Consider the following 288,358-nt stretch of genomic DNA (forward strand, 5'->3'; position numbering starts at 1 on the left):
TACAAACAAAAATAAATGAGGTCTGGAACAGGGGCCATTATAATCTCCAAAATACATCCAGGTTCTTGTTTGGCCCAGTCACAGTCGCATTCATATTTTTCTCTCCTCGCTATCCATCATTTTCTCTGACTTCCTCTCCCACTAAGTCTTGCTGTCTATTCCTCACATTTACCTCTTTTTCATTCCGTTTTGTTTTTTTTTCCTATTCCTCAATGAGCCACACACACGCACACACAATCCTAATACCATTTCCAGACAGGCATTGTTAAAATCCAGCTAGGCTGAATGAATACACAGCTCACTTCTGCTGGCTGAGAGCTCAGACTAAGGAACTGATTGTTTGTATTATTTTCATGTTGAGGCGTCCAATAAAATGAATTCCTCAGTTTGCAGAATACTGAATGACATAGGTGTCATTTTTTGAGATTGCCTGGCCTCATATGGGTTTTTTGTGTGGAACTGCTTTTGAAAGGACTCAGGTGAAAGTACTTGATTACAGCGTGCCATTTTGCAACGGTAATTCCATAAGACGAGTTTCTTCCTAAGAAATTCTGCGATCCGTGTATATGTTCTGCTAAAACCCACCTCGAATCACCTGATTTACAAAAACACTAATCAGTTTTTGGATTTAAAACGAGGCCTCTTCTTTACGTTGCCAGTCCCACAGTCACCCCTGATACCTGCTCCGCTGCTGTTGACTGCTTTTTCCACTTCTTGTCAGCACTGCACAGATCAACTCTGTTTCATTGTTTTCATCTACAGAAACTGCTGTTTGTGGTTCCTTCATCTCTGTCTTCTTTTCAAGGAAGAGTTATTCTGGGTAATTTGGCAAATGAAAAACCTGCTGTAACAACTGTCATCTGACAAATAGAAGCTCCCCACTGCTGTGTGTATACAATGATCTGTCAAAGCAAAGACGCCCAGGCCCAACCCTTCTGGGTCACCCTCTAAGAGCAAGACTCAAAACTTTTATATGACTCCAACCCTGAGAGGCTTTTATAACGTGCTCATGTGCTCAGGCTGTGCAGACAGTTTCTTTCCACTGCCCTGCTGCATTTCCAGGACCTTTTGTCACAAAGCTTATATTTAGCTTTCTCGCTCTTACATCTGTGCCATGCACTGATGTCATGTAAGCATTAAGAAGGCTGGAGTCTAAATGTAGCGCTTCCACCTTTCACAGAATATTAACCTTTAGCATTAGTGCTGTTCTTACCATATTGCAAATAGATTTTTACCCAAGTGCACTTTTGACTCAATATAAATTATTAATAGATTTTCCTATTTTAAATTCAAAATACTTCTGCAATGTGTCTCAGTGTCCATTTTTGGCATTTTAGTGGATTTCCTGACAAGCCACTTGTTGTCACCTTAAAGAAAACCATTTGCATTAAGCCTGCAGAATACTAATAATACCTGTTTAAGGTATTTTGCTTCAGAGGCGTGTGTGTGTGTGTGTGTGTGTGTGTGTGTGTGTGTGTGTGTGTGTGTGTGTGTGTGTGTGTGTGTGTGCATCCTTTTCTCACTCAAGGTCAAAAAAACGGGATTTAAGAATTAACGGCCCCTACTGTGCACTGGTTTTTAGCTTTCCCAGTGTGCTGGTCACATATGCCGAGTCCCAACCACTTTATATGTCAGTTAGATTAATCCCCATTTATGACTCATGAAGTTTATGTGTAGTAGTCTCTTCATGTCTGCTTATAGAAAACACTTTATAGTGAGATACTCTAACGCGGTGTCCACTGTAACTGATGTGTTTGTATGTAGTCTGAACATGGAACATTCGTCTGGCTGAAACGTCTTGACATCTGATGGTTTTTCCATAATATTAATATTCAAAGTTCTAGAAGACGAAAGGCCATAATGTCTTTGGTGCTCATCTAGACTACCTAGTACCATCAACAACTCAATCTTCCAATGCAAAAGAAACAGAAACATCTCATTGATTAACTGGAACAAACTTTGGCTGAGACATTCTTGGTTCCAGATGACATATTCATGGGATTCCCCGAGTTTCACTCCACCACCAGCATCAGACTGACATTTTTGGCCCAATGTGAGGCATCGCAGCTATTGTATGAATTGCTTTAGAATCAAGTGCACACATTCTGTTCATCCGAGGATGAAATGGAATACATTTGGTGATCGTCTAGCCTGTAATTACATCCTGTAGCACCACTATTGGATTACCTTTTAAAACGAATAATATTCCCACCAGATAGATAAATACAGGAAACATCTCAAACTGACCTGCAGTGCCCTAAAAAAAGGTAAAATGTTCCCCAAATCCGTAATAATATGATGCATAATTAGGAATCTCGAGGTGAATGCCTGCACTGAGTCTGTACTGCTTTGTTCTAATCCAGAGGAGTGGGACCTGTGCAGTGATGCATGTCAGACAATCTGGAAGATGCAGGCTGCTGAAAATGCTGATATTGGATCTTAGCATTTTATTATGTTTGCAGTACTGTAACCGGTGACATGTCTTCATTTAAATTGTCCAGTGTGTATCCCTTCACTTACTTTATCGTAGTCAGCTGAGCACCCCTCAGTTCTTTATACTTTGTCTTTGATATGAACATTTATTCAGAGATGCAAACATCCACATCTTCTCAGACTCGCCTCTCTAACGTTGTTTCCAAACTCCTCAACCTGAGCTGTTTCTCTGATGTACTCATTTCTAATCTTGTCCACTCTGTCTCAGTCTTAACATCTTCAGCTCTGTCTCCCGTCTTTTTCTTAGTGTCACCGCCTGAAAAACCACTGCCCTGCTGTCTTTGTGTCCTGCACCACCATGTCAAACATCCCTGCCAGGGCTGCATTCCTCATAAAGTACCACAGTTCCTCTGTTGACACCTTCTCATATGCTTTCTCTAGATGCACAAAGACAAAGGGCAACTCTTTCAGACCTTCATCTGTATTTCTCCACTACATCTACTACATCTCTGCACATCACCTGTACAAGTACACTTCCTCTCTATTCTTCAGGCATCATCTAATTCTCCAGAACTCCAGGCTAAACAATCTGGTTAATCTGCCCTCTTAGCCAAACATCTCCACAGTGATGTCATCAGGACCAGCTGCCTTGCCATCACTGCCTACATCCATCCTTATTTCTCTCTGAGTTTCTTCAATAATCAGTTCGTTAACACAGTCTCTCATGTCAACTGTTTTTCTCCTTCCTTAGTGCACACCCTCACATATAACCCTTACCATTTCCCTCTGCCCTCTCACTCTTTGTTCTACACCTAGCCTCCCAGTACTCCCGTCTAGTTTGGCTATCCCACATTACTTCCGTTCTTTGAATAACTCTCTTTCTCCTCGTTCCTCTGTCCAGAGGGCACACCAAACACTTTCTAGGGAGTTTCTCTCAACACCACAGTTCTACTTTCCAAGTTATCAGCCATCTCTTCTCTACCACCCAGAGCCTGTCTCAGCTTGTACCTGAACTCTGAGGAACATACTTCCTTCTTCAACTTCCACCATCCTTGGCTTTACCTTCACTGGCTTCCTGGTTTTGCAAGTTAAATAAGAAAAAAAGAAAGTAAAAAAGGTCAAACATCAAGAAAACGCAACCCCAAAATGCTCCTACTGAGCTCAGCAGAGGAGAGCAAGTTCAAACTGATGATTCACTGAAACAAGGTGGATGATTTCAATTTTCAGCACCCCATTCACCTCTGGTTGGGATAATGTTGCTTACTGCTTTTTGTTAACTCGCTCCTCTTGTCCTGTTTAATTCCTTATCTGTCAGCATCTACCATGTTTCTATAGACCTGACTCTTGAAATGATGCATTTTTCATAGCTCTGTGATTAATTTCTGCTGCTCCCACTCTGTATATCTCCAGGGGTTTGATTGCTCTCCCTGCTGCTTGAACACAGCATATACAAAAAACAACTGGATAACGATTAGGCCAGCAATTATTTCATCATGAGAGAGCATTTCTGACAAAAGTATTGCAAAAAAAAAATACACCCTAGAGGACACATATATAGTGCTAACCTCATTTAATGACTTATTCAAAAACACTGCCTATGGAAAAGTGCATTTTCTAAGAAGCTTTTATTGATTTATTTCATACATTGCAGCGTTATCCTTTTTCAAATTATCCTTGTTAGGGCCCGAGCACTAAAAGTGCGAAGCCCTATTGTATCTGCTCCGTTTATTAGGGCCCGAGCACTGAGAGTGCGAAGGCCCTATTGTATCTGCTCTGTTTGCAGCCTCAAATTTCTCCAGGAAAGCCTTAAGGAGTTGGTCTTGGGTTACAGTGAAAACTGTGACTTTTCGCGAAAGGGTGTTACCCCAGCAGCATGGCGAACTTTCATGTCTCGCCATGAAGACACAAATTAGTATAACTCAATGAAATCCAGACTGATCAGTACCAGACTTTACAGGCATGATGTCAGACCCGCCCTGAACAGATTGATGTGCCCATTGTTGGGAATACGCACAGCGCCACCTAGTGGCAACAGGAAATATCATGGCTTTAATTTCGTTGTACTGATTTTCACAGGTTCATCGTGGCCACCTCAAAAGCGGTGAATATCACCATCAGTCCTTCATGATGCTTTAGTGTGAAAATTGTGATTTTAAACTGAATGGCGCACCCTGATGGCAACGCGGTTCATCATGAACAATGGCGTTGCTTTTCAGGGGCTTGGAAAGTTTAAAAAGTCTTGAAATTTGGTGCATACCTCCAAAGTGATGAGGGCTTTGTTGTTATGTGATCATTTTCATTGAATAGGGCTTTGGAGCGTGATGTCACGGGGGGTGGGCGTGGAAAGGATTTTGGCCCGATCCGCCATTTTGGGGGTCTAGCGCAAGTGAAAAGGGAGCGAAGTCACACACAACAGCCATGGTTCATATTTGCTGTGTGGTCGGCTGCAATGTTCAATCACACGACCGGCAAGAGAATAAGGTTGAAAATGGTTTATCTTTTCATTCTTTCCCAACCTGGAAGCAACATGAGCAGTGTATTGATGTTACCAAACGAAGGCGTCTAGCCTGGATAGCAGCTGTGAGACGAGCTGACGTGCAGTTCTCTTCCATCTCCAAATATCTGTTGGTGCTCCAGACATTTTCATTCCGGTAAGTTCTAAATATGTTCATATCACTCTTTATAGCCTATTAGTTTTATTTTCTATGCGCTCTGAGGTCATAGCAAATTTGAACAAACATCCTACTGAGTGATTTTGCAGAACTACCTTCTATCTATATGCGCTCTGAGCTCATAGCAAATTTGAACAAACATCCTACTGAGTGATTTTGCAGAACTACCTTCTATCTATAGAGATGCTAATTATTTGGCATTATTGCCGCAAACCAGCCTATGAAATGGATGAAACATCGTGACTGGGTTCCAGCGCTACACAAGGGACCTGCTGCAAACATACCACCATGCCAATCAGATTATTTCTTCCATGTGTGGGTGAAGAGTTGACCCTTGTGGATAAGATGGTGAAGGTTTGCTGCGTTTTGGTGAACAGTGTGATAATAAAACCAGGGAAGAATGAAACCTGCTCCTGTTAAATATTCTTAAGTCTTGTGCTGTTAAAATTGCTGTATTTTTTCAAAAGATACAGTAAATAAAGTAATGTTAGTAGTGGGTGATGTCATGTAAACACTCATGATTTTGTGTAAACATTTTGTCATTTGTAAACTATAAATGACATGGATTCTACATTGTAACTGGTGTGATGTTCTATAAGGTGGTTTCAATAAAAAAAAAAAGAGGCAAAAATTAGTTTGTTTCTTTATTCAACTTTTGAACAGTGGTACTCAGTCAGTACATATCCAGTAAATGCAAATTATTTACACGGCAGTGCACTACAGTCATAAATGTAGACCCCTAGATAAAACATTATGGGTCATTCCCACAACCCACAGCTTTACTGTGTTCCAGCAAAGTATCCAATAGCAGTGACAACTCCTCCAAAGTAGCAGGTGGGATTTTTCTGTTTTGAGGATGGCTCCTTTTACCTGTCACTACAGATGGTCTGTTTAGGTTTTGATCAAGAGCCTTTTTTTGGGCAGCTGAAGAGGAGAAGTCTATCTTATGGCCAACCTCTGGCTGTATCTTGGTCATATTACCCAGCAAAACCCAGTATGCAGGTTCATCTGTAACAGTCCTTGTGCCACGGATCAACACTGTTGCTTCTACATTAAACAGAAGAGCAGCGACATGGCTGCAGGTCTCTGCGACTCCGGCCTTACAGGTGCAGTGGGCGGCTTCAACCTTCCCTGCGATGCTCACGGTGACCCATGGCTGCAATGCTGGTTCATTCAGTCTTTGAGAGTGCAGGACCTGAAACACACACAGACAAAGTTCATTTAAAGACAAGAACTATGAGCCAAGGCCGACGTAAATGTTCAAATTCAAATTTTATTTGTCACGTACACAGTCATACACAGTACGATATGTAGTGAAATGCTTGGTGAAATGTGTTTTATCTACTTTATCATAAATGTAACAAAGTGTTTAGAAAGTTAGCACATACATGTAATTTTTCATTTCTTTATGTGTCCATCTATAGAACGCTGCATGTTATAGTGTTAATCTGCCTGCAGAAAATGAACCTAAAGTATGTACCGGTAATCACTTTAGAGATGGAGAAAGCATAAAGTGACAATTATGAATCCCTTAATATGATAAGGAGATTCTGCAGGTCATTGATCAATATATAAAATTAAAATAAATTGTATTTTTAGTGACACAAGATACAAACATGGAAGCAAGATGTTTAACACTTACACCCCCGGAGAGCAGTCATTTCGGGGTAGTACCTTAGACCCCCGCGGAGTCATCATTTTGCGTTTCTACCTTTAAAAGCCGGAGAGCAGTCAAATGCTGGAAGTGGAAGCTAAATTGGCTAGTCATTCATATGTATATTGGGTCGTTACCTAGGAATTCTGGAGGGAGGGGATTGGGGGAGAAATCAACACACATGAGTCTAGGTCCTTTGTTGCTGACATTTATTGATAAAAACAGTAGTTTCATTTCATGTTATTTCCTTTTTCATTTCAAGCAAGGAAGTGGATGTAGTTAGTAAGTAAGATATTTCAGACATTATTCTGACACAGAGGAGGAGATACTGGAATTATAATTAGTATCTATGCATGCATTTGTGATTTTGTTTGACCTTCCCATTGCTCACAATTTGAATTTGTTCACACTGCAGATGAGTGTCTCAGTCCCCAAACAAGCTCTCTTTTTCGGTGGAGAAGCAGTCTCCTCATCCGCAGTGAGTGTGGAGAAATCAACACACATGAGTCTAGGTCCTTTGTTGCTGACATTTATTGATAAAAACAGTAGTTTCATTTCATGTTATTTCCTTTTTCATTTCAAGCAAGGAAGTGGATGTAGTTAGTAAGTAAGATATTTCAGACATTATTCTGACACAGAGGAGGAGATACTGGAATTATAATTAGTATCTATGCATGCATTTGTGATTTTGTTTGACCTTCCCATTGCTTACAGTACAAAAAACCAACCATTTGTACACATATGTACTAATAATAATAAAAAGTGAGTGCAACACTGCAACCCGTCACCCCGTCGTTCAGTGGTCGTTGATCAGTGGTCCATTGTGGCACCATTCAGAGCACTGGTACAATAGTACCAGCAAGATATGGGAAGACATTGCAAATGTACTTGGATTTTAGGTTGCAAGCCACCCAAAACTTGATCCCAAACTTGTCAGGTTTACTTGCAAACACTTGGAGTGTTTCAGTATGCCATCTTAGGGAGAACTCAACACACATGTAGGTCCTTTGTTGCTGACATTTATTGATGAAAATAGAAAAAAAACCAACCGTTTGTACACATGTTTACAAATAATAACAAAAATTGAGTGAGTACATTACAACATTTTCAGCAATCACTCACAATCCTGGCACTGCCACGGTATCTGTCGCCTGCATTTACCACATGTGTACCTGTAGCAGTGAACACATCGCACAGTGGCCTGATTTTTTTTGCATCTGTGTTTGACCTGACACGTGGCCCTTTTTCCAGGGCTCGGTGTGGAGGGTTGTGTCCGAAGCAACTGTTCTTTTCTTTCCTTCTTCGCAGCTACATGAGAGTGAGCCAATTCGGTTGCAAGGGCTACCAGGAAGTCCACCCGTCTTTCCTTCGTCCCGGTGCATTCTTGATACAGCACATGTGCATTCAGTGCTGCCATGTCAATCATGTTATAAAACACGGCAACTGGCCAGCGCCGTGTTCCTTTGCGGACAGTGTACTCCCGAACCATCTGGTCCATCACATCCACGCCACACTTTGTCTTGTTGTAAAGGGTGACAGTGTTTGGCTTCCTTTTGGTAGTGTTTTCGGTCTGAACCACGCTGTGCATGCTGCTAAGAATATATACTGTCTTCTTCCGTTTGGCCGCATACGCCGTCAGCGTGGCAGCAGAGGTTGAAAACACCTAAGAAATAAGATAAATTGTTAATTCCATAGCCCTTTTACACACAATGAAACACATAAACATAGAACCACAAAAGACCTGCAACATACCTGAGTGGTGAATTCATTGCGATCTGTCTGTCTAGTGGATTGAGGAATTTCCCTGCGAATCTTGTTGACTGTGCCGAGGATGGTGGTTTTCCGTCTAAGAAGTTTTTGCGCAAGTGAAAGCGATGTGAAAAAATTGTCAGTGGTAACATTTCTGCCCTTGTCCAGGAATGGTTCCATCAGCCTCATAACTACATTTTCGGAAAGTCTCTCCCCAGTGGGACGATTGGGGTCCTTGCCAAGATATGGGAAGACATTGCAAATGTACTTGGATTTTAGGTCGCAAGCCACCCAAAACTTGATCCCAAACTTGTCCGGTTTACTGGCAATATACTGCAGGAAACTGCACCGAGTTTTTGATGGGAAAAGCTGTTCATTGATGGTGATATGTAGACCAGGGTTGTAGCACGTGATGCAGTTGGTGACAAATGATCCCCACACACTGGAAATTGCTGCGAACTTATCAGTCTTTGCTCGATCACAGCGGGTGGACTTGTCATCAAAGCGTAGGTGTTGCATGATGTCTTGGAAGCGGTTTCGTGCCATAGTTCCAATTATCTGTGGGTTTCCCAGGTTTGCTGACCAGCAGTCATTTACAGATGGAACCCTGTAAACCCCCCGCAAGATGACAATAGCAATAAATGCCATTAGTTCAGGGAGGTCCATGAACCAACAAACATGCTCCGTTTGCTGTGCATGTTGAATAGTCCATTCTTGAATGCTACGAAGCATGTCAAGAGTGATGAAACACAGGAAGCTCTGAAGGCGACTCAAGATACTTCTCCTGGCCTTAGCCGTTGGCTCTCCATCTGCAGCGTACGGTTCTATAGGGGTGAAAGGGAGACGGGTCCCCACATGTTCTTCACGCCACACTGTGCCATCTTTCGCTGTCTCAGTCCCCAAACAAGCTCTCTTTTTCGGTGGAGAAGCAGTCTCCTCATCTGCAGTGTGAACAAATTCAAATTGTGAGCAATGGGAAGGTCAAACAAAATCACAAATGCATGCATAGATACTAATTATAATTCCAGTATCTCCTCCTCTGTGTCAGAATAATGTCTGAAATATCTTACTTACTAACTACATCCACTTCCTTGCTTGAAATGAAAAAGGAAATAACATGAAATGAAACTAACCGGAAGACTGATCAGACAGCTCTGAGTCCGAATCCGGCTGAACTTCTAGGTCTTCTCCATCCGAGTCACAAGGGTCGACTTCCGCCAGGATCATTTCCAACGCCTGCTGGGTGGTGAGTCTTCTCTGCATTTTCTTTCCTTGGAGAGGAGGTCCGTACACCACAGGATTCTTCAGGGCAATGAAGGGTTAGGCTAAGTGCAGTGAGATTGTATCATATATATACCCTTGATCACAATTGATCAGTGGGGTCAGGTCACACTGATCAGCGGGGTCACACCCCCGTCGTTCAGTGGTCGTTGATCAGTGGTGCCACAATGGACCACAGAACGACGGGGTGACGGGTTTCCTGCAGTATATTGCAAGTAAACCTGACAAGTTTGGGATCAAGTTTTGGGTGGCTTGCAACCTAAAATCCAAGTACATTTGCAATGTCTTCCCATATCTTGCTGGTACTATTGTACCAGTGCTCTGAATGGTGCCACAATGGACCACTGATCAACGACGGGGGTGTGACCACATAACAATGCAACCCGTCACCCCGTCGTTCAGTGGTCGTTGATCAGTGGTGCCACAATGGACCACAGAACGACGGGGTGACGGGTTTCCTGCAGTATATTGCAAGTAAACCTGACAAGTTTGGGATCAAGTTTTGGGTGGCTTGCAACCTAAAATCCAAGTACATTTGCAATGTCTTCCCATATCTTGCTGGTACTATTGTACCAGTGCTCTGAATGGTGCCACAATGGACCACTGATCAACGACCACTGAACGACGGGGTGATGGGTTGCAGTGTTGCACTCACTTTTTATTATTATTAGTACATATGTGTACAAATGGTTGGTTTTTTGTACTGTAAGCAATGGGAAGGTCAAACAAAATCACAAATGCATGCATAGATACTAATTATAATTCCAGTATCTCCTCCTCTGTGTCAGAATAATGTCTGAAATATCTTACTTACTAACTACATCCACTTCCTTGCTTGAAATGAAAAAGGAAATAACATGAAATGAAACTACTGTTTTTATCAATAAATGTCAGCAACAAAGGACCTAGACTCATGTGTGTTGATTTCTCCACACTCACTGCGGATGAGGAGACTGCTTCTCCACCGAAAAAGAGAGCTTGTTTGGGGACTGAGACACTCATCTGCAGTGTGAACAAATTCAAATTGTGAGCAATGGGAAGGTCAAACAAAATCACAAATGCATGCATAGATACTAATTATAATTCCAGTATCTCCTCCTCTGTGTCAGAATAATGTCTGAAATATCTTACTTACTAACTACATCCACTTCCTTGCTTGAAATGAAAAAGGAAATAACATGAAATGAAACTACTGTTTTTATCAATAAATGTCAGCAACAAAGGACCTAGACTCATGTGTGTTGATTTCTCCCCCAATCCCCTCCCTCCAGAATTCCTAGGTAACGACCCAATATACATATGAATGACTAGCCAATTTAGCTTCCACTTCCAGCATTTGACTGCTCTCCGGCTTTTAAAGGTAGAAACGCAAAATGATGACTCCGCGGGGGTCTCAGGTAGAAGCCTTCTTGACTTGACTGCTCTCCGGCTTTTAAAGGTAGAACGGTAGAAGCTGGGAATTCCAGTGTTAATTAGGATTATTTATAATAAATATGAATAAAGTGCAATTTCTTTAACCATAAAGAATAACAATCCTTCAGGACAATGTCACATCAATGCACTGAACTCGCTATGTTATCCACCTAACAGCCTCCACATGTTCTCACTGTAATTTCCCCTCATGAATGAATTTATGCTGCACTAATCTGAATGTTTGCAAGGAAATTAAACGCATTTCACTCGCAGTACTCGAGCTGACTTACCTTTGCTTGAATGACGACTTGTACGCGCTGATTCCACAGATAAGGTACGAAAATATGTCAGGCTACGTCAGTAGCGGTTGGTCTTCAGGGTTTCTACTCCACGGCCCTATTTCATACTGGTCCACATTTCCATTGCACGCTATTTTCTGCAAGTACCGCTGCTTTGCCTCTGAATGAAATCGGTCTCTATACAGTTCATTCTCTTTTGAGCTGCTTTTAAGCATCTTTCTTGTAGTTGTCGTTCCAACACAGTGTGTTTGGTTTGATTCGTAGACCCCGAAAATGGCGCTGCGCTCCCATAATGCATTGCGGCGTGATGTCAACTCCAAAGCCCTATATCGCAAAATGGCTCCACAGCGCCCCCTACAAAATTTCAAAACATCAGCCCCTGCTCTGTGTTTTATGTATGAGTCTGAAACCTGGTAAGCTTATAGGAGATATCAAGATGTACAAAAAAGTCTCTTGGAGCAATATCCCAAATCCAACAGGAAGTCAGCCATTTTAAAATTAATGTGCAATTTTGGCGACATTTTCCCCTCTTTTCAGGCACCGTTCTTTGACTAACTCCTCCAAGGGATTTCGTCAGATTGGACCGATCTGCAGTGCGTGGCATCTAAAGACCTTTGTGATGTTAAATTGCGAAGCTTTTTACATTCAGGGAAACGGGGTGGTCATGGCGGCTCGTAGAGTTTCAATCACTCGCCAAAAAGCAGTAATCTGCTGTCACTCAAAAAAACAATGTTCAATCTCTCCCAAAGGTCATAGGCGTGACGAGACTCGAGCTCGGAAATGTTTGTTATGCCATTTGTCAGTAATGGTTAGAGCGCCACCTAGTGGGACGACTATAATCATGATTGAATGAGATGAAATGTTAGCTGGTGGTTAAATGCATAAATTCCATCAATGTGACATCAGATTGGACGTGCTGGTTGTAGGTGTTGGGCGTGGCTCGATGCGCGGGGGGTGTGAGGGCCCTCATAAAATTAAAGCTGCTTGCAGCTTTAATTTGTTGTTGTAATCCTTAGTTCCCGGTTTGATTACGTCTCCTGTGTCTCTTCCTTTTTCAAGTTTCTGCTCTTGATTGATGACATTGAAGAGTTTCAGTGTTTTCAGCTTGTTTCAATGTCTCAGGTGACTCTTAATGGTATAGTTCCTCTGGTTGGAGTCAACCTGTCTCCAAACAGCCGGGATTTTACTTAGATCAACTGCAATCACTCTCAGATAGATTGGCAAAGGGCTGCAAATAATTTTTATATAATTGGTTTAATATTTTGCAATCATTCTAAGTCAGCCCGTTCCTCTTCTGTAAAGTGTCTCTTTGCAATCAGGGCATTGACTCATCTGGTTCCCAACTATCCTATTCTAGTTATATTCATATGAAAAAGCAATGCTGCAGAGTTCCTATTTTATTTTTCCTCTCACCATTCTGCAGCAATTATGTCACAATTTCTGGAGGAGTTTCTATTATCGCAACTAGTTTACATGCAACTGCCAACTTTATCCCATTTAATTAAACTAACAGCAGACTGACTTCAACAGTTTTACTGCCGTCACTAAAGCTGCTGGTTGAAGTTACCTGGTCCCCATCTTTAAAGCAAGCTTTTGAAAGGTGAAGACACTCTAAGTTCACTGAACACAGCTGCAGTGATTTTGTTTGTGCTACAGTCCCCAACCACTGTGTAACCAAATGTAACTGTAGCACTGTGAAGCTTTCCCATTTAATGGATGTTCTATCCACTTCCAGATATGAGTTTTGAGTGATTATTTTGGGCTGTGTCCATTAAACAATGAAACACATTTTCTGGAAATGTTGTACAAAACTTTGTGCACATGTTTAAAAAGTCATTTCTAATTCAATCATGAGAAACTGATGTTATATCGGATGAATTCCAAAGTGTTACTGTAAACTGAAACTGAAACAAAAGGTGTTATCACAAATTTGATAGACAGCATGTTGACATAACCATCTGAAGTTCTTGTTTCAGAAAGGTGCGAGCATGTTAAAGCATGTGCTCCCAACCACTCCTTACCTTTCAGGGGCAAAATCCTTCTAGGATTCCCAACCTGCACTGCAACTGTTTGCCATCCGCTGATCAGCCGCCCACTACTGTTAGGGAGAACCTTCAGTCTTCACCTGAGTGTTTAAGTAACCACGTTAGTGAGACCAGCTCCAATCAGCCTGTGGCCTGCCTCACTGATCACTTACCTGTTCTTCTCTTCTTTACAGAACATGCTGGTCCTGTTCATGTGATTTGAGCGCTGAGCTCATTAATGGACTTTCCCCTTCTATGGACCTTGTAAATAAAGACTATGGATTTGTCCCTTGACAAAGATCTGATCTCTTGAGTTCTGTGTAAGCACGGCCCGCCTCACTGATTATGACACTTAGAGGGAATTTTAGAGTTAATAAAATTTCAGATAAAATTAAAACCATGAATCTGAACAACGGAAGGGGAAACGCATGATGAGGATGAGGATAAGTGTAGTCAGATAACTTTATAGCTCTCATAAAACCTAATGAAATGCACAATATAAAGTGTGCTCCTCCTCACGGGAGCAAGTCATTCAGTGAATTTGAGAAATAATCTGTTGAGTGGATTTGGATATTTCAATGAAATGAAATGAAGGAGGATCATCAAAATCACAAGCGAAGCGCATACGTGCAGCAAAAGAAATGTGAAGACTACAAGATCAGCAGACTCATTTCAGTCACTGTCTCTCAAATTCAAACATAAAAAGAGGTGATTCTCAGCTACAGTTGAGGGATTGGTAGAAAAAACCCTCGTGGATTAGTCATCGTCTGCTGAGAAACATGAACACCTGCTGGCAGTTTTTAAAATAGCAGTGAAATTGATTTTAGTGTAACTGAACCCTGCAAACCACAAATGCACATGCTGAAGTTCAACAGGCTCATTTGCAGCTTTCACTTCCTTTACTCCCATCTCCCCTAATTCTGTTAAGGTCAGAGACATTTTAGTGACCCACAAGCAGGAATTTAGCCCAGGCTGGCACTGACTTCAAATAGCTGCTGGAGTGGAGATGGAGTGGATGGTTGAAGGCCTGGCGTTGCAGATAGCCGAGCAGGTAGAGGACTGTAGATTGGGAGTGTGGTGCGATTGGCTGAGGTCCGGCAGGCAGACTAGAAGGCCAAAGGTGAGTGAGGTAGGCTGGAGAATGCAGTCATAGATGAGCTGATGTAATAACATAACAAACTTAGCACTGACCCTGTATCTACTACACAGCAGTAAGTCGGGAGGTGGCGGGACATTTAGTGCTAGTGATGATCGTATGAAGCAGGTATGGATGCTGACTGAAGGAGACCAGTAAGGCATCGACATGCTGACATTTATACATTTCTGCACAGTGACCCCAAAAACCACCCTGGACCCAGCTGTTCAAATATGCGCAACAGAGCTAATCGCCACCACTCAAGAAAATGCTTGTGATTCCCCCAGACAGAATGTTTTAGACACTTCCCAGAAGCAGCGCTCCGGTCCATGTTGCTAAAAATAGAGTCGGGTCTATTTTTTTTCACAGGAGCCGTGTTAAGCAGCGCAGAGCAGGAAGTCAGAGGCAGGAATGGCATAGTGGGATTCATCCCATCTTCATGTCAGTTTCACTGGCAGCAGCTTTAAGTTTTTGACAAAGAGGCATGAAAGTGAAGTAAAACTCAACCAACTTGTGGTATTTTTTTGCCCCAAAGCATCAGCCCATGAAACTAATTTGGTAACAGTGCCAAAAGCCAAATGTTCAAAACCTCAAATATATATACACACACACACACACACACACACACACACACACACACACACACACACACACACACATACATACATACATACATACATACATATATATATATATATATATATATATATATATATATCCCTGCACGTAACTAACACATATATTGCATTATATTAACAAATATTTTGGTATGTCACATTGGTTTGCCCCAGGAACTCTCACATAGATGACTGGCCTCTCCTTCCCACTGCTATATTAAATCCCAAAATATCAACTCAGCTCAATTAAGAATCATCCCAAAACATAACCGCAAGCTAAATGAGCATTTACACACAATCAGTCATGAACTAATAAACCTATATGATAACATCTACTGGTCTCCCATTATATTTCATAATGAAGCTCAGCACCAATGCTGCTCTTCTGAAAAGCTCCCAGTGGGATTTGAAGCCTCGCCTGAGATTTGTGCTCACAGACACACACCCAGTGTGTTTCCAGGAAACATAGCAAACAAAACACAAAAGACACGAGGAGAATGAAAACGGGTCGTGGTCAAGTCACATTCATAAGCTCTTGATGGTTAACAGTCTGTGTAAATCATAACCCATTCATAATACATACATTTCCCTTATGGCCTTGACCATCTTTATGCAGCTACTCGGTATCCATTCAGTGATGTCTAAACTTTCTTAAAATGCACCTCAAGTTTTCCCCTCAGGTGACAAAGTCACTGATTTGTTGGGAGTTTGGAAGTGTTTAGATTGTATGTAAGTAGTGTTTGCTGATTTTAGCAGGTATCATGGTTAAAATGCTCCTCATATGGAAAGAAAGTGCTTGGCTGAGTGTTTTCATGATCAGCACAAAATGTGATTGAGGCAGCTTTTTCTTCGCCTGGTGTTGGGGGTAAAAGAAAAAAAAAGTTGTGGACATGCCCTGGAGAGACCCAACTCCCAAATATCTAAAATAAGAGATTACAAATTTGAGACTTGAGATGAAGCTTGGATGTGGCCACAGCAGCCCCCTTCCCTTCTGGATGTTCTCCCATCACTAGGAAGCTTTGCAGCACTATAGCTGCTCTATCTCGCCTGTGACAGCAGCAGGAGCGCCCACGCTAATCCAGTTAGAGAAAACTTGCTCACTCACTCTAAATACCAGCTGCAGAGATTATTCCTTTGGGTGAAATGGCACTGTGTATATTTGTGTGTGTGGGTCCGTGTGTTATGGCATGTGTGTGTAGGTCCTTGTGGAACACACAGTGTAATCACAGGAGGCGATTACTTGGTAGCCGTCAGGTGTGTGTGCATGCAAGTCCTGGGAGAGCAACACACTTTAATCACAGGAGACTGTTACTCAGTGGCAGTCAGGTGTGTGCATTAAATGGTTGTAGTGATAAGGACGTATGCACTAAGATAAAATGATTGCTCTGTAGATAGGGCAGGCAGCTACAGCACTGCATACAGACACACACACACAGTCCCTATTTATCTGCATCAGCACTTTGGATCTGAAAGTGCACTTCAGTTTGCAGTGAGAAACATCTCCACTGAACATCAACAGACTTTACGCTGAAATGGCCCTAAATGGTTATCAGAATCCTAATCATACACTGATGAAGATCAAGTGATGTAATCCTGTCTTATGGCTGAGTCACACTTGAGTAAAAATATGGTGGCAACCTTCTTTGTTTGACTCGAAACATTTGCTTTTGCATTTTTTTGTTGTTAATATTGAAAGGTTACCTGGTGGGAAGCAACCTGTTACCAACTTCATCAAAGGAAGATTGTCAAAATCAAGGTTGTCAAAGTTTCCAAATAACTGTTTCTAATTCAAATGCAGTATCACGGTACAGCGTGTAATAGACGTGGTGTGTCTCCAAAGTATGAAATGAACACGCTTGCAGAAGTTGCAATAAGTTTCAATAAGTTGCAGTACCAGCAGAGCAGACCAGCATTTTAGTTTAAGGCAACAGACATTATTAACACATTTACATGTATATACATATTAGTGGTCTAGTTTAACTGTTTGTGGTATAGAAGAATGCTTCATACCTTCCTAAGAGTCTTTAACTCTTGTCTTTACCCTGCTGGTACTGCAACTCCTTCATTATCAGTGATGAAGGAGTTTAGCTGTGACGATAACTTCTCATCTGACTAAAAATCAAAAAGATGAGCCTAGTCCTCTCTCAAATGTAACTGTGGAATTAAAAGTCTATGATTTGGGGACAGTTTATAAGAGAGAATCCGTTGCTCAGCCTGTGGTTTCACCTGAAAAGAAGCAAAGAAAATAGTTTAAATCTACCAACCAAGAAAATCTTCCTGTGAACTACAGACTCAGAATCCACTGTGACATAAACACAGAACATAAAAATAAATTATAAAGAATCAATGGAAGTTTGGTTTACTAATTAAGTGATTTTTTTAAATACATATTAAGCTTCTCCTTATTACCTACACCTTATCCCTATGAGACAACAGCTCAGTATTCAGACCTCCTCTAAATACTTTGTTTTGGTGTTTTTCCATCTCTGGATCTGTATGATGTCAGTGATGTCAGCTAATAATAATATGGCTATCTGCAGCACACAGCTTTAACTGTGAGCACCTACTCAGGTGGACTCAAGTAGTAAAGCGCTATATAAATACAGACCATTTACCATGAACATCAGTAGAAGCCCGTCCACCAACTAGATACAACTTCAACATTCATATCTGTTTGTGACTCTTTCAACCACTTTTTTACCTCTTTAGCAGTTTTCTTCCTATCTGTCTTAGTTTCATTTCCCTTGAGTGCACACACAAACGTTGGTTATTTTCAGTTTGCATAATTCAAAGCCATAACATGTGACTTCATAAAGCATGGTTTCCAGTCATGTTGTCTCCAGTGTATTACTACTTTGGCTCCTTTCTCACAGCAAATCCAAAGTGCTATTTTTGATACCAACTCATGAATCTCTCCCAGCTGTGGCAGTGATAGACATGTGAAAACCTTTTTTCTTACTTCCAGTTGTCAGCTTTCACATTCTTTAACATCTGACTTTCCTCTTGTATCTGGGCACCTCATTTAATTTTTACCTTGTCTAATTTTCATAATGCTGATTAAAGGAACGAGCAAGTGTACATATTTGTTCCTTTATCATTAAAAAAAATTTAACTTCTCTTATTAAAAAAAATGACACTAGCACGATTGTTTTTCCTCTCCTCACATCCACTGACTAAGAACCTAGCTTAAAGCCAAGGACATCCATTGACTCTGCTTTTAGATGAGATGTAATAAAAGTCACAAATAAACCTTTTGCCTCCGTGAAAAATAAGAAGATAGCACAACTTAAAAGGATGTGCTGCAGGCACAAGTGCAGAAAAACAAAGCAGCAGCTGTATTATGGCATTTTAAAGGACAGCCTTGGAAATTCCAGCTTTATACTATTAGAGTTTCCAGGCAATCATCCTTCACCTCACTGGGCTGGCTTTTTCTAACCATAAACACCACAACAGCAGCATCTCACAAGTCTTGTATTACTGAATATTTTAGCATTTATTCCTCACTTTTTTTTCTTAAAGAATTAACTTACATTGAGGTAAGAGACAAATTCTTCTAGAGCTTTAACAAGGCTCCTGCACTCCTTATTCACTGAAAGTGTACTTAACACCGAGGTCTACGTCATCATTACTGACGATCTTAACCCTAACCTCAAGTTTAAAATATGTCAATTGTAGTGCTGTCAGCGTTAATTTTGTTAAAATGACGATAACATCATAATCGCATTAACGCAGCAAGTCTGCGTTAGCGAGTTAACGCAGATCGCCCTGTGCATGGGGCGATCCACGTCATTTTAACAAGATTAACACTCACAGCACTAGTAAATTTTCTTTTTAAAAATAATAATAATACCAATTCAACATTGTAACATATTTGCAGAGGTATTCTCCAGTATGTAACTTGTATATGTAATTTAAGCAGTGTAATATCAGCAAAGCTAACATGATAGCTAATTTGGAGAGAACAAAAGTAGCTGATAAGTAGTTAAGTATAACTGCTAGTTGAAAGTAGCAGTTACTAATCATGTTTTAACCAGGAACAAGATGGCAACAACTACATGAAGTTAAAGGATGGTATGCTCACACAGGTCCTTGATACAGACTCACATAAAGTCAACAGAAAGCTGGTGGTTGTAAATTCAGAAGTGTGCAAATGTCGCACTTGCGTACAATGGAAAGTGATGTTTTGCATTTTTAAACACTATATGGACAAAAGACATTAGAATTGCTCAGCGATTGAAACCCATAGATGGCACAGTGTTTATCTAGGAGGGAAGGAGCTTGACAAACTGATTTGTTACAATGGTGGCATCCTATTACAGTCCCAAGTCTCAAATCAGTGAGCTTCTTAGAATGACTTATTATTTTACAAATGTTTGTAAAGACTGCATTACTGTGTGGTTGATTTTTATACACCAGCAGCAATAAAACTTAAAAACATCTGTTATCTTAGAGAACTACTGTGCAAGTTGTTCCGTCTTCCAGCTGACCCGTTGTGTTGCCGACATGCTGTGTGAGCATTAAACACATTCTTTGGCTGTAGTGATTTGAGAAAAGACCGAGAAACAGTGAATTCTGCACATCAAACCTGACAGATGTAATTTGCCTGGTTGCGGAAAATCTTTCTCAAGATGTTTTCACACAGGATCATTAATCACTTGTCAGTTCTGTTTTCCACACCTTTCTTGTTTAACACTTGATGAGGTTGTTGTGTGTAAAGTCAAAGATTTTGGAAGGCTTTGCAGCCAGCTTGCTAAGCACCACTGAAGGCACCAAAGACTGTTATTCAGCTAATTCCAAAGGCCACTTCAGTCTGTATTGATGTTAGACACATATTCCATGTGGCATCCTAAGCATAGGTGATTTTTGTGAGTACTGCAGTCACATTGCACTTCTATTGAGCCATGTTCCCAGACATCATTTTTAACCTTTTGCCCTGAACATTTACAGGAATGTTCATGCATTGATTTGTTAGATCTGCATACATGAACGTTGAAAAGGGTGACATATATCACTCAAGTTCCACTCTCAATGCTTTTTACACTTTCTTTGGTATTTCTTTTATATTTAAGCTATATTTTCTTCCCTGTTTAATGTTGTTTTCAGTCAGTTAGCTGATACCTTAGCTGGTGCCTTTTTCAAAGCTCAATTTTCTTGCTTACTTTGTTCAAGACAAACATTCATTCAGTTGAAATACTTTCAAAATCATGGTGACTGTAACAAAGAAACCTGTGTCCCTGTACATGAACAAACAGATTGCATTTTCACAAGTATTTCCAAACTTGCCAAGAGACCAGGCCTAAATGTTGAGTATGGTCACCATGGGTGTCTATGTGGTATTAAAGAAAACTCTTCCAGATTGATTGAAAGTTGATGTTGTTCAACTCATCTCAGAAATGTAGTGATTTTCAAAAGTAATCGTTTGGGGAAAACAGTAACAACTAAAAGAAAAAAGACAGAAAAAGAAGATCCAATTAATCCAATTTATACCGTCAACACACTTAACCCTGATTAGTGTGTTTAGAATGATTGATGAGATTATAGATTACTGCTTTATTTACTAAATATACTTGCAGACACCAAACTTGGTCTACCTTTTGTCTCTCAAATGAAATGTGGAAACATTTCTGTAATGCAGTGTCATGTACTGGATGCACTTCATTACATTCCTGTAAACAGACAGATTCTGCTGGTTGGCTGCAAACATATTTGATCAGATCTGATGTATCGATTTTAAACAGACACTGAAACGCAGAGAAGTGGTCGATTTTCTGTTCCTGGGTTTTTCATCAAAACTGCACAGGTTAATTTCCTCTGTGAGCTTTGTTAACCTGGCACAGAATTAAAGAGATCAGAGTGATAAGAACCAGAACTTCCAATGTTTCTCTGCCTATTTGTAGAGACTGTATGTTGTCTTGGTTGATTTTATCAGAATCTAAATCAATATATGCACTTGTAGGTTCAGCATATTTTTTTAAAGATCGGCACATAAGAATTGCCAACTGTTTGTTATTTAAAACTGTCATCTGACCACCAAAAACACAGGAAACACACCAAATACATCAAAAGGAAGACCGTTTTTAGAACAGGTCTAAGCGTACTAATTGACAGTAATATGCAGAAAATATAGTAAATTACACATTTGATGTTTTTGGTTTTACTGAAGAGATGATGAAATGTGGCAGAAAGAAAACAATATATCTGTGGAACATCTATACACTGTGTAGCAGCCTTGTGTTTAAATAGTTGCCTTGTGAAGTTATTCTCTAAGCTAAGTTGTACACAAGTACAGGATGTCATTTGAGAGTTGTTGTTTTTTTAAGTGTCAAGTGTCAGTTGCTGCAACAGGATTTAGAAAGAAGCAGCAGTTAAAATGGGTTTTGCAGGTAGGAGAAGATCTGGTGTAGAAGGGCAGTGAACTTCATTGATACACTTGTTCAACTGCCCATTGACACATAGAAAACTCATATCATGTGCCGCCAACAAATCTGCAAGAACTGCATGGCATTATCACGTCAACATCTCTCTGGAATGTTTCCAGCACCTTCTTGAATCTACGCCATGGAGAATTAAGACATCTGAAGCCAAATTGGGGCCCAACCTGGGACTAGCAAGGTGTTAGTAATTAAATGGTTGGATGTGAAACAGAGAATGTTAGAACTCAATGGCAGGAATGTGTAATTTGTATTTTATCTGCAACTTTAAATGTGTCATCTATTTTTGTAAGGGTGTAATGGCCTCAAAATCCACTTTGATGTGTTCATTGGCTGTTATTCAATTTTGTTTGGGAAACTTGGCAAGAGACGTCTTTGTTTTCATGCTTTCAGTACACGGTAATGTCATAGTGACATTGTGTGGTGAGATCTAATCTATGAGTCGCGTGTAAATGCTTTACTTAGCAATTTAGACTTGTTAATAAAAATTTTATTGCCAGCAAATTGTCATTTCTTATCGGTAATTTTAAAGTCACTGTCAGTGCTCTGCCTGAGAAAATTTCAAACTATCTGCTCGTCAAAAGGAAAAGCTTTTTCATGGTAGTAAAAATCCTCATCTGAAACACAGTGAAGGACAAAAATAAAGATTACTGGAACAAAAAGGCTTCCACATGACCTGTGTCTCTTGGCCCATACAAAAATCAAGCCTCAGCACTCCAAGAAACCAGTACAGCATCAAAGATGGATTGTTCTGGAAAGATATTTAGTTTATTTCAAAGCAATTCCCTCCCAATTCACAGGTCTCAAGTGAAAAAGTCACACTGACCATCACGTGGAAAGCTGTGAAATTCCCAACGGAGCAAGAAAACCACACTCACACATTCACTCTTGATTGCCCTTAGTCATCGATGCGAGAGCAAACACGCTGTTCTTGTTCATTTCGGTCCACAGTATACCCCTGAAGGTATTCCGGAAACACACACACACTGCATCCACCCACCATACACCATCTCCAATAGTTTCAGACTGTGGGGGAGAGACTGTCTGACAAGGTGCCAAGCTGAGTTCACTTGTCTCACAACTGACTGGGTGTTGGGGATTGGCAAGGGATCTGCAGTGATTGGTCAGTTCTCTTGAGAGCTGCACATATCTGCTAACAATCTAAGCTGCACTTTGGGCCTCACCGAGAATAAAGTTAAAGCTATAAATGAAGCTGTATACATCTAAGTCTGCAAGTAAGTCTACAGCCTTTAGCTGCGTTTTGTTGAGATTTTCATTTAATACAGTTGTAATTGAAAAGAGTTGCACTCTATGACAATGTCAGCCATTGTTGATTAAAATAAAACTGGTTATTAACAAGGAAAGGTCAGGATACTGCCAAAATATTAGCAATATAATTGTTTTTAGCAATCCAGGTCACATTTAAATATTTCACTGAAAGCCACAAATGTCACTTATGTTGGTGTGCTATGAAAAGTCAAATACAGCACCAAAATGATTACGATCGATCGTCTGGGAACCATGAATGTATGTAGCAGATATTAAACTCCATATTAACCAACAGAACACTGCATGGGAAAATGACAAACATTGCCGGGGCTCGAACTGGCAACCTTCCGATTACATGGTGAACTCCCAAATCTTGAGCCACGATCCTTTAACTACATACATCCTTGGAAACAGATGAATGTTTGTCCCAAATTCTGTCCAATTGTTGCTATGACACAATAACATACAATAAATAATTGTTTTTTTACTCTCTTTTGCAAAATTGGTGCCTGTTTAAAAAGAAGAGTTTCTCCTCGTAGTTAGGGAACCAGACTGTGCTGTGACACTCGAGCTTATTTCATAGCTGATGTTAGACACAGCATGTTAGAGTTCAGTTATATCGGCTCAGTTGCTTTAATATTAATTGTTCGACAGCCATGAGCGCTGGCCTCGTGCCAACATTTCCAGGCCAAATGATGATTATCACACTTGCTGCGTGAGACCTGCTATGTCTGGCGCCACTGTGTGAACCACTAACTGTCCACTAGATTAGTCAGTGTCACTTTCACTTCCTGCACACATTCAGGGAGATGTTATGTCACTGCTGGTGGGTTGAAGCAGACCCGTTCAGGACAATATTGTTCTGTTCTGGTTCACTTGCCTTTTCCTTTGCCTTTATCTCTCTTTGCTGTGTGCCTGTCCTCACAGTACTCCCCGACTACCCAATGTTTCTTTGATGCTCTTCTTCTTTGAATATTTTCTACTTCCTCATTACACCACCAAGTCTCCTTGTCCTCTTCTTTGGATTCACCAAAACCTTCTTGGCAGTTTCTTTCAGCACTATAGCTGTACTTTCCCAGACAGCTGGTAACTCTTCTCTACCACTCACTTTCCCCAATTTAAGCTTTGGCTCTGCTTTAATGTGCTTCCTCTTCTTCATTTCCAAAATCATCCTAAAGACGACCATCTAATGCTGCTTTGCTACATTCGCCCCCTCCAGAACAACACCTTACAGGATCTTATCTCTTCCTGATTGCACCTTCTGCAAAATGTAGTCCACCTGTGTCCTCCTCTTTTATACATCAGCTTAAAAAAACTGAATAAAAAACTTTAGCATATTGTTACAAGTATGTTCAGGTTATGGTACACATTAAAAGTGTTTGTGTATCGACTGTATTTGAGTTACTGAAACAACAATAAACATTACAATTATAAGGCATAGGGGAAAACACACTCTGCTTGTCTGGTACTATTACATAATTAATTTAGAACATGTTTGATGCATACATACAGCCATACTTCCTATTTCTGGTTCTTTGTTGTTTAGTTATTAGAACAGTGGCTGTTTCAAAGTGTTACAGAAACTTGACAAAGAGGGATTTGACAAATCTCCATTCCAATGCAGGCGATATGAGCCACATCTTTACATCAGTCTTAGTTTATTCTAGAAATCCTTGCCCTTGTCTGCTGTCTTCTTCTCGGCTAGATCTGTTTAAATATTCCTCCCACTGTTCAATTTGACTGTGTCAGAAAACTCACTGCCAATTCTCACAAATACCATCAGAAAGTAACACGGGAGGCTTTGCAGAAAATGAGCAGTGAAAATTTTCACTGATATGGGATGGGTCCGTATTGATCAAGACAATTATCTGCGACAGGGAAGGAAGGCACTGAAACAGCATTAGTCAGGGTTTAAGTACAGTAAATATTATGGCTGACATAACTACTATGAACAGGAGAGGAAGGGGTGAGGACAAGGGGGTGATGGAGTGTTTGCGTGGGTTCTCTCCGGGTACTCTGCCCTCCTCCCACAATCCAAAGACATGCAGTTAATGGGGTTAGGTTAATTGGAAATTCTAAGTTACCCATAGGTGTGAACACCTTACATAAAAGGGAGAACAAATGCTAGAGACACAGTCACGGCTGGTTGGAGGTGTCACATCCACACACTGCCCACTCAGCCAGGGAACAGCACTGTCATGTATTCTCAAACAGCGGAGGGAAGTAGTGATACTTTATGGGCGTGCATGGATGTGACTGAGACACTTTGGTGTCAGAAACACTGGAGCATAGCATTATGTGTTCAATCTGTGTCCAGCTGCGCTGCTGGTAGCATAATGCCGTGCTGCCTTTGTCACTGTCCATGTTTTTCTTCATCTGTTGCACCGCTTCATGAACTCCCATTTTGCCTGCATCTCCTTTTCTTCTTCTAGTTTTCTCAGAGCCGGTTCTTTCTTCTCATTATTATCTCTGTATTTGACAGAAAATGCCAATGCTCTAGGTGTTAGCTGTGACAGTGACAATTGTGCTTAAAAAAATAAACATATATTTTTCACCCATTTTTTATTCCTCAGCAAATCAAGACCAAAACAAACAAATAATAATAAATTCAACATCTTTAAAGTGCTTGTTTTGGGGGAAATTGGTTATTCACCCAAAAATTCAAACATTGATTAAACTGCTGGATGCAATAATACGTGGTATTTTCTATTTCAATTGCTTTATGAGAATGAAAACAGTAAATGCCAATGAACAGCACAGAGCTGCGCTGCTTCTCAGTTCATCCCCTGCATGAAGGAAGCTGTTTTAACTGATGTCTTTTTTTTCTAAGCTTTCTTGTGATTGGCTACCCGTGTGTCTATGCTCTGCCCACGTTGGCATATTTGCTCTCAGTGACATCATACAGGACTGTTACGGCTCTTAGCAGGCCCGTGTGATTTGTGTGGGTGTGTCCTGTTTCTCTTTCCTCGGCTGCCCTGTGTATCCATGAGGAGTCAGTGTGCAGCTGGCTCCACTCAGCAATCAGCCACCCAACAGTTTAAAAGCTGGAGGAGAGCTGCTCGGTCAGTGTGTGAGCCAGCCCTGAGAGTAGCGAGCTGTAGCGGTGTGTCTTGTTTAAGTGGTTTGACTGTGAGATTAGTGTTGTTTTGGGAGCTACTGATCAGCTAGTGTCTACTGGCAGCACAGGGATTTTCCTTTGATTTGTATAATCACCTCTGCTTCTTCTTAGGATGTCTGCGCCGTCCTTTATAGTGGTGTAGCCGTCTTTTTGAGGCGAGTCCTTTTCAGCAGAACTGTATTTTTACAGTTTTACCCTTCAGCTGTTACTCCCCTCATCCCCTAGCCCTTATTCAGAGACATAATGAGGGTCATGTGTGAAGTCTAAGCTTTTAACTTCTCTACCAGGAAAAGTTGGGAAAAAGCAGAACAGACCCCCTTTAACAGTAACTACAACACAAAACATGGGCCAACAATAACAATGTCAGAAAACCCATTCAGATTGGCAGTTCAGGCTGTTATATTTGCTGAAATGCATGTTTTAGTCTGCAAGAGAAATGTGTACACTGAAATCTTTCACCAAGCGTGGGATTTAATCTGGGACCTGGATGGATTCCTACTTTGATGACTGTATATCTCATTCAAATAAATCATTAAAAACTAACTTCACTTGTAACATATTTACGCTCTCTTTGTGCTGCACATTCAAATATGTGTGACTTGTGTTTCCTGCTGTCTATGAAATAAGTCATTAGTTACTGCAGTGTTCTTGCATTTGTTCACCGAGGTTTGAAAGTTATAACTAAAAGTGCCAGAAAACACACAACAGGGTGCAAGAGGCACAAACTTGATATCAGAGCTCAATCAACGCAACGCCATATATCGGCGTTTAGTCCCCCACTGTAATTCAATTATTTTCTGTTCAAGAAACAAAGTAAAAAGTGCACGAAATAAAACTCCCAGACCCATTCACCACTGTGATCTGCAGCAGGAAGCTGCTCAATTAGAAGAAGCACTTTACTCTTGCAACTTTGATGTTATCCCACTTCACCTCTAAGTATACAGGCTGACAGGAGGGGAGGACTTTATTATTTATTTATTTAGTTATTGCTGTTACAAAAATCATATCTACCATCTTACCTTCTTCAGAAATGATCCATTTGGTCTTGAAAAAATCCAACGTGCTCATGGACCAAAAGTTAAAGGAAAGGCTTAAAAATGTGGCAAAAGCAAAAGGGTGACACAGTCGTTGCATTATACAGTCCACGGTCACAGCATAGTGTGCTTGGAGCTTTTTGGATTCTTACCCATTTCCTGGGAAAGATAAAACCGATAACAAATAATAACTACATTGGAGAACAGCATTAGCACTCCAGAGGCATTTCAGCTATAGCGTTCTGGCCATGAGCCCAGGGTCATAGCACGCTCACTGCAAAATAAGCCAAGAAAAGAACTCTCAGCTTGTCTCAGCTTGGCTCCTGCAACACTGCACTGTACCCACACAATCTTCATACATGCGAGCCACAGATTTACTTTAAGATTACAATAAAAGTATCTGGTGATGCTTTTTTCAGTTGTAATAAGCATTTTTGGTGTCAAACAAAGGGTTGCCTTTTCATTAGTCTTCATTTTTCTCTGCACTCTTTGATTTGATCATATGTAAGGAGACTGCTTTTAAAAATAATGATATATATATTGTGATTGATGGTAAATATGCACACTCCATTGCTAATTACTCCTTATCTGTGGCTCTCTGTAACCATGTAATGTGTTGAATTTGACAGAGTGCCAACACTGATGCATTTTGTAAGCCAACATCAATGATGGAAAGTATCGATGATAGCTAGGTGAAGCTAAAGTGAAGAGAAAAAACAGTATCTGTGATTTTATTCTCAGTGATACAAAAACAGCAGCAAAAAGAAAAGCAACTAAAAGTCTGTTATTTTTGGAGATACTATGGATTTGTACCCCTCTTAAAATACTTTTATCATATTGTTATGATAGGATGTTAGGTCAACGGTATGTACCATAGACCAGTGGTCCCCAACCACCGGGCTACGGACTGGTACCGGTCCATGAGTCGGTTGGTACTGGGCTGCGAGAGTTGAGGTTCAGGTGTGAAATTTATGGTTTTCAGGGTTTTTAGCGTTATTTGTTTTATCGTTTTTATTGTTAACTTGGTTTCCCTGGGTCTTTTCCCGTGTGTTATGAATAATACTGGTTTTATTTAGTTGTATTTATCCGTGACACCTTATTTATCTGTGAAAATATGCTCGGACATAAACCGGTCCGTGGCACAAAAAAGGTTGGGGACCTCTGCCATAGATCAACTACAGAATGGCTGCTGACATTTTCTTGTCATATTCAAATTAAGACTAAGGCCATGTTGACCCTTTAGCAGTGAAGGATCATATTTGATCAGCCATTTGTGAAAACTGTATTTATTCTATTCTAGAGACAGTGACGTCGAGTATCAGACCCTAATTAAAATAGAAAAGTAACCTTTTCATAAAGTTCAGCATATCTCGTATCATTACTGTTTCACTTAAATATGTGTTCAGTTATTTTTATTTTTTTTTTATATTGTTTCAACTTTGTTTTATTAATTTCAACAATGACATACAAAGTTAGCAACAGCTAAGTCAATCTTGATTTCAGAACAGTGGTATGTCCATTATACCCTCCAACCCCCCAACCCAAATTCTCCCCCTACCAGGTCTACAATAGACAAAACACTGCAGAAAACCAGTTTCTGCCCACACACACACACACACACACACACACACACACACACACACACACACACACAAAAACCCAAAAAAAAAAAAAAAAAAAAAAACAACAACAACAACAACAACAACACCTCAGGACCCATACACATAACAAGCATAACCCCCAAAAAACAACAGCAACCACAACTCCCCCCCTCTCCCCCCCGCCCCGTAACCAAACAGACAAACAAAAACAAACAAAACAAAAGCAGAGAAAACAATAGCAGAGTTCAGTTCTTATTCATCGTCACTCATGTACTGTCATTCGTCTTGTTGTTTGGATATTTGGGTATTTTTTCCTATGCACTAAATGAGACTCTTGTGGAAACAAACATAATAAATAAAATATAGTTCAGTTTTAACTCTCAGCATTAAAATAATTCCAGACATTGGCATTTTAGACTGGGAAATGACTGTCTTGTCCTTGATTGCTGGACTCCCTATGGAGTCCATATTTAGCTGCTTGTACTCAGTAGTCTGGCACCCTTGTGCCAGCGACTGAAATAGTGCCGGTCGATAATTTCTGTGGGAAATAGTGGTTTGTTTGTTTTTTATTAGATAACACGCTGCGTTTCTGGGTTGGAATTAGCAAAAAGCAGAATAAATATTTTGTGCCAGTATAGAGACTTCAGGGAGACCATTTCTAAATAAGGCTTTGCTGTTATCTGATAGTATTCAGCTTTTAAAATAGCTAGCATTATGGGTAGTGGCTGGGTCTCACTAGCACTCAAACTTAAAACAGATGACTGAAACGCTGAAACACAGAGCGTTAAAAAGTCACTCCTTCTGGAAAGGTCCCAAAGGGTTAAGCCTCGGGACTGTGCTCTGCAACAGCGAGAGTGGATTCTGTTGGTGGCCGCAAAGCCTGTTACTGGCATCTGTCTGCAGGTTATGAAGACTCTTACTGGAATAAAGAGATGAACACAATATTTGTATATATTTACATCTATACAGCCTGTATAGATTTGTGGCTGACCTGGTTCTTGATACTAAGTTTACAGCAGATACTTGTTAAGCTCACATCTGGATCTAAGTGTTCCATGTGAGGAAACTGGAACTCATCACAGTTTATGAAACAGCAAGTTACTGCTGCTGATTAAAGCTGGGTATATTCACTATATGTAAAATATGACATTTGTTCTGTTTTTACCTTGCAGGTCTTCTTTTGGCATATTTGTGGACTAACATATACACAGGAACAATAAACCGTTGGAACACATGTGAGTGCAGCAGCATCGACGGTCGAACGGATTAAAAAAGATTTGTCTTCGTGTCAAATAAGCTCCCATTTATTTAAATTGGAATCTTTTGTGTTTGACTTTGCTCTCGTTTGCCAGTCGTATCACTAACATTGCTCTGAGCTGCCTTAGTCTGTCATGTCTGGGACCAGCCAGCAGCACCAAGGTGGGTGGCCATGTTTGTGGGCCTTTCAAAAAGAAGGATGCTTGATTGCCAGCTGTTAAAAGTCTATATCCAGTAAATTACACAATTATTACATTTTCTATTAATAGTATTTATATGGTGTAATATTTAAAAAGTGACTTTACCAAAAATGCCTAATCTTGTGGTTATTCAGTAAACTGTTGACCGGGGTAAATGTAAGCAATCACACTGATAAAATCTGTCCACATTATTAAACTCAACCCAAAATAGTCAAAACTGGCTCTGTGGTACTTCCCACTTACATTCTCATAACACTGAAACAATACAGGGAGCACACTTGTGGCTGATAAAAACATAATTGGCTTCTGTTATTCAGCACAAGTCAACATCTTGTGTAATCAAATTAATTCACAGACTTCTGTCTAGAAAAACATTTGTTGGACTGAAAGGACATAAAAATATTTACTACCTCAGAGCATCAGTGCAGGGCAGGAGCGTGCTGTTCTCAACGCAACAGAATTGATGTCAGTGACACCTGTGTTACATTAACAGTGCTCACCCCACCCACTTCCCTTTGCTCCTTCCACTTAAAGCCCTCTTATGTAATGTTCTGCTACACTGGCTAATATATCACAGCTACATAATCTATCGGTGCACTGCTATGAGTTTGTCACATGTATGTTTTCTTGTCTTACAGCCAAACATAAATTCTACATGTTCTTAACAAACTCTGGTCCCTCAAGTCTGGAGCTTGTTACATTGTAGACCACTGTTGTACCACTGAGATACAGTATTCACAAGAATTACAAACGCAATGCAGTTACACAGTTACTCATGCACTACTGCTCATGGCAACACGAGAGTGCTTAAATGTTGCATTGGAACCGGTACTGTTAGATAAATATGTCATGTGATGGTGAATAGTTTAGTATATTTTAAAAGCACATAATAAATAAATGTACACAGATACAGTGGTAGTTGCTATAAATATGAAATGCAACCTGGCTTTGTCAAAATGCGTTGGGTTAAACATGTTTCACATCCTTATCAGCTATGAAATCATTTATAGATATTAAGTTTATGAAATCTTTATATTTATATTAGACAAAACTGTAAAAAATAAAATTAGGATATATCTGTGTTAAGTTCAAATATTAAATGTTTGTCATTTTTATGTTTACCATTTGTACATAGTTTTAAAAAATTATTTCTGTCCTCCCCTCCCCAGATCCTTAAGATTCTGGGAGGGGAGGCGGTAGTGTTTTTATCACAGGAACACCCTTGTTTGATGTTGGCAAACTTCCTCCCCTTTGTATGGCTTCACTGTATTATCTAGGGTGAACCATCTAGGGTGTGGGGGAGACCCTCTTTATGACCAAGGATGTTCCTCTTGTGCTTTTATGTTATATGACCCTTTGATCAACAGGATCACACACACACACTCTAACATAACACACACACACACACACACACTCTCACATAACACACACACACACATACACACACACACACATACACACACACTCTCGCATAACACACACACACACACACATTCTCACATAACACATTCTTACAGAAGTTCACACATATACATACAAATGCCTTGTCTTAGGACCATGTGGGCGTGGTTCTGGCGTGTTTTGTGTGAACTGTGTCTCAATAAAAAGGGCAGCAAGGGAGGTCGTGGTTGAGGTCATTTTCGTGGTGGACACAGGCCTCCCTTGCGCAAGTGTTTGATCGATCGACTGTCTTGTTTTCTTCATGATGAATAAGTCTCTAGAATTAGCGGGGCTTGTCGAAACACAGACCCAACAATCTGATAATTAGTAAACATTTCATGGTAAAAGTAAAACAACTTGTTGAACATTATTAAGAAATTTAAGATATTAGAGAAAAGCCAAACATCCCAAAATATGGACATTTCAACATTTCTCTTGATGTATAATTTTTTGGGGTTTTCAATCATATCTGGTCCACCAAAAATGTGCAAATATTTACATAAATAAATGGAGCAATAGGATTTTTACACTTTCAGAGTTTGGACCTAAATAGTAATGAGACAGCATTGTATGGAAATAGGCTAATCTAAATTTTATTTGACCAATTTTATAAAAGCTTGCATTGTATATTTGCTTTATTTAGATGCATTTGTGCAAGTAGAAGTAAAAAAAAAACCCGAGCGCTGTCTGACATGGATCTGATGTCTGATGTAGAAAAACTGTAAACAAAAAACAAATCCCATTAATGCAAACTAAAAACATAGTTATGTAAAAGTTATGAAACCATAATATACCTTAATAATAATATACCTTCTGAGAAATAGAGATAAATGCCAAACAAGGATGAATCCAAATAAAACTGAATGGGTTACATTGGCCAACCTTCATAAATGACTCATCGTGTGGCATTGCTTGAGTAATACCATTAGCAACATTATGCAAAGAGCAACAAAGCTAAAAAGTAAACACTGTAATGGCTTTCTTGAACACAGTTTTCAGTCTTAACATTTGTGAAGCACAGATTTCCACCATCAAGGTTAATCATTTTGCTTTCACATTATGGGAGAAGTGATGACAAATTATTGATGTGCATTAGTGTTTTCTAAAACACAAGCTGATTATTATAAATATAGCTAATGGGAAGCAATATAATCTATTGTGTGTGTATGCAAACCTGGTGTCTGTCTTTAGTGGAAGAAATCAAAGAATAATCTGAAACTGTAACAAATGCCAGTCGTAAAAATGAATTGATAAACTCAAGAGTGAAGCCAGAGGCTGTCTGGTCCGGTTAAAGTTTACTTGCGCTTCAAATCTGATCAACTAAATAAGAACAAGTGTAAAACTCAAATGAACCTGTTTGCCTTTTGCTGGAGGAAAAAGCAGTTAGCAGTTATCTGACTTTGTCTATTTGTCGGTACTTTAGAAGATGCTTGCCTTCTCTCCTTGTCTACATTTTTATACGCTGCATCCACCTCATTAACCTGCTTTCATATGTTACGGCTTGATCTCTGTTACCCCGAGGCCTTTTAGACTACTGCACAGTTAGCCTTCAGACTTATGTCGGATTCATCAGATGCATTTATAGCATGCAGTTTCTATTTCGTGTACTAAGTCATAAAAAAGTGGAATGTGAAGCAGTAAACGGGAACTTAGACATAAATATGGAATGTAGGAAATTATACAGCAAATTATAGCTGTGCTTTAACAATACTAATATATGTTTTCTCCAAAAGATAAAATGTGGTAGGGTTGTTTTCCATTGCAGATGCCACACCTGTTTTATTACAAAGTTAATGCAGTTTTTTAAATGTGTTTGTACTTTTATTTTTAGTTGAATTCTTCTTGAATTTCTTTGCAATCCTTTCTTACCGTAGCATTTTAAAAGACTGAGACAGTAATAATTATCAAGCTGACTTATAATGTTTAAAGTTAATCATGCAAACTGTGGTTAAAGCTGTTTCTGTAACATTTCTTATCACTGATCATTTTCCACTTTAGTTTTCCTGTTAGTAGCTTTAAGGTTTGTCAAATGTTGACAGAAATGTTGGACAGCTGTTTGGTCTTCAGAATCAACTTTTATGACACGTGTGTGTGTGTGTGTGTGTGTGTGCGTGCGTGCGTGCGTGCGCGTGTGTGTGTGTAAAAGATCATGAAACAAGAGATTTTGGGGGTTAGGTACGGGCTTTGTTTGGGTCATTAAAGAATAGTCTTCGCTCCATCTCTCAGCTCACTGACATGCTCAGAGGGACGGTGCCCAGTATCCGGCCAACTGCACTGTGAATCACGTTCTTGTATTTGATGGCATTCTTTCTTCTGTCAGTTCAAACCAGCCTTCCTACACCAGAGAAGTGATGCCACAGTGTGATGCTGCTTCCCCCATGCTTCACCACAGGGATGATATCAGGAGTATTGTTTGGTATTTGCCTGACTAAGTGCTTGGGGATCTCTCCAAACAGTTGTGTTTTTGTCTAATCTGAGGAGAAAATCTTTGTTTTTCTTGGTGCTGTCAGGATCATTTAAGTGCCTTTAGCTAAAGATCAAGTGGGCAGTGTCTTTTACTCAAATTCTGTCTGGCATAAAAACCTGAGTGATAAAGTGTTTCTAAGTCCATGACATGTTGATGTTTGAGTACCAGTCAGGATCCTGGATCCTGACAAAGGCTTTTCTTGTTTTATCGCTCAGTTTAACTCCTTAAGGTAGTCCTGCTTGTTCTGCAGCATTTCCACCAGCCATCTTGTAGCTGCTCCTGATGCCTGAGACTGAAATACCTTATCGTCTTGTCAAGATGAAAAGGATCTGGGTCTAAACTGGAATCTGTCAGAATCATGTATTCTGCCTCTTCCTTTCACTCCCTCTATTCCTCCTCTGAACTCCTCTCTTACTCCTGTCATACTTTTTATGCGTTGAGTCTCCTAGGACCAAGTGCAGGAACAAAATGACTGCACTAATCTGTCACCTTCATTCTTTTCTGTTTTTTACACATAAAGAACATCACTCGCAGCACAGCGTAAGACATCTACTCACATCATCTTAGTACGTGGATGAGGAGAAAGCCCTCTAGCAGATAGCCCACTACAATATCTGTATAACAGCCTGTTGGAGCAGAACTTACACAGGATTGGTTTAGGCTTCAAAATGGCAAAAACACTAGTGAATGTCAGTGTTGAACCAATTAAAATTTCCCCAAGTTCTTGAAAAAGGGTTTCTAACAAGTAGCGAGTGAATGCCTTAAAGTGACTCACACCTCATTTGAATAACAACAATGTGTATGCGTTTTTTTTTTCCCACTGTCAAGTGGGCTGTCAGGGTAGTTTTGTAATTTCAGTATCACCAAGGGAATACCTTGAATCAGTGAGAGACACAGCAGTGTATTAGTATGGAAATGAAGGGTCTACAGAAGAGGTGTGAATTCTATTAGTGTCAGTGTCAGGATCAGGGGAATACAGCAAGTCAATCAACGAGAAATCATGTATTGTTAAAATAAAAATGCTGTGCAGTACCATAACAGCTTGTTCATTTACAAAATCAATCAATCAATCAATAATAATAATACTAATAATAATACTAATACTAATAATAATAATAAGGCGTTTATCAATAATCTGTTTGTTGAAGGCTTCAGCATGAGTTTATTAGTTACTCGGCAGATTGCAGCTCTACACAGAGTCACAAAAAACCTAAACAATTTCTGTTGGCACATTTTGACTGATTTGAAATGTTTAATGTGTTTTTTTTAAATGTACTGAGTGATACAATAATTTCATGAATTAACTTACATTTAGGGTTTAAACCTGCTGTAGGTACCCAAACTGGCACTGGTACAGTTTGCATGCTGATTTAGTCCCTTGATGACGTACACGTTTTAAAAACATGATGAGATTTGAAACATTGATAAATCATAAAAGGAAATGTTAGAAGCTGGTTGTGATGGCTGAAGCTTTCAGAAGGATACTGTCAGGAATTCTCCTCTGCAGCTCGCTTCATGGCTGAAATAAAAATAGTGGATTTCATGAAGCGGTTCATCCTGAATACTTACAGAAATGCATTTTACAACAATTCAACCCAGCAGAAAATATACGTTACATAATGTCTGAACCCTTTCTGTCAAAGGGATGATGAATCATTTTGAAAAAAGAAAAAAAAAAACACTTCAAAGTGTGGCTTAATAGAGCCCCATTCATTCATCCTTCCGCTGAGGATCTCTTGCAAAATCAAAAATACAAAGAGTGGGAGTTCTTCCTTATATTGGAAATGATCTAAAAACATCTACAAATAAGCCAAATAAATTGTTAACAACCACAAAGTGCTCCTCAAATTGTGTGTAGACTACTCTTTCAGAGCCCTATGCCTCACATATACACAATCACTAATGAAACAGTCATAAACTGTCACTTCCTGCTGTTTCAAAACACAGAACATCAGTGAAATGTCTCACCAAATCCAAGAAAAACAAATGAGTCATGATAGGAAGTCACCATCAACCAGAAAATTACCTTATAATATATCTGAAAATACAAAAAAAGCAGCTTGCATTAGGTTTAGACATTAACAGTCGTTTTGATAAGGCAACAAAAAGGACTTTCTTTAATTTATGTTTTTCAGCTGCTGTAAGCATGCAACATCACACGAGCAATACCATCAAAATAACTACAAAGTTCAACAGTCAAGCCTGAACGTTCATTATAATAATAATCAGGACTCTGTAGAAAGTGAAGATAAGCCATGACCACAGCTGATTGACTCATTTCAAGGCTGCACCACATCAGCTCATGGCTGGTAATTGGCACATCTCAGAAAGGATGCACTATTTAAGCTGCTTAAGCCTGCCCACAGTTGTTCCAGCGAGCCGCTCTGCAAACTCCATCCACCCTGCTCCTACTTTCAAGCTTTGTTTGACTTTAACGAATGTTAAATCTGTTGTCACTGATCTGTTATGGACTGCTTTTTATAGCACTTCTCTACTCTGAGCCCTCAAAGTACGTTTTGTAGAAGCTGTATTCACCCCTTTATACACACATTCATACAGCACTTTATTCCACGCCTTTAAGCAGTTTCTGTCACACACAGACTCTCACAATGATGGATGCATTGAGAGCAACTTAGAGGGAGCCATGGATCAAATCGCAGACCTTCCAGTTGGTGGACAACCGGCTTAATCTCCTGAGCCACAGGCCCTCACAGCTGCCTGTTCTGTGCTGGAGTTTTGGCCACCAGACCTAAAATACTGAAGACGGAAACAATCTTTTTAAAACGGTGGTCCTAACTGAACCCAATATTGGCCTTTTGCTGGGAGTTGTAGAAGTGAGGAGAGAGGTGATAAACGTGTGAAGCCAGAGAAAATATTCTGGGCGTTAATCGCTCAGACTGTCCTGTAATTATAAATTTAGATTCTAAACTTTGCATTACTTCACAGAAAATGTGCATGTGGTGTATGGATAGAAAAGATGTTAAACGTATATAAAAAACAGTTAAAAGTTCCTTTTTTTTTTTTTTTTTTTTTGCCTGTCCTCTTTGGCTCTTTTGCCATCAGAATTGTTGTCTAAAGGCAAAGAAAGATGCCCAACGGATTTACTTTACCAAATTGACCATCCCAGCCTTGCCGTAATGGTCCATTTGATTCACCTTTTATTGTTTATTTTATTTTCACTTACTGAGTACGGGACAGACTTGACTGGGGGAAAGAAGGGGAGAAAGAAAGAGGGAAAGAGAAACAGCTGAGAAGAGGGACGGGGGAGAAGGGCAAAAGACAAAAACCAACAGAATGAGCAGAAATTTTTTTTTTTTTAAAAATGCATATATCAATCACCTGGATCACCTGCTGAGAAAGAAAAAAGAAAACAAGCAGAAGAGAACAAGAGTAATAGAATAAACAACATCACAATGATATATGGGAATATGACAGTAAATACTAAATATTAAACATTATTGTGCAGCACATAAGATCAACAGAACACAGTGTGCTTTGAGGTAGGAGCCAAAAAGGGTGTAGTTTGTGGGTGTGATCACCCGTGTGTACACCTGTGAGCATGGACGCGCTTGTTTTTTTTAAAAGGTTCCTTCATGTAATGATCTGCTAGAGGGTGTGGGGGCATGAAGCAGGTATGGAGGAGATCAAACCTCCAGACATCCAGAGGCCCCCAGAACACAAGAGACCAAGGAAGACCAACAGAGGGGCAGCCGCGCCACTGTCCCAGAAAGAGCTGAGGAGAGTCCCAGATGAGGGCTCACTCAGCAGCCGCGGAGCAGAAGCCAGGGGGAGTTGCAGTGACGCGCCCGTGAGCTCCGCCGGCAGCCAGCCGTGCCTGAGTGACCGAGCCCCAGGCTCCAGGCCCCGATAAGCGGCCGCCAAGGAGTGAGCCAGTGTGTACCTGGACGCCCATCCCCGGACACAAAGAACCACCAACGCACCGATGTCTGAGGGAGTCCGCCACTGGCAGGGGAAGTGGTGGTAGGGGGAGATAGGCCTCCAAACCTTGGAGGGCCTGAGATGTTCCCAGAGAGGTGGCGCCTGACACCCAACCTGACATATAGACACAGACATACAGGCACACACATATACAAACATCCATTCCCACCCTCATGCTCTCATATACACTTACTCCACACTCAACCAACGTGGAGACAGACATAAAGAGATGCTGTACACACGATCACACTCCCCAAGCGTACTCTACAAACCGGGTCTAGGTACCCTTGCCCCTGGAGGGGGGAACTGCACCCAGACTCAGGTGGTGTTACCCTTTTCCCTGCGGTGGGGGGAGGCAGACCGCCCCGACTCCGCAGCAGCAGGGAGGCCCCACACTCCAGACCGCAGTCGGACGGCCAACTCCTCCTCCTAGCCCCCCCGCTCCAGCAGGTCGCAGAGAATGGGGGTGAGAGAAGACTCCAAACCTCCCTCCACCCGCTTATTGTAGTGTTGATGCATGTGTGTTCTAAGGTGCATTTAAAACCCAGGAGGGCATGGAGCTACCTGCCAGAGAGCAGCAGGTAAGCGCATGGTCCCTCCTGCTAGCCCTCAATGTCTACGTGTATTTAACATTGAGAGGTGGGCAACGACGCCAGGGGTGAGGTGTACACCCTGATGTTACTTTGGATTCCGTGTATCGTGCCCACCCCCAAGATCCTATATGTATGTGTAATGAGAGTGTGAGTAATGTGAATGTCTAAGTTGTGGGATAAAATTGAGGCAGAGGCAGCCAGAAGGGGACGGGGACGGGGACGGGGGGGTAGCCTCCTCTGCACCCTGGTGACATACCCCTACTCCAAGGTCCTGCATGTGTGGGTGGTTGTGGTGAAGCGGGAAGAGGGAGGCAGCTGGAGATGGGGAGGGAAGGAAGGGAGGGGCAACAGTTAAAAGTTCCAAATCGAAGCGTTCCTCCAAGTTTTCTAAAGATATTGGAGTTAGAGATCTGCCACACAGCCATACTGAGGGGAGGAGACGGAGATCGAATGTGACCCTGGGGACCTAACATATGTGCCACTCTGATGCGATTACAGGAGCTTCAGACCTGCTGGCTGACAGTAATGAATGAGACCATACTGCTGTAACTCACCAACAATGCACAGGTGAAAACTCCATAATAAAGAAAATTCCATTATACATCAGAATCAATTTATCATATGGCAAAGCTCCATAATAGCATTCACAAAATTCACTTATCCCATCAGAGCCAAAAGGTAATTATTGGACTATGGACTTCTAAATGTGTCAATACACACAGCTGCAGTAACATTGTCATATGTATGTCACAGAGCAGTATAGGCTTAAGAGATGACCAGCAAAGAACATGCAGTGAGCAGCTGTGGTATCGGTGTCATCATTAAGCCGTTTAGACTTTCAGTTATGTGTCTCATTGACACCAAAGAACCAAAGAACAGCTGCAGATATTAAAAGGAACTCCAGGGGACCAGGCCAAAATCCCTGGATGTGGACACAGAAGGAAAACAGATACTAGATGAACCAGAAGGATGCTTTAAATAGTGGAAAGATAACAATACTGATATCAACAGTGTCTGGTTACCACCATGAACTGTGTCCTGATTAATGACCCATTACATGTAGCCAGCATTTCTAACAATGACCTAAAATCTAAATAAATATTGGTTTTTTTTGTTTGTTTTTTAGGAAATTGTGACAAACTATCACCTGAGAATTTATATCTTTGATTATGATTCCACATCCACACATGGGGCAACATGATCCATACTCTCACCTCAATAACTATTTGCTCTGAAAGTGTATTATTAACATGTTCAGATTCAGAACTCTTTATTAATCCCTGAGGAAACCGTGTGGTTACAGTTGCTCCAAAAAACAATAAGACAGTATCAGACTGAACTAAATGAAATAATAGAAAGAAATACATAGTTACAAAATAAAAGAAATGGCTCTAATATATGCAAATAGCTCAATTATAAATATCCAGAATATTACGGAGATTACATATCTATGATTGACATTTTACTCTAACATTTTACTCATTTAACTCTCCTGTAAAACTTTGTTATTTTACTGTAGAGCATGTGCACAGCAGTGTGTACTGTGCATTATGTGGAGGAGCTGTACAGGAAGATGGCCACAGGCAGGAATGATTTCCTGTGTCGTTCAGTGATGCATTATGGGTAATCTCAGTCTCTTGCTGTGAAAATCCCGAGCATTGACTGACAGATGTTGAAAGACCCCTCTCTCCCTCAGAGTCATCAGAAAACTTGATGGCAGATCTCTGTGCAGTGGCTGAAGTCTGTGGTGTAGAGGTGAACAGGAAAGCGGATAAGTCTTTCTTGAAGTGGGAAATCAGTGTCACGGGTCTGTAATCCTGAAGGTCGCTGGGATGTGGAATCTCTGCAGACATTTAGGATCATCATGAACAGTTTATGAAAGACCCCACAAAGCTCAATGGTATCAACACCAACACTGGTATCAGTATTGGATCAATACTAGCAATATATAGAAATTTAATTTTTGTTTTGGCTTATTTTCTATTGATTTACTTGGTGCCATATCGATAGTATCAATTGAGCAAGGGTTGGTATCATCAACCCAACAAATGATGATGGAGAGTTTCGTTTGTGTTATTTTTAGTTAAAAGGACTGCCCACATGTAATGTTATCAACATCATTTATGTTTTATAAAAACAGGAGAGGGGCATGTGCCCTCTGTTCCTCTACATCAGTGAATGCAGTTATTATATTTAAAACATTTACCCACTGATTTAAATTACCCTGGTTACAGGGAGGTCCCACTGGAATAAAAGACGTGACTAAAATAATCCTTATTATTTCAGACAGCAGCATATCTGCTGTCTGAAATAAGCCATTTTAATTCTGCTAAATAAATAGCATTCCTTCTGTCTGGCCAGTAGGTGTGCTCACAGTAAGAGTTGTATGCCTCGGATGACCATGTTAGAATTAGGAATTATTCATACATACACTGACCTCGATACCTGAAACTCAGGCCACTATGACTAACATTATTTTGTGTGTGTGTTTGATTTTCTAAAGGTACCAATACATTTGGCCACATCTCTGTCTCTCTGCTGGCAAAATGGAGAACCTGGCAAACTCGCTGTGACAACAAGACACTGGGAATCTGTGCACAGTGACTGTGCCCAGCTGTTACCACCAAAATGTATTTCCAGTGCATATCTCCTGAACCACAAATTGCTGTAGAGGGGTGGGTTGGCATGTTTGCGAACACTAGGCAGCTGTTTTCATCCTGTTGCAGTCACTGTGTTACATTCGAGTAGCCACATTCAAGCAGCAGCATATTGCCACTAAACATAAGACCTGCAGAATAAGAAAAACTATGAAGAACGTGTGCCACAGGTGTCTTGGAACAAAAGGTTGTGTCCCTACTTCAGCACATCTTTCTTTGCCTTCCTGCAGATTTAAGACCTGAACAACCCTCTCGAGAATGAACAGACTACAGCCATCGCAGAGATTCACAAGTGAAGTATCTGCAGATCAGTTTTCTCCTTTTCTTCCGAGCCTCTTTTAAGACCCACGTGCTAAGATTTAAATCTTATCTTTTCACCTTGTAATTGCCACCGACCCCCTCCTGCTCACGTAAAGTGCCAAACACATGATTGACTTGCTGTCTTCTGTGTCACCTGGGTGAAATAAACTTAATCTAAGTTGGCAATGTAAATGTAGCGTGTCACACAGGAGACCGGGGGAGATGGCGAGATGGAAAGAGCTTATTTGAGCTGACAGGCACTCGTGTCATATACTTTTTTCATCAAGTGAACGATCATCTTCCAACCCTGCTCTCCGTCTGTCTGTCTCTCTCTCTCGTACAGGCACACACGGTCAGCTGTGTTATTGCCTAAGTCCTTATGGTTTAAAGCCCCAACCAACATCAATATCCATGTAAGTCTCCATAAGCCTGCGGTAATGAAAGAACAACATAGATATGGAACATCTCTCAAGATTCCTGTGATATGATGTGGCATAGACAACCGAGAGAGAGAAAAAAAACAAAACACAAACGAACAAATTTAGTCATTAATGTTCAAATCAGCAGTTTGCAATATAATGGCAATGCAGTTAAGGTCATAGAGTACCTATAGTTTTATTTACCATCACATACCTGCTGATTATTCCTACTTTAGTCAGAACAAACTACAGTGATCTTATACTGGCTGAGACCTCTGACTCATTTTTAATTGCCAGACATAAGACTGAGAACATCTGTCTTTCTTATTCAATAAAGGCACAAACATGGAAAATTCTGTTGGATTTCTTCTTCTCTTAAAAATATTTTTCCAGGTGATTGTTTTTTTGTTGTATAATTTGTGTATTATTCATTATGTTCTCTTAACTGTTTATCCAGTTTAAGGTGGGAAGAATGGAGCCTATTCCAGGTGATGTAGGCAAAGAAGTGGACTACACCTGGACTACACCCTGGACATGTGTTTTATCATTTTGCATTGTTCATGACTGTTTTTTTTCCCTTTCACACAGATGTACAGCACTGTGCTCTCTTTTGGTCACGTTAACATTGTGACCAATATGATACAGTTGTCACGGGAGGCTGGTGTGAGAAGAGCAACATGAAAAATAATAATATGTTTTAAGTGTTTTATTTTATAACAGGCACGGGGAAGTTGGTTAGTACACAAGGGAAGGTTTTCTTGGTGGCTACACAAAGGTGGTTTTTCCTGACTGTGGGCAGAGGAAGAGGGAAAGGTGATTTGCAGAGGTAACTGGATGGATGATGTGAGGACTGAGATGAGGAGATCTTACTTGGTGGATGAGGTGAGACTGCTCCGGGGAGGTAGATGGCCAGGTGAGCTCCTGAGTCAGAAATAAGAGAACTGTTTCCAACCTTATCCTTTCAGTGATCCGCGGGAGAAGGTGGCAGGTGGAGAAGGCGAGAAGCGTTTGCCTGAAGAAGCGTGAAGTGATGGCACTCCCTGTTCGATTGCCTGAGAGAGGTCAAAGATTGGCTGTCAGATAATTCCCTAATTTTAAATGAGAAAAACTGAAGTTATGGTGTTCGATAGCCATATACCTCGAGACCAGCTTGTTGTCCTGCTGGGGCCCCTTGCTAACTCTCTCTCTCTGATTCTGTACGTAACCTGGGTGTCTATTTGGACAGCTCATTTATGCTCGATAAGCAAGTGTCATCTGTAGTTAAATATGGCTTCTTTCAAATGCGCCAGATTTCAAAAGCTAAGCATTATATACCACGCAGGGACCTGTAAAAACTTATCCACGCTTTTGTGACCTCCAGGTTAGACTATTGCAATTCTCTCTGCTGTGGTCTCCAAGCCTTCTCTCTTTGAAGGCTGCAACTCGTTCAGAATGCTGCGGCTCGCCTTCTTACTAGGAAAGCTGGGAAATTTGACCCTCTAACTCCGGCTCTTGTTGATCTACACTGGTTACCTATCAAATATCGCATTGAGTTTAAAATCTTGCTGCTCACTTGACCTCCTCAATCTGTACACTCCTTGTCGTGCATTAAGATCATCAGGTCAGTTACTCCTGGCCCAACCTAAGTTTAGACTGAAGACCAGAGGCGACCCTTTGCTTCAGCTGCACACAACCTTTGGAACAGCCTCCATGCTTCTATTCGTGCCTTGGACTCTATCCAATCCTTTAAATCAAGACTGAAATCATACTTATTTGACCTGGCTTTCCTGACCAGTTAATACCCTTTTTATTACATTTATTATGTTATTATTAATTTTACTGCTGTTTTTATCTTCTTAGTAGATATTTTATATTCACGATCTGACCTTCCTTCTGTATTGAGGTTTGATGCCTATTTTATTTAACTCTTCTGGTCTATTAGTGCCTCCATTCTGTCTGTGTTAATGCCCGATCTGTACCCTGTTATTGACTTATGTTGTTTCTCTGTATTACTGTGAACCACTTTGGTGTGCCTACGGGTTTTTAAATGTGCTAAATAAATAAAACTGTATCGTATTGTGATGGCTACGCAGAAACTAGCGTCCAGAATCCTGAGCTGATGAGGTATTATGGGAAACAATGCAACTAGAAGCACAGAGAACAACAGGTAAGTACAGGTCTTTAAACAACAAACATGAGGCTAGGTAGTCGGTTTCCATGTGGTTAGAGGACAAACTGGCGAAAGAGAGATGACGACGCAAATCTTAAATACCATCTGTTGATTAGTTGCGGATCAGAAACAGGTAGGTAGTGCAGGTGATGAGAAGTGGCGGATACCTTGCAATCAGCAAATATAATGCAGTTTGCAAAGATAAAATTAAAAAATGAAATAGTGTTTGTATGGCAGCCCCAACCATACTCATGTGAAACTTGACTCACATTTAAACAAAAACCAATCAGAGCAGCCCAGTGTTTCAAAAGCTGTCAAAAAGTGCGCTTGGGTCGAATCACTGCTCTGCTATCAGGCTTTGATTGACTGACACAACTGGCATTTATTCATGGGAAAATGTCAAGGATTATTAACTCAGGTTTAAGCTGTGATTGTGATTTTGTGCACGCTGCACAAGCCCATTTCAATCAACAAACTTTGCTGCATGCATGAATATATGGAGGGAAGGCGCAGAGCTGGGTCACTGACTGTCTGAGTAGAAGGGATTCATTTGTGTGAATAAGTGAGTTAATGAGTCCTTGAAATCCCCAGTAGCATTTATGTTGTGATTTCACAGGTTTTGACTTCCATCAGTATGAATCTGTAAGCTACCTGTGTTGCTATCTCTGTAGATTGGCCTGATAGTGTGGCACTCACCCATTGATTAGGTCTATTTCAGGTCTTATCAACACACATCGCTGCTGTGCCTTCATTGAGCGAATATTGTACTTGACAGTGTGTCTGAAAACATCATCATCAGCTTAGGTCAGCTGGATTAACAGAAATGCTTTGAAGTGACGAATGCTTTTGGCTTTTTATATGCATTTTCTGTTTTTTTGTATCCAAGGCAGGTAAGGACTCGGCGAGACAATGCATGCATGTGTTAGTTATGCATGCAATGCAAGTCAATCATGGGTGTATTGTAGGAACGATTGTTGGCTGAGTGAAACACAGACACATCTATAGTCACTTTAACGAGTATTCAAATGCTTTCACGCGTCACACATCATTGCGGTTCTCATTATGGAGTATTTCTCATGGTTGTTTTCACTAAATTTCACCAGGTTTCCAGTGGGTTTTCTGAGAAAGCACAGCAGAACCTGATGAATTAATCTCATACATGCATTTTGGACTTACATTTCTTTTTTCGTAAGCTTTTCCGTTTGGTCTAGTAGTTGAGTTCTCGGTCAGCACCCTGACCAAGGTCCTTCTTGCTCTGTCGGTTTGGAAAGACATCCAATTCTTGAAAGGGTCTTAATGGGTCCAACCTTCTTCCATTTCACGAGTCTTTGTGTCAATGTGCTTCTGGGTAAACTCAAAGCTTTGGTAATAATTTTGCACCTTCACCCAGATCTATGTTTCATTATAATCAGAGGTTGAGAGAGATTCCAGTCACTGACCCCACTAACCTGCTTGTTGTTTCTCAGAGAGTTCCTTAAACTTCATTTCATGGTTTTTGACTTCACATGCTGTGAGAATTACTCATGCTGTTCCCGAGGCATGAAATGCTGCTATTTTGTCAGACGCCAGTGGGATCACAGACATGCAGACAGGGTGGCGTGTTGTATTGTGTCTCAGGACTCTTGGAAACCAAGCGATAACAGCCTGTTTTTAAATATATACAAAGTCTGCATTATGATGTTGGTGGTCTGGTGGTGAAGTAACCCAGCAAGCACAGCGAGGTTTATATCAGACCTGGCACCTTTGGGTATTGTACTCACTGGCTTAGGCATAAGGTTCAGGAAAGGTAATAGTCCCAGAATAAATCCTGCATGTTGAAAAGTGGTGCTGACACAGTCTATTTAAAGGTGACGTTGAGAGTTCCTTAACAAGTGTTCATATATAGTAGTTCGAGATTGCGTCCCTCTGCTGCCGTAATGCAGTGATATACCTTTGTGAGTATCCCATCTGAAATGTCTGACAGGTTTTCACAAAACACCCCGGGAATGAAAACCACCCCTTAAATTCTTCAAATGGGAGATTTTAGTTTTTTCCTTGTGAATAAATTTGGCAAAATGGGCTTTCATTCAGAATATTTTCATAACTAACTATATATCACCCAGATTTGTGCATGCACACAATTTCAGTGATTATAACTTCATCTGAATATGTATGTAGACATTAACACAGACGTTGTCAACATGACCTTTATCAGAATTATGAGATATGGGGAATTCGTTAAGCACTGTTGAAGCTGACTTGTTCTCTGACTTAATCATACAAAAGAAATTGAGATACGGGTTTATCAGCATCAAATTATCAATTTTAATACTTATCAATCTGATATTTCACTGAGTTCACAATTCGTCATTCTCTTTGTCAGATAGAAATCCTGTCAGTTATACCATTTTTTAAAGTTTGTCAAAGGAATAACAGAATGTATTTGGAGAACAGAAATAAAGACTTTAGCCAATAAGCCCACAATAAGCGTGTGGGCTGGTGCACATGGACAGCTAATTTTGGCATGAGTACATAGACACAATATAAACAGACTTGTACCTTTATCTGTTCTTCAGCAGCCAAAGAAAGGTCGTGTTTTAAGCAGTGATAGTGGACAATAAAGACAGCCTGGAATAATTTAGTCTCTAAAAACACAAACTACACAATAAAGCTCAAGGACATTATTATTTATTAGTGTAAGACCACCCAACCTGTCATCTAACTGAGCTTAAACCACTCACTGTTCTTATTTGTCTTCTTCCTAATACATCAGCCAATTGATTGGATGATCATCGGCAACAAGACCAAGCAAAGACATGAAGAGAAGAAGAAACTAAAGTCAGCAGCCAATAGGCAGGAATTCTGAAGGACTGTATTTCTACTTCCCACCTTTGCTCTTGTTTCCTCTCCTTGTTTTGATTAAATTAGACAATTAGTACCCGTCTGCCTGCTGACTCCCTATCTGTGCTGTGTCTGTATACTGGGTCCTTAAACCAAACTATAGGGACATAAATTCTGGAAAGAGGAGAACAATGGAACTGGGGAGATTTGGGAGAAGTGGATCCAGATGTAGAAGCCAATGGTTTGTTAGACAGTAGGTGGCTGGAATTCAGATGTAAAGAATCCTAAAGGAAGAAAAAGCATCCTGTCTCCCCCCATCTTCCTCTGTTCACCATTCTAATTCACCAATCCCACAACCATCTGTCCATCCTTTACCCATCCTAGAAAGATGTGACTCTTCTCTCATATTTTGTACATTTTCTTCTCTGCCCTCTCTTTTGCTTTCTCCTGCAGAGCTGCATGTGTCTGACATCCAGTCACTGACCCCACTAACCTGCTTGTTGTTTCTCAGATGCTCATCTTTACTCTCCTCTCACCCCAAAAGATCAGGCCAGATAGCTGCCTGGTTCTGCTGGAAGATTTTATGTGTGGATCAAATGAGCTAATAACAAACCTTCATTTATGGTAATTATAAACCCCCAAAAATGGGTAGGGTTATCTGGGACACACTATAGCTCATCTCATCATGCAGGCAACCCCTATGCAGAAGGTTAGGAGCCTGGGTTTGAATAAAATTGAATTGAATTGAAAGGTGTCTCATTGACGGCCGTAGAATCTAACAGGAACACCAAAACTATGTAAAAGTTGCTGGATCATCCAGGTCTGAAACATGAAACAAGCCAGTGAGGAAGTGGCTTCAACCTGCATTCTTTCCAAAGGCAGGCAGTAGGAGAATCCCTTGGCTACAAATAAAGTCTAGTTGATGCATGCTCAGTAATTCAGGTAAAGACCAGAACGTTGGTTCAGTTCATCAGGACGTAGCATTTTCAGTGGGAGAAGTGTTTCATCACTCATCCAAATGATTTCTTCAGTCTCAGCTGACTGAAGCTTTCCCCAGCCTTATAAACAAAGCAGCTGCATAATGATCAAAACTACACAGCAAATCCAGCATGTCCAAATTAACACTGTTGGATTTGATTTCAACACCATTAAAGTGTCTATAGAGGTCCACACCAGAGAGTGTTAATTTAACTCTTTTTGGAGAGTTGGTACGTTAACTCTGATTTAGTGTTAAACACCAAATCTGTCTGGAGTTGATAATTTAACACTTGGTGTTAAGAGTTTATATATTAACTCTCAAAGAGGATTTTAGTTTAACTACGTAAGAGTTATCTTCTAATTCATTCTAAAAAGCGGGAATTTTACTGTTCTGAACTTCTAGAAATTTCTTTTGGAAATAAACATTTACTAAAAAGACGCAATGGTTTTTGAAAAACATTTATTCTGAACTGTGCACCACAATTTCAAAACATTTTCTGAAAGATGTAACAGTATACATGTTCTCACTTTCATTAGAATTTTGTTTATCAAAAGGTCTGACATGGTAAATGCAAATAACAGCATTCTCAACACTTATTTCTTCAATACAATATGCATGTCCTTCATTCATCCCTTTGTGGAACTTCAACGCACTTCTGCTCTCCCCCATATTCCATCTTCACAAGCATATCCTGTGCGGAGATTGAATAAAAATTAGTTGACACTAATTAATGGCACAAATAATCCAGTAAACAATTGCAGCACAGTAAAAAAAAAAAGAAAAAGGAATCCTTTTTGAGCCATTACTTGTGTAAAGTATTTTCCCAAAAGACAAGGACACGGGCAACAGGTAATACTGAACTAAATGTAAAACCTCAACCTTTTTCATTTTTACCTAAACCGTGTGCACAAAACTCTGGAGGGATCTATGCTAACGTAGAATCCAGTCAGGACGTCTGCTACTGCTGTTTGCTCGTTTTTGTTTTTTTTTTATGGGCGATCGTTTTCAGGCTTCAAGTAGCACCATTATACCAACATTTCACATTCTAGACATTGTTTTAGGTGTATTTGACCAAAGGTTTGACTGAAAATTCACATGCAAGCTTTTTTCCAAGGCTGTGGTATTTGCCCGCAAACAATACCTTTCAGCTAGCTAAAACAGAATATTATGCTATCACCGAGCAACATGGCTAATGCCTTTCACACAGCTTTGTCTCAACTCCAAAGAGCCACAGAAGTAAAAGCTCATAATAATAATTGAAACAATCTTTGAAAAAATGACTTACCAAGCATGGCAAACAACTCAAATATGTAGAGCAAAATGTTCTGAAAAGGCTTCACTTCAGCTTCGATTGGAGCCGTGCTGGGGGCGGAGTCTGTGAATTTACTCTATTGGTGTCATAGCCCCTGTCGGAGTTCAGAGTTAAGAGGTCAAGAGTTAATGTTTCCATTGTAACACCTCCAGATTTGACATAGAAACATTCATTTTTAACACTCGATTTTAACTACTATCATTTTACACCTCAGAGTTACATTAAAAGAATGTGACTCTGCTTAGAGTAAAATTAACTCTACTTTTGCAAGAAGACTATTAACACCAAAACATTTAACACTTTTGAATTTGCTGTGTAGCACCGCTGCATAGCAATGAGCCGTGAGGTCAGTTTCATGATCGCAGATATAATTGCCATGACCATTTATTCTCACAGAGAATTAGAGAATGGCTGCAATCACAGCATTGTAAGATGGTGAAAGATGTACTCTTAGGCCCCTCCACCATTCAGCGATGGTCATTTCATTTTTACATAAATGGCTTTGATGTTCCACCACTCAAACCAGTCGGCCCAGGATGGGCTTAACTACACCATATCTATTTATGCAAGGGATCCTGGGGACTGAACAATTTCTGGTTGTTACAGACGTCTGCAGAGATGCGGCTCAGCAATCACCTTCTTGACAAGTCTCGATTCCCAGTATTCAAGTGTCTCTGATCAAGAGAACACTGTGATATCCCATTAATTTCCACAATGATCATAAAACATGGTTTGGTTTAGAGTAAGCCAACTTTGTGACCTTATGACGAACCTTATTATTATATTTGATAGTGAGAAATACCCCTCTAAATCATTTAATTATTAAAAACAAGTACTGGCAATACAAATAAACACTGAATAATGAAAAACTAGATATCATATTTTTTTGAATATTAATTGCAGAACTTTGTGGGTGCATGTATACCATGTCAACAAAGGTGGTATCAGTTCTAAAAACTTCGCACATTGTCAGGGCTTCTCCTTGCGACGCACAAACAGCTGTGCTTATCTTTGTCCTTGTGTGTTCGGCTGTGATTAAAAGGGCTCTTCAGTCTAAAACTCATTATATCCTCAAAAATTCGAGCCGCTGGGTTTTAGATTATTAGTGGTGATTTTCTCTCACTCCACATGTTTGCAAGAGTGCTTTTGTGCTAATGTTTGTGTGTGTGTGTGTGTGTGTGGACAGGGAGGAACAGATCTCAGTAGACGTTATTACACTGATAAACTGAGTGAGTATGTGTGTTCTTCATTATGTTTTCATCTGTGCCTACACTCATAAAGGTCCTTCAGCTGAAGTGAGCGGGTATTTTGCATTTATGAATGTGGCTGTATGCGTGGGTTGTGCTGAATTTATGCTGTCATTTATAACAGGATGCATTAAGTACAATGTGAAAACTCAGCTGCATTTGCATGGCAGACGTGCACGTGTTCCCATGTAAACTAGTGAGCATGTACGGTGCATTTGCATTTCTGTGTGCTTCTCTGCAGTTATTTCCGCATTTCCTGTAAAGTAAATTGTCAGTACCCAAAGAGAACAGACTGCTTGAGCAGATGTGCAGGAAACACCACCATTTCCATAATTACCTACAGAGAAAACATTCTCTGCAAAAATCTATTTAGTCCTCAAACGAATGTGCTCATAAAGTGACTGAGACAAACACAGTGAGCTGCAGGGCGAGGCTGTTCTTGAACCGAGTTAAATGGCAGCATGCTCCACTAAAAACTACTGTTTTAATCAATTTAATCTAAAGTAGTTCTAAAGTAACAATGTATGGGATTTTCATGTAATAAGAGCAGTTTTTCCATTTCATAACAATCTTACAAATGACCTAACATTTGTTCTTCTGAACTCCTTTGAGGCAGGGATTTGCATTTTTAGCCGAGTTTGGCCAGTTTAGACAAAATCCTCAAAATATAAAGTTTACTTTCTTCAACTGTAAAACTACTAAAACACTTACATGCTTTTACAACAACTGAGCATGTAAAAGTTGGTCAGAACTGAAGAGATTGGAATACCAGGAAGCAAGATTGCAGACATAGAGGACAGCTACAAGTACCTGAGAACCCAAAAGGCAAATGGGAACCATGAAGAGACCAGTAGGAAAGCTGAATCCACAAAATACCTGCAGCTAGTGGTGCAAGTCCTGAGGAGTCAGTTGAATTCTAAGAACAAGTTTTGGGAAATTCACACGTATGCCATGCTGGTTGTCAGATTCGCTGCTAGCTGGCCAAACGAGGAGAAGCCACAGACATCAAGACGAGGAAGCTCTTAAGCATGCATGGAGGGTTTCATCTCAAATGAGACTTTACACGAAGCAGAAGGAGGGAGGCCGAAGACTAGTCTGTGTCAGAACCAATAATTAGGATGAGACGATGAACATCCATGAGTACATCAGGAAGATGGCCACAACTGACCATGTGCTTAGTGAATAACTTGGCCAGCAGAAACAAGAAAAAGGAAGAGAAGCAAGAGGAGGAACCATCATTCAAAGACAGGTCCAGGCACGGCATGTACCACCGTCAGGCAGAAGTAGTGGGTGATATAGAGAAATTCTTCAAATGGCTGAACAAAGCTGGAATGACAGCACAGAGGCACTAATCATGGCAGCACAGGAACAAACTCTGAGCACAAGATCCAAAGAGGCTGGGGTCTATCACACCAGGCAAGACCCCAGGCTGTGTAAACATGCCCCTGAGACAATCCAGCACATAACAGCAGGGGGCAAGATGCTAGCAGGGAGGGCATACATGGAACGCCATAACCAAGTGGCTGGCATAGTTTACAGGAACATCTGTGCCGAGTATGGGCTGGAAGTCCTGAGGTCAAAATGGGAGACGCCCCCAAGGGTGGTCAAGAATGACAGAGCTAAGATCCTGTGGGACTTCCAGATACAGACGGACAAAATGGTGGTAGACAAACAGAAGAAGACGGCCATAGTAATAGATGTACATAGGAACATGATAAAATGCCAGGAGGTAAAATGACTAGTGTTAAAGTAGCCATACATAGTACACCATGCATGGCAGCAGGATATACACTCCTTGGTTTACTTGAAATAATTTTCTCAACGAAAATGTGACCTACAGCCCTGCAACAACAAAAAAGCATTCAGAAATTTACGTTTAAGAAGAAATCTCGTTCCAATATGAAAGAAAATATCTGAAGTGTTATGAGAAGCAGTGTCTACTGTAGATACCAATTTAATTAAATGTGATGACCGAAAGGTTTTATATTGTTAACTCAACCATTGTGTGACCAACTATTGAAATATTTCTTTTCGTTGGACCTTGACAGAAGGCTTCCTGGTAAACTTGTCAAATGTAACTGCAAAGTGAATGTCTTTTTGTTGCTAAGGGAGAGACATTTGCTGTCCATAAATGAAATCCATTATGAACATGGGTGACTGGCAGTGGTTGCTTGTGCACCTATCAAAAAGACAAGACAAATGTATTTCCCTCAATTGCCAAAGCACTAATAACCTCTTCACTCTGAATCATAAAAAAGGAAGCAATTACATTGGGGTTTTTTTCACCTTTTATGTTGCGATTCTGTGGTTCAAGAATAATTTGTGCTTTCATTACCTGTTTTAAAGTCAGTGGAATAAACATCTAATATGACTTTAATATCATGGAATTTCATCCACTAAACACCTTCTCCTGGGTCTTTTCACACAGTAAGTTTGTCTTTGATGTATCCAGTTTAGAGATAATGCAATAAAATGAGGTACCAAAGTAATATGTCAGATACCGCTTTGCATTCTAAATGAACCTTTGACACCCTAAAATCAGCACACACCAGATATTCATGAAATTTCTGCTGCCCTCAGGTGAATGTATGGCTATTCACCCTATGCAGCGAGCTTAACATAAGAGGAGATGGTTCCAGGAACGACAGGACACATCGCTTTGTCTTTGTGTCTTTAACGGACCGTTTTTTCCTCTTTTAATTTGTAAGACTGTGAACATACAGTAAAATAATACGTAAGCATCAGTATCAACATATTTTGTAAACAAAACAGAAGTTAGCAACATAGCTTTCCTTATGCTTTACATTCATCACTAACATCTTTCCTTATACGTTCAAATAACCTTTTAAGTAACATGAAAGTAACAAATCTTACAGAAAGTGAAGTTAGACATTGCTTACTTACAGATTATGGCTCAACAAACTCCCCAACGATGTAAACTGAGCTTAAAGTTGTGCAGCTTGTTTTCTGCTCCATGCATTTTCTCACACTGCCTGTGTGAACTTTTCCTGCTGTTTTCAACACATCACCAAAGGGGGCAGTGTAGTGCACACCAAATAACCAAAGAAGAAGCCACAAACTGAAGGGGTAATACTGCCCACTATTGGGAAACCCGAGAAATGCGCCAGCCAAAGAAACCCAACAAAGTAACAACCGAGGGGCAGAATAAAATTAATTATTATTTTAATTTTGCCATACCTGTATACCTTCACTTTTAGGGTTACGGTTAGGCAAGCTGGGATATACTAGGTGAAAAGTAACGCTGCATTAAAATATGAGATGATTGTATGAACATAAAAACACATTAAATAAATTAAATAACAAGAGTTCCAACAGAAATAACTTGGTCCATAACTGTTTTGAATTTGATTAATATACTAATTGTTACTGCTATGGTTACTACATGCAATTAGCCGATTGACTAAAATTAATGGGTAACTATTTTAAGAACGGATTTCAGAAGAGAACGCAACCAATTCCACTGGTTTCAGCTTCAGTGTAAATGTGTTATGTTGGCGTTTCAATGGTAAACCAAAAGCCAAATATAGATGGGTGTGCTTGTTTAAAAGGTGTATTGATAAAATGTTATCTTTTGGCTCAGGACTTTTATTGCAGTAAGATTAAAAAATGTTTAATTATTAATTATATTAAAACACTAAAAATTATGTTCAATGATCCAGTAGTGACAAACCTAATCGGTGCTAGAGCTTTTAATATCTAGTTTTAGTGCCACAGAGTGAAAGAATGCACCAAAAAGAACCATTGTCTTAATGTTATTATAATGTTATATATGCCAACTGGGTATAATAAATACCAGATTATCTCTATAAATCTAACTGGCTAATATCATACTGGTTTTGTGTCTGGGTAGCCTTTGTCGTTTGTTAGACTGGGCAAAAGCAGCCTTTGAGGTTAACAGCAGGCCCGCTGGTTCAGACTTATTCCCGTGAACAAAGCAACACAGAACAGTTCAACCAGTTTTACTTGCTAGCAAGGGGAGCCCGCCCGGCAGCACCTCTGCCCTCGGTGTCAAAACCCGCTCCAAAGAACCAGCACCCCCCTGCAGCCTTTTATTGTGTGACACACAGTTTACAGAAACACCTATTGTAAAACCCCCCAAGTTTTAAGTTTTATGGTGCGTCATAAAACTCAGGCACTGAGTGTGTGTGTATGCATGTGCGAGCATGTGTGTGTGTGTATGTGCACGTGAGTGTGTGTGGATGCGGGTGCATTTGTGTGACTTCCTACTGAGAAAGGGTCATCTCTCCTCACCCTGTATAGAGATTGAAAATATGACGTCATTCAGGGGTAAAACCGCAAAGGATTCTGAGAACCCGTGGCAAGAGGTACTAGCGCACGCAGGCTTTCAATTGAAATCAGTTACACAGCGATAAAAAGAAACAAATAAATGGCAAGGAGCTGTTGTATTATTAACTGCAATAGCCGGTTGCATGTCAGCCACGGGAAGCCGACGGGTAAAGAGATCAGTTGTTATCGGATTACATCGTTGAAGAGAAATTGTTCGAGCCATGTTTCCGAAGTAACAAAGAGGCGACGGATGGCCTGGATTGCAGCCATTCAAAGACCAAATATAACGTCCTAGAACACTCCAGCTCACAGGTTAGTCTGCTCCAAGCATTTCCACAAAGGTCAGTCTTCTGTTGTAGTTAATGCGTCATTTTTCATAACATAATTGGTGATATAGGTTACAAGCAAGTCTGGTGCTGAACAGAAATTGTCGCGGTATGCTCCTTTGTTTATTGTGCATAAATAGTGAATTGTCCTGACACAATATTGCGTTTCGCTTCTGTTATTACCATGGTACATTGACAAAAACATGTAGTTTTATTCACAGGATAAAACAGTTTTTTTGTATCACTAATTGCCCAGTACGATTACAGCATACAATATTATTGTCACTGCTACATTTCTGTAACGCATACCAGAAATGATTTCCACTGCTAATTAATTACCGTTGAGCTCAAAGGTCCTATTAATAAACAGTTAACGAATGTGTATTTATGAAGACGATTTGTGAGACTGGTAAACTTATGATACGTACGATGGTCTTTCGTTCTACACGGTGCATTTCAAGGTCCTGTACCCATCTGTTGGTAAACTGTACCTGGGCTTGTTTCAGTGACCTAAAGTTACTAAACTTCATGAGTGTATGCACTCACTCCAAGAACTGTATAATTATAAATATGAGCGTGGTGAAAGTTGGGCAGCACGCTAACGTATTTTGTCCACTCTGTGTGCTCGTAAGGGTCTAACCCTTTCACTCCTTTAATTTTTTCCTCGTATCTTTTCTTTGACTTTTCATCAAGTCTGTCTTTGTACGGACCAGCATTGTTCTCCTTTGTTTTGTACATACCTTTTTTTTGGGGGGGGGGCAAAGAAAAAGCAAGAAGGTATTTGTGTCATGGTCCTGGGTCGGTGACCCAGCGCTTTAAGTTTATTATTATCATTTTCCAGTTTATTATGATGATTGTTGTTTGAGTTCTACGTGTTATAGTCGGTCTGCATCTGTATCTCTGTCTGTCTATGGTGTCACCCCGTCTGTTTGTGAATCTGTCTGTTTAGTTCAACATCTTGTCTGGTTCCCTGTGTCTCAGTTTCCTGTTTTATTGTGAAGGTCTGTGTCATATGTCAATGTGTTCAGTTTTCCCTTTCTCCTGTTTTGTTAGCCTAATTTCTCCCAGCTGTGTCTCCCTTCTGTTGCCCATTTCCTAATTACTCCCCTGTGTATTTAAGCCCTGTGTTTTCCTGTGCTCCCTGTCGCGTCGTACCCTCAATTAGCTGTGTGTTCTGCGTCTATGTTTCTAGTGTTTAGTCTCCTGCCCCAGTTTAGTATTTCTTTTCCAGTGTTTCAGTCCTTGGTTCCGCTGTTCTGACTTTTGGTGAGTTTAGTTTGTACGAGGTTTTTCCCAGCAATAAAGCTGCACTTTAAGTTTCACGTCCGTGTTCGAGTTCTGCATTTTGGGTCCACCACTCCTGCTTGCCTGCCACACAGCGATTCATGACAATTTGAACCGGAGAATGAACGTTTTGCGGTGCTGCAAATGCTTGCGTTTGATGCGGTACTTGGATTGTTTTGCCACGAGTTCCCGGCATGCAATGCACGAAAGTCATGTGGTCTGTCAATCTCTATAACGCTTAGTTTCCTCTAACGGTTTACCATATACAAACACAGGTGAGGAGATAAAGAGCAGGAAGTAAAACATCCTCACTAAATAAGAAAGCAGAACCTTCACATATGATGTGCCTACAGTTACACTATAGCCCCCCTCACCATTCAACAGGCTGGGGAAGACAATAGAAACAAAGAATGTCTTTGATCATGCAGTTTAAGGAAAGGCTTACAAATTTAAGTACAATAATGGCAACATTTAAAAATTTCAACCTAACATTAAGTAGTTCAGTTACCTCCCTGTACATGCAGTCCAGGCTATTTTACTGGAATCCACAGACCAGACCATCCACAGACAATACCACACATTCACCCCTCCATGAACAATTTTTCCTTTTTTGTTATTTACTAGTTAGCTTATAGTTAGGCTAGCTGTCAACGTCATCACTTCAGTCTCGGATTTTAAAACACAATTTCCTACTAAAGGTTTAGGGTTACTATGGATTAAGATAGTTAGGATCTCTGGCAAGCAAAACTCAATACACAGAAGTATTTGTGTCTGTCCCAGTATCCTTTCAGATGAGGAGCTGCCAAGGCAGTACTGCAAATCAGTAAATGTAAAATATTTGTCATGGTTCTGGGTCTTAGAAAACGTATGAGCACGAAAACACTGGATCAGTCATATTATGCATCTCTTGGGCCTGAAAACTACGTGAGGTCATTTAGTTTTTTTAAGGGTTTGCCCTCATCTCTGTCATGATCACAATGTCTTGTCTCCATGTTTACTTATCTCAATTTGTGTCCCTTGCTCTCGCTCCATTGTTTGCTCTCTTCCCAAGTTGCATGTCTTAGTCCTTAGATCCTAACAACTTTAACAACCTCTGTCCAATGTCTAATCTACCCTTCATCTCTAAAATACTCGAAAATGTAGTTGCAGCTCAACTTGATTCACACCTGGTTAATAACAACATCTATGAGGGATTTCAATCTAGTTTTTGCTCATGTCTAATTGGAGCTGACTATGGTCTTCTCAACATTCTCGTCCTTTTGGATCTGAGCTCAGCCTTCAGCACCATCTCTCACTCCGTCCTTCTAAGCAGACTTTCCTCTCTTCATATCTCTGACACACCCAGCTTGGTTTCAATCATATCTCCTTGACCGCTCCCAGTTTATTCAACTGAAATCATTCTGCTCTCATCTATTCCCGGTCACCTCTGGTGCACCCCAAGGTTCAGTCTTAGGCCCTCTTCTCTGCATAATATACATCCTCCCTCTAGGTACCATTTTCTGCAAATTTGATTTTGACTTTCACTGTTTTGCTGATGACACCCAGTTATATCTCTCCTGCCGGCCTGAGTCCTCCCTCCCTCCTTCTTCCCTTACTATCCAAATTAATATCCTGGTTTAGCTCTAATTTTCTCAAGCTCAATGAGAATAAAACTGAAATCCTCCTTATTGGCACGGAATCCAACCACTTCACTGGCTCCCAGTGAAATTCCGGATAATATACAAACTTCTTCTGCTCACCTTCAAGGCCATTCATAACCTTGCTTCTGCTTAGCTGTCTGACCTGTTAAGCACTATCTCTTCTGCCCGCTCACTTCGATCTTCTTCTTCTATCCAGCTTGCTGTGCCTTCTTTCCGCCTCAGCACCATGGGAAGCAGAGCTTTTAGCTGCTCTGCTTCCAGGCTGTGGAGCTCTCTACCCCCAGATATAAGAAACACTGGTTCTCTCCCCCAGTTTGAATCTCAACTCAAAACGTATCTGTTCAAATCTTCATATTCACTGTGAACCCACTGTTTGTTCACTTTATCTTGTGCTTTTGTTTTTATTGTTCTTCATAATGTCATTGTTCTATTATGTGTTTTATCCTATTAAATGGGAGACGGAGGCTAAAATCAACATATCAGAGGACAGTTGGCTAAATATATGTAGGACACAGATGGAAACTACTAGTTTGGGTTATTGGAGGGAATTCACGTGGAAAATTTTTATTAGGTTTTTTGTAACACCCAAAATAAAATACAAACAAAAAGGTCAACTTACAGATGGATACTGCTGGAGAAACTGTGGAGAAAACATGGCAGATCATATATTTTGGAAATGCCCAATAATCCAACCATACTGGAGTGAAGTGGTCGAATCAATTTACTTGGTGCTGCGTGGACAGTAGCAAAAACCTGACGACATGGGACCTGAAAAGATGTGGAGGGGAGCTCCCCCAGACTGGGCAGATCTGAGGGTTTCCCTGTGCCATTATGTTATTGTCAGTGCGTATTATATTTGTTTGTTTGTTTTTGTTTTTTTGCTGCTTTTGTTTTTTTCATATGGATGACTGTCATAATTACAAAACTTTCAATAATAAAAAAAAATCCTATTGTAAAGTGTCCTTGGGTGTCTTGAAAGGTGCTTTATTAATAAAATTTATAATTATTATTATTTCGTCTGGGTCTCAGTATATTTCCTGCATTTCCTTGACAGTCCATTATCTTACCTGCACTGTGTTCAGTTTTGCTTCCCCTGTCTGGTTATGCCTGATATGTTTCCCATCCTTTCATTTTCTGGTGTCCTCTATCTTCCTCTGCTTGTTGTTGTGTCGTGCCCTCATGCTATGTGTTCCCAAGTTATCTGTGAGTTCTTTAGTCTCTCTGTTTTGGTTTCCACATTGCGTGAGTTTATGTTTTTTTGTGTCTTTGTTTTTTGTTGAGCTTTCAAGCTACAGCTTTGTTTCCAAGTTAGCAGCTCAAGAGACTTTCAGTGCTTTCTTATAGGGGTGGGTTTTTATAATCGATTCATCGATTAAAATCAATTCTGGCTTGGATAACGTAAAATCGATTCATTAAAATCCTGAATCGATTTTTTAATATAAATTTATTTTGCCCGAAATGCCAGAATCTCTGGTGACATCTCACAAAATTTCAACAACCACAAAACAGTTAAGACAGTAAATGAGAGCAGGTACAGGGATTCTGCACATAGACTTAAACACACAGCCCAACCCGCGGATCAGAATCAGTTAGATGTCGCCTTTCTCACGGTTGGGGCTGAAAGCCGACAGCTGCTGATTCTGATCTGTCGGCGGGTCCGCACTTTGTGTTCACGCCCTTTATGCACTGATTCTAAAGCTGTTAGTTTGATCTCTCTCCAAACAATATTGACCGAACCAGCAGCAAAAGAAGATCCAAACGCTTCACATAAACATTGTCATGAATTCACTCTGACTTTTACTGTTTTGCTTCCATCGCGATGCGCAGCTCTCTCTCTCTCTCTCTCTCCCCCTCTCTCCCCCCTCTCTCTCCCTCTCTCTCTGTACTTCAAGAACAGTTTCCCTTTCTTCATTATTCGCTTGCTTGTTACGCACAAGTCTACTGTTGCTTACAGCGCTGTCGGCCGCTGTTTTTTTCCCTTTTACATTCTTCCGAAAAGAAAACCTCATTTCTGCTGTTCAATACTGAACAAATTTAAACTTTTTAAAATTATTCAAAATGCAAAATGCTTAGCCGTGTCTCTAATAAAACCGCTGTAACGTCAGAGGTAATGTTCATTAATTAATGGTTTTCTTTCGTTTTTGATGTACTGCAGAATATTTTTATAAAATCCCAGGCCAGGAAAATCACCTTCATGTTTTTCTGTGTTTTATCCTCAGCTACTTTGACACAAAGGCATCTGCTGTGACGCTCACACCTGTGATAGTCTTGTCAGCTTCCTTTTTATTGATACAAAAATATGTAAATGTACTGATCTGAATTATATTTCTGACTGTCAAAATTTCCCAGATTTAATTCGAATCGAATCGAATTAAATCGAATCGTGGATCGAATCGATTCGGGACCTTGTGAATCGGAATTGAATCGATTCTAGAAATCAGTGACGATACCCAGCCCTACTTTCTTACCTGCTAAATTCAAGGGTTCAACTGTTACCAGTGAGCTCAATACAACACTGTACATTGAGTCCCTGCTCTTTCAAAGAGTTACTAAACTTGCAAATCTGGAAACTGTATATTTAGAGACTCTTCATGATGCTTTGCCACCTGGCCAGTTCCCTCTGAGACAGTTTGTAGCGCTACTTAACTGGTTTCCCCAGAGACAGAAACTCAGACCTAGAGACTGACTTTGTGGCCTCAGCCAACTCTGGACCCTCAGAGGCTCTAAAACCAATGCAGACTAGGGATGGGTATCGTTTAGGTTTTATCCGATACCGGTGCCAAATCGGTACTTTTGAAACGGTGCCGGTGCTCAAACGGTGCTCAAACCGGTGCTTAAAGAATGGAGAACACAAAATTGGTCCAAAAACCTCTCATGTTCAGCTGGTTTTTGTAAAAAGATAACAATGTTAGCCTTTTCTGCAGGTATGGGGCATATATGGTATCACTCTTGGCTGGAAGCAGTGCTTAAAGAATGGAAAAAACACAAACTTTGTCCAAAAACCTCTCATGTTTAACTGTTTCCCACTTTTTCTTTGGTCATTTTAGCCTTTTTGGCCAGGGTGAAGGGAGTATCTGCCATCAAACAAGAAGACAGCCGCATGTAGCCATGATGATGTTTGCTAGTTCACCTTACATGCATTAATTTAATAACGTGGTTAGCCTACTCAACGTAAATTACACACGAACAACATTAAGCTACTCACTCAGAGAAGAACGGCTGCTGCTGCCATCATCATCCGTCATCATTTCTGCTACACTGGCAGGGCTAGGGGCCAGGACTCTCCTCTTCGTGTTTTTGGGGATGTTGCTAACTCTGGGTCTGATAACAGGCACCACACCCGCAGTAGATGCGCTCGGTGTGAGGTCTGGCAGCAAGCTATCAAATACGGCGCATTTCTCGGCTTTTAAAAAAAAGCCCGCTATGCGTCGCCAGGTGTTTCATCGGATTTGAGGTGTTACCTCCTTTGACAGTATCACAGTAACAGCTTAAAGCACTTGTTGCAGGCTGCTGAGTTTGCATATTTTGCTGTGAAGTACAGCCAGACTTTTGACCGCATTAAAAATGCCCAAGGCAGGAAAAAAAAGCACCGAAATGTGCGCTGCTTTTCGGTCTGGTTACTACCGTTTATGTCAGAACCGGTGGACACCGGTACCCATCCTTAATGCAGACTCAGCCGAGCCGTCCAAGCCTCCTGCATCTGCTAGTTTCCTGACGCCACGTGCCACGGACCCACACTGCAGATTGACATGGAGTCTGCAGGGTCCTGGCATGGGGTTCTGAGCCTGTTGTGTGCCCTGTACAGTGCCAGTCTGCTCCTTCTCAGCCAGAGGTCTCTGCACCATCTGGTCCTTTTGCACCTGAGGTCTCTGCGTCATCTGGTCCTGACCTGCCAAAGGTCTCTGTGCCATCTGGTCTCATTCTACCTGAGCCAGTGGTTTGTGCTCTGCCGTCTGATCCCGCTCCACTTGAGCCAGAGGTATGGGCTTCTCCATCCTGCTTTGGTCTTACTTCCCCTGAGGGCACCATCTCTAACGTCGGCCTGTTTTGGACTCCTGTGGTCCTGTTTTTTTTTTGTTTCTTTATATTCTGAGCCCTCCATCCAAGCCCCCTCCACCATATTATAGTTTCTTTTAACTGACACTTGGACAATATTTTCTTGTCCTGGTATTCAGGAAATTTTGCATGACATGATATCATGCAGTGCTTTTAGAAAGTAGTTTTCTTTAAATCCCGAAAAAACTTAAACATGTTTATACTTCAGTACTAATGTTGGGATGTGGCTTTATAGTGATATAGTGATTTTCATACACTGAGAAATAGACCATAAAACAACATCTTGGATTGGAGGCCCACATACATACATAGCATGTCAGCTTAGTTTACTGGGCCTTGGTCTTCAAAAGAAATATAGATTTATAATGATATTCTTACAAAGCAGATATGGCACAAGCGCCTTTCAGTCCAGTGTTAGAGATAAGGGAAATATTTCATCATTTAGAAGCCTTATTCAAGTATAATGCTAAATATAATCGGTTGAGTCAAGGTGAGTTAATTTGTCAGTGCTGTAGAGAACAGCTCAACCAAAAGAGAAGTGGTCCAACAGTACCTGTAAAAGTACATTCGGCTCATTTTAAAGAAGTACTGTCATGTAGACAATAGAAATACTGTAGATTTAAAACAAAGATGCTGATTCTATGAGCTCTAATTACTTTATGCCTATCAATTCAATAAACTGAAAAACTTTGCACCTCCTTACGAATAACATTAACCAAACCAAAAGAGTCTCCGTAGTACAACCTTAATCCAAGTACATCTGTATGTCAAACTCATAAATGTCCTTCATGGCAGTAATTGTCTTTATTTTTACCTTTTTAATGGCTTTGACAGTGAAAACACCTCCCCTCTGAGCTCCTCACCTCAGGTAAATTAGAACACATGCATACTGACGTAAAAAGCAATTATCTAAAACCACATGAACTTAATAAAGAAGTGACAAAGTCTGCCTCCCACCCTGTGGCTTTATATCTCTGTCTCTCATATATACTAAACATAAGGTGTGTGTAATCATTCAACAATTACTACTGTACCACAAATTGTATTACCTTTACCTTAATTTTTTAAGGGAGAAAAAACAGTTAAACTGATATACTGCTGATATTAAAGGGTAACAAGGTTGTTACTGCTATCAAGAAGATATTGATGGTTTTGTGAGTGCTTTTGCCGTCCCAGTAACTGACAAAAACAACTTGGTAAATGTTGTAGGTACCTCTACGTATCATTCATCAGTCTGTAAGATAAATGTAAAGAAGGCTATGCCAATCATGTTTGCTATTATGCCAACAAGAGTGTGCATTTTTTTCAGCTGTGTAATCTACTACTTATTCATGACACAGGAATGTTCTTCGTTATGTGACTGAGACCTTAGCATTGTTTTTACTGGCATACTGTATCCATAATGTGAATTAGTTTGCATGGTGAGTACATTAGTAATTTAATCACAGATACAAATGATGGATGAGATCACCAATTGGTTCGTGCTTTGTTTTGATGCCTCAGAATTAGCATTTTGAGAAAAAAGTAGAAATGACCAAATCAAGATGAGAGGTGGAATGCTAAGGCCTCAGTTATTCTGGCCTAGAGACCGGTTGGCAAACCCTGGCCAACCTCTGATCACTCTGGAGAAATGTTTATTCCTCAGCCAGTTGATGAGTGCTAACTTCTGACTATCACTGTCTGAAATCGGTCACAAAGAGGGTTGCCACAGGGTTTGTATCTCATTTCTCACAGATTCACAACCGCTGAGTAGTTGAGCAGTGTTTGCAGAAAACTGCATCTTCCATCCAAATCATCAATCGAGAAGGAGGCAAATACTTTTTCACAGCACTAGAAATACGTGGAGACCCTGTGAAGACTGTCTGACTTTTAATTCCTCATCCCCCAGGACCTGACATGAACTCTAAACACAACCTCTTTAGTGAAGAACACACTGCTTCTCAAAGAAACTGAGGGAAGCCAGCCTGTCCTCACAGCTGCTCGTATCTTTCAATAGTAGCTCAGTGACATGTATACTCAGAATTTTAGTGTGGTTTGCCAGCTGCACTGGGACTGACAAGAAGGCTCTTGAGAGAGTCCCCACCAACACTCAGCTACCTTTACAGATGTACAGAGAATGGTGGTTACGTCGGGCCACAAACACCATTAAGGACACTTCTAATGCTGCCTACCACCTTTTCACACTCTGGAAGGTGCTACAGAGCCACAAAGCCTCATACATCCAGAATACATTAAAGTGCTAAACGGCGTGTCATAATATTGCACACTACTGCCACTCTGTGCAGTGCATATGTGTGTATTTCTTGTAATTGCTGTGCGTGTACAGAAATAAGAACTTACATCAAGGTTTTACTTTATGTGTCTAAATTGTGTGCAGTGCTCAGGGAGCTTCTCTGAATTTCATGGTATACCTGTATGATGACAAATAGAGTTCTTCTATTCGATTCTATTCGATTCTATTAGCTTATTAGTGTTAGGTAACAAATCAAATCAGTGGTGAAACTGGTTTGACTGGAACAAAGCCTGTATAAAACTTTTATAAAACTCTTAGAAAATTGCCTTTGACCCTCACCTCAGTAAAACATTCCCTTCAGAGTTTATGGGCTCAGTTAGTGGTTTGACATATCTGTGTGTCCCCAAATCACTAACTAGACATTTTGTATATTTTTAATGGTATACTCATTGCTCAAATCCATCCCTCACTGGTCACATCCACCTTTAGAGTACAAAGGTGGTGATGGCAAAAATGCTCATCTCGAGGCTTATAACAGTCCATCTGTTAGCTGACAGTAATCAGCCACAGATCCTTGACATCCCAGCCAACTAAGTTGATCGACCTCTAACTTTAAGCCTTCACAAACTCCAAATGGATAAAACGATGGACGTTTCTGGTTAGATTTCTAATATTAACTCAGTACTTGCTGACTAACATACATACAAAATCTTAGTATGTACCGTATAACTGACAAACCAAGCAGTCTATTAAAATGCATGATTTGCCACACATATACCACAATCACCTTATGTTGCATTATGTCTCAAGACCAGTTGAAACAACAACATCTGCCCAGGTTGAGATGCACTGACTGAGCCGGAGACATAGAAAATTTCATTTGTCATTTTTTATGATCTTCAAAAGATGAATTTAAGGAAACAATGATCACTTCAAGCACAACCAAGTACTTGATGACTGATCCCATAGATTTCTGCAGACTACAAGAACAATTCAACTTCATTAATCCAAATTCCTCATGTGGACAAAAAACCGTCAAAGACTGGGTATTCTTTTTAAAACACAAGCTGCACCAAAGGCTTCAACTGATCTCAAAAACCTTTTGACTCGTCTTTCAGTAAAGTTGGAGCAAAGTCACATTACTGTATTTCTGATCCATGCATGTATACTTAATTAAAAAAAGACAGTTTGAGGACAGTTTTGTGTATGTCGCTATATTCAGGATAAAAAAATAAAAAACAAACAGTTGATCTCATAAGTGCACTTCTTTAACCAAATCCTCTTCCCTCATCTTCTTACCCACTGATGTTTTTACTTTCAGAAAGGGAAACCAGGCTAATCTGCTGGGTACTTTAAAGTCACAAAATCAGAATGTTAACCGACATAACAAGCATTTGAATAAAATTAGCTGAATTAAACAAGGCAGCCTAAATTATCCCTCAAATTTCAATCTTTCTGCTCATTAATGCTTCAGATTTGCTCTTGTTTCTCCCTTTTTCTTTTGGTTTAGAGAAAACTAGGCTAATCTCCCGACTCTGTGGACTGAGGCAATTGGCCAGAAAGCCCAATTTTCAGCCAAGGACACTGTCACATGTTTTGTGTGCGTGTCTGTGTGTGTGCGTGTGTTCTTGTACTTGTTTGCAGTGGTCCTACTTGGAATGGTCCTGCCCTACCACACTGCTCATAATTACATCTGTCTGCCTCTTTTTGTCCATGTTGTTCATTAACATGTACAGACAGACCACGCTGCAACCACACATGCACATGTGAGTAGAACTAAAGCCTGTTTGCACATCATTAGTATTGCCATCTCATGCGATTTAGGAATTACCCTCCTGCTGTGTTTTATGTGTCACATTCACACGGGACAAGGAGACCCTGTGTTTTACACAAATTTACCAACATCTGTGGCCACCAGCTACAGGCTCAACATTAATATTAATGTGTTGCCATGCAATAAGCATAAAGTCCGTTGAGAGACAACACGAATGTCATCCATCTCATCGTCCTTCTAGATTTTGCTTTTTGGATGTATTTAAATTAGTTTCTAATTATATGAAAAAAATGCTGCCTAAATTGTCATTTTTCATAATTGCCAACGGGGCCTCGTTAACGTTTGTACATGAACGAGGCAGCAGAAGGATGTGGAGAACACAAAAGACTTTTTGTCTTGTGCACCTGTTCACAAATATGAAAATCTGTTTGGCAGATCTGTTCACGAAGAGCTTCAAATAAGAAGGTTGCTGATTCATGACCGACTCTGTGTTTGTTCTTGAGTTTCATTTTTCTGTATCAAGCCTTTGTTCATAAACCTGCTTTCAGACTAAATACTTCTGGGTATCATTGGAATCTCATTTCAGCTCCTTTATTTTCTCCCTGCATTACTTTCCTATCTTGGTCAATTAGGACGTTCATTGTTAGCTGATATTTTATGGTTAGCGCTGACAAGTCAAATGAGCATTTCCTCCATTGCATATAGAGCTTGGGATCATGACATCATGTCAAGTGCAGTGCATTATGGGACTGTTTCATGCAAGTCCAAGTTGATAATGGAATATACTTCTTTTGGTAATACAGTGGATACAGAGCCAAGTGTTTTTCAAGGTTTATTAACGTGTTTTCCTCTTTATTACTTGTTAGCTTCTGTTTGTTCAGTTTTGTGTGGAAAACAACATGGGAGCAACTACCCAGAATGCATTGCAACTTCTAAGCTCTATAGGTTTACTGTGCATTACAGATTAAATTGGAATGCCCGAGTCCCAAGTCAAAAGTTTCATTTGGAACATTCCCTCAAATCAGATTTCCAAACTGAAAATTGGATCAGCCCCACCAACTCCAAGTTAATAATCAAGGATGGCGTCAGTGCACGCAAACAATAGTAAAACTGTAAAACCTTTCATCTGTACTACCACTGTATTCGCCACTCACTAAATAAACCATGCACAGACTCCATCAGTGGGTGTCCTGCAGCTGTGTTTTTGACCATTGACACATTTTAATGGAATTTTCTAGTGATTCATCAGTGCATAGATGCTCACAGGGTACTCACTCTATGGCATGCTTTTTATTTTATAAGCAAATTTCATATTAGGAAGATACTGATTTGACATTTGGGATGAACAGCAGTTTAATGCTGATGGAAAAACTCAGCTGTGTATCTGTGAATATGTGAATCTATTGGGCTGATGAGTCAATGTTCTTCTGTGTTGTTTCTTATTTACTGCACCAGTTTTTAGCAGTAGTAACATACAGGTAGCAGCATGGAAGAAGCTGACATCGGTATAGAGGGATTTGACCTGGTGTGGCAGCAACTTTTGTTTGTAATAGTTTGTTACTCTAACCACAAACCACCGTTCAAGTTGACACAGTGATCATGTCCATGCGGGCTTCACTTTGTATCATTTGTTATGAGTGCCCAATTATTGTTTGGCTTCACATGTGTTGGGAAGCCTGTATTGCACTAACGGGAACATAAGTATTGATTACTTTGCTTCACCTGTCTTAGGCACCTGTCAGTGATACTTCATATGTAACGTGAGTGTAAGGAGGTGCACTCACAGTGAGACTCACAGAAGCTTGACGGGCCATGAATGGCACAGTGCGTAGTGTATAAGCCGTGAGACCAGATTTCCCGTGCTTCACTCGCGTACGTCAGTTTGAAGAGGAAAAAGAACTCCACGGGACTCCGATGTGAAAAGATGTAACAAAAAATTTATTCCACAGTTTGCATCTTACAGGAGTGGTCAGGTTTAACTTATCCTCAACAAAATAACCTACTACAGTAGGAAAACCGTGTGGCTCTGTTCTACCCTGCTGCCGCGTATAGCTTATGCCGTGTTAACTCTTTTTCTCTCTCCCCCCTCCCGCACCGCATGCGCTAATTTGCATACATCCGTGATGCCCAGATTTTACTATAAACACGAGTCTTTAAGGCACATGTATTCATGGTACTACGTAACCAAACCAACACAGCAATAAAATAATTTTAGTTCCACCATAAACATGCATTTACTTCCTAAATTATTAATTACACAAACAATCTTAACAACAGCAAAATATAAATACTAAAACATATGAACTATCTTAACTTGGCTCCCACACGTAGCAATGATTAAAAGTATTGCAAAAAAAAAAAAACCCGGAATAAATACATATTCACATCTTTCATTTAATTTATCAAGACCCTGATGTGATCGAATTTTTAGCAATAAATACCCACTGATATGAATTTAAGTGAGTCAGATTTTATTTCCAGATGTGCCATTGAGCCTCATGTTGCAGTGCTCATAACTGTGGCATCCAAGTTTTAATCTCCAGTCATGGTAATACAAAAGTACACAAGTTCTGACTTCTAAGATTATACATATTGAGCCATAAAAAATAATGTTGTTCTCATCAGGTCTTAAAACTGGCTAAAAATGACATCAGATAAACTGCATTATTAAATACATATTAAATACATAAATAAATGTTAAAACTAAGTATACCCTTACACTTCTATTTGTGGGGTCACCTGTTGATGAATACGTTGAGCCACTTACCTAGGACACGCTAACCTCTGCATGGTACCTTGTTTTTTAAAATGTTTGCATTGATTGTTCAATTGAGGACTAATTGATTAACTGCTACCAGAAATTACATTCCCACAAATCTCTTTTGCGTTGGCAATAATACCTGTTATCCTGTGCAGTTTGAACTCTGTATGCTGGTTGGTAAACTGTTCCAGTGTTCATTGTAGGTGTTGAGGTAATGTTGACATGATTAAACAATGACTGAATTGAATGATGGTTTGTTTTCACGCCCATTCACAATGTCAGATTATCCCCATGTTCCCTTCATAAGCAGAACAGGTTGTGCTTTTGTTGGATAGAAACACAAAAGAGGAGTCAAGAGTTGCTGCAATCCATCCGTGAATGTAGATGGAGTCTTTAAAAAAAAACAAAAACCTTCAAACACTTGTTTTCTTTCTGCTTGAACTGTGAAGCTAACTGGAAATAAACTAGTTTCAGGTTTACTGATAATTCATCTTTACAATGAACATGCCTGAATAATTTACCATTAACACTGGAGCTTTACAGCGCCAGTGTTCTATTTGTCTACCTGTCAGTTTGCCTTAACTCGAACCAGTAGTCCACCAGCTTATTTTGACAACCAGCCTGCCAGCATCATTCTGTTTTTGTTGTGTTGTGATATGATACAAGTAAGAAATGATGTACCATTAAGCTCCCATTAAACGTGGAGTCTCAAATAGAAGCGTGTCTCTTCTAATCACAAGAGAAATGTCATGTTTTGGCAGCTAAAGCAAGTGCTTGAGCTCAAAAAAAAAAAAAAACCCGAGTCAAATGTTATTTTGTCTGCTTGTCATAGATCTACCGTACACATACACAGCGAGCTGTCTCATGAAATAAATGCCTGCCTTTGTTAAGCATCAGATGACCTTCATTGTCAAAAGAAAATAAAGCCTGGCTGATAAAGTTATATGGTTGGTATACAGCCTGTAAGGGAAGCTGCTGGGTATTGGCTTATAAAAGAAAGAGGCTCACATGAAACAGTTAATTTCACATTATTTGTGTTGTCATACGACAAAACACCGTTCAATATGCAGGTTGATTCCTTGAAGGATTCATTTTTTTTATAAATCCCTGAAAATCGCATGAGCTGTCACGTTCATAATTTGCTCCCTCAGAACCTCGCACATCCAAGCTACACATCCACCCTGCCTTCTGTTTGAGGCTCTTCTTACCTGACTGATGTTTGGGATCAAGCAGCACAGTGAAGCAGAACAGGATAAGCAGCTGGAGGTGTCACAGTGACGAGTGTACACCTTTATTATACTTTCAGATCTGCTGGTGAACTGTTTGACTGAAGCATTTTGTTGCTTTAGCACGTCGTATGTGGCCAACATGATCCTGCGGGGGAACAGTCCATGGCTGAGGTCATTTCACGCCATTCCACTTTTTTACTTCCGACAACATAAATGTAATTCTAGACAAGGGTTGCAGTTTTTAATACAAATTTACATTCGGCGGGCCTACATACACACACAGTGGACACTTCACATCACATAGCACCAACCCAATGTCTTTAGGCATGTAGATGTGGTCAAGATGACCTGTTGAAGTTCAAACTGAGCATCAAAATGGGAAAAAGAGATTTAAGTGACTTTTATTACAGTATTATATATAATATATACTATAATATTATAGTACGGTTGTTGGCACCAGATCTTCCAGAACTTATTTGGCAATAAAAATCATTGCAGACTGTATATTTTGTTAGTAATTTCCCAAATCATTCCAATAATTACCAATAATGCACGTTATTGGCACATTATTGAATCTATGCCATGAAAAATTAAGGCCGTTGTGAAGGAAAAAGCGGTCCAATCCAGTATTAGCATTGTGTATCTAAAAAGGTCTTTGGTGCGTGTTTACCTTCTTTATTTATTTCTATTAAAGTTCTAACTATATGACTAGTTTTGTCCTAGTTTAGTGCAGAAGCTGTGACCAAGCTAAAAAAAAAAAAAAAAGCTTTAAAATAAGCTACCAAGGAGACTATTTTTTGGCTCCCTTGAAAATGAAATGACACTTTCCATATTGCTGATGGGACTTTTCAATCAACAAGCTGTGCTGTGTTGCCTGACAATGCCCTATGCCAAGTGTTATGAAATTGCCTCTCAATGGTTATGGCTTTAAATTTCCTTTTACAATTTAGCGCTTTCATTAAAACGCTTGTGTTCTGAGCAAGGCATATAGTAAGTGCATTAGCTCTGTGAACTTTTATATATTTATTAAAAAAGGTTTTCCGGGAATGGAATACAGTGAGCTGAAACAAGGGAAGGATTTCATTAGTGCTTCTTGTGCCGGTGCTGCACTCCATAAGTATGTTAAATCGTCTTCATACAGTAAAGTTCAGTTTGAGGACAGTGGTGATGGTGCTGCTGGGCTACACTGCTTTGACCTGTGATTAAATGCTGATGCCAGTTCTTCTGCGTCACATTCACAATTTAAAGTCAAATTTATCGCTAACTGCATTAGAGGAGAATGACTTAAGATCACTATCCTAAAGCCTAAAGCTAGTAATTGTATTTACTATTACCAGGCCCATTGGTTTTCTGGAGCTGTAGAAAAAGACATATGCTTCCGTCAACTGATGACATAGACTCATTATTAAAAGCCTATGGATTTATGGCCACTTTATGACCAAGTCAATGTGGCTGTAAAGGAGCTCAAAGCAATGCTCTCACTGAGCTGAATCACTGACTCTGTTGGATGTAATCCCACCCTTCCAGAATTTATTTGGCAATAAAAATCATGTAAGTACACTATATATCTGCAGTACCCTGGAAAAATGCAAAATAAGCTTCTTTGCAATTGTCAGAATCCAAATGACTGACATAGGATTTTATTCCAGAGTCTGCAGATCTGGAGAGACCAACTATACAACTTAGAAGCTGACAAACATCTGATTTCTTTTGTGGTGAGGATATTACATGCCTGTCTATGTCTGCATGTCTCTTAAATACCACTGAACTGTCTTGGGCTGTTTGCTTTGTGTGCATACTTCAGTGATGGGGAGATGTTACCATGTGGATGCTGCTAGTTTAAAATAACAAAATACTGGGCCCACGTCCTCATTTTAGGGTTGACAGCATTTTAATGGGTAAACGTGAATGGCTTGGACATGAACTGAGCTTCAGTTTGGGGAAGGCCTCGAAGGGGACTGGCAGTGGCTCCCGGGCCTGGCAGATCCCCACGCACTGAATCGAAGTGAAGAAGTTAAAGAATTGAACAGGGTGGGGCACCTAAACGAGAATAAACAGCTTGTAGAACTGGGGGAACACATATAGATAAGAGCCGGAAGGAGTGCATTCGGAGGCGTGGTCCTGCTCCTGAAATTCCGATACTTGACCTCCAAAATATTTAAAAGGTGACACATCTTGCTGAAAATCATTTTTGCACACTGACACACATACAAGGTTTTGGAATACTGTATAGATGAAAGGTGTGTTTCTTGTTGGTCATCAACACTACTCGAGTTGTCAGTAGGCAAAATCCCTCCTCACACCATCACACGCTGTTCTGATCTACTATCAAGAGTCTCAGCAAAAACTGAGATTTATCAAACTGGAGATATATGAGTGAACTTGTCCTCGTGTGCATGCCTGACACACAGTCTATAAACAGGCGACCAATCATCAAAGCACTGCCCCACAAGTCTTGGTGAAAGAAATCTCTGAGGGTTACCTTTAATGGTAGTTTGACCTGCTAAGCTTTCCTTTGCTTCACACTACAAATAAACTCTAATGAAATGAAAACTTTTGAAAATCATTAAACACTGTTAAACAGGACTCATTCTCACTGTTCGACTAATAGATTTTGTGTTAAGCAACCTCACTGCACTGGCAGAAAGAGGTACAATGACCCATGGCCCATTCATGAAACCTCATTTTTAATTTTTAGTATTGAGTATGTGGGAATATTCTCATCATATGTGATTTAGAAATCTTAACACTTCAGAAAATAAATTTAACAGAGACAGAAAAAGTGATTTCAAAAGCCGAGGCATTTCACTGTGTTGAGTAATATTAGAGCCATAGTAAGCCCCTCCCGCTGAAAATACCTGTGATGCTTTTCATTTTCCAATCAGCACCAATGTCTGGCTACATTTTAATGCAGGCAAAAACATGAGTATCAGGGTAGCAACAGTAGTATGCATCTGCTTCAGGCTTTCATCTGTGGCGCATAAGCAATTTACATGGTGAAGGAGTAAGTAACACTTTAAGAACATCAGACAGGAGAAATAATGGAAAATGCAAATGGGGAGCAAATCATATCGACTATAGAAAGCGTGCATGGACACATCCAAGTATAACCATTAGGATGACACATTAATGGAATTCCACATGTAGAGGAATCATTTACTCAGTGGGTTAGATTATGGCATAGAACAGCATGCCGTACAAGTTGTTATACTGTACATTCAGCACTTTCAACAACTGCTTTTTGCAAATGAGACAGAATAAGTATGGACACCAGCAGAGAAATTGCATAAAACTTTCATTAAGCAGCAGAGAATCATTGCAGAAGTACACAGAAAAGGCCATTTTAACGTTTTGAAAGTCTAACACTGCCCATGTGCAGGTGTGGAGTCTTGAAACTGACTGAAGATACTCGCAGGTTTCTGGACAAGTCAATACTGTAACAGCCTCACAGATTTCCCTTTCTTAGGCACACACACAATCATCTGTCTATTGCTGCCAAAGTTTTACTGTTTTTCTGATATTTTTATTATAACAATTATCGTTACTCTTCACTCTGTCAGAGAGAGGTCAGAAAAGATTAACTGGAAACACCAACGCATCAAGCAGTCACATTTTCAGCTAGCCAGTCAGTCAAGTATAAGCTAAAAACAGCTGATAGGATACCATATGTAGCATTTTTCCATCTACAAAGTCAGCTAGTTAACAAAATTCAACTTTTAACAAAATAACATAACGATAATCAGCAGTTTGTTATCAGTGTCACTCTTTCCTCTTCCTGTTTCTGAACCTGGACCAACATTAATTATGATAATCCAGGAGCACAAACACGGGGATATTAGACACACTGTCTTCGCACATGTTCCACTTATACCAGCAGACAACAGTTTTGCCCAATAGCACAAGGGCGCTGTTGTTAACCTGGACTCTGATCCAGTATAGAAATCTCACTCTTGTGTTTGGGGCCCTTCTGTGGATGTGTTAGTATGTCTCACTGCACATACATGAAACAGAATTGGTTCAAAAACACATTTCACAGAATTAAGGTACAAAATCAGTAAATGCTGCTGCACTGCAGTAATGTCATCTAACACCGCATTGTCAACTATAAATCCATACATTCATTCTCTTCTGCTTATCCTCATGCAAACTCCACACAGAAAGGCCCCGGGCATAAATCTAAGATTTTTAAATACCATCTCCCAGTCTGCTATAACAACGGGACTTTACAACCTTACAGCTGTCAGCTGTATGAATCTGTCTTATTCAAGTGTCAGAAGACTTACAGGGTTTGATCAATATTTTATTTAGATTTGTAATTTCATTCTTAACCATAGTGATGGAAAAGATGAAAGTCGACATGTTTTCTTCTTGCTATTTTACTTTTGGCCTTTTATGGGCTTTATTAGACAACAGAGTCAAGAGAGACAAGAAAGCAGATTTAAGATGTCTTTTCTGGCCAGTTGTGGCACAATTTTTTTTTAACATTCATGCTTGAAAAATGCTCCAATCTGGCTAAATTTTTTATACTTTTAGGTTTTGATGCCTAAACCTAACCAAAGAGCAATGAAAAGAAAACTACACAGCACATGAAAATTGAAGCTAACAGTGAGTGAAAAAGCCACAAGGTAGCAGCGTCGGTATGAGCAAATAATCAAAGCAGTTAAGAGGAAGATTTGTCATGGTCCTGGGTCGTTGACCCAGCGTTTTGTGTTTTGATTATTTTCCTCTGTTCTAGTTATTATGTGTCCTCCCCTCTTGTGTCCGGTTCGGGTCCTAGATTTCCTGTTTTGTTCTGAAAGTCTGTGTCTGTTGTCATTGTGGTCAGCTTGTCTCCTCCGGGCCTCATGTGTATTAGGTTCAGCTGTTCTTCCCTCCTGTGTGTGATTACCTGATTACCTTGTGTGTGTATATTTAGTGGGTGTCGGTCTGTGTTCGTTGTCGGCTCGTCTGCATTCATCCGTGTATCTCTGCGGTCAATGGTGTTCCTGTTCCTTAGTCTGCGTCTCTCTGCTCTCCGTTTCGTTAAGATTTCAGGTTTGCTCTTTAGTTTCTCCCAGTTTAGGTTTCCGTTTGTAATTATTCACGCTTCGTTGCCTGTCTTTGCCACTGCCACCTTTGTAAATAAACATCACTCATATCATCAGTCGGCTGCCTGCATTTTGGGTCCTCCTTTTCCTCCACACCACACGGCTCACTCCGCCAGCCGTGACAAGATTATGGAGGCAAGAGAAAGAAAAAAGGGTCATTGGCTGTTATGTCAGTTTTTGGCAGGTCAGAAAAAATCAGAAATTGGATTCAGCCAAGAAAAGCTGAAGTATCTTTAATAAACATCAACTTTAACTTCATAATCATCCTTTAAATAACATGTATTGACGCACTATATACGCTACCAATTAAGTATAATCAAACCTGCCTCCACATAGCCACACCAGTTATTTTAGCAGGGGTATATTCTTATATGTGGAATGTCTGTAATTCTAAAGAAAGGGCACATTTTATTACGCTAAAGTAGCTTCTCTCTGGACTCGTCACATGCATTTCAGATCAGCTTTTCACTAACTATCATTGACAGTCATAACCACAATGTGTTTAAGGTTAATTGATGTCTCCATGTGGAGGCTCACTGAAGTGTGTTAAGTGATAATTGGCAAACTGCATACAGTGCAGTGACGGTTTTGTTACTAATTGATATCTTGGTAGGATTCACTCAAGTGTGTACATGTATGGTTGCTCTGATATGTGTGAATGCATGTGTGTGTATGCGTGTTATATTAATTGATGACTTGCAATGGGAGCTTTAACAAAGCTTCAGTAGCACTCAAAGAGTAATTAATGCGATTTGTGGAGAAAACACATTGCATGTAGCTTAGTTGCATCTAATTGGCCGTCATTTTATTCTAAAATTCTAAATAAAAGATCATTAAAATAAAAAGATACATAATATGTATCTTGGGCAAGATACATACCGAAAGAACATCTGTGCTATCAGGATTAATCAATTGATATGGTTACCGCGTAAATCTGTTTGAAATATGGAACTATTTGAAACTGAAAATATCCTAATTGAAAACAGCTGACAGTCACTTCTTCCATCATTAATCTTCACTGCAATGCTGTTTCATTGCAAACGAGTCATTCACATGAAGAGTAGGGGCCACAAACATGTGGTTCACATTTCAATGTTACATTTATCTATTAACACGACCAAGATTTAAGACACGGTTAATGGAATCTGCTCCCAAATGCTGCATACTGTGAGTCACAATACCTACAAAAACAGGAGACTGATTATTGAAAAAAGAAACAAGTAAAATAGAGAAGATGACAGAGAAGAGTTTATCCAAGCCGGAGGATTTCTGCAAGTTAGCAGAGAGTCAATTATGTCTGAGGTACTGCTATGGGGAGCCATGCCATGAGCGATGTGAGACAACCTGGTCTTTGGCATGCAATAAGTTGCGAAAGAGCAATTCACTGTATGCAAATAATGTAGAAATGATTTTTCTCTGCGGTTGGATTGGAAAATGAAGCGGCACGCTACATTCACTGATATTTTACTTTAAAATCTTAGCTTCACTGAAAAAGTTGTGGGATGTGTTTATCGTTTCATGTCTGTGTGTTGCAAAGAGCAGCAAAGTGAGACTCAAGTACAAATGTTACAACTGTCCCCTCCTGTCACCACCATATGGATTTACAGCTTTAAAGGGTATTGCTACATCACTGAGTGATTTCTTTTCCTTTTTCAAGGTGCGTCTGTGGCCCTGCTCTGCAAATTGGCATGCATGAATGTTGTTCCACGTGTCAAAGCTCAGGTTGACACCAGCACTATAACACACACAGCTTGTAGACATCTGCATCCAAACGCTCCTTGATGTGACCTTATTATCATGCTGGGTGATTGTCATCTTCACCAGCAGCTAAACATCTGGCAGACCCGATGGTAGGAGTCGCACTTCCACACACACACACACAGAAAAAGGCCCAGATATCAGACGCTCATGCGGGAAACACAGTGTTTGTTTTCTCTGCAGGATAATTTAAACAGGAAGTCGTGTTTCTGAAGCTTCTGGCAGGGGGAGGCTGGTGGATGGTTGGAAACAAAGCCCCAAGACACCAGACACACTTTCTATGACCATAGAAAAAGAGCCACACGGATCCATTTTATGGTGATTCAGTTGGTGTCATATCCAATCATTCAAAGACTTAGTTGAAATTCATGAAGTCTTGTTCAGTTTTTGTATGTTGAACTTGAAAAAGTCTTCTGGGAGAAAGAATGCCTGCCTTTAAAAAGTTCTGCTTTAACACTCACAAATTTCACTCATAGATTTTATGAGTATGTGAAGAGTTAACCGTCTAAATTCTAATACTTTGTCTTCACATCATCTTAAAATAGCCTATATCTGACATCCTATAGGTCAATAATTTGCTCTGACTTTTACATAAAGGCCCACATTAATGATGATGAACCCTTCCCTCTATCGCCATCCCCTAAATAAAAGACTGTAACTGTTTTGTTTTAACTTTAATTGATTTTCTCTGTTTCCACATATTGGCAGATGGTAACTGATCTTATGGTAGTCAAAACAGAACCAGTGGCTGGTTGTCTTGTATGCTGGCCTCCATCAGTTTCCCATAAAAGCTTTGCTGCTGGAAACTCAGCCTGACAAGCTCAAGATATTTTCAATATGACTTGGACATGCCTTGAAATCGAGATGTGCTACAGGTTCAAATGTAATCAGAGACAAGTGGTGTTAAGCCTGTTTCCACAGACAATAGCCAACTGTGGCCACAGGATGGCAGTAATTAAAAGATGGTGTGAACAGGCAGGAACTATTATGTGTTTGAAGAGTGATCACTTTCAAGTTCTAACTAATGCCTATTTTTAGAGTTCAAGGAGTCCTTGTGACAACTGCTATCAAGTCTTCTTTTGTTGGTATTTTTGAGTGGTGGGTTGTCTGCACTTGGGTTAGTTAATTTAGTGTGTAACATGTCACATCGGTCACATAAGGATGGCAGCCAGCGACACTGGATGAATGAAGAGTGTCCACCCATCCATCTTCTGCCACTTATCCAATCCAGGGTCAAATGTGCTGCAGCTTGAACCAATCCAGATGACACGGAGCGGGAGGCGAGGTATGCCCTGGACAGGTCACCAGTCTGTTGCAGGGTCAACACAGCGACACAAACAACCAATCACGCGTATGGCCAGTTTAGAATCACCAATTAACCTAACCCAACTAACTGCATGTTTTTGGATTGTGGAGAGAGCTGGGGTAGCTGGTGAGAACCCACGCAGACACGAGAAGAACATGAAAACACCACACAGGAAGGCCCTGGCTAGATGGTGGATATGAACCACTATTAAGTTACAAATTTTACAAATACTTAAAAAGTATTTGGTAAATCTTTGTGTCTAATCGACTTTTGTAAATGTATTAAAATGATTGTTTTCCAGAGACAACCATATGGTAACATCTCTGTGACAGCTTTGACAGTTTGCTCTGTACCTTGAAATATAAATCACACTATTGTAGTTTGTGCACCTGGAAGTCACTATTTCAATCCTCTGGTTTAACACTAACACTAAACAACAGGGAACACTGAGGAAAAAGAATTCAGTTACACCTTTTGCACCCAAATTCATTCCATTTTCCTTTCTAACTTTTTCCTTTACTGCTGACTATAGAGTAAGAGATAAGTGACATTTTGGAGTAATGGATCAATAGAGGCACTTTGGTCTTGTCATGAGGAACAGACTATTTCTGCAATATGGGTTTCTCTCTGTTGCTCTCTCTGATTTTCTCTTTTAATCTTTTTCTCTCTGCATCACAATCTGCCCTTCCTCTTAGATCAGGTGTGAATACCAGCAAATGGACTTTAAGAAGAGGCACACAAATAGCAGGCCTATTGTGAAACTGGTGAAACTTTGTCCGTCATCCTACTAAAGCAGCAACAGGCTAGAAAGGCTAATGCTTTAAGCTGCACTGCATATTACTCTGCACTTAATAGGATGGATTCATGAAAGTCAGAGGACAGTTAGGGTACTCATACAGTGGATTAATAATACAAACACCATGGATTATTTTTTTCACATGTCATTTCGTTCCATTTTGATAAAATTGCTGGTGTATCTGTTACATGCAAGTCCTCCTTTGCTACTGCTGTGTGATACATTAGGTTACAACACTACTCCAGTGTGTCTGTCACTCCCAACTCATCTCCATTAATAGTTTTATTTTCTATATCCAACCAAGTAGGCTTGGTTACTTAATATAGAGTAAAAATTAAAAGAAAAAAGTGTGTGTGTGTGTGTGTGTGTGTGTGTGTGTGTGTGTGTGTGTGTGTATCACCTCTCTAAACTGTCACAGGGTTAGCAGGTTTCTATAATGTAGGTGGTATCTCTAGGTAGCCAACACTGCCAAGGCCGATGTGCCAAGACATCAATACCAAAAAACATCTTCATCATCATCACATGCAGCATGGTCATGATGCGAACACTTTGTCATTTCGGGTTAGATGGTTAGGGTCAATATGAATAATGAGAAAAGGGAAAAACAAACTAGAAAAATAAGAAAATAGAAAGCCTTCACTTTTTTATTGAGTTTTCTTTTCTAAAAATGTAATTTAATTGAGCATTTTCATATGTAAAAGAAAAATGTAAATTAAGACCTGGAGGAAATCCGACTAGTGTTTCAGTGAGAAGAGAGTTGAAAGAAAAACACTAAAAATGTTTTGTTGAGATAGAGAATTTCATTAATGTATAAGGTGTCCCATCATGGCAGGACAGAAACCAGTGGTTATGGGATTTAGGACAGGACCGATGTCTAAATGCTGGTGAGGACGAAGACTGAGGCTTCGTTTGAGCTCTCAGTGAGTCTGAGTGAGGCAGACATGAGGAGGAGGTGGAGCGCACAGACAGGAGTCTGAAAGGGAGAATAAATCTCCATCAAACCACACAGAGTGGAGGCTGATTGTCTCAGAGAAGGTGACAAAGAAGATGACTGGACTAGAGTAATAATGTCACTATTGAGACTGACAGTGTGGGAAAGTGGTAGCGATGTAAAGAAGAGACAAGCAGCCGAAAGCAGGCAGATGAGTGATTACAGACCTTCCTTATTAAACTTATGCATAAGCTTTATTACTCCTCCTTCTTCTCCTATTAATAATAATATAAATCACAATAATGATTGTTAGTTTGTACATCTGGAAAATATTTGTGTTTTGTGTGTGAAAAAACTGCATTGCTGTAACAAACCACAATAATGGCCCATTATGTGACTGACGATACACTGAGTGGTAAAACTGCAGGGAGAAAGTTAGAGTCAAAAGTTTGTCCTCTTACCAACTATTACATTTCAGCTTTGCTTAATCTGATCCTAAATGCACAAAACAGTAGCTGTGCTTGGTGCTGTTTAATAAGTCAAAATGTCAACTTGACAATCCACTGAAAGAACACAACAAAGAACTTGTGTAATTACTGTATTTACCAAAAGAAGAGCTCACAGGCCTTTTCTAAAGCGGCCCAGTGTACACCAATAATTTAATTTTACTTTACATGTTTTTGCTTCAGTTGTCTTTTACTAATTTGTGTCTTATTATGTGGTAGTTATATTTTTTATTTTCTAACAACTGGAAAAGATAGATTTGAGTAAGTGTTAGTGATTTAGTTAGTGAAAAAAATTGATTGAGGATCCACAACTGCTATTTAACACACACACAGACACACAAACACATGTGCAGTGTTAAACCTTGAAATGTCGAGCTATAGAACGCATGGTCATTGCAGTACTCCTTCTGCTCTTCTCCTTGTCATAACAACCAGCCGAAGATGCCCTTGTGAAAAAGGTTAAAATCAATATAGCTACCAAGGACTCTCAAGCTAATGCATCTCTTCTATACTCCCACTAATTCTGCAATAATGCATACCTCTCTCACTCTCCCTCTCTCTCTCCCTTTCTGTGATTGGATCGGAGAAAGCCCACCATCCATCTCTGTCACCCACTGACTGCCATGTTAATAGCCTAAACACACCCTGGCAAGCGTGCACAAACACAAGTACAGGAGCAAATACACAACAAAATGCTATCGAGTTTTTCCATTTCATATACTATCTCTGTTATTCACACAGATATAGGGAACACACACACTGATTTAAGGGTCAGACTGGGGAGTTTTGTGTCCTGCTGTCTTGCCATCCTGAGAGACAGATCAGTATCTTAACAACTTTAAATTACTCCTGGCTCTCAAAGGGCACAAAAGTCTGTGTGTGTGTGTGTGTGTGTGTGTATACTACTGATAAAAGAGAAAGGATGAAAGGTGGAGGCAAGGAGCTACTTGGCATGTATTTACACTTTTAAAACTGTATAGTATTAGTTTATAGATGTTTTTTTCCAACAAATGTTTATTCAGAGACTTACAGCTTTAACTTAGACCAGGTGTGCTTGTAACACATTTTGCTCCAGTGCCATAAAATATGCCATTTAAAAATATACTCAATGTTGTTGTTTCAGGAAGAGAGACAAAGTGTTAAAAGGACAACTAAGGCAGTATAGTAATACCATCCGATGTGCCAGCAGGTGCATAAAGCGTCGATTTTATAAACTGTAGATGTAACCACCATGATATTATTTATTTCTAAAACATGAGCATTTTTGTAAACACCATAAATACATTTTACAAGTGATCTGATTGAGAAACAGACAGTAATGTAAGTAGCCATAACCTAAAGCATACCCTTTATTTTCTACAAGGTCCCACAAGTTATAAGATAAATATTTAGGTGCTAAATAAAGTGAGCCATGTTTCTCCAAGGCTTGTATGAAATCACATTTCTTTTTGCTTCCAGAGGACTCACCCATTGCTGGACATTAAATCTGTCTATACATTTTTTTTGATAAACAGTTCGAGTTTTAGAATAGATGTTATTAACTGCAGACCAAGAAAAGTCAGACAGAAAGATAAATTCCATAAAAAGGTGCAGTTAGCTCATACCATGGTCCAACTTTTTGCTCTGTAGCAGCAATGATGTAATCTCCCATCTACTCACCTGACAGGACCTATTCTTCTCCAGCAGGTGTACTGACAGCAGCTGGCAGCCCTCGTGCTGACGAGCTTATTTGGTTAGGCGGTTAGTGAAGGGTTTATTTTTAAGTATTGATTTTTTTATGCACAGTTGCAATGAAATGAAAAGTAAAAATGTTTGTTTAGTGGTAGAAACTTGTTTACACACCACCTTCAACACTCAGCATTTATACTTCGAGTTTATACTCAGAGGTCAGAGGGCACTGTGCTGTCAAACTGCTGTCAGAGGGTACGACAATGAAGGATGTGGGTCTCTCTGTGTCGCTGCTGTTTTAAGGAAGGTTACATATGTGCTACTTGACATCAGATGGAAACGTATCAGTTCACATCCTCCAAAGATGTATTCCATAGAAAAAAAATACAAAAAAATCAAATAAAGAAGAAAAAACATTTTCTCTTTCGAAAGGTTTAACTTTAGTTTGGTGCAATGAAGGTCCTGAGTTTGACTCTAATATGTGGACTTTGTATGGAGTTTGTCTACATGTTTGCCTGGTTTCTCCCCGGGTACTCTGGCTTACTCCCACAGTCCAAAGAAATGTAGTTAGTGGAGTTACCCATAGGTGTGAATGTGAGTGTGAATGGTTGTCTGTCTCCTAGTGTTAGTCCTGCAGCAGGCGATCTGTCCAGGGTGTGCCCTGCCTCTTATCCTATAGTAGCTCCACCCCCACCCACCCCAAATTTTGTGAAGGAGTTGATGGGTCGGTGCAGGTCATTTATCACCGATGTCAGTGAGACTGAGGTGAGTTATAGATGATATATTAAAGTTTTCTTTCTGTAAGCTCAGCTGAAGTTAGCTACTGTTAGCCTGTGTTAGTTGCTTTTATCCTCCATTAGTGAAACTGTCTTTATGTTTCATATCTTGAATCTGAAGGTCCATGGAAAGTGGATGGATAAGACTTCTCTTCTACTGTGACTCTATCCACATAAATAAAACACTATTAGTCAGAAGTGAGTGTCCTTCCCAGCCACAGTTTGTTGGAAGATGTAATTACACACTAATCTATGTATCCCTATGAGCAGAGTATGCTTTTTTGTTATTAAATAACCTACAGAGTACAGGGTGCCCTTGGCTTTACATTGAGCCATACATTGTGGTATACAGAGTATTTCAGTCGTCATGCACACCACTGAGCAAACGTATAAAGAACACTCAAACTGGAACATAACAAGTTAACATTTGGTTCATTGAACTGAACAGTTGGTGTTGGATGTAGGAAGATGAGAAGGTGTAAAGACTCCAACTCCAGCTCTGCCAAAAGCTAGAATCCTATAGCCAAACGACTTGGTCAAGGACTCTCACAAATGCTGAGGCTTGTTTGGCATCCCCACTCAGCTGTGGTGGGTAATTAACTATTAAACAGAGATACGGGAAGGACAAACTATGAACTGGCAATAGGATGTCTGTAAGGCTTTGAGCTGTTTTCTTGTCATGCAAAACAACCAACAGCATATCAATCAGGTAATTATCATTATGCTTCAACCCATCAGTTCATTCTCAGCTTTGACCAAAGTCTACAAGACTGTTGTCAATTTTATACTGAACCAGTTTAAAGGCATTAAATTGTTTTGGCAGCAAATCTATTAAACGTGGAACTTTCCAAAGTCTATTCAAGCAGTGTACTAGTAGCTCGTGGGAATCTATTAAACATAGTGACTCTTGGATTAAAACTGTCAAACCTGAGAGGTATATGTCTAATATTTAAAGTCTTCACAAGCAATGTCATGCTATGCAGAACTGTGATCATGAAGAGTCTAAACCCTGAGATACTGAAAGTGTTTCAGTGGTCTGCGAGGTCCTTCCCCAGAGTGATGGCATCTCAGTAACTGGTGTAACTGGCTTGTTTAGCTGTTAAACTAGAAGAAAGGTGTCAGTTGAAATACAGGCCTTGAACCCGTTTTTGTCTTCTTGTACTCCTTGGTGATGTGCTTTTAAATATGTATCCACTCCAATCAGCCTGCTTTTAATGGGCTGTATACATGCGGAAATAATAATTGAGTTCTTTACTCCCTGATGCGCCCAATAAAGAAGAAACAGCTACATTCAGCTGTCATAGAGGCATCTGTCTCAGAACCTGGTGAGAGAGAACGAACACACAACATAATGTATTTATAATAACCAGCAAATATTACAGTATTAACTTCCCATTTTTTAATGTTATCACAAACACTTTTAATTCTTGAATTTATATTTAGAAATACATTATTTTTCACATTTAACCAGTAATAGATAAAATAATCTTGGAAATATCCATTATATCTATTAAAGAAATATTAGACAAATATTTAGCTTCATTCTACAGAGCTTCACTGGTTTATATGATCTTGGAGTACAACCTTTACACTTTTCACTCCCACATAGCATGTTGCAGGAGAAAGCAACGTGGAATTTTGCAGGCAGAACAACATATTTGATCACTTTTACAAGCTGCAATCAAAACAGTGTATCATTATTTTCTTCTACCAGATTAAGTTGAATTTGCAGAATGATGCTAGGTGTTTTTTTACTCTTCTAAATCATTTACTGTAAACTTTTAATAGACCGAAGCAGTTGACATTTACAGTGTGCCCTTTAAAAGTAATTGAATTGATGGCACAATACGTTACACCCAGTGCGTGAGAAATACAGTTTAACCTTAGTGACCAACAGAAGCGATTATCAGAATACACTGATATTACTGTTAGAGTTTGTTGTTGTTGGCATTTTTTATATCATCAGGATTGTTTGTGTCCCATATGTCTTGAATCTTTCAGCTTTGTAGCAGAAAATGCAAATGGTTTTGCACTGTTGGTAATTAAAATGAAACCTTCACACCTCATGTGTGACAGGAGTGACACATGCAAATTGTGTAACACATTCACACATGCCATATGAACAAGGCTCGATTGTATATGGAGCAGAATTTATTGCCGCCTCACAAAAGTACCAACAAAAAGTCACCCACGTACTGACACGCATAGGTACACCAATTCACACACAAGCATGCAAGAACCTATTTGTCATTATGGCAGCTTATATTTCATGCAGCCAAACACAGGGACGTCAAACTAAATTTAGTACAGATACTACAGAAATTTCTTTCAGGCTCAAACAAACAAACACAGACACAAACAAACACACACTCAGCAGCTCAGGTATTAGGGAGTATTTACTGCAGTGCAACATGCCGGTGTAATTCAAGTGGAATGTCCATTAGAGCAGAGAACGGATCTTTTCACAGTATAAGTCATAGTAATGAACTCCAGCAGAACTCCCTGCTGCGTCATACATCAACACGCTGAACAGCATGTAGACTCTCAGAGACAAAGTAGAATTGTAAAACCAGCGCGTCTTGGTAAAGGAATGTTTTAGCAAATTTTAGTGCTTCTAAAATCTAATTAAATGTGCTGAGAACACCTTTAGGGTGTTATATTTCACAGCAACAAGTTCTGCCTGCAAGATCTCAGGACTCAGTAACACTGCAATTTGCATTTTGCAATGAGAATTATACAACATAAGGTTTTTACTTTCAGTGTCATATGGTTTACATCATTAAATTGTGCAACAATGTAACTATACAGCACATTTTATCTTTTTTTTTACAGTGTAATTTATAATCAAGTACTTTTAGCAAGTCCATTTGTTATTTTACCGTTAACAAGTGTTTCAACTAATTTAGAAAGCAAGACTGTGACAGTCGGACCATATACTGCCCTGATCATACTCCTTACACTGTACCTGTAGATATATTTAAATATTTAGTTTCTGGATATAACCTGCCTCACCTCGTAAACTTAGTTTATCTTCATTCATCTCATTCGCTTATCCGAAGACTGTTGAATTTAAAGACCTACAAACTGCAAACGGAGAGATGCCAAACTGTGTTTCATTGTTCTGGTAACAGTGACAATAAAGATCTGTGTATTTACACTGTACAGTCGTTATACTCACGTTCAGCTGCTGACATTGGCCTGTCCCAGTTGTTTTTTGTAGATTAGGCAGCAGGCCAGTGTAAACATGTATGTACAATGTTTAACCAAGTTATTAGCCCACCACTCAATGTAAGACTTATGCGATTTAGCTGCCCTGTACTAACAGTGTTGGTTGTTAGAGCCAGTGGTTCTAGGTTTTTGACCCACTGATTCATTTATAGACTTTCTCTCTGAATCTGAATCCCAGGCTGTGTGCGGGACGAGCCCAGAGACTGTTTTCTCTAAACCAGGGGTCCCCAACTCCAGGCCTCGAGGGCCGATGTCCTGCAGGTTTTAGATGCATCCTTGATCCAACACAGCTGATTCAAATGGCTAAATGACCTCGTCAACATGTCTTGAAGTTCTCCAGAGGCCTGGTAATGAACTAATCATTTGATTCAGGTGTGTAGACCCAGGGAGAGATCTAAAACCTGCAGGACACCGGCCCTCGAGGCCTGGAGTTGGGGACTGCTGCTCTAAACCCTTGATGGTTTCTCTGCTGGCTCCAAAAGGCTGTTGCTTCACCTGAGGCTTCCCTCGAGACTTTGCTTTCTACTTCTGCTAATCCTGAGTTCTCCACGTATACTGAGGCAGCGAACAATGAGCGACCTCAGCGGTAGGAATCTACTAGAGGTAACATCTGCTATTTGATTCGCTTGATGAGATGATGGTAAATGCTACATGGCCTGTATTTGTATAGCGCTGTTAGAAGGAAGAAACGTTTAGAGTAGAATCAGAAGAACCGGATCTGAGCACTGTACGCAATTCTGAGGCTGAAACCTGTAAAGGAAAACCTGTGGGTAGCTACAAAATAGCTGTCTGAAAAATGCAGAATCAAAAGGAGGGAAAAAAGAATTGAACATAACATCAACTAACCTTTTTTCTGAGGGAAATGTTGGCTTTGAGAGAACAGAGGAGCAAAGAGGGAGATTTTGTAGTGAAAATTGTCTCTTTTGCTAATCCCATTTCATGCCAGCTCAGTCCTACTCTCTGGAATATTCTGAAATTGACACAAAGCGCCTGAGGAGGGAGAGAAAGATGGGACAGAAGGGTACAGAGGTAAAAAGAGGAAAAAAATGAGTCTGAGAAACAGAAGTGAGTGGAAATACTTTGAGAATGACAGAGCCGGAGGGACAGGAATGGAAAATGGCCACAATTGAAATTCTGCTGCTGCAGTCCATCAAAGCGTGGACTGGACATGGTCTACTTGCTCTTAACCCCTGTAGCTCCAAAGGGAGCAAGACAATAGGTTTAAGCCTCTGCTATATTTAACATCACTTCCTGCCTTGGACTTCTATACAAGTCTTCCACTCTTAATGGAGCTATGCACTGGACCACTACTAACAAGCACTACCCTATCGTGTGTTTATCCTTTATGAGATGTTAGGGTAGGGGAACGAGAACGGGAGCTCAAACTGTCTCATGACCCTGATAATGTGTGCTCAAGCACCGGTAATGTAAAGTTTGTTTGCTTTAGTTCAGCTGACCTGAGCTAATCTATGATGTGTCAAGTGTAACAACAGCGCTGCACTTTAGCTCTGGGAGATTGTGACAAAGTGGCTAGGACTGAATTCATTTACCATTTGTTACTTCCATATATTGTTATTTTTTCTTGTGTTATCTTATAATCAATCATAATGCTTTAATGTAGACGCTGCAGATGTAACCTTGGTTCTACATACTATCCCGGGTCTGTTTGAGTTAGCATTGGTTACGTTCATTACATTTATGCAAGTGTTCTTAAAGCCAAATGTCACTTAACCCTTTAAGACCTACCATAGAACCAAGTCCGCCAGAGCTTATATAATATTTTTAAATGTTGTAGAGCCATTTTTGGGAGCATTTCAAGTTGCTATACATCAATACAACCACTACAGCCTAAATTTTAATAATATGCATGCATTAAGTGCATAGTAATTACATAAATTGCAAAAAAAGAGAAATAAACTATAAAAGAATTGAAAATCGTTTTTGTTTTTTAACATATATTTCTAGTTAGAGAAATTTAAGAGGCTTATCCCTCAAAACTGTAAATACAAAAAAGTTGCACAAAATAGTTTCCCACCACAGGAAATTAATTTTGAGTGTGTTCATAGTTTTATTTTTGAAATACACCAATTTCTATACACTGCAGGAAAAACGAAAATAAATATTATAATGCAAATTTGCAAAAAGCAGCATATGCATCAAAATAAACTATTTCCAGCAGTGCAATATGAGTCCTAAGCATCCCAGAAATGACACAGAAAGTCATAAAGTCAAACATAACTTTTAAAAACACCAGCATAAGCTTATGAGGCCTTGATGGTAAAAAAAACAAACTACATTTCCGTGAAAATGACGTCACTTCCGGTTTCGGGCAGGTCATGGCGGACATGCGATAATTCGTGCTGAAGGACGTAGGAAGTGTTATGAACAGCTGATCAGATCGGCAAAGCGTGTTTCTGGAATATTATGTTTTTGTTGCTGCAAGTGCTTTTTATGCAGTTTTTGCAAAGCTATATGTGGAAGGAAACTGTGACCTAGGACAATCTGATGGCATAAGATGTAAGTACAACTCCTCCAGTTTCATATGCAAAAAAAATTATTGCGCTAGCTTACGTGGTTGCAGTGCTACCGGGATTTAAAAATAGTGCCCGCTCTGACTGGTTTTAAAGGGTTAATCATTAGATTTGAATCTTTCATTTGTTAATGTAGTTTAGTTATACTTACAATTGTGTGTTCTTTGTGCAGGTCCTATCTGTGAAGCAGGTATGTGGGAGGGGCCGCCCTGGCACTTCCTGTTTATACAGGGTATGATGTCGCTGATCGAGTCAATTGGGTGAAACCAAAGGAAGGGGTGTTTCTTTTGTGTACAATTGTTTATTTCCTTTAAAATAACCTCATGAGTCGGACTGTGTGAAGAGCATGACTTTTCAAACCTGCCATTGGGTGAATGAGTTTGTTAAGTAGAAGAATGATTTTTATTCCTGTTTCTTTGTCTGACCTGTGTTATTTGGTCTAACCTGTTTTCTCAGTGGTAGAGGTTAATGAGGTTCAGCTGTGGGTGGAATTCTGTATAAAGCAGGTGAGATTTTGGCTATGTCCACACGTACCCGGGTATTTTTGAAAACGCAGATTTTGCTATGCGTTTGCACCTTTCGTCCACACGTAAACTGCGTTTTCGGTCACTGAAAACGGAGATTTTTAAAAACTCCGGCCAGAGTGGATATTTTTGAAAACTCAGTTTTTGCATTTACATGTGGACGAGAAAAACTGAGAAAACGGAGAAAACGCAGCGTCAAAGGTGTGCGCATTTTTTGACGGCACACTGTGCACCAGGTTATTGTTTCGGTGAAATGAATTTCTACAATACTGTTACTGTTAATTCTACTCTCTGCAGTGTTTAAATGCTTACATATACACACACAGTTACTGTCCCTCCACACATACGACTCGGTTCTGCTTCTATGCCCCAGCTTTGTTTACTTTTTCCCACCGAGGCTTCTAGACTTCTGATTGGCCAACATTTCTGCACGGTTAGGAATATATCGCCACCTGTTGCTTTGGCATGTTCCTAGCAGCGTTTTCCTTCATTTCTGCCTTTACGTGTGGACGGGATTATTTTTTAAAACGAAAACGGAAAATCTCCGTTTTCAAAAATACCCGTGTATGTGTGGACGTAACCTTTGACTACTGGGTTTTGTTGTTTTTTTTTGTTTGTTTGTTTGTGTGAAAGAATTGTTGAATGGCGACACCAGAAAATAATGGATGCGTAAAAGAAACTTGCCCTTGTCCTCGATGTAAATATGTAAAAGTTGTGTATGTTTCTGTTCTGTGTCTTGTGTACTGTTTGTCTGTATATGTGTCTTTCTTGCTGTTGTTACATCCAAATTTCCCCTTGTGGAACAATTAAAGGATTATTCTATTCTAAACTTGAACAGTCTGTCTTCCTATCACTTTCCTTGCTGCTTACGTTATGGTACCTCACAGAGATCTAAGTTGTCAACACTGATGACCCTGACCCTGTGCTATCAGAATATGACATTTTTCTAATTTATTAATAAGAACAATTGACATATTTTACATGACATGTATCAAACGCTGTTTACACTTCAATATTTGTCAAAGTTAAAGGAAATAAAAGTTTGACTCTTGGTTTGAAAAAGGAAACTGACAATGTTTTGACTGATTCATCCTCCCCAGACAAACTTGTAGTTTTGTATTGGATGGCCTCTGGTTTCCTTAAATTCAACAAGGAAAAAAAGCAAAGTGATTATTTTTGGACCAAGTTGGAATTCTGGCACCTCAGATCTTGATCTGCGCAGTTTAGTACCTTTTGTCAAATCACATGCTAAAAATTTGGGGGTTATATTTGATAATAAGTTTTCCTTTGAGAAACAGATTAGCTCAGAGATCAGTTGTACAGTGCTCTTTCTTTAAACTGAGGCTTTTATCGAAGGTGAGATCATTTTTATCTTTTAAAAACCTAGAACGGGCAATTCACGCTTTCATTCTTTGGACTACTGTAATTCTTTATATGCAGGCTTTAGCCAGACTGGTTTAGCACAGCTCCAGCTGGTCCAGAATACTGCAGCTCATCTCTTGACTCGGACAAAGACACATGAACATATCTCCCCGGTGCTCGCCTCACTCCACTGGCTCCCAGTCTGCTTTTGAATTACGTATAAAATTTTATTGGAGCCTCATAGGCCTACTACAGCTCTTAGATCAGGTGATCTTTTGCTCTTGGCTACACCAAAGTCGAGGTTGGTTCATAGAGGTGATCGGGCGTTTCCAGTCGTGGCGCCTAAATTGTGAAATGATTTACCTCTCCACATTAGAAAGGCCCCGACCGTCAGTTTGTTTTAAATCCAATCTGAAAACACATTTTCACTCATTGGCTTTCAAGACAGCATAAGAGTTATTTACATATTTACTTATTTATCTGTTATTTTGTATTCGCTATTTGATATTGATGCTATTTGATTTTGTTACTTCATGTTATTGTGTAATTCCTATCTTTCCTACAGCGGCCAACACTATTGTTGTAATTAAAAGTGCTATATAAATAAATAAATGATAAACGATATTGCCGGGTGACTTCCTGTTCTTCTTCTTTGGGTGGAAAGATATCAGATCCTTAATTTAATAGTACACTTGTGTAATTTAAATAATAATATTTTTAGGTACAGAAAATTAATATTCAGTGAACGCATTTGTGCTGTAAAAGAGAAAAAATCACAGCTGAAGTTATTTCAGTTCTGTGTTTTGTGTCTTTCTGTTCACTCCAGCAGTGGCTGCTGAATATCATCTCCCCCTTTGAACTTCTTCTGAACTTCAGACGGCTCCTTCTTTCATGTTTTCATTTTACATCAACATAATGACATTTTCTTTGTTGTTGCTGTGACTGAAAAAAGGAAATTATTTTCTCTTTTTTTGATATTTTGTTTTCTGTTAAGAATCTGAGTTGTTTGCTGACCTTGTGCCAGTGTCTGAGCCTCCGTGTCCATTATCACATCTGTACATTCATGGAAAGTCAAAAGGAAAAAGTAAGTAATACAATAAAAACATAACAAAGGTAGAAAAATAAAACATTACAAAAGCTGCGTTACAAGCAAAAGCGGGTTTAAGAATTGACTCATTTGCAGAAAGTAGGGAAATGGCAAGTCACATGTTGCTTTATTTGCACACATTACATATGACAAGAACATGGTACCTATCAAAATGCTTCTGGAGTAATTATATATTGTAGTGTTCCACATAAACATATCATTATGTGCCCACCTGTCGTGCATGTACACCTTAAATAAACCTGCACGAATCTTCAGGTGTTTCACACAGTGCAGGGCTCTAGACTAACTTTTTGCCACAGTTGCACTGGTGCACCTATTTTTTTTTTTTGGGGGGGGATTGCTGTCCACACAGACAATATTGATTGACTAACAATCTTATGCTTAAAGTGCGTTGGCACTCTTTGTCAATATTGTAGACAATGTTAAACTTAATCATCATCACGTCCTCCTCTGACGACCTGTTTGCTGCTGCCTGGCGCTGAAAGGCAGTGGTAGAGGGGACACTTGGGCAGTGCATTTATTGCTGCATATAATGTGTTTTCTGGATACACTGCTGCTTTTTCAGCATTCAGAGGTTAATGGCTCCATGTCAGAGCACTGGCTATGAATTTCAGAAGGATCAGGCTTTAACTTAACAAAGAAGTTATCAATTGTTCTTTTCATTTTTTCGCATTACCCACAGCTACATCCACCTCTGTCGGGCCTAGGCTGCTCATTAAGGTTGGGTATCATCATTGATTTCTAGAATCCATTCGATTCTGATTCACAAGGTCCCAATTCGATTCAATTTTGCCTCAGACAGTCAGAAATATTATAATTCTGATCATTTATCAGTACTGATACATGTGAGACTTCATCAGAATTGTGAGCATCACAGCAGATGCCTTTGTGTCAAAGTAACTGAGGATAAAACTCAGAAAAACATGAAGGAGATTTTCCTGGCCTGGCTTTTTATAGCAGATAACCTTAAAAATATTCTGCAACATTCTGCAATTTTGCATAGTTTTAAAAAGTTTAAATGTCTTCAGTATTAAACAGCAGAAATTAGGCTATCTTGTCCGAGGTCATTAAGTTAAAAAAAAAAAAAAAAGACAGCGGCCGACAGCGCTGTAAACAACGGTAGACTGATGGGTAGCTCGGGGTGGCTGTAGCTCAGGTGGCAGAGCAGGTCAGCCACTAATCAGAAGGTTGGTGGTTCGATCCCAGGCTGCTTCCTGGCTACATGCCAAATATCCTTGGGCAAGATACTAACCCCATGTTTGCCTACTGGTGGTGGTCAGAGAGCCCGGTGGCGCCAGTGTCCGGCAGCCTCGCCTCTGTCAGTGCGCCCCAGGGCAGCTGTGGCTACAACGTAGCTTGCCATTGCCAGTGTGTGAATGACTGAATGTAGTATAAAGTGCTTTGAGGTCCTTAGGGACTGAGTAAAGCGCTATACAAATGCAGGCCATTTAATAAACAAAGCAGATTTGAGATGGAAAACGGTTCTTGAAGTACAGAGAGAGAGAGAGCTGTGCATGAAGTGTGATTTTTATCGTGGTGGAGGCAAAACAGCAAAAGTCAGAGGGAATTCATGACAATATTTATCAAATGTGAAGCATCGTTTGGATCTTCTTTTGCTGCTGGTTCAGTGAATTTTGGCTGGACAGAGACAAAACCTGCAGCTCAGAATCGAGCGCAAAAAAAGACATAAACACAGAGCGGACCCGACACATCAGAATCGGCGAGCTGTCGGCTTTCAGCCCCGATGCCGTGTCCGTCTACGGGCCGTCGGGTGAGAAAGCCGAGAAAGACAAAGCTGATTCTGATGCTCTGCGTTTACGTTTTTGTGTGGAGTCCGTTACCTGCTCTCATTTACTGTTTGGTGGTTGTTGAAATAGTTTTGTGAGCTTTAACCTGAGATTCTGGCGTTTCTGGCAAAACACATTTAAAAGTCAATTTAATTCATCGATATCGCTTTATTCAAGCTACTCACTTCTCTCTGTCCACCCGCCCTGCACTTTCAAATGTACACACGGACTACATGAATATCTGGACCACGACCAATCAGAGAGGTCCCGCCCCTGACTATCTCTGATTGGTTTAGACCACGATAAGGGCATAAAGTGTGTCTGCTGTTGACCACACGGAGACTTTCAGAGTTGCGGAGTATTTTTTTTTTTATGTTACTCGAACAGGTGGTCGCACTGGTGCGACCTAAGATTTTTTTTAGTCGCACCATTGAAAAATTTGGTCACACTCTAGAGCCCTGCAGTGACTGGTTTAAAACCAGTCTACAGCACTGGGTGCACAAATAGATTCAATCAAACACGTTTACACACTTCCAGTAAGGCACAGCTGTGAACCATCGCAGTGTGCCAGCCCACAAATATGATGAATTATAAACTTATAATTATAACGCATTAACTTTGATGGTTTCCATTTTGAGGGGCAGCATAGACACAGTGTATAATTTAATCAATTGTTTCCAGGTCAACTTATCTGTTTCCATGTCAGTGTAATTACTGGACTCTGCACCGCCACGTCCTAATAATAAGTGGCATGAAAATAGAAGGAGACAAATTGCCCACATTTGTTAGGGGCCGGGGTGGTTGGAGTTCTGTTATTGTTTGGTGTCAGATTATTGTCTCAGCATCAAGTGTTCATGAGTCGACTCGTACTTGGCGTTTCACTGCCCTGCCTCAGCCACCTCCTTCCCATCCTCGCCCCAGTCTGTTTGTGACAAGTACGCTCCCTATACCTACCCATGCCTTCTGTGGCCATAGACTGTTCAGTAACTGTCCATCTACTATAGTTTACTAGAGTCCACGTCAGCTCACCGTAGGATAGGACCAATAGCAATTGGTATTATAAAATCATGTGACCCTGTAAAGATAAAACCCAGAAATCTGCAGAATGTGTGATAAAGAAAAAGAAAAAATACAGCCAGTTATACCTACATGGGCAAAAGATGTAATTTAGAACCCACAGATATCAATTTAAAACAACAGCTGTGTCACACATCTGGTTGATGATGGATGTCTAGGGAACTAATGTGAGCTGCTGGAATGGAGACAGATGTGTTTGATAAACTTCTACTGTTCCCAATAATTCATTATTTTATTAAAATACAATAACTTGTAAAAGTATGATTACCATCTCATTTTGTCCACAGTTCAGCGTATGGACACAAAGTGGAAGCTGCTGAAATCCTTTGTCTCTTTCCAGAACACGTTTCCAGGTCATGGAGCTTTCAAAGAAAACATAACTACAGTCAGTCAACATGATTCATTGTAACAGACAAAAAGTTCATATAATAGTAATATTTAGTAGGATTAATGATGAGAATAAGATAATGATTCAGCTGTTTAAACTCCATTATCAGTATCAGTTTCAGTGGGTTCTCATTGAATCCACTTTTAGTCCACCATCACATGAGCAGCATGTCAAAGATTTTGCTAAGTAATTCCTGTGCAGTCAAATATTTGTGCATGTTGGAGTTATTCTTTGTTGTGATCAATGTTGGGTCATTACTCAAAAAAACGTAAGCAATTGCACATATCACACTTTTCATAAAAGTAATGCAGTATGTTGCTTATTTACTCCCAGGAGAAAGTAATTTGTGACATTACTCTTTACATTATTTCTGCTTGTCTCCTGAAACGCCTTGTTTCATCATTATTAACTTCCACACACACCAACACAAATCCTAATGAGGACCAAGGTTATTATCGTTAACGAAAACTAACGAAATAACGAAAACTGGAAGTGAAAAAACATTTTCGTTAACGGAAATAAAAATAAAAACAAAAAAAAGGAAAACTAACTAAAACTGTAATGAGTGTTCACAAAACTAACTAAAATTAACTGAATTTATAGCAAAAATGTGTTTAGTTTTCATTGATGTGTGCGTGTCATACAATAGTCAAGGGTGAAAAAGAAGTTTCGTTTCCAGATTTTTTTTCTTGCTGTGTCTCATTATGCCAGCAGGTGGCAGTACGTTAGTCGAGTCGTCTGTGTCGCTGCTCCGTCCACGCGCAGAATCATTTCAGTAAAAGTCGGGAGAAAGCGCCAGAGTCCAATTTGGGATTACTTTGAATATGACCGTGTTTTGGATAAAGCAAGTGTCTTGTAGTGGAAAGAGACAAATTATGAGGGACATTTCTAAAGGGAAAAAAAATCCCACAAACCTTAAAGTGCGCTTGAAAAGCTCACACAAGAAGGCTAACCTAGCTTACCTTGAGAAGGTAAGGGAGCACACTCAACCCTCATCCCCAGAAACAGAAGCTAACACCAGGCAAGGCAGCGTGATGCATCCCGAGACAACAGGACTGGGATATCTACATAACTGTGTGAGTCAATTGCCTTAACACCCGGTGCTGCAAGAGTTAATAGTCTCATTGGGGCCAAGATATACATTTTATAGTTGCCTGGTATCAATGGTTGTTCATCTGCCTTTATTTATTTATTTAAAGAACCCATAGGTGGGAATGTGAGTTGTCTGTCTCTGCGTGTTAGCCCTGCGACAGACAGGCGACCTGTGCAAGGTATGGTAGCTGGAATAGCAACATACCCAAGGATAAGCAGAAGAGCATGACTGATATGATGAAACTGGGATTTTGTTACACTTAATTATTGCAAACACAACTAAAACTATAACTGAAACTAATCAAAACTAAACTGAAACTAAGGATTTTCAAAAAAAAATAAAAACTAAACTAGCAAACAATTGGTAAAAACTAATTAAAACTAATATAAAATTGAAAATCTGAAGTCAAAACGAAATAAAAATAAAAACTAATGAAAATTGCAAAACTATTAAAACCCTGATGAGGACACACATATGAGCTTTCTCTCATTATTCAGGTAGGAGCGCAGAGCAAAAATGCAACCAGTGCAAAGAGACTTTAACGTGGTCTCCATGGTGATTCTACTGTAGAAACATGGACAGGTAGTCAAGTTGCTGACTGATCGCCAGCTTGTGACCTGTTGAAATGGCCTGTAAATGGCCTGTATTTATACAGCGCTTTACTAGTCCCTAAGGACCCCAAAGCGCTTTACATATCCAGTCATCCACCCATTCACGCACACATTCACACACTGGTGATGCAGCTACATTGTAGCCACAGCCACCCTGGGGCGCACTGACAGAGGCGAGGCGCCACCGGGCCCTCTGACCACCACCAGTAGGCAACGGGTGAAGTGTCTTGCCCAAGGACACAACGACCGACTGTCCAAGCCGGGGCTCGAACCGGCAACCTTCCGATTACAAGGCGACCTCCCAACTCTTGAGCCACAGCCAGGCCCTGTTGAAGTTTATAGTTGCACATACTCTGCACATACTAATCTTTGAGAGCGTGTGTGGGAAACCGTCCAGAAGTGGTGGCTCGTCATTTGCGACCTCTCGAAAACTCATAAGTTGATGTTTTTGAACCGTAGCGGTGAGTGAGAGGAAGGACGCTAGCATCAACTAGCTAGCCGGTCGTCACGGCAAAGCTACAAGAGCGTCTCTCAGCATGGGCCCGAAAAAAGTTCTGTCAGCCGAGGAAGGAGACGATATTAAGAAGTCGCTGGAGTTTATGACAGAGGAGATTTCTACTGTCAAACTGCAGCAGAAAGCCATCCTGGACCTGGTCGAGGAAGTTAAGGCTCTCCGCATCCAGAACGCCGAGAAGGATCGGCGGCTGGCGTACCTGGAGAACAGAGTGGCGGATTTGGAGCAGTACACCCGGATGAACGATGTTATCATCACGGGGCTTCGCATCAAACCCCGGTCATACGCCCGGGCGGTCGCCACTGACAATGTAGGAGGGCCAGGAGAGGAAGATGTCAACTCCACGGAGCATCAAGTGGTTACCTTTCTACGGTCCAAAGGTGTGGAAGTGGATTATAACAACATTGAGGCTTGCCACCCTCTACCCCGAAAAAATGACAGTGACAAACCAGCCATCATTGTGAGATTTGCAAACAGAAAACAGAAAACAGCACTGTTAAAACAAGGAAAGAAACTGAAAGGATCCGATGTCTTCATGAACGAACATCTGATAAAAAGAAATGCGGACATTGCCAGGAAAGCACGTTACTTGAAGAAACAGGGAAAAATTCAAAATACATGGACCACCAACTGCAAAGTATTCATTAAACTCAATGGAACACCGGAACAAGCCAAAGTGTTGGTCATCAGAAATATGGAAGAGCTGGACAAATACTGAGGTCAACTTACTCTGGAGGTATGAATACACATGTGACGTGACACACAACACAACACATGGCACAGTCCAAAAGAACTTCATCTGCATCCGGCAACAATATCAACATAACTCATTGGAATTCTCTGTATGATAATCTGGAACTGAGAACATTTCGATACACAGACCATAATGTTCTAGACTTAGAAAAGGATATAGACCCGGAAAATAATTTCTTCTACAATATCAGCTGTAACTGCTGCTACTTCACTGATGAACAGTTTAAGCACACCAACAACACGGAAAATAAATTATCAATAATCCATTTTAATAGCAGAAGTCTGTATGCCAACTTCAACAATATAAAGGAATATCTAAATGAGTTGACAAATCCATTTGGAATTATTGCCATTTCTGAAACATGGATCAATGCGGAGAAAGGAATGGACTTTGGACTGGAGGGATATGAAGTGAATTTTGTAAATAGAAGGAACAAGAGTGGAGGGGGAGTAGCTGTGTATGTGGATAAAAACCTAAACTACAAGGTGGTAGAAAGTATGACAACTGTAATTGATAATTTACTAGAATGTATAACAATTGAAATTTATAAGGAAAAAGAAAAAAATGTAATAATTAGCTGTATATATAGAACACCTGGCTCTAGTATTCAAGTATTTAATGACTTCATAGAGGAAATATTCTCTAAAACAAATCAAAAAGTTATGTTTATCTGTGGTGATTTTAATATTGACCTGTTGAATCCAAAAAAGCATAAAATGACCGACGAATTCCTAAACACTATGTACAGTTTGAGTTTACATCCTAAAATAACCAGGCCTAGCAGAATTACACCACATTGTGCCACCTTACTTGACAATATTTTCACTAACAATATGGAAAACAACATTGTGAGCGGAATATTAATTAATGACATCAGTGATCACCTACCAGTTTTTGCAGTTTATGACACTAATTATAAGAAAAATCAGCATGAAGAACAACTGAGATACAGACGTGTAAGGACAGAAGAAACTATGACTGCATTTAAGAACGATCTATTAAATCAGGACTGGGACAATGTGTACAAAGAAGCTGATATTGATATTGCATATGGCATATTTTTAAGAATATTCATGGAGTTGTACGATAAAAACTGTCCAACAATAAAATACAACAGAAAGCACAAATATTCAGATAGACCATGGCTCACTAAGGGTTTACAAAATGCATGTAAAAAGAAAAATACACTCTATAGGGAATACCTAAAACAAAGAACAAAAGATGCTGAAAATAAATATAAAAAATACAAAAATAAGTTGACCAATATTATACGTGTATGTAGAAAGGAGTATTATAGTAAAATATTGAACAACAATAAACATAATATGAAAGGAATATGGGATGTTTTAAACGGTATCATTAAAAATAATTCTGGACAACAAAGTTATCCACAATACTTTATCGATAATGGCAATATTATGGAAAACACTGCTGATAAGGTCAACAGCTTTAATCATTATTTTGTAAATATTGGACCAAAACTGGCAGAACAAATTCCTGAGTCACTGCCATCAGTAGAATGTAGTGAAAACCTGATTGATAGGAACCCTAACTCAATGTTCCTCACATCAGTGGAGGAAAAAGAAATAATTGACATTGTACACATGTGTAAATATAAAACATCTACTGATTGTAATGATATTGACATGAAAATCGTCAAGAAGGTCATTGAAGGAATTGTAGGACCTCTAACATATATTTGCAACTTATCATTTCAGACGGGAAAAGTGCCAAACAAAATGAAAATAGCTAAAGTTGTGCCGCCGTATAAAACCGGGGATAGACGCCACTTCACAAATTACAGGCCTGTTTCTTTACTACCACAATTCTCCAAAATCCTAGAAAACCTGTTTAATAAACGATTAGACAAATTCTTAGATAAATATAAATTACTCTCTGACAGTCAATATGGATTCAGATCAAAAAGATCAACATCTCTGGCATTAATCGAATCAATTGAGGAGATTACGAATGCTATAGATCAGAAACAGTATGCAGCTGGAGTATTTCTGGATCTCAAGAAAGCATTCGACACAATCAATCATGACATATTAATTAATAAACTGGAACGGTATGGGATTAGGGGGGTTGTACTGCAATGGGTGAAAAATTATTTAAGTGACCGGAAACAATTTGTGAAGCTGGGTGTCCATTCCTCATCATGCTTGGACATTGCTTGTGGTGTTCCACAAGGCTCTGTACTGGGTCCAAAATTATTTATTATTTATATAAATGATATTTGTAAGGCATCTGATATATTAAAATTAGTATTATTTGCAGATGACACAAATGTTTTTTGTTCTGGGGGGAATCTAAAGGAGCTGCTGGATACAATTACTTCAGAAATGTGCAAAATTAAAAAATGGTTTAACAGGAACAAACTATCGCTAAATCTAAGTAAAACTAAAATTATCTTATTTGGGAATTCCCTTAGAAATGCACAAGTGCAGATTCATGTAGATGGTGTGGAAATTGAAAGAGTACTTGAACATAAGTTTCTTGGTGTGATTATAGATGATAAATTAAACTGGAAGTCTCATATAAATCATATACATAACAAAATTTCAAGAAGTGTCTCAATCTTGAGTAAAGTAAAACACATTCTGGACCACAAATCACTCCACATTCTCTATTGTTCCCTGATTGCACCGTATTTGAATTACTGTGCAGAGGTTTGGGGCAATACTTACAAATGTTCGCTATCATCAATCTTTATATTACAAAAAAGGGCCATAAGGATAATCCATAAAACTGGTTACAGAGATCATACAAATCCACTATTCTTAAAATCAAAAATTCTAAAATTCACAGATCTGGTTCATTTTCTCACAGCACAAATTATATATAAAGCAATAAATAACCTGCTTCCTGACAATATTCTAAAAATGTTTTCTAAAAGGGAACGGGGATACAATTTGAGGGGGGAATTAAATTTAAAACATCCTCGTATCCGTACAACATTAAAAAGTTTTTGCATCTCTGTGTGTGGAGTGAAGCTGTAGAACAGACTAAGTAAAGATATGAAGCAATGTCCAAGCATGGCGCAGTTTAAAAAGCGGTTTAAGGATATGGTTTTTACAGGGTACAGGGAAAAGGTAGAGATTTGATAGGGTGTTCTTGTCTAATATTTTCATGTGTGTGCGCATGCACGGGTTTGTTGGTATGGGTATATATATATATATATATATATATATATATATATATATATATATATATATATATATAATTGTAGGTTGTGTATCCTTGAGGTGTTAATGGGGTTATTGAAAATGTGTATATGTGCGTATGTGTGTATATACGTATGTATGGATAGATAGAAACATATATGTGTATATATATTAAAAAAAATTACACATAACATATAATGTAATTGCAGGGAGGTATTTCTGTAGTCTATTGATACTAGATAGTGGAAAAGGGGTGGGATTAAATGAGCTTATGCTTCTTCCTGCTCCTTTTTGAACATGGACGTTATTTGGAGTTGTGGTTGCTCGTTTTCCTTTTGTTTGCTTTGTTCATTTGTCTCTTTTAATTCTATTTTTTTTATACTTTTTCAACATGTTCAAAATAAAGATTCAATCAATCAAGTTCAGGGCCTGGCTGTGGAGCCGAGAGCTGAGGTTAAGATAGCAGGATAATGCAGCTGTTTGTCTGTATCCACACTGTGGACTGTGCCTGCCACAGCTGACTGTGCATCAACTGACATTAGCTGATTATTGTATAAGTGGAACTGATGAGCAGGATCAGGCAAGCAGATTAACAAGCCCAAAGAACTGAACTACTCAGAACTGGTTCTTGATTCGATCCTCATATAGGGATATGTATGAAGTGGATTTTGAAACAACCTCCCAGTTACCGTGTTTTTTTGTACACACCCAACTCCAAAATAGGAACACTGTGTGAGAAAAAAAACAAAATGCGATGATCTGTAAATATTATAAACACTTATTTTATTCACAATAGAACATCGAAAAAATCAAGTTTTTAAACCTCTTGGCTGAATGGCATAAATCACCGTCAAAGGAGCTTGCAAAGAAAAGCGTCTGGACTTCTTTAAGTTGCTTGAAGACGTTTCACCTCTCATCCGAGAAGCTTCTTCAGTTCTAAGGTCAAATGGTGGGGAGTCCCAGATATAAACCTAGTGGGAGTATCCCTCCACAGAGGGACAAAAGGACCCCCTGATGATCCTCTAATCGCCTGAGCCAAGGTGTGAAACTGGGTGTGGGTCCCAATCAGCCAGGGTTTTGGGTGAGCTCATAAATCACCCTTTTTGTTTATTTTTTATTTCATCTTTAAAAGCGTTTACCTCGCCTTTGGTGTCATCCTTGTCAGCACAACTTCACATGTGTGGGTCTAAAGAGCTTGGCAAGAAAAGCATCTGGACTTCTTTAAGTTTCTTGAACACATTTCACCTCTCATCCAAGAAGCTTCTTCAGTTCTAAGAGCAACTGTCCCTAAGAGGTCCATGGGCCTCATAAGGGATGACAACATTGTTCCTTTTGTCCTTCTGGCCCTCCCTAGTTGGTGTCTTATCTTCTTTTCTGTGCATCTTTGCTGACTTGATGAAAGCTCAATTAGGATGACCGCATGTTTTAAGAGCCTCCATTACATGTGTGTGTTTCCTCATTTTCCCTTTTCAATTTAGGTGTGATCACCAGATTTAGTGATACTTCAATAAAAAACAAAGACGTGATCTAAATTTAGCTAATGGTCCCTTCAGGATCATCTCCTTGTGCACAACTGGACCTGCTATGATTTGACCACCTACTCTGCAGAAGTCCTGTTCTGGCTAATTAGCTACATGTATCCTTAACATGACTGAGCAGATAAACAAACCTAAATGCTCTTCATGTTTGTAACTTTAATTCTGTTTACTGTTATTTCCCATGTGAACCCATGTGAAGAAAAGTTCTTAGGTTCACTCTTCTCTTCATCATAATTGCTCCTTTGTAACTCTATTATCTACCACACACACACACACACACACACACACACACAGATACACACCAACAGGATTGCATCCATAAACCCACGTGTCCCTCTTGTAATTCCAGTATTGCTTTTTGCCTCGTTGCAGTATCTCAGCCACTCTTATCTCTGCATCCACATGTTCTCTGGCTCTCTCTCTCTTTCTCTCTAGGATCATTGGCTGTCTGTCAAATGATACCAGACCCAGGGATCACACACACACACACACACACACACACACACACACACACACACACACACACACACACACACACAAACAAACAAACAAACAAAGGGATCTGAGTTTTCTGGAGTTCTTCTTAATCCAAGGCACTCAAATGGGTTTCAGCCTCTTTGTTCTGTTGTTCTGTTGTTCTGGGCCAACAAAGATTAGGGAATACTTGTACTGATTCATCTGTAAGTAAAAGTGTAGATGTCTCCACAGTGGCCGTTGTTATTGAAATGAAGAGTAATAAATCGCTTGTGTGACAAACAGGAAGTGACCTCAAAAGTTAAAAATGAATGCTGTAGTTTTGTGGCCTGGATATGAAAAGAAACATTGGAAAATGACAATGAAGACAGCAGCTGACTTGGAGGAGACAGAGAGGGACAGTTGTGATCTCAGTCACTGTTCATTCTATCAGGAAATGGGAGACATCTATCTTGTGGGAACGGCAGCCTACGTGGCTGTGGAAACCTGTTGGTGTCCAATACTGAGTGTTCTGCCTCTGACAGCATGGATGACCCTGCCAGAAACAGTTCAGATTAGGAAAAGCTTTGTAACAAGGTTCTCATGGCACACACACTTTTCACATGGACATGAAAATAATTAAAGCAAAGAATAAAAAAAATACTGTGGCAGAAGTTCACGCACGTGAACGGACATGAACGCTGTGGTAATTCAGATCTTTAAATGATTTTGTTCAACTGCTCTTGGAACGATTTTACAAGCACAGTGTTGATCGAAAGGTTCATTACTGTTAGTTCATTAGTGATCATGATTGACTACAATTAGTATTTTCTATAATGGTTACTCCACCACATGTGCACACTCTTTAACAGAAAGCTTTTTTAATACAAAAATATCGTGATTAACGATGAATTTGTAAAATTTGCTTTTTCGCTAACAAACAGAAAAAATCTCACATTATTATAATGTTATAATTATTATAATGTATTTTATTTTTAGTATATATAAGTGTAATGTAGATGGAAGTAGCATTTGAAATATGTGTTGTGTGTGTAGTTATTTTTGTGTTTTGTTTTCACATTTTCATGTAATGAAATGTGCTATAAAAATAAAATTGTCATTGAGACACATTGAGATTCTGGGACATTTCAGATGACCCAAATAAAAGAAGGGATGGAAATCGAAATAAAAATTAGAGTTTTTTCTTTCCTTTTTTCATAGCCAGCAAGTACAAATAGTAGAGGAGATTGTATGATTCAGAGGGGATGAGAGATACTTCTTTAAAAGATGAGCTATCAGGTGAGAGCAGCTGCATCTCCATGCATAAATCAGGAGGAAAAAGGGACAGATAGTCAAGTGGTGTGATAAAGCCAGACACAAAGATATAGACCGAAAGTCATCACCAATTCAAAAGACTGAAATATAAGTGAGAGCAAAATGAGATGCAAATAGGAAAGCAAAACAACCCACAGAGAGACTGAGAGGAAAAACAGACGATGGCCCAAATAATCACCCAGTTCTATCAAACGCTCGCCTGGGCGTTTTCACGTCAAAACTTTCAAAGCGAAGACAAGTCTGAAGAAAAGAATGCAAGGGCATTATCTACCACAATACAAGCTTTATCGACAAACTCCCACCTTTTCTGATAAAGGAAGCCAGAACTACAGGGTAGACAGGCAGAGGGAAAAGGCAGTGCAAGGACATTCGTCGCCAACAACGATTTTGACAAAAACTGTAAACTCCTCAGTGTTTCTGTTTGGGCCTGTTTATCTGAGCACCACAGGGACATAAGAAAGAAGAACACATACTTCCAGATATAAGACTCTTCTCATTTCTTTCACTCTGAGGACCTGCTCGCCTCTATCTAATAGTCCTTCCTCTCCATCTCCAAACCGCTCGCCTCTCTGCTGTGTTTCTCTCTTGCTCTACCTCTTTCTTTTGCTTGCTTCAGTGTGTCTCACTCTAACACATGGTATTATTTTTTTACGTGTTTTCTCAAAGGTTGCACTCGTTTGTCTGGTGCTCAAATTAATTTTTCTTGCCAGTTATTCCAGCTAGTCTTACGGTGTGTTCACACCGAACGCGATAGAGGCAGGCAGAGCGTCAGGCTTACATGTAAAGTCAATGGAAAGGCGCGATGACCCGCGATTGCGGCTCCCGCGAAAATTCGGAAGCAGATTTGTGTCGCGAAAACGCCAAAACGCCTGAAACGCAAATTTATCATGTTTGGTTTTGATAACCCTCACGTCCAATAGAAAAAAACAGTACAAAAACACCCATAACTATGAGCCTCATTCGGAAATAGACACCTGCACCGCGAGGGAAAAAGGCGCACGAAAGTGGCAGGCAGATGAAGACAAACGGCGACATAATAATACTTTTACGTTTTGCAATCTACAAAGGTTTGCACTTTGAGAATCAATTGTGAGAACTGTGACCAATGTTCATGTGTGTGTGTGGAAAAAAGTGTATAAAGTGCGTGACCAGGGGCTAGTTATTCTGAGAACCCCTGCTGCAATAAATGAGGGACCACTGTCTACTCTATGATTATTATATTCAACCTGTTAACATTTAATACTGTATTGATAGAACCAACTGATTCTGAAGCAGAGCATCCCCTGTTGCTTCTCCTGGCTGCCCAGTCCCTGAGCTCCTGCTGCTGCACCCACAGGTATGTACAGCAAGCACTGATACCTTTTTACTCGGTGGGATTGCCTTGTGATCACCTTTACTAAATGTCTACAACCAATCGGATTATATCCTGTTTTTGTTTTTTTCAATGTTGAAATTAAAATCTAGTAGCAGTCTTCTCATTTCTTTGTGTTTTGTGCTGTTTTACAGGCCCACAGGGGAGGACGGCTCCGAGGCAGATGAGGGACAGGTCCCAGGACAGTCCATCGGTGGTGGAGCTGGAGCCACACCAGTCTCCAATGGAGCATTTCCTCCTCAGCCTTGTTCCTGCTCTGGAGAGCAGCTGGTCCTTTTTATTCCTGTCTCTCTGTAAATACTTATATTTTATATATTTATGTTTAATGTTTTTCTGTTTGAGAATTCTAATATTATTTCAAATAAATTTTTATAATGACTAATGTCTCAGTTCTACTACACAGCAAATGTTGGCACACGACTTGACACATGTAGAATTTATTTCATATTATACTAATGACAAAATATACTAATACAGTGGGATGCAAAAGTTTGGGCAACATTGTTAATAGACATCATTTTCCTGTATAAATCGTTGGTTGTTACAATAAAAAATGTCAGTTAAACACATCATACAGGAGACACACACAGTGATATTTGAGAAGTGAAAAGAAGTTTACTGGATTTACAAGAAGTGTGCAATAATTGTTTAAACAAAATCAAGCAGGTGCATAAATTTGGGCACCACAAAAAAGAAATGAAATAAATATTTAGTGTATATCAATGTGTGTGTCTCCTATATGATATATAGGGTGCCTTTGTCTGGACGTGCTTCCCATCCAGAGCTGCACAGCACAGAGGGAAGTTCCAGCGCTCCTGGAATCCCTCTGTGATGGACCGCCAGTCTCCAGGTGAAGGCACAGCCATGAAGTCGTCCACTAGACAGTCCCAGATGGCCGTCGCTGCCTGGGGGGTGATCTGACACACCGACTCTGTAACTGAACGCTTGGTGCTGAAGGAGTCCGTGGTGACAAGGAACCTGGACAAAATTGTTCAAAATCAGTATTATGTGTACTGCAGTTACAAATAACATTATTCAAATTCCAAAATACTTTTGTGATGTCAGATTTAAATCAACAAACTTAAATCTTACATAAAACATTTTGTAATTATAAGGATAATTACAAAATGTATATTAGATAATATCTAAAACAGTTGTGTTTTGTTTTAACTTTAACATATTATAATTTGATTGGTAGCAACTTTTACAACTACAGTGAGCCAATCACTCATAATTCCTAAACATGTCAATCAGGTAGGAATGAAGTAAGACATTAATAGAAATAAAGAGTTGTATGTTGACATGTAGCCCTTTCCTTGCTTAAATCATTAATATTTTTGAAAAATTAATCTGTGATAAGACAGTTTATCAAGATAGAACCATGTAACTAAAGATGAACCAAACTGTTCAGTTTTATCTAACTCTGTTTTAATAAAGGCTGGTGACCCCTGTTATAGAGTCTGACAGCTGCAGGGATTATATACAAATATTCAACTATCCCAGAATCAAACCAGGTCTAAATAAAAAGGAGTGAGTATCACTACAAAGGTTAACTCAGTGGTCCTAATGCTACAGTTTGATATCAGCAAACACCGAGCGCATACATTGATGTGACACCACAGCCATGCTATCATCGCAAACACTGATAACAGCATAAATCGAATTAAATCGGGATTTGATGAGAGCTTCTGAGTATCACTAGAAATATTATAAATAGTCTCTGTACCACAGTTTGCTTTCAGTAAACACCGACAGCATTCACTGTTAGCATAGCACATCCATGTTAGCAGTGTATAAATGGATGGTTTAGCATATATTAGCACAGGTATCAATAAAGGACTACCGTATTAAATACTTTTACTAACCTCAGGCAGATGGATCTGGAGCTCCAGAAGGACACAAGAACTGGACCACAAGGCTTTCTAGCCTGGACACAACCAACAGAATGTTACCAGAGCAAACTAACTGGAGATTAAAGTTACTATCACAGCACAGTGTAGACAATCAAAATACCACCAAAAAACTGCTTATTTACACACTATTTTGTTTCACTCACGTTAAAATGATCATTATGATGGTTTTATTATATTACTGGATTATACACAGGTTACATGCTAACTTATAATGATACTTATTATACTGCATGATTCGCTTTAAAATGAGTGTCATATACACAAATCGGGGTGCGAATGCACGTTTGTGTCTGCGTGCGCCTGTTCGTCTGTGTTTATATGTCAGCTTGGGTCTTAGACTCTCTGGGAACATCTCAGGTTCTCCGAGGTATAGAGGCCTATCTCCCCTCACCACACTCCCTGCTGGTGGCTGATGTCCTCAGACGGTGGTTTGGTGGTTCTTGGTGTCTGGGGCTGGGGCTGGGCGCTCATGTATATACCGACTCACTCCTGGTGGCCAATTGGCGGGGCCTGGCACCTGTGGCCCGGCTGGGCCCCTTCCCGGGGGTGGGGTGCCCTCAGGCCTCTGGGCCTGAGGACCGGTCCTCTCTGGCACAGCTGGCTGCCGGCAGAGCCCCGCAGTCACTGCAACCCCCTCTGGCCTCTTCTCCGTAGCTGCTGGGTGACCTCTCGTTTGGGGCTCTTCTCAGCTCTTCCCAGGAGGGTGGCACGGTTGCCCCCCGGTGGTCCTCCTTGGGTCCTCGTATTCTGGGGCCTCTGGATGTCTGGGGCCTGGATCTCCTCCATACCTGCTTCATGCCCTGGGGGACGGGGCTATGGCTCCCCACACTCCCTAGCAGATCACTACATGGAGAAACCTTTTGAATACAAGCATGCTGATCCACACAGGTGTGTACACAGGTCTTCACAGACACCAACTACACCTTTCTTGGCTGCTACCTCAAAGCACATTGTGCGCTGTCGATCTTGCGTGCTGCACAATAACATGTAATATTTAGTATCAACTCTTACCTACTGTTAGCTAGTTTGTTGTGATGGTGTCGTATTTATTATGTTGCTCTTTCTTGTTTGTTTTCTCTTTTGTTTTTTCTTATCTCCATACAGGTGACTCAGGTGTTTTGTTTCTTTTTTTTCTTCCCCCCTTTCTCACCATCTCTTCTCTCCTCTATTTTTCTTTCTCTCCCTCTCTTTCTTTCATTCTTTCTCCCTGTCCTACCCCCCAGTCATGTCTGTCCCGTCTGTAGCAACTGAAAATCAAATACATACATAATTATAATAAAGGTCAATCAAATGGACAAACATGGCAAGGCCATGATGATCCACTTGGTAAAGTAAATCCGCTTTGGCATCTTTCTTGGCCTTCAGACAACAATTCTGATGGCTAAAGATCCAAACGGGACAGGCAAAAAAAAAAAATTACAAAATTAAAAAATAAAATGAGTGTCATAGAAGAGCGAATGCTGCCAACCTCTGCTATTCAGAAGTTTTCTTTCAACCTTTGTATAACTCAGAAATTGGAGCTATGTAATGTTGAGGTTAAATCTGTGGAAGCCATCTTACATTCAGGTTGGATTTGCACTTTTCTAAAACCAAAATTTTGTTTGATTCCAGCTGAATTCAAGTCATAAACATGGACTTGTTGCAATTAACACCTGCTTATTATAAAGGTACTAAGACCGAGGCCAGTTCCTTTCTGGGCTTGCTCATGCACCCATGTCATTTCAACATTTGCTTCTATTCTTGATAGTCTTTGATCTTTTCTTTCATCTGTTGGTCCTTCCCAATCTTTTCTCTCCCCACATCATATCATTTGACAAAAGGAAAGAAGATTTGACAAAGCAAAGAACAAAAGAACCTCCAGGGGATTCTGTTAAAGCCAATTTAAAAAACGAAGGGGCCACAGGCTTGCTGGAAGACAGAAAAATGAATGGAAAGGCTTACTGTGGTATAAAGCACAATCCAACCATACATGCTTAAAAACACACAGGTGGAGACAGAGCTGCATGTCTGCAAGCTTTTGCGTAACTTGTCAGAGTGAGCCAACTGCATGAATGGGAGGATGTGATAGACTTAAAGGGTATAAGATAAAAACGAAAAAGACACACATACACACACGTGGATGGAGACGAGACAACACATCAGTGGCTTTTCTGACTCTTTGGGAGGTGCCATAATGTGTTTTTTCCTCTCGCCGCTCATCTTTTCATCTGCCTGCTTTTTTCTTTCTTCAGTTGTCTGACTGGGACCCCAGAGTGGATATGAAACCGTCAACAACTTATCATGGATGCACACACCTTTTGTTCAGCTTTCACACATACACAGGAAAGCACTAAGTCGCTTATTGATAGAAGTACACACACACTCACAATGATCTTACACTGTATATATGAATACAACAACACAAATGGTCTTCCTCCGCTACACACACACACACACACACACACATATATATATATATACATATATATACATATATATATATATGTGTCAGACGCCAGCAAGGTGGAGGCGGAGTACTGGTTTGGGCTGGTATCATCAAAGATGAGCTTGTGGGGCCTTTTCGGGTTGAGGATGGAGTCAAGCTCAACTCCCAGTCCTACTGCCAGTTTCTGGAAGACACCTTCTTCAAGCAGTGGTACAGGAAGAAGTCTGCATCCTTCAAGAAAAACATGATTTTCATGCAGGACAATGCTCCATCACACGCGTCCAAGTACTCCACAACATGGCTGCCAAGAAAGGGTATAAAAGAAGAAAAACTAATGACATGGCCACCTTGTTCACCTGATCTGAACCCCATTGAGAACCTGTGGTCCATCATCAAATGTGAGATTTACAAGGAGGGAAAACAGTACACCTCTCTGAACAGTGTCTGGGAGGCTGTGGTTGCTGCTGCACGCAATGTTGATGGTGAACAGATCAAAACACTGACAGAATCCATGGATGGCAGGCTTTTGAGTGTCCTTGCAAAGAAAGGTGGCTATATTGGTCGCTGATTTGTTTTTGTTTTGTTTTTGAATGTCAGAAATGTATATTTGTGAATGTGGAGATGATATATTGGTTTCAATAATAAAATTATTCCTCAAAAATGCAACTTGCCTAATAATTCTGCACTCCCTGTATATATATATATATATATATATATTAGGGGTGCAATGATATTCGTATCGATATTGAACCGTTCGATACAGTGCTTTCGGTTCGGTACGCATATGTATTGAACAATACAAAATTTGTAATTTATTTTATCAACTTTCCTTCTGACAATGCTGTCTGTGTTGAGCGCTCAGTGAATCTGCGTTCGACTACTCCGCCTAGGCTGCACTGTCGAGCGCAGATCCACTGAGAGCTCAACACAGACAGCATCATCAGAAGGAAGAGCGCAGGGCAAGCTAGCGAGACAGAAGTTAAGCTCTCCTTGCAACATGGCAAATTGAACCTTCCCCACCCTCATTCAGATCTGGCGTTTGGAACTATTTTGGTTTTCATGTGACGTATGACCCTGAAGGTAAGCGCTCATGGACTAAAGTAAAACAGTATGTTGGATGTGCCACGCAATGCTTAATTACATGGGTGGGAACTAGTGTGTTATCGCAGTTAGCTCGTTAACGTGTTGGCCGTCTAGCCCCACGCACGGGGCGATCAGGGGTAGCTCGTTAACGGAGATTTGCCGTGTTGTGGCGTTAAGGTCATTTCAACGAGATTAACCTGAAAGCACTAGTGGGAACACAACGAATATGACTGCACATTTACATCATCCTAGTGCAAAGACAAGTGGAAGCAGACAAAAACAACAAGCATGCTACAAACTTTACCCGAGTCATTTAGACAGCCGTTAGCACATGATTCTCCTTATGGGGACCTGATATGTTTAATATGCTGCTGAGAATATAGCCCAGAAGAAGCGTATAGTATAGCTTTTATTTTGGAAAGAGCCATTTCTCTGTAATAAACTCTCTTTTCCAAAGATGAGTGATTCCTCAATCAGATACAGGGCTCGCAATATCGCTAGCCCGACGTCCTGGGGCTAGCGATTTTTCCAGTCGGGCTACCAAAATCTAACTCTGCCCTGCCCGTCCGGCTATCGTAGGAAGCAAAAATATATGTCAATGCTTTTGCATTCTTTCGGAAATGTAGCTGGGTAATTATGTCATTGGCATCGGTGAGCCACTGTCAATATGTGACATATTGAAATCGCGTTTGAATTTGCGCTTGCTTTTTTGCTTTCACTTTGCAATCGCGTGAACTGTGTATAGAGAGCGACAGCACTGATTGGTGAGTGATGATAATTTGCGCACCAATTCCTCTCGTTAGCTTACTATGCAAACATGACAAGTGAAATCTCCCGCAGAAAGCTTAAACATGTGAGAGGTTGATCGCGCAGAGAATCGCTGAGCTTATGTGAGTGCGTGTGTAAAAGCAGCAGGATATATATTTTAGTTCTGCTGAGCCAAATAAGACAGGTCAGGGTGAAGAAGTGACAGCCAAAGAAAAGCTTACCACAAAACGGAAAAGTTAAGACAACTCAGACTATAAGGCAAAAAAGAAAGTGCAGCTTTATGGTTTCATGGACAAAATAATTTCTGTGGCTGCGATATGATGAGCTAAATAACCAGGGCTGCACATAAGTGGTCCGCAGGTGCGCATTCGCTGTCAAAATAAAAAACACGCACAAGGGTTAGGGTTAAATTTAAAAACTGTACTTTTGAGTTAAAACATATATTTATAAATTTAATAAATGACAAATTAAAAAGGCATGAACATTTTTTTTTGTATTGGAAAAATATCGAACCGTGACACCAAAGTATCGAACCGAAATGAACCGTGAATTTTGTGTATCGTTGCACCCCTAATATATATAAACACCCAGCACGCCCCTGCGGGCGGTTTTATCCTTCAAGCTCGGGTCCTCTACCAGAGGCCTGGGAGCTTGAGGGTCCTGCGCAGTATCTTAGCTGTTCCCAGGACTTCGCTCTTCTGGACAGAGATCTCCGATGTTATTCCCGGGATCTGCTGGAGCCACTCGCCTAGCTTGGGAGTCACCGCACCTAGTGCTCCGATTACCACGGGGACCACCGTTACCTTCACCCTCCACATCCTCTCGAGCTCTTCTCTGAGCCCTTGGTATTTCTCCAGCTCCTCGTGTTCCTTCTTCCTGATATTGCTGTCATTCGGAACCGCTACATCGATCACTACGGCCGTCTTCTTCTGTTTGTCTACCACCACTATGTCCGGTTGGTTAGCCACCACCATTTTGTCCGTCTGTATCTGGAAGTCCCACAGGATCTTAGCTCGGTCATTCTCCACCACCCTTGGGGGCATCTCCCATTTTGACCTCGGGACTTCCAGGTTATACTCGGCACAGATGTTCCTGTACACTATGGTTATGGCGTTCCATGTATGCCTTGCCTGCTAGCATCTTGCACCCTGCTGTTATGTGCTGGATTGTCTCTGGGGCATCTTTACACAGCCTGCACCTGGGGTCTTGCCTGGTGTGATAGACCCCAGCCTCTATGGATCTTGTGCTCAGAGCTTGTTCTTGTGCTGCCATGATTAGTGCCTCTGTGCTGTCTTTCAGTCCAGCTTTGTCCAGCCACTGGTAGGATTTCTGGATATCAGCCACCTCCTCTATCTGCCGGTGGTACATACCGTGCAGGGGCCTGTCCTTCCATGATGGTTCCTCGTCTCCCTCCTCTTTCTTGGGTTTCTGCTGCCTGAGGTATTCACTGAGCACTCGGTCAGTTGGGGCCATCTTCCCAATGTATTCTTGGATGTTCGTTGTCTCATCCTGGACTGTGGTGCTGACACTCACCAGTCCCCGGCCCCCTTCCTTCCGCTTAGCGTACAGCCTCAGGGTGCTGGACTTGGGGTGAAACCCTCCATGCATGGTAAGGAGCTTTCTTGTCTTGATGTCAGTGGCTTCGATCTCCTCCTTTGGCCAGCCTATTATCCCAGCAGGGTACCTGATCACGGGCAGGGCGTACGTGTTGATGGCCCGGATCTTGTTCTTACCATTCAGCTGACTCCTCAGGACTTGCCTGACCCTCTGCAGGTACTTGGTGGTTGCAGCTTTTCTAGCGGCCTCTTCATGGTTCCCATTCGCCTGCGGGATCCCCAGGTACTTGTAACTGTCCTCTATGTCTGCAATGTTGCCTTCTGGTAGTTCAATCCCCTCAGTTCTGACTACCTTCCCTCTCTTTGTTACCATCCGACTACACTTCTCTAGTCCGAATGACATTCCAATGTCATTGCTGTATAGCCTGGTAGTGTGGATCAGTGAATCGATGTCTCGTTCACTCTTGGCATACAGCTTGATGTCATCCATGTACAGGAGGTGGCTGACAACTGCTCCGTTCCGTAGTCGGTATCCGTAGCCAGCCTTGTTAATGATCTCACTGAGGGGGTTCAGGCCTATGCAGAACAGCAGTGGGGACAGAGCATCTCCTTGGTAGATCCCGCACTTGATGGTGACTTGAGCTATGGGCTTGGAGTTGGCCTCTAGTGTTGTACGCCACATCCCCATTGAGTTCCTGATGAAGGCTCTTAGGGTCCCATTGATCTTGTACAATTCTAGGCATTCCAGTATCCAGCTGTGGGGCATTGAGTCATAGGCCTTCTTGTAATCAATCCAGGCAGTGCACAGGTTGGTCAGTCTGGTCTTGCAATCTCGGCTGACTGTTCTGTCTACCAGTAGCTGGTGTTTTGCGCCTCTGGTATTCTTGCCAATTCCTTTCTGTGTCCCGCTCATGTATTGACCCATGTGCCTGTTCATCTTAGCCGATATGATGCCTGACAGGAGCTTCCATGTAGTACTGAGGCAGGTTATTGGTCGGTAGTTGGAGGGGACCGGTCCCTTCTTAGGGTCCTTGGGGATCAGGACCGTCCGACCTTCGGTTAGCCATTCCGGAAGGATCGTTGAGTGCGAGAGGAACTGACCTGAAAAATAGGATCGTGGCCAAGCTTGAAACCTGGATCCCCCGTAGCCGGTTACCAAGATTACGTGAAGTACCCTCAGAAGGTCTGCTAGATGATGTTAATGCAGCACTACGGACAATACCTACAACCACGATTACCGAGACTAACAAGCTGATCTACAATACGGCAGCAGTGATCAGTGAGATGCTTGGCTACAAGTTGAACAGCCACAAGGGGCAGTACCCTCCATGGAGAAGGAGGCTAGAGGACAAGATCAAAGTAGCACGGAGGGAGGTTAGCCAACTAACGGAGTTGCAGAAAGGTGCGACAAAGAAGGTGCATAAGAAATACAGCAAGCTGTCCATACCTGAGGCCTTGGAAACTGCCAAGCAAAGACTCATAGCCTTGGCCAGCCGCTTGAGGAGGTACAACAGAGAGATAGAAGGCAGGAGAATAAACCAGCTGTTCTCCACAGAACCAGCAAAGGTGTACTCTCAGTGGCAAGGGAACAATAAGAGGATAGCACCACCAAGGCTGGAGACGGAGCAATACTGGAAGGGCATATGGGAGAAGGACGCAACCCATAACGGCAATGCTCAGTGGCTAGTGGATCTGAGGGCAGACCACAGCGACCTCCCTGAACAGGGTCCAGTAACCATCACAGTGGTAGATATCCAAGAAAGGGTCTCCAGTATGAAGAGTTGGACAGCACCAGGGCTCGACATGGTTCACGCCTACTGGCTGAAGAAGCTGACTGCACTCCCCGAGCGCCTGGCAGCACAAATGAACCAGCTGCTAGTTAACGAGAGACACCTGGAATGGCTAACCGAAGGTCGGACGGTCCTGATCCCCAAGGACCCCAAGAAGGGACCGGTCCCCTCCAACTACCGACCAATAACCTGCCTCAGTACTACATGGAAGCTCCTGTCAGGCATCATATCGGCTAAGATGAACAGGCACATGGGTCAATACATGAGCGGGACACAGAAAGGAATTGGCAAGAATACCAGAGGCGCAAAACACCAGCTACTGGTAGACAGAACAGTCAGCCGAGATTGCAAGACCAGACTGACCAACCTGTGCACTGCCTGGATTGATTACAAGAAGGCCTATGACTCAATGCCCCACAGCTGGATACTGGAATGCCTAGAATTGTACAAGATCAATGGGACCCTAAGAGCCTTCATCAGGAACTCAATGGGGATGTGGCATACAACACTAGAGGCCAACTCCAAGCCCATAGCTCAAGTCACCATCAAGTGCGGGATCTACCAAGGAGATGCTCTGTCCCCACTGCTGTTCTGCATAGGCCTGAACCCCCTCAGTGAGATCATTAACAAGGCTGGCTACGGATACCGACTACGGAACGGAGCAGTTGTCAGCCACCTCCTGTACATGGATGACATCAAGCTGTATGCCAAGAGTGAACGAGACATCGATTCACTGATCCACACTACCAGGCTATACAGCAATGACATTGGAATGTCATTCGGACTAGAGAAGTGTAGTCGGATGGTAACAAAGAGAGGGAAGGTAGTCAGAACTGAGGGGATTGAACTACCAGAAGGCAACATTGCAGACATAGAGGACAGTTACAAGTACCTGGGGATCCCGCAGGCGAATGGGAACCATGAAGAGGCCGCTAGAAAAGCTGCAACCACCAAGTACCTGCAGAGGGTCAGGCAAGTCCTGAGGAGTCAGCTGAATGGTAAGAACAAGATCCGGGCCATCAACACGTACGCCCTGCCCGTGATCAGGTACCCTGCTGGGATAATAGGCTGGCCAAAGGAGGAGATAGAAGCCACTGACATCAAGACAAGAAAGCTCCTTACCATGCATGGAGGGTTTCACCCCAAGTCCAGCACCCTGAGGCTGTACGCTAAGCGGAAGGAAGGGGGCCGGGGACTGGTGAGTGTCAGCACCACAGTCCAGGATGAGACAACGAACATCCAAGAATACATTGGGAAGATGGCCCCAACTGACCGAGTGCTCAGTGAATACCTCAGGCAGCAGAAACCCAAGAAAGAGGAGGGAGACGAGGAACCATCATGGAAGGACAGGCCCCTGCACGGTATGTACCACCGGCAGATAGAGGAGGTGGCTGATATCCAGAAATCCTACCAGTGGCTGGACAAAGCTGGACTGAAAGACAGCACAGAGGCACTAATCATGGCAGCACAAGAACAAGCTCTGAGCACAAGATCCATAGAGGCTGGGGTCTATCACACCAGGCAAGACCCCAGGTGCAGGCTGTGTAAAGATGCCCCAGAGACAATCCAGCACATAACAGCAGGGTGCAAGATGCTAGCAGGCAAGGCATACATGGAACGCCATAACCATAGTGTACAGGAACATCTGTGCCGAGTATAACCTGGAAGTCCCGAGGTCAAAATGGGAGATGCCCCCAAGGGTGGTGGAGAATGACCGAGCTAAGATCCTGTGGGACTTCCAGATACAGACGGACAAAATGGTGGTGGCTAACCAACCGGACATAGTGGTGGTAGACAAACAGAAGAAGACGGCCGTAGTGATCGATGTAGCGGTTCCGAATGACAGCAATATCAGGAAGAAGGAACACGAGGAGCTGGAGAAATACCAAGGGCTCAGAGAAGAGCTCGAGAGGATGTGGAGGGTGAAGGTAACGGTGGTCCCCGTGGTAATCGGAGCACTAGGTGCGGTGACTCCCAAGCTAGGCGAGTGGCTCCAGCAGATCCCGGGAATAACATCGGAGATCTCTGTCCAGAAGAGCGCAGTCCTGGGAACAGCTAAGATACTGCGCAGGACCCTCAAGCTCCCAGGCCTCTGGTAGAGGACCCGAGCTTGAAGGATCAACCGCCCGCAGGGGCGTGCTGGGTGTTTATATATATATATATATATATATATATATATATATATATATATATATATATATATATATATTCTTTGCCTTGAGTATGGCCTTCTCTGCTCTTGTCTTTTTATCTTTAATGCTCATACTTCCCCTTTGCTATCACCTCTTTCCGCCTCAGCCTCTCTCTACACCTTCAGTCTAAACCTGACCACCTGACCTGTTTCCCCAGTTCATCAGCCCTCTGCACTGGGTTGTTCTGCAGTATCACAGTGGCAAAATGTGAGCATCAGGTGTTTTATCTCATTTCATCTGTGTGTCTCTCCTCTGTTCTCTTCTTCTGACTCTCTGAGCCCTGTGGGAGTAGTAGTACTAATACTGACAGTACAGAGAAGAAAACTTTGCTCAGACGTGTTGGTTTTACTAGTAATATCTTTGTTCTCTGGTACAAGGACTGTTCAAATGACTTTCTGAAAGTGGGTTAGCCTAGCCTACAATTCCACTCTTACACAGAAATTATTTATGATGAAAGGCTGCTTGTTTCCTCTTTTTCCTTTTGTTTTCAGCGTTGTGGTGATTTTCAGTATCTTTGGGGTGTCTTTATTTTGAAGCTTTTAGTCTGTTTTTTCTTGAATCTGGCATATTGGAGCTGTCATTTACAGTCTCACTTGTGTGTGCCCTTGCATAAGTATCTGTCATTTTGATATGTTTTATCATTTTGATTATTATTTTAAGACTATTAGTGTCATGGTCCCTGTGCCTCCCCGGCCAGCCCAGTGTGGCCACAAGTGTTTGTTGTTTTTCTCTCGCTCTCTCTCTCCTACCTGTCTGCCTGGGCGGAGCTCTGATTGGGCTCCTGCCCTTGGCCCACGCACCTGCAGCTGATCTCGAGCGAATTGCAGTTCTCTGGCTCTTAAGGCTGGGGCTCTGAGCTATTCGTCGCTGGAATATTGAGTAACTCTCGTTAGTATTGCCTGGCTTCCTTGCGATTCTAGTAAGTAAGTAAGTAAGTAAAATTTATTTATATAGCACTTTTTAAGAGAAAAACGCTGTTACAAAGTGCTTCACATGAAGACATGTCAAACAAACAATATAGCAACATAGAGGAAATATAAAAGCATATCAAACAAGCAATAGTACAATATAAATATAAAATAAAACAACATATTACGCATTAACATTACCCAAATGCCTGTTCCCGTGTTTGCCTTCGACTTACCCTCGTCTGTGTAAACAGGTTTACCTGGATCAGCCCTTTTGTGACCCCTGGACCCCGTGAGTAGGAGAGTGAGCTGAGCTGCTTGTGTGGAGACTGTTTGGACGAGGAGCAGAGCGAGTGCGAAGAAGTGTGTCTCCCCAGCCTATTGATCCCCGGGACCCTGGTGTTTCCCCCCTCCCTTCACGTGTATATAGCGCACCAGTGTGATTAATAAAGTGTCGTTGAACTGTGCTACCTCAGTCTGCGCCTGAGTCCGTTCCACCCCCGTGACAATTAGAGTTATTCAGAATCACACTGTGGTGGTTTTGCATATTTTTGTGATCATTTCAAGTCATTTTGGATAATTTCACAAATGTTTGTGGACACTTTGAGTTTCTTTTAGGTCATTCAGAACCCTCTTCTATTTTATTGCATGGTTTTGTCATTAACTTGATCTTATTGTGAAACACTATGAGTCACATTGCTATCATTTTAAGTTATACTGGGCTTATTCTGGAAAAATATTTTTGAGTCTCTTAGAGTAATGTGATCATTTTGAGTCAGTCTGTGTCTGCGGCTCATTTCAGTTGTCTTTGTAACTTTATATAGTGGCCCACTGTGTTACCCATAGCCTTACCCACTAATCCACAGATGTGCTGATGATTTTGTTTCTGGTGTAATAAACAGCCAGATGGACATAAATTTGAACAATCTTTAAAATGTGTTTACTCAGTAGTTAATTTAAGACCTTATTGTTTGTTTGTTGGTTTTGATAAATCATTATTAAAGTGATAAGGCAAAACCAAGACACAAGACAAAAATAGTTTTATAACCAAAACCTAGTCCAAGTGAGTGTCCATCAAGACGCTCACATTCAGCATAAGTTAGAAAAGCTGAGCAGGTTGGTTTGGTCTAACCTAATGTGTAGCTTTCAAATGTGAACGCCCCCTTTGATTTTTCTTCAACTGAGTTTTTTGCTGTGACACAATAAGCTCCTCCGTTTAGCTTAAAGGTGCTGGTTAGAAGAATAGAGAGAGTCACTGAGGGACCCTGAAAGTCAATCTTGCCCCTTTAAGTGCTTCTACTTCTCCCAATCTTACCTTCTCGCATCATCTCACTTCTTATATTGGCTCATTTTCAGTGTTTTCCTTCAGTGTTCCTTCATTGTCTGTTTTCTGCCCTTCATGGTGACTGAGCTTAGTTTCTGTTTCTACTGCTATTATCTCCTGATAAAGACCTCTATAACGCATTGGATTTTTAGCTATATTCTCTAAGTGGATGATTGAATTCTACTTGGTGGACAAGGTGTGTGATAGTGAATGTATATAATTGTCTGTGAGTGATTATATGAATATTGTTTGGACCTGATGAAGGCCAGGTGGACGCCATGACTCAGTAAAATAGTGGTCAGCGAGACAGTGTGGTGACTACAAGCACATATACAAGCACTTTCGGAAAAGTGCAATCTGATGCGCTACACTTGATGATTCTTAAACTGAGTCTTCAAACAGCTGGACAGGAGCAGGCTCTCATTTCCCTCCCAAGAACTCTTTTTGGTTTTTGTTGTACCAATAACTGGTGATTTTTAAAGTTCGGGATTCACTGGTTCGTCACTAGTGCACCAGTGCAATGCATTATAGAGCTGCTGTTCATGCCAGTCCAATTGATTATTGAATACAGAGCGATAGATGCTGCTTTTAGGACTGAAAGATCAGAAACTGATCAGAATGGTAAGCTGCTGTTTTGTAGAATGACACACCCAAACATTTGACCAGAATAAAAGAGGGAAAAACAGCACCTTAAACAAAAAATATTCATGTGATCACGGCACTGTCGTACATATAAGTTATAATTATAACACATTTAGCTGTTACATCCTGTAGGGCTGTCGCTATGTGACACGCCTTAGAGACAGCAGTTATCTACATATTTGCATCACAAGGATAAATGAAAAACCTTTACGCCTTTATTTTTTAAAAAGACACCTTTTGAAATACAACAGTGTGATTTGACTGAGCACTTTCATTACACTTCAGACACACATCTAGCTGTTACATGGTTGCAGGCTACAACATTACGAATGGAAAGAAGATATTTATGCTTTAGTTTAAGGCAAAGCAGCTTATGAAATGTAACAGTTTGATCGTGACTGTCACAGTGTATCATCACTACATCTAAGAGAGACACAGAAGTCATTGTGAGAGACTCCAACTGGAACATGAGATGTTATCATGAAACACTGTACTATAATAAATTATATAAAACTACTTCAAGTCTCAGTAACTTAACACATAAGACTATTATAATAGTACAACATTAAATACCAAAGAAAACTGAATGAAATATAAAATTATCAACAGAAATACACAATTGAAAATGACACAAAAGGTTTAAGTACAGTGTTAAATATGAAATAATATTATATAGAAAGTGTATTTGCAGAGCAAGAGATGTAAAAAAATATGAGTATTAATCACAGAACTATGGCTCAGTAGCTGAGGGTCCGACATGCATGCTTATAAGTTTGTAACCATTCAGAATTCTTAACTCGTTTCATGTAAAGCTGCTTATTACAAAGTATCCATTGTCTGTGTTCATGTGGATCGAGCCCTCCCAATAACACCCCTTTGCCTTGTTATTTAGCTTCTCCCTGTATCGTATACTGCTGCTTATCTTGTCACAAGTCTTTTTTTCAGTGTTTGCTGGTGTGTTTTCCTCATTGTTACTTGCTGGCATTTGTTTCCATTTTATAAAAAAAGACATGACATGACTACAGAGAACACATTGTGATACCCAAGCTGCATGCACACCGTAGTACAGTGTGCAAGTCATTTAAAAATCAGACCAGAGTACTTTGCACAATTATAAGATGTAAATTAACTTTTTTTTATGTCAAAAACCAGGATAGTCATTAAGGCCTGCTGTAGTAGGTAAGAAGCCCTGTCTGATGGTTAACAGGGCATGACTACAATGGAGAATCACAAAGCTGCAGAACACTGCATTGATAAGGTTGGTGCTAAGATCTCCTTTCACTCCTTTCAAACTCCCAAAAACAACTCTACACTGTAATGCAACCTCTAACAAACTGGGCACAGTGCAATTGGTATTGCTCTCCCTGCATCCGCCAAACCCAGACTGCCAGACGGAGAGGCGTGATTGGTCATGGCAGAGGACACGTCTCTACAGCTGTAGTGACTCACTCATAAATGTTTGTAGAAGCAGTCTGTCTGTCTGTCTGTCTGTCTGTCTGCCTATCTATCTATCTAGATCTATATACAGGACACCAAAGAAATCAGTGCCAATCAAAAATGATATAATGTCATCTGAAAGCACCTAAATTAAAGTCTGAGCCAGTGTATCAACTCCAAAAATGTAAATTTGACCAAAGAGCCTGATTGTTAATTCAGGATTGAACACGACTCAAGTAAAACTTTATAATTTCTCAGTTAGAAATAACACTAACTGTGCTTCATTTTCCTTATATAAGCCTTGACTTTAAACTAATACTCATCAAAGTTTCTTTTTCAACTTGTGCCCACTTTTTCTTGCCTTCAGTGACCAAATCTTCTGCCCCTTTTTAAACTCCTTTCTCTTTTCGTCTCACCTCACCTCCTCCATCTTCTCATCTTGTCCCCTCTCTCTTGACCTTGCCTCACTTTGCGCTGCCTCTTTACTCTCTTCCCTTGGTCCCCTACATTTCACTTGCCTTGTGGCCGTATCGGTTGTGTCATCTTTTATTTTCATCTAAGTCCGCTCACCCACACATTTTCAACAAGCGATTTCGACTGGGAGTGAGTCAGTCATATTCTCACTGGTGCATTCAGCTCCCGTGCTTCATGGGATGGGGAGAATGTGGGAGTTAAAAGTGAATGAGTAACACTACTTCAGTGAAAACCGCCGACAATCCCTTGAGCAAGGAACCTGACTTTCATTTTGGCAACCCCTCTTGAGCAGCTCAGAGGTCAACAACAGAAAACTGGGGTTGCATTGGGCAACTCTCAAAGGTGAAAATGTGTAAAGCTCGAATATAAAGCAGGGTTTTGGCTGCAACACTCACTTGTGGGAAAAAACGGTTTCAAATATTAATGCTGATGATCTGTAAAAAGATAAAGCAGAAGAATGTGTGAAATGAAAAACTAAGGTGGAACAAAAGCAACAACATCAAACAGAAGGAGTTGTTTAGGAAAGAAAGCCTCTTCGGGTACATGCAGTCAAAGAGAGCAACAAATGGCCTGAGCTGAAGATAAGTGAAGAGAAAAGTGATATAAAACAAATACAGCCTAATCACACTGCAGGCCAACGCCTCTTGAAGAACCTAACGAGCCCCCAGCTGAGCAGTGGAAGGGAACAAAGAAGATTGTGTATATTGAATGAGGGATTGAATGATGTTTAATCGTAACAGCCACAGCAGTGAAGCAGCAGTTCTAAGAGGCTGGGAAGTTTTGGAACTGTTAGGTACTTGATTTAGGATGTCTCCATGAAAGACTGACCTCCCTCCTACCTCTGTTCTTTAAAATGAAAACAGAGGGACTGCAATGCTTCCATTTGCCTTCTCCTCTGCCTCGTTTTAATCTCTTCATTAAAAAATACAGTCAAAGCAGTCGTTTGCCAATAAAAGAGTTTTTCTAGTCATTTCTATTGGGTCATATGTTAAACTGCAGTAGGGTACAGTGTAGTTTGTGCCAGACTATTACACTTGCTTTGATGCAATTGTCACATCAGAAACATCATTCTCATCGCTCATAATTAGGGCTGGGTATCGTCACTGATTTCTAGAATCGATTCGATTCCGATTCACAAGGTCCTGAATCGATTTGATCCACGATTCGATTCGATTTGATTTGAATCTGGGAAATTTTGCCTCAGACAGTCAGAAATATTATAATTCAGATCAGTACATTTACATATTTTTGTATCTATAAAAAGGAAGCTGACACTTTCCAGACTTTATCAAAGGTGTGAGCATCACAGCAGATGCCTTTGTGTCAAAGTAGCTCAAGATAAAACACAGAAAAACATGAAGGTGATTTTCCTGGCCTGAGATTTTATAAAAATATTCTGCAGTACATCAAAAACGAACGAAAAACATTGATCACCTTATGAACATTACCTCTGAAGTTACAGCGTTTTTTTTTACAGACACAGCTGAGCATTTTGCATTTTATATAATTTTAAAAAGTTTAAATTTGTTCAGAAGCCTATTGAACGGCAGAAATTAGGTTTTCTTTTCAGAAGTAAGTAAAAGGAAAAAAAAACATTGGCCGGCAGCGCTGTAAATAACGGTAGACTTGTGCGTAACAAGCAAGCGAATAATGCAGAAAACAGATTTTGGGGATAGACGGGAAACTTGGAGTCTTGGAGTACACTGAGAAAGAGAGAGAGAGAGCTGTGCATGAAGTGTGATTTTATCATGGTGGAAGCAAACAGAAAAAGTAAGAGCGAGTCCATCACGATGTTTATGTGAAGCGTAGTTTGGATCTTCTTTTTCTGCTGATTCAGTCAATATTGTTTGGAGAAAGATAAAACTAACAGCTTTAGAATCAGCGCAAAAAGGGCGTAAAGACAAAGCGCGGACCGCCGAAACATCAGAATCAGCGAGCTGTCGGCTTTCAGCCCCGACCGTGTCCGTGCCGTGAGGTGAGAAAGGCGACATCTCACTGATTCTGATCCGCGGGTCTGCGCTTTGTGTTTACATCTTTGTACAGAAGCCGTGTACCTGCTCTCATTTACTGTTTTAAATGTTTGGTGGTTGTTGAAATTTTCTGACGTTTTACCTGAGATTCTGGAATTTTGGACAAAATACATTTATATAAAAAAATCGATTCAGGATTTTAATTAATCGATATCACGTTATCCAAGCCAGAATCGATTTTAATCGATGAATTGATTATTAAAAGCCACTACTCATAATGCAGTTCTGGAATCAGGAACGAATTTCCCCACTCACACTCTCTGTTTCCTTGTGTTTGTCCACACTGCTGTTGTTTTTATGCATACTTCAGACCTAAAACATTTTGTTCTTGTATTGATGCACTTCCCATCTGAATCTAACAACTCATCAAAACGAGTTGTACTTTTGTCAGTCAGAACTGTGATCTCTCACTTGCTTTGATACTGTTGTTATGGTTCGTTCGAGTTAGGGAAGAGAAGAAAGCAAGCCCAAGCCAAAGTAGGTGTCAAAAATAGTGATCTTTATTACACACTTTGTGCACTAAGTGTGGGAAAAGACAATTTGCAATCGAATCCTCTCGTCAACTGAAGCATCGGTCTCCTTATATTGCCATTATGACATCACAGTTGGATCTTTACTGGAAATGATCTCAAATGATAACAATTCCCCGCCTATCACAAAGTTTTCCCTTATATAGACATCAACTGCTACTCTTAAGAGAAAAACAAGTGTGTATTACATTGTGCATTTTGTGAAAGTGTATCTATCAGAGAAACTGTCCTCAGACGACCCTCCTATTATTACTAAATGTGTAGGTGAACGTGCGTGTGTGTTACATAAGTGCGTGCATGTAGTTACAGGCCGGCGTACGTGCAGAACTACACGCAGGCCTGGGCCCAACAGGACTAGTGGGTCTGTATGGTGTGACGGCACTAAAGTGCAACAACTTAAGTAGATAACAAGAATGATACAGAACCTCACTGAACAGTCAGTGTGCATTAATACTTGCTCAAAGTAACACAGATGTAATTAAAAGATTATTCTGTCAACCGATTTAACAATGGTAAATGATTAATCAATGATAACTGATTGTGAGAATACAAAATAAAATATCTCCTGATCACACTCCTCCTCTTTGGCCTTTTGAAAAAAGGCCAACATTTAGAGATATTGTGTCACTCCTCCGTCCAGGCGGCTTCTCGCAACGGCATCATATGTTCCGGACCAGCTGACCCAGCTGAACCAGAAGCTATGGCCCTGCTCACCAGATTACCCAACACCTGCCTCACCAGAGGAATGAGACAACACCCGATCAGCAATAAACCTAGAAAAACTAAAAGAGAAAACATGGCAGACATAAACAATCCCTTATATTGCCCAAAAACAGATGTGAACCAGTCTCCCAGCCTCGAGTTCACGCCTGATTGCTCATGCATGGTTCTAGATAACGCTTTCAAATTCTCCAGCGCCCGCGTGACCGTTCCGTCCGGAGCTGTATTGTTGGGAATAAAGGTGCAACATAAATCTCCGAACATCGCACACACGCCTCCCTTCTCAGCTAATAACATGTCCAGCGCCATGCGATTTTGGATTCCCATTAACGACGTCGGACCTAATTGTTCTGCAAGACCTTCCACCGCGTCCCTAGTGAGATTAGAGAGTCTCAACACATTATAATGAACATAATTAATGCGATCAACATTTTTATTTGGAGTCACCCACAGAAACACACTTTCAAACCCGGCCGCTATCTGATCAACTAACTTATACTCATCTGGAACTCCTCTGGGAACTCCTATTGAGTCTATCCAGGTTGGCGAGTCCCGTCTTGGATCATACTTGTGGATAGCTCCTGTGGCTCTCCTCCGTCTGGGTGTAGACACATCCGCGCCTTGCTGTGGAACTGTCTCTAGCCTACTGCCTATGAGCATCAAAGGTGCAGCTAGGCGCACCAGAGCACACGTTCCCACACTCCCCAAGGGAACCTGCACCAAAAGGGTGTACTCCCCACAATAATAATATAGCCCACCTCTCGCCCAGGTGCCTATAATTGTGCTTGGGTCACTTACATCATTGGTAGTCCTACCTGTGATTGTCCTCTGACACCAGCTTGGATCAATCCTTCCTAGCCTAAATCTCACTCTGTCTGTAGAAAACTCAAAACATGTATAATTATCTCGTTTTGGTGTGAATGAACCTGGTTGTGTACGTTTATCAATTGGCGGATATAAACCTGACAAAGTGGTGCAGTTACCTGTGTCCACCGCCTCTCTAGTTAATCTCAACATGCAATTATATCCCCACTCATCCTCTGGATACAGAGGAGCGGGTTCAGTAAACAAATGTGGTCGAGCGGTAGCACAAGCAACACAATCAACCACTTTCTGCTCCTTAGCCTTTTGAGCCACCCAATCTAACCAAAGATTCCTATCTCCAAAACCTGTGGCACGCTCTATCAACTCCTGAGGTTTTAACCTAGTATAATCAGTGGCAACAAACCATTTTTCTTCTGGATCCTTGTAAGTAACTGTCTCTACGGGATCCGTTTGCACCGTGAGATTCAGTGCTGAGTCATTTCCCAGCGGTTTAGACCTGGGATTAAATAAATTCACCCGAATTAACCCGAATGGATCTGTCCCTACTTTATCTACCCCTACTACTAAATAAAACGCACCTCCATCAAACCCAGGTTCAGGGAGTTCACTCCATGGTCCTAGGGAAAGAGTAATAGGGTTATTTGTAACAGAATAATCTCTCTGAATAGCTATTCCTTCAAGGGCCGGTGGCACCGTTGGCTGCCATCCTACCCCTGTCCACGCGACCACATCCTGCCAAGAACACCACTGATCCGTTACATAGGTGTAGATGTCACTATCCCATGATGGGCCCCACACCGACTTAGGGTAACACATCATTGGATGATAACAAACCCACACATTATATGTTCTCCAGCTATTCCCGTCACCCGAGCATTTAATTACCTCACACAAATCGAATGTGAACGCTGTTGTGGATCCATTAACATACCCAAACTCGACTCCGCCACTGGCTTTGAGACACCCATCATTGCATTCATGGTTGCAATCAATCAAGTCACTCAAAACATTATAAAATATGATCCACTTATTTGCAAGAGTTGTCTTCTGCTCTGCTGAGACAGCGATGATGAAAACTGGGTTAACCCTTTTGCAAAACAAGCAGCCCAAAGCCCACTGTTTAACTATGGTAACCAAACAGAAATCACCTATTCCAAACTATAAGAAACTACGACGAGCAGTATGGGATCACTGAAGCACCTGTTTGACACAAATCTTCAATTAGCACTCAGTCTGCAGGCCTTAAAAGGTGCCACGTCTGCGCTGTTCTTTACCAGCATGGATGGAGGAGGTCTAAGGCAGAGGTACAGGAATCTGTGTGAGGTGGACGTATAGTTGGAAGAGCTCAAGTTTCAGAAGATATTCAGGCAATTGTTACTGATCATGTTATCAATTGTGGCCTTTCACTTAGAGAGGCTGGACAACCTGTTCTAAACAGAAACATTGCTCCATCCATTGTTAGAATGTTTCGACAGGAGAACAGTTAGTGTTGCTGTGCAGTACATACAGAAATATCTAATATAACTGTTTCCTCATTCCCATTACATGTATTCTTTATAGAATCCAAAGGCTGCCATTCTCTGGCGGTAGAGGGAACATTTTCAGTGCTGAGCAGGAGGCAGCTGCTGTGAACATGGTTGCAGAAAACAATGCCATAAGGCTGTGTGAAATCAGGGCAGCAGTGATCACAGATCAGGGCATATTTAGGAACATCAGCAGTGAGCCTGACCACTACTGAGCACGTCATAAGAAGCAACCATATGGCCATGAAGCAGATCTGCACAGTTCCTATTCAAAGGAACTCTGATGTTGTGAAGGAGGCCAGATGCCAGTATGAGGAGGTAAGGAAACATTACAATGCCTGTCATATCATGCAGTTGGAGTCTACTGGTGTCACATTTCATTTTTGCTTTTTTCACGTAGAGAATAATGGAGCTTGAAGCTGGGGGGCACATCACCTCTTCATTTATGTTGATGAAGCCAGTTTCAATCTCTGTAAAGTGAGGAGTGGTGGAAGGAACCTCGTTGGGTACAGGCCACGTTCACAGTTACAGGACAGAGGGGCACCAACATAACCATGTGTGCTTCCTTCTCCAATGACCATATTCCCACTATTGACCCATACAACACCAAACGCCTCATAACCTTCCTAAATGCACTTCATGAGAGGCTGATCCCACCTGAGGAGAGCAGATAAGATAAGATAAGATAAGAATAGCATTTATTGATCCCACAAGGGGGAAATTTTTGCGTCACCTCAGCTCAGGTACAGATATCAGAAGGAAATACAAAAATACAAATAAGTACAATCAATGAAAAAAAAGTAAGATAATACACTATATACAATGGTTGCATACACAGTATGTGATTATGGATATGGTTGGAAGGCTGTTGCCTTCTGGCATGCCACTCTTCATCATTATCTGGATAATGACCACTCTCGCCTTGTCAATGAGTGGTTTGCAGTACACCCTCGTATGATGATGCAGTTCCTCCAAGCATATTTCCCATTTTTGAATCCCATGGAGGGATCACCATCCCTATGATGCCTTTGTTGTCCGCTATGACTGCTGCTGCCCAAGAGAAAGGTGCAGAGGAATGTTAAGGTTGGATACGGCATGCAAGAAGATTTTCCCCTCAGTGCATTTCAAGACACGGTATTGAATGTGATGTGGATGAAGCCACGTGGCCCCATAGACAAGACAGTAGACACTGAGGATCAATAGTTTCTATTTCTTATACTGTAATAGATTTTATTTTGGTGTACATATATTTTCTGTAATATTTACAGTATTTCCTTTTTCAACCACAGTTTGAAAAAAGTCATGGGATCAATAAATGTCGTATCAAAGCACTTCTGATTCTGGATCCAATTCATTGCAAGAAGGCGATTTTGACACAGCCTATGGAGAAAGATAACAAATTGCACCGGCATGAAGGCTATGCAATGGGCTACTATGACAAGCAATGGTGCACTGACTCACACTGACTGCTGTATTTTGGATTTTGTTGTCCAAGTTTGGTTTTGTTTCATATTCTAAGTGTTTTGGTGTGTTTTGGTACGGTTAGAGCCTTTTGCAAGAAAACTGTGTCACTTGTGTCTCTGTATAGGCCTGTGTGTTAACTGTTTGGACAATGTGAAGTTTGAGTTAACTGTTGCATGACAACAATCAAGAAAAGACATTTTGCTCTAAGTATTGTGCTAAAGTAATCAAGGAACATGCAAACTCTTCAACTCTGTGACGAATGAGAAAAAAATGAGTAAAAAACATTTCGCTAGTGTTTTACAGTTTTTCTAAATCACCTTAGCTTTGGATTCTCACAGCAGAAAAGTCATTGTCACTAGTGCAGTTCTCAAATCAGGAACGTATTTCCTCAACCATTTCTCATTGTTTCTGCACATACTTCACTACTAAAGATATTTGTTACTTTGTTACTTCTCACTTGGATCATAACAGTCTGTACTTTTGTCAGTCACAACTCACTTTCCTGTGTAAAATTGCCTCAGTTTCCTGGCCTCGTGGCTTCCAGTGTGGTCTTCTGTTGCTGTAGCCCAACTGCTTTCAGAGATGCTCTTCTGCATGCTCTTCTTCTTCATTGATTAATTGCCTCCCTATGAGTTCAAGGTGGTCTGGCCATTCTCCTCTGACCTTTGACAAAAAGGTATTTTCATCCATGAAACTGCTGCTTGGTGTATATTTTCTCTTTTTCGGAGTATTCTTTGTAAACCTGTGAGATGGTTGTGTGGGAAAAACTCTGACTAAGAACCTGCCACTTCCACTTACCTTTCTCCCTGATGCGTGTTTGAAGTCCATCAGGGTATGCTGACCATGTGTACATGCCTAAATGCTTTGACCTGATGTGTTTGGGTGATTAGATAGACGCAACAGGCAGGTCGAACATACTAAGAAAAAGATTCAGAATGTGCATATTTTCTGTCTGTTTTATGATGCATATAGTTTCATGAATATTATTTTGTTTTTCCATTTCAGCAGTTTTTCAAATAAATCCTTCACATTTCATTTGTTTTCCACATAAGGCATATATTTCTGAAAAACCTTTTTCCAAAGTCGGTAAAGTTTTGATAAAACTGAAAGTAAGAGCGATGTAGCTGCATCAAACAGTATACTATCATTCCCACAGCCAGTTGTCTGCGCATCAGGTAGTGTGGCTGAGTGGTCTAAGGTCCTGGATTTAGGCTCCAGTCTCCGTAGAGGCGTGGGTTCAAATCCTGCCAATGCTTCTGCTTTACACTGTTTTTCAAGCCACCTTATTGTGTGGGTAAGTGTTTGTTGACGCATTCTCATAACTATATACAGAGCATGGCCTTTTTAATTATTAAACATTTAAAATATAACCAACTCAAGCATAATGTATTGCATAGTACTGTAGATTTATCCCTTCCAACCATCCAGTAGACTTGTAACTAAAAATATTATTGATCCCTAATAAGGGCTGTGCTGCATGTCTCATGTAGTTGATACATATGTGAATGAGGAATACTTGGGAAAAACTAAGAGAGGAACAAAAATTAAAAAGGCTACAACTTAATCATGAAGGTCTTTGTATATTAAAGTTCTTTTTTTCACTATTGCTTTGATAATGCTAACCTGTTGCACTGTTTGGTACATTGATATTTGTCAGTATTCTTTGAAATGCACATGCCTTGAATTGTAACAATGGATTTGGTGGTAGAAATATGGACTTTGGACTTGGACACAACAATAGTGTTTACTCTTGCAGCACATTGACATCTTTGTATTTCAGAAAGCCAATTACAGTGACCCGACCTTGCAACTCTCACCGGCTCCAGAACATTTCCTGTATGCCTCCAAAACCACTGTAACTATATCCTGTAAATGTTTTCTTTCTATGGGACGTTGTGAACACTATAAAAGTTACAAAGGTAATTTCAAAATGTCTGACACAATCATTTCACTGTGTCACCTCTTGCCCTCCACCTGTTTTTGGTGCTTTCTAGCTGTATTCTCTCTGATGCTTCAGAGTCCATGTGTGTATGTGTGTGGGTGCCTGTGTTAGAATGGCTACTTTCTTATCTTTTTTAATTACTGTGATCTGTCGGCTTCTATCTCTATCAAAACCATCTGTGTGTGTATGCACAGTTGTATGTGTGCTATGTCTTTGAGTTATCTGAGGTTATCTTTTTGCTAAATGTGAACCACTAGAACCTTATCCAACCCGTTATTGATTTTGTGTCTGCCACACTTAGCACAACATAGCTCACCTGGTTGATCACATGGTTTGAGACAAGGCGTTGGGGAACAATTGAGGGGAGAGAGGGCAGTTAGCTTTTTTTTGTTTGCTAGTGTATCCAGTCCATTCTTGTTGTTGACGCACACATTAGTGTCGGTTTGTCAGAGCTGCTGGTATGGCTAATTAAGCGTCTGTATCCAGACACAAAGGTCATGATATTTGCCAGATTGTTCTACCAGCTTATTAACTTTGGGGAAAGGGTATACTCTACCACAAACCACAATCTTTTCCTAAACCAAGCCAACACGTGTCAAAGGCTGACCAACCAGCCTTTGAACTAAATACTCGAATGTTGTTGATTTCAAAAAGAGACCAGAGTGGTTACAACAGTAGATGACATGTCATCAGGGTAAGGGTAAGAACAAATTATTTATCTCAGTATGTGAACATGTGCACATCTCCTTCTCATTAACACAAGCCTTGCTTCTACTGACATACATTCTTCTTTTTCCCAGTGTATACCTCCACTTCTCCAGCCTCTCTTTGACCTGTTCCCTACTAACACTATAGATTACAATGTCATCTGTGGACGCCATAGTCCTCATCTGTTGAAAAGAAGGGACTCATGTAATCCCATCCCAATCCCTTAAATGCACCTGTAACTCTTATTGCACACCTCATGGCTGTCTCACTGTCCTCATGACATATTTGCTTCATTTCTCTTCCCATCTACACAACTATAGAACAGTTTTAATGCAGTTTTAATGTTCCTTGCTTTGTTTCCTTTTCACCCGGTTTCTTGCACAAACAGTAGAGTACTGTCCAAACTATGAAGCCACCCCTCATTTCCTGATATTTTGCTATAAAACGGGAAATGCATGCAGCAATGTATTGAAACGTACAAAAATACATGGAAATACGGGATATAAAACAAAAAACTGCGGTACTGTACAAGCCTAACCAGCTTAAAGACCAACATTTGGTACGACCAGTGTAGGGACTAGCACGTTATTAAGTAACGCGTTACAGTAACTACGTTATTATTGTGGTAGCGAGCACGGTAACTAGTTATTGTGCCAAAATCAGGAACGCGTTAATCGTTACTGGAATTTAGAAAGGCTCGTTATTTGTTACTTCATGTGGTGGCTATCGCGGAGCTTCCACAGATTCAATAACATTAGCAAGTGGTGGAGGCCAGCAGGTGGATGAGGGAAAGGGGAGGCAAGAGGAGAGACCTGAGGCAGCCGCCGGTCCGAGCGTCAGGTGAACTGAACTTCAGGTAAGAAGTTATGACCTGCAGTCTATCTGGGTGAGATATAAACTATGTTTAGGTGGAGTTTATTTTCGTTGTGCTGACTTTTTCATACTGCGTACTAGCTAGCATGACAGAGTTTCTATACAGCTGGGTGGGTGCTATGATGTTACTGATAGTGAACTTTATTTTATTCATACGGTTAGTTAGTAGAGTTGCCAACCGTCCAGTAAAAAGACGGAATCCTCCTGCATTCAGAGAAAATATTATGCATTTCGTGTTGAGCTGCAAAGGAACAGAGTTTGTCCCAGACTTCAGCTAGAATGAAGCTCTGTATGCAGCTTATCTGCAGTCTGGTGTTACCTACATCTTCCTATTCAGAAGGCAGAATTTCCGAGTTCTGAGTACAATCGAAAGCACCACGACTGCAGGTTTTGTGTTGGATGTAAAAAGCGCACATGACGCTGTGACGTAGGCTAGAATCATGGCGGTGGTCAATGACGGTCCAGGCGTGGGATTTCTCTTGTGGAAATATGCACATTATTTTTTTCCTTTCTGTTGGTAGGTGGCACAGTGCACTTGTGGCAAGTAAGCAAGCTAGAAGACTGGCAATCTGGCTGGGTATCCAGTTACAGAAGCAACACATTAACAAGAGAATTCTGAGTAAAACCAAAGTTACTTTCCCTAGTAACTAGTTACTTTGAAAGTAACGAGTAACTTGAAGTAACTGAGTTACTTTTGATAGAAGTAACTAGTAATGTAACTAAGTTACTAATTTAAAGTAACTTACCCAACACTGGGTATGACCACCTTTATTCTTCTACACATAACAGGATGTACTCAGCTTTCTTGAATTCTCCCTGCAATCTTCACGAATAGCTCTCCGGGGTTCTTGAAGGACATTCCAAAACTTTTAGTTGGTTCTTTGATGGCTTTGGTTCTATTCTCTGTCAAAATGATCCCCCACTCTTTAATAATGTTGAGGTCTGGGTTTTGACAGTGCTCCCTCAAATCATGACAGAGTCTCCAACACAGACACTCAGTGTCTGCAAACAAACTATGCTTAAAGAAAATAATTCTGAAAAGAAACTCAAGTTTATTTAAACCAAGAAATTCATAAAGGAAATGGACATTTAAGAAACAAATGACCTTGTTGAAAATGAAGTTCTAATAACTGCAGCACTCTCATATACTTACATGTTTTCCTGTTCATACATATCACTGATATCAGAAAGAACAGTGAGATGGATTTCTAAAATGTCCTTCAAACAAGGCCTTTCTGCGACCTCTGTTTCTGTGACTGTACTTTTATTAGTTACGTTTTTAAAAAAATCAGTGCAGCTTGTACTTCTCGTATTTTTGCAGGACATGTATTATTAAATCAGTGTCAAAGGAAGCAATTACATGCTTAGATAATTGTTAAATACTGCTGGGAGTTTCAAGTCTAGACCTAATAGGATATTTCTTTTTTTACGAAAGGTCGTAGGGGTAATAACTTGAGTTCTTTTTGGGTCACTGGGAATACCATCAACATACATAAGGTGTGCCAGCGATAGAGGTATTTGTGGAGCTTCAGGACTAAATGGAAGGTGTGTGTTTGTGTGTTTTGAAGGGTGTGAGGGTAACAGGTGCTTGTTTACTCTTTGGGAGGGGGAGTTAATGGCCTTATCACCATAGTGCAGTGGAGTGTGAAGTCTCATCACAGCAACTTAGCTGTTTATTCATACATACATATTCTTAGCATTGATGCACGCACACAAAAATGCAAATCTGCACCCACAGACACATCTTCCTGCTCCAGTGTGTAGGCATGGATACAAGATTACATGCAAGCAGACACACTGAGAAGCACAAATAAAACTGAACACAGACAGATGATTAACCACATGCATAAAATTATTAACAAACATACATAAACACCATTTAAATTCAGCACCTGTTGCTCTGATGACTTTAAACATAATTAGCCACTAAATGTAATCGTTAGCTGTCAGCTAATGAGCAGCTCATGTGCAAGGCTAACAGAACCAACCTGTAACAGCACTTTATTGATCTATGTACCTCTGTATTTGTAATGACTCTCCTGGCTGTATTTGTCAGGTGACACAGACACAAAGGGGATTTCAGAAAACTAAGATAGTAACTAAGATTTCTAACAGTACAGTCTCAGGGTGTATCATATGAACACTTTGAAGTAGCTTTACAGAAGTCAATTTGGATAATGTCAGAAAACAAAAACCAGTTACATAACATACCGGTTAGTACTATGTAATTCCTGTCATATGTCATGGGAAAACAGTTGTCCATTTGAAATCACTCACTCAAGTGAATTTCAATTTTTAACAGTTCTAAGTATAAGTGCTCAAACACACTCGAACCACAGCTGCGAGGCCTGTACACAGTAGCACCAGTAAAGTGCCAGGATTGGTCAGAGGAACAGTTAGTTTGTCTTCCCCTGCTACACTACACCATCTGCACTGAAGTAAGAAAGTTAACCAGGAAAAATGATTAGGAAGTGGTTAATGGAGGGCTCCTCTTTTGCAGTGAGCCAGTGGATTAACATTGTGCACTGCAGAGATGGTTTCATACCTACTGTTGAGGTGAAGTCTTAGTTTTAGTTCCCAGAAGGCCACCAAAAACTCGCAACACAGTGCCTCTAGGCTGATGCCGCACAGTTAAAGTTGCTGCCACTTTACTTTTTGCTGTGAGTGTTGATAGGCACATTAAGAAGTTGAATAATTTATGTATATGGAGTTATCTATCATCTGAAAACATATTTATTCCTAATAGCTTACCATCTCACCCAAACAGACGCATTCACAAATTTATGGAAATAGGTTGGAAAGAACGAGCTTGCAATCTATTCTGAGACATTTTTGGGGGATGTGAATGTCTTTTGTGATTGTTCCTTGAGGATGAATTTTCAAATCTTACAGGGCATGTGTGCTGTCATGCCTTGGTTGCATTATTACTGTATTACAACAAACGAAAAACAAAATGAAATGATTTGCAAATTTCACAAATCCGTATTTGATGGCAGCAGTGTGTCTAAAAAAAGTTGGGATTGGGGAAAAAAACATTGAAAAAGTAAAGTGTACTAAAAAGTAAAAAGTAATGGCTGGATGAACATGAACAGTAACATCACTGGGTATAGAGAGGCAGAGTTTCAGAGCAGTGAAGATGGGCATTGGCTCATTTATTTGAGAATATTCTTCCTCAATGGAAAATTGCAAATACTCTGAAAGTTTTATCATGCATAGTATATAAAATAATCCAGAAAGGAGCAAGGAACAAGACAGACAATTAAAATTGTATAATGTAAAACCAGGAATGATTGTGTGATGAAGTCAAGGGGCTGAATCATTCTCTGGCATCCAAAATGCAGGTTGAAGCTTTATCGTGTGAAGAAAAAACATACATGTAAAGATGACTGAAGAAAACTGGTCTGTTTCAAGAAATATATTTCTTGAAAGTATTATGCATGAAACTGAAAGTGATAGAAAAAATCTTTGTATTTATTACAGATATTTGACCCATGAAGGACTGCACCCATTCACATATTTTCAGAGAACCTTAATTACACAAATGGCCATGGGTAGCACTCTCTTACAGTGGAGGATATTTGCAGCAGTAGAAATTGTAGCTAACCTTGAGAAGAGCCTTCATGTGTAATAATATGTCTGTAAAAGAAAGAAGATTGTGTTCCTTCTAATCTATAGCTTTTAATAATACGGAGAAAGTAAGCAGGCCAGACAGAATGAGCAACGAGGGGACATCTATATGTCCCAGCACTCCATATTAGACTGCCTGTAATTAAGCCAATTAGCACACAGGAACAACACAGTAATACCTCAGGGAGAGATAAGAGTAGGGAGAGTTTAAAAATACAGCATCAAAACACACCCACACTGAAAGTCATCACTGCGTGTTTTGTTGTCTGGGGATGCCCACACAGATGGTTCAGGTGCATTTATAGGGACGTAAAGTTGTTTTGATGGCTTTAACACAATCAGGCTAATTAGTATCTCTTCTAGTGGTTGCACACAATGGACAATTCGATATGCACATGGGATGTCTTAAGGTGCTGGCATATTAATGCGTCACTGTTGACACACAAGCTCCACGTGGCATTAACTTTGGCTAATATTTAGTTTAGCTCCATTAGAGCTTTATTCTGCCTAAATGTCCCCTTTCTTGACTGATTCAAAGAATCTTGGCCAAATGTGTAAAATGACATTGAATCAAAAACATAATAAAGCTAAAGTAACCAACAGTTACAAGCTTTTGATGCCAACTTTTACTTTTGGTGATCTGCTTCCAGCTTTCATTTGGGTACAGCAGCAGTACAGCTTGAATGGCCTGGACCACAGGCTGTACGTACAGCAGGGAAGTTGTTCCTCGGTTTGACAATCTGTGCAGAGCTGCAGCAAAGCCAAAACATGATCGATACCTGAGAAATAGCTTTGCAGCACTCCAGACTGGAGCCGAGAATTTTTAGAACAGATTTGATAACATAAGTGTTTACTGACTCGCTGGTTATGAGGCTGTTATTTACTCTCCAAGTACATTTTTTGATGAGGTGGAAGAAAAAATATCATTGTTGCTGAAGTTTTCAGACCTCTGAACTGGAGATGGGAACAAGTGCAATTACTCTGTTACTGTAAGAGTCTCATTGAGCCAAGGCTGTTCTCTTCAGTAGGTAGGGACTAGGACTAGGACAGGATTGGAATGATCAGGAGTTTGTTTGCTTTTGTCATTTTTTCAAGTGTCTCACTAGCTTGAGTCTTGAACTGTGGTAAAGCAGCCACGTGACATGAGTTATGTAGAGCACGGGTGTCCAACTCCAGGCCTCAAGTCCAGATATCCTGCAGACTTTAATTCAGTTCAATTCAATTTTATTTATACAGCGCCAAATCACAACAACAGTCACCTCAAGGCGCTTTATATTGTACAGTAGATCGTACAATAATAGATACAGAGAAAAACCCAACCCCCTATAACCAAGCACTTTGGTGACAGTGGGAAGGAAAAAACTCCCTTTTAACAGGAAGAAACCTCTGGCAGAACCAGGCTCAGGGAGGGGCAGGGCCATCTGCTGTGATTGGTTGGGGTGAGAGAAGGAAGACATGCTGTGGAAGAAAGACAGAGATTTATAACAATGCAGAGAGGTCTGTTAACACATAGTAAGTGAAGAAGAAACACCCAGTGCTTCATAGGAATCCCCGGCAACCTACACCTATTGCAGCATAACTAAGGGAGGATTCAGGGTCACCTGGTCCAGCCCTAACTATATGCTTTATCAAAAAGGAAAGTTTGAAGCCTAATCTTGAAAGTAGAGATAGTGTCTGTCTCCTGAATCCAACCTGGAAGCTGGTTCCACAGAAGAGGGGCCTGAAAACTGAAGGCTCTGCCTCCCATTCTACTTTTAAATACTCTAGGATGTCAAAAACCGTTCTTGATCCAGCACGGCTGATTCAAACAGCTAAATGACCTTCTCAACATGCCTTCCTCCAGAGGCCTGGTAATGAACTCATCATTTCATTCAGGTGTGTCGACACAGGTTGAGATCTAAAACCTGCAGGACACCGGCCCTTGAGGCCTGGAGCTGGACACCCCTGATGTAGAGTAACCGAGCAGGTAATGACTTCTCAGCCCAGACTTCATGATGCATGTGTGTATTTATATAGAAATGCTGTGTATTTATAATCTTTGTAAAGTGTCCCTGGGTTTCTTGGAAGTTGCTATACAAATATAAGTTATTCTTATTCTTATTATAATTATTTATAAAAGGCTGATGACCATTAGCAGTGGGGAGTGTAGATAAATATTTATATTATCCCTTTAAATGTGGATAAGTTCAGTAGTGTGCCTCTGTACTGATGTTTTTACAGGATTTTAAATATTTTCAGACCTTGACCTAGTTATGAAAAATCATCCCACATCTCATCAGCTCACGCTGGGAGCCACTCTCATTAAAAACTATTATTACACGATCATGTAAGGACCTAACGGCAGCACCCCCCACAAACTGTTTTCAAGGCTTATGAGACACTGTCATTGTGCGTTTTGCTTTAGTTCATTAAACAGACGGCTGATAGTTGAAAACAGCGTAATGCATTCAAGTAATTTTTACTCCATCAAGCTAAAATGTGCTTCTTTTCATTTAAGGCTACAAAAGCAAATATTAGAAGAACAGATGCTGTCTGGACCTGTTTTAGTGTGTATGAAAGAGAATACATTTTGCTAGTTAATGGGTTGCATGCAATATAATGACTGCCTCTGATATTTGTATTTCCTTGAGTGGTGAGTGTGGTGTTTGGACATAAAGCCACACTGTACAGCAAATGTGAGTGTCTATAGAATAAGCAACAATAAGAATATGTCTTTTGGTTTAAAAGTGCACAGTACACAGATGTCAGCAGGAAAGAGCGAACTGATTTTGATTCAACAGAGGCATTTAATGAAGGTCTTTACATCGCGGCTTGTATAAATGTTCTTTGATATGTTTTCCTCGATTTACCTTTTAAGCATGAATTTTGTCCACTTTTACTTTAACAGATGTTCCTTTTCTGTAAATCTTCCTCTGCTGTTCAAAAAGACTGGATCAGGTCAATCATAGCACTTTGCCCTCCATGTCATTTAATCATTTAGCATCCTGCAGCATGCTGTTCGCTTCCTGCCCAAACAATTGTAAAATACTATAATATCATCACCATCTAAATGTGTACTATTAGATGACAATGATGGGCAGTTGAGCATTTTTAGGACCATTCCTTCAGCAAATGTAGCAATAAAAGGCCTAAAATACCTCACTACACATCAAACCCATAATACTGGCAAATTGTGCATGTAAAAGTAAATGTTCCCCTTTAGTGTTATATGGATATTATTGCTGCAGATGTTTAAGGTTAAGCTCATTTTAAATACTATCTTTTTTTATTATTTACAAAAATTTGTACAATAAATACCCTGCTAAGAAAAATTAAAAAAATTAAAGGAATGCATATGACAACAGGTGCTCCAGAGGGACGACAATGAGACAACCTCTAATGCAGGAATGCCTTTACAGGTGACGTTCGTTTCCTTCTAGTCTTTCCTGGCTGTTGTTTTTGAAAGTTTTCCATTTGGCTGTTGTCACTGTCGCTACTGGTACCATGAGGTAATACCTGGACCTTACAGAGGTTACACAGGTAGCCCAACTCCACTGAGATGGCACATGTTCTTGCTAGAGGGGTTGCAGTGTCTCCCAGCAGAGAGCCTGGAGGAGACTCCAGGAAACAGGCAGGTACTCTAGGAGAACTGGACAGGGCCGCAGAAGGTCACGGTGGAACACATCAAATGCTGCACGTGTGTGTGTGTGGAGAGCATAAAACTACAGCATCAAATTCAGTGCAACAAGACTCAAGGCTCTCATCATTAACTTTATAGTTGTGTGATAAATGTATAAGAAGTCACACGGTGTGCAATAATGATAAAAGTCCCATTGGAGCATTGTGGAGCCGAACAAAAGAAAAGGACCATGTATTGTGTGAAATTAAAAATTAAAAAAATAAAACAAACATAATCAATAAAGATGATCCTCATCTTGATTCACTTGACAAACCTGAAAAATGCTCGGCTGTAATCAGAGAGCGAGCTTTCATCACCAGCTCTCTGTGCAGGTTTGAGGTTTGCAGTCATATCGCAGAGTGCAGTGGTGAGAATGGGACACCAGGAGGTGATCCAAAGATAAAGGGAGGGGACTCGTAGAATTGATTTTTATGGACTCATTCCTGGAACTTTACATTTAGCATGTCAGTCACACAAAGTGCATCTTGTAGTCTCGATATTTCATCAACCGACATAAGTATTTCACTGAGTCCCAGGGGAATGCATAATAGCTTTGACTTTTCTAACTGTTAAATCTTTTTTTGAGTTGGCTGATTGAGGCTTTTGAGCCGCTAAATGGTCTGTAACCACACCAGCAATATGTCCTATTCATGTCTTGATAGAGCTGAATGAATGTGGAGCTGAAAAATCAAAGAATGAAAGAACGATGCCCTGCATTTATAGGCTTATACTGTGGAAAGTGTTTCAGATGAACAAAAACACACCAATGGAAAGATTTCTGTTTTCTCACTAAGTTGCTCTTGATTGCCAGTTAAGAACCTTGGTGTAACATGAAGGGCCATAAAGTGCTGTTTATTGTACCATTGATCTTTGAGAAACACACACAGATGGGGCCGCATTAATCTGTGCTTTTATTTGCATATTTGCATTTTAAGAGGTTTTCTTTTGGGTCTGGAATAATTTCTTTTTGATTGATTCATCTTCTCTGGCTTAGCTGGGTGATTATTATTATTATTAAATTCTCTGTTTTAAAAAAAAAAAGTTTTTAATTCACTGTGCCGTGAGAACAAGATGTGATATCGTGACTGAAAGTCATCTTTTGTATTACTTTATTTACATATTTCATGCAAATGTTCTGGTCTTGGAAGAAGATCTTTATGAGCTGATAACTGTAGTTTGTTAAGTTGTCATGAACTCTCAAAACTGAAACATAATAAGTTAATGTCACTTGTTGGTACTGAGTAAAAATACGTGCTTATATTGATGAAGACCATAAGCACCTTTTTTTTTCCCCAAAAATCCAAAACAAAATGATAAATCATACATGAAATTGCACCATAAAACACAATGAAATTAATTATTGTCACTTACAGTTTATATCAATACATATAAATAATTAAGATTAAAACAAATCTCTACCTTTTTCCTGTCCGGTTCTACCTTCAAAATCACCATGTAATATTTTTACAATATTTACTATTATAAATCAGTGGACTGACAAAAAATAAAATAAAAACAACAATAAAAAAACTAACTGACAATTATTTTCACACATAAATCTATCCATGTGCACTGAACTGTGTACCTTGCTTTTAAAACCTGCAAACAGCAACAACTTGCAAACAGACTCGAGGAGGCTGAACGGCTCCTTCAGGCCTGACGTGCAGAATTGGGTGAATATTATCTTTGGGTCACCAAATGGAAAATCTTTCATTTAAGACTGAAAATGTTTCCTGACAAGACACTGACAGTAGTAATGACACTTTAGAGAAGCAGTTAGCATTACTTCCTGTGATGATAACATGTAGCAGCAGATTAATTGTAGTGGAAAGGGAAAAATGGATGCGAGGGCATGCTCTTGTGTACCAGCCTGAAATAAAGAGCACAAAGATGTCCCAGCTCACTCTTGCTTATGAAAATATGTAAAGTGAGATGACATTGTGTAGAGGAATTTGAAACTTTTCTACATCATCGCAGCACTTGCAGTTCCAGCATGTTTTGGTACTGAATTTACTTCAGAGAAACACATGTACAACTATTCTACCAAAGTGCGTGGACAATGACTCTTTTTTTGTTTGTTTTTTGTTTTGTTTTTATACCAGATATGACAGCCCTGAAGTGTTCCACAGCAAATTCAAGGGTGTGTAGCATGCAAAGTCAAAACTGTAAGGCCTTCCTGCAGCAGACTCAAAGAGACAACAAAGAAGTTATTTTAGAGCCGAGTTGCAAACTCATTATTGAATGGAGAAACGAGGGGAAAAACAGATGTTAGCAGACTCTTGTTTGCTTTAGAAGGTGTCAGAAAGACAATAAGAGAAAAGCGAGAGGCGCTCTGTGGAGCAAGGCAAGCTCCATGCTGTGACAGGAGATGTAATTTTGCTCCTATTTGCACTGATATATCAACGGCAGGACAGCAGCGTAACCGCCTACACAAACACAGTCCCACTTAGCATCAGGGCAGAAGGTCCACAGAGCACAGCAGAGCTGGACACAACCTCAAGGTATAGTTCAAATGCTCTCTAGCATAAGCCTCCTAGCTTCTGATTTAAATTAGCGAGATCAGTGACAGCAGTGACCCACTTTGACACAAATATGTATTGTTTTGTTTATGTCATTAACATTTCCGTCTAGTTCTCAGTGGTGATAGCTGCTCGTTTACAGGATGGATTTACTCCAATCCTCTTAACATGGATAAAATAATGACAGTGCGGTTTGTTTTTTTCTCTCTGCCTAGTTTGTCCGTGCTGTTTGTTGTCCAGTTACATCATGTTCTTATCCTGGGGTGTCACATACTGTTGTTTTTGCCACCAGCTGCTTGCATAACAGAGCTGGTGCTGGTGCCTTGCAGTGGCTGCACCAACACTGGAAGCTCACAGTCTCATTTGAAAAGGCTGTGATTTATCTGAGTTTGTTTTTTTCTTCATCCCTCCTTTAAAGGTTACATTTGGGGGGGCGGGGATGTATTGGTTGGGTTTAGGACAAGATTGTGGTTTGCACCTCCTCTACCTGATTCCATAAATATGCAAACATCTGGATGTGATGAGCTGGGAGTGACAAGAGCTTAAATCTGTTTCTTTCAGAGAGTCAGCAGAAATTAGGTAATATTCTTTTATTCATAACTAATTACCTGTGATATGTCATACAAACCAGAAAACTTGTAAGTCAGTGGTGTTGTTACGTTATCTCTATCACTGTGTCATTGTTTTCCTCCACCTAAAGTGATACGAGTTAGCCTGATATCCATTCTTTCATTCTGATCCTGGTGAAACTGCTCAGTTCTTCAAAGCCAAACAGGGTCCGGTCACCTGAGATGATCGACATGGAGAAATGAAGGGATCGATCTGTGGCTGGGATGGAATGGGAAGATGTTCCCAACAATGGACTTGTTTTGACCTCACGGACATATCTACATTGAAATAAAGTGTTTAAGCAACGTTCCCATGAGTTAAACATCATAATATTAATATTTGCTCAAAGCTCACAATCATGTATATCTTCTGTGGTTTGAGGTTACTACGTGATAAAGCAGATGCTTATTTTTTTCTAGGAAAATGTTTTAAATGATTAAAGAAGAAGCATGAAGTAACTGTGGACACACAGAAGAGACCACAAGGAAGAAATAGAAAATAAATGTGACAGAGGACGCAGCAGCAGTGAGGGATCGGTCGAGGGCATGGGGAAAGTAACAAGAGTATGAAAAGATTGTCAGCGGGGAAGGAACAATAAAAGACTCAGGCTGACTGAAGCGCTGAGAGATGGATGGGGGGTCGGAGATAAAGGGAGAGCCAAAGAGAACGACACAGAGGAGACAGCTCCACCGTTTAATAGCAGTTTGGTCACAGCAGGTTGCTCAAGTCAGACATCAGGGAAGACAATGCAAGTGCATGTGTGTGTGTGTGTGTGTGTTTGTGTGTGATTTTTTGTGATTCTGTGTGATTGTTTCCCGAGTTAATTGCAGCATTGTAGCCTGCAGGGAGCAAAGCTTAATTGTTCCCGTTCATTGGCAACTCATCTCTCTCAGTTTTTCTCTCCTCCCAACTTTTCCTTTAGTCCCTTACTTCCTCTTTCCTCCGATCTCTCTCTTGTTTCCTTCATACTTTATCTTCTTCAGTCCAGTAACTCTCTCCATCTGAATCCCTTCTCTCTCTTCTCCTCAAGCCCCTTTCGTTTCCACACTTTCATCCTGTTCGTATTGTCTTCCTTCTGTCGTTCCGCCCTTCATTCATCTTAGTCTCCAATTTCCTCTAAGTACCACTTGAAAAATAAAACTAATGGCTGCCCTTGTATCAATATTTTCTTTCTGCGCTGGTTGCTCCTTTTTCAAATGGCTAATTAACAATCAAAATGAAATACAGTGAAGTTATTGTGAAATTGGATCAAGCCATTCGTTCATTTAGTCATTAGTCATTTTACTGAATCAGACACAAATCAGCCCAAATCGTTTATTATCAGTTTAATGATGAAGCACAGCTCATTTAACCACAGTGTGACACGGAGTCAGTCCCCTTATTCTACTTCTATTAGAAGTAAAAGGTACAGAAATTCTGTCAGTGTGTGTGTGTGTGTGTGTGTGTGTGTGTGTGTGTGTGTGTGTGTGTGTGTGTGTTTTATTTGCAGAGGTTGAACATGCACTCACACCCATATTAACTAGCCTAACAGTGTTTTTTAGCACAGACTAGATGAGAAGCAGTGTTGTCATGTTTGCTTTTGAGAAGACTAATTTGTGATGAACAGCATGCAGCCATTGGCTCTGTTATGCACAATGTTGTATTTATTTATTTTTCACACTACAATACCTTTGGGTCAATATGGCAAACTCAAAAAAGATTAAATGTTTGTCTCAAATGTCTGAGTTTGTCTTTGTGTTGTTTGACCAGTCTATCAGAAGGCTAACACACACAGACACACAACCACACTCTCACATGTTCAACACTGCAAGGAATTCAGAATATTCTGACTGTCAGAGGGAGAAGTGATGCCACCACCCTTAAATACCCTTAAATAAAAGATTGTAGATTTATGTTCAAATATTTTTTTAAGATGGAAGCAAACCCTAAGATGAAGGATAACTTCCCTTACAAATTGTTTCACTGAAATTATATTGAATGAACAGTTTATAGCAGGATTTTACAACCTCAAACTGCTAGTTGGGTTTATATATTTGCCTAACAAGCCAAAGATCCCAGGAGGAGGAATAAATCCATCTGGGGTTTTGTCGGGGGGGCATATTTGGTGCAAAAAATCTGTCAAACAAAAAGGCTGCCTGCTGTGGTAACGCTTTATCAATAAGGGAGAAGCTGAAAGCAGCTTTCAAAGCACCCACAGATGTACAGAGAGCAATATGTGAAGTTCTAAAACACTTATTTCAGTCAAGGATTTTAGCATTGAGGAGTATTTAGAACAAGAAGCAGCACAGTGTCACTGTGGTTAGCACTGCTGCCTCACAGCAAGAAGGTCCTGTGAGGTGCATGGACCATCATCATCAGGGTCTTTCTGTGTGGAGTTTGCATGTTCTCCCCGTGTTTGCGTTGGTTCTCTCTGGGTATTCCTCCCACGGTCCAAAGACATGTAGTTAGTGGGGATAAGTTAATTGGTAACTCTTGCCCATAGATGTCAATGTGAGTGTGAATGGTTGCCTGTGTCTGTGTGTTAGCCCCGCGACAGACCTGTCCAGGGTGTACCCCGCCTCTGTAGTCCAAAAACAAATAGAAATATTCAGGAGCGCTGTACATGTATTCAAACTGTTCTCTATTTAAAGAGTTAGTTGGTATTGCAATGTACATAACAAGAGCTATGTAGCCTGTGTGTTGTCAGTACAAACAATAGAAATTAGAAACACAATTTTAAATATTTCTATGTCACAATATTGTTACTTTGACATTCAGATCAGCCTACTGACCTCGGACAGGCCAGAGGTCAAATCTCATACATGACAATAGATACTTTATTTGTAAGAAAGGTAGATGCAATGCAAGGCAATTTTAATGCATCATGTTAACGATGCAAAAATTTTCAAGCTGTTGTGTTTACAGACAGAATGACACACACACTACCACAAACACAAGGAGGTAATGAACACAGATGGATGGACTGGAGGATATCCTCAGAGTAGGTCACACTGTTTTCTCACACAGTTTTTTTTAAGTATTATAAAAGCCTGCGTGAGCTTTCTCACTCTCCTTTTCTCTTACCTGTTTACCTCTTTTGCTGCCAATCCATCAAAAGTGACAATGCCAAAAAGAATATTCCCAAGTCCTGGAGTGCAGGACTGACCCGTTCATCTTCCTTTGTCTGTCTGAATGTATTAAATAAGAGAGTAATTTCCTTTCTCACGTATTCTCCCTTTAAATAACACCTCTTACACTAATAACTTTAGTAGAACATCCTCAATGTCCTCTATTAAAAATGGGAATAATAGAATAAGACCCACAACCCCAGTTTCCTTCACTAGGTTTATAACTAAGTGATTGAAAAAGAATTGCCTCCTACAATCCCACACTTAGTAGACAGAATCAATTTTCTGATTACATGGTTCAAGGTACAAGCTGGAGCCACTAAGCTTATTAGCCCGGCTGCCTGCAGTTTGGCTACCTCTGTTAGCGTATGTGTGTTGGTCGGGTGGTTTACTCCTGGATGAATGCCAGGGAGCGAGAGCCTAACATGTAAGTACAAAAAAATGGTCTAAATGGGTTTGGAGAATGAAGACGGAGAAAAAGCAGGTGGAGAGATCGCCAAGGAGGAACTGTCAGCCCAGGGGTGTGAGCATAATGGAGGCAGCAATGCCTCTGCTACAAGATGCTGACAAGATTAGATAAGATTACACTGGGCAGTACACAAATCCGACCTTAAAACTACTATTTAGAGGCAATACTGATCCCCAATGTATCTTAACGAGCCATTTCAATATGCTTGTGGAAGATGCAGTGCTATCGGTAGTTTTAGAGTAAACTGACTGGCACCCTCAGAAATATGTGGATGGAAAACGTGGACGAGGACTAAATATAGCGGAATGCATTGGTAACAGAAATAATGGTGGGTTAAAAATCCCTGACTGCAGTTTCAGAAAACATGATTTTAAGATGCGGAGAAGAATTCATATGGACTTATGGAGAAACAGGCTGCACTTACACAATGCTAGTTATCTACTGTTGATGTATTTCTGCTCTTCAGTGCCTACAAGACAGATGACAGAAACCATAAACTGTGTGTTTTGGGTTGATATATCCAAGGTCTAAACGTTACACCATAGACTCCTGCTCTCAATACCTGGCATAGATTCAACACAGTGTGTGAAGCTGGATTTAAGAAATAAGTGCTTAAAGGTTTTAAAACATTTTAGCGCCATCTTGTGTCAGTACAGAACATGACATCACGGGTTGTAGGTTGTAGGTTGGTAGCAAACGAAAGACTGACATTAGTTTATGTTAGCTAATAGGAACAGAACCAATAACTCAGAGGAAAATAACGATGCTAAAACTATAAATTAGTCTAAGCGGATCACTTTTGCACTGCCCCTGGCTGTAACAGTGAGTTTTATGTTAAGAAAGCAAAGATACAGTCTTTCACTACTTTCACTCTGTGTCTTTAGCAGGAAGTGGTTAAATGTTGTTTGGCTAGCTGCACTCAAACAGGAAAATTCACCTGTTAGCCATAATGTTAAGGTTTGTAAAGCATTTATCTTTATGGGACGGTCTGAGGAGAATCTCTGACTGCTAAAGAGAGACAGAGATAGACTCCTGTTTCAGACTCAGGATCACAAAGAGCTAGCACGGATCCTCACAACCTTGGGGCTGAAACCATGAGGACCAGCAGCCTTGCAGTTTCTCGAACTTTCACTGAACTTGTACAAAAGTCATAGCTGTTTGTCTCAGATATGAGGCGTTCACAAGGTTCTCCTTTGGAGGAAAGAAGGAATGAAGGCAAAGCTATTCAATATGTAGAAGCTTTGGTATATGGAGACGGCAGCAGAGGACGATTTCATCCATAGTGCCTTTCTACATGAGAGTAGAAGATTCACCCAAGCACTTTTTTTTCTGACTGCTTTCATTCACACTTCAGTGAACACATAAGGAGCAACTCCGGGTTCAGCATCTTGTCCAAGATACAGATGCAAACTGATCAAGTACCAACGTTGTGATTAGGACAGGACCTGTCCTACCTCTTGAGTCACAGTCACAATAAACAGGAAAATGTTTTCCTCGTTTTATGTTTCCAGGCTGCCCACTGGTTTCTTCTTCATTCCACTCCACATATCTCTTGTGTTGTTATGTTTTTATGTGGTTAGGTTAACTGGATAAAATAAACTGCCCATAGGTGTCAATGCGGGAGTGAATGTGAGTGCGAATGGTTGTCTATGTCTATGTGTTAGACTGGCGACCTGTCCAGGATGTACCCCCCCTCTCGCCCTAAGACAGCTGGCATAGGCTCCAGCGCCCCCTGCGACCCTGAAAAGGATAAGCGGGTTGAATGGATGGATTTCAGTTTTATTTATAAGGCACCAAATCACAACAAAAGTTGCCTCAATGTGCTTTGATATGATGATAATAATGAGAAAACCACATGAGACGGCGCTCTGCTAGCAAACACTTGGAAATAGTGAGAAGAAAAAAAAACAAAAACAGGACAATCGGCTATAGTAAAGAGCCAGAGGTTAATAAAAACTAAATGCAGAAAGGTGTGTAAACACGTAAAGACTGAGAAAGGTGAGTGAAGAAGAAACACGCAATGCATCATGGGAATCCCCCAGCTGCCTAGACCTACAGCATAACTAAGGGAGGATTCAGGGTCACCTGGTCCAGCCCTAACTATATGCGTAAGTTTTAGGCCTAATCTTAAAAGTACAGACGGTTTCTGTCTTCCAAATTGAAACTGGAAGCTGGTTCCACAGAAGAGGGGCCTGAAAGATGAAGGCTCTGCCTCCCATTCTACTTTTAAATATCCTATGAACCACGAGTGAATGTGCTGTCTGAGAGCAAAGTGCTCTATTAGGGTGATATGGTACTATTAGGTCTTTAAATAAGATGGAGCTTGATTATTCAGGATCTTGTATGTGAGGAGCAGGATTTTTAAATTCCATTCTGCATTTAACAGCGTACCAGTGAAGGGAAGCTAATATAGGAGAAATCTGCTCTCTCTTTCTAGTCCCTGTCAGGACTCTTGCTGCAGCATTTTGGATTAACTGAAGGCTTTTCAGGGAGTTTTTAGGACATCCTGATAATAATGAATTACAATCGTCCAGCCTGGAAGTAATAAATGCATGAACTACTTTTTTCAGCGTCACTCTGAGACAGGATATTTCTAACTTTAGAGATGTTGCACAAATGGAAGAACACAGTATTAGGACCCTGGAATGTCCTTATTAGGTTTTTTGCACACTATTGACTTTATGGCTTTAAATATGTTAACATGCCCTGCGTGCAGTAATGCAACTTCTGCATCCGTGTCCATTTCACATTTTGGAGAGGCAAAGCATGAAATGGACATGGCGGATGAGCGCTTCTATTGCAGGCTTTGCCATGATACTGGGTTGGATTGTTCATTCATTCATTCGTTTCCACTCACGAGGGCTGGAGCACATCACAGCTGCCATGGGGTGCGATGCCTCTGTGATTGTATCTTGCCAAATTTAAATCTTGATACTCTTTTTTTCTTTATCCATAATAAAAAAAAACTTCTGTTACTTTCAGAGACTAAACTCAATATGATGTTACAGTCATGAGAGGGTTCGCTTGGCTGTGTTTACTGTGAAAACCAAAAAAAGCAAACTTTTTGAAATATCAGTTGAAGGTACCTCTAGAGCATCTTCTTTGATTTCATTTCTGTCCTATTCACCAGTGTATCTAGTATCCGTATTGTTTGCTGCTGCAGAAATCCAATCTCACCACAGCGTATTTACCCAATGTAATCTAATATCCAGTGACATTACTTTGAATCTCGTCCTTGACTGTTTGTTGTGTAGTTTCCTCCTCTCTTGATAACATCCATTCATGCATGCATTACAGAGCATCCCATCAAACCTAATGTGAACACTCCCTTATCCCACCTCCACCTTTTTTATCTTCTCTGTTGTCACACAGGAGAAACTTTTCAGCCCACTCATTACGAGGCTGCAGCTCTCGTTTATATAAAATAAGAAAAGGGTAAATAACATGTATGACATGAGCATCTGTTGTATGCTTCAGTTAAAGAGGATACTGGTTACTGGCTTCCAGTACATTTTAGAATTGATTTTAAGTTATTGTTTGTTTTTAAGTCACTAAATGGGTCAGCACCCTCTGACCTTTTTACTTCACTTGACTTGAAAATGAATTGTGTATCAACGCAGTAACGCAGTAACTTTTGGTTAGTGAAGTTGCAGTGAAGCCATCTGGAGAACAGGAAGAGCTCTTCAGGATGCTCTTCTTGGACTCTTCATAATCCCAGACATCCTCACCACCAGACTGGACCACCATGACATCCGCCCTGCCACCTGCTCCTGGATCAAAGATTTCCTCACAAACTGGCCTCAGTCAGTCAGCACCCACATCTCTGCCGATCTCACCTGGACCCACAACACCACCACTGTGATAAAGAAGTCCCAACAGTGGCTGCACTTCCTCTGTGTCCTGAGGAAGAATAACCTGGGCCACAAGCTGCTCTTGGCCTTCTACTCAGGCCATGTCCACACTAATATGTTTTTGTTTGAAAGTGCATCTTTTTCCCCGTTTTGGCCTCCCATCAACACTGAGGCGTTTCGGTCAAGGAAAACGCAGCGTTTTGAAAACGCTCTCCAAAGGGGATACATTTAAAAACGCCGTTTTTGCGTCGCAGTGTGGACAGCGAACCCGGAGCCTTTTCGAAAACGATGACACATTTTAGTCATGTAATGCAGTCATGTGACCAATTAGTCTAAGATAGCGGAGGGCATTACACAGCAGTTGTTTTGTTTGCTCTCAATTTTGACAGATTAATATCAGTCTGTACGTGCTCCAGATAGTTTTTCTTTAAATTCTTTAATTCTCATTCGTTTATGCAACTTTGTACTTTTGTGTTACTCGCAGCAACAACTCCACCTCATTGTTAGTCCATTGAAAAAACTCTTTTCCTCGACATTTTTGGTCACGACGTTTCAACGAACTGTAAAGTAAATAAACAGCAGACAGAAATGAGGCAGGTCAAACGGTCTTGCGTTTCACGCATGCGCAGGACTGGAACGTAAGCATTTTTGGCCATTTCATTGTGGATGAAGAACTCTGTGAAAAGGAATGAAAACGATAGTGTGAACATGGAGTGTTTTCAGACGTTTTCAAATTTATCCGGGCTAGTGTGGACGTAGCCTCAGTGGAGTGTTTGGTAAGCAGGGGCCACAACTGAGAGCAGGAAGGCTAATTAACAGGAAGGCTAATTAACAGGAAGGGTAATTAACACCAACCAAAAAAATCATTGGATGTCCTCTGCCACCCCTGGAGGACATTGCCAGATCCTCCTGTCTCAGGAAAACCAGAACCATCACAGGTGACCCCGTGCACCCACCCACCACCTGTTTGACCTGCTGCCCTCTGGTCAGCGCCTCAGGCCAATCTGGTCCCACACAACCAGACTCATTAACAGCGTCTTCCTCTGAGCCATTCAGACTGTTAACAAACACTATAAACATTGTTTCGTATATAGTCGTCTAGTTTGTATGTATTTCTCATGTGTGTTATTTATTACTGTCTTAATATTTATATTTTATTCCTGAACAGTTGACGTTGAGCACCTATAATTTCATTGTACATGTGCAATGACAATAAAGGGGTATTCTATTGTATTGTATTGTATTGTATTCTATTCTATTTGAAAGCAGGCCTGACACATGTTGGGTTTTACAACAAATGAAGGATTGAAGTGGCCACAACAATTTGTAAAAGCATTTTAATGAGAAATTGAATGTGACAGGGGATTGATACATAATAATATCACAATAGTTCATTTTCTGTCTGCTGCTTTGCTTCCAGTTGATGCCATGGAGATATTAATGCAAGAAATCAGAGAGTAATGTCATTCCAGGGTCCTGCCTACACACTCAACACATCTTTTCTTCCTTCTCATCACTGTCAAGCACTCCCCCTTTTTTTTTTTTTTTTTTGAAGTGGCAGTTAATTTTAAAAGCAACATTTCAAACAGCTCGAGAAATGTTACTAAGCACACAAGCTGTTTCTATGCAGTTTCCCACACAGTCTGCCTGCACACTACAGATACTCGAGTTACAGTTGCTGTTACACGGGAATAAAAGCTTGAATGAAGAAAAAGAAGAAAGAGAGGACACGCGATAAAGATGAGAGGTAGGTAAGGTAACATGGTGGTTGAGTGTCTGTTTATAAAAGACGCTCAATGTCTTGGTTTTTACTTGGCAGTTATGATATTTAGCACATAATTACATTTAAAATATCAATAATCAGCGTAAAAATATTCTACTAGGTAGGACAAATATATGTATATATGTATATAAAATAGTTTGTAAATGCATGATAGTTGCATCATAGCTTGAGTGTATACTATTATGGGATATTATATAATGTTAATAATAAGCACGATCAGCGCTTCATTACTAATATGATTATGTTCACATGATAGATTTGGCTTTAATATGTTAAGCTGCGCTTTCATTTCTCTTGCTGTGGTAATCGTGTTCTGATATTCTAGTACAGTGCCTTCCTCTAACAGATTTTCACATTTCGGGTGACAGCCCGAAATGCAAAGACATTGTTGTAACGAGTTCCTGTAACTGAATCAGCCAAGTAGTGGGGATAAGCTTGTCAAGCCTCTGTTGCTTCTCACACAACCACACAGCACAGTGGAGAAACGGATACAATCCACACGCCGTCAGCTCAGCGCGTGTTTAAGCAAACTTTGCTGTGTTCTTTGTGCCCGAGCCGTGATGAGCAATACTGAGGAAGGATCCACAAAAAGGATATGAATTTGATAAATGCGTGGCTATGAGAATACATGAATGTGCGTTAGATTGTGCTGTATCTGAAGCTGAACTGTGGCCTGCTGCTTCTTTCTGTATGATTAAAGACCATCTCAAACTTTGTAACAGTGCTGACAAGATACCCAGAAAGATGACATTAATCTAACCCTTCTTGCTTTAATCGCTATTTAAAGGAACACACTGCAACCCCGAGACAAGCTCACTGCTGTCAGATTAAAACCTCATATAGCCAGGAATATTTTTGGCCTAATTTAATCTTCAAGTCACAATTTAAATTCAAGTCTGAATGTGACGTCAAACAAAACATCAAGTGTAAGACCTTTATATAATCTAAGGTGGTCCAGAGAGTGCTGTATTAAAATGATGATTGCACCCATGATCTATTGTATTTTATCTAATATTCCATTACACATTCACGATAAGTATTTCAAAGATCTAGTTTCTTTGATCCAGCAGTTTCTTTGGGGTAACTCACCACATCGTTTGAGTAGTAAGAAACTTCAAGCATGTGCAAAGCGAGGAGGATTTTCATTGCCTAACTTTAAATGGTATTATTGGATGATGAATGTGAAACAGCTTAGAGCTTGGATACCTACTGCACCAGTCAAACTCATTTGGTCCCAAATAGAGATGGAAGTTAATGGCAGTATTTCTCCTTGGAGGGAGCTGTTTGATACTAGTCACAAACTTACCCATCCTATAATTGCAAATGCGAAGATATTGTGGTGTAAATTACAAAGGGCGGGTATTGGGATTTTGTTAAATCTCCTTCAGCAACTTTATGGGGGAATAAAGGAATTTTTTTCTATGTATCAGAGTTATTTGACTGTGGAACCAAATGTTTTTTAAGCTTTGGTCAAGTTGTGGAGGTATATAAGTTGAAGCGTAATCAATTTTGGAAATATGTTCAAATACACAGCTCATTATCGAAGTGGCAGGGAACCCCCTTGAGTTGTCCCGTGGCCAGCCCTGTGGAAGTCCTGCTCTCAAGATCATCCTTGGGTAAAGGTATCACTTCTAAGATTTATCATTTATTGCAAGATCGGTTAGCTGACCCTCTCCTTAAAGTTAAGGGCTATTGGGCCCAGGACCTAGCATTGGACATATCTTTAGTTGAATGGGACTCATGTCTCAATAATGTTAATACAATGTATAAAGAAATAGGTAGTAGATTTATCCAAATTAAGATAATCCATAGGTGGCATCGAACGCCCCAACAAATGGAACTTGGGCCCCACAGACGATTACTGGAGATGTGATGGTCAAAATGCTTCGATTTTACATATCTTATGGGGCTGTTCAGAACTTCGGGATTGGTGGGAAAACATAATGGAGGTCATTTTCAGTGTTTGGAAAAGAAGACTTGGTATCTCACCAAAATTGTCCATACTTGGTATTACGGAGCCCCGCAGGGGACATGGGAGAAAAAAAAATTAAGACGGACTTTTGTGAGATCTCGCAAAAGTTTCGCGAGATCTCGCAAAACAAACTCGGGATCTCGCAAAACTTTTGCGAGACCTCGCAAAAGTTTTAGCCGCATTCTTCCCGTTAGCTCGAGACCCACTACAGCCGGGAGGAACACCACTTTCCCGGCACATCGTGCCTCGACCTCCCGGTCGGCTTCGAACCGGCGTCCGAAGAATGCGGCTAAAACTTTTGCAAGATCTCGCAAAAGTTTTGCGAGATCCCGAGTTTGTTTTGCGAGATCTCGCAAAAGTCCGTCTTAATTTTTTTTTCTCCCATGTCCCCTGCGGGGCTCCGTATACAGAGACTTTGGAACTTTTCCTGCTATACAAAGAAATGGATTACCCTGGCTCTTACCACAGCAAAACGAGGAAAAAGAAACCCCTCCCTAATGACGACGGTTAAGTTGGCATCTTATGAAAAAGTGACTTTGTGTCTATTAGAGTGTCTGTTAGATAAATTGTTTCAATATAATTGTATTTGGTTTCCCTTCACTTGCTGGCTTTCTGTAACTTGAGGGGCAGAGGGGTAATGAGAGATTGGTTGGTGTGCGAAAAAAGAATTTTTTTTTTTTTTCGTTTTTGTTTGTTTGTTTTCTGTTTTTGTTATTGAAACTCGAAATAGATTGAAAGTCAGTATTTGATACGGTCACCTTTATTCTTCAGTGCAGCCTAAACTAAATTAGGCAAACTTTCTTGTAAATTCTATAAGACAGTGGGCGTGTGTGAGTGTGCACATGGTTGTAATAAAAGTGTTAATATATGTGTTACTATTCTTTTATGACAAGCCTCATTCACCCTGTAAGTCCAATAGTGCTGTGGACTAGTCCATTTACCATTTTGTCCCATCAGCCGTCTGGGTCTGGGTTCTGGAGAAGCCAGTCCATGTTCCAACGTGTGTTTTGCAGGTGTCCAATTACAAATTTTTACTACGGTCTCAATAGAGCACATGATAGAGCAGAAAAGGACACGATTTCAAATGTTAACAAAAATAATTAAATTGATTGAAAATAATTGATTGTAAGAATATTTCTATCCTTTGATATAAAATAGAAATGTAGTTCCCAGTGATTCCCAGTTTCTGGCTTTATGGTATCCTGGTAAGCCCAATAAGTGATTTTAAAACTGAGTATAATGGCTTAGTGACAACCTTATTAAAACCTCTTCATCCTAATTTAGTAATGCGCTTAGGGCTCGTGAGCCGTCCATTGAGTTAAACGGTAACGTCAGTCGCTGCTGTCATGAGAAATTATGACTGACACACTAATAAGGCAGCCATAACTGTCAGCTGTTTAATCATCAAAAACCATAACTGTTATCCAATACAAAGACAAACGCATATGTGGACTGAGACAGAAAAGCAAGCATTGAACACTCACATTCATGATGATTTTAATTAAGCATAAGGTCACAGAATTTTGTAAAAGCTTTGACAGTTTTATTCCTTTATTCCATGTTCTTCGCAGACCTTAGAGAGTTAAGAAAGTCTTCATAAACATAATAACTATAATCTATTCATCCATGTGTTACTAACACAGCTGTTAAAGCAAATGATGCCTTTTAGTTAAAGCAAGGAAAACATTAACAGATAGAAATATTACCACTTCACCACATTAACTCTTTTCACTCTGTTCGCTCTGAGACATAGCTGATGAGGATTTGGTAGCACCAACTGAGACACAAAATCTCCAACTGCTGTAAAAATCAGGATCTTGTTCAAACCTAGAATCTGCCATGAAACACGACTTTTGATTCTCTTGTTTTTTCACTTTAAATCATAACCAAAATGATTTAAAGTGAAAAGTCGAGGAGTTGTTTAGTTAAGTGGAATGACTATCTGCGACTTGGAAAAGTATGCCTACATGTGCCGCAGCAGTGGTTTCCTTCCATTTATTCAAATGTTTGGGTTTTTTGGCCCACTGGTTAAATTACTAACTTCACTGGGTTTTGAGAAACACTCATGTCAAAACATTTGTAACAAAGTCATGTTATACTCTGTGGGATTTAAAACACACGACTCAAAACAAAAACAGGACGTACAGGGAATGAGATGCATATTCATAAACCAAGCAAGACAAAAAGTTTGAAGCAGAGGAGGGAATTAATTGGCTCACTGTGCCTTTTTTAAATGCAGCATAATTTGACTTTATTAGATTTTCTTTGAGAGAATGAAATTGAGATTTCCCTGTTGGAGCCAATGTTCCTGCATGTAGAGTCATTCTAGGTAATAATGGAAGTAAAAATGAAATTTTTATTTGACTCTCTTACTAAGAGTGCTTGTGTTTATGAGTAAAATTAGTTTCATTCCCCTTACTCTGCCAAATCCAAAAACTGTTTCCACAAAAAGAGAATCGCTGAAAAATTGATTATAAATGGGCTTTGCATTTTCGTGCCACACTTTCTGGAGCCTGTCCTAGCAGTCACAGAAACATGTTTCCTTTTTTAATGATGATTTCTTCTCTTTGTTGTTGTTTTTTTACTGAGTAGCTAAAAAGTAAAAGAACAGAATTACAAAAGTGAAGCTGTAAGTACACAAACTTCCAGATTAATACATGTTTCAGTTCAAAATAAACATTTGCCTCATCAGCCATGGTGTTACAGTGATCCAGTCTCACCCTCGTTCTGTTCTCTTCTGCCTGCTCTGTTTTTCCTCTCTCTGTTGTGTGTGTGTCAGGGTGAGCACTAACTCTGCTTCCCCTCCCAGTAATACACATGGTTGTTGCACCAGTCTCCACAGGCACACCCGATTCTCATCTCCAGCAATATTTAACCCAGACTTCACCCACCAATATTATTCGATTCCAAACAAGTTCAAATGTGGAGATTACAGTTTCAAGTAAAACAACTGCCACGGCTGCTACACCCTCCATGAAGTGCCCTGCATGTTTATTGAAACTTGATCAGCTGTCTTACCAAATCTTGTGATACAGTTTACATCCTATTTATTTTCGCAAGAGTGTAACCATCTGTATCCTTGGATCTGCCCACTGGCCGCCATTTCATTTTGCATAAATCCGTCCATCCAAGTTTGTGTGTTTTCTTACTTCTGACCAGATGCAGCTTTCTGCATCAACCTTACATTATTCTATTATACTTATCATCACGCTGTGTTTATGTGCCAAAAGAGAATTGATTTCTTTGTTAGTAAAAGTGATTCTGAAGTACGACTTCATTAACTCATCTATAAAGGGTATAGCTGCTGTGGCTGTAATCTCCACATTTTGACTATTTCTTCAAAACTGTATTTTGACTTCAATCGTAGCAGATTTCGAATGGAAGACTACGTTGTGACGACAGACACAGACTGATTGGAAACTGGATTTATTTTCTAAAAGACAAAGTGCAGCAGCAAAGTCAGTGTCACACAGCAACAGCAGGCCTCTGCTCATCCCAGTGTGGAGTTCATGCAGCTCTGGCTGGGAAGCCCTACACATGCAGCATGTTTACAAGTGGTGTTACACTGATTAATGCCCCACTACAACAGTGACATGTGGAACCTCAGTATTAAATTTACACAATAAACAAAATAAACTATGTACAATGCAGTTTTGAGAATGTTCACTGTGACTCACTCAGTACATTATATCTCAGCTACAATTAGTAAAATTGTTTTTCTTAATGTGGCCCTAACACTCCTATCCTCCACATTGAAATGTGAAATCATTGTCCTCTTTGTGCGACACCACATGAGGCCCTTAACTGGAATAAACTGGATCTGGATCTATGCTTCACACACTGTAAACACAAATAAAAGAACACTGGGTTCATAAATCAGAGATCCTTTGAGCTAAGTCATTTTCTGCTGATTCAAAATGTTGTCATATCAACTTTTGAGATTGTTTAGTTTCAAAAGCACATTTTCAAATAAGCACTCATTGTACAAATTGTCTTTTTTTTATTTTCACACTGATGAAAGTGATACAGGAAAATGTTTGAGGCCCACAACCTCAAAGGTTGATACATCAATACACATCCTACGTTGTTTCCAGCTGCTTGGTCCTCTTATCATTTCCATATAAAACAACGTGTTACTGACATTTTATCATCTTCTCCTTATTCTGATGTAGTACGGCGTGTACACACATCTACATTTCTGGCTGTTTGTGTCTATCTCGACCTTTTTAACAGGAAAAGGGTCAGAAGCACTTCCTCTTTGCCAATCATACAGCTTTAGTCAAGTGACCGGAGGGTAATGGTGTTTATATCAAGACCGATTTATTGAGCAATAGACCCTGTGTGTTCAGCATATACATAAATAGATTGAGAGTTAGCTTCATAACAACTGACATCAAGGGGCCAAAAGTGCAGCACACAACACTCGAGAGAAAAGAAAATATATTTCTCAAAGTTGATGGGATATGTGATTGCATAGACATTTAGTCGGATTCAGTGGAGTGGCTCTGTCATTTATTTTTTAAATAGGTGAGAAGATGTGAGTTGTGTTACAGAGAAAAAACCAGCAGGTTCTCATCCTAGGTATATGACCAGATTTACAAATGGGAGTTTCATAAAGGCTATGTTCTCAGTATGTGAATTATTCTGATTTTGTGAGATTTTAGTCAAGGTTGACACATAAAGATGCAAATTTCTATGAGAATTTCCACCAAAGTTACCAAAAGTCTGCCGAGGCCCACCAGCCTCCACTGCGAAGAACGATTGTGTATGTAGGTATTTGTATATGTTTACCTTACAGTAAAATGGTTAGAAAAATAAAAATGACAAAGTGGCACTTCTGTAAAACTACCATTTGTGAGAGCTTCATGCAGAAAATTCAAAGGGATCATGGAGTGAGTGAAAGTGGATAATACAATGGAAGGCAAGTGTCACTAATGGCCTTATTGACTCACCCTCCAGGTACATATTTGAATGCTTTTTGGCATGTCAACTGGAGACTCTTGAAAAACATCTAAAGAAAGAAAAAATGTCTTTTGTTTTTTTTCAAGAAAATTGTTTCAGTTGTCGCAGTCACAAGAAATATATTCTACAATAACTCTTCAGTTTTGCAGTTAAGGCTTCTTGTTCAGTGAACAAAGGCTGATTTAATGGCTCCAGTAGGATTATAGGTAAAAGCTATAATGAAGCTGCTGACTAATTCTGACCCTCAAATAAGCTACTTTAGATATTCTCGAGTGCAAACTTGGAGCACGCTCTGATTAATTTGAAATATGCAAAAGCATGCTTTGAGTTTTTACCGACTAAACCTGGAGTCATTATGAAGGGTAAAACATGCAGATTAGCATATGATGTAATTGTCTCTTGCCTTGAGGGACAGCTGGTAATACACAAGGTAAAAGTAGGACTGCCTCTACTCTGTGTGACTCAGTATTACTGTGCAATGCAGGGCTTCTAAAGAGCACTACCAGCTGTACACAGGGTACACAACGTACATGTACACTTACCCGCTACTTTGTTAGGTATGCCTCTTCAGGTGTTCATTAACACAAATATCTAATCAACAAGCTGCATGACAGCAATTTACTGTATTTAGGCATAAAGACATGACCTGCTGAAAGTCAAACTGAGTATACAAATGGAAAAGAAAACATACCTGGTTATTGGTGCAGTTTGTCTACACTATTTTCTGCTATTGTTGCTAATATGTCAATATTAGCTTCATTTTGGGGCTCCTTACCAAAAGAGATTCATATAAAACACCACAGCCACCTGTTGTTGCTGACCATATTCCTTTCTGACCACAGTGTGAGTTGGCATGTTATACTGCTGGAAGCAGCCATCAGAAGATTGGTACAAAGCTCAGATCATCACCATCTTGTTTCTTAAACATGATAATGAGTTCATTTTACTCAGGCAGCCTCCGCAGCTACCAGTTTGCAATCCAATATAACACATTTGCAATGTGCTGGTAAGGATGAATCGATGTACAGCCAACCAATCTGCAGCAACTTTACCAAAATTTACCAAATTCTCAAAGGAATGTTTGGAGCTCCTTTTTGAATGCATGCCATGAAGAATTAAGGCTGTTTGGAAGACATAAGGGGGTCTAACCTGGCGCTAGCAAGGTGTACATGCGTCTATGAGTATTAAATTATAAGTATTAAACCAAAGTGCAAGATTTCAGACTGAAGGCAAAAAATGGTGGGAAACTTAGGGAAGAAATTAGTGCAAAGTATTGCAATTTAATAGGAGAAATAAATTATACAAGTCCTAATGCAACAAAAAAAAGTTGCCATGCTGGCAAGTTCTATGAAGAAAGGCTCAAATCAACCAGAAGATTTAACCAAGAACATTTTTGCTATGACATGACTGTGTAGTGCTGCTGTGCAACACAGAACAATAATGGATTGGATTTATATAGCGCTTTTCAAGGCACCCAAAGCACTTTACAATGCCACTATTCATTCACTCTCACATTCACACACTGGTGGAGGTAGCTACGGTTGCAGCCACAGCTGCCCTGGGGCAGACTGACAGAAGCGAGGCTGCCATATCGCACCATCGGCCCCTCTGGCCAACACCAGTAGGGTAAAGTGTCTTGCCCAAGGACACAACAACCAGGACAGAGAGCCCGGGGATCGAACCGGCGATCTTCCGGTTACAGATGCGCTTCCCAACCCCCTGAGCCACGGTCGCCCAATACAACATTTTGTAGCATTGCAGCAACAAACATAAAAGAAATACACACAAGTTTTTGTATTTCTGTTATTTGCAACAATTTTCAGGTTGGTAAAAAGTGTATGTGAGCTGTTTCACAGGGAAAATACACTGAATGTCTTATTCCAGGAAAATAGTACAATTTCCAGCTCTTGTCTAATGTTCTGGATTTTGATCTCGGGACATGCTGAACACACGATTAGTTGGGGCCATCTTCCTAATGTGCTTGCTTGTGATGTTTGTTGTCTCATCCTGGACTGTGGTGCTGACACTCACCAGTCCCCGGCCTCCTTCGCTCTGCTTAGCGTACAGCATCAGGGTGCTGGACTTGGGGTGAAACCCTCCATGCATGGTAAGGAGTTTTCTTATCTCGATGTCAGTGGTTTCTATCTCCTCCTTTGGCCAGCTTATTATCCCAGCAGGGTACCTGATTACAGGTTGTAAGTGTTAATAGCCCAGATCTTGTTCAGCTAACTCCCCTTAATGGTGTCAGCTCCACAGTCCAGGATGAGGCAACGAACATCCACGAATACATCAGGAAGATGGCCAACTGCATGCTAAGTGAATACTTCAGGCAGCAGAAACCCAAGAATAAGGAGAAAGAGTAGGCACCATAATGGAAGGACAGGCCCCTGCACGGTATGTACCACCGGCAGATAGAGGAGGTGGCTGATATCCAGAAATCCTACCAGTGGCTGCACAAAGCTGGACTGAAAGACAGCACATTTGAACATATGTTACAAACACACCATTTTAATATCTGAAGAACAGAACTGAAAGTAGGCTTTACTTTCATACATCAGTCTGAAAAGTTTTGATGTAATTTTGATGAAAATCCATTCGTTTTGTATCTACCGGCTGTACTGCAGTGTCTCAAGTCTTTGCCTCTAATTAGATTCATATTAAATACCCACCATGCTGTGTGCTATAAATGATGTTGAAATTTGCCCCTCACAGAAAAAGTAATCACTGTGTTGCTGCAGCGCACACAAAAAGCACAGCATAGTCAACTGAGACTGTAAATTGTATTTGCACTGAATAGTTTTTGCATAGCACGGGAATTTAAATTCACTTACGCTTTGCAGTCGAGATCATTCGATCAAGGTTAGCACAGATGTACAAAAATTTGACAGATGGAATGAGAATTATAAAGTAGACTGGGAGTAGGAAAGGGAAACTAGAGAAAACTGTTTCATATAGCACACAACATGTCTCTAAATCAGAATATTCAAACAAAAGCAATGCACAAGTTCAGCAAAGATGAAGAAATGCATATTCAAAGATAGGCTCAGTGTTCTCTTGTGTATTTTAGAAACAACAGAGCAGAGTGAGCATCCATAGGGCCAGATGGCAGAAAAAGCAACATCATTATTCAGACCATTACCTCAGCTAATTGAGGCACTCAACACTCACACACACACTTTCACAAATCACATATGCATTCACACGTGTACATAGCTTCATCAGCTTCATACAACTCTATCACAAATCTGCACGCAGTTATACTGGCTAAACCTCAGTTACAGAGCTGTTGTTTGTGGATTTGTCATATACCTTACATTAAGCTAGGTGTATTTACAGAATCCTGTATTCATGCAGGGTATATATATGTTCTTCTATAATCATTTTATGTAAATGAAAGGAAATCTGACCAAGAGGTTGCCAAGTGTTATGTTTTACACTTTATCATGGATGCTATAACAAGTCACAATTTAAACTAACTTTTTAACTTATTAAAATTCACTTAACCCCCCCCCCTAAAATTACACTTTTCAAGTTGTTTCAGTGTTACAAAAAATGTCCAATGCTGCAATAAAGTCAGAACAGTTAACATGTGGAACGCTCCCACCATCTTCTTAGACGGGGTCATGAAAGTCAGTCTTTTTCTCACCCTTCTTCTAATAATGCTGTTGCTTCTCCATTGTTTAACAGGATTTCTTCTTGTGCATTTCTACCATGACCACAACTGACAATAAAAATAAAATTATATTTGTAAGATATTCAATTAAAAAAAACAGCTTTAGAAAGTCTTTGGAATGTCTGAAAGCCTCTCACATCTAAAGGGGTCTTTTCAAAGTCTTCTAGTGTATGGTAGGCATTAGTTTTATTGTGATTAAACTTCTGTTATGTTTAGCACTAACTGGTATTCTTTGCTATGGTCAAAAGCATCCTTCCATCCATTTTCTTCTGCCCCTCCAGTTCAGTTTCATGGGAGGTACTGAAGACTATCCCAGCTGTCATGGGGAGAGAGGTGGGGTACACCCTGGATAGACCGACAGTCTGTTTCAGGGCCCAAAAGAAACCAGTATGGACAATGGTTTTGTTGATAAGAACAGAAAGGAGTGACGGGGGTTCTAAGAGGTGTACTAACCCACTTCACACAATAAAAATACAACAGTGAGTTATTATGTGGTTAATTCTGATAGTCAAACAATTTCACTCAGACAGATGACTGATTATCCCCCCATATCTCCGTATGTGCAACATCAAGGACAACCTCAACTAGTCTGACCAACCACTACTGAATCCCCGCAGGGCTGGGTTTTCAGCCCCCTACTGTGTGCCTGTACAGGACGCCCTATGACCGAATAGTTTTCAGTTTCTAATGAGTTGCTTTCTAATGTTCTACTTCATTTTCACAAGAAATGCATTGATATTAAAAATAGCAATGCTGTATAGATAAGTACTGAGAGTTTGCAAGCAGTGAAAAACAAACCACGATGCAGGAACAGAGTACAGAGAGTGTGTAACGTGTATAAAACAGCAGCAATGGAAATGATGAGTGGCTCGCTGTGGACAGACAGACAGACAGACAGACAGACAGACTATAAGCTCAGAAAATTAAAACTGATTTGATTTGTTAATAAAAACTAATGGATACACATCTATAACAACTCCTATCTCAAATGATTGTGTCTGCAGTCCCTGGTTATAGAGACCATGGATTCAGAAGAAAAGGATTTAGTTATAGAACATATCATTACATTTGAATCTGGTAAATATTTAGTCTTAATTAATATTTAGGACTTAACAGAGACGTGACTTTCTCATAGACTTTATTCAAACGATGTCCGGGGCAGACCTCCTCGACTTCAAAAAGAAGTCAGGATATATAAAAATCCTGCTCCATGACATCAGCAAACACATTTCTGATGAGATTTGGTCAGTCTCTAGAGAAAAGTCATACTGAATACAAAATGAACCTAATCTGGTAATTTATGGTCCCCATTAGAGTCAAACAGAATAGAATTTAGCCTTTCCTGTGATTGAGACGTCACTACCATTTGACGTGCGGTGTCCTTCCCTTTTCCATTTGAATGCCTTCACTCACTCTGGCATTGCATTTTATCTGTTAGGATCTTTTCCATTTGGACATTGCAAAGATGCAGTGCTTTATAAAGCAGATAGGTCACTAATGACCTGGTGGATGTTAAGGGATAAAGAGTAGTCACTGATGCATGCTAAAGTACATAGTTGAACACTAGACTGGTGAGTCATTGCTTATAGACATTTTTGGCTTTGATTATAGTCAAGCTTTAGCCAGATTTATGAAACCATTCCTTCAAACTAATGGTGAGCCATTAAAGCACCAGACTCACCTGTAAATTATTCTCACTTCAAAGCAAACCCTGACCATGAGACAGGACAAAAGTTCAAATTTCACCATCTATATCTACAACCTGATACTATATTAGATTTGTTTTAAAACTCTAACAGTTAAGAATATTTTACACAAGTTGAAGAAACTTTCAAAAGACAATAAACAAGGTAAGGATGAGAATTTTGGATGCTGCTAGTGATGTACACAGCTCGAGATACTTCAAACTGCCATGTTTTATGCATGAGAGGCTGGATAACAAATACGAGCTGAAGTAGAAAAACACAAAAAATAAGAGACTGAGAGGAAACAGTAGAATCCTACAAGTTGGCAGAAATCAACATTTCAAGCTTCCCAGACTCTTAAAAACATGTTCCCAGTGGAGTCATGTTCAGAGAGGATGCTTAGAAAGACAGCAGATCTGATTTACTGTGCACTCTTCTCTCACTCCTCGCCTCTGTCTTATTCTACCTCCTCTCTTCAAATCCGTCATACTGCTTTGCTCCCTGTTAGGATGAAACGTGTTGATATGCCAGCAATACCTGACTGTAATTTGTAAACAATAGTAAGTATTCCCGTTGGAGCAATACTCTTCTAATCAGCCAAACAAATGGGGGAAAGAAAGAGGCAGGGAGGAAGAAAAACACATTCCTGAAAACATCTTGTACTTGAACAATGAAATAATTTTCTCCTTGAAGCAAAATTCTTTTAGTAAGTCATGGTGGAAATGAACTTGGACTGTTAAACTGGAAGGTGGGACTGGTGGACAATATCTCTGGGCTGCCTCGGTGTGGAAAAGGCTGTTTCTGCTTAGACTGCTGCTTCTGTGATCCTGGCTCAGGTAAGTGGTAGAAAATTGAAAGTTAGATTGGAGGATACTTTGTGACTGAGAGAATACTTCAGCTGCCTCTTCAGTAAGTCTTCCATCCTGTACATCAGGGGTCGGCAACCTTTCTGATGGTGAGTGCCATTTAAAATTTCCTCAGAAGTCAGTGTGCCATATGATTGCATTAGCAATAAATTTAAAAACACTCTAAATTAACTATGTTTGTTTGCAGATGTTGGCAGCTATCAGCGAATAGTTATCAGCTATTTTGAAGCAAAAAAAGACTCTTTATCCATAACAGCAAGTGAACTGGACAACAGAAAATACAAATGCTATTTATGGTCTTGTAACAGGGCGGCCCTTAGCGGCTGGAAACACAGTGAGCTGGACCAAGGCAAGTGTAGTGGAACAAAGTACTTATTTCCTACACAGCTCTCCTTACAACAATTAACTTGTCGAGCCTCTTCACAGCACAAAAATCCACCTCTAATGAGGAACTGGCAGCCTTAAATATGTTCAGCTGTCACAGACTTAACCATTATTCCACTCTCAGGTAAATTCTTAAATCCCAACCTTCCACCACAGTACACAATATATAAATTAGAATAAATAAATACATAAATACATTTCACATTTACATATTAATAAATATTTCACACTTTAATGTTACACCAAACCCACTATTATAAAAACCCAGAAACCCAAGCACAACAAGATTCACCACACTCTCTTTACCAATGGTCTCTCCCGGAACCTTTAAATGGTGTCTGGACCCCAGAGGAAACATTTGCCCAAACACCTTGAAGAGGACACAGGCAAGAAAGGTGAGTAATCATTATCTTCCAAACGCTTATTTGCACCGCTTTTATCCCTAGATTTCACACACACATTTGCATTAATTTTCCTTGCTGGTAAACCTTAATCACAATCTCAATCCCCATTCTTTTCTCCTGACAGACAACCACCCCATTCCTTGATGAGGAGCAGCTGTGCAGGATCTGAAATAAGGCTACGAACCGATTTTAAAATTCCCAATAAATAGTCAATAAATATTTAAACTTCTTGTGTGCAAATCCATGCTTAAAGTGCAATGCTAAATAAGGTGCTTGATAAAGTGCTTTTAATAAAGTGAAAGGTGTGCTCTAAAGTGCTACACAGATAATATAATATAAATAAATCTACTAAGGGAGTCCTCTTCCTTACAGGTCTCCTCACAACAATGATAAGAAAAATAAACTAAGCCAGTATGACATGTTTGTTAATACAGAGACACACATGTTAATGTGATCTCTGGGCTCCCACTCAGAGACACAGGTCTCTGAGTGTCCAGCATTCAGACGGCTACCTGAGGACACTCATGTGAGAGAAAATCTGCTCACACAGATATGTAGAGCCAAATACTGTCAATAAGGCCTCTGCAATGTTCTGAAGACAGTTTAACTTGTCAGGTAGTGATGTCCAGCAGGGCCATGAACATGCACAGCAGTGGATTCCAGCTGCTTTGATGTTGCATCAACCGATATTAACTCAACCAGTTAATGCGAGACAAATCCAGCTGCTTATTAAAGCTTTCTGGTTTGATCAGAAAATAAAACATTGGTCCATACGCCTGAAAGTCCCAAAGACGCATTGTGAATTCTGTCTCGAGTCTATGGATGTATCCGTGTATTTCCGTGGTGCTGATGCTAAGCTGCTGAAGCATTTTGAAGTGTTGGAATGTGGAAAGCTAACAACGTCCCTCTGACCAGTAGGCTAAGTTATTTTTAGCTAATTAAAAGCTGAATCTGGTAGCTGGGGTTGTTAGCTAAGATACTGTCATTAAGAAGCGGCGCAACTAATGTGTCTATGTGAGCTGATTTGCGATGTGCACCGCTGCCGCGGCCATTTATTTTTTGATGCACCTTCTCAGATTAATTCACTGCGTGTCGTGCCCAGGGCTGGACTGGGACAGAAAATCGGCATTTTGACTGGAGACCGGCCCACCAGGTATTAAAGCCATAAAGCCTTTGAATGAAAACAAACGCTGTTGTGACAGTGATGTACACTGTCTTGTTGGTATATGTATGATTTCTATACATTTTACATCAGATAAAAACGTTGGTTGTAAGATTCAGATAATTATTTATTAAAAACTAGACGTTTGAAATGAGAATAAGAAAGTATTTCTTTGTGCCCACTTTCCCTGTTAATGCCCTACCTGGCCCCCCTGGCAAAACTCTGCTAGACCTGCCCCTGCACAGTTCTGTTCTGCAGCTTCTATGAACTCAGCCTACAAACACATAAATGAACCAGCTGCTGCATGTTCTGGTTAAAGTGGTGCTCCACTTCACAGGTCTCCAGTGACTTCCAGATGCAAGACAGGGGGCCTGGAGTAACTTTGAGTGTGGGACGAGTCCTTTTTGGTTAAGCAGCTGAGTTATATTTCTATTGCCTTAGAGAGGTGGCACACTAGCAGTAACTGAACTTTCAAATTAAGAGCAAAGCTTAAATCAGTCACACACTGACAGCTACTTTTGACCTCTGCTTTATTTACAAGAGCAGCTCACATGTTTTAGAAGATTTCTACATCTGATCACCTTCCTGACACAACCCTCTACGAGTGTCCTAGGACTGTACCAGGGATGGTTCGTTTCTTAATGTAGATGTCCCTACACGATGGAGCAACCAGATCTGAAAATGTATAAATAACCAACTAAAAGGTCCATTAATACACGTGTGTGTGAGCCCTCCATATGCTGCTATATGCTTGCCTCTTTTACACATCTAGTTTGTACAATCCACTTTAGTTGATGATCAACATTTCATCTCAGCTCTTTTCCACCAGTTCCTAATAGTCCAAGAACCCAGCATTCCCAGCTGGATCCAAAGTCTACAGTGAACTTCTAGAACTTCTAGAATAGTAAATGGTAAATGGCCTGTATTTGTATAGAGTTTTTCTAGTCCCTAAGGACCCCAAAGCGCTTTACACATCCAGTCATCCACCCATTCACACACACATTCACACACTGGTGATGGCAGCTACATTGTAGCTACAGCCGCCCTGAGGTGCACTGACAGAGGTGAGAGAACTAGAACTTCACCGCTTTTTTTTTCATTTAAAAAAAAAGTATTTAATTTTATGACTAGATTCAGTTATTTTACAATGGAACAACACATCATATTATATACTCTTTTGAATTTTAGTACAAATGCCAAAGAGTGTAACTTAAACCTGCTCTACACACAGCATGCATTTGGAAGGCTGCGGTTGGTCAAAACTGCAAGAACCTTTAATCTACTTTTGTACTGTTGCACTTCATTTATCCAACATGCTGTGTGGAAATGTACAGTGTTGCTGAAGCTTACTTATAGCTTAGTTCACTGAAGTGAAAATGTATAAATAACCAACTAAAAGGTCCATTAATACACGTGGAATTACTTCACTGAAGTGAAGTAAGCTATAAGATTTCAATAACCATTTTGCTTTATTGCGCCAGAAGAGTAAGGACAGGGCAGGCGTTCTAGACTCAAATTCAGTTCAGGGTTACATTAAACAGTATTGTGGGTATGTGCAAGTATTTACGGATGCTTCAAAGAATCCATCTAGTCAAGTGGGGGTAACAGTAATAATTCCAGACTGAAAGAGGATTAATGATGGAGTGTCTGTGTTTACAGGAAAAATGATAGCGATTCTATTAGCAGTACAGTGGGTGGAAGGTTTGAGGCCATTGGAAGCAATTATTTGTTCAGATTCAAGTGCAGCCTTGGTCACTCTACAGAACGGTCATTCGAAAGGTAGGTCAGATATTTTAATAGAGGTTCAGCAAACTCTTTTCAGGATATATATGATGGGTCTGTCAGTAGTGTTTGTATGGGTCCCGGCTCACTATGGGGTAAGAGGGAATGAAGCAGCGGATAGGTTAGCAAAGGAAGCCACTAATCATAGGATAGTTGATCTGGCCCCTAGAAATGAGGGGTAGATGGCAGAAACAGTGGGAAGAAGAAAGGAGGGGAAGGTGGTTAAATAAAATTCAAAGGGGGGTGGGAGTAAGGAGAGCCACAAGAAGGAGTAGGCGAGAGGAGGTGGTGGTGTCAAGACTGAAATCTGGACATATTGAAAAACACTATTCTTGATAGGGAAACAATAATTCAGGGAAATGTGATTATTGTGGAGAGGAGGAAACTTTGGAGGATGTTATTTTGCAGTGTCGGAAGTGTAAGGTAGAGAGGAGACGATGGGTCCAAAATCTCAGTAACATTAATGTGAAATTGGATCTTGTTGGGTTGTTACAGAAGGAGTCGGGGAATAAAGGTTATCAGGCTTCATTTCAGTTTTTGGGTGAAGGAAGATTGTTTGGAAGGATATGAAGTTTGTTTTTGTTTTTTGTGTGTGTGTGTGTGTGTGTGGGGGGGGGGGGGGGGGGGGGGGGGTTAGAATGTGATGTTTTGGCTTTTACGACTAGCTGGGGGCCACTAGAGACTATAAAAAGCTGAGCAACCCGTCACCATTTTGAGACATGTGCCTGACCCTCTGGTAGCATCTCTCCCGTCCGGACGTTGTAATGCTCTGACTGTTGAATTGTATGGAAATAAATGATTGTTGATTGAGCATTTATACACCGAGTATTGTCCTTCCTTCAGCCCAAAGATTCAAAGAATTGGGAGATTTCAACACCTTCTAATTCCAAGCTCACAGAGTCCTGCGCTTGAGTCCTTTCACTCTTTGTGACAGATTCACAAACAGAAAAAAATGAAACAGTCATGAACGTTCCCAGGAGTGGCTCGTTATCTTTGTGTAATATTAAAATTTGTTTGATGATCTGACTCGTGAGTGGGACGAATGGGGGGAAAAATCATCAAAACCTTGTTTCAGAGCCAGAAGCACACTGTAGAAGCAACCTAAGAGTTTCTCAATGTAAGGAAACGGGCTATCGTTAGTGGCTATTTCAATGATTTGATGCTTTTCAGTTATAGAATAACTCAGAGAGAGTCTGCAGTGAAGGCCTGGCAGAGCATCTCGGGGGAGGCAATGCATCATTTGATTATGTTCATGGTTTTTAGGCTTTGGCATTCGACTTAGGCAATAATTGACTCAGCCAAGTGTTACAAATCTTTCTTATATTTATAATGATGTTAGTTTGTCTGATTACTTTTGAGCCTTTGATTTTCATACAAGGTCCCCCAATTTTCAATGTGAAAATGCTAACCTGCTAACTTGTTAATGCTAACAATTTTAAATCCCTCGAATAAAAGTTGAAAGTCTGCACTTGAATCACACCTTAACTGTCTTACTTAAATCCACTGTGGTGGTGTATAGATATGTGTCTGGCTAATTTATCATGGTTAATACTCCTGTGTATACTTAGACATACAATAGCATCAGCGTTTTGTAGAGCTACAGGTTGCACAAACACTTACACATCCCCAAGATTTTAAGCTGATTCTCCCCTCTGTCATAAGAAAACTAATGGCTCATGTCAGAATGTAATAATACCCATTAAAAGTACACTTAAGACATTTTCCAGTGCCTCTATAAATAGTGTGAACGCTCAGGTTACACATCAATGATTTCATGCTTCAAGTGTGGCAAATTAGGAGGATTTTCTTATTTTGCAACATGTGCCTACACACACAAAACACAACCATCCATTTAGTTTAATTCCAAAAGGTACAAACCAGAATGAATCCATGTTTATGAATAATTTAAGAATTTTACATAAGAGCCTTAGTCTCTAAGTGGATTGAATTTGTGTGCATGTGTGTGTGCACTGTATGCATGTGGGGGTGGTACTTGGTTGGAATACATCTCTATCAGTGTCCAGCCCCATAACAAATAGGGTTTGGCAAATCTGAAGGTCAAATCGAACAGCAAACAGTGGCTTTCAGCCTTGGTCCCTTCTCCTATGAATCCCTAACAAGCCACTCAGCATACAACAACCAGGCAGAGTTTTTGGAAGGCAGCCTATTTCTCAGCTTGTGGCATCTCTCTAATAACACAATCTATTCACCATCATAAATAATGTAGGTGCAAGACTTATGATTCTGTTGTAGTTTTGCTGCAGTAACCCGCATTCAAGGCCATTCCTCAGCTGAGGAAAGATGAGATAATATTGAATATTTTCAGATGGATAACATTTAATTTTTCTTTCAAAGATTATTTTTTTTTGTCTGGAGGCACTTTTACACATTTTTCAGTGTTGTTCATGATGAACAACCCCAATTCCTACAAAAAATACTGGGTAAAGTTTAAATAAAAGGATAATTCAATAATTTGCAAATCTCATAGCCTCACATTCACAACAGAACATAAACAATAAATCAGATAGTCATTCATTTTCAATTGGACGACAGCAGCAGGGCCATGATTACTGCTGTGTAGTATCCCGGCAGGCCAGTTCAGCACCCACATTTCTATTCTATTACAAATCCGTGCTGCTGTAATAAATGCAGCGTACAGCTGAGCATTGTCTTTCTGAAATATGCAAGATCTTAGCTGAAAAAGATGTCATCTAGCTGGGAGCATATATTGCTCTGAACCTGCCTTTCCCCACTGAGAAATGTGTGCAAGCCCTCCACTCTCCAGTGCAGATGATGCACTGTTCATATATTCCAAAACAAATTGATTCAATTGACCACAATGGAGTGCCCACCTTCTCCTTCACACAGAGATGCCATCAGATTCTCAGAAGTTTAATGACACTGTGCGCTGTAGAGGATGATGTATTTCAAGTCTGGCCTTAAATTCAAAATGAGATATTATTTTATTATTTTATTTTATATGATACAAAAATGTCTTAGTTTAAACGTTTAATGTGTTTTCTGTTGTTAGTTATGAATAATACAGGTTTATAAGATTTGCAAATCATCACATTTTGTTTTTACTGACACTTTACGCAGTGTCCCATTTTTTTTTCTGAAATAGGGTCGTCGACTGGTGTTAAAAAAAATGTAGTCTCTGTCACTTTTTTTGAAATCATGTGTTCTTGTACGAAATCTCGAAGAGGTCGACTACCTCCTTCAGCTAAAAACAGATATTGTTCCAAAATGTTTATTAACTTATAAAAGTTCAAAAGCTTTATAAAGTTCACATAAAGTGGAAATTATATACTATTCATTCTTCTGGAACAAATGGCTGTGGTTGCTGATGGTTAGCCCCACCCCCACGCTTAGACTGACATTTTAAATGCCAAGTTTACGTTCGTCCATCAGTTACTCCACCAATTAATCTAGTGTTTTTTCTTTGTTTTTTGAACCACCACTCAAAATACATTTTATTTTTTAAATAACCCATAAACCTTTTCTTTTAAAAAAATAAATAAAAGGTCATAATTTATAATAGGACGGTTCAATAAAAACAGCAAAAAAAGTATGCATGTAACTGTTGACTACAGCTGGTTTTGGCTACCAGAACTAGGGCTACAAGGACCCAACCCAGGCTCTGGACGGTCGCTGACCAACACTGTGCAGCAACTTCCATATTTTTATTCCAAAAAGTCCTTGGAATATAGTTTTAAGCCACGGTAACATATTCTCTCACACACTTTTTCAGAATTTCTCTATGGCAGAGCTGTCAAGGTGAACTGTCACTACCCCAATATGAATGTAGAAAGAGGGGCTCGCTGAGGGGATGAATGTTGTTTGGGTAGAGCTGGAACTTGTCACATTGCATATGTGGGCCTTGTTTATGTGGTGCTTCTCTAACTGCCAAGAGTTAGAGACTACTGGAGATGGCCAGGTGTACATGCCTGTTTCTGTCATGACCAGAGACAAGTTCATGGTAATTAGCAGCACTGTTCACATGGGCAACCTACAACATGACATAGAGAATGGTTGTCATGGCCACACTAGAACGTAAAAGCCAAAATTAGAGTGAGATCGGACTGGGAAGTAGGCATGCATCTCCTGAGAGATGGTGGAATCAGTGACTACTATATGCTAATCACACTTTTTGCAAATGCATTTTGTGTAGAACTATTTAAATATATATGTTTTTTACTTTTATTTGGACACCTTGTTCGTACACTGTAGTACAAATACTGCATGACTGCCAAAATACACAAGGAGACACGGTCATCAGTACAAACAGTAGATTCTCTGTGGTGCCTGTTCTTATTTCTTTTGATCTTAAAAACTGATTGGTCAACTCCTCATCACATATGTAACTTCAGTCCAAGGTCATATGGTCATTCCTATCCAAGAACAGTGGCTATGACCCTTGTTTGTACTGCCACTGGCTGTTCTCCAGTGTTGTTTCCACTAAGAGTAAAAGCTAAATGGCTGAAATCTGCAACTCTCATATTTCAAGCTCTCTGTGTGTAAATAACAGTCATCTGTGGTTTGCTAACGGTATCATTTTGCTAAATAAAAATGAAACATGTTTTTGATACTAATTCAAGGCAGGATTTGCTCACCATCATATCCTAATTTAATCAGAATCTTAGTACACTGTTATTTATGCTGCATTTGGCCACCTGCTGTATATCGTTTTCAGCGAAATAACTTGCTGGCAGACATTGATCATATTTATTCAGCAGAAACCAGCCACAGAGAAAAAACACCATATTTTCTTTTAGGAAAGATAACTCTATTTCCCCAGCGTAACAAGCATAGCTAGACAGGAAGCTCGTGGGAGCAGGTGAAGTAATTATGTCACGGTGGAACTGGACACTGATTTTCCTAAATGATGTCAAGGCCTTATATTGCAGAACCAGCCGTGACCTCTGATTATTGCTGAGAGCCTTGAAGGACGAATGGAAGAACGCTAGTACTGGTAACAATAAGGCTGCAGGGATGAGGTTTAGATAACAATGTGCAGTCACACAATTCTATGTGTTTCCTTCAAGAAGATCAATAAGAATGTCCAGATGCACCCATCTATTTTTTTAATTTTTTATTTCTTCTCTCCTCAGCACAGAGGACAACTAAATAAGTTGAAGTCTAAGAATGTCTGAATGCAGTCAGACAGACAGTAGCGTGGTGTGTTTCACTAGGAGGAAAACATCTTTTCTGGAGAGAAAATAGCAGATATGGTCTAGATGTCTTCACAGCAGCAAGACACAATACACATGAGTCTCTCGAGTCAAACTGTGTAGCCCTCGTAGATTACAGCAAACAGTGGGAACATTATTCAAAGTTAACGATGAGAAAGTTCCAGAACTCCAAAGAGCTGCTGTCCCATTCATGTTTCTTGTGAAGCACTGAGGCCTTCCAGCACTTTTGTTATTATGAGACCACTCCCTGAAATTCTCATACTGAACGCTTGAACATGTCCATTCCTAATGTTCAGCCCACTTAGAAAGCAACCCCATAAATTGTAACCCAATATCCCACAAACTTCCTTGTGCTCGAACAATCCAAGTTTGAGGGAAAAGGGGATCTTTTTCTTGTCTTTAGTGGGTGAGGTTCCACTATACTCAAACCAAACCAACTAAAAAGCAGAGTCAAACTGGGGCTCTGTCCAAGGTGTACCCTGTCTGTCGTCCTGTGGTAGCTATGATAGGCTCCAGCACCCCTCCAACGATCCCGATAAGGATAAGCTGAAGAGCATGGACGGATGAGTAACTGCATGATAGGACACCATGCTGACAAACAATACTGACCCTACATGGTTGCTATCACGTTAAATGACAATAATCCCTCTACTTGACCTTTCAGTCCCTTGCGTCTGTAATTTTCACAGTAAACAGTGAACATTATGACTAAGAGGATAATGATTCATCAACACACCCTTTCATTCAACTCTCCTCAACATTTTTGAATACTGCATGCTGTGTCTACAGCAACAGGGAAAAAGTGACTAACTGACCACGTTTATATCTCTGGTGGTTGCCAGCGTGCCATGGACGATAGAGCTCTTAATGTTTTTCAAAATGATTTTAAAAAAGATCACTTTAGAAGCAAGTGATGAGAGATGAGAGACAAACAGAGACCCAGCTCCTTTTAAGAGAATGAGGCCATGCAACAAACACTTTCCATCATTTGACATAGAAAAAGGGTGCATGTGCCACTGAATGAGCAGGTGTTCAGATGAGCTTTGTGTGTGTGCATTTACATGTATGATGGTGTGAGTGTTTGCTCATGCATACTCTCCCTCAGGTGTGTGTTCACACCTGCTCATGTGTTGGACCACAGAAATCACTCCATTTCTCTGCAGAGGGACCACTTCCTCCCACCTGTCATTCCTGGCATCAGTTTTGTTAGTGTGTGTGTGTGAGATGACATGTCTGTTATGTTGGAAGCAGTGAGTGTGTGCTCACGCTCGCCGCACTCAGTGGGTGTCCACACTGTATGACAGTGAAAGCTGTCTAAAGTACTCACTCCAAAAAACAATACTCTGTATGGATCTGCTCTGGTTTTCCTCATTTTATTTTATACATTATACATGAATGTAACATATAATGTATGAGGATGCTCATTTTAAACATGGAGGGGGGGCTGGAGCCCATCCCAGCTACCATGGGGGGAGAGGCAGGGTACACCCTGGACAGGTCACCAGTCTGTCTTTAACACATAGAGACAGACAACCATCACCGATTAGCCTGTCCCCAGTAACTGCATGTCTTTGGACTGTGGGAGGAAGCCCGGAAACCAAATTTGATTTTGAGTGTATTTTCCGTTAGCTATAATAGCCTGAATAACAGATCCCATTTAAAAAGGATAGATTTATAAAGTGTCATTGGAGTTGACTGATGTGCTAGCAGCATGACAAACATCTGTATTTATGTACACCTACAGTGTACAATCAAAGAATGCAGTGCAGTTTGATGCATGTCACTGCTGACAGCACAAACAGCGCTGCTACAGCTTTGGTGTCAACAACATAGATTTCGAATAGAGAAAGTTTAGTTTACAGTTATTCCCAGGTGGAATGCAAACCCAAATGAATGCATATATGTTATTAAAAGGCAGAAAATAAAAGAAACATAATCCACCTGTATGAGGGCGGAGGGCTGCACACGATCATTTTACAAAACCTGGAAATGTCTCTGTTTCCGAAGCCTATTTATTGCTTGTTTGTTGTTTTTGTGTGGGGTTTTTTTTTTTATTATTATTATTCAGTTCAGTAAAATATTTAAATCTTTTGATTCCAGATGATAAGCTTGCTCCAGACTATAGAGTGGGTGTGCATAGTGGGCACTTATATATAAACTATCACCCTGAGAGCTCAGAGCCCTCAAACCTAAGAGCAATTAATTTAAAATAAGAGGACAAATTGTAATTCCAAACAATGCTGTTCCCTCAGACAGCCTTTTTGCCAAAGTGTTTTATGAAGTTAAAGTTGATTATTCTGTAATACAGAAACTGAAATATAGGAATTTTAAATTTCCTTGCTGTAAAGAATGGGACATTTTGGTTTCCGATTTCTTATTTCTATGTTGGATTTATTCATTTTTAATATTTCCGTGTCTGTAGGATGTTTCAGTATTATTGTGTTTGTATCAGAAACTAAAGTATCAACCAAGTTATTCATGACAAATTTGACTCTTTTTTTGTGAGGATGAGGAGGCCAACCTCTGGTGCAGAGGTAGGTGGTAAGAGAAGTATTAGTAGATATAGTGATGAAAAATTAAAAACCAAAATAGAAAGAGAGAGTTTGAATATTTGCTCTTTTGCTTTATAAATCTTTGGCAAACATCACCACATAAGCAGAGGTGAACATAAGTGCAGGTGCGCATTTGCTGTCAAAATAAAAGACGTGCACCAGACAAGAAGTTGCAACGTGCGTTTGTGTACATAAGATTTTGTTTTGTTTCAAACATTTGTTTAGAACTCTTAAAGATGTCGAAAAAGCAAGCTCCTTTAAGCAATTACTTTGGTGTTCCTCCACCTCCAAAGAAATGTCAGCAGGAGTCCGAACCACAAAAGAAGCGCATATTCTCGGAAAAGTGGTTGCAGGAGGTGAGCTGGCTTCAAACAAATGATGAACGCACAGAGATGTGGTGCGGAATATGCCATGAAAATCCCACTCTAGCGGACAAAAACAGTGCCTTCTATATGTACGCAAACACGCGTTGCAACTTCTTATCTGGTGCGTGTCTTTTATTTTGACAGCGAATGCGCACATGCGGACCACTTATGTGCACCCGTGCACATAAATTATATGTACCTGTGAAAGCACTTTTAGTGTAAAATAAGTTTGTACACCACGGCAGTTTTCATCACTGATAGCAAAAAGTGTTGGCAGAATTCATGAAACACTACCGGCCTTCAGTTAAAGTCACAAACAGCTGCATCCGCCCGCTCACAGTACAGTTATATCTTAAAATGCCTTCACAGGTGGTGTTCTGTATACGTAACTGCCTATGTCTTCAACATCAACCAGTATCTGTGCAACATAAGGAGATGAGACTGGCAGTGTTGTTATGGCCTTTGGATAAATTTACTTTCTGCAACACACAGAAACTCTTTCTCACACACACACACACACACACACACACACACACACACACACACACACACACACACTACAATGTGCACACTGCACACCCTGGAGCATCTTTTACAGCTAAAATTGTTTAGTGTCTAAAACTGCAGCTCCTCTGATGGACACTTGGGCGAGGCTCAAAAAGTCATGGCTGTAACTTCTATGTTAAAAAGCCCCCCTTACATACATGTGTATAGCTGAAAACGAGCTTCTGTCTCTATAGTTAATTCTGCCTTTCCTTCACTATATGGAAAACTATTTTGTGCCAAAGCTTCCATTGCCACAGGTGTATAAAATCAACCACTTTGCCATGCAGTCTGCCTTCACTTTAACATATTTGAAGGAATGGGGTTTTCTCAAGAACTGACACTGTAACAGCAAGAATAATGTCAACACTTCAGTTTGTAAATTTCCTTCCTCCTAGATATTCCAACTGTAAGTGGTGTTATTGCAAACCACAGCAACCACAACCTTGCAGACCACATAAAGCTAAGTCACCACTGCTTTCCTCACTCAGTAACTGCAGTAACTGCCTCAATAGATGTTAGCATCACCATAAGAACTGTGCACCCAGAGCATCAAGGCCAAGTATCTCCTGCTGGTGTAAAGGTGGCACACTACTTTTATCACTGCATTGTAAGAACTGTACAGTTTTGTTTTTGTACAGTTTCTGATTTTAAATCAATGCTGGTGCAAGTTTAATGTCCAGGATGAAAAACAAAAAAAACAAACCCTATTTTAGGCCAAATTCTGGAAACTAAAGTCTACAGATACAGTTTGGTAGGTCACAAGTTCACATTCCAGCTTGTCATCCAAATATGGTCACTTGTGTCATCAGCAAAACCCCAAATTACTAATGTAAAAAAAAAAGTTCAAAACAGAGCTTCACAAATCAGCACGCTTTGTTGTAGTGACTATGTTAATTTATTATACAAAGTCTTTCATGTTGCCCTAGATATGTCCTGCAGTGTGTGTGTCTGCATATGTTTTGGTGCATTTAGCTATAAAAATACATTTCTGCATTATTTCCCTAGTCAAGTAACCCTAACATGTTAAATGGTTGTCTCTAAGCTCTCTCCATTATAGATAGCTGTGGTAAAATATAAATGACTGGGTTGAGTGGCTTCTCCCAGCGTAGTATGCTGAGCTATGTTGAGTGTGGAGGGGGTCAAAAGGCTGGGAGAACTGACGTTTTGCAGAGGTTGTGAAGGAAAACCCACAAATATGATAAGTCTCAAACATGCTGCATGTATCCTTGCAAACATGAAAGATAATGTTGTTGTTTAGACGGTAAACTTGCTTCATTCTTGTCTACAAAGCTGATCTATACGTGCGTTTATACAGTGACACGTGGCGATACTGTAAAAGAAAGTAACAATATCTGAGACAGATTATTATAATATGCTAAGCATACTTTTTAAATCAATGCCATATACACCATACAAATACCTCTAAGAAAGTGTATTATACTTTTTGATGCTTATACAGTCCATAATATATAATTTTATATAATTTATATAATTTTATAGTATAATATATACATAATTTTGTAAGCATATTGGTAACTGTAACTAATAAACTGCCTTGACCCAGTGGTTTTTCAGTACTTAATGATTACTAGAGTTTGTTAAGCAAAGTGAAAAAAATCATTGACGTGTTACTCAGCAGTTACTACTTAAGATACATTTTCTTAATAATCTTAAGAAATTTGTTTAGTTCTTTTCTTTAAAATTAAAGGTAATAAGAGAACAGCTGAAAGTAGCTTTATTGGTGTTGTGTAAGGGCAAGCAGGCTGGCTGTGCTTGTCCTGTGAAATCTAAAAGTGAACAAAAAAATGAAGCACCAATTAAAAGCAATCTCTTTGTGCTCAACAGCGTTCTGTCAAAAAAGTGTATCATTTCTTTTCATCCATCCTTTAAATTACTGCCATCCTGTAGTTGCAGTTGTTTAATCCAACTGTGACTATGAGCTAAGGAAATCTGCATGCGGCCAGCGTTTCAATGTCCACATCCCGTTAAGAAAGCCTGAGCTTGTCAAGCTGAGAATCCAGCAATTTTTTATACGACTTGCACGTTTGAGTTGTTGATAAACCTCCAGTGTTTGACAGAAAACTGAAAGACCAGCATGCCAGACAAGCTTCCACTGGCTCTGCTTTCACTGCTCTGAGATCAGCAAAGAAAGCCTTGGTGATGGAGAGGAGAAGTTGACTCTTGCCATGTCTGCTTTAGTAAGACAAACAAGTTGAATAGGTGCATACTTGGTTAGCACTTTTCAATTTAGATACCCTGAGAAATTACTTGGTTGAGAAAAAGTTTTCTCAGCTGTTTTGCTACATCATCTTTATTTTTTATTGTATTAATTTTTAATCTCCTGCAGATATTGACAGATCACCAATGTGCAGAAGCTGACCAAGAAAGAATCTTTTTGCTGTAAATTAATCAGAATCCCGTCAGATCCTGTCCAGCTCCTCATCATGAGGTTTCATTTAAGTGAATTATTGATTACAAATTGAAGCTTTTAACATCCTACTGGGAAACTCCTCTAAACTATTGTGTTTGCACCTCGGCTCCGCCTCATTAGCAATCTGAGTAGTCACAGCAAGTCTGTCTAATACATCTAATACATCTGCGTATGAGTGTGTGTGTGTGTGTGTGTGTGTGTGTGTGTGTGTGTGTGTGTGTGTGTGTGTGTGTGTCCACATCTTGTTGATTGTGTCGTAGCAGAACTCTGTTGCACTATTTATTTAATCAACACAAAGCCTTGTTGAATTACTTAATTATTAGATCAAACTGCTTTTGTCCCACTAAATCACCGACCGAGTTTGTGTGTGTGGTTGTTTGGAATATTGAACAACCTCAAAACCTGTGAGTGTGAATGTGAGCTGTAATGATCACTAGTACTGAGAGTTCTGAACAAAAACACACACAGTCTATTATTGATAAGCATAAAATGCTCTAATTCACCAAGCCTGAAGTCAATACAACAAATTATGGTTTAGACTACAAATTCGCACTGGCTTTTGCTGAGTATTATAGTATTACACGTCACACACACACACACACACACACACACACACACACACACACACACACACACACACACACACACACACACAAACAGTTGTATAATAAATGTGCTGTCATGTCATTAAAGAAGAACATGCCACTTCTTCTGCTCTCACTTCAGAATAACATTGCTTCCATGCAATGCCGGCGTTTGCAGTGTTCATTCATGCAGTCAGGTACTTTTGCATGCTTGCTCTGTGCCTGACAACACAAATGCATGTTTGCTTGTGAGATTGAGTGTGTGTGGGAGTGTGAGTGAGTCATTATGGGTGTGAGGCAGCGGTCGGAATCCATGGAGTCTCATTAATGGCTTCATTAAGGCCAGTGAGATCTCATTTGGGCCGAGTGAATTATTCAACCTGTGAGTCAGTCAGACCCCCACAGACACCTGCAGACACCACCCAGGTAGAGAGCGAGAGAGGGAGAGAGACAGAAGGAGGAAAGTGGCTGAAATAATAATTTAATCCAGAAAAACCAAGAGAATATTTGGTAGTGAGAAAAAAACTGAGGTTATTAAATGTACAGATACTTGATTTAATGGTTCTGAATAGACTAGTATATGACCTATTACAGTTTTTTACAGACGCTAGGACACATTTCTCAATACTTAGGTCACGTTTGCAAAACTCCTCACACAGTGAGCACAACAGAAGTCTATGTGGGCTAAACTGAGGACCAGTTATCATTGTTTTGGCACAAAATGCATTCAATGACTACATCTCTCAAATTTCATGAATTATCTTCTCACTCAGACACAACAACTGCCAAAAATCTTTGTACGGACAGGACATTTTGCATGTGCTTACATACTGTTTTCAAAACTGTTAAACTTATGGCCAAAACAATAACACAATGCAAAACTTGAAAAGACAGCAAAATTCAACAACAATATTTTATTGAAACATATTTTAAATCTAAAAATGCAGTTTAACCAGCCACAGCTGATTCTCATTGTAGATGAACATCTACACAGGTGTTACTCCTTCAATTTTTCAACTCCTTCAATTCTGGCATGCCAGAAGATTCTTTCCTAGGTGTATTATTCAGTATATGTTCAAACAAGACATTGCTGTAAAAGACCATAATGCTCAGCCAAACTACATTACCAAAATTAAGTTTAAATGAATTCATGTGTATTGTCATAGAATGGAAATATGAAACATGTGCAACACTTACAGACACGCAAATGTAACAAACAACCCAATAACATCCATCTTTATCAATTTGAAACGATCTAACGTGTTACGGAAAAACGATATCGTCTACATTAGGATGGAGTTTGGAGCACGTGCTTGTTCATTTGCTGTAAGCATGGCTGTGTTGCCAAAATACAAGATCTAACACATAATAATGTTTTAACTAACCCTGAATTTTTGGGAACAACTGCTGAAGTAATTCTTTTTCAGCTGTTGATAACATTTATAAAGTAAGAAATAAATGCACAGCTTTCTTTCAGTCAGGCTTCAACTCTGGTTGGATGGCCAGACTTTAGCCACGCTCACCGTTTGGCTCTACGTCTGCTGCAGAAGCCCTGAGTTCTTATCTCCACTTCACTTTTCAAAACTAGCTTGGAAAGTTCTTGAACATACATCCAAACCTTCCAGTTCCTGCTGTCCCCTCACTTCTCAAAATGCCACAAGTCATCATTCAAAAATGACATCGCAACTTTTAACCTCAAAGTAATCTTTGACTTTGACCACACACACACACAGACAGACACACACACACACACACACACACGTTTCCTTATCATGTGTTGCAGCTGCAAACTGCACCTGTGCCACACGCTCGCACAAAAATGAAATGCACACCTGCCATCCTTCAGTGGTCACACAAGGAGTCCACACAAACACATGTGTGCACACATATGTGGGGTAATCAGTGTGACTAAACAACCTGCGTGTTGCAGTGAAGGCTCTATCAATCATTTCGAAGCTGAGAGCAGGTAGGGAGCCCTAATGGCACTTTGTATGTGTGTAGGCAGTATCTAGTGCATGTTTGTGACAAAGAGCAGGGCGTTAGGGATTACTCACCCTAAAACTGTGTGTGTGTGTGTGTGTGTGTGTGTGTGTGTGTGTGTGTGTGTGTCTTTCCAGAATGAATCTCTGGACTTTTCCCTCCCCCTTCGGTTACTGGACATATAACATAAATGGGATTTCTGACTGAGATAAAAGAGGGTCTCCAAACTTAACTGAATTATTTTCATTATTTTCCCATTTTAATTAGATTGTGGGCTGCATGTTAGAGGCAGTCCTTAACCTTAACCTCCTGCTCAGCTGCATTTGCAGTTCAGGCTAGGATTTGGTTGTCTTTTTTGTAAACAACCATAATATGGTAAAAAAAAAAAAACAGAAGCACATTCACAGAAATTCAATTCCATTTTATTTATACAGCACCAAACACAGCAAAAGTTGCCTTAAGGGCGACTTTATATTTGCTGGTGCTTTATATTGTAAAGTAGACCCTACAATAATATGAGAAAAACCCAACAATCATATGACCCCCTATGAGCAAGCACTTTAGCGACAGTGGGAAGGAAAAACTCCCTTTTAACAGGAAGAAACCTCCGGCAGAACCAGGCTCAGGGAGGGGCGGGGCGTAACCACCCTGCAGAACTTTTATAATAAGGTTTTTCATTTGTTTATAGCAAAGCTTTTCTATAAACAAGTTGTAAAAGGAGAAATGCCAGTTGTGAGGATATTTCCTATTTTCATTAGTCTGCTCATGTTAATTAAAAGCACATTGATGGATTGAACATTTGACAGCAGCCGCTGCTGCCTGGATGATGTGTAAGCTTTGCCTCTCTCACTGTCACATTGAACAAGGACAAGCAATGCAATTCCATAAACTGAAGCAATGTGCCATTATCCAATTTGTAAAATAAAACTTGAACAAGCTTGCACAATGGACAGAGACCATTAGTCTTCAAAGTAAACGCTGCGCTTTTTGCATAAATCGAATGTGTTTGAATATATTGTGGATGCTGTGATGCAGGTTGATAAACAGATGGATTTATTTGATATACTAACACAATCTTGTAGTTGAAACCTGTATTCATTCATAGAATTCCCAGTTTACTGCAGCTTATGCCTTTATAAAGTTTCACAGAAACACTAATCTTTCCTTTTTTCGCACTAGTCACACAGCTACTGTATGGAGATATTGACAAGGAGACCGAGTATTTGCATGGTTAGAATAATCCCTATGACTGTTTGATCTTTCCTGTCTTTACCACATGACTGTCATTTCTGAAGCTGATGTTCCCAATGTATTTGTCACAGTCAGTGCTCATGTGTTATGCTTTCACCTAATCACATCGACTACTGCTTACCAGTTCACTAAACTGTAGGTTGTAGAGACTCTCCTCAGTCTGATTCATATGCAGAAGAGTCCTTAAATACCTTTGGCATTTGGTATTGCACTTGTCTCCTTAACTTGGTGCTTCTTTGAAGTCACACTGCCCTGAATTAAACCATCAGTTGTGGTTAAATAAGTTTAAAGGAAGTGAATAAGGCAAAAGTGCCTCATGTAATTTGAAAAAAAAAATGTCTAAACAAATTTTTGAACACTGTCAAGACTTCAGGAATGAAATATCTTTCCAAAGAAACACTTTTTGATTTCTATTCATTCCAACAGACCAACCAAGCAAACTTAGCTCTGTCCTTCACCTCCCTGCTGCTATTTTTCCTTTGTCCTCTTTTGAATTTTGGCCCAACAATCAAATCAGCAGTTAAAGCCTTTTGTTTGTTTTTTTTTAGTTACGACTTTTAAATAAAGCTATTCTTTTTATTTTATTTTAATGATGCTGAGATGCTCATTTATGCTTTTATTGCAATTCATTATGTGACTATAATGATATAGATAGATTCATTATATATAAAATTATATATATAATTATATATTTATTCATTCAAATAGTTGCTGTTAGACTCCTGACTGGTCATATTTTGCCTGTTCTTAAATCGTTGCTGTATAGGATTATGTAACCAGTATGTACCAAAATATATAAACAATGGGCAAATCAAAAGATTTCAGGAACAACAGGAGCCCAGAGGATGGGTAACCACAATGAAAACACAACTGCAAATGATGAAGCAATAGTTCAACTGTATTTGAAATTTGTGCACTGTATTGCATTTACAATAACAACCAAAATTGTGTGTGCGCACACAGATACCCAAAATAAAAAAGAAAAGAATGTTAGACCCGGGTCTTTTAAAGTGTCAATAGGATACAGATCAGGCCTGTTTGGTGATCTGGTGAGTTATTGGTGTGAGTTCAGTCCACGATCGATGTATGGTTTGCACTGTTTTGTCCTACCACAGTTCAGGCAACCAGACTTCAAGATTCAATTCCAAATGGGCTGTGGCTCGCCATCCATTGCAATGGAAAAGTATTCCTCTTCTGCGGATTTCCACAAAGTCTGTAATCCAATGTTCTCCGAGGAGTCTCGGCTCCTTTCTCCAACTCAAAAAACCTGACCAGTGCAAAGCACTTCGTATTCATAAAACTAGCTTCGGCTATCCAAATCTGGCGGCTAATCAAGCAGACACCAACAGCTTCGCTGTTTCAACAGCTACCACGTTTTCCCCACAGGTACAGCTATGGCGCGTGTGGTCTAAGCAGCCTTAGCAGCGCAACCAAACATGAAAAAACAAGGCGGGACAAACAATCCCATTGGTTGGACTGCATTTGTATCCAGGTAAAAAAAAATAACCTTTGAGAAACAAAAATAAATAAATAACACAAATAATGCAATTCCATACAAAATAATTTGGATTTTTTCTTTAGAGTCTCGCTCCAATCATGAGTGTTTTTAACTGAACAGAATAAAACACCTTTAATAATAATTACAATAAACGGTCTCTAATTCCATCTGTTTGCCACTGGGCTACAATTAGATTTAAAGTGCTGCTGATCACAAACAGATACTTGAACTTACTCTGGTTATCAGTGAGAAGTTTAGAAAGCAGTCAAGATCAATCCAAACAAGTTTTGATGGCAATAATTGATATAAGTTTAACATGAATTCAATTAATCTCTAGTTTATGACCCAAGTTCAATAAACTACCCAAACCCTGAGGCAATGTCCCCAGGCCAGGTGAAAGAGCCTATTCTCTCACTACCTTCAGGTGTGCAATATTCATAAAGCCAGCAGGGCCCATGTTCATTTATGAAGGTTTTTGTACTTCTGGGACTGGTGCAAATAATGTAAAGTGACAGTTCACTGTTAATGTATTTGATTTAGGCCGCACGGTTTAATTATTTTGCACAGTTGACGAATGCAACTTTGAACCTGTGTCAGCTCAAACAGATCCCAGATATAGAGAGCAAATAAATTCACTGAGAAATGGTAGAAATATATTAATATGCTCCAGCAACAGATTCTGCCTTTATGGGTCAGTATGTAACTTGTTTCTTTTTTTTTCTGCATTATTTAAAACCATTTGTTGTAGCTCAACTAATGGATGGAGAGATCAGCACCCCGCCCTGTGACAACAATAGCAATGACTCAGGAGCAACTCCCAGGTTGATGTCTGTGAAGGTTCTCCCAGGTTGATATTATCCTGATAGATGGCAGCAGCATCCTGCTTTCCCCTGAGACATCTGCTAGAATACATTTTATTCCTGTTTGTTTCTTTGAAATAGTTTAAATTATTTACAGAAAATGTTGATTTCTTGTGTTGCAATATTGGGTCATATGAATATCTGAAAGAACTAATTTCTTCTGGAACTGAAGAGCAAATCCAGCCTGACTGACAGCAAACCGGCTGATTGGTTTGTCGTTTTAAGGGACTGGACCAAGAACTGCTTTGCAGTGTAACTAAAATTAGAACTTAATATTTGTTCGACTGTATCATGTGAAGCAAAATAAAAGTACCAGTTAATCAGCTAATTCCTGCATTAAAATGTTTCTTTCTGTGGCCTCTGAATTTCATGAATAGTGTGCAAATAAAAGGCAGAGATGTATTCACATCTTCCTACCACTTCAGACCTGCGATGATTCTCATATCTTGAATCTGTGTTTCCAGAGAAGAAAAAAGGTGAATCTGATTGAAAGTGACTCACCAGAACAGATTTCATGTGTTCACTTATGTTCTGAGTGGGCCTTTTTCTCAGGGCACGTTAAAAGCACCAAGAATGAAGTCAACTGGTCAGTTATCTAACCATGATTTCATGCACAGTTACACTCTCATTACCTGTTATCGAGACGTGATGAAAGATGATTATCTGATTGTAAAAACACACATATGGACATTTTGAAAGGAGAGAAGCAAACTAAGAAGGCAGAAATCAGGAAGGGTTACCAGGATAAACATGGAAATGGAAGGAACAATCACAACAGGGACAGAGATAGATTTAGCTGAAAAATATTACAGTAAAAATGAGAGTGTGACAGAGATGATCAATAGCTCTTCCCTGGGTGTATTCATTTCTCCACGCTGATGACATAATGTGCATAATATGAGATGGATGGAATGTAAGAAATATGGTAAAATGGGAGAATGATAAGACAGAAAGGATATTCAGCTGAACCAGTGCTCTCTGTATGTGTGTGTGTGTGTGTGTGTGTGTAGGTGTGTAGGTGTGTGTGTGTGTGTGTGTACAAGATGGGGAAACACCCAGAAGAGCCACAGAGAGCCTGTGTAAGAGTTTGACATTAAAATCTCATTAAGAATCCACAACAACAGAGTGTTAAATGATGACTCTTATATTTTCTAGTAATTTATGTTGTACTAGTAAAGCTACCAAAAAGCTCTCGTCTGATGTATTTAAATATCTGGTTTGTTGTTCCAGTCCACACTAACCACAACACTTCTGCCTGTTTTTGTCATTTTTCTTATTTGTTGTTGTACATGAGTTTCTGCTGTTATGGTATGCACACAAACACACACACACGCACACATGCAGTGGCATATTAAAATTGATCATGGGAAATAATGGCAGCAGCTTATGCTCAAAAATCCAAAATCTCAGGCTTCAGACGTCCCACTTTGGTCCATTTTCGTTTTTCTTTTTGTAACTCTTACCTCTGCATGATGTCATAGAGAGGGAAGATTTCTCATTGGGGCATCTCAAACACACAGTTTTGCCTGTAAGCCCTCAAATCCCACCCACCTACTGTTTGAATCTTTTGTTTTCATGGGGCAAGAGAGGTGACTTAAGGGGAGGGTGACCTTAAATGAAGATGAGCTAAAAGTGAATGAACTGAGAGGCTGCATAAAAAACGGGGTCCAGAAGCATTATTTTGAGCTGTAAAGTATAAAGTAGAGTTCAAGGGTAAAAATACTGCACCGGAAAGCATAATAGCTCCTCTTTAAGCAAAAGACTCTTCAGAGACTACAGAAAAGAGAGATGACAGCACTTCACATAATGCATTTATTGCTCATTACTCATTTTAAAAGACCAATCTATGGCAGTTTATAGCTGCTGGCTGTGGGTGAAGCTGCAGTTGCTCTGCCCGGCTGTGATGCGTGAAGCAGTGGCTGGATATGTGGTTATTGAACAGACTTCAGCTGCACTTGTGGTTGTACACTGCGTAATGGAAATTTCCAGCTGTACTAATATTTGCGCTTGCAGTGGTTCTTTGACAGATGTGCTACAGGTACACGGTGAGTGCAGAAATATAGATAGTAGACTTGGCTAGCAAAGTAAGCCACTGTAAATCCATTACTGTTTTTTTTTTCAATAAAGTCACCTGATATTACTATATCTTACCTGTATATACAGGTATATACTGTATATCATTATCATTCTGCCACATTAACCCTGGAGAACCCATGGAGTCAAATTTGACCCCATGGTTTCCCTAGAAAACCAATGGGGTCAGCTCTGACCCCATGGGTTCTCCAGGGTTAAAGACTGTGTGCTAGTTATAAATGCCATGTGTTTGTTGTACACTGATAAGACTAACAACTGCAACAGGCCTTCTTCATTTTAGGAGAAGAAAATGCAAAAGTGTAAAAAATGTTGTTAATGACTAAAGTTGACTATAAATGCATTACTTACATTTTCTACATGAAGAAAAGCAACCCTGAGTGTCTCACCTCGAGGCATTCCTCAGGACACCGCACAAGCACTCAGAGACTGCAGAGAGACAAACAAAAAGTAGGTATAACACAATGTAAATAAAACTTCACTTTTTCTAAAGCCCACGGGCACTTTCACATTCAAATTAAATCATTATACAACTCTACCTTACAATAAACTTATTGTGGAAACTGTTGTACAGAATCTACTGGGTCAAGCAACCAACATAAAAAATGCTTATTTATTTATTCATTTATATTGGGAGAGCCCTAAATGATCATTGAACTTTATTCAGCCGTGCTAGAATCTCCGTTCACCAAAGAAAATAAAACCTGCTGAAAACACATCGATCAGAATAATAACAGCTGTCAAACTTCTCCTGACTGCTGCTCAAAATATCTTTGTGAGGTCAACGAGAATCTGCCGACTCAGCAAAGTAATCATAATGATTGCAGGCAGAATCCTGTGATGGAAAGTACAGAGTACTGAAGGCATGTGGATAACAAGCACATAATGATTACATTATCTGAACTATCGGATCATCCCTTTAACACCCCGAGAGCATAACGCTTCTTTGGACTTCATTGTAAACATATATCCTCATTTTACTCTGTGTGCACCAAACCAACCTCAGAGTCAGATGAGTCAACGTTCATCACTTTCACGTTACACATCCAACAGTGATGCTCGTCCTCACAGAGAAGCACAGAAATCAGAGTTATCACAAGAGCAGAATAACACCTAAGTGCACCCCGTGATTCAGTAGCTTACAGACTCACGTGTAGTAGCTCTATCCTGAAGTTATTTATGATGATCAATTAATCAAGTATGAGCGTACTTCATTTCTCATAGAGTGCTTTTGCATTTGGGCTTTATTATTGTTAAACGGATGATGACATAACATGTAATATGTGGTATGTTGCTATTTATCCAAAGTTGTATTTCTCTCATTTCTAACCTGCTGAGTACCAGATGTCATCAAACCAAAACCATAGACCTGAAAGAATGAGTGCGTCCTTTTTTCTCTAAGTAAATGCATTTTTTCTAAAGGGGATATTAACATGAAATTCTCACCAGATGTCTGTAACAATCCATCCACATGCAAAGAAATCAAACATAGATGCCCATAAATAAAATGTTGTTTAATAATGAGAAATAACACAGAGAAAAAGTATTGAACACATGAAGAAAGGGAGGTGCAAAAAAGGCATGGACAGTCATGACATCAGCTGAAATCTATCAGTGATTAAAAAGCAGTCCACTTTCATATCAGTAAATTAATATCAGCTCTCTCAAGACTTTCACAACCATATTGTAAAACATCCTGATGGAGCCGGTTACAGATTTTCTGAACTGCTGAAGGTTCCAGTGAGATCAATATTTCAGCATGAAATTTTAGTGTTCCCCGAAAGATTTCAAGGAGGAGTGAAAAGAATTATCAGACGAGTTTTCCAAGAACTAAGGAGCATTTGTGGAGAACCAAAAAAAAAAAAGACAGCAAGTACAACTGTTCAACTTTTCAAAGAAAACAAGAAGTAATGTGCTCAACCACCATGGCCTGCATGCACGTTCACCACACAAGACTCCATGGTTGAAGAAAATCATTTAGACAAACCAGTGGAGTACCGGGAGAATCGGGTCAGAAGAGACCAAAACTGAACTCTTTGGGTTTCATCATACACACCATGTTCAGAGGTGAGAATGCACTGATATCACCTCAAAAACACCAGACCAGCAGTGAAGTTTGGAGGTGGGAACATCGTGGTGTGGGGCTGTTTTTCAGTATATGGCACTGGCACGCTTCGTATCATATCAATCCGTCAATGATTTGAATTCTGTCAAACAGTCTGGAGTCTGTTGCCATCGACCAGGATGATGAAGATGAAACGAGGTTGGACATTTTTCAGCAAGATAATGATCCCAAACATGCAGCCAAGCAAACTCTCAAAAATAAAGCTGCTAGAATGGCGCGGCTAATCACCTGACCTGAATCCAGCTGCAAACAGTAAGAACTAAAGTTCAGAGTTTATAGAAGGGGCCAAAGCAACCTTCAGGAGTTGAAGAGTGGGCCAAACCTGAGCAATGAAATGCTAGTTTCTCCATAAGAGGCATCTTCTGAAGCTGCCATCACCAACAAAGACTTTCATATGAAGTATTAAATACATTTCAGTAAATGTGTTTAATACTTATTATCATTTATTATTACACATAACTTAACTTATGGACATCTACAGTTTGACTTCTTTGCATGTGTGGATTGGACGGGTTGTTACCGACATCTGGTGAGGGTTTCATGTCAGTAGCACCTTTAGGAATATATTCACTTTACTTCAACTGTGTTGAATAATCCTGAAGCTTGTAAAGCCAGGACTGACAAAAAGCTAACTGCTAGAAACATATCCACATCATGGAATTAATACTTGTGTATCCACAATAAAATGTAAAATGTTAATATTCTCTAATTCAGTGGTTCCCAAACTTTTTTTTGCTAGGCCCCCCTTTGTTTTATAAGAAAAATGTTCGAAAATGGGTTTAAAAACATAAAAAACTGTGGGATGCTGTTTGTCCGTGATTTGAACCGGGGGAACAAATCGTTTCAGGATCAGCCTGATATTATTTGTATCACACTGTAACTTTACTGTATAAAGAGCTAACATCTCCAAAATGTCAGGAGTAGTTAGTCATTACAACAAGTGTTTGTGAACTAAAAATCAAGAATGTGGGATCCTGTTTGTCCGTGATTTGAACAGCCCAGCGCTGCTCCCGACGAAGGGAAAACCAATTCTGCAGGGGAGACCTACCTCGGCACTTGTGCAGGTGAAACCAAAGGGCAGATATGCTTCACCATATTTTCTAGTCTTTGGCTTAGAATGAAGTTGGTTTGGAAACATATTCAGCGATGCTTCATCTCCTGCTTTGCGTTTGTGTGGGAGCCCTGTCAAAAAAACTGTCCAGTATCTAAGCGTTGTTTTTTTGTTTTTTTTTTCCCCCATTGTCATACTGCCCCCCCCTGCAATGGCTCTGCGCCCCATGTAGAATCATCCACAGTGATTTGTGGTCTGCCACCTTTCTACTTAATATTCTTTAGTTTTGGTCTTTGAGAGAAGTAGAAGCACCTGTGAACTGCATTCTTTACATTCATACACTTTTATTTCTCAGAAATAGCTGCATATGACTGGAGACAGAATAGGAGAAAGTGTTGGTCTGCTATTACAAGGTCTGAAGCCAAAGGCTTGAATTGATACAGCTTGAGACCAACGTATTAGGCGATTTGTCACAATAATGTCTGCTTAAGAGCATTCTGAAGGGAAAAATTCCTCCACCTTAAAAGAGCCCTCTGAGGGCAGAAGGGCCAACTCTGTGTCGCTCTCCATTTTTCTCAGTTCTGAGGATAACCAAGCGACTTCTGCCTCACTACCTTGTCTGCTTCTGTGGCTCATACATAAACCTTTGGCCTGAAAACACTATATTCAAAGAAAAAATAATTATTGTTTTCATTCCTTTAGCTAAACCTAACTTACCTTTAGACAGCTAGAAGTCTAAACCCAGCTCTCGTGTTTTAGTCAAATCCTTGAGCGCGCTAAAGATTTAGGCCTACACGTATGTATACCATTTTCAAGTATAACGTGCAGTTTTATGAAATAATGCAAAGTGACATGATTCATTATTGAAGAATGTGATTAATGTTTTAAAATACCTGTGTTTGGACAGTTTTCTACATTCTTAAATTTAACTTGATATATGAGTATTTTTTTGTTTTAGAGGTTTTTCAATCCTATAGTTCCTTCACTCTGGTCCACATGAGCTGAAGAGTCTGTGAACTTGTAGCTTTTTGGTTGATTTGTTTTCACACAGAGAAAAATTCAAGCAACTCCAAGCAAACCAAAATGTGTCACTATAAATCATGTGAGAATGTTCAGCAAGCTCATTGGCCAGATGTGTCCAGGGTAGGAGGAACAAAGCTAAATACAGGAAGACTGTAGATACGTGTGTGACTGCCTGCACCTGAATACAGGTTATTTTTTTTATCAAGTTCTACCTCAAAGAGTCAGCACCTGAGTCTTTCGACAAGACAGGTATCATTAAAATATACAGCAGGCATAATTAGCCTATGTCTTTCTTCTCTCTCCCCAACCAGTCGTAGCAGATGGCCCCGCCCCTCCCTGAGGCTGGTTCTCCTAGAGGTTTCTTCCTGTTAAAAGGGAGACTTGTCGACAAAGTGCTTGCTCATAGGAGGTCATATGATTGTTGGGTTTTTCTCTGTATGTATTATTGTACGATCTACTGTACAATATAAAGCGCCTTGAGGCGACTGTTGTTGTGATTTGGCGCTGTATAAATAAAACTGAATTGAACTGAATTATCGTAGAAGCTGCTTAATGAATGGCCCTGAATGTATACACACTTCTATAGATATTTGTGATATGCAATCTTTATAATTACTATTAAATTAATTAATTACTCTGATAAACTGTACAAATGTAAAGTAGATGGATGCTACTGGCCCTATGAAATAATAAAACACTATACATGTTAATATTAGAACCTAGTGCAGTCATTTATGTATTTATTTATTAATCACCACATATGGTCAAAATGATGTCCTTGGTGGTTCTGGGTAAGAGATTGTAAAATTTATCCCATACCCCCCAAAAATCCCTATATGATGAATAAAGGTGAATATAGTGTTGAACCCACATCAGGAAAAGTTGTGATATGTGAGATGATGGGATTTCATTTTAAGATTTACAAGATCAGCATGACCCCTTCACAGTTTTAGTGTTAAACATGAGAAGGCCGTCACTGAGGAATGTTATAATAATACTGTGAAACTGTCGGAAGTGTTGGAGTTATTGATTCAACTTTTAATATTGTTCTAACAAAACATTTCAAAATTCATCTTAATCCTCCTATTGTATATCATCATATATACATGCACAAGTTAGTTTTTAATGACCACTACTTTAAATAGATAATGATCTGGTCTCCTAGCATTCGACCTATCTGCTGACCACACCAATAAATTGATTAAAATGAGGTATTTTAGCTTTGTTCTTTTACCTTGACCTTGTAGGGTCAGAATCAAGAAAGACTTTGACAAAGCATGGGAAAGAGGCACAAGGCAGAGAGGGCATGAACAGGAAGTATGGAAATTAATTTTATTCCCTGCTGAGTTACATTTCAGTCTCTTTATTCTAGTTGATCATTATCTTCTTCCCCAACTCTGCCAATGAGAAGCCAATTACATTACGTATGGGTACAAATATGCATTTCAAAGACCTTTAGAAAGTGGCTTCAAATGAGGAAGGTTATTGAAAGGCATGTCTACTTAACACGACACAAGCAATCTCTATGCTGCAAACGGTAAAATTCTTTCAAGGGCAAAAGACTCAATTATTCAGTAGGCTATTTACTGCAGTTAAGAGGTAAAAATTCATTCCACATAGCTGTGTGTAATCTCAGTGGCTCTAACATGTGACTCTGTTAAACACCGTGATTGTAAATAACAGCTAGAAATATTAAGGAAACATCTGATTTCTGAGCAAGTCTGTCCAGATGGAGGCTGCTGGTGTCCAGCAGAAAACACATCAAAGATTGTTTATGCACAGCTGGAAAGGTCTCGAAGGGAAAAGAAAGCCAGTTTGATTGTGCTGAGATAAATGGCAGCAGCGATGTTGTGTAAAGAAAGGCCACACCCTGGTGTGAGAGCCACAGTGTTGGTCTGCTGATTCTATCAAGCCCAAGGGGGGAGTTACATGAGGTACAATAGTTCTACAGAATGAACCTTGAAGCTGTAAATTGCCCTTTTCACATTTTTCAGAAAATAAACTCTTCTGATGGCTACAATCATGTTAAACTGATGATGACTGGGATCTTCCTCTTTAGGAGGTTATGGAAATAGATGAAAAACCGTGTTCTTGGTAAGATGTATACAAACTCAAATCCAGTGGTTTGTTATCACGCTGCTGTGGTGCAGCAATGACCAGCAGCAAGGTTAACTTATGTTAATTTTAATACTGGGTGCCTCAGGGCTTTGAGCAGACAACCACATGCCATATGGGTGAGAGCGGCCGGCCCGGGTTCGAGTCCGACCCCTGGCCCATTGCCGCATGTCTTTCTCCCTCTTCACTGTGTCTGTCAATACAATGAATATTAGCAGTAAGTACATAAAATGTTAAACTGTTGCAAGAATAATTATAATCTAATGTGGGCATAGCAATGTTCCTCTCTGTCAAGGTCTCATTGCAAAAGTGTTCACTTATGATCTGTCACCAAGATTCACCAATTTCAATTATGTCACCAATTTGTAACATAGTGTCTTTATTTTTGCAATATCTAAAAAGAAAGAAACATGGACACATCTAGCAACTGAAAACTTTACAAAAAATAGTGACAAATTAAGAAAAAAACACATTTACAAAATGATCAACACCGATATCAAGTTCAAATATAATTTTAAACTCAGTTTTGACAAGTTAAACATTTGATGCACATTTTAATTATTATAAACAACCTTTTAATTCCCACCACCAGAAACAAATTTGCAGTATATGTTTAATGAGCTACAACGACTCTGCTTGAACTTTCTCAATGTGGAGTCATCAGAAATCCCTCTGCAAGTATGAGGTTGACCTTCTACTGACACCCGAACAACAATGATGTTTAACCAAAATCTTTAACAATAACCTCAAGAGTACTAAATGCATCATGACACTGTTCTCTAAATACTAAATAAGGGTATAGTATTTCCAGTTTCAGTTACCCATCATCATTTATAATTTAGAATAATATTAACAATTAGCCTGATCAGGGTTAATTGTGTTTAGGAAGGTGATGCATTTTCTCCCTCAATATGATGTTTGCCAAAGAACGATGACGTCTTGATATGATATACTATGGGTCCAGAAATTGAGAAAAGGGGATGACTGAAAGACAAAATCATTTGTGGCAGGTCTACAGAACTACTGCATCTATACATCAGGCCCCTCAATTAATCTTTTTCTAAACTGATTGAATTATGAATGAGAAAAGTCCTATTATTTTGATCAATCATGCAATAGGACCTGGAAAGTGTCTGCCAATGGTTCAAGGCAAGACATCATCATTCATGACATTTACCCCTTACACCAGGGGTCGGCAAGCTGTCTGATGATGAGTGCCATCTAAAATTTCCTCAGAAGTCAATGTGCCATATGATTGCATTAGCAATAAATTTAATAACGCTCTATATTAACAGTTACACAATATATAGCACCACTTTAAAGAATTATATTTGTTGACAGATGCTGGCAACTATCAGCGAATAGTTATCAGCTATTTTGAAACAAAAAAAGATACTTTTTATCCATAACAGCAAATGAATTGAACAGAAAATGCAAATGCTATTTATGGTCTCCTCACAACAGCTCCTGAAGCATTTGAAGTGTCGGAATGTGGAAATTTCAACATCGTTATTTATATAACAAGTTATTTTTAGCCAACTATAAGTTGAATCTGGTAGTTGGGTTGTTAGCTAAGATACCGTCATTAAGAAGCGGCGCAACTAATGTGTCTATGCGAGCTGATTTGCGATGTGCACCGCTGCCGCGGCCATTTATTTTTTGATGCACCTTCTCAGATTAATTCACTGCACGTTGTGCCCACGGCTGGACTGGGACAAAAAATCTGCATTTTGACTGAAGACCGGCCCACCAGGTATTAAAGCCATAAAGCCTTTGAATGAAAACGCGGTGTGACAGTGATGTACAGTCTTGTATGAGTTCTATAAATTTTACTACATTTTATGTCAGATAAAAACTTTGGTTGTAAGATTCAGATAATTATTTAATAAAAGCGAGACATTTTAAATGAGAATAAGAAAGAAAAGCATTTCTTTCCCTGTTAATGCCCTACCTGGCCCCCTGGCAAAACTTTGCTAGACCCGCCCCTGCACAGTTACCAGCTGTCAGCTACTTAGAAAAGGATCCTGATGTTATTTGTCTCTCAGAAACAGTTCATAACTTCCCTTCAACTCATTCATGCCACCTAAAAGGTAAACCTGTTTCTCCATCACCTGTTCAGCTCTGATGATTCAGTAAGGACATCTCCTGGACATCTTCATGTTTCCCTCTCACCACATATCCAAACCAACATCATGACCAGCAGCTTTTACAGCTGTGGCTCCAGCAAACATCAGCTGATAGTAGAAATTAATATTAAATAAATTCTAACAACAGCTGATCAAATTAAATGTGCTGCTGTTGTTTAGAGCAACATCTGCTGGTTTCCTCTTTCTGGCGCAAAGAGAGACGGAGTTGCATCAGAAAAGCCAATCAGCTGATCATTGATCAGTTTCATGATTGAATGAGCGAAGAGGCAGCTGACAGCGTAAAGACACAGAATAAATCCAGCTTTGTGTGTTTTTCATTGTTTCTGAAGTCCGGGACAAATTGTGTTCCTTTTCAGCTCAACATGAAACGCGTAATATTTTCTCTGAATGCGGGACGATTTCATTTTTATGGCACGGTTGGCAACTCTACTGACTCTATTAACTCTGTAACTTCTGTCGGTGCTGTGCTTTTTGAAACCGAATTTCCCAGAGGAACCCACCCGAGGGATTAATAAAGTTTTATCTTATCTTATCTTATCTTATCTTACTAACTAACCATGTGAATAAAAAAAAAGTTCATTATCAGTAACATCATAGCACCCACCCAGCTGTATAGAAACTCTGTCATGCTAGCTAGTACGCAGTACGAGTTATTGTAACTGACGGTAAAAAGTCAGCACAGCTAAAATAAACTCCACCTAAACTTGGTGTCATGGTCCTGGGTCATGTGACCCAGTATTCTGAGTTTCTTGATGTTTCTGTTATTCCCTTCAGTCTAGTTTCATTTCAGTTTATCTAGTAACTCTGCCATTGCCGGTCCCAAGCCCGGATGAGAAAGGAGGAGGGTTGGGCGTGGGGCCAGCAACCCCACCCTGTAAAAGCTCCAACTGTTACGGAAACAGCAAGTGAATCTCATTATCTACATCCCCTTGACTCTTCCTGTTGGTAATTGACTTCATTATGCGACGATCAGTTGACCAAGCTGGCATCGGTGTGCCCTGGCACGAAGCGCGTAATCTCACTGACTTGGACTTCGCAGATGACATCGCCCTGCTGGGCTCGACTCAGGAAGACCTCCAAAAGTTGACCGCGGCCCTGCAGAGGGAGGCGACGAAAGTTGGATTAAGAATCAGTGCCAAAAAAAACAATTTACTTCGAGTTGGCTATGCACGTGCCCGCATTCCTGTCATGATCAACCAACAACGTGCTGAAGAGGTGGAGAATTTTACATATCTTGGCAGCATCATCTCGAATGACGAGGTCTCTGATCGGGATGTCGACGCCAGAGTAGGGAAGGCAGTTGGTGTCCTGCGACTTCTCCAACCTATTTGGAACTCGACCTCCCTGAATGTCAGGGTCAAGATCAGACTACTGAACTCTATCATCTTCCCTACTGCACTTTACGCTAGTGAAACCTGGCGCTCAACAAGTGCAATGATTCAACATCTGAACGTGCTTCAACAACGTGGCCTGCGGCGAATCCTGAGAATTTCCTACCGGGACCGAATAACAAATGAGGAGGTCCTACGAAGAGCAGGCACCCGCCCATTAGCCGATGTTGTTGCAGAAAGGCGCTTCCGCTTTGCGGGCCATATTTTATTTACGCCTACCCCCTCATCGCCCAGCTAAGATTGCCATGACATGGCGTCCACGCACTGGCAAGCGAAAGCAAGGCTGACCAAAGACCACATGGCGTCGAACATTCATGGACGATCTGAGAACTGTTGACATTGCCTGGGACGAAGCTGAAGCAGTTGCTGCTGACCGACATTGATGGAGATCACTAGCTGACCGATGCGGCGCCCGGTGTAGGAGGAACTAAGTGCTAAGTAAGTATCTAGTTACATTCTGTCATGCCTAGGTTACAGTTTTAATTCATGATTTATCAAGCTCCCCATTTGTCTTATCCCTGTGTGAAGTTTTCTGTGTTAAGTCTTCGTGTGTTTATCTGTCATGTTTCATGTCCAAGTTTTCTTTGTTTGTCTAGTTCGAGTCATGTCTGGGTCTCATTATGTTTCCCGTTTTATTTTGAAGGATCCTTGTGTTTTTTGTTCATTGTATTTAGCTTCATGTCCCCTGTCCTGTCATTATGTTAATGGTTGTCAGCTGTTTTCCCCATGTGATTCCGCTTCCCCTGATCATTCCTTATGTATACTTAATCCATGTGTTTCTGCTCAGTCGGTGTCAGATCGTCTGTTAACCTCACCACAGTTTTCATAGGTTTACCTCATTGTTTCACTGTGTGTCCTAGTTTACTCAGTGTTCATAGTTTTGTCATAGTTCTTTCACTGAGTGTCACAGCCTTCTGTTAACACAGTGTTCATAGTCTCCTCAGTTTCCCTAGTTTCATGTTTTTTCTTCTGCAATCAGCCAATAAAGGCTCGCTTTATTTTTGAAACTACGTTTTGTCTCCACCGTGTCTGCATCTGGGTCTACCTCATTCTTCACACCGGCGCACCCCGCCATGACACTTGGTTTATATCTGACCCAGATAGACTGCAGGTCATAACTTCTTACCTGAAGTTCAGTTCACCTGACACTCGGACCGGCGGCCGCCTCGGGTCTCTCCTCCTCCTGCCTCCCCTTTCCCTCATCCACCTGCTGGCCTCTGTGGAAGCTCCGCCATACAACTGAGTTATTTTTACACATTGACATTGGCCAATCCACCACCTTTCATTGTTTATACCGTTACAACCCCCCCCCCCCCCCCCAAAAAAAAAAAAACAAAACCAAACAAAAAAAAACAAAAACAAAAAAACAACGGCCCATAAAAACAAACAATCACCATCGGCCCACCGTGCAATGGTGGGTCAATGACCAGACCAGCTATGGTCGTGCCATCAGTTAACCCTTCGCGTGCCAGCTGTGGCACACGTGCCCAGGGTTGCCAACCCCTGGCTTAAAGAAATGTGGATAAAATTTTATCTAAATTAATACAACATAGTTTGCACCGCACATTTAAAAGTCTGCAATAAAATCTATTCGTCTAAATCACGAGATTACATAGCAAATACAGTTTTGGTAAAAAGAAAGCACACACCCTTCAAGGGAAATGTGAGAAAATAGCAGCAAAATTCTGCTAATCCAAAGAACTGATCTGTGTGAATGCAAATGTATTGGCAGTTTGCTGGTCTGGAGCATCCAGGTGTATGTTAACGCAATGCCAAGTAGGAAACCATCACCAATGATCCTAAAAAAGGCCCATCAAATTGGGAAGGGTCATCAGAGAATTTTCAAACAAGTTCAGAGCTTTTGTTCTGTGAGGAGGATTATTCACAAGTGGACAGTTCAGTTTTGCTGGCATTTGGTCAAGCACTGGACAAACTTAAACTTTTGTATATATACTTGTTACATCTCTGGAGCAACTCTGGACTAACAGACTTAAGATGTGTTATTGTATCCTGGGGCTACACCTGAATGATTTCCTGCTTCAATGCCAGATGCTAACAGCAGCTACAGACAGCTGCTGGCTGAGAGTCTGAGGAGCAGCGGCACAGTGATGATCTTGAACCAATCAAATCAAACCCAAACAAGGCTCTGAATCTAACTAGATGCCTGTCATGCAGCTATCTATGAAGTGGAATTGATGAATTTTCTGCTAATTTTTCCTCCTGTTTTTTTGCTGCACAAATTCAATTTAGGTCTTAGATCTTATTGCTTCCATGGTTACTGTACATAAGTAGAAATTTTAGGAATTTACTTATTAATTTTTCTGATCAAATCCAAGGTGAACCTCTTCTCATCTGTGAAAAGCACAGATTGGACTTGCTAACTCTGGTATTTCATGGCAAATTCAAACAATTCATTGTGTATCCTGTTCCTCCTTGCACAAAGGAGCAGACGGCCCTGTCCAGCTCTGTTAGAGTAACTGCCTGTCTCCTGAAATATCCTCCATACTCTTGATACTGTACTGGGAGACACAGCAAACCTTCTAGCAAAGGCCTGTATTGATGTGTGATGCGCTAGTATCACTCCATGATGCCAGTAGTGACAATGAACCTAAACAAATGCAAAACTAGTAAAAAATAAATAAATAGTCAGAAAAGAAAGAGAGGAAAAAACGTGAGTGGCCTCCACCTGTAGAACCTTTCCTGTTTTGCGGTTGTGTCGTTGATCCTCCTCGGGTGCACCTGTTTTTAATTTCATTAACACCAAAGCAGCTGAAACTGATTAACAACCCCCTCTGCTACTAAACTGACCAGTTTAACGACTTGATGCTATAATCTGATAATTTATTTAATATTTTTGAGCAGTGTGCTACATGATAGTAAAAGCTTATACTTGTGTCTTGTTGAATTTAATTGGCTACATCCACAAAGAGTAGTAGCACATGTAAGCTGATCACGGTCTGTACATTCTAGTGGAGCTAAATTTAGAAATTATTGTGACTTATTTCAACTGATATTAGGGTTCCTTGCACCTGCTGCACCCCTGGCTGCGTTCATTTTTCTGTGAATGTGTGGAGTCACCCTACTTTGTAGCATAACAGCAGTGTTTCTTTCATTATTGTTCTCTGTACTTTTTCCCTGCTTGTCTTCTACAAAGCAGATGTATAAGCCAGGTACATTCATTAGAATTGAAACAAAGCCATAGTTCGTATATGTGAGGATATTTTATCTTGGCAACATCTGATAGAAATGTCCTCCAACGAGCTGCTTTATCATGAAAGTTTTAAATGACTTTAAGTGCATTTCACAGCTTGTACTTTTCCCATTTTTACTTGAGTAAAGAAGTAGCAGTACTATTAGTAGTTGAGATTTTACCACATTATTTTTTAACACAAGTATCTGAACTTCTACTTGGTGACAAATGTGTATAATTTTGCCTCCTCTGTTAATATATATTGCAGTGGATGGTGAAGGGCTCACTATCACCAGTATAAGGTAGAGGTCGCCTTAGAATCGTCGGTTAGCCATCCACATCAAAGATTCAAAATCCAAAGGCATTTCTAAGTCTTCTTCATTAAAACTTTAGTTTTCTCTCTCCATGCCACAGAATGCAAAGTAATAAAAATGTATAACCCTGCAGAATGTAAGTGCCAGCTCCCTGAGTAGCATGTCGACACTTACTTAAAGTAGCTGCAAAAAAAGAGCCACAACGCACATACAAAAAAAGAGTGTGCATTTTTGATCAGAACATGTTTATCAAAAATAAATGTACAAAACAGCCCTGACTGGGGAACAAACGAGGCGAGAGTTTTATTATTCAATTTTGAAGATGAAGATAAAGTAACATCGGCGATCAAAATGAACAGCGTCCCAGCATCCCAGGGATGATAAAAAATTGATTTGGAACACACCAAACAACATTTGGGACCAGTTCTGGATGATTAGACTGCACGCTACACAAATGATACAAATGAGTAATTCCTCAAAACCATCAGGCGTAGACATTTGGTGGGATGAATTTTATGGCACCTTTTTATGCCAATCAAACAGGAGGAAACAAAACGTATCGCCCTACTTCTGCAGGTTGAGCGGAGCTTTATTAAAGCAGGAAGTTTGAAAAAAAAAAAAGGTAAAATAATGGCGAAAACACTGGGATGAAGGTTAGCGAGGAAAGAGGAGAGTATTAAGTGATGTGGAGACAGCGAGCTCGAGCACATTTCTCCTGAAGTATATGCTCGCCCTGAGTATCGAGGCATCTGCTATGCTAATGTAACCTTCTCATTTACAAGAATAAGTGGTAGATGTGTGCAGATGTTTAATTCATGGTAAACTAATGACTGCAAATGAGGCTAAACTCCAAAAGAAAACATTAACCTGTTTAGAACATCAAAAATAATGATGCAACATATGCTCAGGACCGTGATGACTCTTTCATGCTAGCCTGTGGTATCCTCTGCTCTTCACTGGCTCTTGTCTTTTCCTTAAGCCTTACAGTTCATAGATTTGTTATTAAGGCCTTCTTATGATATTTGCTTCCACTTTACTGAGCTTTACTGTGAGTTTCAGCCAACACGTTCTCATCCCAAAACGTAACATACTGACGCTATCTGACAAACCGTCGGTATGTTACACATTCACAAACATGAGACACGTTTGGAATGAATCTAGACATCTACATTTATTTTACTTACTAATCAAGAATCGCTTCGGAAAATGTATCTAATACGATTAGGGTTGTGGTTAAGGTTAAGGTTCGAATTGGGGCTGGAACACACGGCTGGAACGTGAGTTACTGCCGGGAGCATCATTCTATTAGATTCCTTCCACAATCCAGGGTGTATCATAAGGACGCGGTTACCTTTCGCGTTACTATGAGACGCATCGGGATGTGACAAATTGTCAGTATGTTACGCGTTGGGAACGAGAGCGGTTCAGTACATCATTTAGATGCAAGACTAAAACTTTATATTTTTGGTCAACTTTGCTCACTTTTCAAGCATTTGGTTGCTTCTACTGCTTTCATTTCCTGATATCTAAATGAGACAACAAACATCTTTCGTTGGCAGTGTGCATTCGAGCTGCAAATGTCCTGTGAGTTTGTTGTAGCTACTAAAAGGATCATAGCATGATTAGAGAATGTTGGAAATTGATTTCTTGTGACGTTTGGCCCCAGTAAAGCTCAAAAGAAGTCATCCTTGGTTTTGAAATCATTTCTCAAAGTTAGAGGTTTGTTTGGCCCGATAATCCTCCTTCTCCACAAAGATGCGATCCAGAGCAGAAGCGTGTCGCTAAGGACTGGAACGGTCGGGGTCGAGTTTATTCTGTGGAGATGACTCCACAGTGTTTCACATTTTGATCCACTGAAATCTGAAGGCAATCTCTTTCTATTTGCCTCCTTATGCACACCTGAGGCAGTAACACCTGCTACTACCTTACGCTGATATGTCTTAGCCCGCCCCAAACCTTTGCTCCTTTAGCCTCTCTATAATGGTGTTTGGTGACCACTTGGAGCTACTACAGACAGCCTTCTTTTGACAGAATTGTTGTTATTCAGAGTATTTTGCAAAATTGTATCTATGATGAAACTGCTTTTGTATTTTTGTGAGAAAAGCTTGATTTCTTGATCTTCTGATCATGTGGTAATCTTTAGTCTTCTGGAAGTAATAGATGGAAGACTGAAAGTGCTGAAAAAACATGCTGATCAATTTGAATAGTGACACTTTTATTCATTGAGATTCTTTGTTGTTCATTATCTCATCTTCTACTTGACTCAGATCCATATTTATGACAGCTGGCTGAAAGCTGATGTACTTGAACTTGCTTCTGTTGAGTTGATCCAATCTATCTGAGTATTGAGGTGTTGAAAGTTCAGAAATCTGTTTCAAAGGAAAGGCGATTTGATGCTGTTGTAGCCTTTTGTAGCCTGGTTTCACATGGCTGATTTCCCATGGTTGGTGACCTAGAAATAGGGCAGAATCTGAAATATTGCCCCCAAGCACCAGACATGGACAACAAATAAGTGAAAGCTGACATGTTATATCCTCAGTCTATTAAAAAGACTCAAATTTCATGCAATATAAAGTGTTTCTCAGCTAATGTTTAGCCAGCGGTCTGTTAGTTAAAATTCTAAAAGATGCCTCGATAGCAAATACAGTAGCCGTCAAGGTTAACAGGACAAATATGCTTTAAAAGTTCAGTAGATATCAAGTCCAGGCCAGAGTTTCATAAGTTTAAAATGGAAACATTTAACTGACACTTTCAATGTGAAATTAAATGGTTATAATCAGAGAGCCACACAACACACTTCAAATACAAAATATATTTCCATAGTCGGTCTCATTGGTGTGGGAAAGATAATGCAAAGTCTTATAGGGACATTTAGTTTCCTGGAAATATACAAATATATGTTGTTTTTTTTTTACATTATAGGGTTTGATTTTATTATAATTTCAGCCAAGCAGTCACTACAGTCAGGTAGGCAATGAGTAAAATTTCTGTTTTCAGGCATATTTGGACAATGTTTAAAGCCCAGTTACCCGAATACTAAATTCCTGATCTCTCTGTGTGGATTAACAGTTGGTAGCTTTTAGAAGCAGGTGCAGTTTAAGGCAAAATATTCCCTCAAACCAGCCAAGTATGGCATAAAGATCTGGTGGAAATATGATGCCAAAACTCATTTTACAAAACTGTGCTGAAAACCACTGATGCTCACATTATTAGAAATGTTTGCATCTATTATAGATGGAGGAAATGTAGGCAGGGTTAGCTCATTGATTGTATTTTGTATTGTAACACTGGTTAGACATTCTGGAGCAGTTAGCCAAGCCAGGCAGGGTTGTTCTGACTATGCCACCAACTGCACAGTCGTCCTGTTGAAAGTGTGACTATATTACAACACTTTAAGGTAATTTGTCAAAGGTGTGCATGTGCCGAGAATAGTGAACCTTGGGATGAGGCAGCCACACACAAAGACTTTGCATGACCAGTTCAGCAAATATCACACATGGGTGCTCATGCACACACATGCAGTGGTGTGCAGGCAGAAATATGGGGGGTGCAGGCAGCCAAATGAGTAAATATCACAAACACGGGGACACGCATCTTTGCACAGCCACGTGCACTACATGAGCAAATATCAGCTGTAAAAAAATGTGATAGGCAGGAGGAAAAATCCATTTGTGGGTAGACAGGGAAAAGACATCCCGTTCAGAAGTTATGAATAATGTAACACAGTAATCACAGCCACTGGTAGAACCTTCTCACTGCACATATTCTTACTTGAATTTTCCTTCTGTGACTTCTCAGGATGTGTTTCATGACAACGGCTTACTCGAGAATAACGTTGTAACTGCTCGCAGCTCTGAGGATACATCGGTTTAATTGGGGTGTTGATTTTTTTTATTGTAAAAGGACACAATTATAGTGGAGCCAAGCACCCGCCCTCATGAACCTTCAGCAGTACTGAGGCATTCATCTGCCTTACTAGATGCTTACTTATTGCCAGACTATCGAGGCGCATCCACTGCTTAGGTTTCATGTTACCTTCAGCTGAACTTTAGAACCCAATCTTTCATTGATAGACAACTGGCCATGTCAGCACTTTTTACACTAAGTTCTTTAAAAATCTATAAGGGCTTTGATGGCACTATAAGGGAAGACTTTAATCCAGAATTCCATAATTTAAAGCTAATTTACAATTGCTACCAGCAGAATGTGGTAGTAAACCACTTATTCTGATCGTTTTCAGGGGGAGGACACACTTAGATGCACAGAGTTACAGTTAGAATATTAAGTGTTACTATGATTTGGGAAAAATCCTTCAATTCCACTGTTAACCCAGTGGCCAACTCATTAGGACACTATTCAAAGTAAACTTTATTGTCATCTGTATCCAGTGCAGCATACAGAGAGACGAAACGACGAGGCTCCGGTTACATCAGTGCAACAAAAGCTAATAAAAAGAAGAAGAAAATAAATATACGCTTAAGTCTTAAGAGATTGAGAGAAGTTACAATTAGAATTTACAATTTACAGTTTGGGGTGGTTTAAAGTGTAGCAGCTTGTAAACCTGGAGTAAAAAAATTATCCATAGATTTTTTTTGTTGGAAAGTTAATAACAAGATAAAATGGTGACGTTTGTCACAATGAAGAGACCTTTAAAAATCCAACCTGTCATGTTCAAGTTAATAAAATAAATCCGGCTTTACAGGCTCCAGGGTATAAATTAGCTTCCAGACTGCTAAAAGCATACATCTGGTCAACAGTGTTTTCAATATAAAGCTACAGAGTGGTTGTGAGTCTGAAGGGAAAGTGGGTTTGTTTATAGCTCTGAAGACCAGTTGTCCAGTTCCTGCTTCCACCAGTCTGTATGTTACAGAGTGCAGATGTATTCATCTGCCTGCATTCTGGATGTTTAGGCTTCTGGTCTATTCTTTGTATAACTTTTGTCCATGAAAATTCAATTATGTTGTTATCATTCAAGCCCAATGATTTTCTCCGAGCCAATGAAATTCTGTTCCTTGTGTCATTCTGCCTTTCAGATTCTGACTCGCTTCTTCCGGCTCCACCTCATCCTGATCAGCACAAGTGTCAAGACTCTCCTACTTCTATTGTTTGACTCTATTCTGCTTTGTAGCTTCTTCTGATTCTAATCGCCAATTTATTACTTAAACGCTATAATTCAGTAAATGAAATGAAGTTATTTTAAATGATCTCACCTCTGAGCCAAGCCTCTGCTATAATTTGAGCTAATTACTGAGCAGCTAACCTTAGGCTGAGAGTAAGTGAAACCTCCTTAAAGACACCATTGCTCCTTTCATTCTTCATGTGGCCACTGGAGGTCACTTACCTTTAAAACTACTTTTAGACTGCTGTGTCATGTGTGTCTTAGAGGGCGTTTTTATGTTCATACATGAACTTTTAACTAATTTGTGACAATTTGTTTGGGAGATTTTCCACAGTTGTTCATTCTCAAGTGTGGCCCACAGCAGGAGACACTCTGAAGAAGTGTTCATTCTACTGGAAACATGTAAGGTCGAGGAGATGGAGTTTCCTGTATAGACTGTACAGGAGGCATGCACTGGACTGTTGTTTAGGATGTTCTGTTCAAACAGAGAGCTGACAGGTGAAACACAGACTAACGCCCGACATGACTGTGTCTTACATTTGTGTCCTCAGATGAACCTCCGTCTGCTGATATCCATACAAGTTCATGTGTGACAGTGGTTTCAGACACAGAGAGACCCTAGAGTTGCAATAAGTCTGTAAATGTGCTTAAGTCCATTGTTAGCTCACTGCTGCCTTGTGGTCTGTTGAACTGGCAAATACAGCAGAGTGAAGAATAACAACATAAGACAGAGTCATCTGCTTTCTAATGACTGCAACTAGTTGTTATTAGTCTGTTTACTATATACTGTATGGAAACTGGATACATAGGGTGGGCCATAGAGAACTGAAATCAGACAAAAAGTAAACAAACATTTGCCATCTTCATGCTTTTATGACAAGCAGGGAGGTTTTACAAGCTGTTCCAAGCCGTGTTGCAGATGTGCAGAATCCAAACAACCAGTCAAAACCTGGAGAGGCTCACAGGCTGTACAGTACACTCCAGAAGGAGACCGTCCTCCTCACTCGAGTGTGTTACCTAATTGAACTTTAGCTGCATGAGAGGCATGAAGCTGTATCTCATTAAGGCAGCGAGCATGAAGGATAGATCTCCCTCATATCTGTGTTTTAATTGCCAGCTCTCCTTTATAATCAGATTAGCTGGGAGAGCAGTGAAGAGGCAGATAAGACAAAGGAGTAATTGAATTAGAGGCAAGGCAAGAGGGAGAAGGAGGGAAGAGACCAGACAGGAGAGGATGTTTAAAAGAATGAGACAATAGTACACTGACTGCTTGTTAGTAAGAAATGAGGAGTGCAGGAAATGAAAAAGAAACCCAAAAACTAGAGACAGATGCTCTCTGTCTCTCTGCCTCAGTGTGTTGGTCGGCTCAAAGTCTTGCAAGGTTCATGCGTAAGCGTTGGCTGGGGTTTGGGCATCATTATTCAGTTTATTACAGGGTTATCGTTATAGCAACAGCTCTGTCCGCCTCTTGATAAGATAGTGGTTATCAAACCCACTCATCCTCTGATGAAAGAATTGAGATGGCTGCAATGATCTGATCAGCAGGCAAAGTAAACACAGCTCTGTTTTATTTGTATGGATGCAGGCTGAGTGATCATGCAAGCCTGCAATGAAAAGTCCTGTTGAAAAATCAAGTGCAGTGCGTGCAGTATTAATGTGGCTACACTGGGAACTGCTACACACGACATACAGCACAGAATCATTTCACGAGTTATGTCCCAACTCATTAACAGCAGGTTTTATCCTGAAATCAAGGAAGCAAACAATTTACCAAGTTTGTCACGTTGTCTAAATAGCCTTGCAGGAGGTTGTTATTACTCTGTCATAATATGATTGTGTCTAATGCAAGTGTCTTGCTCTAAATGTAATTTGGGGTTCAGTTCAATTGGCAGGAGGATGCAGATCTGTAGCTGGTTGATAAATGTGTCTGACACGTGTGCCAACCTGTCAAGAGCTGTCTGCTAAGCTTCGCCTCTGCTAACTCGAGTCACTGAGCTGGACCACGTCTAGGCTTGCCTCCTGGAGCATTTTTAGTAAAATATTATAGTAGCCAAAATGCTAACCTCGAGCCTTTAAAAAATTCAAATCCAGTGGGTGAAGATGTTTTGAGATGGAAGAAATTACACTATATATATATATATATATATATATATATATATATATATATATATATATATATATATATATATATATATATATATATATATATATATTAGGGGTGCAACGATACACAAAATTCACGGTTCGGTTCAGTTCGATACTTTGGTGTCACGGTTCGATATTTTTTCGATACAAAAAAAATGTTCATGCCTTTTTAATTTGTCATTTATTAAAATTATAAATATATATTTTAACACAAAAGTACAGTTTTTAAACTTAACCCTAACCCTTGTGCGTGTTTTTTATTTTGACAGCGAATACGCACCTGTGGACCACTTATGTGCAGCCCTGGTTATTTAGCTCGTCATATTGCAGCCACAGAAATTCTTTTGTCCATGAAACCATAAAGCTGCACTTTCTTTTTGCCTTATAGTCTGATTTGTCATAACTTCTCCGTTTTGTGGTAAGCTTTTCTTTGGCTGTCACTTCTTCACCCTGACCTGTCTTATTTGGCTCAGCAGAACTAAAATATATATCTGTCTGTGAAGGTTCTCAATCATCCAGGTCATCGTAGTGAAATATATATCCTGCCGCACTCACATAAGCTCAGCGATTCTCTGCGCGATCAACCTCTCACATGTTTAAGCTGCGGGAGATTTCACTTGTCATGTTTGCATAGTAAGCTAACAATTAATAAGACGATGTCAGAGGAATTGGTGCGCAAATTATCATCACTCACAGATCAGTGCTGTCGCTCTCTATACACAGTTCGCGCGATTGCAAAGTGAAAGCAAAAAAACAAGCGCAAATTCAAACACGATTTCAATATGTCACATATTGACAGTGGCTCACCCAATGACATAATTACCCAGCTACATTTCTGAAAGAATGCAAAAGCATTGACATATATTTTTCCTTCCTACAATAGCCCGGCAGGCAGGGCAGAGATAGCCCCGGGACGTCGGGCTAGCGATATTGCGAGCCCTGTATCTGATTGAGGAATCACTCATCTTTGGAAAAGAGAGTTTATTACAGAGAAATGTCTCTTTCCAAAATAAAAGCTATACTATCCGCTTCTTCTGGGCTCTATTCTCAGCAGCATATTAAACATATCAGGTCTCCATAAGGAGAATCCTGTGCTAACAGCTGTCTAAATGACTCGGCTAAAGTTTGTAGCATGCTTGTTGTTTTTGTCTTTGCACTAGGATGATGTCGGCGTAAATGTGCAGTCATATTCGTTGTGTTCCCACTAGTGCTTTCAGGTTAATCTCGTTGAAATGACCTTAACGCCACAACACGGCAAATCTCCGTTAACGAGCTACCGCCAATCGCCCCGTGCATGGGGCTAGACGGCCAACACGTTAACGAGCTAACTGCGCTAACACACTAGCTCCCACCCATGTAATTGAGCATTGCATGGCACATCCAACATACTGTTTTACTTTAGTCCATGACTCGCTTACCTTCAGGGTCATACGTCACATGAAAACCAAAATAATTCCAAACGCCAGATCTGAATGAGGGTGGGGAGGTCCACTTCTGTCTCGCTAGCTTGCCCTGCGCTCTTCCTTCTGACCATGCTGTCTGTGTTGAGTGCTCAGTGAATCTGCGTTCGACTACTCCGCCTAGGCTGCACTCTTGAGCCTAGGCGGAGTAGTCAAATGCAGATTCACTGAGCGCTCAACACATACAGCATCGTCAGAAGGAAAGTTGATAAAATAAATTACAAATTTTGTATTGTTCTTTTTTTTTTCTCCCCTTTGGTTTTCTTTCTTTCTCTCCCCCTCTTTCTTTCATTCTTTCCCCCTGTCCTATCCCACAGTCATGTCTGTCCCGTTTGCAACTGAAAATAAAATAAATTCATAATTATAATAAAGGTCAATCAAATGGACCAATATGATGATCCACTTGGTAAAATAAATCCTCTTGGCATCTTTCTTGGCCTCAAGACAACAATTCTGACGGCTATAGATCCAAACGGGACACAAAAAAAAAAAAAAAATTGAAAAAAAAAAAATTGAAAAAAATTGTATTGTTCGATACATATGCGTACCGAACCGAAAGCACTGTATCGAACGGTTCAATATCGATACGAATATCGTTGCACCCCTAATATATATATATATATATATATATATATATATATATATATATATATATATATCCGTAGCCAGTCTTGTTAATGATCTCACTGAGGGGGTTCAGGCCTATGCAGAACAGCAGTGGGGACAGAGCATCTCCTTGGTAGATCCCGCACTTGATGGTGACTTGTGCTATGGGCTTGGAGTTGGCCTCTAGTGTTTTACGCCACATCCCCATTGAGTTCCTGATGAAGGCTCTTAGGGTCCCATTGATCTTGTAAAATTCTAGGCATTCCAGTATCCAGCTGTGGGGCATTGAGTCATAGGCCTTCTTGTAATCAATCCAGGCAGTGCACAGGTTGGTCAGTCTGGTCTTGCAGTCTCGGCTGACTGTTCTGTCTACCAGAAGCTGGTGTTTTGCGCCTCTGGTATTCTTGCCAATTCCTTTCTGTGTCCCGCTCATGTATTGACCCATGTGCCTGTTCATCTTAGCCGATATGATGCCTGACAGGAGCTTCCATGTAGTACTGAGGCAGGTTATTGGTCGGTAGTTGGAGGGGACCGGTCCCTTCTTGGGGTCCTTGGGGATCAGGACCGTCTGACCTTCGGTTAGCCATTCCGGGTGTCTCTCGTTAACTAGCAGCTGGTTCATTTGTGCTGCCAGACGCTCTTGGGGTGCAGTCAGCTTCTTTAGCCAGTAGGCGTGAACCATGTCGGGCCCTGGTGCTGTCCAACTCTTCATACTGGAGACCCTTTCTTGGATATCTGCCACTGTGATGGTTACTGGACCCTGTTCAGGGAGGTCGCTGTGGTCTGCCCTCAGATCCACTAGCCACTGAGCATTGCCGTTATGGGTTGCGTCCTTCTCCCATATATATAGATCATTAACAAGACTGGCTACGGATACCGACTATGGAACGGAGCAGTTGTCAGCCACCTCCTGTACATGGATGACATCAAGCTGTATGCCAAGAGTGAACGAGACATCGATTCACTCATCCACACTACCAGGCTATACAGCAATGACATTGGAATGTCGTTCAGACTGGAGAAGTGTAGTCGGATGGTAACAAAGAGAGGGAAGGTAGTCAGAACTGAGGGGATTGAACTACCAGAAGGCAACATCGCAGACATAGAGGACAGTTACAAGTACCTGGGGATCCCGCAGGCGAATGGGAACCATGAAGAGGCCGCTAGAAAAGCTGCAACCACCAAGTATCTGCAGAGGGTCAGGCAAGTCCTGAGGAGTCAGCTGAATGGTAAGAACAAGATCCGGGCCATCAACACGTACCGTGATCAGGTACCCTGCTGGGGTAATAGGCTGGCCAAAGGAGGAGATAGAAGCCACTGACATAAAGACAAGAAAGCTCCTTACCATGCATGGAGGGTTTCACCCCAAGTCCAGCACCCTGAGGCTGTACGCTAAGTGGAAGGAAGGGGGCCAGGGACTGGTGAGTGTCAGCACCACAGTCCAGGATGAGACAACGAACAGTCAAGAATACATTGGGAAGTGACCAACTGACCGAGTGCTCAGTGAATACCTCAGGCAGCAGAAACCCAAGAAAGAGGAGGGAGACGAGGAACCATCATGGAAGGACAGGCCCCTGCACGGTATGTACCACCGGCAGATAGAGGAGGTGGCTGATATCCATAAATCCTACCAGTGGCTGGACAAAGCTGGACTGAAAGACAGCACAGAGGCACTAATCATGGCAGCACAAGAACAAGCTCTGAGTACAAGATCCATAGAGGCTGGGGTCTATCACACCAGGCAAGACCCCAGGTGCAGGCTGTGTAAAGATGCCCCAGAGACAATCCAGCACGTAACAGCAGGGTGCAAGATGCTAGCAGGCAAGGCATACATGGAACGCCATAACCAAGTGGCCGGCATAGTGTACAGGAACATCTGTGCCGAGTATAACCTGGAAGTCCCGAGGTCAAAATGGGAGATGCCCCCAAGGGTGGTGGAGAATGACCGAGCTAAGATCCTGTGGGACTTCCAGATACAGACGGACAAAATGGTGGTGGCTAACCAACCGGACATAGTGGTGGTAGACAAACAGAAGAAGACGGCCGTAGTGATCGATGTAGCGGTTCCGAATGACAGCAATATCAGGAAGAAGGAACACGAGAAGCTGGAGAAATACCAAGGGCTCAGAGAAGAGCTCGAGAGGATGTGGAGGGTGAAGTTAACACTTTTATTAGACCTTTTATTAGACCTGGGTCCAGTGGACCCGAACCCGAACACCTTGTATGTAATGTAAATGCGTGGGGGGAGGTACAGTATGAGGTCATTGAAAATTAGTTCGGATTTATGTTCTTCACAGAAAATAAGCCAAAGCCAAAATTAAAATTATTAATTGTTTAATTTTTCTTTTGAGAAAAACTGAAAACGGGTCTCACAGACCCGAACACCATACAAGGGATATATATATATATATATATATATATATATATAATTTGTTGCTCAATTGAATTGTCAAATTTGGAAACATATATATGATTGTATGAAAGCCTTGTATATGCCATATACAGTAGATGGGTGATTTCATGAAAGGTTTCATTGGTCCACTTGTCCAAGAACTAATAGGCATTATCCAGTATCTTTATAGTATCATATAGAATACAACAGTTCTGTTGCCTGGAATATTTTGCACCATGCCAAGTGTCTTCTTGAACATAACTCAACAATGGCAATCAGCAAAGGCACTTGGACGAATTTGATTGCAGCACCATGAAGGGCTTACAAGGAGCTGCCTCTTTGACCTGAAATGCTCTATTCATTTGGCAGTATGTGCTTAAATTGGGTGTTGAGTGATGGTTTTTATTTAATTTGTGCTTGAATTTTACTGACCTCTTCTCTTCCAGCAACCTTGAGAGCACATTGCTCTAAACAGCCTGGGTCTGTGATCAGCCAGAAACAGGAAGTGAGTTGATGTCATTATCGGCTGAATTCTGCTTTTACACTTTTAGGAATTTAACAGTTTGGCCAGGACGATTTCTGAAGCAGCCACCTTCATTGCCTAGTTAGAACATTAGTGAGATAAGACATTTAAAAAATGTTCAAATTTGACATTTACATTACTTTTTTTGAAATACTGTGTATACAATATTTGCATGAAATGCATTAGATTTTAGTGCCAAAGTAAACTTTATTTTCATCTTTGCTGTATAGGTACAGTATATGAAGAGACGAGATGTTGAGACTCCAGTTACATTCAGTGCAAAAAACACATCAAACATAAGAAAAATAAGAAATAAATAGCATGATAATAAAGTTCCTTTGTTTATTTTCCCTCTTATTTTATTTATTTATTTATTTATTGTGTGTACAACCAAGAGCAACACTACAAATGGCTTTGAGGAGACAGTGTATCTTCAGTGTCTTCAGCTTCATCTGCAATAAGAACTACAAAGTCACATGAAAGACATTAAATTCTCGGAGAGAGATCAGCTGTGAGATGAAGCTGGAGGCGGCCATTACAGCCGGCTTTTTGCACTCCCCTCCAGTGTGGTGTTACTGATGTATACTGAAGTCTCTCTGGACAGAAGACAGTGTGACAAGCGACGCAGCGCCATCAGCTCCAGAACACCACACGTGTCTGCATAGGGATGCATTTAGGAACTTGTAAGTCACGTGCTTGTTGAAGGTGCTCAGATGCCATTACACAGTTGCTGCAGGTATGCTAGCAAAGCGAACAAAAACAGAGTTGGAGTGTAAAAATACAAATAACACAAAGGCCATTGAGTCAGCTAGCAGTTAGCATGAGCTAAACTAGGGTTAACATTGTACTCAACTACCACTGACTCATAGGAAAAGGCAAATCTCCAGTGAGCATGTAGCAGTGACCACAGCTTTAGATGAATGCTGATCTGCTATATTTCAATGGCCAACTGAAGAAGAAAGAAAGGGAAAAAAGAAATCAAGTCTTATAATTTTGTTCAGAATTTATTTGATGATTTCAAGGCATCTGTGAACAAAATTTTCAGTAGAGTGGAACTGGTGAAGATGATGTGATTAATTTTTGAGTAGCAACACGCTTCAAGACCTGGTGGCAAGGAAATTGCTGAGTGCATTAATTATTACTCACTCAGTATAAAACAGATGTCTAACCACAGCCTAGATGTATCAATTTTCTTTTCAAAGTCAAGAGCCAAGCAAATACTTCAGTCAGCGGGAAAGCCTAAGCAGACAGCTTGTCATCTCTTTATTGGAGTTGAGGTAGATGTAAACAAACACTTAAAAAAATCAAAAGATTAAAAAAAGACGTCCTTCTTGATCGCCTGTTGCATTGAGGTTTATCCGTGTTGAGTGCATCATTAATGTTATCTGGGACGTCAGCCTCTACTAATTTTCATGTGATGCTGCTGGAGTAGTAATGATCTTTAAAGGCAAAAATAAAAAGGTACAGTATTTAACTGCAAGTTTAAAAATCCCCAATGGGAATGCTGTTAGCAGCAAAACAGCCAACAGCACGACTGGCTAGCAGACATGAACACTGAGAGTTTGTTTTTGCCAATTCGTCCTATAAAATATGGTATTTTGGTCAAACTGTAATTAGACATCTGTTCAGTATCAAACATATAGTCACTTTAGTGCTCATATTGAGTATATATGTTTTACTAATGACGTAAGTCCAGGAAATACCATCTCAAATACAATGTGTCCTTCCCTTCAACAGTTATGGGGAACAAATCCTTCAGGATGTAAAGAATGATACAACTTTTGTTTGTGCATTTGTTACCTTAACATGAAGACTTTAAACAGGGAAACTCTACACACTCTACTTATGTGCTCATTGAAAAAGGTAAGATGGTGTTTCTGGGAAATGAAAAATCACTTGGTAATGGTTCAATACCAAAATTTGCAGTATGACAGCACAAATGTGTTTTGTTTGCACTGATTTTCACTATCTTTGGATGGGTCCTTGTTAGGTTTGGGTTTGTGAGCATGTAGTCTAAGGTTCATATCGTTAACAGGTTATTTTGTGACAGTGAATCTCAGGGCACATTGCACAAATGTCAGGTAGTGTAACAACTGGCTTTCTTCTCAAGCTTATGATAAGTCCATACTCCCAGTGTTCCCTCTGAGACGCTAGCCTTTCAAAAGTCACATTGATCACCTGTGAGTATGTGGATTGAGCAGCACTATCACTTCTTTATCTGTTTCATGTTGCATCTTTAACTTTGACATTTCCTTCTTTTATAAACAACACTTCCTTCAACTTTACATAAACAGAATCCGTGCAGAATAAAGTTGACAGTGACAAAATAGAAGAAAGCAGCAGGAAAAGGAAGTAGGGATGGCATGACAAAGGTCAAGACTCAGCCAAGTGTACTTAACCTATGGCACAGTCCCTCACCCGCTGAGCCACTGGGGAGACCCCATCATTGTCACAGGCTGCTTGAAAGAGAACAGTCAGCAGGGCACAGTGGCTGCCCCTGGGCAAGCCCCGGCATAAAAAAAATCAAACGCACCCCAGCAGTGTGAGTAATCTCACGGCTAATGTCTAATATCTAATGGCCTTAATCAAAAGCCCCTGCTACGATCCTCTCAGCACTGTGTTGATAAATCACAGCGCTAATGAAAAATGGTCCGTATAACAGCACAGCGCTGGTAGGCCGCGGCACAGCCCCATTTGTTAAAGCAGCTTCCTGCGGTTCTGGTGTCAGTTTAGCTTCCTGTCCGCCTCCCTCTCTACTGTTCGCCTCATTTGTATTAGCATCTCTCTCTCATTTGATTTAACCTCTCATTCTCATCTGTTCTCACTTCTCAACATTTTGTTCTAATTCCCATTTATTCCTCCACTTCCTGCGGGTCTCTCCCATCTTCCCCCATCACGTCCTTCCTCTTTCTCTTGCACTTTCTCTCCACTCTCACCTGTCTTTCCCTCGCTTTAGTTTGCTGGCTAGCAGTGTCCAGTTCTTTAATCTCTTCTCAGCTGCCCCCCCTCATTAGTTCCCTAACGCTGTTCTGTTGTTCCGTCGTCTCCCTCCCTCTCTCTTTACCTCTCTGTCTAATTTGTTAACCAGAGGTGTCATGTTGTGATCTGTTCTGTGGTCTTGGTGGGTAAAGCTGCATGGTGAACAGAGCTGCTGTGAGGAGGTAATTAACCGCTCCTCATTTAGACAACAGGCTCAATCAGTGAGACAGAATGACTACATGTGGGCTGGAATGCCAATTGCAGAGTCCTCAGGCAGGCAGACACACACACACACAACCTCCTCAAACGACCTTCAGAGGAAGAAGAAGAAAAAACCACCAGATAATGAAGAGTCTACATTCATGCTGAGGATGTATAGATTTTTCAGAATATGAGATGAGAACATTTGTCGATGCCTTTAAAAGAAAAAAAAATTCTACTTTGCATTTAAGAACATTGGCGGCTCCACATGGCAGCAGCTGGTAAGTGTTGGTGAAGCGTGTTTGAACTACATTTCCCAGGGCTCCTACGAGGCAACATCAGTAAATGACACTTGTGTTTACACGTCCATGCAGTCCGCTACGCCTTTTAGCTCAAGGCAAGCACGGTGGTGGGAGGGGAGAAAAGGGAGGGAGGTTTCGGGGGGGGGGGGGGGCATATAGGTTCTTCTCTGAGAGCCAAAAAAATAATGAAAATATGGGTTTGCTTTGGAAAGCAGAGGGAGCGTTGAGTGGTCCATTCCTGGATGTTTTCTTTTCTTTGGCTTTTTGCCCACCATAAATAGCAATAAAGGCAGACTCCAGAGACCTGGGAGGAAGAGAGAAAGGGGAATAACATGGAAATTGCTGTGGCCTCATTATTAAGAGAACAGTGCTGCATAACATTCAGCTTATTAGGTTTTCTTTATTATGTTATCTTTCATGGTTTTATGTGATGTTTTAACATGTCTGTTCCATATTTGGTGTTTTGCACTGCAACACAATAAATCAAAAATGGAAGCGCTGGTAGTTCGTGTCAGTCTGTGTGCTGTCAGTAACAGTACCTGCATGCTCCTCTATACACAAGAAGGATTTAACCTTCTAAATCCTGAACAACGAGATGTGTATCAAACCTTCTGACAATAATAAAAATAAAAAAATTAAATATCAGTTTGCATATATGAGTTTTGATTTGCATTTTTCTAAATCCTCCATTTTTGTGCAATTTATTGCTGGAAATTGTGCAATTTGTTTGGGTAAAAAAGCAAATTAATGTTGTAGAGGTTTCAAAAACTCACAGAAACACATGTACTCTGTTAAGTATGATACCGTGCGCATTGTAACGCTACAAACTTCCGTTGATGACGGTTTTGTAAAGCATGTAAAGCATCTAAAAAACAGCACGAGCACAATTTCTTACAGTTGGTGGGAAGAAAAAAGTTTTTTTTATTATATTGGATTTTGGTTATTTCAAAGCTAATCCTGATTTCTCATGTTGTACAAAAATCATTTCTCCTCATTATAATTCATCCAGTTTCCTAGAACAAAGAAACCATCCGGCTTTGCGTTACCGTAAATCCACTGACGTCCATCCATCGAATCCACTCACAAAAAAAGCAGAAATGAAAACCAGTGCCTTCCTATACTGCTGGATATTAAATGACATGAGCAACAGTTTCAAACTCATGTGAGGAGACGTCTTCCTGGTTTGTATCAGCTCCACACAAACACTGTTCAACATGAGATCGGCATTGCTATGTTCAAAGAAAGTTGGCAGTGTTGGGATTTGAACCCAGCCCTTCTCCGCGGTGTAAGCCTTTGTCCACTCAGCCCATTTGAATGAACCTGCGGTACTAAGAACTAAATTTACACATTGTCACATTGCAGTTGTTGATTAATGGGCTTCTTGCATTGGAGCAGTTCTTAGAGATCAGTGAGTTCTGAGCTTTTGCTCTGCAGTCAGCTGACTTCAGTTCCTGTGGAGGACGAGGGCAAAGAGCCGAGGCCTGTGTCAACAGAGAAAACCCTGGACAGGAGTCACCAGTTGTTATTTCCTCTGACGAACAACTGCAGAACATTTTAAACTCAGTGTTCACATCATCTTTATTTAATCTTGTTGATGTATCTACATTAGTGACTTTTCCACATGTTTGAAGTACCCAGAGTTGGTGATAGCTGGAGCCATAGCAGAGGATAGTTTCAGTCTTCTGCTCCTCTTGAATTATTTACTCAGGCTGTGACTTCGTCCTGTCTTCTTCCCCTCACTCCCAGCCAGTTGCAACAGCTGGCTGACCCCACCTGAGCCTGGTTCTGTTGGAGGTTTCTTCCTGTTAAAAGGAAGTTTGCCCTTCCCACTGTCGCCCAGTGCTTGCTAATAAGGGGTCATGTGATTGTTTTCTCTGTGATATTTCAGGGTCTTTACCGTACAATATAAAGTGCCTCGAGGCCACTGTTGGGATTCGGTGGTATATAAATACAACTGAACTGAATTGAACTGATGTCAGAGATGTTCTGTATGCAAACTGCACACGGTCAAGACATGTTTCAAAACATGAACTTTGGATGACGGTCATTGAGGTGATTTTTCCCAGTTTTCAGTAAGAGTGAGATAAATCACATAAACTTTAGCTACTAGCTCAATAGTTTGGGACAGTTTGCATCAATCAACGGATTCAGCTCTGTGTTCCATACAATTAAATCTGTGTACATGATTTAATTATAGGACTGGGCAGTGAAGGAAGAGAATCACACCGTGCTGTGCACAACAACAAAGGCTCTGCTATCAACAATACGTGATCTAAAAATGCGTTTTTAGGTTATCAGGAGCTTCCTTGTGACAAGGTTGTAGTCACTGAGGCCTTAGGTTTTTCAAAATCAGTAAAAGCTGAATATAAAACAGCAGAATGTACTTCCACTTTTTAGACTGTGTCTCCTAAATGGGTGGGAGGCTGTAATGCAGGGCCTGGCAGGAAAGCTGCCTGGGCTCCAACCAAAGACACTGATTTCCATCTGTAGCTACTGGCACATTTATTATCTCCTTTTGTTTCAGTTTAGTCCTAACAGTGCTGCCCTATGTTTTGTGTGTTTGTGCGTGCATGGGATTCTGTTTGACCTTGTCAAAGTCCAGTTTAGCTGTGAGTGTACAACATGGGCCTTTTTAAAAGTCTGTTTTGGGTTTCCACTCACATTCATAGACTCCCAAAGAAATGAATACTACATATGATGAATTTTGATTTGTTTTCATGGTCATAAAAACTGAGACTGCCTGGTTTAGGCTGCCTAGTCAGGCATTTTTCTCTGGTAGGACATTGGTCATTTATCCTACCAGCACGCAGCATGCAGAAAATTGGTCTTAAGTTTGGAGTTTCAGTTTAGAGAATGATTTTCATTTAGAGTTGCTGGAAGAGGAATAATAACTTTGCCACTTCCTCTAAAGCTCGGGTCGCATTGCTCGGCTAAATTTCAGATGGGCTGCAAGAAGTTGCAAAGGGCGCTCCATGAAAGCGATTAATCATTGTCAGAGATCTTTGATTTAAAATGCTGACATAGCATATTTCCTTGAATATAAAACAGTGTCTATTCAAACGATTAATATTGGTTGCAAAAGTGAGTGGTCTTAATGCATTTTCACAGGGCATTTCACCCACAAGAAGTTTGAAAAATGGAGCACACACTCAAAGCATTTATTTATTTCTAAGCTGACCCCAGAACAGTGTGTCTGTGTGAAACTTTATAGAAAAGAATGATTAATTACTGATTTGTTTTATTCCAGCTTCAAACTGCAGTTTACATCTTCAGTCATTTAAAAGTTTAGTTTAACCAAAAAGCAGATTTTAAGATAAGATAAGATAAGATAAGATAAGATAAGACTTTATTGATCCCACAGCGGGGAAATTTTTGCGCCACCTCAGCTCAAGTACAGATATATGAAGGAAATACAAAAATACAATTAAGTACAATCAATGAAAAAAAGTAAGATAATACACTATATACAATGGTAGCATACACAGTATGTGATTATGGATATAGTTGGAAATATGGAAGACATAAACTATATAGCTTGGAAGGTCATGGAAGGTCCATTATGCATGAAGTGGTGACCGTGGATGTTCACAGTGTCCAGTGACTTATGACATCGTGATTGAGGAGTTATAGAGTCTAACTGCTGTTGGGATGAATGATCTGAGAAAGCGCTCCTTCCTGCAGCGAGGGTCTCTGACTAAAGGAGCTGCTCAGCCCACTCACATACTCATGCAGTGGGTGATGTGGGTTGTTCATGATGGATGTCAGCTTTACGAACATCCTTCCCTCACCAACCACCTCCACAGACTCCAGGGGACATCCCAGCACGGAACTAGACCTCCGCACCAGTTTGTCAATCCTGCTCCTGTCCCTGTCCGTGCATCCACTCCCCCAGCAGGCCACTGCATAGAAAAGGGCAGATGCTACCACAGTGTCATAGAATGTCCTTAACAGAGTCCTGCAGACTCCGAAGGACCTCAGTCTCCTCAGCAGGTGGAGTCGACTCTGGCCCTTCTTATACAGGACGTCTGTATTTGTAGTCCAGTCCAGTTTATTGTTGAGGTGAACACCCAGGTACTTATAAGAGTCCACTATCTCAATGTCTTTCCCTTGGATGTTCACCGGTGTTGTAGGGGGTGACTTCCTCCTGAAGTCTATGATCATCTCCTTTGTCTTGCCGGTGTTGATTTGGAGTACGTTGGTCTCACACCAGCCAACAAAGTCACTGATGACCCCCCCTGTATTCCTGATCATTCCCGTCTGATTTGCATCCAATGATGGCTGTATCATCTGAGAACTTCTGTATATGGCAATCGTCCGAATTATAACAGAAGTCTGAAGTGTAAAGGCTGAACAGGAAAGGTGAGAGAACCGTGCCCTGTGGTGCCCCCGTGCTGCAGATTACCACCTCGGACACACAGTCATGGAGCCTCACATACTGTGGTCTGTTGGTAAGGTAGTCGATGGTCCATGCAGTCAGCTCCGGCTCCCTCTAGCTTCCCTCTCAGTAGTGCGGGTTGGATGGTGTTGAAAGCACTGGAGAAGTCAAAAAACATGATCCTCACAGTGCTCCCCGCCTGCTCTTAGTGAGAGAGGGATTGGTGTACCAGGTAGATGACAGCGTCATCCACCCCAATTCCAGAACGGTAGGTGAACTGCAGGGGGTCCAACACTGAGCCCACCAGTGGCTGAAGGTGGTGCAGTATGAGCCTTTACCAAGTGTTTCTAGTCAGGACTTAGCATGAAGCCTGTTCATTACACCTTACTCACATGAAATGGTTGCTAATCCATTTTCTTATTTCCGTTAGGCATGTACTGTATATCCATAATTGGATTTGGATGGATTGTGTTCAGTTGTCAGTTGCTATTAGAGGCTTCGGAGATAACGAGTCAGTGGGCGATGTGTTTTATTTTATTTTGTCAAGCGTATTCACTTCCTCTGCTCCCAGTATACGCCACCTTAAAAACAAGATCAAGAGTGGATGCTCAAAATGCCCTTCACTCCATTCCTTGTGACTAGGATAATACAGTCCCCATCAAAAGTTTAAGACCACTTGAAAAATGGCAAAAAATCCTATTTTGCATGGGTGGATCTTAACAAAGTTCCAAGTAGAGCTTCAACATGCAACAAGGAGAAATGGGAGCGAGACAAAATATTTTATTGAAAACTATGCTTAAACTGAAACAGGCTGTTTTACAGCTGATCAAAGGTTTAGGACTACATGCCTTTAAAAGGCCAAATCTGTGCAAAAATTCACTGTCATTGTCTGTCAAGTAGTCACACTGTCACGATGTTCTGATGGCAAAGGCAAAACAAGCTCTCCCTTATTGAACGTGGTCGGGTTGTTGAACTGCATAAGCGGGGTCTCTCACAGCACCATCACTGCTGAGGTGGGACGCAGTGAGACAGTGCTGGTGAAATTTTTTGTTCCATAACTCTCAGGATCATTTAAGAAATTCCAAATGACTGAGCTGGACGATCCCATTGGCTGTCCATTTTTCAAGTGGTCTTAAACTTTTTATCGGGAATAGATGTCAGAAGCTTATCTGCATATGGATATTTTGTGATATCTTATTCATTTCCCAGTTTTTCTTCGTTCAGTTTCACATGCATTTGTTAAGGGGAGGCGGCTTATCCAATTTTGCCCCGTCTCACAGAGACGTCTCCCAAAATGCTCTTGATATTTTGCCCCTTTTGGTGATGCTGTTGATGGTTTTCCTCATGTCTTAACAATGTATTTCCAAGTCTCTTTCTTCTTCTTGCCAGTCCTAGTACAGTAGATGTCGATTACAGTAAATCATCGACTGCTCCATCATCTACCTACTTGTTGATCCTGAGATTAATCATCGATAGCTCTGCAAAAATCGACATGAAATCAAAAAGCCAACAGTTTACAAAACTTTAAATGATTCCACCTCAAAGTGTTTCATCATTTCAGAACTTTTTGCCCTTGGTGACTTTGTGTTAACTTTGTAGGTTTGTTCTAATACAGTGACTTATAATCTGGAAAATCTCTGAGAGACACTAATCTTTGTCTGCAGCTGCTGACTGACTGACTCTCACTATAATCTTTCAGGGGCTGACAGCAGCACCACAACATGCTTTTGCTGGAATCTCAGCAGAGTTTGTTCGAATTTGAAAACAATCACCAGTCAAGCACCAAACAAGACAGCCTCACTGACATGGCTGCCACAGAAAATTGCACTGACCAGTCTCCAAATCAATGGCTCAGGCTCACAAAAAGGCATTTATTACCATCTGTGGACATTGGCACTGATTGCCTTCCTCTCTTCTCTGGCCTGATCAGAATGATTCCTCTGTATGACTTTGTTGTCTTGCCCAATTGGGAGTTCTATCCCTCTTCTCTCCCCCTCTCAGTCTCTCTCTGTTGCCCTGTCCAATCATTTTTTTTTATCTTCAGACAACTGTGCTTTACCAAGCGCCAACACCAAAATAACTCTAAGCCAGATTTTCATTGCACGATTAACCTCAAATAAGCATCAGTATAGTATAATTATGGAAACATTCAAAAGCTTAAATTAAACATTGGATGCACAAATAACATTTCCACAAAACCTGTCATGTAACATTATGTTTTACATGCCAGAAAATCATTTCTGTGTTTATGTTTTTTAAGTCTGATTGCATTGCTCATATCCACATATCTCCATTGTAAGAACTGCTAGTGGCTATAATACCTACAGAGTTGTGTTTATCTGTTTCATTTTAGCCTGATGTATTTTCTAGTTTCAGAGATGAATCAACACAAAATATGTCTTAAATGTAACACAGTTCAAATGTGAGTGTTGCTTGTGATTTTTTAAGGACACATACATTCAAAGCATCACTACTGTGAAACACTTCACTCTGCAGTAGTTTTGTTTGCACAGTGTGAGAATGCCAAATTCTGACATTTCCAAAATGTCCCGACCAGAGGCATCCTGGTACTGGGAAGACTTGAGTGGAACTGGTTAAAGTTGTCCTCAACCACGATGACAATGTCAATCATACCGAGTGAAAAAAACAGTCATGAAACTCAGATCAGATATTTGTTTATTTTTTAGCATCTTTGTTAGTTAGCATGCTAACCCGATACCATGGCATGCTAATACAAAATATAATAAACCTTCTGTCTGTGGGTCAACGTGTTCCAAAACCGAAGGACTTCTCCATCAGTGTCAGCTTCATTTTATATTTTGTAGCAAATTTTAACATTTTTCAGTGTTTATCAAAATAGTGAGTGCAATGAAACTTACCTCTTGATTGAATCTCTTTTTTCTGCTTCCACTTTCGTTTGTGATATTTTGCAATGTGTTCTGTCTGTAGGTCTGTAGTTTTTCATGTAATGTTATGAGCACACTACTTAAGAATTATCCAACATATTGAACACAATGTTTTCACCAGTAGCAAAGGGGAAAAGTGTATTCCCTGACTCGTTGCCAAGTGGCTCCTAACTTGCTAACTGTTGCTTGATGAAATTGGTTGGTGACCAAAATCACCTTGTGATTACTTTGGTCACCAGCAGACTGCAGTTTCACTACCACTAGGACAGTAGCTGCTAATACAATCACTAGTATTCTGGTACTGTACACATATGCTGCACAAATATAAATCCATACAATGGAATCAGCCAATGTGGTATAAGCTGTACAGTACAGCAACTCAACAGCAGTGAATCATTGAACTCATTCTGAGAACTGCCTGAAGAAACGCCGACTGGATATGCAAATGCTAAGAAGGCCAGGTTCAAGTTCATGTGCAAAGCTGTGAGCTGAGCATATGTAAATGTTGGTCTATGCATGAAGAGCAGGAATCATGTGTTACCTTACTGTACAGTATTAAGGTCATAAATCATGACTTATTCTGTTCAAATGTGTCATTAAAATATATTCTTTGGCTTCATAAAGTATTGATCGCTTTAAGTGACACGACTGAACTGAGACATCAAGCCAATGTCAAATTTCTAAGTTTGAAAACTCACAGTGTAAAATAGTACATCAACCCAATCACATCCTTTCCTCTCCTTAAATAACTCGACTCTCGAGCCATTTCCTCTGTTTTTCTCTTAACTATTAAAACCCCTCATTAACTCGAGATGGTGTCCTAAATCCTCCATGATAGAAGGGAATATATTCTCCGCTTTTAACTTATCCTAAGGGATGAGATGAGCCACTGGACAGTTGGATGGAGGAACTGGGTGAATTAGAGGAGGCTATGAAGTTTTATTTCTCTCACGTGGATGCAATGAGTGAATGGGCTGATGAAGAGATGGATGGCAAAAGATAAAAAATGAACTGAGGAGGCAGGAACCTTTAGAAGGACTGAGTCCTTAACACGTGGATGATAGTTGGAGAGCAAAGATGAGTAAGATGAAGGTATAAAATTAAATTTCACCTTCGTTTCTTTACTGCGCTGTAAGATTTTGATTTGATAATTAAAGTCTGTAATCAATCTCAGGGACAGTGTGCATCAATACATTGTTCTCCAGTCATAAAGAAAACAAGGCTAACCACAGCATCCATAAATCCTGCTGCTTTATTGTTGAAGCTAGCGTGAGTTATTCCACAGCTTATCATCAATAACTTTATTCCCACTGGACATTAAGTTGTTAATCCGCAACTGCTGTAATTAACACTCTGCGATCTTGAATACTGCTTGGTGTCAGATTTTTAAAACAGCAGCTTTTTATACACTTCTCCTAGTGCTCCTCTACTCTCATGAGTAGAGAAGAGACAGGAGAAAGACAGAACCTTAGGATTCCACAGTGGGAACATGGAGAGAATAAAGGAGGTGCAAATCACTGAAGATTTTAAGGACCAGCTAAAGAACATGGCTGATAGAGAGCCAAATGCCTACCAAGAGCCACAAATCTAAATTCAGGACTGTAGTCCTCTGTAAATGACACACAGGCCAAAACTCCACTAACAGTAATTAATGTATCTAACTGTGAATGTGTTAGATAGGGTTTGTATAGTCAAATAGTTTTAGGGTAAAGAAAAAAGACTTGTGATTGGCAAATCATTAACAAGTGAGTGTATTTGGATAATGCTCCTTTCTGATTCTAAGAATGACCGTTCGGTTTAGTGTTTATTCTAAAACATGTGATTAAGCCCATAAAGTTATCAGGACAGTCTTTAATGAGGTCACATGTCAGTGCAGCAATGGCCTGTTTTCCTAAATAGGGATCACCTGTGGTTACATGTATCTTCTTGACAAGAGATGAACATAATCAAAAATCCTGTCTGGAAGTGTCTGAAGATGTACCTGCTCTGTTAAAAAAACGTTATATTTCATAGAGGGCAAATCATTTGTTCCCATGTGAATGAAATACAGGAAAACTGTCTCTGTCATGATCTGGAGGTATGACTGGAAAATTCCATCAGACACCTGAGTTCCTTGGTCTCCATCCCTGGGTGGAGCCATCATCCCTCCTGCAGTCCTGCACACCTGAAGCTGATTCTGGGTAATAGTACTACTCTCTGCTATGAATTAATCAGTTTTCTTAATAAACACTGTAAAACGTCTTTGTTGTGGTTCCCTGCATTGCCTGTGGCCATTGTTTTCCTCCAACAAGGTTTCTGGGTAATGTAGGTAAACTTACATACTGTTACTTTTTATACTAAAAAAACAGGGTTAAAAAGAGTTCAGCACAGTCAGTTAAAAAGCACATCATAATGCAGACAGTGGCATATCACATTCACTCAGTCACTCACAGAGAGTGTGGGAGGAACAAACAGTCAATATCACATAGTTCTGGATGAGCAGGCATCATATTGAGCAGATCCATGAATCAACATCTAACCTTCACCAGCTCTGCACTCACAAGTACGGCTGCGTTTTGCTTCAGGCAGTCGGCCGCTCGGAGAGATGCGCTGAGAGAAACGCATGAACCCAAATAAAAAACATCAAAATGTGGAGCTCTCCCTAAAATCACTCCCTATGTCAAGGATTAGGACAAGTGTGGAAGAAACTGACCGAGTTGCCAACTTTGCCCAAGATGCAGCGTTAAAGAACATCAATCTGGTTACCTTACCTTACGTTTCCTTGTTGTTCCCATTTTTCCTCCGTATTACACTCTTATTGCAGGTGGATTGAATTCTGCTCCACAGAGGCTGCTTTTGTTCGAGAAATCCTTTTATTTTCTTCTGACAGATTTCTCCCTCGGTTTCCCATAGAAACAGTGATAAGCTGTTCAACAGGCTCCAGACTGCAGCTGCACTTCTTATTCTCATTTCGGATCAGTCTGCCAATTATTTTATGTATGTTCTGTATAATTTAAAAGCTACTACTCAAACAGCAGCCAGTTGTACATTTGCTGCAGTTTGCTGAGGATTTGCTACATTAGGATCTCTGGTATGCACCACATGCATTTGGGTTTTTTGTTTCTTTTACAAAAAAAGAACATGCTATGCTAAAAATCTTTGTTCAAAATCAAGTTGTAGGTCCAAAGTTTCAAACAATACAATCAGCGAGTAATGACATTAGGAACAGATATCGCTTACATCATAGGTGTCAAACTCTGGCCCGCGGGCCAAATTTGGCCCGCAGCCTAATTACATTTGGCCCGTGAAGCCATACCAAATTACTATTAGAGCTGGCCTACTGGTATTATACAGCTAATATATATATTGTTTAGTATTAAGCTTTGCTTGTTCCATATTCAGTTTTTCAGCAAACCTTGTTTGAGTCCATAAGAAAAGATTCATTCTTATATCTGGAGGAAGATTTTTTTTTCTCAATAAATATTAATGTTAGCCCGCGACTTTATTCCAGTTTTGAATTTTGGCCCACTGTGTATTTGAGTTTGACACCCCTGGCTTACATGGTCAGGTCTTAAGCCTGTGATCATAGATGCCCCATCCACCTGTTGTGGAGGAGCAATCACAAACAGTAGGCTTAAAACTGAACTGCAAAAAATATTTCCAAAAGTCCAAGTAGACTCCAGAAATAAATATATAAAGCAGGGAAAGAAACACTGAAAACAACAAAAACTGTGAATTCAGGCGCCACACAACAAAATGCCCTCAGGTGGTTTCTCACTGCTCAGTTCATAGATCCAGTTCTATGCATTCCTTGCACAGCTGGAAATATTCAGTTTTGATCATTGCTTCTTTTTTTTAATCCAACAAATAGTTGTCATAATTATATTCATGCTCTGCTAGAGACTAGCGCAAATGTTCCTCATCTTCCACTCAATTTACACCGCTGTAGTTTCACTCCCTCCCTCGAATCCACTCTAGCCCGCACACTTACATGCACATTCACAAATGTCGTCCCAAGAAAGTCATAAACCATGAAATTATTAGATTACAGCAGAAAAAGAGCTGCAGGATGTTATGGTCATCTCGGCCTTAGCCATGCCCCAAACAGAATTTTTATAACTCTATGCTTGACTTGGTCCTGATGAGAACTAGCCTTAGCTCGCGCTGAGTGTTAGCTTGGCTGCACAGCATTACGCCGGCCAAAGCACAAAATGGTACTCAAGTGTTGGTGTCCTGGCAAAAACAAAACACAAGCAGACACCTGTTCGCCTTCATAAACGCAACTCCCTGTGAAAAGCTTTACCTCTGAGCCCCGATTAGCTCTTCACAGATTTAACATCTAATCTGTCGGCTTCTGTTCCTCCTTCTCCCTCTGGGATTTTCTAACAGGTCATGTACATATTTGTTTCGCACTAATCTAACACAGATTTCATGGCTAATGAACCCTGCTCCTCTCTGCTTATTTCCCAATCCCTCTCAGTCTGTTTTAGAGGCCTTGTGGAAGCTCACTGCTTTATTATTGGATCAGGGTGTGTTTATAGCAAGACTGGTATTTTCTAATAATAATCCACTAGACAGCATTATGGTCTTGCAGCGTGGAGGCCAGTGCACAGAACCCCATCTTGTCACCACGCTCATGAGCTTAAACGCTATGCTTTGATTCTCTGAGACAGCAAAAACTTGCCAAGATCACATAACACAGAAAAAGTAATAGGAATCACATCAATGTGGAAAAATATAGTAAGGGTTAACAAAGGACTTAAGGACCTCAAGTGGAGATGAAATAATAGAAAATGGCCCAGTGAGCCAGAAGTTTGCACTTGTCTGAGGTCGATATCCTCCTGGTCAATAAGCAGAAATAAAACATAATGAAAGGATTAAGAAAACTGCGTTTTGGGTGATTCAGCTTATGAATTCATGCTCCACTGTGACTGCAGGTCACTAAACAACTATGGTTCTGAAAAATTATTGTTTTAGCAAATTTTATTTAAAGCATCAAGAGTAAAAATGTTTTTGTTTTTTTAAATCTCTGACAGTGTTTTACTGTTATACACAATGTTTATGGATGAATGTTAATGATGTAGTCCATTGTACTGTTTCAGATACATGGAATTAAGATTATTTTACATTTTTTTTACCTGTGATGTTTGATGATGTCAAATAAGCTGCGAAGCACAGAGCTGTAATAACATTATAGAAGAGTTGTCAAATTATTAACTTTCATTTCAGGATTCAAATAAAGTAATAAGGAGGTCATAAATACATGTGATAACTTTTAGAATTTGTTCAGTACAACATCAACACTATTGGGTTTTCTGTCTTGTGGCCATTAATACATGAACTGTTATGATCTGAGTGGTTTTTATGTGCCTCCTTTAACATTGTGTGTGTGTGTGTGTGTGTGTGTGTGTGTGTGTGTGTGTGTGTGTGTGTGTGTGTGTGTGTGTGTGTGTGTGTGTGTGTGTGAAATAATTAACACATCAAAAACCTCAGGCAAGGTTGTATTATTTGATCTTCCATCACAGCATTAGCATGGCTAGAACCAATATTTGTTTCCATTGCTAATTAACAAAACGATTAAACAACAGATACCCCCAAGCCAGATTTTCTAATTTAGTGTTTTGTGTAACTAACGATGAAAAGTATAAAGGTGTTGAATTCAGTGTTGCATATTCAGCATATGTAGCTTTAATTTTTGGTTTTGCAAAAATCAAAGAATCCTATTACATTTTATTTTCTTAGTCATATTAAGAAAATTATTCATGTAGAGGAAGAAGAAAAATGGTGAAGCCGGGCTAAAAGTTTGGAGGTGTCGTGAACACTACTACTATTAAAATGCACAAAAAGGACAAGCGTGAACACAACACTGTTAACAACTTGCAAGCATATGCAGAGAGTGATGTTAAAAGTGAACGTATGCTGACCCGGGCCCAGCAGCCAGAGCCTGAACTGTAACAAGTAGCAAAGGCAGTGATGACCAGGTTTGTAGCACTGTAGCCGTCTACTTGTACATGTTTCTGCAGCAGAGTTTCAGCAACAATCGCTTTGAAGTTTCTTTGGGTTATTTTTGTTCTTAAACTTTTTATTTGTATTGTCAACTTTGTGTTCACATTAAAATAAACCTTGTATGTGTCCTCATTAGGTTTATATTGTAACACATCCTGTAACATAAAGCTCATGTAAGTAGTCCAATGAATCATTTTCTCTGGGGCAAAATTAGGTAAAGTAACGAATTCAAAAATGAATTCAATACAAATGAAATAAATAGCAAGCGATTGTAGGTGAGGGGGAGGGATGAACCTGGCACCTTCAGTGGCTGACAGTGGGGACTTAGCAGCAGCCATCATTTTGGTGGTGTTTGGCTATCTCAGCCCTCAATCATCTTTTAAATCATCAGAGGGGTGCAGCTGCCTGCAGAGGAAAATCTTCTCATGGTTTGGATAAAACTGATCCAGTTTCCTCAAAGTGTTTTAAAGTGCCACTCACTGCTCCCTCCGAGTCGTGATTTGATGCTGAAAAAGCCCTGTGGCCTCAGAACACCAATTTCACTTCTCACACTTTCATTTAGTTCTTATGTGTAGTTGAACAAGTCTCTGATGAATGCACCAGTAAATTCTCTCTGAATAGCATCTAAATTCTGCCTCACTGAAAGCACACAGATACTCAAAATTTGCATTAACTTTATTGTTCACCTAGAAATATTATACGATCTATACAAAAAAGATTTCTTTGTATGACTCCTTTTGATGTGCTCCTAGGGTTTTGGATGCTGTATTTCTAATACATCCTTAAAAACCTAGCACAAGTGGGCAGTCTACATCCATTTATGATAACTGGGTGCCTTGAAAAGCGCTATATAAATCCAATTCATTATTATTATTATTATAAGTCAGAGAACCCATAGCCTCCTATTGAAGAGAAATGTGATGGATTTGTTGACTACTGGACTCATTCAGCAGCTACAGAAGCAGCAAATACTGGGCTGTATTTGTTTCAAGGATTAAAGCAGTTTATTTCAAAAGCACAGAAAACAAAGAGAAAAGAAACAGCGTGCAGCGTATTCTTAGAGGACTTCAAGGACTCCCGTCTCACAGTACAGTGAGTATGTTCAGTTATGATCAACATGATACCTTTCATTTTCTGTCAGCTAAAGAGACAGAAAGGTGATGCATGACAAGAGGTAAGAACAGTGCAGGGACAAAATGTATCTGAGACAAGTTTGAAATAACAGAACAATAAACAAGGTGCTTAATATTTAGGCAGATAAAAGTCAGTACTATCTCACTTGTTTCATAAATAACTGAAGTCTCGTGTTTACGTACTTTAACAAGGTTAACATGACGATAGAGCAGTTATATAATGGAGTAGTGGATTAGAGATATTGATCTGAAAATAAGTGAGCACGCATACAGTGGGGTAAAAAAGTATTTAGTCAGCCACCGATTGTGCAAGTTCCCCCACTTAAAATGATGACAGAGGTCAGTAATTTGCACCAGAGGTACACTTCAACTCTGAGAGACAGAATGTGAAAAAAAAATCCATGAATCCACATGGTAGGATTTGTAAAGAATTTATTCGTAAATTAGGGTGGAAAATAAGTATCTGGTCACCTCGAACAAGGAAAATCTCTGGCTCTCACAGACCTGTAACATCTTCTGTAAGAAGCTTTTCTGTCCCCCACTCGTTACCTGTATGAATGGCACCTGTTTGAACTCATCATCTGTATAAAAGACACCTGTCCACAGCCTCAAACAGTCAGACTCCAAACTCCGCCATGGCCAAGACCAAAGAGCTTTCGAAGGACACCAGGAAAAGTATTGTAGACCTGTACCAGACTGGGAAGAGTGACTCTACAATAGGCAAGCAGCTTGGTGTGAAAAAATCAACTGTGGGAGCAATCATCAGAAAATGGAAGACATACAAGACCACTGATAATCTCCCTCGATCTGGGGCTCCACGCAAGATCTCATCCCGTGGGGTCAAAATGATCATGAGAACGGTGAGCAAAGATCCCAGAACCACACGGGGGGACCTGGTGAATGACCTGCAGAGAGCTGGGACCAAAGTAACAAAGGTCACCATCAGTAACACACTACAACGGCAGGGAATCAAATCCCGCAGTGCCAGACGTGTTCCGCTGCTGAAGCCAGTGCATGTCCAGGCCCGTCTGAAGTTTGCCAGAGAGCACATGGATGATACAGCAGAGGATTGGGAGAATGTCATGTGGTCAGATGAAACCAAAGTAGAACCTTTTGGTATAAACTCAACTCGTCGTGTTTGGAGGAAGAAGAATACTGAGTTGCATCCCAAGAACACCATACCTACTGTGAAGCATGGGGGTGGAAACATCATGCTATGGGGCTGTTTTTCTGCCAAGGGGACAGGACGACTGATCCGTGTTAAGGACAGAATGAATGGGGCCATGTATGGTGAGATTTTGAGCCAAAACCTCCTTCCATCAGTGAGAACTTTGAAGATGAAACGAGGCTGGGTCTTCCAACATGACAATGATCCAAAACACACCGCCCGGGCAACAAAGGAGTGGCTCCGTAAGAAGCATTTGAAAGTCCTGGAGTGGCCTAGCCAGTCTCCAGACCTCAACCCCATAGAAAATCTGTGGCGGGAGTTGAAAGTCCGTGTTGCTCGGCGACAGCCCCAAAACATCACTGCTCTCGAGAAGATCTGCATGGAGGAATGGGCCAAAATACCAGCTACTGTGTGTGCAAACCTGGTAAAGACCTATAGTAAACGTTTGACCTCTGTTATTGCCAACAAAGGTTATGTTACAAAGTATTGAGTTGTATTTTTGTTATTGACCAAATACTTATTTTCCACCCTGACTCACGAATAAATTCTTTACAAATCCTACCATGTGGATTCATGGATTTTTTTTTTTCACATTCTGTCTCTCACAGTTGAAGTGTACCTCTGGTGCAAATTACTGACCTCCGTCATCATTTTAGGTGGGGGAACTTGCACAATCGGTGGCTGACTAAATACTTTTTTGCCCCACTATATAACACCCAGCACGCCCCTGCGGGCGGTTTATCCTTCAAGCTCGGGTCCTCTACCAGAGGCCTGGGAGCTTGAGGGTCCTGCGCAGTATCTTAGCTGTTCCCAGGACTGCGCTCTTCTGGACAGAGATCTCCGATGTTTTTCCCGGGATCTGCTGGAGCCACTCGCCTAGCTTGGGAGTCACCACACCTAGTGCTCCGATTACCACGGGAACCACCGTTACCTTCACCCTCCACATCCTCTCGAGCTCTTCTCTGAGCCCTTGGTATTTCTCCAGCTTCTCGTGTTCCTTCTTCCTGATATTGCTGTCATTCGGAACCGCTACATCGATCACTACGGCCGTCTTCTTCTGTTTGTCTACCACCACTATGTCCGGTTGGTTAGCCACCACCATTTTGTCCGTCTGTATCTGGAAGTCCCACAGGATCTTAGCTCGGTCATTCTCCACCACCCTTGGGGGCATCTCCCATTTTGACCTTGGGACTTCTAGGTTATACTCGGCACAGATGTTCCTGTACACTATGCCGGCCACTTGGTTATGGCGTTCCATGTATGCCTTGCCTGCTAGCATCTTGCACCCTGCTGTTATGTGCTGGATTGTCTCTGGGGCATCTTTACACAGCCTGCACCTGGGGTCTTGCCTGGTGTGATAGACCCCAGCCTCTATGGATCTTGTACTCAGAGCTTGTTCTTGTGCTGCCATGATTAGTGCCTCTGTGCTGTCTTTCAGTCCAGCTTTGTCCAGCCACTGGTAGGATTTCTGGATATCAGCCACCTCCTCTATCTGCCGGTGGTACATACCGTGCAGGGGCCTGTCCTTCCATGATGGTTCCTCGTCTCCCTCCTCTTTCTTGGGTTTCTGCTGCCTGAATAGGATGAGGGACCTATGGATATATATATATATATATATAAGTCCAGCACCCTGAGGCTGTACGCTAAGCGGAAGGAAGGGGGCCGGGGACTGGTGAGTGTCAGCACCACAGTCCAGGATGAGACAACGAACATCCAAGAATACATTGGGAAGATGGCCCCAACTGACCGAGTGCTCAGTGAATACCTCAGGCAGCAGAAACCCAAGAAAGAGGAGGGAGACGAGGAACCATCATGGAAGGACAGGCCCCTGCACGGTATGTACCACCGGCAGATAGAGGAGGTGGCTGATATCCAGAAATCCTACCAGTGGCTGGACAAAGCTGGACTGAAAGACAGCACAGAGGCACTAATCATGGCAGCACAAGAACAAGCTCTGAGCACAAGATCCATAGAGGCTGGGGTCTATCACACCAGGCAAGACCCCAGGTGCAGGCTGTGTAAAGATGCCCCAGAAACAATCCAGCACATAACAGCAGGGTGCAAGATGCTAGCAGGCAAGGCATACATGGAACGCCATAACCAAGTGGCCGGCATAGTGTACAGGAACATCTGTGCCGAGTATAACCTAGAAGTCCCGAGGTCAAAATGGGAGATGCCCCCAAGGGTGGTGGAGAATGACCGAGCTAAGATCCTGTGGGACTTCCAGATACATACGGACAAAATGGTGGTGGCTAACCAACCGGACATAGTGGTGGTAGACAAACAGAAGAAGACGGCCGTAGTGATCGATGTAGCGGTTCCGAATGACAGCAATATCAGGAAGAAGGAACACGAGAAGCTGGAGAAATACCAAGGGCTCAGAGAAGAGCTCGAGAGGATGTGGAGGGTGAAGGTAACGGTGGTCCCCGTGGTAATCGGAGCACTAGGTGCAGTGACTCCCAAGCTAGGCGAGTGGCTCCAGCAGATCCCGGGAACAACATCGGAGATCTCTGTCCAGAAGAGCGCAGTCCTGGGAACAGCTAAGATACTGCGCAGGACCCTCAAGCTCCCAGGCCTCTGGTAGAGGACCCGAGCTTGAAGGATAAACCGCCCGCAGGGGCGTGCTGGGTGTTTTTTTTTTTTTTTTTATATATATATATATATATATATATATATATATACTGTATCTTGGTGGGGGACCAAATTCTGAAATTTACTATACTGGTGGGGACCAAAGTGGATTTAGTGTCAGGGTTACAATTGGGTTGTGATTAGGCATTGAGGCCATTTTTCACACTCAAAATGTGGTTTATGTGTGAAGCTACATTTGAGTTAGGTTTAGGTGTAGGGTCATTCATTTTGGATGGTTAGGGTAAGCAGCTAGGGAAAGCATTATGTCAATGGGATGTCCCCACAAGGATAGCAAACCAGACGTGTGTGTGTGTGTGTAATCTGCAATTGGCAAGTGTTAAGCTGTAACACTGAGGTCAGAGGTGGAAAATATAAATTTGATATTTACAATCATCATATACCAGTATCATTTTCAAAATGTTGCCAATGCTAACAAAAGCAGGAGAATTTTAAGCAAAGTTTTCCAGATAAAAGAAAGTTCGACCTTAATTCACCCTGAGAGGTCAGAGGTCAAATGTGACATGATAATTACAGTCAAAGTTGCTTTAATATCTATATGATGTCAAAACAACCAATGACAGTAGTTTTATTATCACTTTGACCTTCAGATCAATCTGTTGACCTTGTAGTTGAGGTCAGAGGTCAGATGTTACTTTATATTTTACATCTTACGTGGTACTTTTCATATGTTTACAATATACACACCACAGTCTACAAGACTCTTTGTTCACCTTTAAGATTCTTGGTGGATGTAAGCAAAATGTTAATGGATTGTTAACTTGACTCCACTCTGCACCCCTGCAAAGTTTTATTATAATTCATTCAAACTTTTCAAGCTTGCCATGCACACAAACACAAACTCTTTGTCAGATGTAATTATACTATGACACATATCACTGATTTCCATAGATTTGTAAAACATAAAACAGAAGTTGTTTAATTAGAACCTACTAAAATAATTCATAAAACACCTTTCAGAGAAAACCTTAGCATCCAGGCAGGGTCAGGGTGAGCAATAAATGGGTACATGCTATAGTCACATATAGTCTGAAACAGTCTCTTTAGTGACCATCAACAAGGAAACTCTTAATCAGGTCTGTTTATAGAACTTTACCTTCACCAACAGAGACTGACAAAGAAAAATGACTCCAGAGGTGAATAACGTAAAAATAAAAGACTGCACATAAAAATCAGAAACAACAGCAGTTCCTGACATCCACATATAGTTGCTGACTCTTGTCTTTGAAGTTCAGCACTCTTGAAGAAGTACTTTAACTAAGTATAATTGAGCTGATAGAAAAAAAAAAGTCACTTTGACATTTGAAAGCTGTGTTCTGTCATCCAGTTACTGTAATGGAAAGGAAATTTTGTGGAAGCTTGAAGGAGGGAAAGTAGGGAAACCTGACATGGAAAATTATGTTGGCACATGTAAATAAAAAGTGCTCTTCTCCATGACTACGAATTAGTGTCAAGCAAAGATTATGATGCAGAGCAACCCTTCTCCATTTTCTGCTCTTGTTTCTGTCAGTCGTCCAGTCAATCTTACTGTCTGAGGTTAATAAAATAATCCTTCATGCTTTGGTAAACAGTTTGACCTCATGAGAATCCATCATGTTTTTTTTATGTTTAATAAAGATGTTTAGGCATAGCACTGACCTTCAGACTGCTATGTATGAACATTTGATCCAGTTAATGCATGATGAATGTTTAACACACATGCTGCTTCTGGCAGTGGGTTCATATATCAAAGCAAGACAGAGTGTGGAGCCGTATACCTTGTAGTTTCTATATTGCCATCTACCCAAATATTTGCTAATTAGCTCAGAACAAACATTACAACAGAGCAAATCTGAAAGCAAATCAGCCCGAAAGGAAATGCCTGGGTATCGTCAAGGTCAGTGCTGTGCAATGGGACTCATGCTGTTGATGCGCCACTCAGTCTCTGAAGACACTTTTAGTGCTTTTACGTCAGTGTTTTACATCAAGTGTTATTCCATCCAGGAATGGCAGCGCAAAATGCTCCAAAGTTAGGCAAAATAGGAAAAAATAAGTGTAGCTACTCAAGCTTTGGCATGAAGGCGAAGCATCTGTTGGGATAACAAGCCTTGAGTCGAGTTGAGTTGAGTGGCACTGCTATTTAGTTTAATGTATTTATTTATATAACAAATCACAGCAACATTCATCTCACATTATATTTTAAGGTAATGACACCACAATAATACAGAGAAAAGCCTGATAATCATAGGACACTTATGAGCACGCACTTGGCGATAGTGGGAAGGAAGAGCTTCTTTTTAACAGCAAGAACCTGCCAGCAGAACCAGGCTCACCAAGGGCCGCAACTGCTACTGCAGTATCGTTCAGGGTGCCGAACATTTGAGCCAACGTTGGCTTTAACCACTGCTCGTTCTTTCTAATAAGATGGGTTTCCAAACTGGGACCAGTGTAGCCAAAAACCGCTCGTGCTACTTTCTTAGGCTGTGGATGCCTGTGGATCCTGTATTGTATTGATTCTTTCACCTTTCACAGGAGCTTATCGCTCTGTCATTACTTCCTGTTAATCAGTCAACATTTTGCTTTCAGTAGCCTCATGTTTGGGTCCTTCAGTACTTTCATATACATATCTCTCCAGAAGTATTTTACAAAAGAAAATTGGTGGTTTTGTGGTGTTTTTTCAATTATTTAGACTTAGTGGCGATGTTACAGACATGGCCTGGTATCGAAGTCTCATGAATATGCACCTTTATTAGTTGATCGTTGACAGGTGAGTAGCAGGGAAACATGCCCCCCCCCACTCACACACACTCACACTCACACACACACACACACACACACACACACACACACACAAACAAACAGAAAGTGAGAAAAACTAGCGGAGGAAAAAAGAAAAAAGAGGCACGAGTCAGCAGGGACCCTGACAAAGGTGGCATTAATCAGGGTGAAAAAAGTGCTTTTCAAAAGTTTTGTTTTATCACATCTATGTTACAAAAAAGATTTTTTTAACGAAACTTGTGTTGTTAAAAGAGTGCCATAAATCTGCGTGAGGGCATTTGCATGAGCAAACCTGCTGTTCAGCTTGAACCACATGCCTCCTCTTTGTTCCTCTGAATAACGACAGTTCCTACTGATACATAAAAAGTGACAAAAAACAGAAAAGCTTGCTATAAAAATTTGATCATCAGTTCAGTTTTATAATTGAATTCCAAACCCCGGCTCATTTGATATTACGCACCACTCAAAGTTAGTCCTCTGCATTCTTTCTTAGCTGGCTGACACAAGCTTGTGCTTTTCAGGACTCTGTTTTTTTTTTTAAGACTCCAACTTTCAGAAGATGGAGAAATGAAATGAAGCCATTTGTGGCACATTAAACCAAATCCATGTCAGACATTGTGCCTCTCACTCCCTAGGCATAGCAATTTAGGCATTTGGCTCTGAAAATCCTGGCCAAATAATGTAGCTGCAGCTTTTATCGTGTGATCCCCAAGAGCCATGCATTCAGCTAGCTGTCAAATTATACATGCAATGAAAAAGCACATAGAAATCTGATCCGCTGAATCACCACATTTATAAAAGCCCCAGGAGTCATAGTCTCAGTTTGTTTGCTGAACTCATGAAGGTGTATATGTGGTTGGTGAATGAAGGCGGATAATGAGTGCTTTTTGAGCATACTGATGGATCACTTTCATACTGTAATGATGAGAGCTGCTGTGAACGGCTCCAACTATTTTACATACAAGTGATAAAATATGCAATTAGCTGGACCATCCATCACACCCATTATGCATTTATACTCTGAGAGTAAGAACGCATTGATTAAATGCACCACCGTGTGTTGTATTCCAGGGTGAGAGGTTTTGGTAGCCTGACCAGCCATGAATCATCCTTAAATGTTTGGCACGTTTTGTAGTTTTGCTTCTGTATGCCACCACTGTGAAGTCAAACAGTCAATATTTGGTCAAAATGCAGACTTTCAGCTTCATTCAAGGTGTTTTGCAAAACTGTTCTGTTTACGAATTGCAGCTATTGTTATTGTTATGTCTTCCATGGTGTTCTTCTCATGCATCTCCAAAACTATTTCAAGGTATTTATTGATGACCTATGAGCAAGCACTGATGACAGTGGGAAGGAAAAACTCCCTTTTAAGAGGAAGAAACCTCCGGCAGAACCAGGCTGTTGTTAGTTGGAGTGAGGGAAGGGAGACAGGACAAAGACACCCGGTGGAGGAGAGCCAGAGATTAACAATAACTCATAATTTAATGCAGAGTGGTCTATAAACGCGGAGTGGTTTACACTACCAGTGCCTTCATTTCATCTTTTGCAGTGAGCTGAACTGAAGGCAGTTTTATTTGGCCTCACCAACACCATGTTTGGCCATTACATGCCAACACTAGCTGGATTTACAAATCCTAAAATGATTGTACTTAAAAAAAAAAGAAAACCACATTGAAGGGAACCAACGTGCACTTCAGAGACACACATGCCAGGAGACAGAGCTCTCAAGAGTACATCTATGAGAAGTCTTCGCCTTTTTATGACTCATTTACTAAAGATTCTGATTATACCTTACATTATACACTAAGTCATTGGTTTGAAGTTCACTTATATATAATAATAAATATTTATTAAGCAATTAAGTCATTTCACATTATTAGATCCACAAAAATAAATCTTAGACATCATCCCATCGTCCAATCAGTGCACACCAGATTCTTGGATCACGTCATACATTTTCAAAGAGGATCTGCATGTGCTAAAAAATGCTGCAGAACTGGAACAGGACCATGTTTTAAGCTTATTTTTTTGAATATTTGGTGTGTAATGTAAAACCTTGATCAACTACCATAAACAACACATGAACAGAAAGTGTGAATGTTTTGCTAAAGAGTCCAAGTTACTCAGTGGCAGAAACTCATAGACCTCACTCAGTCTAATTTGCAGGCGGTGTGATATGTGGTGGAGTAAAATTCTACTTTTACTGGTTGTACAGCCTGATAGTTTGGTCCGTGTGTGCTGCTCACAAACTGATATATTTAATTAACGGTAGTAATGATTCATTCGCATGTCTCTTTTTAGATGGTCACTAGGCAACACTGTGACACCATAATATATTATGCATCACTCGTTACTGAAATTAAATTAAAATGCTGTGATGTTTGCATCAGGTTCTAGGTAAATGCCACAAATGAGTCATTATAGCCCATTAGCTGACAGTTTCTAGGTAACATGTTGATGTCATAGCATGTGATACGTACAGATAAAAACCTTCGGGGGGCCTTAGGTGTACCTGTGTACACACCTGTGTGCCAGAGATTTTGTGTATTCAGTAAGATGTTTTGTAAATCCACTTTTTATGTTCATACATTTGAAAGCAAAAGCAATAAACAAACTCAAACAAGAAGCAACAAGAGAAAAGGGCTTGACCTCAGGGAAGCTCCATCATTCATTATATGATCAGGGTCACTGTCAGTGCTCTCCTGCTGGTGTGTACCTCTTACTTTCACTTTATGTTGAAAGTGGGAAATAAAGTCCACAGTGTCTTTTCTGTGTTTCTCTAGTCAGTCCTCTCATGTAGAGAGCTGCACCTACACTGCCTATTATTTTCTATGCTGTCGCACAATGAGCAATTACATTTTTAGTGCACAATCATCGAATGCAGTTGCTTTTGTTTTCAAATAAATACCGTCTTTGCACTTGAACTCCATCAATAATTTTGAAATATTATATTGTAATATTGTTTTTCTTGTGGAGAAAAATGGATTTATTGCAGTAATTGTATCGCCCTAACAAATAAGGTAAGGCAGGGCTTCAGCCTCGCATTATAGGGACCAAGGGAGCTTTTCCATTCAAAGCCAGCAGTGAATTGAGAAGGAGAAGATAACAGAGCAGAGCTGAGGGTTGAATATTGCCTTGAAAGCCTGAAACATGAATCACTTTAAAAAGGCCCGCCGAGACACAAAGAAATAGCTGGAACACCAGCTTGGACACACACAAATTCAAATGTATTAGTGGATGAAACTACACTATGAAAGAAAATAACAACTTTAAAGAAGAAAATCAGCTCCTGTGTGGTGTCTTTCCTTGTTTTCTTTGTTCCTTTTTGTTCTTACATTGTGTGTAGGTTATTGCTTCTCCTCCTCCTCCTCATTCTTTCCTCATCTTCATCTTCTTCTTCATCCCCTTTTCTTCTTTTCCCCTCTCTCTGTTCATTTTATCACTTTGGATTTCAGCTGCCTCATATATTCCCACAGATAGCAATACAAAGCAGTGAGCGGGAACTAATCTCCGATGTAGTTCATAAGGAGTGACATCTTTAGAAACAGTCTAACATATGGGAGGTGGGGCAGGTGGGGGTGAGGCGGAGGAGGATGCCAACGAAGCCCGCGGATTGCAGGAAGACAGGAAATTGTGGTAATGGTACACAGGGGAGTAGAGGGTTGAGGAAAAAAAGATAACGGAAAAGTTTTTGACTGTGACAAAGCCTATTACAAGATGTCTTTTCCCATTGTTTTCTTCAGACACGACATTACCCAGCATTCTCAGGACGCTTTTTAAAAAAGCAGTTTTAATATACAAACATTTTTGTGACCTTTTCTCTTGGTTCTCTTCTTTCTTGTTCTTATTCTTTTTTTATATAAGTAGCACTAAAGTGCAAAATCCTACCAGTTTGTGGCTATGGCTGCATGTAACACTCTATGGTTCTCAGCAGGCTTTCACTTTTATTTTTACCTCTGAGAATGTTCTCCACTCTGCATGCAAAATGTCAGACTCAAAAATATGTATACAAGCAAGAATGCTTTTCGAGATTGAAGCTGTCATGAAAAAACATAAAATTAAAACTAAAACATGCATTCTATTTGCTCATTTCTCATGTTTTCATTCTAGCTAGCATCACTTTATAACCACCTCATGTTCTTTAAAGAAAATACAATAAATCCTTAATGTCCTAGCTATTAATATTTTGTTAAAAAAGAGGCAACCCCCAGGGCTGAAAACCGCAGTTCTCCTAATGGCCACTTGGGGCTTTTACCAAACGTAAATAATAGCACATTTTAGATCCACTTTACAGCAATATTGGTCTCAGTCAAAAATGTTCCTGTATTGGGCTATTTAAAAAAAAAACACAACTTATGAGTGACTAATCTGATGATATGGGGATACAATCAGTAGCTTTAAGGGAAAATCGGCATTCCACAACTGGGTGAAATCAGTCACAAAAAACATGCTGCAGGAAAACACTCCATGTGATTCCTTTGGTTGGTAGCAGATTGCCACTGTCAATTCAATTCAATTTTGTTTATACCAAATCTCAACAACTGTTGCCTCAAGGTATTGCATGAAGACAGAAAATTGATACACAGGGGAGTAGAGGGCTGCGGGAAAAGATAATGGCAGTCTGTTTGACAAGATGAGATCCTGCAATAACATAGAGAAAACAGAAAATGAAATGATTATTATGAACAAACACTTGGTGAGAGTAGGAAGGAAAAACTCCCTTTTAACAGGAAGAAACACTTCAGCAGAACCAGGCTCAGGGAGGGACCAGCATGACTGGTTGGGGGTGAGTGGAGGGAAACTGAACAGAAGACACACTGTGGAAGAGAGACAGAGATTAATAATAACTAATGATTAAATGCAGAGAGGTCTATAAACGCAGAATCAAAAGGGGTTAGTGAAGAAGAAACACGAAGCCCCCAACAGCCTAGGCTTCTCGCAGCATAACTAAGGGAGGATTCAGGGTCACCTGATCCAGTTCTAACTAGATGCTTTATAAAAAGGAAAGTTTTAAGCCCAATTTTAAAAGTATGTCTGTCTCCTGAATCCAAACTGGGAGCTGGTTCCACAGACTGAGAGCTGAAGGCTCTGTCTTCAATTCTTCTTTTAAATACTCTTGGGAACAAAGGTCACGTGGTTTGCATGGAACTTGTCTAGTTGAGAAGTTGTAAAAGCTGAAAAAGTGCAACATGAGCCAGAAAAGGAGAGCGTTCACCTTCAAAGTAAAAGTTCGATTTCCAGTGTCTTCCATGCTGGTTTTTGCCAGCCATTTGGGGAATACTAATTTTCCCTCATGGTGGCTACAGACTGATCTCTAGACTTGTGTGACTGGGGCCTCGTGGCAGACAAATTAGCATTGTGGTTAATGGTCATGTGACTACCACTGTCTATAAGCATCATCTCCATTAACTTTACCATGTTTGGGTCGTAGTTATCATCTGGAGTTTTTTTTCTTGGAGCTTTCTGACAAATACATTTGGCACACGTGTGCGGTACCAACCAATGAACAATTTTGTACTTCTATTTAGGTGAGGGAACTTACACTCAGTCTGCATTTGTATCGGTCGGGGCTGGATTGACATGAATTTGACAACAGATTACTTTTCAAACTCACTTCAAATCTTCTATCTTGAGCAAAAGGAAATACACAGAAAGCTTTTATGCATCCTGTCTGAGACATTTCTGCTGGAGAACAGAATCTATCTGCTGCTCCTGTGTTGTGATGTCCACAGACCCACCTTTGTCTTCACTGCACTGACGGTGCTGATCATCTGCATCCTGTCCTGAAGTTTTTAATATGCCACAGATTTCAACTGATTCAACTTGGCAGTGAGTAGCTGAAGAAATACAAAGTCCATGAGTGGTTGTTTGTGCCCTGCAGCACAAGTAGCTCCCGAGATGCAGTACTGCAGTTCACACAAATACGAACACATCGCCGCTTGAGTCCTAGTGTAAAACAGTCATCTTGATGGAAAATTATATAGCTATAGATGTACAATTATGTAGAAAAAATATAGCTTTATATGTTGTGTTTTAAAAGCTTAAATTGATGAAAAAGTAGATAATGTAGGAAGAATATTATTTATTATTTTCTCTACAGTTTGTAAAGACCAACCCTGCTCGGCAGCTTCCCACGTGCAATGACACAGTCACGTGCATCTAAATAATAACTGTATGTATGGATTGTAAGTATGTATTGAGTTCTTTCTACTGCACATATATAGCATTAATTACACTGCTGAGCTCTTGCCATGCTTTGTACTTTGTACTTGTCCCCACTGTTCACACTGTTCTCAAGGAAACTGAAGTTTCTATCTCTGCAGGAGAATCGTTCTCATTTCTGCCCCTGGTGACATATTATTGTAATTTTTGTGTGTGTGTGTGTGTTTCTTGTTTTTATCCGAGTTTAACGTTAGCTGTCAAATTTCAGCAGCTTGTTGTTTTATGTTACGTTTTGGACTCTGTACTTAAGTCTGCTGCCCTTTAGCTACGCTGCCAGAAATGCTCAACAAATTTCAAAATCAACCATGATTCATTTGCAACAGTTAAGAACCTACTTGGCTGCTTCACAAATCCCACACCGGATTTTTCTGTTTGCTTCTTATTCCATTGTTCAAGAACCAACACAGAACTATTCAAGCTTGACATTCATTATTTAGCTGCATGACAGTTTTGCATGTCTTAGTCTTTAATTACTTATATGAGATAACTTACCTATATAGTCACAGTGTAACACATTCAGGTAACCCCAGTCTGATCTGCCCACAGCTGAGCAGCTTTTGTGCAGTGCTTAATGTTAAGAGCCTTGCTCAAAGGCAGTGGTGTTTGTCTTAAGGCGTCAATGCTCAGATTTGTATCCTGCTGTACAAGAGACTGAACCCATCACAAACTCCATATTTTATTCTATCTTTTAATGCTGGCAGAAGTATGTAAATATGAAGCAGTTCACAAATGAAAAAATAAGCAAATTAATTCTTGCATGCTTGTAATGTAATTTCACACAGGAAAAATTAACTACTTTGGTTTTTAATCACACATTTAAACATACTGTCTCTGATCCAATCATGTGGCAGCAACACAATTCTTGTAGGCATATAGAGATGGTCATGACAACAGACTTAGCAAGTGAATAGAGAAGAAAGGTGATTTACGCAGAAGAGCATCTCTCTTCACTGAACACCTGTACACAATATTTGTGAATTTCTTGAACAAAATAGCATTGTGTATGATGAACAAAGAATTAGCTGAAATAATATGTGTACATCTGCAAGCAGATGTTTCACTTAATACTTGAATTAGAACATGTTAAATTCTGTTAATATAAAGTGCTACAGGGAGGACATATTTTATTCTTATCACATTAGCTCCCTTAACAAAATGCCACTGTGATTGTTCCACAGGCATTTGGATTATCACAGGAAACAGGCTCTGGGAGAAAGAAAAGTTGATGACTCTCAGTGCCTGTGGAAAAACAGCTAAAACTAGCAAATAAATAAATCCTCTCCTCAAACAGGAAGTCTCCTGCAAATCACTGTGGTCGAGATGTGCGATGAGGAGGAGTCAGGGTGGAGGCGTTTAATAACTCTATTTGCACTTAGAGATAAGATTGAGATGAATTTTCCCACATTGGGTTTGATTAAACAGGCAAGTTTAGCAGGTGCAGGCTCCACCAGGTATTCTCAGATTAGCACATATTTCAGCTTACCTGGTGTGCTACTCTACATGAGCTGTTTGGATAATGCCTTGTTGAAATGTGTTTTATCACTGTGATTGGCGCTTAGACCAATACGATACAATAATACAATAAGGTCACAGTAATTGAAACAGCTCTACATCCTACAGCTGTGGTAGTGTGGCCTAGTGGTCAAAGGCGCTGGATTTAGGCTCCAATCTCTCAGGAGGCGTGCCAATTATATACCAGTTAAACATTATTCCTTCCATAGGAAGTTGTTCTGTATAGGGGAGCTGCTTCCATCTCACCCTGGTCTTCTCTTCTCTCACAACCATCCTCTGCATATCCAGATTCTTCTCAGTGGTGTTTCTCTTCCTTCTGTCCCGCAGCTTCAATATCTTCAGTATCCTTCATCCAGTGTATCCTCCACCCTGCCTGCACTTCTTCTCGTCTGTTGAGCCCTCACATCTAAACTCATCAACCTTCATTATCTCCATTCCTTGTATTTTCATCTTTCCACCTGTCTCCCTCTCATCCACACACATGTATTCTGTATTCAACTGACTTTCATTCCACACCTCTCTCTTTCACCTGCTCCCTACTCTCAATACAGATCACAGTGTCATCTGCAAACATCACAGTCTACCTAGAATCCTGCCTGTCCATCACCATTGGACACAAGAAGGGGAGCAGACCTCATTCCCAATTTAATCACACCCCCACCCTAAACCGATCTGTCCCTACTCCTGCATGCCACACCACTCTTTCACTGTCCCCTTACATGTCCTGCACCACCCTCTAATACTTTGCCACTCCTGACTTAATCATGCAGTACCACATTTGATCTCCTGGCACGTTATCATGTGCTTCCTCTGGATCCACACATCACAGCTCCTTCTGACCTTCTCCATCAACAATTCAATTCAATTCAATTCAATTTTATTTATATAGCGCCAAATCACAACAAAAGTCGCAATTAAGACTTAACACCTAGTTTAAAAAAAGCTTAAGCTGGTGTGAGCTCCTAGCCACTTAGAACCATGATGGATTACTTAAAAAATGAGTTGGAAACACCAACTGCCAATTTAGTCTGTGTTTTCAGCATTGTGAGAGCAGGCACACCATCAAACCGACACACTGCAGGGTCAGAGGCTGGGAAAAGGTTTGTTTGAACACTCTGTATGTGGAAATGACACCAAATACTCAGAAAAGGTCAGACAGAAATATACGTGCAACTTGGGATTCTGTCTGCATAGTGGCTCAGTACTATGCAAAAGTCTTTAAAAGGCTTCAAATTTAATCTTTACCAAAAACATTTATGATCCATTTATTTTTTTATTTAAAGTCTACAGGGCATATTTCTGTATATATATATATGATATATATCATATCTTATATCATCTATATCATATATCATTATATATGATGTCTATCACTCCTTACTCTTTACTTTCTGCAGGTTTTGAATGAGTTACTATGGCAACACAGATACCGAATGACTTGCTTGCTAAAGAGATGGGTGTGGGAGAGTTAGTATTTGTGTACCAGCACAGACGGAGCAGAAAAAGAGTTTAAGAATGTAAGCAATCACTTCTGAACAACAGAGCTAGACTGAATCGTTTGATCCACAGACTAATCTCGCATCTTCTCTAAGGTACTTGCACCTTGAGTTTTCCGCCTAATACACAGTCAATGCATGAGAAGCTTTTTTTCCTACTTCTGAGTGCACAGAATTCCCAAGCTGGATCAGCACAACCCGTTCTCACTCCCAAAGCGTAACATTTTACACTAGGTGACAAATCGTCACCATATTACGTTTTCGGCTACCCACCACGTTCCTAAATGACGACCTCGGAAAAAGAGGAAATATGAGAACCGTCTGGACTGAACCTACACATGTTCGCTCTTTTTCTTCAAATCGCTTAGAAACACGCTATTTAACATCATTAAAGTCCTGGTTAAGGTCAGGAATAAGGTTATGGTCAGGGTTAGGGATAAGGTTAGGTTTACACTGCAAAAACTCAAAATCTTACCAAGTATATTTGTCTTATTTCTAGTCAAAATTATCTCATTACACTTAAAATAAGACACAATCAGCTACAGGGCAACATTTCAGTAAGCTAAAGGAACTTGTTTCAAGACAGTGAATCTTGAAACTAGAGAAAAACTAGAGATTTTTCACTTGTTCCACTGGCAGATTTTTTCACTTAATACAAGATATTTTATCTTAAAATAAGTGAAAAAATCTGCCAGCCCTATAGGGCTGGAATACAGGGCTGGAACGTCTACTACCGCGGGAGCGTCATTGCACTGGATTCCAGCCATAACCCGCCGCGTACCATAAGAACGCCGAAGGTCTCCTTTCGCGTTCCTCAGGAACGCCGCGGGACGTGACAAAACGTCGACATGTTACGCCTCGGGAGTGAGAACGCTCTGATCAGCAGCAGCGGTGGTGAAGAACGCTGGTGGGAAGTTTGAGCGGCTGTGGCAGAAATGGAAAAAGGCATTGATATCGCTTAAGCTTCTCATAGTACAGCTTGTAGGTGCTTCATCCCACAACCAGTCACATTTTTTTTAGCAAAAGTTGACGTCTTTTCCAACTGTAGCAGTGGGCAGTGGGTTATGTCCTGTATCCTTCTTATTGCCATGGTGATTGGCCCACATGCTCTCCTGCTCCTCACATTAGTTTCCTGCCCACTGGCCTATTCAACATTTGTGTGGAGTAAAAGGATCTTCAGAGAACTTGGTTCCTTCCATTTGCAAGCATTTATATTTCAGTATAGTTTATTTAGTAGTATGACTCCTTATCTGAACAATTGTCCTGCTGTTATATGGTCCTTATACTGTCTCTGTAATGGTGCCTTTATTTAGTTTTAGCACTGAGGCTACATTTTTATGTGGTCATCATCATCATTTCTCGCTCTCTCTCTCTCTCTGCACATTTAAGAAAGAGAAATAAAGGAGATAATCAGCAGCTGCCCCTCAGACTGGTGTACTGCATCCTTCCACCTGTGACATGGAATATCTGAAAACAACTTTATAAATACTGGCTTAATAAAAGGCTGTGTGGTTACTCCCAATCCTTCCCTCTCACTCTTACTGCCATCCTTCTGTCACAAATCACCCCTGACACTCATTTCCACCCACTCCACCCTGCTTGCACTCTCTTATCTCTTTCAGACTCCAACTTCTGGATAACATGTACTCTAGTCCACTTGTGTGCACCTTCCTCCACTCTTATCCATCACCCTGTCTAAGTATTTGTTCAACACAGCTATTTCTGTCCACTGCCATCTGTCCTTCTACGTTTCTCACCTTAACACCATACCAACCCAACACCTCCTCTGTTCCCTTCACCTACATGTCCACTGAATTCTGGTCCAATCACCATTCTCTTCCCCAGAGAGACACCCTCTACCACATTATCCAAATTACTCAAGAGTTCTTCTTTGTCTTTGAACTGACATCCAGCTCATGAGGTGTACGAACTAACAACATCCACAATCCCTCCTTCAGTTTCTTCAAACTCGTGATGTCTCCACTCTCATCTCCTTCACCTACCTTTCCTTCTCTCCCACTGTGTCCTAACATGCCTTCTTCCTTTCTTCTTCCCTCATCTTTAGCTAGCAGTGGCACGATTTCCACTGGCACCCTATGGGCAAACAGCAGCAGAGGCAGCCGTTGTGAACCCAAGCCACGAATTATTCAGTATGGAAATTTCATTCTTTATGATGCACATGTCTGATTTGGCAACAATGTTTCTGCTGGATGCCATCTGTTTATGTAACCCTCTCCCTTTGTCTAGGCTTGAGATCGGCACTGTTAAGTAGGGCTAAACATGGAATTCAAAATGTTTGTGGTCCTGAATATTCTAGTTACAGAGATTAAGATAACTCGTACTGGTTACATGGACTAGTATTTATATAGCACTTAGTCAAGACACATTTATACTACAAGTCACATTGATATAGAGATTCATTCTATGTCTTTTTTCCCACACACAGAGTAACAACCGGATTCAGTACAAACCACTGTCCTTCCAATTACCGTATTTCCCGGACTACAAAGCGCACCTGAATATTAGCCGCACAAGCTAAAATCAGGGGAAAATCCTGTTTTGTACATACATTAGCCGCACCTGACTAAAAGCCGCAGGTGTTTCAATGTTGACTTATCATATGTAAGAGAATATGCACAAAGGGAATTGTCAGGGAAGAGATGGCTGTTTGGAGACACACCTCTTTTATTAATATTTTGAAAAACAAGTTATGGGTACATATTTGCATAACTTTTTAGGTATATGTACAAATAGCGGTAATTACAAGTACAAAACATGTACTGTGCTTCATAAATGAGTAACAAATGTAGTACATAACAATAACCTACAGCACACCAGAAAAATAGATTCGGACTACCTTTTAGGCTCAGGTGCAGTGACACGGCTTTAACAAGAAGAAAAGTCAGTCATTCACCACAATCTTTCTCTTCTTCCTGCACACTAAAACCACCAAAGTCCTCTTCTCCAGTGTCGGATACGAACAGGCTCAGGATTGCTTCGTCATCCACTCACAGCTTCTTTCCTTCGTTGTCACTTTCAAAACCAAACAAATCCTCGTTGTCAGTGTCAGAGTCGAACACCCTCTGAAGGGCCGTGGCGGTGTCCTCCTGGCGGTGGACTTCAGGAAGCACACAGCCACACTGCCCCCCCCATCATCCTGACTGACACCCTCATCACCTCTGTGGACTCATTCCGCTTCCTGGGTACCACCATCACCCAGGACCTGAAGTGGGAGCCCACCATCACCTCCGTCATTAAGAAAGCCCAGCAGAGGATGTACTTCCTGAGGCAGCTGAAGAAATTCAACCTGCCAACATGGACGATGATGCAATTCTACACTGCAATCATCGAGTCCATCCTCACCTCCTCCATCACCGTGTTACCGCTGGAGCCACTATCAGGGACAAACAGAGACTGCAGCGTGTTGTGCGCTCTGCTGAGAAGGTGATTGGCTGCAGACTCCCATCTCTGCAGGACCTGTACACCACCAGGACACTGGGGCGTGCAGCTCGGATCTCAGCTGACCCTTCTCACCTTGGATACAGTCTGTTTGACCTGCTCCCCTCAGGCAGGAGGCTCCGGTCCATTCGCACCAGAACCTCTCGCCATAAGAACAGTTTCTTCCCCTCTGCTGTTGGACACATGAACAATAACCGTACGACTGTTCCCACCACTAACACATGACCCTACGCTGTGTTGACTGCATCATTCCATGTTTGGCACTGATCACCACCTGCACTCATGTATATATCTATCTACTTAGCACTTTTAATTCTTATTCTTATTTTTATTTATTTATTTATTTATTTATTTTTCATGTCTGTTTAAGCGTAATTTATGACAGTATGTTTGCACTAAGCACTGCAGCAATTTCCTAATGTTGTAAACCTGCTCAACATTTGGCAATAAAACCCTTTCTGATTCTGATTCTGATTCCATCATGCAGCAGTCCAGCCCTTCGAAATCCGTTGGTGATCATGGATGTTTTCACACTTTTCCACGCTGTCAGATTCCACTGGTGGAGTTGAGCATAACTTGCTTTTCGCAAGTTTATCGCCGCTCATCATCCACACCTCCTGCTGAACGCGTAGCGCTACTTTGAAGTTTATTTTTCGCGCTACTTGTACGGCACTATGTTGCCTGGCGGATGGACATGTGACCAACATACCACTCTTGAACCCCAATACTGTGTGTCTGATCACATGCCCTTCCGCCAGGCAACGTAGTGCCGTACAACAGCGGAACAAATAAAACAAATCATCTTACGATATGACAAAAATCATGGACAATCCATAGAAAAGCCGCACCTGACTAAAAGCCGCAGGGTTCAAAGCTTGTGCAAAAAGTAGCGGCTTATAGCCCGACAATTACAGTACTGGATAATCTGCTCTACCACCTGAGCCACAACTGCCCAGTGTATCCTAAGATGACACTATGTAAAATAATATATACAAACCAAAGAATGCAATCATGGACGAATGGCTTGGCATCTGATACATATGATTTTTCATGAGGTCAGGCTAGTGCGACACATGGAGCGATGAAAGCTCTTATTCCAGAACTCTGAAACCACTTTGAGTAACTGTGTGAGCCTTTTTCTGAGTCACACCCATTAGGTTTGGGTTTGTGTTCATTTTAGGATATACGAAGGAGGAAGGAAAAACTCAGGGAGGGGCGGCCATCAGCCAAGACCAGTTGGGGATGAGGGGAGGACAAAGACACGACGTGGAAGAGAGCCAGAGATTAATAATAACCAATGATTAAATGCAGAGTGGTGTATAGACACGTCAATAGCTTGTTCTCTACTCTGTGCCTTTTCTCTTATTTTTGTATATATCCTTCTTAATTGTCTGTGAAGGTTCTCAGTCATCCAGGTCATCGTAGTCAAAGGAGCTTGCAAAGAAAAGCGTCTGGACTTCTTTAAGTTGCTTGAAGACGTTTCACCTCTCATCCGAGAAGCTTCTTCAGTTCTAAGGTCAAATGGTGGAGAGTCCCAGATATAAACCTAGTGGGAGTATCCCCCCACAGAGGGACAAAAGGACCCCCTGATGATCCTCTAATCGCCTGAGCCAAGGTGTGAAACTGGGTGTGGGTCCCAATCAGCCAGAGTTTCGGGTGAGTTCATTGTGAAACCTGGCCCCACCTTATCATGCGAATTACTGAGATCAGATGGCCCAGGATGTGAGTGGGCGTTAAGGCGTCTGGGAAGGGATCTCAAAACTGGATTATAGATGGCAGAGAGTTGGTGTTGTAAACCCCCGCCTCTGTTCAGAATCAGAATACTTTATTGATCCCTGGGGGAAATTATTTTTTGTTACAGTGCTCCATTATAAACCAACATCAAGACAAGACAGACAATACATTAACTAAGAATAGTACAATATATACATATATATACATATATACATACATAAGTCACTCATAAATAAATAGCTGAAAAAGAAACATGTGGTGTATGCTGTACAGTGCAGCGTACACCTTCTTTTTTCCTTCAGTCTTGTCCTGTGCAGCAAACAGTGTGTTAAGTGGATGCGTTGTACAGGGAGATGGCCACAGGCAGGAAAGATTTCCTGTGTCGTTCAGTGGTGCTTTTCGGTAATCTCAGTCTCTCACTAAACGTGCTCCTGTGACTGACCAGTGAGAGACTGAGATTCAAAGATGGTCGCTCACAGTGGACATAGATGGCTTCTTTCACTCCTCTTTCAAACCATCTGTCCTCTCTGTCCAAAATGTGAACATTGGCATCCTCGAAAGAGTGTCCTTTATCCTTAAGATGCAGATGGACAGCTGAGTCTTGTCCTGTGGAGGTGGCTCTTCTGTGTTGTGCCATGCGCTTGTGAAGTGGCTGTTTGGTCTCTCCAATGTAGAGGTCTGGGCATTCCCCGCTGCACTGTACAGCATACACCACATTGTTAAGTCTGTGTTTTGGCGTTTTGTCTTTCGGGTGAACCAGTTTTTGTCTGAGCGTGTTGCTGGGTCTGAAATACACTGGGATGTCGTGCTTGGAGAAAACCCTCCTGAGTTTTTCTGATACACCGGCTACATAGGGGATGACAATGTTGTTGCGTCTGTCCTTCTTATCCTCCCTCGCTGGTGTCTGATCTTCTTTTCTGTGCCTCTTTGCTGACTTTAAGAACGCCCATTTAGGATAGCCGCACGTTTTGAGTGCTTCCTTTACATGTGTGTGTTCCTTCTTTTTTCCTTCAGGCTTAGAGGGAACATGTTCTGCCCGGTGGTGTAGGGTCCTAATTACTCCAAGTTTGTGTTCCAGAGGGTGATGGGAGTCGAACAGGAGGTACTGGTCCGTGTGTTTGGGCTTCCGGTAAACTTCGATGTTGAGTTTGCCTTTCTCTTCAATGTGCACAGCGCAGTCCAGGAAAGGCAAACAGTTGTCCTTTGTGTCTTCCCTGGTGAACTTGATGTTTTTATCCACAGAGTTAATGTGCGCAGTGAAGGATTCCACTTCTTGTGTCTTGATTTTGACCCAGGTGTCGTCTACATATCTGTACCAGTGGCTGGGTACTCTTCCTTTGAAAGAGCCAAGAGCCTTCCTTTCCACTTCCTCCATGTAAAGGTTGGCTACAATAGGTGACACGGGGGAGCCCATGGCACAGCCATGTTTTTGTCTGTAAAAGCCTTCATTGTACTTGAAATATGTAGTGGTGAGGCAGAGGTCTAACAGTGTGCAAATCTGATCGGGTGGTGTTGGAGGAAAAGGAGGACCCAAAATGCGGCAGTGACTGATGATTCGAGTGATGTTTATTTACAAGTGGTGGAGTGGCAAAAACAGGCAGTGAGGCATGACAAAACAACTGAAGAAACCTAAACTGGGAGAACTAAATGACAAACCTAAGAGCATAGAAAAGGGGTGCGGGGCAGCGAGCCGCAGAGACAGGAACAAAACACCATAGAACACAGACGAGCCGACAACGAACACAGACGACACCCACTATATATACACACACAAGGTAATCGGGTAATCGCACACAGGAGGGAAGAACAGCTGATCCGAATGCACATGATGACTGGAGGACACAAGCTGAACACAATGACAACAGACAGAGACCTTCAGAATAAAACAGGAAATCTAGAACACGAACCGGACACAAGGGGGGAGGACACAGAATACCAAAATCAGAATAACTAGAACAGAGGAAAATAATCATAAAACACAAAACGCTGGGTCAACGACCCAGCACCTTGACAATTCTATTCTATTCTATTCTATTCTATTCTATATACTGTAACTGTAATTATCTATCCTTGGTGTTCATTAGAATTGGGATAAATGAAAGCACTTAGAGGATGTTGCCTGCTTTTATGCATCAGTGTAACCTGGCCGTGGCTCTGCCAGGATGCTGTGACCATGCAAGAGTATTGTAGGTTGATCTGCTTTGATCAGGTAGCTAAACTGCAGATCTTGATATGCAGCTGAATGGAATCTCAGCTGAAAAAGATTGACCCCACTTAACTCTGTTGAATCAGGCTGAGTACCAGCAGTCAATCCAGAGGGTTTTAGCCAGCTCCCCTCTTAATCAGCAGGACCCGTCAGCCTTTCCAGCCTTTAGTTTTAAACTTTTGACCTGATGCTTTTTTTGCTGACAACCCAGGGAAAAAAAGCTTTTGTCTTTCCCAGTCAGTCTTTTTTCATAACTCTTAACTTTTCATCTTTTGCTGAGCGCTGTAGAGTTTGAAGGATATTTTAAAACATCAGCATCCTGCTGGTAGCTTCTACATATTTAATATTCATCTATGCAGGAAGCATCAGTTTTATTCATTGACTGTGACAAATTTAAGTAAACACAAGCCATGTTAAGTAATTTTAAGTTTTCATATTGAACTTAAAGTGTAGGTGAGAAATATGTGAAAATAAATTCCAATAACTTTGGTTTAAAAAGGTGCGAAACTTTCTACTCGCCCTAGGCCTGGGATTCTGAGGGGCTGTACCTTTGCTGTTCTAAGGACTTAATTGTGATGGACATATAGTTTAGATGAACTGTGAGTCTACTGAAGCCTTTCCCCCAGTGTAGGGGTTCCAGCTCATATTACCCCTGGCAACAGTGGAACTTAACCTTCTCCATCTTTTCTCGCTGCCCCTTTAGCAGCTTCTTCTCAGTCTTCTCAGGTGGGTTGCCTCTATTACAAATGTGATCTTCAGCTCCGTGTCAGTTACAACTATGTTACTTTTTATGAGAAATCACCTGCTAAGATGTCAGTAAATTAAAGTGGGTGAGATCTGTCCAGGATGTGACCTACATCTTGTCCTGTGAGAGGACAGACTTCAGCCCCCTTGGAGTTCCAAGTTGGCTAATCGGTTGAGCGGACAAGTCTTTGACACTAACATGTGAGTTAATCAAGCATTTTTTGATTTTATTGATCTAAAGTGATATTCCAGAGATAATCATAGATGTGTTGGCCTCTAACTGAATTCTTTTATAGGTTAATATGACAAAGATACAAAATATTTGACCCTTGTAAGATGAAAAAAAAGTTTGTGAAACCTGATTTTGTCTTCTGTCAGGTGTATTTAAAGAAGTTTTCATCAAAACACCAGCTGTCGAGCTCGTTTTTTTTTTTTTTTTTTGGTTTTTTTTGAGACAGCTAAAAGATAATTAAGTAATATTGGACCCACTGCCCACAGATGGAGATCTTTGGATCGAGATCACTGACAAAAGTGCACCATCACCTGGCCAAAAGCTTTTCACATCACTCGTCTTAGAGCTCTGAGTGAGGGATGCAATGATGAAAGTCTCTCGAGACTGTATCATTGAGGAGGTAGCTTATAATCCTCTCATTTGTCATCATTTTAGATTTCCATAATATCAGACATATTATTACTTAACAGCTCAGAAGCCAGAGTTGCAATATATAATCTACTGCTCACCACTTTGAAAATTAAGAACAGCGAAGATAATGATGTGTTTGCCCTTTACGAGAAAAGTTAGGCCATCTTCCAAAATGAGCCCTCATAAAGCTTGGATGGTCATTGGGCACTATTGTCTATAAAGAGATGAGGAGAGGAAATTAAGGTATTCTACTATATTATTGTAAATGTATTACCATGTTTGATATTTACATCAGTGGACATATTCATTTTTATTGTCATAAAGTTAGAAATAAATGTATCACATTGGCTAAAGTTCATTTTAATTTAGTAAAGTAATAGAAACAAATGTTTTATGAATGTGATTTGGCTCTTAGGCTCATGCACGTCACGAAAACCAGAAAACCACACAACACTTTTTAATTGTCTCACATACTTTATACACTGATCTTGCTTTGAGACACTTTGGGGACTGTTTTCTTTATCCACAGCAACCGATTACCTTTGTGTGGAAATGGAATCAGATCTCTTTTGGAAGAGTTTCTGTGAAGTTCATCACATCAGTGTTGAAGAAAAGGTAAAAAAGTCTTCAGGACATTTCACCACTTTCTGAAAAATTCAAGTAAACATCATTGAGACAGTAGTAAGTAAACATATTTTTACATCTATCCTAAGTCTACAAGCACTCTGGTGTTTCTGTGATGATATGGTCACGAATGAGAGTGACACATTCACTTCCCCTTCAAGTGAAAACTGACATTCACATGTGTTCTGGTAATAGTTGATATTTCAGAGTCTTGAAACCTGAAAAATTGAAATAATCAGTCGAATCTAAAGGAAAGGCTGCGCTGCCAAAGAGAGCTACAGAAATCTTTTTCATTCCCGGTGCACAAACCAGCACTTGCTTCTCACTAATACGTACAAGGTGTCCTTCTAGAGTGCTGCTGTTTTGTGCTGGGTAATGGCCACACTGACATAGGTCTCTAATTCTCACATGGATGTAACATGGACGCTTGTGAAAGAGTCCTTGGTGTCACATTTAAATGCACTGGTGAATTTTGACCTTACGCTCGTCTCCTCTTCCTTCGACAAAGACTTTATGGCTGTTTAAAAGGGGGTTGTTATGTCTCAGCTTTCAGTACTTAGGTTATAGCAGTCTGCCAAATCATCACTGCTCAGTATACTCCAGCAAATCTGGAGCTGTGCAGATCACTTTGTGATGGGTTTGCATTCAGCTTTAACATACTGCTGCATATTGTTCAGCTGATAAAAAACCATTAGTACTTTGCTTAGCAATTGGCCACCACAAAAACAATGAGCCCGACAGGTTCAGATCAGCTGTAATTATGGCTTTGATAGCTGCAAGGCTAGACATAGTTAAGTAGGCATACTGTACCTCCCTCAGAGGAGTAAAGTTGAAGACGTGCAGAATACACTACTGTTATCCACTTCCCACAACACATCATGCAGCAGTTACTGTGTCCTCTTTCTTTTTCTGTGTGTTTGTCATTCATAATAAATTTTCTTCTCTGACGTCCATAGTCAAAAAGGAAACTGATGAAGACCAAGCTGCATGGAAAAGCAGGTACAGCTACTACAGATACATAAACGTGGCTAAAGTAGGGTGACCATATTTTGATTTCCAAAAAAGAGGAGCGTCTGTGAGCACAGAACAACCACTCACAAAGCAGCAAATTGAGGATGATGTCACACATAAGTAAGTAAGTAAAATTTATTTATATAGCACATTTTCACAGATAAAAATCAAGTTAAAATTAATTAAAAGCCCGATACCTTGGAACCATTAGAATGTGTTAACAGCTCTGACACACTCATCATTCATGCCATTCCCGTCATTCTGTGTACCTGTAAAGTAGGAAGAGGATTATCATAAACTACACAGACTTTCTGACAGTCAGTCCCCAGATGCTACAAACATATTTGAGTCTCATTTTCAACACAAGGACTCCCCAGAGCTGTTTAGATATACAGGGAGTGCAGAATTATTAGGCAAGTTGTATTTTTGAGGAATAATTTTATTATTGAACAACAACCATGTTCTCAGTGGACCCAAAAAACTCATTAATATCAAAGCTGAATGTTTTTGGAAGTAGTTTTTAGTTTGATATCTGTGTGTGCAGGTGACTATTACTGTGCATAATTATTAGGCAACTTAACAAAAAACAAATATATACCCATTTCAATTATTTACTTTTACCAGTGAAACCAATATAACATCTCCACATTCACAAATATACATTTCTGACATTCAAAAACAAAACAAAAAAAATCAGCGACCAATATAGCCACCTTTCTTTGCAAGGACACTCAAAAGCCTTCCATCCATGGATTCTGTCAGTGTTTTGATCTGCTCACCATCAACATTGCGTGCAGCAGCAACCACAGCCTCCCAGGCACTGTTCAGCGAGGTGTACTGTTTTCCCTCCTTGTAAATCTCACATTTGATGATGGACCACAGGTTCTCAATGGGGTTCAGATCAGGTGAACAAGGAGGCCATGTCATTAGTTTTTCTTCTTTTATACCCTTTCTTGCCAGCCACGCTGTGGAGTACTTGGACGCGTGTGATGGAGCATTGTCCTGCATAAAATCATGTTTTTCTTGAAGGATGCAGACTTCTTCCTGTACCACTGCTTGAAGAAGGTGTCTTCCAGAAACTGGCAGTAGGACTGGGAGTTGAGCTTGACTCCATCCTCAACCCGAAAAGGCCCCACAAGCTCATCTTTGATGATACCAGCCCAAACCAGTACTCCACCTCCACCTTGCTGGCGTCTGAGTCGGACTGGAGCTCTCTGCCCTTTACCAGTCCAGCCACGGGCCCATCCATCTGGCCCATCAAGACTCACTCTCATTTCATCAGTCCATAAAACCTTAGAAAAACCAGTCTTGAGATATTTCTTGGCCCAGTCTTGACGTTTCAGCTTGTGTGTCTTGTTCAGTGGTGGTCGTCTTTCAGCCTTTCTTACCTTGGCCATGTCTCTGAGTATTGCACACCTTGTGCTTTTGGGCACTCCAGTGATGTTGCAGCTCTGAAATATGGCCAAACTGGTGGCAAGTGGCATCTTGGCAGCTGCACGCTTGACTTTTCTCAGTTCATGGGCAGTTATTTTGCGCCTTGGTTTTTCCACATGCTTCTTGCGACCCTGTTGACTATTTTGAATGAAACGCTTGATTGTTCGATGATCACGCTTCAGAAGCTTTGCAATTTTGAGACTGCTGCATCCCTCTGCAAGATATCTCACTATTTTTGACTTTTCTGAGCCTGTCAAGTCCTTCTTTTGACCCATTTTGCCAAAGGAAAGGGCGTTGCATAATAATTATGCACACCTGATATAGGGTGTTGATGTTATTAGACCACACCTCTTCTCATTACAGAGATGCACATCACCTAATATGCTTAATTGGTAGTAGGCTTTCCAGCCTATACAGCTTGGAGTAAGACAACATGCATGAAGAGGATGATGTGGACAAAATACTCATTTGCCTAATAATTCTGCACTCCCTGTACTGGCTGTGCTTTTTGTTTTGCTTGATTTTTTATTATGTGAGCATATTGATTTAAGCCTTCTCTCTCTACACCAGCTCCAAGATGTTGGAGACATCTGGGTGGGGGTTCAATGTCTGTGGAAACAGAATAAATTCTTATAGATTTTTGGTACGCCTGCTGCTGTAGACAGCTTACTACAGCTGTTTGGGTTTTCTTGGGAGAAGGTTGTTTGTCTTTTTTATTCGTCAGAGGCCTACCTGACAGCGCTGCATGACAGCTAAGTATGTAAAGGCCACCTAGTTTCCAATAGTGCAAGGGTAAAGAGCTTGCCACAGTGTTACCAAGACAACAGCATCCTATTGAACATCAACTAGAGCGAGGAAAATGCTATCATGCTATCTTGTTTCTTCAAAGGCACAAGTCAACATATGACACTCTGCTTAGTGTATCACATAAACACACGCATATATTCATACTAGAATTGCACTAACATAAGCTGGAGATAAATGCATTTAAAATGCTGGAGATAGAAAACCAGGAGTTTCAGTTCACATAATAATGCAGAATTTAAAGCATATTGTGGAGAAGACAGGAAATGGTTATAGAGAGAAAAACTACAGCTGTAAAGTTTTAATGTGGGAATCTAAGTACTGACTCACTTTTTGAGAGTTGCCCAAGTGGCCCTATTAGGAACTGCACTAATGTAAAACTTTACCACTTTTCCCAACTGTTGGAACTTCTGCAGTTTATTTATTTCCAGTTTAATTTTTTGCCCTGGAGGTTCCAGCTTGGTTGAACAACTTAAGAGGTGCCTGCCACTGATGTCAGGGGGAAAAAAAGGACCAAGAATTACTTTTATCCCAGTCTTTAGACGTCTGAAGGACTTCCAGATTGCAGTCCTAAACTATATGCACCATCAAAGGTGTCCCTTTGAGGAGTGCCAGTTCGCTGTATGGATTCAACACTCAGTAGATGATGACGCAGCTTGCTAAATGCAACTCAAATCTGATGGAGCTGGATCTATACGAGGTGATAAAGGCCCTAGGCAAAGAAAAATATTAAGGACACAAAGCACCTTAGCAATGGCCTCTCTCTTCAGCTGTGGTGTGGGAAATGAAGCCTGAAGACCAGACAAAGAGTCTCACTAGAAGCTCATTTCCTCAGGCCATCAGAATTCCTAATGAGGACGATGCCCCAGGCCTGCATGGTGGGCCTGTAAGCGCAGACAGGGAAAATGCTCTATACCTAGTGTAGTCTCAGCACTTCCTTGAATAATGAATGCACAGTCACTGTTGCCATAATGCCACGAGCTTGCCACAAGCACTGCATCTGTATATCATCTACCTCAAGATAAATATTTAAACCCACATGTTGTTGGTTTTTTTTCTATTGATTATCAGTTAACTGCTTCAGTTTCTACCTTTGCATTTTTTTACACAGATTATTCATATTTTGTATGCTTGCTCCACAGTCAGTGATGAAAGAAAGTTAGCACTTCACAGCAGTTTTATGGTACGCTGTTGACATATTTTCCAGTAAAAGCAAGTGTGAATATGACAACGGTGGAGTCCTGGTTTTAAAAAAGGATCAAAATGACTTGCAGTATGGTGCCGATTTGATTGTGTCAAGTGAATGAGGTGCAGACGTTGTTTTATTGGATTAGGCTGTGAGCTGATAATTAAAATAATTAGACTTGATTTTGTAAATATTATATATCACGCGCTCAGCAAGGGAAATCGTTGCAGCAGTGCAATCATAAATTGTGTGCCGTGTCACCAGCTTGAGATAAAACTAATGATTCCTGCAAACAAATTTAATTGTTCCAGAAGCAGAGAAAAAGAAAAACACTTTACTTTGAGTTGAGAAGTGCATAAGTGAGAGCAGACTGTGGACATATTTGCAGCCTGCTCTGTTTGTATACTCTCGCTGCAAAGGGGAAAATGAGGCCATGAAACTACCACTATATCATCTCTGTGCATTTATCACTGTGTTACAAGCAAAGAAATATGCACACTTTACTACATGGAGGCTACACACATAAAGGTGAAAACCTGCAGAATCATTAGCTGAATGTTTCTCAGAACAAAGAAATGATGCAGTGTGAAGTGGGCTGCATACTGTTTGTTTAGAGGAGTCACTGTTTCACTTTCTTTTGAAATCTCAATGTGTATGAGTCACATGACGCAATAAGTTAGAGTGAAGACACCTGCCTAATATTGTGCAGTTTCCCTTTGTGCAGCCAAAATGACTTTGACATTTTGAGGCATGAACACCAGGTCTCTCGTGGTGTTCTGTGTTGATAATGCTCTGATCCCTTTGGTCCTGTGGGCTGGATTGTTGGAGCCTGAGTGGATTCGGCTTGTTCCTGCAACGTGTGACCGCTTGATTGGATTGGAATCTGGGGTGTTTGGAGGCCTGGTTGACTCTGTGTCAGGTTCGTTGAGCTGTTCTTGAGAAGTTTTCACAGCCTACAGTGCTCTCTGAATCATATGATAATACACCAGACATCAGTCACGAGTGCAGAAAATGAAGATGCTTGTTATTTTCCATGAGCATTACTTTTCTGAATTGAAAGGTAACACCACCCTTTCTCAAAGTATGTTTGATTATCATGTGGTTAAATGTAACCGAGCATTTCCCAGCATTCCAGCATTAGTATAGTGAAAAGATAGTATAGCTCTCTCGTAATCGTGGTCACTCCAGTGCTTGGAATTTGGAAATGCTCCTGCTTCATAAGCATCAACAATTCTTTTCTCAAGCCTAAACTGATGCCTTTAATTTTTGGTGTGATGCTTTCTCACACCAAAAACTGTGGCGGATCTACTCTGGTGACATCATCTCCTTACGGTGAAGATTCAGGGTGTTTATTGTGACGGACAAACGAAGAGAACAGGAGATGGCTGACTGACTGAACAGCTGACTGACGGAACTGAACACATGCAATGACATGACATTAATGCAAGATGCTGGACTGAAGAAACCGAGGAACTTAAATCTTGAGATGTTGAGAGGTCTTGAGACTGGTTCTCTGTGGTGTCTTGTCTAGTGTGGACCTGGTAGGGGGAGAATTCGGAATAGGGGGTTGGGGGGGATTGGAGGGTATAATGGTTGTTACAGCTGTTCTGAAATCAAGATCAACTTTGCTGTTGCTAACTTTGTGTGTCATGGTTGAAATCAATAAAACAAAGTCGGAGAATGAATTCTAAATATGAGTGCATTCATAACGTTACCCCCCTACACACCTTCAAAAAGTGGTTCAGCCCATACTCTTCCCTGAAATTGCTTTCTAAAGAAAAACAGTATGATCAGGAACATTGCGTTAAAAATCCTTACTTATTCAAAAAAGCACTTGGGAAAATTTGGACATAAATCTTATGCTATGACATTTTTTCCACTAAGTACATTGTAAACCAAACTGTTTGACATGATGTCTGATGCAAGCAAACTGTACATTTGAATGTACCCACTGAATCACAGGTACAATTATGCTTCCTAACCTATTTGTTTCCATGGTTCACCGTTGCAGTCATAATACCAGGAGGACACATTATCAACAAAACCTCTTCTGCATATAACCAGACTTTCCATTTTCTACAATTCTAATGGAAAGTTTCACATTTTGTTCATTTTTTCCGACAAATTCTGTCTGCTCTTCAGTTTTCCATAAGATTCCTGTACATCACTGAAATAGTCCTACCACCCTGGAATAAACAGCATCAAAGGTCTAATGGTCATGAACCATAAAGCTCATGAACATAAAAACAATCCTGTCCTTTAATTTTCTATTTAATTATCTCAGTTATTGCCTCATTACCTCCTCTGAGGTGGTTTGGTTTTTGGTAGTGTTTGCGTGCACGTCACTCTGTCTATAAACCTGATCCTGAGTGATTTCTGACTAAACTCTGCAGGCGTGTCGAGCGGTGTCATGTTACAAATCCATTAAACTTTGGCTCACATCCACCAAAGTCTTCAAGGTCAACTTAATTTGATTTATTGGTCAAAAAGTGACTTAATATAACTAATATAATCATTCTTACAATGTGGTGTGTATTGCTGACATATAGAAAGCACTGTATGAAGATTAAAAACATCACCTCACATTTGACCTCTGACCTCACTTTCACCTGCTTTTCCTTTCTTTCACGTTGACCCCAAAATGTATCTCTATCTTTGAAGAAAGTATTGCCAAGAGAAAGAGAAGCTGCCCAGTTATCTCAAAGTATTCTGTAGTGTAACATTATACAATAATATTATTTAATATAATAAACTTGAGTTATGTCCATGATCAACTCCCACATATGTTTTATGTATGTTGTATATCTTTCTCTAAGTCTTATAGCACTACAAACTATATTCAAAGTAAATACTGCCCAGAGAGTGAGCTGCCTCCGAGGACTGTGTCTTGTTTGTTTAAGAACGTTGGGGTTTCATTCCCATCATTTCTGTGGTGGCTTCAGACTGCAGTGGTCTGACACGTGAAGGCTCCCTGGTTTGATCTCAGCAGGAGATGCAAATTCCTTGGAGGTTGAGTCAGGAAGGGCATCTGATGTAAAAATCTACCTGAGCAGTGAGCGAATGTGTGAATAAAGGAATAGCTGAAAGTAGCTTTTTTAATTATTATTACCAAACTTAATTTTTGTCTTCTTTTTTCTGTTTTCCAGCATCTCCTTTGTCCGGGATAATCTCAGTATTGTTTACCTGTGTTGTGTTGGATTGACAGTACACACATGTTCGATGGTCACAGATGAACTCCATGTTGGATATGATGAAACCCTGGAGTAAGCAGGATGCACTTCCTTCCCTGTCACAGTCATACCTGAGACACTGAGAACCAAGGTGACAGTGACAGATCTAATCTGGAGCTGGCCGCTAAAGTGCTTTTATCTCAACTCTCCGGAGCCCTGTGACGAAACCGGCCTCAGCGTTCCTTCGTGTTGCAGTCTCCTCTCCATTCTGTTTGTTCTCACCCACTTTTTCTTCCACCTGTTTCACTCCATCCTGCAGCTCCCTTCCATTGACTATTTTCTTTCCTTTTCACCCTTCTTATAACTTTGAGGTTCATTTATAGTCCAGCCTTTGTGTTTTCTCTTCAGTTCAGTTTGTCTTTCTCAGCATCTCTTCCTCTGTCATTTCCAGAATCTATTCTCTCATGTTTACTTCCTCTTCCTCCATGTGTTTATCTGTGTTTCTTTTCCCACCCCCTACTTCATATTTACCACCATCCCTACATTGTAACATTTTAACATTTCTTTCATTGCTCTGTCCCTTTAGTCCCTTCTGTTTCTCCATGATGCCTTTTACCTCATTCTCCCCTTCACTGCTTTGTCCTCCCTCTTCACCCCCCCCCCCCCCCCCCCTTTTCCCTTAATCTCACCCCTCCAACAAGTTGGGCTCCAACAGACCTGATCAAACAGTCTCCCAAACCTCAGACCAGTCTACACAGTCGCTCTAGCGCAATCAGACCTGTTCACACCTCCTCCGTTACAGTTTCATGTGTGAGTAAGCATTTTATCACATAGGATGGAATAGCACGTTTGTGTATTAATAAAGTATGCTTGTGTTTGCCAGAGAGAATGAAAAGATGCTTCCTGCGAGTGAACACAAGGAAAAAGTAAAGCAAATTTGAGTTTAAGTAGAAAGTTCATAATCTCGGGTGTGTAAAAAGTGTTCACTTTTACTCGTGGTACTATATGACTGGATATTCCTACAGTAATAGGGTCATACCCACCTGACCTCCCACCATTTAAACCTCCTGTGCTGAATTAATATTTACCCACAACTGCGTTTGTTCTCGATTGATGTGGTGCAATTATCACAGCAGAAAAAAGTCATTGTCACTACTCTGACACATCAAATCAGTTTGTACTTTCGTTGAGCATAGCACTAGATCGCTCACTGTCCTGAATACTGTCAAGCTTTGTATTCGTGTTTTCAATCAAAATACTTCAAACTTTTGTCAAATGTGAATGAAGGAGCACCGTCAGTGAAACTGCCCTTAAACCGAAAGCAGAGATAACCACATGTTCTCAGAAGAGGTTCAGATGAAACTAACAGAATTACAGGACATATTGTTGTGCATGTCATGGCTGTGTTAATTACACACAAGCACATACTACAAATATGCACTCATCAAACTACATTATTAGGCACACCTTGCCAGTAAAAGGTTGGACCCATTTGCCTTGAGAGCTGTGTTCATTCATTCATTGGAAACATCCCTCACTCCCACAGACTTTCTTCCATGTCGACACGATAGCGTCACACAGTTGCTACAGATTTGTTAGTGGCTCTTCCAAATTTCCCATCCAGCCACATCCCAGGGATGCTCTACTGGATGGATATTTGGTGGCAGTGGAGGACATTGGACTACAGTATTTTTTCAGTTTAATTGAATTCAATTTTATTTTTATCGTGTCAAATCAATGAGAATCACCTCAAGGTGTTATTTTGTAAGAGGACCCTACTATAATACTCAGGGAAAACCAACAATCCAACAACCCTCATGAGCAATCAGTTGTTGACAGTTTTTTACAGTTGTTGTTGATCCCTTTGGAGAAAAACTATAACAATGACCAGTGATGTCACACACGTGACTGTAACTTGTTGTTATTGGTTACAGCGGATAATTTTATGATGTTTTAAGAATGTGCTGGATTGGATTTGGGGTTTACTGAATTTACTACTTTGACCTGAACTGAGCATTATTGGCTTTAAACGTGAGCTTTGTTCACTTCACCCTGTATTAGATCTTCACCTGAGTCTTCAGTTTGCTGGTTTGTATTTTAAACTTGATTTGAGAATCGATAGTCAAGACTTTAGTCAATTAATAAAGGTCCTAGGCTGTTGGCTTAATGGGATTAGAGATAAAGAATTCTCAAAAACTCATGCATTAAATATAATACACTTGCAATTACAGGGTTAAGGAAAAAGGAGTAGATTTGATCTGTTTTGACTAAAAAAAAAAATCAAAATTATTTTAAATGCCTCATATGCTGTAAACTGGGATCTTACTTATAGATTGAGTTTTAAAATCTACATCATTCTCACACAAGTAGGAAAGCATATGCTGTTATATATTTCTACAACATTACGTAGGTTAGAATAGGTGATTCTCCAACTCACTGGCTGATCTGATCAAATTTGTCTCGGAATGACATTGTCTAGGAATCTATCTCTGTTAGAAAGCATCACACCAATCCAGCTAAGGAAACTGGCCATGAAACTTTTGGTTCTGTTCAATATATTTTTCAGCTTGTGTCAGCTCATCTATAATGCTTTTGAGACCCAAGGTTGCCATCCACTGTAATATATTACAGCATTACTTTGAACCTTGCATTATAGGGAAAAATAGCTGACTCAACTCTAGACTGACCATTTCATTTCATCTATAAATTAGAAGAAAAATGTTCTTGGCAGAATATTATTAAGTACAAGTATCAGTAGGAGTGTTTGAAAGTATAACGTGAACAAATAACGTTGCTTTTGTCATTTATTCATAGAGTAATTCAATATGCAGTCAAGTTGGTGGCATTTGCATCATGCAGCTGTGAGTATTTGCTGCGTTGTTCTTAACTAACTCCATTCCTCTGTTACTGCTCAAGTGGTCTTGATGAGCTAGTGTTTGTATTCACAAGATAATCTTTGAGTATATTGTTGTGAAAAATGAAAGTTTGGCCTTGCTTTTAGTTGAAAAGCTCAGATTCAATGCAAAAACACTCAATCTGTTCCAGTTCAACCAATCCTTTTTTTTCTGATACTGACCTCCATCCTCGTAGTGCAGAAAGTGAGAGAAAAGTGGAGGACATGAAGAGTTCAGAGAGTGTTATATTGAGAAGGATTTTGCTTGGATCTTGGCCTTAATAATAAAACCTTTTACCAACACAGTACGGTATGTGCTGGGTGAAAGAACAACATTTTGCAGTGGTTTGGAAAAGAGATTTTTCAATTATGTTTTAGGGTAAGCTCCAAGATATAAAATAGGATATTAAACAGAGTTAACACAAGCAAGCCCTGTGAAATACTAGATAAATGTCCAATATTTCATCCCACCTCTCGCTTTATGACAGCTGGGATAGAATGGATGGATGGATGAATGAATAATGACTAGTACACTAAATCAAATGAGATTTTTTTACTCCTAAGTTCTTTTATGTCCCTCCTCTTGCTCCCAACCAGTCACAGCAAGTGGTTGCTCCACCCTCAGCTTGGTTCTGCTGGAGGTTTCTACCTCGTTGGGTGTTGTCTGGTTAGTGCAGCTTTCTCTCATATTGTCTGTATTTCTACTTCATTTTTGGTTCTTTACTCTTGGTCTTCAGCAAAGTATTGACATTTGTGAGGTCAGTCAACAAGAAGTCCTGGCTCACAGTCCCTGCTCTAACTCATCCCAGAGATGTTCTCTTGGGTTAAGTTGAGACCAGTCAAGTTCTTCCACACCAAACTCGACCTTGCTTTTTACACTTGTATGAAATCATGTTGGATTCTTTACACCACTGGATCTGACACTTTGCAATCACTTGGAGATATAAGTCTTGGATGCAGCTTGTTTGCAATGGAAACTCATTTTAATAAGCTCTCTGTGCACTGTGTTTGAGCTAATCTGATAATGGAGTTTGAGGTCAATTGAGTCAATTGCTATAGACCTCCAATGTCTGCTGACCCAGCTCTGTGATTTTACGTGGCCTACCACTTTGTGGTTGAGTTGCTGTTTTTCCCAGTTGCTTCCAATTTGTTTTAATAACACTTACAGTTAAGGAATATTTAGTAGAGAAAAAATTCCATCACTGGACTAGTTGCACAAGTGGCAACCTATGATGGTACCATGTTGGAATTCACTGAGCTCCTTAGAGCGACCCAATCTTTCACAGATGTTTGTAGAAGAGTCTGCATGTCTAGGTGCTTTTGTACACGTGCAGCCATGGACGTGACTGGAACACCTGAGCTCAACAATTTATAATTGGGAGGGTGAATACTTCTGGCAATATACTGTAGCATTATTTACCCCTTATGTTACCAAATATTTACCCCTTATGTTACGGGCAGCACGGTGGCACAGTGGTTAGCACTGTTGCCGCACAGCAAGAAGGTCCTGAGTTCAATTCCACCATCAGGCCGGGGTCTTTCTGTGTGGAGTTTGCATGTTCTCCCCGTGCTTGCGTGGGTTCTCTCCGGGTACTCCGGCTTCCTCCCACCGTCCAAAGACATGCAGCTTGTGGGGATAGGTTAATTGGATAATCCAAATTGTCACTAGGTGTGAATGTGCGAATGAATGTGAGTGCGAATGGTTGTCTGTCCCTGTGTGTTGGCCCTGCGACAGACTGGCGACCTGTCCAGGGTGTATCCCGCCTCTCGCCCTATGACAGCTGGGATAGGCTCCAGCGCCCCCCGCGACCCTGAAAAGGACAAGCGGAAGCGAATGGATGGATGGATGGATGGTTACCAAATCATTGTCTGGAGCACATATCCCTGAGGCGTACCATAACTCTGCCTTTTTGTGTAAATTCTTCTACTTGCATTGTTGCCTTGGAAACTGTTTGTCTATGTATTTTTTACGTAAATTTTTACTTTACTGAAAGTGTGGATATAATGGATGGGGTAAGGTACTGACATGCTACAACTTTATAGTTGTTAAGTTCTGGCTACAAGTATACATACCCATCTTGTACATTTTTTTTTATTTTATTATTATTATTATTATTATTATTATTATTATTATTATTATTATTATTATTATTATTATTATTATCATCATCATCATCCTACCCAATTATCTGTTTCTTTTAATCAGAGTATGCTGTTTTAATGACTTTACAATATCATTTACATTGTGTTCCTTACATTTTCCCCAATTGTATGTTATATTAATCCTATATTTCCGTTTTAATATTTCTAATGTTTGCCTTGTTTTCTTCACTGTCTGGTCTGCCTCTGTCTCACCTTTATGGATGCATTTACACCTAAATGTCCCCAACAAAGGATGTTTTAATTCACCACTATTCCAGTGAAACACGAGTCTCCCACCTTCCTGCTACCGGTCTCGAGTTTTTGTTCACCAAAGCACACACCAACTTCATACTGACGGACAGATCACTGCCCTTTTGCCGCCTTGTCTGACCGTGTTTTGTGGCTTTGGTTCACTTCGCCTCACTCTTCCCCATTCTTGTCATTAAATCAGGCCGTTCTGCAACCATGGCAGCCATTCAATCTATGGCTTTATTCATGGTGTATTTTACCACTTCACCAAAGGCCGTTTTCGTTTACAACATTATATTTGCAGTGTTCGTCTATCTATCAATATCTGCGGAGTATTTTTTAACGAGTATCCTATTTTCTAAAGCACAGCATGTAAAGGGTAGCTCGGTTAGCAGGATGCTAGCATGTAGCGCTTAGTGAGACACGCCTCAGACGAGTTGAGCAAAGACCCCGTCTGTGTACTTTATACGTGAGCAACGGATTTAAATAAAATTAACGTTTCAAAAGACAAACTTGAAGATAAAAAACAATATACTTACCGGAGAATCGCCAGGGTTTGCCGCTTCCATCTTGCTGCTCCTAAATTCAAAACTGCCTCTGCAGTCAGGCAGGGGAGGCGTGGAAATTGTCTTTGAGTTAGTCAAACGTTTTCCTTAGTTCGAGTAGATGATAAAATAAAAATAAATGGGATTTTAAGTAGGACTAGGCGTTCTGTAATGATCTCTATTTAGGAGAAAAACTTAATCACTCACCTCTAAACAGCTCTCTTTTAGGAGACAAACTGCTGGCTAACGGTGTCATGTGATCAAACAGCGTAATTTAATTGGCCGAGAGCCACTCGACTCGATCTGGTGCTGATTGCTCTGGCTTGGGTCATTAAAGTTCATCACTTTTGCAGTTGAATTTTTGCAGGTGAATTTTTGCAGGTGAATTTTTTGCAGGTGAATTTTTGCAGGTGAATTTTTTTCAGGTGAATTTTTTGCAGGTGAATTTTTGCAGGTGAATTTTTGGCAGGTGAATTTTTTTCAGGTGAATTTTTGCAGGTGAATTTTTTGCAGGTGAATTTTTGCAGGTGAATTTTTGGCAGGTGAATTTTTTGCAGGTGAATTTTTTTCAGGTGAATTTTTGCAGGTGAATTTTTTGCAGGTGAATTTTTGCAGGTGAATATTTTTGCAGGGAAATTTGGAGGATAAAAATTCAGTGTCATAAATTCAATGTCTAAAAATACTTGAATTCTGATGATACTATATTTCTTCCATATAAAAGCTCTTTACAAATACAGGCCATTTACCATTTTAGTATAAAGGAACCAATCTATAAAATGAAAATAACATTTTAGAACTGAGTAGCCACTATTATTTTCAACATAAATGTAGACAACACTAAGACTGTGATGACACTTTGATCACAGGGGAACTTTATCATCAAAGTCTGGGCTCTTCTCTTTGACTCAAACACACCCACAAACATACAGCAGCCAATAAAGAAGCAGAGATATAACCAGGACAGTGAACTGAGCTGAAAGCAGCACAGCTCATGAAGTTCACAGGAAATAGCCAATAAGAGTCTGTTATGACACCACAGATTTAACAAGTGAAGAATATGTAGTCAAGTGACAGTGCTGTTTAATTAAAGACAGGTTACAGCAAAAACTCTGCCTGCCTGCAACAAACTACTTGTTTAGTTTGCCACTTGCTTTAATTGGTTGCAAATAGAAATCCAGTGGCAGAGGATAAAGTGAGCCCTCAGTTCCCTTTTGGGTGAACTCAGTAAACGGTGTCCTGATGAGTTTATGCTCCCAGTTGCTAATTTCAAGCATACAAGATGAGCTCATTTTGTAAATTACAGTCCCCATTAGAGCAAAAAAAAAAAAAAGAGCTGGGTATGCTTTAAGCTGAGCTTTGACAGTCACGACCCTAATAGCATACAATGTGCCACCGTTGTTCAGATAGAACTTCATGTCATAACACCAAAATGCTCAGCTTAGGGCCTCACAACAGGACATCATTAACTAATGGGTGATGTTACATCCAGCATTTACAGTCCATTAGTACACTAACACTGAGTTTTATTAACTTGAAATCATTATTACAGTTCCATTTAATTGTATGTGTATGTAGTTCTGAATCACAATCAAGGTCCTTTGTAAGGTAAAGACCTTCTTTGAGCAAGCACTTGGTGACAGTGGGAAAGAAAATCTCCCTTTTAACAGTAAGAAACCTCCAGCAGAACCAGGCTCACGGAGACATGCTGTGGAAGGGAACCAGAGATAATTAATAACTATGATTGAATGCAGAGAGGTGTATAAACACACAGAGATTGAAAACAGTGAAGAAGAAATGCTCAGTTTAGCATGGGAAGCCCCGAGACGTCTAGGCCTATTGCAGGGTAACTTAGGGTCACCTGATCCAGCCCTAACTATAGTCTTTATCAAAAAGTAAAATGTTAAAGCTAATCCTTAAATGAAGCAGTTGTTTGTGTCCCAAAATCCAAACTGGAAGCACAGAAGAGGGGACTGAAAGCTGAAGCCTCTGGGAACCTGAGAGTCTGAGACCAAAGTAAGATGTAATAACCTGAGTTTACTCTGAAGATCAAGCAGGAAATTAGAAGTCATCCAGGTCTTTATGTCTTTAAGATATTCCTGCATTTTAACTAATTAGTATGTGCCATTTGGTTTCATGGAAACTTCATGCACAAAGGCCCCAGCCAGATGACGGAGTCAAACCCAGAATATTCTTGATATTAGGTAACAGTGCTAACACCCGTGCTACTGTGGCGTCATCATAGAGAGCTGCTATCTCTGAGATGGTCACCTCACACCCTGTCAGTTAACCATGGGAGAGAAGTCCAATCCACCTGCAGTTCAAACCTTTGGTTTAACAAAGGCAGCCAGTCTGGGGAACGCTGGCTTAAGGTGAAGGGGAAAGGATTTAAACTAGCTTCTTTTAGATTACTAAGTAAGGGACTGCACAATGCCCAGGTGTAATATACAGGATTTTGAACAGTGAATAAAAATATGGAGTAGAAAAAATCTGAAGAAAATGCTTGAAAATGTGTTAAGATCTGACATATTTATGAAGAACACATTGTTAACATGATTTTAAGCATATTGTTGGATGTATGTTGACTCACAGCAGATTTGACTGACTTAGAGACACTGTTACTGGCGTAAACAGAGGCACTCTGGAGAAAACTAAGTTGTTTGGTATTATGCTGCCTGAAGCTAATCTCCTCTAAACTTCAACAGAAAGTGATATTCAAACTCCAATACCTGCCCCACAGTGATTTTGCAGACAGCGTAGTCTTGAGCCTCATTTCAATTTGCTTGTGAGTTTCAGATAATCTCAGATTTATTATTTGTTTGGTTGTTTCCACTCTGAAATATGTGGTTTGACAAATGACACGCTTGTATCACACGATTTCACTTGTCGGTACTCTCTACCCCTTCTTATAAAGTATCTCTTCACTGCCTCAAACCCTATAACGGATGATGCAAGTTCACACCAATAGATGGCAAGACTCATTAAAGCCAGAAGACCTTTAATCAGTCCCACAGATTATAAACTGTGAAACTCTAAAAGTAGATACTGAATTCAGTGAGAAATGAACTTTATAATTACATTACCATATCAGAACGAGTTTTTACGTTTTATGACACTACACTGGTGGCACTAATCATATCAGAGGGAGACGGGTCCGCCAATAGGGCTGAGGTCCAACAACTGGTCACGTGGTGCTCAGAACAGAATCTGGTTCTTATACTAAGAAGAAAAAAGAAATCATCATGAAACTGGTCTGCCAACGCTACAGCTGCAGTTCAGCACCACCACAGAAAGCATCCTGGTGGACTGTGTAACAGTGTGGTATACTGGATGCTCTGCAGCAGATACAAAAGACTATCCACAGGGTAACAAGCACAGCACAAAGACCACTGGTACAGGTGACACACCTCCCAAGAGCTTTAAAAACACTAAGGATAGTTCCCACTCTAGACACTTGCTGTGTGACCTGTTGCCCTGTGGTAGATACTACAGGTCTGTCAAGACAAGGACAGTTTTTTATCCAAGTACAGTCACTGTTAAAAATCACTTTTATCACAGTGCACCATTGTACTTTTTATTTGATATTTGACTGAATATCCATAGTTATTTATTATATTCCACTTGAAAAAGCCTGCCTTGCTGCTCAAATTACTTTGTTTTATTGTGTGAATGGTACTTTTTTATTTAATCTTAGTGGCACCTCATTGTCACAGTGTCTTATAATGCAGTGATCCAGATCCAGCTTAGCACAACTGAAATTATAATAGATGCCTAAGACATAATTGATGACTACTTTATGATGTAGCATAGAAGACCCCAAGGTGAGAAGCTGGGCTGCTGCATGAACAATCAGAAGCACTCTTCCTCCTCCTTGATAGTGGTACGAGTGAATCAGGGCAGATACGAGAGCTAGGTCCAATAAGGAGGAGACGAGGGGTGCAGCTGAACACTGAGCTTTTCCTAAGAAGGTCCTAAATGAGTGAAGTGACTTGGAAGCATCTGCGTGGCAGCCGTTATAAGAGCTGTTCAAATTCTCCAGAAACTAAGGAAAGGTATTTTAGTGCTTCCTCTTATCGCCTCTTTTAACAAAGGATACACTAGACCTTTATCAAAGGAGATAATTACAACCCATAATTCATAGCGACATACCATCTGACTGTTAATTAAAATGACCAACACAACTGACAAAGTGGTGCAGATCGTGTAAATATTAATTAACAGTCTGTTTTCCATTTCATGCCATGACCTGCTGATATGAATTTCTGAACATCACACAGCTGTAATCTGCTTCTTGTTGAGGTATTGAGTTGCATTTTTATGAGCTTTCTAAATCAAGATAATGAGCTATATGAGTTGATCACAGGGCATTTGAACTTCACAGTAGTCGAGCTTGCATTAGTCTCTCTCTTTTTCTTTAATAAGCAACCTTTGTAATGAAGTCAACTTTTTGCAGATTGTTCACATCTTGATGGCGAGCTTGAAACAACACAGAAAAAGCACACTGTGGTGAAGTGAGGCCCATATTTTTGTAGTTCATCTTCTGGACATTGTAGTTTCAGCACAGCAGACTTATTAATTCTCCTTTACACCTTTCCTTGGCCTCATAACATTTCCCTCCGATGTCAAGGAAAAGTGATTAGGAAGAGAAGGTAGGAGGTAATTTTTTGGAGTATTTGACCACATCCCAGGTAATCTAATACAACAGTGGCTGCAAGTTTAGGATGCTGCAGACACTGACAGTAACCTTGTTTCTCTTTATGAAGTGGTGGGGAAGCAGGCTTAGATGGAGGAAAGAGACAAGCCAGAGCTGGTGATTTGCTAGGGGGCTGAAAACTTAACCAGCCAACCCTAACTACTGGGTGGAATAATAAATAATAATAAAGAAAGCTTTGCTTGTATAGTGCTGTCCAAAACCTAGCTGCAAAGGGCTGTGTGCAATAAAATAGATAACAAAGAAACTTCGTAAAGAAAACTGAATCCGTGAAGGCCCTTAGGACCCACAGCCAACTTCTTATATGCGTGCTGTGCTATAAAAGTATTTGCCCCCTTTTGCATATTTGTCAGAATTATATGCTTCAGCTCTTTAATACCAGTATTTCTTTCCTGACATTGTGTTTATCACATCAACATTATGGTTCACTTAAAGGAGTTTCACACTGTGTATCCTCACTTCACTGTTCTCCCACCACCCTTTGTTCATCTTTAATCTTCCCCACAATCTAAGCTCTCACATGCAAATGGAGACAACAATGACACAGAGGAAAGGTCTTCTCCAGAGTGTCAAAGTACTTTGCATGGCAGAGTGAAACAGCATTAGGTAGTCATTCCCAGTCACGGTCATGGCTCCTGGTGTCTGTGCCATTTACAGAGTCATAATTCCAACGCTGGTCTCCCTCTGCGCTGCCACCTTTGGAGCTTGGCACGCTCTCTTCATCCCTCGATTTCTGTTCCAACGCGGCTGTAGATTTAAGCCAGAGCACGTCGTACACCTTAGTTGTCTCCCTCAACGGCGAGACTCTTTCATTTTATTTAAGATTTTGCTGTTCTCAATCTCATGACAATCTCCTGGAAGCCCAGTGGTGCAGCCCACTGTTGTTTGTCTGCTGTCCTGCAGATGGTCCCTGCTTCTCACTGGTCCTCTTGAAGCCTTCTCTCCCAGTCATGGTCTGCATCTGCACCTCAATCTCTTCTTCTATATCCCTCATGTCGCGGTCTCTGCAATTTAAAAATGAAAGCTTCCCCAGAAAACCCTCTTTTGCCCTCTGTCAGCTTAACACAATTAGACATGCACAATGAAGTTGTGCATTGTCTCTTAAAAAATCCAGGGCTTCTCCCCTGGAGTAGTTTCACTCCAGGCCCTGTTGTAAGAAAAAACATTAGCCAGTGGTGTGTCCTGCTGTAAATCATGTGATTAGATCCCACGATTAACCCTCTGCTGTGGAAAAAGTGATGTAGATGTTAGCGCAGCGCATCTGTATGCACACTTTCTCACAGTGACCTCTGCACTGTAAACAATACAAGGTCATGAATAACACACTGCTGGTAAATTCACAAAGACACAGAAAGTGGCAATCAAAAGGTTAAGTCAGCCCAAAAGCTCATGCAACCTGCTGCTGTCACCTTTCTGCTCCTGTAAAAAGAAACATACATACATACATCCACCCTTTGGTCAGGTCTAGATGGAGGTGCAATCTTGCATACTGGTGTCAAGTCAATGAAAGCTTTTGTCAGTCCAGTCAGTCCCCATTTTTTATTTGCTGACAGTAGAACCTCTCGTGACGCAATAAGTTTCTACTGCCAGCAATGACGTCATTTCAAAAAAGGAAAAAAAAAGAATTTAGAGTGGATTACCTCGCTGAATCCTTTTTGGCCGGGACTTGTTTTGTGATTGTCCCAAATAAGTGGCTTTCTCCCGAGCCCATTTTAATTTTGGAGAAGCTCACTTGCGATTGATCAACATGTTGTGTAGCGTTTTCGATCCAGATCTTGCAGGCCTGCTTGAAAAGGAGAAAATTGCCAAACAAAAATCTCAGTGCACTGTTAAAATCAAAAAATATGAAGGCCTCTTTTAGAAGTTGTCTAAGTGTACTCTCTTAGAATGATAGACAAACACATGGAAGTTAAGCTGTAAAACAATTCAGCCAAAACCTGGCTTGAGTGTTTCTAATGGTGTTAACCTATAATGTTCTTCCGACTGCTGCACGTGGAAAATTGATTCAGGTCTGCTCTTCACCTGCAAGTGACACACTGAGACATTTTGCTCATTCTTCTCATTGCTTAAAACAACACGTCTCCCCTCTCTGGTTCTGAACTCCCCTTTCTTAAAAACCCAGAGAGATTGTAGTTGCCCTACGTTGAAAAACACCAAACCCTCTTCCTATTTTAATCAACAATTCTACTAATTTTGTGTGTGTGTGTGTGTGTCCACCCTAGGGGAGCTGGTGTACCACCTTCTCCCGCTAGTTGGAAACAACTTTTACACACATTTCTACACTCCTCTCTTTTTTTTCTTTTCTTGTTTTTGTTTCCAATTTTCTTTTTCTTTCTCTTTTTTTTGCCTGTCCCGTTTGGCTCTTTTGCCATCAGAATTATTGTCTAAAGGCAAAGAAAGATGCCCAACGGATTTACTTTACCAAATTGACCATCCCAGCCTTGCCGTCCATTTGATTCACCTTTTATTGTTTATTTTATTTTCACTTGCTGAATACGGGACAGACTTGACTGGGGGAAAGAAGGGGAGAAAGAAAGAGGGAAAGAGAAACAGCTGAGAAGAGGGACGGGGGAGAAGGGCAAAAAACAAAAACCAACAGAATGAGCAGAGAGAAAAAAATGCATCTATCGATCACCTGGATCAACTGTTGAGAAAGAAAAAAGAAAACAAGCAGAAGAAAACAAGAGTAATAGAATAAACAACATCACAATGATATATGGGAATATGACAGTAAATACTAAATATTAAACATTATTGTGCAGCACGTAATATCGACAGCGCACAGTGTGTTTTGAGGTAGGAGCAAAAAGGGTGTAGTTTGTGGGTGTGATCACCCGTGTGTACACCTGTGAGCATGGACGCGCTTGTTTTTTTAAAAAGGTTCCTTCATGTAATGATCTGCTAGAGGGTGTGGGGGGGCCACAGCCCCGTCCACCAGGGTATGAAGCAGGTATGGAGGAGATCAAGACTCCAGACATCCAGAGGCCCCCAGAACATAAGAGACCAAGGAAGACCAACAGAGGGGCAGCCGCACCACTGTCCCAGAAAGAGCTGAGGAGAGTCCCAGATGAGGGGTCACTCAGCAGCCGCGGAGCAGAAGCCAGGGGGGGTTGCGCCCGTGAGCTCCGCTGGCAGCCAGCCGTGCCTGAGTGACCGAGCCCCAGGCCGAGAGGCCGGGGGCACCCCACCTCCGAAGTGGCCCGAGCGAGCCCCGGGCTCCAGGCCCCGATACGCAGCCGCCAAGGAGTGAGCCGGTGTGTACCTGGACGCCCATCCCCGGACACAAAGAATCACCAACTCTTCTCTTTCTCTCAACAGGTGATCCAGGATATTTTTTTTCTCTTCATTCTCTTTTTAAGTTTCCTTTCTCACTGTCCCTCTTCGCTTCTGTTTTTCTTTTCCTTCATCTTTCTTTCTCCCTTTCCTATCCCTCAGTCATGTCTGTCCCGTCTGTGACAACTGAAAATAAAATAAAATAATTAATAAAAACAAAGGTCGATCAAATGGACCAATACGGCAAGGCCGTGGTGATCCATTTGGCAAAGTAAATCCATTGGGTCTCCTTGTTGGTCTTCAGACAACAATTCTGATGGCTAAAGAACCAAATGGGACAGGCAAAAAAAAACCCAAAAAAAGTGAAGTTGACTAAAAGATCTCAGAAAGCAACATCGTGGACATCTAAAGAAACAGCTAAGAAACACTGAACTCTATCAGTCTGGAAAGGGTTACAAAGGCATTTCAAGCGCTTTGGGAATCGAACCACGATGAGGGCCTTAATCCAGAAAATGTGGAAAACCTGAAGGCCTCACTTGGAGGTTTCTTTTCCTACTGCTGCCAGCCTTTAAAGTGGACGTCGGCGTGGACAACGGCCATATGCATGCTACGCCAGTCGGCTGGCATGCATATTGATTGGAAGATTAACTTGTAGTCGGGCAGACGGCAAGTTGCTGCAATACGGCGATTCCGTCTGCCCCCATACTTTAAAGTTATATTTAGGCTGTATGTTTGTCCTTTTTTCCGTCGTTTGATTTGTAGTTTGGGTTTTTGTTACGCCACTGGTGGAAGGCCCTTTTTCTAGCTGCTGATCACCAGTGTGTTCCTGGAGTTGGGCTATCCCCAGCGTGTGAATATTAGTTTTTGTTGTAATATATTAAAATTTTCTTTTATTCAGACGCGGAGTGCCGACGTGGAGGAGACTAGGGTGCCTTGGTGGTGGGATCCTTTGAGTGTACACACCTGCCTTTCTTAGTTTATTAGTGTAAGTGTGTGATAGTGTGCTGCACTTGTGTCTTGGTGTTTTTCTTTTCTCTTTTTTTTTTTTTAGTTTGTGCGTGGCATCCCTGCCCCTCCATTGGTAAGCCTCGGCTCTGAATACCTTTTTAAGCATATTTGTACATTGATATTTATGATTGTGCTTTTATATGCGGTTTTAAATCATTAATAAATTGTCAACTTGTTTTATCATTGAACCTCATCTCTGTACTGGGGTGGCGTTGTCTTTTAAACTGAAGAGTATGTACAGTGGGGCAAAAAAGTATTTAGTCAGCCACCGATTGTGCAAGTTCCCCCACTTAAAATGATGACAGAGGTCAGTAATTTGCACCAGAGGTACCTAGCCAGTCTCCAGACCTCAACCCCATAGAAAATGTGTGGCGGAGTTGAAAGTCCGTGTTGCTCGGCGACAGCCCCAAAACATCACTGCTCTCGAGAAGATCTGCATGGAGGAATGGGCCAAAATACCAGCTACTGTGTGTGCAAACCTGGTAAAGACCTATAGTAAACGTTTGACCTCTGTTATTGCCAACAAAGGTTATGTTACAAAGTATTGAGTTGTATTTTTGTTATTGACCAAATACTTATTTTCCACCCTAATTTACGAATAAATTCTTTACAAATCCTACCATGTGGATTCATGGATTTTTTTTTCACATTCTGTCTCTCACAGTTGAAGTGTACCTCTGGTGCAAATTACTGACCTCTGTCATCATTTTAAGATGGGGAACTTGCACAATCGGTGGCTGACTAAATACTTTTTTGCCCCACTGTACATACTCTTCAGTTTAAAAGACAACGCCACCCCAGTACAGAGATGAGGTTCAATGATAAAACAAGTTGACAATTTATTAATGATTTAAAACCGCATATAAAAGCACAATCATAAATATCAATGTACAAATATGCTTAAAAAGGTATTCAGAGCCGAGGCTTACCAATGGAGGGGCAGGGATGCCACACACAAACTAAAAAAAAAAAAAGAGAAAAGAAAAACACCAAGACACAAGTGCAGCACACTATCACACACTTACACTAATAAACTAAGAAAGGCAGGTGTGTACACTCAAAGGATCCCACCACCAAGGCACCCTAGTCTCCTCCACGTCGGCACTCCGCGTCTGAATAAAAGAAAATTTTAATATATTACAACAAAAACTAATATTCACACGCTGGGGATAGCCCAACTCCAGGAACACACTGGTGATCAGCAGCTAGAAAAAGGGCCTTCCACCAGTGGCGTAACAAAAACCCAAACTACAAATCAAACGACGGAAAAAAGGACAAACATACAGCCTAAATATAACTTTAAAGTATGGGGGCAGACGGAATCGCCGTATTGCAGCAACTTGCCGTCTGCCCGACTACAAGTTAATCTTCCAATCAATATGCATGCCAGCCGACTGGCGTAGCATGCATATGGCCGTTGTCCACGCCGACGTCCACTTTAAAGGCTGGCAGCAGTAGGAAAAGAAACCTCCAAGTGAGGCCTTCAGGTTTTCCACATTTTCTGGATTAAGGCCCTCATCGTGGTTCGATTCCCAAAGCGCTTGAAATGCCTTTGTAACCCTTTCCAGACTGATAGAGTTCAGTGTTTCTTAGCTGTTTCTTTAGATGTCCACGATGTTGCTTTCTGAGATCTTTTAGTCAACTTCACTTTTTTTGGGTTTTTTTTTGCCTGTCCCATTTGGTTCTTTAGCCATCAGAATTGTTGTCTGAAGACCAACAAGGAGACCCAATGGATTTACTTTGCCAAATGGATCACCACGGCCTTGCCGTATTGGTCCATTTGATCGACCTTTGTTTTTATTAATTATTTTATTTTATTTTCAGTTGTCACAGACGGGACAGACATGACTGAGGGATAGGAAAGGGAGAAAGAAAGATGAAGGAAAAGAAAAACAGAAGCGAAGAGGGACAGTGAGAAAGGAAACTTAAAAAGAGAATGAAGAGAAAAAAAATATCCTGGATCACCTGTTGAGAGAAAGAGAAGAGTTGGTGATTCTTTGTGTCCGGGGATGGGCGTCCAGGTACACACCGGCTCACTCCTTGGCGGCTGCGTATCGGGGCCTGGAGCCCGGGGCTCGCTCGGGCCACTTCGGAGGTGGGGTGCCCCCGGCCTCTCGGCCTGGGGCTCGGTCACTCAGGCACGGCTGGCTGCCAGCGGAGCTCACGGGCGCAACCCCCCCTGGCTTCTGCTCCGCGGCTGCTGAGTGACCCCTCATCTGGGACTCTCCTCAGCTCTTTCTGGGACAGTGGTGCGGCTGCCCCTCTGTTGGTCTTCCTTGGTCTCTTATGTTCTGGGGGCCTCTGGATGTCTGGAGTCTTGATCTCCTCCATACCTGCTTCATACCCTGGTGGACGGGGCTGTGGCCCCCCCACACCCTCTAGCAGATCATTACATGAAGGAACCTTTTTAAAAAAACAAGCGCGTCCATGCTCACAGGTGTACACACGGGTGATCACACCCACAAACTACACCCTTTTTGCTCCTACCTCAAAACACACTGTGCGCTGTCGATATTACGTGCTGCACAATAATGTTTAATATTTAGTATTTACTGTCATATTCCCATATATCATTGTGATGTTGTTTATTCTATTACTCTTGTTTTCTTCTGCTTGTTTTCTTTTTTCTTTCTCAACAGTTGATCCAGGTGATCGATAGATGCATTTTTTTCTCTCTGCTCATTCTGTTGGTTTTTGTTTTTTGCCCTTCTCCCCCGTCCCTCTTCTCAGCTGTTTCTCTTTCCCTCTTTCTTTCTCCCCTTCTTTCCCCCAGTCAAGTCTGTCCCGTATTCAGCAAGTGAAAATAAAATAAACAATAAAAGGTGAATCAAATGGACGGCAAGGCTGGGATGGTCAATTTGGTAAAGTAAATCCGTTGGGCATCTTTCTTTGCCTTTAGACAATAATTCTGATGGCAAAAGAGCCAAACGGGACAGGCAAAAAAAAGAGAAAGAAAAAGAAAATTGGAAACAAAAACAAGAAAAGAAAAAAAAGAGAGGAGTGTAGAAATGTGTGTAAAAGTTGTTTCCAACTAGCGGGAGAAGGTGGTACACCAGCTCCCCTAGGGTGGACACACACACACACACACAAAATTAGTAGAATTGTTGATTAAAATAGGAAGAGGGTTTGGTGTTTTTCAACGTAGGGCAACTACAATCTCTCTGGGTTTTTAAGAAAGGGGAGTTCAGAACCAGAGAGGGGAGACGTGTTGTTTTAAGCAATGAGAAGAATGAGCAAAATGTCTCAGTGTGTCACTTGCAGGTGAAGAGCAGACCTGAATCAATTTTCCACGTGCAGCAGTCGGAAGAACATTATAGGTTAACACCATTAGAAACACTCAAGCCAGGTTTTGGCTGAATTGTTTTACAGCTTAACTTCCATGTGTTTGTCTATCATTCTAAGAGAGTACACTTAGACAACTTCTAAAAGAGGCCTTCATATTTTTTGATTTTAACAGTGCACTGAGATTTTTGTTTGGCAATTTTCTCCTTTTCAAGCAGGCCTGCAAGATCTGGATCGAAAACGCTACACAACATGTTGATCAATCGCAAGTGAGCTTCTCCAAAATTAAAATGGGCTCGGGAGAAAGCCACTTATTTGGGACAATCACAAAACAAGTCCCGGCCAAAAAGGATTCAGCGAGGTAATCCACTCTAAATTCTTTTTTTTTCCTTTTTTGAAATGACGTCATTGCTGGCAGTAGAAACTTATTGCGTCACGAGAGGTTCTACTGTCAGCAAATAAAAAATGGGGACTGACTGGACTGACAAAAGCTTTCATTGACTTGACACCAGTATGCAAGATTGCACCTCCATCTAGACCTGACCAAAGGGTGGATGTATGTATGTATGTTTCTTTTTACAGGAGCAGAAAGGTGACAGCAGCAGGTTGCATGAGCTTTTGGGCTGACTTAACCTTTTGATTGCCACTTTCTGTGTCTTTGTGAATTTACCAGCAGTGTGTTATTCATGACCTTGTATTGTTTACAGTGCAGAGGTCACTGTGAGAAAGTGTGCATACAGATGCGCTGCGCTAACATCTACATCACTTTTTCCACAGCAGAGGGTTAATCGTGGGATCTAATCACATGATTTACAGCAGGACACACCACTGGCTAATGTTTTTTCTTACAACAGGGCCTGGAGTGAAACTACTCCAGGGGAGAAGCCCTGGATTTTTTAAGAGACAATGCACAACTTCATTGTGCATGTCTAATTGTGTTAAGCTGACAGAGGGCAAAAGAGGGTTTTCTGGGGAAGCTTTCATTTTTAAATTGCAGAGACCGCGACATGAGGGATATAGAAGAAGAGATTGAGGTGCAGATGCAGACCATGACTGGGAGAGAAGGCTTCAAGAGGACCAGTGAGAAGCAGGGACCATCTGCAGGACAGCAGACAAACAACAGTGGGCTGCACCACTGGGCTTCCAGGAGATTGTCATGAGATTGAGAACAGCAAAATCTTAAATAAAATGAAAGAGTCTCGCCGTTGAGGGAGACAACTAAGGTGTACGACGTGCTCTGGCTTAAATCTACAGCCGCGTTGGAACAGAAATCGAGGGATGAAGAGAGCGTGCCAAGCTCCAAAGGTGGCAGCGCAGAGGGAGACCAGCGTTGGAATTATGACTCTGTAAATGGCACAGACACCAGGAGCCATGACCGTGACTGGGAATGACCACCTAATGCTGTTTCACTCTGCCATGCAAAGTACTTTGACACTCTGAAGAAGACCTTTCCTCTGTGTCATTGTTGTCTCCATTTGCATGTGAGAGCTTAGATTGTGGGGAAGATTAAAGATGAACAAAGGGTGGTGGGAGAACAGTGAAGTGAGGATACACAGTGTGAAACTCCTTTAAGTGAACAATAATGTTGATGTGATAAACACAATGTCAGGAAAGAAATACTGGTATTAATGTGATTCTTGATTTAAGAATCAAAGGGTGGGATTGTATAGGAATTTCTTTTACTTGTGTATTAATCACATAATTTTATTGTATGATACCTTGGTGCCACTGGATTTTAACATGTCTCACACTCATACAGTAAGACAAATGGTGGGGGTGTAGTAAGGAAGTTGGGGGAAGCAGACAACTCCACAGGAAGAGTCTTTTGTGTCTTCGAGGACTCTGGGAGGTAGCAAGGGAGTGTGAACCTTAAGGTGTGAAACAGCTGTGTACTGCCTTTTGTTCCTGGAGAAGGTACTTAACTGAGAGCCATGCTAGGCTCAGGGAGACTGTTGACCTTCTGTCCCGCGGTCATGCAGGGACTTCATCAAGCTCGGTTGTCTGTTCTTTGTGTGTTTGATTAAAGAATGTTAGCTACCGCTCACCGCTCATCTGTAGGCTTTATTTAAATGGAAAACTTCCACAACAGGCAAAAAAAAAAAAAAAAAAGATTTAGAGCAGAAGTTTTTTGCACTGCATTTTAAAATGAAAACATATTGCATTTATTTACAATTAAAGACACACAGAGCAGGAAGTGTGTTACTGTTTTACATCCACAGACACACAAGAAAAGAAGCAGGCAACATGAGGTAAAGTTATGGCAATTTTATTTGTGTATTTCAGTACATGTATTTAGATTAGAGTTTTTAAAAAACAAACGTCCCAAGAAGAAGGACGGGGTGAAAGAAAGGTGGAGAGAGGGGGAAGGAGGAAGAAACTATTGATCTCCTCAAACTTGATGCTGCTGTGTCTGTCACGGCGAGTGAGGTGAGCCGTGTGGAGGCAATGAAGGAGGATCCAAACGCAGGCAGTCGTGAAGGTGTGAAGGTGGTTTATTGAGCATGAAAGTAAATACAAACGGCAAAGGGAGCTATGACTAACTAGACTGGGAACAAACTAACTACAGAACACGAACCTGAACATGAGCAGAAACACTTGGCGGTTGACAGCAGGGAAACACACAGATGACGCAGGGTGGAATACACAGACGGACCAGCAACTACAATGACGGCAGACATGACTTAAATACACAGAGAATCACAGGGGAATTACACACAGGTGGTGGACACAGCTGGGAATAATCAACAAGACGAGACAAAGGTAAAACTGAACACACTCACATGAGACGCAGACCATCACAATAAAACAGGAACAAGCAACCATCACACTAAGACACAAACTCGACATAGAGAGACAGACAGAAAATGGCACATGGAGCTAGACAAATACTAAGCAGACACAACTGAAGAAGAAATCCTAAACACCACAGAAACATGAAACTCAAATAATAAACATCATCATAATCAACACTACAAGAGAACAAGAAAACAATCCCTGATGCAAACTAAAACCAAAACATAATAAAACTCAAACTACTGGGTCCGACGGACCCAGAACCGTGACAGTGTCAGTTCTTTCTCAGCAGTCTGCTCCAGAATCCCCTCCTGTCCTCGGCTTGCTTTTCTTTTACCTTCAGTTCTTTTAAGGTTTTGTTGAGCTGCTCCTCAGCATCTTTAAATTTTTCTTTCAGCTGCTGTTTGGCCAGTTTCACTTTGTGTTTGAGGAGCTCTTTAGCTTCCTTTTTCTGCTTTCGTATTTCTTTAAGTGCGTCTTTGCAGTCTTTCTTGGTCACCGCAGAGCCGGTCATTTCTTTCTTGAATACCTTCACCTCAATTTTCTCTTGTGCAAGTTCTTCTTGCACTTTCATCAGTTCCTTCTTCATGTTTTGAGTGTAACTCTTTGTATCTTCCATTTCTTTCTTTGCTTCCTGTATTTTAATTTTCTCTTCCTCCAACACTTTTTGAGCTTCCAACAATTCTTTCTTCATATTTTCAATCTCATTTTCTGCCTCGTGTTTACGTTTTCTCTCCTCTTCAAGTTGTTGCTTCACATGCAGTAATTCCTTCCTTAGTATTTCAGCTTCAGCCATTACATTTGCAGCTTCTTGTGTTGCCAACTGCATTTTCCTTTTTCCCTCTTCAAAAGCTTCTTGCACCTCTTGTAATTCCTGTATCACATTTCCTGCCTCCTTCTTTGCAGTTTGATATTTATTTTTGGCTTCTTGTGCTGTGGTTTTCTCTTCCTCCAATGCTTTTTGAGCTTCCAACAGTTCTTTCTTCATGTTTTCATTCTCGTTTTCTGCCTGTTGTTTTCCCATTTTCTCTCCTTTAAGTTTGAGACCCACATGCAGTAATTCCTGCAATACTACTTCAGTTTCAAACTGTGAATTTTTAGCTTCTTCTCTTGATTTTTCTGCCTCTTCTTTTAATTTGACATTTTCAGCCTGTGTCATTTGAAATTCTTCTTGCAGGTTAATCAGCTGTACTGTATTGTATGGTGAAGCACTCGCCGATCCTCTTCTCGTTCTCCCTTGATTCATTTTGGCCTTTTAAACAAAGGAACCAATGTATTGTAGAGGAGTGAAGTGAAGTTTTTGATGTTTTTTCGTCAACTGTCGTTTGTCCTGCACAGAGATGTTGCTGTAGATGTGTCTCTAGCTGTGTCTGGATACAATGAACAATGCTGTAACTAAGTGCTTGTGTTGCACAGTTCTACTAAACATTCCATTCCATGCATTCTCCGCCCACATGGTCAGAAATGTCAGGTGCTGCATCACCAAATGCTGTCACCTGTTGCCTAGCAAAAACAGCTGTTTACTTTTTGGGGTCTGGTTCATTGTTTAATAAAGAAAACATGTCCAAGTATTGGGGGCTGAGGCTCAGCGCATATTCTAGCCTGCTGTGTGGATTGGCAGCAAGAAATCACCAACACGTTTTCACTCCCAAAGCGTAACATTTTACGCTAGATGACAAATCGTCAACATATTACGTTTTCGGCTACCTACCACGTTCCTAAATGATGACCTCGGAAAAAAGAGGAAATATGAGAACCGTCTGGACTCCATCTACACATGTTCGCTCTTTTCCTTCAAATCGCTTAGAAACACGCTATTTAGCATCATTATAGTCCTGGTTAAGATCAGGAATAAGGTTATGGTTAGGGCTATTGATAAGGTTAGGTTTAGGGCTGGAATACAGGGCTGGAACGTCCATTACCACGGGAGCGTCATTGCACTGGATTCCAGCCATAACCCGCTGCGTACCATAAGAACGCCGAAGGTCTCCTTTCGCGTTCCTCAGGAACGCCGCGGGACGTGACAAAACGTCGACATGTTACGCCTCGGGAGTGAGAACGGGCTGAAATCACTGGTGGGCAACATGAGTGAGGAGAAAACTGGAGCAGCCAAGCAGGGAGCTGCAGGTTGCTGGTTTGAATCTCTGTTCAGATGCTGGTGTCTCCTCTCTCTGAGATGTCTGCAAACAGTCCCAGATAAAACAATAAGGATAATAAACAAACACGTGACTAAAATAACAATTATGACTCTGATGTGTTTCATGTGTAGCAGGATGGCCTCTATAACAGCAGTCGCTGCAAGCATCCACATCGGAACACTTACTTTTCTTTAAGCAGGCGTGCTGGGGTCCTCCCAAGGAAAGTATGAAACTTCATTTCCTTCA

The 288,358-nt window shown here is 40.5% G+C and overlaps 2 protein-coding genes and 1 long non-coding RNA gene across 3 annotated transcripts; all 3 read right to left on the reverse strand.

The window, feature by feature from the left end:
• Window positions 1-7,762: 7,762 nt before the first annotated feature.
• LOC309687991 (piggyBac transposable element-derived protein 4-like) lies at window positions 7,763-199,766 on the reverse strand. Its single transcript, XM_082503381.1, has 4 exons — window positions 199,759-199,766; window positions 9,642-9,810; window positions 8,512-9,449; window positions 7,763-8,422 (listed from the first exon to the last, which is right to left on the reverse strand). Exons 2-4 carry the CDS (start codon window positions 9,769-9,771, stop codon window positions 7,874-7,876), a joined length of 1,617 nt encoding a protein of 538 aa, XP_082359507.1. The 5' UTR covers window positions 9,772-9,810; window positions 199,759-199,766; the 3' UTR covers window positions 7,763-7,873.
• LOC309715738 (uncharacterized protein) lies at window positions 112,612-234,653 on the reverse strand (the record flags this gene model as incomplete). The annotated part of the gene is made up of 2 exons (XM_082549088.1): window positions 234,615-234,653; window positions 112,612-113,055 (listed from the first exon to the last, which is right to left on the reverse strand). The coding sequence occupies exon 2, from the start codon at window positions 113,020-113,022 to the stop codon at window positions 112,612-112,614; it is 411 nt and encodes a 136-aa protein (XP_082405214.1). The 5' UTR covers window positions 113,023-113,055; window positions 234,615-234,653.
• Window positions 234,654-270,107: 35,454 nt separating this feature from the next.
• Window positions 270,108-271,321, reverse strand: LOC309688185. The gene is made up of 2 exons (XR_014270977.1): window positions 271,118-271,321; window positions 270,108-271,017 (listed from the first exon to the last, which is right to left on the reverse strand). It is a non-coding gene; the product is annotated as an uncharacterized lncRNA (long non-coding RNA).
• Between the last annotated feature and the right edge of the window lie 17,037 nt (window positions 271,322-288,358).

The sequence above is a fragment of the Aulonocara stuartgranti genome, assembly GCF_965226115.1.
Source record: "Aulonocara stuartgranti genome assembly, chromosome: 2".
Classification (NCBI taxonomy): Eukaryota; Metazoa; Chordata; class Actinopteri; order Cichliformes; family Cichlidae; genus Aulonocara; species Aulonocara stuartgranti.

What these genes read in the sequence shown, in the direction of transcription:
- LOC309687991 (XM_082503381.1), bottom strand. Translation starts at nt 9,771, where the DNA reads ATGCAGAGAAGACTCACCACCCAGCAGGCGTTGGAAATGATCCTGGCG. An exon ending in GCTGTCTGATCAGTCTTCCG is followed by an intron (nt 9,450 to 9,641) that starts GTTAGTTTCATT and finishes TTCACACTGCAG; the next exon opens with ATGAGGAGACTGCTTCTCCA. An exon ending in GCAATGAATTCACCACTCAG is followed by an intron (nt 8,423 to 8,511) that starts GTATGTTGCAGG and finishes CTTATTTCTTAG; the next exon opens with GTGTTTTCAACCTCTGCTGC.